The sequence below is a fragment of the Chaetodon auriga genome, chromosome 15 (genome assembly GCF_051107435.1).
Source record: "Chaetodon auriga isolate fChaAug3 chromosome 15, fChaAug3.hap1, whole genome shotgun sequence".
Classification (NCBI taxonomy): Eukaryota; Metazoa; Chordata; class Actinopteri; order Chaetodontiformes; family Chaetodontidae; genus Chaetodon; species Chaetodon auriga.
The window spans coordinates 5,045,005-5,321,384 of record NC_135088.1 but is presented as its reverse complement, the minus strand read 5'-3'; the positions used below and the strand labels follow the sequence as shown (position 1 = coordinate 5,321,384).

General features: G+C 46.2%; 22 protein-coding genes and 1 non-coding gene across 36 annotated transcripts in view; 10 read left to right on the top strand and 13 right to left on the bottom strand.

Annotated features, from left to right (window-relative positions):
- Positions 1-3,542, bottom strand: part of fgfr4 (fibroblast growth factor receptor 4) — a 17,403-nt gene extending 13,861 nt beyond the window's left edge. The window contains exons 1-2 of the mRNA XM_076750586.1: positions 3,107-3,542; positions 1,039-1,254 (exon numbers count right to left, since the gene is read on the bottom strand). Of these exons, the coding sequence (XP_076606701.1) occupies positions 1,039-1,126 (88 nt within the window). The 5' untranslated portion in view covers positions 1,127-1,254; positions 3,107-3,542. The remainder of the gene's footprint in view (positions 1-1,038; positions 1,255-3,106) is intronic.
- Positions 3,543-45,667: 42,125 nt separating this feature from the next.
- nsd1b (nuclear receptor binding SET domain protein 1b) lies at positions 45,668-70,218 on the top strand. 4 transcript variants are annotated; one of them, XM_076749860.1, is made up of 24 exons: positions 45,668-46,688; positions 47,596-48,437; positions 52,049-52,190; positions 52,953-53,125; positions 53,367-56,346; positions 57,315-57,427; positions 57,567-57,816; positions 58,872-58,972; positions 59,557-59,596; positions 59,835-60,073; positions 60,216-60,353; positions 61,249-61,372; positions 61,845-62,045; positions 62,131-62,310; positions 62,763-62,919; positions 63,102-63,307; positions 63,457-63,569; positions 64,282-64,428; positions 64,695-64,817; positions 64,949-65,065; positions 65,186-65,327; positions 65,686-65,792; positions 65,878-66,079; positions 66,283-70,218. In XM_076749860.1, exons 2-24 carry the CDS (start codon positions 47,613-47,615, stop codon positions 66,987-66,989), a joined length of 7,527 nt encoding a protein of 2,508 aa, XP_076605975.1. In that variant the 5' UTR covers positions 45,668-46,688; positions 47,596-47,612; the 3' UTR covers positions 66,990-70,218. The 4 variants fall into 4 exon arrangements, with proteins under 4 accessions (XP_076605975.1, XP_076605976.1, XP_076605973.1 ...); XM_076749861.1 differs by having other exon boundaries at positions 45,668-47,348; XM_076749858.1 differs by having other exon boundaries at positions 45,668-47,348; positions 47,474-48,437.
- Positions 70,219-71,328: 1,110 nt separating this feature from the next.
- Positions 71,329-79,541, bottom strand: rab24 (RAB24, member RAS oncogene family). 2 transcript variants are annotated; one of them, XM_076749862.1, is made up of 9 exons: positions 79,106-79,541; positions 78,065-78,237; positions 77,166-77,234; positions 76,672-76,750; positions 75,581-75,648; positions 75,357-75,456; positions 74,490-74,540; positions 73,214-73,273; positions 71,329-72,744 (listed from the first exon to the last, which is right to left on the bottom strand). In XM_076749862.1, exons 2-9 carry the CDS (start codon positions 78,179-78,181, stop codon positions 72,674-72,676), a joined length of 615 nt encoding a protein of 204 aa, XP_076605977.1. In that variant the 5' UTR covers positions 78,182-78,237; positions 79,106-79,541; the 3' UTR covers positions 71,329-72,673. The 2 variants fall into 2 exon arrangements, with proteins under 2 accessions (XP_076605977.1, XP_076605979.1); XM_076749864.1 differs by having other exon boundaries at positions 71,329-72,741; positions 79,106-79,516.
- A 1,295-nt stretch (positions 79,542-80,836) lies between these two features.
- On the top strand, positions 80,837-84,781 carry pgrmc1 (progesterone receptor membrane component 1). Its single transcript, XM_076751181.1, has 3 exons — positions 80,837-81,151; positions 82,681-82,836; positions 83,118-84,781. The coding sequence occupies exons 1-3, from the start codon at positions 80,857-80,859 to the stop codon at positions 83,210-83,212; spliced, it is 546 nt and encodes a 181-aa protein (XP_076607296.1). The 5' UTR covers positions 80,837-80,856; the 3' UTR covers positions 83,213-84,781.
- A 548-nt stretch (positions 84,782-85,329) lies between these two features.
- trnal-caa (transfer RNA leucine (anticodon CAA)) lies at positions 85,330-85,440 on the bottom strand. The gene is made up of 2 exons: positions 85,403-85,440; positions 85,330-85,375 (listed from the first exon to the last, which is right to left on the bottom strand). It is a non-coding gene; the product is annotated as a tRNA-Leu (tRNA).
- A 176-nt stretch (positions 85,441-85,616) lies between these two features.
- cox7b (cytochrome c oxidase subunit 7B) lies at positions 85,617-87,840 on the top strand. The gene is made up of 3 exons (XM_076750657.1): positions 85,617-85,759; positions 86,863-86,978; positions 87,605-87,840. Exons 1-3 carry the CDS (start codon positions 85,723-85,725, stop codon positions 87,686-87,688), a joined length of 237 nt encoding a protein of 78 aa, XP_076606772.1. The 5' UTR covers positions 85,617-85,722; the 3' UTR covers positions 87,689-87,840.
- Positions 87,841-88,411: 571 nt separating this feature from the next.
- Positions 88,412-97,214, top strand: pgk1 (phosphoglycerate kinase 1). The gene is made up of 11 exons (XM_076750696.1): positions 88,412-88,593; positions 90,901-90,951; positions 91,087-91,242; positions 91,645-91,789; positions 93,389-93,492; positions 93,591-93,710; positions 94,554-94,668; positions 95,820-95,999; positions 96,086-96,263; positions 96,798-96,896; positions 96,987-97,214. Exons 1-11 carry the CDS (start codon positions 88,529-88,531, stop codon positions 97,025-97,027), a joined length of 1,254 nt encoding a protein of 417 aa, XP_076606811.1. The 5' UTR covers positions 88,412-88,528; the 3' UTR covers positions 97,028-97,214.
- Positions 97,215-97,944: 730 nt separating this feature from the next.
- LOC143333026 (uncharacterized) lies at positions 97,945-102,809 on the bottom strand. Of its 3 annotated transcripts, none has more exons than XM_076750945.1 (12): positions 102,743-102,809; positions 102,514-102,618; positions 101,177-101,219; positions 100,920-100,963; positions 100,798-100,831; positions 100,457-100,482; positions 100,333-100,368; positions 100,023-100,053; positions 99,501-99,556; positions 99,364-99,420; positions 99,221-99,280; positions 97,945-98,782 (listed from the first exon to the last, which is right to left on the bottom strand). In XM_076750945.1, the coding sequence occupies exons 2-12, from the start codon at positions 102,614-102,616 to the stop codon at positions 98,742-98,744; spliced, it is 531 nt and encodes a 176-aa protein (XP_076607060.1). In that variant the 5' UTR covers positions 102,617-102,618; positions 102,743-102,809; the 3' UTR covers positions 97,945-98,741. The 3 variants fall into 3 exon arrangements, with proteins under 3 accessions (XP_076607060.1, XP_076607061.1, XP_076607062.1); XM_076750947.1 differs by having other exon boundaries at positions 98,635-98,782; positions 99,364-99,409; XM_076750946.1 differs by lacking the exon at positions 102,743-102,809 and having other exon boundaries at positions 98,618-98,782; positions 102,514-102,662.
- Positions 102,810-107,356: 4,547 nt separating this feature from the next.
- myl10 (myosin, light chain 10, regulatory) lies at positions 107,357-120,351 on the bottom strand. 3 transcript variants are annotated; one of them, XM_076749914.1, is made up of 7 exons: positions 120,258-120,351; positions 109,585-109,674; positions 109,311-109,386; positions 109,069-109,173; positions 108,674-108,752; positions 108,075-108,123; positions 107,357-107,597 (listed from the first exon to the last, which is right to left on the bottom strand). In XM_076749914.1, exons 2-7 carry the CDS (start codon positions 109,618-109,620, stop codon positions 107,493-107,495), a joined length of 450 nt encoding a protein of 149 aa, XP_076606029.1. In that variant the 5' UTR covers positions 109,621-109,674; positions 120,258-120,351; the 3' UTR covers positions 107,357-107,492. The 3 variants fall into 3 exon arrangements, with proteins under 3 accessions (XP_076606029.1, XP_076606028.1, XP_076606027.1); XM_076749913.1 differs by lacking the exon at positions 120,258-120,351 and adding an exon at positions 110,776-112,930; XM_076749912.1 differs by lacking the exon at positions 120,258-120,351 and having other exon boundaries at positions 109,585-109,821.
- kctd7 (potassium channel tetramerization domain containing 7) lies at positions 112,725-119,662 on the top strand. Its single transcript, XM_076749911.1, has 4 exons — positions 112,725-113,030; positions 114,068-114,237; positions 116,553-116,731; positions 117,480-119,662. Exons 1-4 carry the CDS (start codon positions 112,725-112,727, stop codon positions 117,854-117,856), a joined length of 1,032 nt encoding a protein of 343 aa, XP_076606026.1. The 3' UTR covers positions 117,857-119,662.
- Positions 120,147-132,284, top strand: kcnj6 (potassium inwardly rectifying channel subfamily J member 6). 2 transcript variants are annotated; one of them, XM_076749908.1, is made up of 3 exons: positions 120,147-120,448; positions 126,893-127,813; positions 131,117-132,284. In XM_076749908.1, the coding sequence occupies exons 2-3, from the start codon at positions 126,916-126,918 to the stop codon at positions 131,467-131,469; spliced, it is 1,251 nt and encodes a 416-aa protein (XP_076606023.1). In that variant the 5' UTR covers positions 120,147-120,448; positions 126,893-126,915; the 3' UTR covers positions 131,470-132,284. The 2 variants fall into 2 exon arrangements, with proteins under 2 accessions (XP_076606023.1, XP_076606024.1); XM_076749909.1 differs by lacking the exon at positions 120,147-120,448 and adding an exon at positions 121,903-122,039.
- Positions 132,285-133,484: 1,200 nt separating this feature from the next.
- rabgef1 (RAB guanine nucleotide exchange factor (GEF) 1) lies at positions 133,485-139,407 on the bottom strand. The gene is made up of 9 exons (XM_076750970.1): positions 139,317-139,407; positions 138,034-138,225; positions 137,711-137,922; positions 137,300-137,466; positions 137,113-137,194; positions 136,872-137,004; positions 136,518-136,609; positions 135,855-136,111; positions 133,485-135,262 (listed from the first exon to the last, which is right to left on the bottom strand). Exons 2-9 carry the CDS (start codon positions 138,210-138,212, stop codon positions 134,843-134,845), a joined length of 1,542 nt encoding a protein of 513 aa, XP_076607085.1. The 5' UTR covers positions 138,213-138,225; positions 139,317-139,407; the 3' UTR covers positions 133,485-134,842.
- LOC143333040 (uncharacterized) lies at positions 139,077-143,530 on the top strand. Its single transcript, XM_076750971.1, has 4 exons — positions 139,077-139,690; positions 140,734-141,164; positions 141,256-141,558; positions 142,109-143,530. Exons 2-4 carry the CDS (start codon positions 140,850-140,852, stop codon positions 142,769-142,771), a joined length of 1,281 nt encoding a protein of 426 aa, XP_076607086.1. The 5' UTR covers positions 139,077-139,690; positions 140,734-140,849; the 3' UTR covers positions 142,772-143,530.
- Positions 143,531-143,931: 401 nt separating this feature from the next.
- Positions 143,932-161,985, top strand: ttc3 (tetratricopeptide repeat domain 3). Its single transcript, XM_076750199.1, has 46 exons — positions 143,932-144,046; positions 147,185-147,264; positions 147,355-147,388; positions 147,739-147,898; positions 147,983-148,064; positions 148,440-148,493; positions 148,724-148,856; positions 149,153-149,238; positions 149,328-149,422; positions 150,994-151,056; positions 151,255-151,309; positions 151,388-151,547; positions 151,828-151,858; positions 151,960-152,056; positions 152,248-152,278; positions 152,652-152,709; positions 153,069-153,153; positions 153,234-153,392; positions 153,733-153,813; positions 154,207-154,316; positions 154,411-154,537; positions 154,653-154,775; positions 154,848-154,949; positions 155,050-155,142; positions 155,220-155,284; positions 155,516-155,652; positions 155,876-156,196; positions 156,352-156,627; positions 156,713-156,756; positions 157,079-157,129; positions 157,219-157,298; positions 157,383-157,535; positions 157,619-158,264; positions 158,360-158,428; positions 158,643-158,792; positions 158,888-159,027; positions 159,183-159,251; positions 159,340-159,436; positions 159,687-159,790; positions 159,869-159,953; positions 160,113-160,214; positions 160,294-160,466; positions 160,666-160,780; positions 160,968-161,099; positions 161,557-161,649; positions 161,727-161,985. Exons 2-46 carry the CDS (start codon positions 147,196-147,198, stop codon positions 161,835-161,837), a joined length of 5,301 nt encoding a protein of 1,766 aa, XP_076606314.1. The 5' UTR covers positions 143,932-144,046; positions 147,185-147,195; the 3' UTR covers positions 161,838-161,985.
- Positions 161,219-166,534, bottom strand: vps26c (VPS26 endosomal protein sorting factor C). The gene is made up of 8 exons (XM_076750200.1): positions 166,341-166,534; positions 164,878-165,021; positions 164,212-164,361; positions 164,040-164,120; positions 163,827-163,901; positions 163,599-163,749; positions 163,380-163,532; positions 161,219-162,425 (listed from the first exon to the last, which is right to left on the bottom strand). The coding sequence occupies exons 1-8, from the start codon at positions 166,395-166,397 to the stop codon at positions 162,343-162,345; spliced, it is 894 nt and encodes a 297-aa protein (XP_076606315.1). The 5' UTR covers positions 166,398-166,534; the 3' UTR covers positions 161,219-162,342.
- An 873-nt stretch (positions 166,535-167,407) lies between these two features.
- kcnj15 (potassium inwardly rectifying channel subfamily J member 15) lies at positions 167,408-171,181 on the bottom strand. Of its 2 annotated transcripts, none has more exons than XM_076750714.1 (2): positions 170,173-171,181; positions 167,408-169,166 (listed from the first exon to the last, which is right to left on the bottom strand). In XM_076750714.1, exon 2 carries the CDS (start codon positions 169,129-169,131, stop codon positions 168,109-168,111), a length of 1,023 nt encoding a protein of 340 aa, XP_076606829.1. In that variant the 5' UTR covers positions 169,132-169,166; positions 170,173-171,181; the 3' UTR covers positions 167,408-168,108. The 2 variants fall into 2 exon arrangements, with proteins under 2 accessions (XP_076606829.1, XP_076606831.1); XM_076750716.1 differs by lacking the exon at positions 170,173-171,181 and adding an exon at positions 170,010-170,071.
- A 449-nt stretch (positions 171,182-171,630) lies between these two features.
- On the bottom strand, positions 171,631-177,647 carry smg8 (SMG8 nonsense mediated mRNA decay factor). The gene is made up of 5 exons (XM_076749660.1): positions 176,979-177,647; positions 175,475-176,378; positions 175,046-175,191; positions 173,861-174,739; positions 171,631-172,742 (listed from the first exon to the last, which is right to left on the bottom strand). Exons 1-5 carry the CDS (start codon positions 177,600-177,602, stop codon positions 172,530-172,532), a joined length of 2,766 nt encoding a protein of 921 aa, XP_076605775.1. The 5' UTR covers positions 177,603-177,647; the 3' UTR covers positions 171,631-172,529.
- A 2,488-nt stretch (positions 177,648-180,135) lies between these two features.
- Positions 180,136-212,704, top strand: ppm1e (protein phosphatase, Mg2+/Mn2+ dependent, 1E). Of its 2 annotated transcripts, XM_076749969.1 has the most exons (8): positions 180,136-180,264; positions 180,377-180,570; positions 201,534-201,655; positions 203,696-203,895; positions 204,022-204,210; positions 204,749-204,892; positions 205,549-205,642; positions 205,723-212,704. In XM_076749969.1, exons 2-8 carry the CDS (start codon positions 180,386-180,388, stop codon positions 206,652-206,654), a joined length of 1,866 nt encoding a protein of 621 aa, XP_076606084.1. In that variant the 5' UTR covers positions 180,136-180,264; positions 180,377-180,385; the 3' UTR covers positions 206,655-212,704. The 2 variants fall into 2 exon arrangements, with proteins under 2 accessions (XP_076606084.1, XP_076606083.1); XM_076749968.1 differs by having other exon boundaries at positions 180,244-180,570.
- Positions 212,705-214,631: 1,927 nt separating this feature from the next.
- On the bottom strand, positions 214,632-241,158 carry trim37 (tripartite motif containing 37). 3 transcript variants are annotated; one of them, XM_076750554.1, is made up of 25 exons: positions 241,064-241,158; positions 231,848-231,926; positions 231,265-231,366; positions 231,000-231,040; positions 230,561-230,677; positions 230,095-230,182; positions 229,768-229,890; positions 229,013-229,136; positions 228,222-228,289; positions 227,079-227,203; positions 226,737-226,787; positions 225,930-226,011; positions 225,739-225,815; positions 225,116-225,295; positions 224,864-224,978; positions 224,558-224,749; positions 224,342-224,475; positions 224,128-224,210; positions 221,782-222,003; positions 220,918-221,226; positions 220,075-220,224; positions 219,453-219,651; positions 219,265-219,356; positions 218,455-218,565; positions 214,632-216,803 (listed from the first exon to the last, which is right to left on the bottom strand). In XM_076750554.1, the coding sequence occupies exons 2-25, from the start codon at positions 231,866-231,868 to the stop codon at positions 216,757-216,759; spliced, it is 2,853 nt and encodes a 950-aa protein (XP_076606669.1). In that variant the 5' UTR covers positions 231,869-231,926; positions 241,064-241,158; the 3' UTR covers positions 214,632-216,756. The 3 variants fall into 3 exon arrangements, with proteins under 3 accessions (XP_076606669.1, XP_076606668.1, XP_076606667.1); XM_076750553.1 differs by lacking the exon at positions 241,064-241,158 and adding an exon at positions 232,487-232,796; XM_076750552.1 differs by lacking the exon at positions 241,064-241,158 and adding an exon at positions 232,538-232,775.
- Positions 234,730-246,200, top strand: pou2f3 (POU class 2 homeobox 3). Its single transcript, XM_076750556.1, has 13 exons — positions 234,730-234,802; positions 235,097-235,161; positions 239,714-239,740; positions 241,036-241,137; positions 241,942-242,047; positions 242,365-242,453; positions 242,840-243,016; positions 243,113-243,254; positions 243,776-243,909; positions 244,230-244,394; positions 244,969-245,011; positions 245,215-245,329; positions 245,978-246,200. Exons 2-13 carry the CDS (start codon positions 235,105-235,107, stop codon positions 246,018-246,020), a joined length of 1,200 nt encoding a protein of 399 aa, XP_076606671.1. The 5' UTR covers positions 234,730-234,802; positions 235,097-235,104; the 3' UTR covers positions 246,021-246,200.
- Positions 246,201-249,057: 2,857 nt separating this feature from the next.
- On the bottom strand, positions 249,058-260,544 carry slc37a2 (solute carrier family 37 member 2). The gene is made up of 18 exons (XM_076751234.1): positions 259,949-260,544; positions 258,251-258,332; positions 257,378-257,468; positions 256,641-256,719; positions 256,437-256,572; positions 254,983-255,059; positions 254,173-254,339; positions 253,729-253,766; positions 253,495-253,644; positions 253,204-253,294; positions 253,015-253,077; positions 252,545-252,630; positions 252,315-252,363; positions 251,636-251,709; positions 251,406-251,484; positions 250,368-250,465; positions 250,157-250,221; positions 249,058-249,749 (listed from the first exon to the last, which is right to left on the bottom strand). The coding sequence occupies exons 1-18, from the start codon at positions 260,005-260,007 to the stop codon at positions 249,734-249,736; spliced, it is 1,500 nt and encodes a 499-aa protein (XP_076607349.1). The 5' UTR covers positions 260,008-260,544; the 3' UTR covers positions 249,058-249,733.
- A 660-nt stretch (positions 260,545-261,204) lies between these two features.
- On the bottom strand, positions 261,205-266,688 carry ccdc15 (coiled-coil domain containing 15). The gene is made up of 10 exons (XM_076749718.1): positions 266,264-266,688; positions 265,567-265,704; positions 265,290-265,415; positions 264,200-264,316; positions 263,974-264,093; positions 263,309-263,428; positions 263,123-263,226; positions 262,629-262,823; positions 262,327-262,475; positions 261,205-262,238 (listed from the first exon to the last, which is right to left on the bottom strand). Exons 1-10 carry the CDS (start codon positions 266,429-266,431, stop codon positions 262,189-262,191), a joined length of 1,287 nt encoding a protein of 428 aa, XP_076605833.1. The 5' UTR covers positions 266,432-266,688; the 3' UTR covers positions 261,205-262,188.
- A 957-nt stretch (positions 266,689-267,645) lies between these two features.
- psmg1 (proteasome (prosome, macropain) assembly chaperone 1) lies at positions 267,646-272,792 on the bottom strand. The gene is made up of 7 exons (XM_076749782.1): positions 272,595-272,792; positions 271,699-271,802; positions 270,437-270,576; positions 269,541-269,603; positions 269,077-269,275; positions 268,107-268,237; positions 267,646-267,815 (listed from the first exon to the last, which is right to left on the bottom strand). The coding sequence occupies exons 1-7, from the start codon at positions 272,711-272,713 to the stop codon at positions 267,738-267,740; spliced, it is 834 nt and encodes a 277-aa protein (XP_076605897.1). The 5' UTR covers positions 272,714-272,792; the 3' UTR covers positions 267,646-267,737.
- Between the last annotated feature and the right edge of the window lie 3,588 nt (positions 272,793-276,380).

The window sequence follows — 276,380 nt, the reverse complement described above, 5'->3', positions numbered from 1 at the left end:
TCTAAAAATATCTCTCTTCCTCCACGCGTGAAACTCTGCATCACATCCCTCCAGAGACCCCCGACTTGTCTTTGACTTGAGTCTTTAAAGCAGATTTGATCTGACTCTTCCAACATGAAAAACTGTAAAGTGAAGAATTCCTCCAGTCCCAGACCCGTGTAACTGTCTGTTTTCGACTCAAAGAAGAGATAAAGTTCTGCCCTCACAGCTGCTGCCTGCAGGTTTTACCACCTCTACATCTTTCTACTATCAGTCCTCGTCTGTCCTGTAAATAAACCTGAAGGCTTTTTGGAGGCCTCCTCCTGCTCACTGCGGTCTGAACGGCAAGCCCCGGCTGGCCTCGCTCGCCCCACGGAGACGGAAAGGATCCGGCTCCTGCGCTCGGTGCCTCCGGGGCAACAATCCACTTTGTCTTTCATCAATCCACAAACATTCTGAGCAAAATGTCCCCCTGAAGCCTTTAATCTGAGGACCGGTTCACATCACAGCAGAGGACAAACTTTGCTCACTTTGCTGCTTCTGTTGGACAATTTCACGGATTACTTCTTGAACTTTTAGGAGAACTTAGGACTGACAGTGGCTGACTTATTGCATTGGCTTCTGTTGGTAAAGCATGAATGAAAACGGCCCTTTGGCCCCCCTCCTTGTCCTCAGCTGGCACGCAGCCAGGTTGATTTACACTTCCGAGCCTCGGGGCCTCGAACGGATCAGGTAGCAAAGTTTACGGCAGCAAAAACACTGAGAGCTTTTTTCTCCACCTTCCTTGCTCCATCCCAGACTCCACTGCAGACTCTGACTTCTCCGTCACCTTCACTTCCTCTGTGTTTGCTGCTGCCAACAAACTTTCAAACAAACACTTTCTACGACGGCAGCGTGGACGGATCGAGTCCAAACAAGAACTCTTTTCTGAGCAGCTAAATGTCAACGCAGGAAGAAGCAACACAGTCACAAACTGTCAGTGGACTCAAAGCAGCAGCTTTCCAGCCTTTGCACAATGCTGACCCCAGAGGGAGGCCGTCCGGCTCAGGTGACACTTACCTTTGGTTCTGCCTTCGTCGATGGTCCTGGCCGAGACCCCGTCCGTCAGACAGAGCAGCAGGACGCAGAGCGTGCAGACCCTCGCCATCTTCTTCGCGTCACGCGTGTGTCTTGTGGTTAAAGGGCAGAAATGTACGCTGAAGCCTGGACTGGGCCTCACACTCTGGTCCCTGGCATTGGAAACGTCTAAACCCACAATGTCTCTAAATCTGGATCCTGTGGACACAAACCAAACACATGGGAGACGGTTATCCGTCCATCAGAAACTTGATTCTTTCAGGAGATCTGGCTGGAGAGCCACTGAAGACACAACCCTCTCTGTTCAGTTTGAAACCAGGTGGCAGAAAAACACAAACGCTTGTGCAGGCAAACAGTTAAAGAGCCTGTTTAGACTGCGAGCTGCTGCATTCTTAACCAGATGTCTGTTAACTGTCCCACTCGTCCGCCTTACATTGTCCAGGCTCTCCTGCGTCATGAATAAGGAGCAGGGCTGTTACTGCCTGTTGTTTGTCAATGGATGGCGCTCAGGCCGCCAGGATAATGGACCCTCACTAGAAAAACACTTGAAACTTGCCAGGAAGCTCCAGAATGTGAAGGAGCAGCAGAGATCCGACAGCAGCCAGCGAGACTCCGGGTTCAGGGAAGGAGGTGGAAATAAACAACAGCGAAGTGTGTCTACTGCAGAGCGCCGTCCCCCCACCGCTTCATGTCCCACTTCAATTTACACCACTGAATAACTGCACCTCTGTCTTCACTGGACGTCTCTGCACTGCGTGTCACGATTGATCTGATCATTGCATCCTTCATTCATTGCTCCATAAACCACAAAGTCAGTTTCCACATGTTTAGTTTTGTTAAGTCTGACCAACAGTCCAAAACCTCAAAGACGTTCAGCATCTTATTACAGACGATAAATAAAAAAAACTCAAAACTACAGAGCTGGAAGCAGCTTTTAGGACCTGAGTTTGCCTGAAAATAACTTTCTATCAATCGATTATTGATTAATCAGCTCAAACATCAGCCTGACATCTGAACAATAATAATTTCAATAACTTTGACTATTTTTTTAAACAAATTTCAATAGAAGCAGAGTTAATAAACAACTGTTTTCCACACGTGCCTTTCTGTAGAGGATGTCTTCAGTGGTGCCACTGACTCTTCATTATCAGTAAAAAAGATGATAAATATCATTTAAGATGTTATTTTGAAAATGGGTTCAGATCAGATTTAAGGTGAAAACTGTTCCGTGAACACATCCTGCACTCACACTACCCGCTGTCAGTCTGTGGGAATAAAGCACTGATTCTTCTGCTGAGTCGAGCCAACTGCGCTCCGGCGCCAGAGCCCGGTGCGCTGCACGCACGCAGGGCGCGCGCCCGCACGCGCTCACTCACTCACACACACACTCTCTCTCTCTCTCTCTCTCACACACACACACACACACACACACACACACACACACACACACACAGTTTAAAGAACCAGCTCGCTGGATGAAAGTTGTCGTTACTTAATGAAGGCTGGGAGCAGCTTTTGAATCACACCTGATAAACATCATCATGAGTCTGAGTCTGCAATCAATCGATCAGTTCGATCGGTTGAACAGTGTCCACACATCACGAGATAAATAAACTGATGGGAAATAAAAGGCAGACAGACTCTTTACAGCCTCTGAACCTCCACAGGCTGGAGGTCTATCAGATCCTTAAATTATGTGCCCTGAGCTCAAACTTCACAAACACACTTTCCTCCTGACAATCAGTCCCTGCGGAAGGTTCAACGTCTAAGAAGAGACTGTGTGAGAAAAACAAGTTCACTTTCAGCTGATCTGAAACTTTTCTGCTAAATGTGTTGAAATGACCAAACGTGGGTTGACGGACGTCTTTCAGACACGCGGGTCGGATCCTGCTTTGTTTCAGTGGATTTCTAAAAACCCGCTGAAAGCTGATAAAGACGCGCTCAGACGGTGAATGTGAGGCGTCCTGAGCGGCTCCTGGTCGGACACACTATCTCCTCTAACCCGCTGAAATGAATGAACCAGCAGCTGTCTCCGTCTGTTTGCACCCACCTTTCCTCGCGCTGGCACCAGGGACAAATCAGTCCTCGTCCCGCTCGACGCGGCTCAGCATTGAAATCCTCATTTGGACCCTTCTCTCTCCTGTAAGCTCCCTCTGAGGCCGCTGTGTATCCGGCTGAAGGAGTGGAGCTTATAAATCCATCAAAAACAGTCCTGTGGACCATGAACGACAGCTGCCGGGCTGTCCCTGTGACCGGGGGAAGGAGCCGTGATCCCGGGCCAAAGTCCACCGCGGCCGCTCAAAGCGCTAAATCCACGCAGAGGAGGAAGCCGAGAACGTGGAAACTCGTCGTTTCTGACTCTGAAAATGAAGGAAAAGGTCCGATGTGGCGACAGAATGAGAGAAAGAGGCTGGTGGAGAGCAGAGAGACTCAGACTCTCCCCCGGCTCAACTGGACTCTTGGAGTTTTACGTGCGTCTTTACGCAGCGCCTCCTCTCTCCTCCTCTGACTTTATCCCGCTCAGATCTGAAATGAGGAGCTCAGCCTCCTTCGTGTCTACAGCAGAGAGGAGCGACCGAGTCCTCCACACAGCGACCCTCCTTCAGCTCTGCTGCGCTGCGGACGGCAGTCACAATAACAATGGTCTGAGAGCGGCCAGGGGAGCAGGAGGAGCAGGGGGAGGAGGGGAGAGAAAGGGGAGGGGTGCGCTTCTGTCACCCTCCATGCACCCCCACACAAAAAAACACCCCCCAGCCCTCCAAAGAGCTGGCAAATAAGAGCCAGGACCCCGTGCCTCCCCCTCCTCCACAGCAGCTCCTGGAACCAGAAAACTGTCTGAAGACTAAGACACCAAACGCATCTGAAACTGCTTTTTATGATGCCTTCACTGTCCGTCCTGCAAACAGAGAACCGAGGCCTCCTCAGGCCTCCCCAGGCCCCCTGTCTTAATTGCATCAGTAAAAGAAGAAGCTGCTGTAATCCCATTAGCTGCAGCACAGACTCCAGATCAGCCTGTTATCAGCTTCACTCTGAGCTCGAACAGCCACGTGCTCTCGTCTCAGGGTGTCAAACATCACAGACATGCAAAAACTTTATTAAATAAGAGCTTCAGACAGACCAAACACCTGAGAACACAGAGGAGACCAAACACCTGATGGTGGTGATGAAGAGAAAAAATCAAATCACATGAGGATCATGAACGCCTCCTTTTCTTCACTTCACCTCCATAAAGAAAGCTGATTCCTTCATTTTAGAGCCACTCGATCCATTAAAATCCACAGCAAGAAGCAAACAAAGGAGAAGTAAATCATTTTTTCCAGAGAAACTTTAGATTTAAGTCTGTGGTTTTGGGTAAAAGAGTAATGAAAGTTTTCAAGGTTGAAGCCTGAAAAAGGATCATACGTCAGTTCTCTGAGGGGAGAAGTGGAGACGAGGGTCAAAATCTCTTCTTGTGACTTTTGGAGGATTTGGTGAATTCATCAGTTTGAAGAACACCTTCTGCTTCAACACGACAACGCTCCAGAAAGAAAAGGTCTCAGACTCACAGGACTCACCTGCACAGAGTCCAGACCTCAGCAGGTCCCTGATCGGAGAGGGAGCAGGCAAACCAGGCAGCCCGTCTCAGGAACGTTCAGGTGTCCACATACTTCTGGCCATGTGTCTCACCAAAGACTTCAGAGGAAGAGTTGATTTTACAGAAACCAACAGACTCAGTCTCTTTGGATCTCTGTAGATCTACTGACCCTCCAAACAGAGAAAATATTGTTTCTAGAGTGAATTGTCTGAAGTCAGCCGTCCCTGTAAAGACACTCAGTGGTTAAAATTCATTTCAGCCTCTGAGGAATCCTTCACGATGATTGTTGGCTCTGCTGGACAGTTTTTATTGTGAAGAGAGACAGGAAGTGTCGGGGACAGAGGGGCCAATCAGGAGCTACAAAGGTCCTGGCCCGGATTCAAACACGGTTACATGATACCTGCTTCAGCCCCGCGAGCCGCTGGGACGCTGGACCCAAAGTCCCACCAGGGCTCCACTGCAAACTTCAAAATGAATGACAGAAGAAGAAGCTGCACGCCGCTCACTGTCCTCTGTGGGTCAAACTCCTCCCATGGCCGCTGAGCCGAAATCTGTGTGTAGAAATAAAGTCCAGATTTGACCTTTGACCCTGCGCTGTGGTGCGTCGGGTCAGACGGAGCTTTACAGCGAAAGTCAAAGTACACAAATAAACGAGGCCGAGTGGAAGTCATAAAGCAGATAAGAGCCATGCTGATGGCCGCCAGCGCTCTCAACAAGTGTTCGTGTCATACCTGAGTGTGTGTGTGGATGCGTATTCCTCACTTTGTGGGGACACATGTCTGATTACACAGTCACACTGTGGGACTCTCCATACTTATGGGGACACAACACGACGAGTCCTCATAAAGTAAATCATTACACATCAGATAAAGACTCCAGGAAATTAGTGCAAACCAGTGTGTGTGTGTGTGTGTGTGTGTGTGTGTGTGTGTGTGTGCGTATTTTTGTGTATGTCTACTTCTGTGAGAGTGTATTTCTAGGTGTGTGTGGGTTTTTTTGTGTTTCTTTGAGTGAGTGTAATTTGTGTGCGTGTGTTTTTTGTGTTTCTGTGTGTGTATTTCTATGTGTGTGAGTATTTCTGTGAGTGTGTATTTCTATGTGTGCATTTCTGTGTGTGTGTGTTTGTTTCTGTGTGTGTGTTTGTTTCTATGTGTGTGCATTTCTGTGTGTGTGTGTGTGTGTGTGTGTGTGTGTAGATCATGACATATCTGTGTTGTGGGCGGAGTCAGCAGTCTTAATGTTATTGCACCTTGTTGTTGTGTTAATGAGCCTCAGGTGTGATTGCAGACACCTGGATGCTTCACACACACAGTCAGCTGATTTGAACACACCTTTACCTTCACAGTCCCTGTTGATCAGCTGATGAGTCAGAGACAGCGAGGACATGATGGTCTCTGCTGCTTCATGCTAACTCTTCGTCACAGAGCTGATCACAGTCAGCAAGATGTCCCATGAGAGGAAGATCAGTCTGACAGTGATGAAGAGATGAAGAGATGAAGCGATGAAGAGATGAAGTGATGAAGTGATGAAGAGGTGAAGAGATGAAGAGATGAAGCGATGAAGAGTTCCAGAGAGAAGCTGTTAGAATGAGCTTGTACCAGCTGACTGTAGCTCTCTTCTTCATATTCGTTGGATTGGATTCGAGTTTGTGTGTTTTCTTGGTGAATATTTGGAAGAGTGTGAAGTTTCTTACAAGGCAGAATAAAAGCAAACAACATGAAATGAAAGACAACAAACTCTGTCAGTTGCTTTTCTGCTCGTTTGTTCCAGAATTAGAACCAGTTTGAGCTCAAACTGGGAGAACCCACAGCGCTGCAGGCTAGCTGTTTCCCCCAGCTTCCAGTCTTTATGCTAAGCTAAGCTAATCACGTAGCATCTTGCTTTGGATCATTGGTCTCAATGAAGAGTCGTAGACAACATCTCAGTTTCAACCCGTGAGCCTGAACCTGAAACACTCAATCACTTCGATCTGAGCTCCACCAGGACCAGATCCAGCCCACCTCTTTATCTGATGACATCAGAGATATGGGGGCACCCTCCCGGCCCCCCAGGCCTCAGGTCAGATAGCATTGATAGCTGGCCGCATGTTAATGCTGAAGGAGAATACCAGGCTGCTGATAACAGCTGGGGGAGGAGGAGGAGGAGGAGGGTGATGCAGGGGTGAATGATAATGATGGGGTGTGTGTGTGTGTGTGTGTGTGTGTGTGTGTGTGTGTGTGTGTGTGTGTGTGTTTGTGTGGAGGGAAAGTGAGGTGGAATAAAGGTCAGAAGAATGTGTGAGGTGTGGCTGCTCTCTCATTAGTCCAGCTCACAGCAGGGACACATTAAGGACACATCAGGTCTCATTTTCATGGAAATTTCAGAGTGCTCAGCGGCTGTTTGCGTCCTGTAAACAGCCGATGTCTCGTTTGAAAGCACGTCTTTGTTGGTTTGATCCTGCGCTGAAACAACTGACTGTTCATGTTTTCTGGGCTTTAAGGCGAAATGATCTGCTGTGAGCAGCTCGTTCTACCTGAGCTGTTGAAGGTGTAACTGGAAAAACAACAATTTGTCGTGTTAATGGAGGGTTGTGTGTCGCGCTGTTTCCTGCTCTGGAGCTGCACAGATGGTCGGTGGATTTTGTTGCCTTAACTGTTTCCCCGTTTCCATTCTTCATGCTAAGCTAAGCTAACCGCCCGCTGGCTTCAGCTACATTTACCCAACAAACACGAGCCTGTATCGATCATCTCGTCTAGTTCTAGTCAGAAAGTGAACAAATGTTTTCCCAAAAGCTGCTGCTGTAATCTGAAAATCATCACAGCAGAAAACAGGCGTCAAAAAGAGAGTCTTCCTCAGTGAATTCATTCACCTGAAAGGTGTCTTTGCTGTGCACAGGAGCTGCAGTCGTTTGACAGACAGAAACAGATTCTGCATCTGAGCTGACATCTTCAGCTTCAGTGTCCTCCTCTGCGTACACCACCAGTCTCTACAGGACATCTGCATGGTGCCTCATGAGGTACCTGCACACTCACAGCAAACACCTGGTGTGTTACCTGAGCGTCAGTCCGACAGGCTGCAGAGCGTCAGGTGTGTCCGATCCACAGGCCTTAAACATGATGGAGCTTTTCACTGACTGTTGTTCCCTCAGAGCTGCAGATTACTGAGAGTCTCCAGAACAGAAGAGTGAAGGAACGCTGGAATGTTCCATCCTGACCTCGGAGGACTCCCACGCTCGCTGAGCGCTGAGCTCCTATTGTCACATGTTTGTGTTAATCATTACCTGCGATGTTCACAACACAATGAGACGAGCTGAGAGGAGAAGCTTTGTGATGCAGAGAGCTGCTGCTGCCAAAACACAGAGCAGAGAGACACTGACGTGTGGGGGGTGTGTGTGTGTGTGTGGGGGGGGGGTGTCCTCTGACGTCCCCATGCAGAGCAGCCAAACCCTCAGACTTTACTCACATACTGCCTGTTAGTGTGTAGATGTTCATTCTGTGGACATTTTCCTTCAGCTGTTTTCTGTTTGATGTGTTAATGTGTTGGTGAGTGAAACGCATGCGCGCGTGCACACACACACACACACACACACACACACACACACACACACACACACACACACACACACACACACACTGGGTGTCCGTGGTGTCCCTGCTGTCTCAGTCCTCCTCACAGAGACCTGAACCCTGCCTGAACTCTGCTGCTTTAATTCGTTTCTGTGACTTTGTTAATTATTTGTTTGGCTGCTGACTGTGTGTGTGTGTGTGTGTGTGTGTGTGTGTGTGTGTGTGTGTGTGTGTGTGTGTGTGTGTGTGCGCGCATCAACATGTCTCTCTTTGAAGTATTTAGTATACGTTTGCCTCGACTGCAACAAGCCCAGCTCTGATAACCTGCAGAGGAGGAGGAGGAGGAGGAGGAGGACGACGAGGAAGAGGAGGTTCCCTCTTCTTCGTGTGTGTGTGTGTGTGTGTGTGTGTGTGTGTGTGTGTGTGTGTGTCCTCTGGACGCTCGTGCACACATGTTTGGTTAAGGTCGTGGTCGCTGCGGTCTGACTGATCGCAGACCTCCGGCTGCAGCGTTCTGCAGGAAATCCTCTTCAGTGCGACACATGGAGGGAATCACTCATGATCACAGCTCAGTAAACAGAGAGGGGCTGACTCTTCCTCCTCACATCCTCTGCTTTCACTCCTCTTCTTCACTTCTGTCCTGTCATCTTTTTGTTTCTGTTCCTTCCTCCTCTTCCTCCTCCTCCTCCTCACATAGAAACAGTTGAGTATGTGATATGATGCAGTAGAAAAAGAAGAACCAGAGAAGTTCAGGCGGTGACCTGCTGATGCTGTGAAGACTCCACACCAGGTCTCCTCTTCGGGTCTGGACTCCTCTGCTCCTGCAGCCTGTTCTTGAGGAGGTGTCATTTTGCTTTCACTGATGGATCCAAAAAAAAAAAAGCTGAAAATAACCTAATATGTGCACAAAACTCAAAAACCAAGTGAAGTGGATGAAATGTGACTCTGTTCAAGGTTAAAGAATCAGCTGCTCAGCTGATGGTCGACGTCAGAAATGTCTCTTTTTCTTATGGACGCTGGTGTGTTTGAGTTCAGGGAGCTTTCAGAGTCCAGATCAGATCCAGTGTCTGGTTTCAGCTGCAACGGATCAGATCTTCATCGTCATCCTCCTCTCTGCAGTGACTGTCTGTGTGAGATCTGGTCCATGTAGGACCCATGAAGACCTTCATTGTCCCTCATTGGTCAGTCCAGCACCTGTTTATAGCTGTTTTTTTCTTCACACTTTCTTTGGGGTATTTTGTCCACCTGGCTGTTCAGAGTTGAATAGATGTGATCATGTGATGGAGGCAGCAGAGAGGAGATCTTTCAGAGAGGAGGGGGAGGGTGGTGGTGGTCGGGTTAAGAGGTGGGTTTGGGTGGAGGAGGATGTTGTTCAGGTCTCAGTTCCATTCTCATCCTCAGAGTTTTTACCTCCATTGACCACAGCAGACAGAAGCTTCTGGTTTCCAGTCAGACCATCAGACAAACCAGTTTCAGCTCAGAGCTGACAGAAATGATCGTGTTCTTATTATTAAAAACCTGTAAGTTTGGTCTGCAGGGTGATCCAGTGGATTCCCGCAGTGGATTCTGGGTCCAGTTCAGCAGAACTGCGTCAGTTTAAAGTTAATAACATGAACTGAAGCTCCGACTTCTTAATTTAACCACTTCATCACGTTGTGCATGTTAATGTTCCTCCACCTTTATCCTCCACCCTAAGGATCCTTTCACTCCTCCCCCATGAGGAGGCCCCTCTCCAGAGTAGATCTCCCCCAGTAATCCCTTGGATCAGGCCACCCGCCCCCCTTATCCCAGCCCCGCTCTCCTTATTGGATCAGGCCTCTGTCAGAAAGCTGGATCCGGGGTCTCATTGTTCGGCCCCTGATTAAGAGCTTCTCACGCTGGAGGATCAGGCTCCTCCATAGAGCGATGGAGAGGAGCGGGCCGAGAAAGAGAGAGAGGATCTTTCTTTCTTTTTGTCTGGGGGGTCTTTGGGCCACATTGTTGCAGGGCTCAGAGAGGCTTCTTTAAAGGTGGGCTGGATTTGAGGGACAATGGGATGTTAGACGATGAGGGATTTAAACCTTAAGCTCAGACTTTCAGGCCCGAGGCCGCCCAACACTCACTGATGACCCTGAAGGCAACGTCTCAATATGACCTGATTGATCCAAACATCTCAATATGAACTGATTGATCCAAATGTCTCAATACAAACCGATTGATCCAAACGTCTCAATATGAACTGATTGATCCAAACGTCTCAATACGAATTGATTGATCCAAACGTCTCAATATGAACTGATTGATCCAAACGTCTCAATATGAACTGATTGATCTTGTCATGTGGACGGTTGTGTTGAACTGATCATGTTGCTCTGACCTCCTTCCTTGATTCGCTTTTAACTTCAATGAATTTAAAGCTTGTTTAAAGAAATTAAGAGTGATTAAAAACACACAAAGGTTTTTTTTTTTTTTTTTCAACATTCCCTGAAGGAAAGATGAAACTGCTTCGATTCTGTTAAAGATGGAGTTCCACAGGGTTCTGTTCTGGATCCTAAACTTTTCATTTTACACAGTTCTGACATTTGTGTGCAAACCATTTTAAACTGCTGAAAGACATTATCGACTGTCGACTTGTGCTTAAAGAGGTTGTTTCATGTCAATAAAATATCAAATTAAAATTTCATATTTTGCAGCAAAAGTGTTCAACATGTTTTTTCTGCTCATTTCTTAGAATCATTTTATTGATTTCCAGCAGGAGAAACAATAACCACATTATATTTCCACACTGCTGATTTATGACGTTTTTTTTAGGAATATCATCGGGAAACATGAGAATAAATCTAACCACCATGGTGCCTAAAGTTAAGATAGATTTGGTTTCAAAATGAGAAACATTAACACAAAAACAAGCTGAGGTGGTTTTTAAAGACCATTTTTAAAGAGAAACGCGTCAAATCACCAAACTGAACGTTTTCTCTTCAGTTCAGGTTAAAAAGGTTTGAGTCTCTGTTGATCCTGACAGTCGATACGCAGGGCACCGATCATTGTGTTGATGCATCCGGTCATGTGACCCTGTTCAGGTCCTAACGAGCTGCGGCGGTGAAGAAAGACGTGATGAGTCAGAGGCGACGCGGGAAAACAAACCGAGGTGTTAATCTCCCAACATCCTCTGGGGGATAATCTTAATCCCACAGCTTCTCCGGCATCAGATCATCCATTCATCCATTCATCCATTCAATCATTCATTCCCTCTTCACCATCAGTGGACACAAAGGGTTAATTAAAGCTGGTCAGCTGGAATGTGAGTGGACGGTTTGTGTTCATGGTCGATGCTGATTGGCTGAACGTCAGTGAAGACTTTGCTGATGCAGAGGTTGAAGTACATTTACTGCTGTACTTCTCTGTATGAGTACAGGACTTAGCAGTAACAGAGTATTTTTACATCGCAGTATTGATACTGTAACATCAGTAAAGGATCTGAATACTTCTTCCACTGCAGACACTGAGAAATAATCTGGAAAACTAGAACTTTTATTTGGTTTTGTTTTTTTTAAGTAATTCTTTGTCTTAAAATGTGATCTGTGTGTGTTCCTCAGTTTCTCTTGTGTTGCTGTTGTCAGCAGGTGTGTCTTGTGGCAGAGAGTACAGACCAGAGACCACCTGTGTGTCCATACCTCACTGTCACTACCGTGTGACTCTTTAAAGACACACACGCACACGCACACACACCTTCCTCTCAGAGTGAATGGAGAAGACAAATGTGAGGCTTCGGTGGATGTTTGGGTTCTGCTGCTCAGTCGAGGGTTAAAGGGGAAAAAAAAACATACCTGTGTAAAGGCACACCTGGGAGAGTATGACAGGCCCCATCGGGTGACCAGGGGCTGCTGCTCTCTAGAGTCATGCTAGCAGTGAATGTTAGCATGTTAGCATGCTCATTACAGAGGCCTGTAGACTCAATAGTTTGTTAAAGTTTAAAGTCGTGCATTTGGTTCATTTCACCTGTGAGAGTTAGCGAATGTAGCACAGAGCAGAAGCACCGACCCGCCAGCCAATGAGAAACACGCATTCCTCCGTCCTCTGTGGGAAAAACAAAGCCAACAGTGTGACGGCCCAGTGAGGCTGCAGGGAGTCAGGTGCCTTGCTCAAAGGTCCGCTTCAGTGGTGAAGGGTGGACCGAGCCGTCCTCTCCCACCACTCACATGTCTCCCAGCTTACCAGGGGACGATCACGTCTTTCCCATCCAGACAAAGGAGCCCGTCTCCTCCCTCCTCACGCCGTCATAAATATCTCAGTTCAGTGGCTGACAGCTCCAGCTTGATTCATTTTCACGCATGTACATGTTTGGATTGGATCCCCGTCAAAAACAATTATAACGGTCCCCCCGGGACCTCGCCCCCCTCCCTCCTGAGAGGCGTCTGCTGTCAGGACTGCTTGGATGGTTTTCTGGAGTCGGGGTGTCCACATCTGTGCCTGATTAGCACAACAATGAGGCCCAGCACCCCCGAATTAATGAGAAGGCATCTTCAGCGCGGACTCGAGGACCCCGCTGACAAAGACGCTATGCAAGCACGACACAAGTGTTTTATCCACATCCATGAGACACAAACGTGCCTGCAGAGAGAGTCCTGCAGACGAGGCCAGGACACACTCTCACATCCAGAAAACAGTTCTTTGTGCTGCAACCTGGACAACAGCGTCAACTGGAAAATAAGACGAGGCCCAGGGACAGTCTCCACGTGTGAGCGTCCGTCTCTCATTTAGCTTAGCTGTTTTTCTAAAGTCAAATTAGCAAAAAACTTTCCATCTGTGCAGCCTGTTGTTAGAGTCACCTCCCTGAAGTCACTCACACACACACACACACACACACACACACACACACTCACAATATACAGACACAGTGTGTGTTTACGTTCACTGACGCTGTCTGTCGGTGAGGACAATGGCTCTGTCATTATACCACAGTGTGTGTGTGTGTGTGTGTGTGTGTGTGTGTGTGTGTGTGTGTTGATTTAATTGTTAATTGAGTTGTTTTTCTGCCTCATGTTAACTTCTTCTTCTTCCCTCTTTGATTATCGTCTTCGTCTCGTCGTCATTGGTCGGTTCAGTGAGTCTCGTCTTTCGTGTCTCTTTGTTTGTGTGTCTCCGTGCCGTAGATGAAACCCTGAGACTGAAGCTGCTCAGTGTGGTGACGCTTCAGCCATTCATTTTGTGCTCTTTGTAATCTGATCGTTTGGAATGAGCTCGTTTCAAATACACAAACCTCACATGTGTCTTCACAGATCCTTTAATGAGAAGAGTTCAGTTTGTTTACTGGAGCTCAACATAAACTTCATGTCTTACTGTGACGGAGCATCTGTTTGTGACCTGCTGCTCCACCTGAAGGAGGAAGACGAGGAGGAAGACGAGCTCAGACATCTGAGTGCAGGAAAACCACCGAGACTCCAAAGCTGTTCCCAGAACAGCTGTGACACTGTGAAAAACAGAAAGAAAACAGAATGTTTCATTGACATAAACTGACCTGAGAACAGCTCAAAATCAATATATTTAATGCTTCATTGATTTCTGTAAATATCTGCTTATTGTGTTTCTGATGCAGCAACACGTTTCACAGACTGGGAAAGATGTGGAACGCTCCAAAAACACCTGTTTGGAACATTCCACAGGTAAACAGGCTCATTGGTAACAGGTGAGAGGATCATGATTGGGTATGAAAGGGGCATCCTGGAAAGGCTCAGTCGATCATAGAGGATGGAGCGAGGTTCATCACTTTGTGAGCACATGAGTGGACGAAGGACATGAACACGTGGACTCAGGACGCCAGCAGGTGAGTTTCTGCTGACTCTTCTCTTTTATCTTTAGACTAAACTTGATGTTTTCTGACTTCAGCTTCAGGAACAAAGTGGCACTTTTCCTGTGACTGTCAGCATGTCGACACGTTCAGCTCAGCTGATCCGCTGAGCGCCGTTTACCCGCCTCCTCCACCTCCTCCTCCTCCGGCTGTGAAAGCTCAATTAATCTAAATCTCTCAGTGTTTATTGGTCTCCGTTAGCTTAATGAGAGGAGGCTTCTCCTCCCTCTCTGGGCTGTAAAATGAAAGCGTGGTCTCAGAGAAGGAGACTGCTGATTGGCGGCGGCGCCCTGTGTGGCCTTGGAGGAGTGGTGGGAGGTGGGGGTGGGTTTCTCTGTCAGAGGGGAGTTTTATGAGCGCCTGTAATCACCAGGTGTTAAACTCAACAATTAGGAGCTGCTGTTCTGTCGCCGGTTTATGGTGAGAGGCAGGAGGACGGTCTGAGCTGCTGAGGGCTTAAAATAAGACTGGATGGATTTTAGCTTCTTGCCCATTAAATACACAAACTTAAAGCTTCTTACTGTGGTTTAAGATAAGATAAGGTTTCTAACCTTCAGGCAGGAGGAGACGTGAAAACAGAAATGTTCTTCATGGAGTTTATTGCTAAAAGAGTTTTATTACAGGAGATCACTGATGACGCCACAGCGAAACGTCATCCAGCGCCTCTGTTAGCTCCACCGTTAGCTCCACCATTAGCGTCACCTTCAGACTTTTATCAGGAGACACAAACACGACTCCAAACGAATGCTAACGTCACTCTGCTAACACGCGTCTTAATAAGTGTTTCAGTTTGTTGAACTGTGGCCAAAAACTGGAGTCAACTTCTTTTCAGCAGATGAGAATTTAACCAATCAGATAAGCTCGTATGTCCTGTCCTGCAGCTGATTGGACACGTCCAGGCTCTCTGGGTTGCTTCAGATTTCGGGTGCTTGAAGCAGTTTGAAGCAGAACTTTGGAGCTTCAGGACAAACAGACGTGAAGTCTTCAGCTTTACTTCACCCTGAAAACAGCAGCATGTTAAAGACATCAGACTCCTACTGTCACTGAAATGAACGAGGAAGGCCAACGTCGGTGTGATCCTGAACGCCTCACACACAGCACGGCATCGGTAGCTCTAGCTGTGAGAAGATCACCTGCAGCAGCCGACCTCTGACCCCGACAGCCTCCCTCACCTGACCTCACCTCAGCTGACTTCACTTCCTCTCAGGTGAGTTAAGAGAGAAATGCCAACAGGTTAGAAGATGAACGTGTTCAGAAAATCAGTTCAAAGTGTCTGCAGGATCAAACGTCATCAGAAAGTTCTTCCTTCAGATCGGCTGTTCGGTCGATTAACATCACGTCAGATAATTAACAGACGTTAAATGAGCTAAAACAGAGAAGAGCAGTAAAAACTGGAGCAGGTAGAACAGGTGAACGACACCGTGAATAATCTCACAGTTTGTGAGCTAAACAGTGAAACATTTGAGTTTGGTTGATTCAACACGTCGGCGTCACTTCAGTCCGTCAAAGTTTGCGTGTCAGCAGCAGAAAACTGAGCCGCTCAGGTTCCTCTTCTTTGGGTATGTTGAAAATGCAGAATGCAGAGCAAAGGTCTCCTCCTCTGACCTCTGCTTATCTCACCTCACCTCACCTCACCTGCCTGACCCGGCCGAACCCTCCCACCTGATCCGCCCCCCTCAGGTAACGCTGCTCACACTCACCTGACAGAGCCAAAATCACCTCAGAGCAGAAAAAGATCCGTCAAAGACAAAAATCTTTAAAGTTCACTCACATTCAGAGTGAACACCTGTGAAGGCACAATGACTGAAGCATTAATCACCCTCAACCACAGAAAGAAGCATTTAGAGTCACCAAAAAGCATTTTCAGGTGAGACCAGAAGTAGAACAACAGCAGAGAAACAGGAAGTGACGAGCGATTAGCACCGTGCCCTAAGACAGTCCATCACGACCAGAGACATCGTCTCCATCCACACGTCCTTCTGCTTAGAAAACCGGGCGCATACATTACCGACAATGCTCTTCTCTACCACAGACGGTTTGGTCAGAGGTTCAGGTGTGTTATGCTAGCGGTGGCAATGCTAACTCCAAAATGTCAGAGAATGACCACAAATGTCTTTAGTTCTCAAACTGCCTCCTCAAAACACACACACACACACGCACGCACACACACACGCACACACACAGCGTACAGGTAACTCTCAGCTCCATCAGGCTTGTTAAAGGTCGGGTGGTGAACTGTGAGTTTCATGGAGCCACACGTCTTTCCTGTGTCGGTTTATGGACGTGTGGCAACATAAGTGATTCCAGGCCGGCGTGGTCGAGCTGTGACGCAGACGCAGCCAAAGACAGATGTGTGTGTGTGTGTGTGTGTGTGTGTGTGTGTGTGTGTGTGTGTGAAAGGGAGGAGTTTTTTGTTGTTCACTGGTGTTAAAAATGGGACGAGCTGATTGTGTAAAGTCAGATTTCTGCTCATGTTTTCTCTTCATTTCTTCTGCCTGTGTGATACAATGAAAGAGAAGGACAAATAAAAATGGACGCCGGCCTGTTGCTGCTTCGTTGCCTTTGTGTGTGGATCAGTGTGTTTATAAGAGCAGCCCACGCTCCCTCTTCCCTTGAATTGCACTCATTATGTCCATTAATTACCTGTGAAATGCTCTCGGGCAGACGCAGGCCGGCTGCATTCAGGCTGCCAGCAGGCCGTTTGGGTTGGCGTGGAGCCACCGAGCCAAACATCCAGAGCAACGCACGCATGCACGTTCAGACCTGATGTGGAAGAGGAGCTGCTCCCTCTGACTCCTCATGTGACAGCAGAGCTGAGAAGCTGCAGGAGCTTCAGCTTCAGCTCTGAGGTTGCAGCTCAACGGCTCTCTGAATAACTTTAAAACTCATGAATTGAATCTGTACAGAAACTGCTAGAAAAATAAAGCTGAGCCGGACTCGACAGGTGAAGGACCAGGAAGAGAAGCACAAAAAACAAGATTATTTTCCGCTTTCATCGTCGATCCACACAAACATGAAAACTCTTAAACTCTCTCAGTGTGAACAGAAAACCTCAGATTTCTGCTTCTCGTTGTGGACTCAAAGCTCCGGAGGTCAGAGGTCAAAGGTCAGAGGTGAAGATGGCAGCAAGGTGAAAGTCCTGATCCCTGACGACAGATCTGACGCCTGTCAGCCGGCGCCGCTTGAACTGACGGAGAGACGCAGCGACTGTGCTCGTCTTTAAGAACAGGAAATGTTTCAAATCTCCCATCATCCTCTGCAGCATTCCAGAACCTTCAGACTGTTTTCAGCTCAGATATGTTGTTGGCAGGCCGATGAACGCTCACCTGCTCACAGGTGACAGAGCCTGAAGCCACCTCCAACAGCAAGAACATCCACGTTAACTGTTACCTGTCCGCACTTTGGACTCTCACTGTGTTCATCCGCCACTGAAAATAGTCCCCATGTAAACTCTGTGCTGTGAGGACTGAAGCTGGATTATTGATTATTAAAGATTGATTATTACATCAGTTCATTCACTGCGCCTCTGTAAACACGTGTTTGTCCCGATTTCTGCTGGAGCTGCTGGAGACATGCTGACATGAAAGACAGAGGATGCAGAGACACACACCTGAGGATGCAGAGACACACCTGAGGACATGATGCTGCATATCTGAATCAATGATTCAGAGGCTCTGCTCTGTTCACTCGTTTCCTGTATCGATAAATGACAGAGAGATAAATCAGGAGGAGGTCCAACACACACACACACACACACACACACACACACACACACACACACACACACACACAGATAACACTCTTTGATGTGGCTCCTGGAGGGAAGAAAGAGAAGAGGAGGGAGGGGGAGAGATTACAGGAAGAGCTTCAGGGATGTTGTTTTGTGCTGCACCACACACACACACACACACACACACACACACACACACACACACACACACACAGTTTAATCCTTATCAGTCTTTCTTCATCTCCTCCTCTTCGCCAGCGGTCGCTTCAAACAGCTTTGAATCCTGACGACGTTTTGTGGCCAAAGGCTTCTTCATCAGGACGAACACGAGTCCCTGCAGACGAGTCCTTATTCCACTGAGGTGGCTTCATGTCTTTGTAAGGCCCTTCATAGCAGCAGTAGTAGTAGCAGTATTAGTAGCAGTATAATCATATGTTTTCTCTCTGTTTGCCTTTTCTGTTTTTTTCTGTCTGTTTTTCAGATATAAACTGTTTGAATCATTATAATCTAAATCTATTAAACACGTCATTAAATCAGGTGTTTGTGCTGGAATCTGAATACTTTCATAACGTTTTGCAGTCTTCAGCGGCATCGATCACGATGCTGCTCGATGCTCTTGAATGTGGAGTGAGGCGTTCAGGGTCAGCATGTCCATTCACCATCTGGCTGCTGAACGAGCTCCTGAACCCCCCGCTCCAGGAGCAACGGCGTCCGCCATGATGACCGTCGACCTTCAGAGTTCAAGACGCTCGATTTCCTGCTCAGACAGATTTTTAATCAACTTCACAGCTCGTTAACTGAGGCGCTACAAAAGTAAAGATTCATCATTCATTCAGAGGCACGTTCACCTAAACGCCAACATTTGAGTAACACACACGCACGCACGCGCACGCAGAGGCACCCTGCACCCGGACTGAAAAACCTCCACGTTCACCTCAGGTTCATCCTCAGAGGTCACAGTGTAACATCCTACAGGAAGCAACACACACACACACAGGATGCTGTGAAATCTGAGTATGACATGAGAAAGGAAAGGAGGAAGAAAGGGGGAAAGGCGTGTGTGTGTCTGTGTGTGTGTGAGAGAGTGGAGAATTTGCATTGTGGAGTACACACACGCACATACACACAGAGACAGAGCAGTAAAGGCAGAGCAGGACAGCAAGTGACTGACTTCCTGTGCCTCCTGTTCCTCCTGAGCTCCTAATGAGAACTGTTACAGTCCTCCTACTCCTCCTCCTCCTCCTCTCAAACACATCAAACTGTACTGAGCAGCTTCCTCCAAACGTCGGTGCAGATTCAAAGTGTCGGACAGCAAACGGGTGTCTGTTCGCTGTTTGACTTTCAGAAAATGAGTTCAAACACAGAGACAGGGACAGACTCCGAGTCCTGGTCTCAGTCCACAGTCTGACTGCAGGTGCTGGACTGTGGAGGCCGGCGGCGTTTCATCGGCGTCTGGGCAGCTCTGAAAGCCCATTTTATTGTCCTCTGGTGCCCACAAGGCAGTGTCCTGGGTCCTTTCCTGTTGGCTCTGATAAAGACGATACACGTCATAAAGGCTCACATTCTCATTAACTTTAATAGGACTTACTAATCAATAATACCATAAGTTATATTTCGCTATATTTTCTGTCAATGTTAAGCGAACACGAGTGGAGCCCTGCACTTCCTCTAGATGTTTCAAAATAAAATGCATGTAAGGAATTCTGCACCCTGACCTGCTGGAGGAGTTTTAATGTGGAGAACTTGACAGTAAATGAATATTTCAGTTGTTTTCCACACGCTAATGATAACCGCTGCTCCTCTGTGATCCTGTCAGTGATGTCATGATGACATCATGGCATCACCTTTAAAATGAGCCCATGTTTGTTTGTCAAGTCTTTCTTGCTGCTCCTCGTTTCTTCAAAGGCACAGTTGGGTTAAGACTCAGGTTTTAGGGTCAGTTTATGTGTTACAACCTGATGTTTTAATCCCCCCCCCCCATCCATCCCACACCCTCTCCTTCGTCCCTCGACCACACAAGCTTAGATCTCAGTGTGGTGCCGCTGCGTCAGCCCGGGCCGAGCAGCGTCCTGCATACCATTGCTTCAGCCCGCAAAACACACACTGTTCAATGGCTACCCTTTAATCAGACGACCAACACACACCCACGGCGCTCTGGACCCACGCCTTCATGATGGAAATAGACGGCGAGCAGCGAGGCTGCCAGTGGAGGACAAGCTCTGAAGTGATGTTTTCACGGTCCTGTTCGCTCAAAGCCTAACCAGGAAAAACATTTGCCTTTTCTTTACTTTCACAGGTTTGATCTCAGAATCAAAGTGTGTGGTTTACCTGGTTTACCTGAAGGTCGCCTTCACACAAATATCTGCCACCACGTTCAGATTCCATCAGGACCAATCAGCTCGCTCCAATGAGCAAACGAGAAATGTGACATTCATGCTGCGTTCAGGTTGAAGAGGAGCAGATTTAAAAGCACCTGGTGATGATAACAAGGCAAGAACAGCAGCAGGTGAGGAAGAGGAAGAGGGACAGCAAGAGCAAGAGCAAGAGCAAGAGCAAGAGCAAGAGCAGAGGAGAGGAGAGGACAGGAGAGGAAGAGGAAGAGGAAGAGGAAGAGGAAGAGGAAGAGGAGAGGCTTCATTCAAATGATGAAGATCACAGAATGTAAAATCAATATGGATCCAATCTGCATGTCCCTCAGCTGAAGGAGGGTCTCTGTCTGTCCTGAGCGTCCCCGTTTCCTCTCAAAGCTAAAGGTCTGAGGTGTCAGGGCTCGTGGAGGACGGCCTGGAGGACAGCCGGATCTCTGTGGCCCTGAAATGTCCACAAACATTACATGAAGACATGAAGACATGAAGACATGAAGACGTGAAGGACGAAGCTTCTGAAGTCTCGCTGCCTGTGAGACTTTCAGGGTGGAGGAAGTGTTTGTCTGTCTGTCTGTCTCTGTGTGCACGTTAAGAGGACAGACTGAACATAATGGAGGTGTAGAGCAGGGAGTGATGAGGGACAGAACGTCTGGGTCTAATTTATGGTCCTAATAAATCTCCTCTCATTAGCCTTTGACCCCTGAGCCATCCTGCAGTTCTTAATCAGTCCCCTGCTGATCCTCTGAGTCCTCACGAGGTGAGACAGAAAGGAAGGAGGACCAGCAGCGGCCAAATGATCCTGCTGTAAAACCAAACGGCGTCCTGCCCTGCCAGCCAATCAGACAGTTAGTTATTCATTATTAACAAGGTTTTCATGGCGGATAAGCATGAAACCTTGCAGTCCAGACTCAGTGTTAGAAGACGGACAGGTTTTCTGTCCCGTCGACTTAACTTCAAACACAAACATCAAACTGATGATCAGCAGCAAAAACTAAAAGAGTTTCAATCATTGACTTCAATGAGACAGAGCTGCCGTCACAGGGTGAGACAGGAGCTCAGGGTGAGACAGATGCTCAGGGTGAGAGACGCTCAGGGTGAGACAGAAGCTCAGGGTGAGAGACGCTCAGGGTGAGACAGAAGCTCAGGGTGAGACAGAAGCTCAGGGTGAGACAGATGCTCAGGGTGAGAGACGCTCAGGGTGAGACAGAAGCTCAGGGTGAGAGACGCTCAGGGTGAGACAGAAGCTCAGGGTGAGACAGAAGCTCAGGGTGAGACAGAAGCTCAGGGTGAGAGACGCTCAGGGTGAGACAGAAGCTCAGGGTGAGACAGATGCTCAGGGTGAGAGACGCTCAGGGTGAGACAGAAGACTGACTGGCTAACATCAGCCCTGACTGACTGTGGTGCTAACCGACCGGCTGGCGTCCTGCATGCTGCCTGTCTGGCGGCCGGCTCGGCCGTCCCGTCTGTTTTTAGCAGACTGACTGGACTCGCTGACAGACCGACTCGTTTCCTCGGAGCAGATTTACGCCGCCTGGCTGTGGTGATAACTCCTGTCAAACGCTCTGAGCCCCCCGTGGGGAGCAGTAAAGCCCCTCAGTGGGCCGACCTGTTTTCCCCTGAATCCACTGAGAACGCCTCGTCGCCTGCAGACACTTTATTGGTTTTTTTGTGTTTTTTGCCTCCTGGTTGATGCGACTGAACACGCCGACATGTCAGCTTCATGTTCCTGACTGCTGACGCCGCGGCAGCTTGTCGATGGCGATGAAGATAAAATCCAACTAATGAGTCCTTTCTTCATGGTGACAACTTCAAATGCTGCCCGACCAACAGTCAAAGACGCTCAGTCTGAAACCATTGAAAGCAGAGGACACAGCATGTCTTCACTCTGGGACGTTAAAACCAGAACTAAACTTTTCACTGTTTGAACGATCAGTGCAGGACGCTGATCTGAGAACAGGCAACAAATGATGGTGACTTTAATATTATAAGCGAAGGCATGCAGCAGGCCGAACGATGTGTTCAAGGTCCAGGCGGCTTCTTCTTTGACATTCAAAGACACAAAACAAAGGAGGCGTTTTAAGACTGACTGAGAGACGCTCAGCCGTAAAGACAGAAGAGGAACCCAGAGGTCTCATAAATCACTTCTTAAGAACGCAGCGCTCACACCCTCTTCCAACAACAACGACAACCACTTCCTTCAAGGAAACCACAAGCGCCAAATAACAAGCGAGGAGGAGGACACTTTCAAAAAAAGAGTCGGATGTTTGCCTCATCTGTCAGACCGTCCACAGAGGGGACAGAAGGGCGAGTGGTCTGATACCTCTGAGCGATATAAATTACTCTGCATGAACAACATGTTGGTGTTTCCGCGGCTTCTTCCTGTCGCCTTCCCGTCCTGTGATGAGCTAAAACAGCAGATCCCTGATGTGGTTCTGTGTGGTGGAGCCAAGTATCTACAAACGGCACATATTCAGCATTACTGTGTGTATTACTGCTTCTCATTCCTCGCGTTCTGCAGAGACGGATTTACTGTGTGGGAAAAGACGTCCCTCCAGACGTTTTCATTGTGAGAATCAACTCGCACAAACATTAAACTGAAGAAACAATCAGCTAGAAGACGTCTGCTTGTGGGTTGATATATTGAGCCCGCTCTCGTTCCCAGGATGTCAAACATGATGCTGTCTCAACGCTCTGCGTCTCAAAGAGACACATGAGGTCTCCTTTGGAGTCTGTGTGAGACGCGCCAGCCTTCAGTCCGACTCTGTATGTGTGTATAAACCCATCTGTGGAACCATCTGAGTTTAAAGAGTGACGGGGGTCCTTCACTGACGGGGGTCCTTCACTGACGGGGGTCATTCACCGGAACTTTGTGTCCCGAGAGAAACCAGCAGCGATCTTTCCTTAAACCTAACAAGGAGTTTGGGTGACAGTAAACTGCTCAGTAAAGACAAACCTGTAAAAACTGCGTCAGGCTGCAGGAAGTCTGCGGTCTGGAGGTCGGTCTAAAAACAGCCGCTTCCTTCAATAATATGCAAAAGTGTCACCTGATAACAACAGGTCTCAGCTGATGTGAGCGATTACCGCCCGCTGCAACCGAGCAGGCCTGTAATTGTTGGAGGACGGAGGCCCGTGGACGTGCCTGATTGGATGTCATTAAGTGGAATGTACGTCAACAGCCGCAAAGCGAGTTTATTACAGTCGAACAGCTTCTGTCTGCAGACACCTTCTGCTCCGAGGACCCTCACCACGCACCAGGTCGACCTCTGAGGGTTTAAACGCTTCCTACTGACAGCCCACACGCGCACACACACACTGATCGCTAACTGGTTGAACTACACAGTACTTTTCTTGTGGCGAGCCTCGAACTGTTCCTACATTAATGTCAGATTAAATCCCAGCGCAGCCGTTCGTCTCAGAGCGTTTCTGATCGTCAGGCAGATTGTGGCAGTGCTGCATTCAGGTGCTGTGGTGCATGAAGAGTTCTCACGGTCCAACCTGAAAGCCTTCACGACGTTCTGCAGACCATAAAACCGACTGCAAGGCAACAAGCACAGATGATCCAGATAAGTCTCTGCTCCACCCAAACGAACACGAAAACACAGAAAACACACAAGGAGAGGCTGGAATGAACCGCTGATCAATCTGTGGTGACATCAGAGAAACTGACGAATAATATTTCTTTAGTTTTCTCTCTGCTGGAGGTCGGAGCTCCTTTGACTCCTGTGACTCCTTCGAATCCTCATCCTGTTGGAGGATGCACTGAAAGCACCTCCAGCCGGGTGGAGTTCAACTGTAGACATAAAAACGCATTCAAAGACAAGTGACTGTGCAAGATTTTATAATGCTGACTATATGAGGCTGTTTTATTGGTGAACTTTAAAGCATGAACCAACACAACAAGCTTCGCGGTCTCTGATGTTCCTCCTGGAGGACAGGATCAGCAGCGCTGTCGCCATGGTTACACCTATCTTAAAGCAAAATTTAGAAAAAGAAAAAACAAAGAAAACATTAATTCGGCTCATTTTCCTGAACTGTTTGGCATGAATAAACTGCGTGCACCGTAGTTTTGTCAGGCAGTATAAGCTTCGTTCACACGGCTGTAATAAAGTAGAAGAAGAAGAATGTTGAAAACCAGAAACATGAGTCGCCTTAAACCCCTGAGAGAAACACGGAGAACATGGAGGTCTGCAGGAAGTCTGGGAAGATGACAATAGCAGAATCTTCTTTTTCTTCTTCTTTAGCACACACAGCTGATCAGATCAGCTGTTTCCATCTTGCATTTAGCACACTTTCGGAAAAAAAGGCAAAAATCACCTCAAGCGAGCGTAAAAACTTCTGTTAAACTGCACACGTGATCTTTTACAGCTGACAGCAAACGAATGGCTCCGACAAACATCGTAACATCTGTTCAGTTCTGCTGCTGACAGGAATATTTAAGAGTTAAGGCCCTCTGAGGGACATTCAGCCAATAAAAAGCTCAAAAACGACCCCACACTGCCGATATATCACTGTGTTATTGATGATTTGTGGGCGTGTCGCTTTTGTTATGCTCTCAGCAGCTGAAGTCTTCTTGAACGCATCAACATGGAAATTTTCACAATACAATCAAGAACAGAACGTGGACCAGTTTCAAGTCTGAAGACGAAGTGAAACCAAGGAAAGAAATCTGAACATGTGAACGATAAAACAGCAACAACGTTCATGTGAAAAATCTGGGAAACAGCTGGGATGGTACATTGAAGAGTTTTAGATTCAGAAAAACGTCAAAGGTGTGTTTGAGTCACACTCCTCACCTCAACCAGGTGAACCGCACCTGAAACACGTCAGTCTTTGCAGAAACGCTCGACACACTGCGAATTCACCGTCAGACCTTTGTTTGACACGACGGTCCTGAAGCTTGAGTTTAACCTCAGCCACAGAAACGTCTGCAGGCTCTTCACTCAGCTGTCAGCGAACAGAAACACCTTCCACCAGATTTCTGGATGTGAAGCTGTGAATGAAACGCACAATGTGCAATGTGCAGTGTTTTCCCTCCTCAGAGGGTAAATATGTAATTATGAGCTGACATGTAGATTCCATGTTGACACCAAAGTAAATTTGTGAAGTGACAGAATGCAGCATGTGATTATCGTGAGGAGTGATTAAACAGCTGAACAGACAGAGTGCTTATTAAGAGAGCAAGTTCAACCAAAGCACAACAATCCAGCGTCTCATTAACTCAACACTGACAGCCAGCAGAGAAACGTCCCTTCAGTGTCCCTGGAAGTCTCTGTGGACACGACAAGGACGTACAATAATGAGGAAGAATGTACAGACAAAACAAAGAAGAAGAAGAAGACGAAGAAGGTCGTCATCACCGCTCTTCATCCTTCATCAACAAAATATGTATTTATCAGTCTGGAAGAGGAGAGAGGAGAAACCCTCCTCCTCCTCCTCCTCCTGTTTATGTTCTCCTCTTTCCTCTGTGAATGTGTGTGTGTTTGTTTTCTCACACACACACACACACACACACACACACACACACACACACACACACACACACACAGACCAGCTGACACTTTAAGTGGAGGAATGTTGGAAAACTTTAGCCATGTTAGCAGATTGACTGCTCGGATGCTAATGATGCTAATGTCGGTGCAGACAGTCTCATTCAACATGAATTTGAATGTCTTTTTGTTGTAGCGCCACCATCAGGGCAAGATCTTAATTTGGATCCTCCTGACTTTCCTGTCACCCCATTGGCTGTCAGGTTCTCACTCTGTCCCAGAAGGACTGAGACAAAATGTCATTCATCCTAAACGATGAGTCCTCATGAGGTTGCTGATCCTCGTCCTTTGACTGAAACAACTCAGCAGCCGTATTCGTTCACTCAGCGCCTTCATCAGGTCACATGTTCTATTTGTTCAATAACAGCATTCTCTTCAGGCCCAGCTGTGCTTTGTGTTTAGTGCTAATTAGCAAATGTTAGCATACTAACATGCTTAACTAAGATGATGAACAAGGTAAATATTGTTTCACTGGTGTGTTAGCGTTGTCCTGAGCATGTGCTGATTTTAGCATCTGGGTCATAATCTTTTACAGGTGATGTCTCGCTAGCTAATGCTGCTACCTGTAGCTTTAGCTCGCAGAGTTCAGCAGCCTTTCGGGTTTTCCTCGTAATGAGGTCACACTGTATGGTTAGAGCTTAGACCTGGTTACACCTGGCTGACATCCAATCACAGCCACACTATGATCACTCTGCTTCCTTCATGCTTTCACACCTGTGTTAATGTATGTTTCTTCATCCAGATGGAGGTCACATGTTAAAACCAGGTAAGCACCTGCGTATGTCTGAATGCAAAAACAGAATTTCCTCTAACAGGTGGATGAATGAAAAGGGTCAGAAACTACATCAGCAATCAGCCACCCTGGCGGGAAACTCTTTGTTTGTTTCTTTAAAGGTTTCCATTGTTGAATGTAAAGACTTCAGATCTGCATTTTGTTGACTCGCCCTCAGTAAGTCAAACATGCTGTTTGTGTTCCAGGATCCAGGAGATAAGGGTTTCCCCGGGAGTCCCGTCTCCCACCGAGCACCAGCGGGGGCACGAGAGCCTGACCACGAATGATCCACAAAGAAGAACTTTTGCCTGTGAAGTCACGTTTGACATGCGATTCAGTCTGTGGGGCTCTGAGGTTCATGTATGGGGGTGTTTGAGGGCACAGGTACAGAGAACTGCTGCCCTTTCAAGCATCAGGGGCAGATCCAGACCCTCCAGAGGAACTGGGCAGCAGCAGATCCAGACTGGATCCCACAGAAGATCCCAGCAGGAGGTTAATTAGAGCAAACTGGCAGCGCTGTCATACATCCAGACGTCAGTGAAACAACTGGAGCCTCCAGTCAAACAGCTGCTGCCACCAATAATTAGTCTAATATTAAGATATTGATTATAGATGTTTTCTTCCACACAAACAACTGAGTGTCTGTCCAACATTTTTAAAGTCATACCTGAAGATCGTCACAGAACAAAGACACACCTGAGATCACATGACAACACAAAGCTCTGTGTTCACCTTCAAGAAGAAACCTCTGAGAGAAGAGGAGGACCAGCTGTTCTGAGGAGGAGGAGCAGGAGGAGGGACCCTCTCACCCACAGGTCAGCCTTACGGTTGGCTTTGTTCCAGTGTCACAGCAAGTTTAAGTCAGAAAGACAAATGATTTTTCACCAGATATTATCCTGATCCCGATCATTGTGTGTGTTCATGTGTTCTGGACCTTCTTGTAAAGTGAAGACGGTCACGGTCAGACGGACAGTGACAGGTACCAGCAGGCTGTGAAGTCCACTAGCGTCCAAACGCATCTGAAGTCAGCCGTGTGCTGTCTCCAGCTCTGTGGGGGTGAGACAGTTTGGCAGGAGACCCGACGACCGGGAGGCTCGAAGCGTGACCAGCGTCTGACCACACAGCTATGGGTCAGTCTGCACACGGGCAGAAGCAGGGTGTCCTCCAGAGGACGTTAATGATCTGGAGACAAAGAGACGAGACAGAGACAAACAGAGGAGGCACCGCAGTTATCCATCGGGATAAAGACACAGAGAGACGTGTCTGCAGACCTGAATGTTGTCTAGCTTTCATGTCCAGCAGAGGACAAGAAATCAGCTGCTGCTACTTCCAGGACAAAGACTCAACTTTCAGCATCGTACTTTAACTAAAGGTCCTTCAAGAAGAAGTCCGTCAATGTCATTAAAAGCCGTGAATGTGTGAAAAAGTGGAACAAAGCTGCTTGAGGCTCCAGAGGACACAAACCGCTAACAGCTCGAGGCTAACAGCTAGAGGCTAACAGCTGAAGGCACCTGATTTTGACAAGGAAGAAGAATGTGTGCAGTAAAACAGATGATAACTCTGATTCTGCTGCATCCTTTCAAAGCTGATCACACGCCGATCAATATCTGACACATGATGATTGTCTCGTCTTGTGATCAATAGATATTAGCTGACACTGTTGTGTTTTTCCGTGTTTATCCACAAACAGGAAACCCAGACAGAAAAAAAGGAACAACTGTGTTAGGAAAACATTTTTGACTGATCAATAATATCTGAGAATGAGATTTTTGATACGTTGAAAACATGAATTAACCATCAACAGCAGCGGTTTGAACCAAAGTTCTTTCAAAATAAGAGTTTTAGGTACAAACATGATGTATTTTAATTCAAAGTTTCCGTATTATTGGCTGGAAAAGGACTCCATGTAAATGCAGCCGTCCATAATCTACATGTCTTTATCTTTATTAATTAACCTGCATCCTGAATCCTTTGGATGGGGTCCTCTAGCAGCTGTCTCAAGGAAACATCTGAATGTTTGAGTGATGATTATGATCCAACACGTCCTGACGGCATAACATGAAGCTCCTCGTGTTCCCAGATTCAGACTGTGGAGGTGAAGTTTAAGGTTTTTTCCACTTCATCACAAACTGAAATGAGACACTTTTACAAACTTATAACTCACAACAGAAATGAGCAGAATAGTTTGTTGCTGCGTGGAAACTCAGGCAGACAGACGGCTTTTGTCCGAGCCGCCAGGAAGGCGTCACACAGCCAGACGTCCCGACGGCTCCGACCAATTAAAAGGTGAGAGGAGAGGCAGAGCAGGAAGTGAGGAGCTGGGCCGCCGGGCCGAGGGCCGCCGGCCTCCCCGAACACTGACCTCACTGTGATGCTCAGCGCAAAGCTTCAGTCGGCATGAAATCAGCTTCAGAGACGCTTCAGAGTGTTTGTGAAGGATTGTGCTCCACAGACGACGCCACGTCCACACCACCCGAGCTTTGACAGCAGCTGTTAGCAGGGCAGCAGCAGGGTGCGTTCAGGGACGGTATTCACTGTAGGTTATCTGTCGCTGTAGCAGCACTGAGAGCCCAACATACAATCACTGTATGACAGGTACAAACAGAGCGTTTGCATCTTTAGGCTGCAGCCTGTTGACAGCTGAACTGATTAAAGTGTCAGATGAGAAACAGACAAGCGAAACAAACAACACAACTGAAACAAACAACACAAGCAAAACAAACAACATTCTAGCATCTCTGTCAGGCTGCAATTAGCATCAGACCTGCCCTTAGCTAAATGCTAACAACTTCACAATGCTAACATGCTGATGTTAAACACCTGAACGTCCCATCAGCCAACCTGTTATTAATGGACCCACTGACTAACCAACAAGAATTTATTGTTGTTTATTGTCCTTCCTGTCCGACACAAACGTTTGTCCTCATATGAGACACCGTTCAGATTCACGTCAACGATTGACTCGTTGCGTTTCACAGCAGGAGGATCAACAAACACCAACAGCAGACAAACAGCTGTTTTTAAAACAGAGCAAATATCGAGGACACTCACCATTGATGTCTCTCATTGATCCACAGATCAATAAAACTCCAACAGAAACGCTGTGAAATGTCCAAAAAGTTCCAGAAGATCCACTGCAGTGAAGACATTTAGTCCAAAACAGCCAGACACAAACACAGACGGACGCCATCTTGTCTCCGGTGTCCACTGTGGAGTCTCAGGTTTGAAATGACAGCGGACCAATCAAGAGCTGCCACATGAGGCTAGGAACCAGAGCAGCCAATCACAGTGTGAGCTGAAATGAAGGGCCTTGTTCTTCTCGTCCATGTGAAGATTGAGCCAATCACAACCAGTTTAGTCAATGACCGACACTTTGAAGGGGTATGAAAAGATATGAAAGAGTTTGAAGTGAAAAATACAGTAAATGAGCTCAATATGAAGATATACAGCTAAAATATACGTACAGACACCTTAAATAATGAACACAGGCGGACAAAATGTAGATTTCATGAACATAAATATAGATATTTTTGCAGATAAATGTATTAAACTGCCTTTTTCTGGAGGACATCTACATGTACCATCAGAGAAAACATGAAAATATTCAGCTTCTGTGGTTTTGTTGTCAGCTTTTGTTGAACTTAAATGAGGGTAAGGCTTCATGCTGTGGTCTCATCTACAGGAATCTGTTTACCAAAAACATCCAGGAGTTCATGAAAAGCTTCTCCTTCAGTGTGTTCACACTTCTGCTCCTCAGCAGCTCTGACTCTTATTCTGACTGCTGGAGGTTCAAGTTGTGATGTTCACCATGTTCACCATCTTACTTCAGTGTGTTAGCACCAAACACGAGGCTGATGATGGTGTGAGAGGGACACTTATTACAGTCCATCTTCTGGGGATCTTGCATGTCTGTCCTGATGGTCCATCTAATATATTCTCATGATCTGAACCAAAGTGGTAAACCACCGACTCAGTGTAACTCACGTGAAGAAGAGGAGGAAGACATGATGATGACAGACACCTCATTACACCAGCCACAGTTTAAGCCTGGAGAGGATTTATTGCCTCGGAAACGTGATGTTTTGCAGTTTGTGGGTTTTATTCAGTTGTTCTGACACAATTCATCAAACCCTCGTCCAGTTTTTTCTGAAGTCAAAAACATGTTTTTCTCAGTGTCTGCACGTTTAGTCCTCTTCCAGCAGCTTATTCTGAGCTCACAGTCTGTTGGCGTCCTGACAGGGCGTCAGGGGTTTCTGACCCTTGGCCGATGTCTTTTAGAGCTTCTTCATCTTTCTTATCGGTTGAGATAACAGTTTACTCGTCATCTTGGCGGCTCATTCTCGCTCAGCTCATCTGGCAGCACTAGTTGTTGTTTGGGGTCAAAGGGAGACGCTGGTGGGCTGGTTGGCCTTTGGGCTGCAGGCTGACTTCAAATGAATGTCAAACATTTTGGTGGGGTGGGGGGGGGTCATTTTTTAATCAGTTGTAATGCCAGATGTTTGCTTCAGGACTGACAGCTGTCAAAGCAGAAATAACCTGTGAGACATGAACAGAGATTCAAGCTGTGACGGAGGGACGGACGCCGGCGTACGGGACACTTTATGAAACATTAAAAGACCTGAAGAAAGTGAAGCAGGGTAGGAATGAATAATCAATAAAGCAATTTAAATAATAATAAAAATAATATTTGATAATAAAATGACGTCCAGACATGAATCGACTGTGAGGGACGTGGAGACGAATTCCAGCACAGTCTGTTATGTCCGACAATAATGAGGTGAAAAGCAGAATGAGGCTCATGTAGACACACTGGTGTTCATGTGAAGCTGTAAAGAACCAACAGGCCTGTCGGCTGACGAGGATCAAGAGGATGAAGCATCGTCAGGTCCGTCTCGGAGCTCGATGAAATCTTTCTTAACCGCTTATTGTGGCAGTGAGACATTTGAAGACACATCTCTGTGAGGTCTGAGACAGCAGACGGGCTCACGGTCCTCTTTTGATGAGGCCACATGAGACCTTGAGCCACATTCCTGGTCAGTCTCCTGGGTTGCAGCTCGCCACATTACTGTCTGCTGTCCAAACAAACAAGGCCGGCCCCGGAGGGCCGAGCCGAGCCGAGCCAGGCTGCGACAAACCACCCACCTCTGACGTCCCTGAAATATAGACTCTCCATTTTTAACTAAGACACTTTTTCAGTCGGAGACAAACAAAGTCGTTCCACATGTTGTGGTAGAAGCTGTTGTTGTCCGGACGTCAGCAGCTGCTGCTGGAATCTGTGTTCCTGAAAGACAAATGTCAGCCGTCTGTCCCGGAGCCTTGTTTGTTTCTAACTGAGGACACTTCACTGGAGAGAAATAAATCGACTGTTTGCTAAAAAACAAACAGTCATTGTCCAGCAGCTGCAGGCATCCAGCTCTGGAATATTCCACACGCTGAGAGGTTCACGGTGCTGCAGGAAGACGTAAAGCAATGAAGACCTCCAAACTCTGTGTGTGTGTGTGTGTGTGTGTGTGTGTGTGTGTGTGTGTGTGTGTGTGCCACAAAGGTCGACTGCTCGTAAAGACACACATCTCAATAGACGGTTTTTGTTTCGCAGTCTGAAGAAGTTAAGAGCTTATTCAGAAAAGAAGAAGTCGTAAAAGGTTAAAGCGCCATCGGCATTGAGACTCGTCTTCATCACTGAACTCAAACTTCACTTCAGGAGTTAGACCATTAAAAACGCCAACGTGCAGATGAAACATATCAGACCATTAGCTCCTGCATGTTGAAAAGGTTTTAACTCTTCCTCTAACTACAACACGTACCTTATGTGTTGTAGTTAACACGTGCGTGATGTCATGTTTAGATGTCCACACTGTAAAAAGTCACTGACGTCATCACCAGCTCAGCGTTCGGACCGATTATCAGATGATTCTGTGTGTGGTTGCTGCTCAGAGGTAGTATTGTTGTTGTTGATGTTGTTGTTGTTCTCAAGAGTCTTCGAATGTTCACATTCAAATAATGAAACAAATAACTGTATTTTTAATATTCCTCTGTGTGTGATATTAGAGTCAACTTCACCAAAATCCCCTGAACAGTCAGCCGTTCGATGCTGGACAGTATAAACATGAAAGTCCTCCCTGAGTGTCTCCGTCCTGCAGCTCCTCAGCTTTGAATGTCAAATGTAAGGACTGAATTTTACATTTTAAACAAATTCTGAGATTTACATGAAACCAGATGCGAGCAGAAACCAGACAGACACTCAGCAAACAGACAGACAGGATTAATGTCCACCTGAGACAAGGACAGGACGGGTAGGGTCCTGTTTCTTATACACATGAATGTATGCAGTGTTTCTGTGTGTGTGTGTGTGTGAGTGTGTGTCTGTGTGTGTGTGTGTGTGTGTGTGTGTGTGTGTGTGTGTGTGTGTGTGTGTGTGTGTATGTGTGTGTGTGGATCAGTCTGTTGTCTCTTTGTCTCAACCAGCTGTCTGTCTTCATTGTGGACAGTTAAACAAGTGAAGGAAAAGTTTGATTTTATGAATTATTCATTACTAGAGAGAAGTTCTGTGTAACATGGTTTTAAGGATGCAGACGTGTTTACAGACATAATTTAGTTAACAATCTTTAACTCAGAGACAGATCATATGAAGCCACGTGAGGACGAGAAAAGACACATCGTGACGCTGCTTCATCACGTTCATCTGACCTGAACTCCTGTTTGTGAAGCTGAAAGTCTTCATCACGGTTGTCAAAGCGGATTGACACGTAAGCTTTGAAAGAGTCTGTCTGTGACCGCCGTGCATTCGGACGACAGAGACGTCAAGTCATCAAAGAGGACAAAGCCTCTGGGAGACGGAGACAGACAAAGAGATGGTGTGAAGGCAGGAAGGAGGTGACGGAGCGCTAGAGGCCAGTTTGTGTCTTCGTCTGCAGATCAGGATAATATCTGTTTCTTCTTCATGGACGAGCCTGATGGATCCAGACTGATTCATCCGGACGTGTCCTCTCATGTGGTGTCTCTGCTCACCAAAGGAGGTCTGAGAAGAACCTGTTCCTTCATGGATCCATGAGTTTGAAGATCTATCAGAAATCCGGTCATTGATCAAATGATCAGCCTAGTGGTGCAGCTCCTGTATGAGTCAGACAGGTGTTCATATTACCTTCTGTCCCACCTCAGAGCGTCCCCCAGCCGATAGTCTTCAGCTGATCACTGAGCCCCCGTCCATCTTCCCGATTGGTCCAGTCCGTCTGCTGCCATGGCGCCACGGGGGGTCGCATTGTGGACCCGTGGGTGTCACTCAAAGCCCTCAGAGGGGAAAGGGGGGGGAGGAGGTTTAGCATTAGGTCAGCCCCACCCCTCCTGGACTCCTCTGACAGGTCTCATCATACGGAGGACCTGCCGGGCAGATTGACAACTCAATGAGCCGTCCAGCGCCGGCCTTTTACAAGCACCATTTCACGGCTTCAGTCTTTGTATGACAGCGCCCAGTATCCCCCCCCCATACCCCCAAACTCTGCCCTTCTCCCCCCAGCCCCCCCGGCCCACCACCATCCTGTCTGCATGAGGCTGCTGTGACACTCAGTAAACAGCACTGATACCGACCGAAATCAAACTTGGCCTCTCAAAGTGGATTTTCATCTATTGGCAGCAAAGTTTTTTTCTCTGATCCACCAAATAAAACTTTATTCAGATTCTGTCGCACAGACAGTCAGAATGAGAACGAACAGCAGAGGTCTGAATGTAGAGAGTCTGTTCTGTCAGAAGACGTCGTGAAAAACGTTTGTACGCTCAGAAAACGAGAGACTGATCGTGACACTTTAAACCTCAGAGATGAAAACGTGGAGTGATGAGGAGGCTGTAACCTTCACCTCACATTCACACATGAACTAACTGACACGTCTGACACATGAACTCATCACGTTTTAATGGAGACTGTTTCACATTAATGCTCATTTTGTTTTGCAGATTTTGTGGAAACTCTAATATCTGCTGTATGTTTGGATTCAACGCCTCCAATCCTTATCTGTGGGTCCATCACACTACAGTGAAGGTCTGGGAAAGTCCTGGCTCTGGTTAATCAGAAGTCTGTGACTGGACACAAACCTCCTACGTGACGGTCAGTCATGCTGCTCATCCCTCCACCACCTGAATTCAGCTCCACCTGTTGGACCCCGAGGTGCGGCTGGTCCACCCTGAACACACTTCCTGGAGATGGAGGACTGAAAGTTGAAGGAAGACAGACGGATGGAGGGAAGTGTGGATGCAGAGAGAGAGGAAAGGTGGAGGAGAGGAAAGAATGAGTACAGGAGGGGAGTGGGAGGCATGGGAGGGGAGGGGACACCGTTACGCTTTGCTGCCTCTCAATTGAAGTCTGAACATCGGCCACAAAACCCGGCTCGCTCCATATACCTCATCTTTGCATGTGAAAGGACGGCGCCATTGTTCCGCTTTAACTGCACATTTAACCTGTCTGGACTGAAAGAAAGGGGAAATCTCTCCCCCTGTCTCTCCCCTCACACCCGCTCTCCTCCTAACAAACCAATTAGCCGGACATTTCTCTGCAAAGACGACTTCTTTACACTCCTGCTAAATAGTGAACAAGCAGCTCTCGGATGTTGGATTTTTAGCCGCAGGGCAAAGCGCCGTGTCTCCGGCCTCTTCTGTCTGAGTTCTGGATTTGGTCCTGAAGGATCTGGACGTGGTGTGTTCAGGAGGATTCAGGAGTCTGATGTTTCACAGAACCATGTTAAGATGATTTCTCCTCTAATGAAACTGCTGTTCCTTTCACAGAAAAGCTTCACATATGATGTATTTTCACTATATTTTCTCTTTTCATCACATTTTGAAGCTCATTCGGGCCTAAAGAGCTCAAACATTCACTTTATCACCATCATTTTGTCTCCTGAGTGAAAACACACAGTTCACATATGATCATCATGGTGAAACGACACTTAGAGGAGCAGCAGTGACCTTGAGCTGAACACAAACATGGATTCTCTTCTACTGTGTGAGTTTTAAGGTCACACTTGTTGGTCCAACACCTTGCTCCTGACTGCAGGTAACGCAGCGTTTCGTCAGAGCTTTATGTTGACCCAAAGTGGGTCAAAGCAGAGATTTTTAGTGTTTTTGTCTGAACACATTTTAGAAGTCTGCAAAAAAGCTCTCATCAGTTTAATCCAGACAGCGGTGAGATGAAGGTGACGTGCAGCCGATTCTGTTCTCGGCAGTGAAGTGAAAGCCTCGTTTTCTTCCACCTGAATGGACGCGTAATGATCCCCGGCGTCCCTTCAGCCGAGTCCACAGAGAGTCTGCTGCTCCTGCTGAGAGCTCCGCTGGAGCTCCACGCTCCTGCCAAAGCCTCCGGCTGCGCTCTGGCTTTAAAAAGGAGGTCGTTTGGCTCCCAAACAGCGCTGACCAACGGGGTCCAGCTCCGAGACGAGCAGGCTGTGTGTGTGTGTGTGTGTGTGTGTGTGTGTGTGTGTGTGTGTGTGTGTGAGAGAGAGAGACATCATCATACATTAGGCTACTTCAGCAGCAATTAAAGTTTGTATGTTTTATCATCAATAATCAATAAATCGTCTTTTAAAGCTCTATGTATCAGAGGAAAAGGCGACCTTTAGGCTCCCAGGATATCACACGTTCACCTGGATGGTCCGCCTGGATGTACAATGTCCTTCAGTGCAGCTTGTCCAGCTCTGCAGGACCTCCTCTCTCAGTGTACCTGGTGCTGTGGCCTGGGCGGTGTCGACTGGTTTGGGTTCACTCTCACTGAACGTGAGGACATTAAAAACAGATAAAAGCCATTTATTATCTGAGCTGATGACAGTCTGACAGTTAAAGCTCTGCTCTGAGCTCTGATCCTTGTTTTGTGGGTCCAGGCTGAAACCACCATGGAGGCAATGGTCCGGCTCCCCGGCGCTCCCAGATGAATGCCAGCTTCCTGAGGAGAAGCATCCCGGAGAGAGGACGCCGTCTCCGTACCTGTGAAGCCATCAAATAGCCACCCGCCGTCCGTTTGTGAGTCGAGCCTCAGCGAGAGCTCTTTGAGCACAATGAGAGAGCGTCTCGGCCAGGGGCCCGGGGCCACAGCGGTCCAAAAGGCCTGGTGCTGGGAGGCTCTGACAGGGGCAGCTGAGTCCCAACAGCTCCTTGACGCCTCGCTCATTCTTCTAATTAGACACCTGGAGAATTAAACCCAGCAGCCGGAGGACGTGTCGCTGCTCATCGAACCGAAGCAGCTCAAAGCCTGCTGCCTCTCACCTGAGCCACAGGTGAGTCCACCGTCATTTGACTGGCTCGTATATCACTCACATTTCCATTCGTTGATTTGTCTGGTCACGTGGGTGTGATGTCATCCAGATAACAGCTGATCCAGCGGATGTAGAGAACGACGACGGAGCGTTTGATACAGTGTACTGTATCACTTTGGGACGACATGTCCCAAAGACCAGGTGTCCTCCCATACAACGCTGACCAATAGGAGTACAGGACGCTCCTCCAGACACAACAGGTGTGACACAGAGGAAAGGTCACAGCTTACCAACATGTGGTTGATCGTGACGCTATGAACTGGTGGTCAAAGCAAGTGTCGGCCAATCAGACAGTCCTGCTGTCTGCTGGCTAACGTTAGCATTAGCTTGCCGCAAGTTGACTTTATGTTATTCATATGATGCTGTAGAACAGACATCTTTGCGTTTTATTCACCAGCCAGACCACAAGACGAGTTTTCCTCCCTTCAGGCGCAGATAATTCAAAGGATTCTGTGGAAAGAAGAGGTCAATCCTAAAAATTAAAAAACGTCTTAATCCATCATTATCTGGACTTTTTCAGAGGCGTCTGAAATCAGCGTTTTGTTCCTTCAGTTAATATTACTGTGATTGTAACTTTAATGAGGCAGAGCTGATGAGGAACCCGTCCAGGTTCAGGTTCAGGTTCAGGTGTGTTCAGGGTCACAGCTGCTGTTTGTTCACTCTGTGTTTTCTCGTCCATCGTCCTGCAGTCTGAGTGTTTAAACCTCGTATGTCCCAGCAGAGCTGCAGGCGTTCAGATGCTGACAGAATCTGAAGCATCGTGTTTTTCTCTTGGTGTGAACAGTCTCTGGCTGACCCTCGTCTCTGTGGATGGACAGACGGCTTCTTAATTTGTGGGGATGGGCCGCTCCTCCCTGCTGAAGCAGGTGCAGCTTTAAATGATGGAACATTTTTTGCAGTGTGCAGAGGGTGGCAGGTTGTGATCCTACAACCCACATCTCATATACATAATCCAGCAGGCAGGCGGGCCCCTGCTCTTGTTGAATGGGGGGACTCTCCCTTCCTCTGGGGACGTTTGAGGGCTGAAAGAGAACCCTCACCACCCGGCTACCGGGGGCCCGTGGGCGCAGTGAGAAAATGAAGACCTCTGCGCCCCTCTAAATCCCCAGGAATTTCTCATTAAGCGAGGGTCCCGGGCTGCCGAGGGCCCTCTGGGCCCTCACCCGCCCCCCGTGAGGGGTCTCCCTCTCTGGCAGGGAGAATGGAGCTCTCCACTCCACTTTGTGCTGGCTGCCGGCTACCACGGCCTGTTATTCACCTCCTCCTTTCTCACAGCACAAGAGCTTTCTCCCAATCACTCTTTCAAAGCCCTCAGGACTTCCTCTTCCTTTCATTCACTTTACATAAGTGTGTGTGTGTCTGTGTGTGTGTGTGTGTGTGATGTCTAATAAGACCAAAAGAGAGAAAGGCATAATTGAATTTGACATTTTTTGATGGTATCCTGAGATATTTTTGTGTGGAGGTGCCAAACGAAGCGGACTTTGGTTCAAAGCGTGTTGTTTCTTGGTTCCTGAGCAGCAGGATTAATGAGGATTATGTATATGAGCAGAAGTAATGAGCTGTGATGAGAGCAGAGAGGATATTTAGGGGAGATTTCAAAGCATCTCGGCCATCAGCTGCTCCTCACTGCTCCTGGTTTTGTCTTGAAGTCAGTTTGTCTTCGCATTTTTTAAAAAAGCCGAACCCTGAAGAGATGAACAGTGTTTGTGAAGGAGAAGCTGTTCATGGAGACGAGCTGAGCGTCGTCTCTCTTTAATCAGTTAGAATGAACACATTAATCTTCTAACAAAAATAAAGTTTCTGAAATATTTATCTTTTTTTTATATATAGAATCTTATTTTATTAATTTCTGTGGGTCGTCATAGTTAGTTACCAGGAAGTACATCAAATATTTATCATTTTGTTCAAAGACATCAGAAATGGAAATGTGGATGTTTCCTCTGATTTGGTTTTGATGTGCTCATTAAATCATCTGCTTCCTTCGTCTTGGTTCACTTTATTTCTCATCAGTCTCTGTTTGTTTTCACTCTTTGCTTCCTGTTTGAACTTATTTTGGAGTCAAAAACATTTTTAGACCTGAACATTTTTAGACGACGCGATCAAAGAGCTCGAACAACAATTCATTTGACACGACAGAAAACACACCAACCAATCACACGACAGGATGTCCAAACACAGCCAGGCGCTGCGAGGAGCACCTGAAGAGAGCGCCTCCTCTGGTCTCTGGTCTCTCCTCTGGTCTTTCCTCTGGTCTCTCCTCCGGTCTGGTCTTTTCTCTGGTCCCTCATCTGGTCTCTCCTCTGGTTTCTGGTCTTTCCTCTGGTCTCTCCTCTGGTCTTTCCTCTGGTCTCTGGTCTCTCCTCCGGTCTCTGGTCTTTTCTCTGGTCTCTCATCTGGTCTCTCCTCTGGTCTCTGGTCTTTCCTCTGGTCTTTCCTCTGGTCTCTGGACTCTCCTCCGGTCTCTGGTCTTTTCTCTGGTCTCTCATCTGGTCTCTCCTCTGGTCTCTGGTCTTTCCTCTGGTCTCTCCTCTGGTCTTTCCTCTGGTCTCTGGACTCTCCTCCGGTCTCTGGTCTTTTCTCTGGTCTCTCATCTGGTCTCTCCTCTGGTCTCTGGTCTTCCCTCTGGTCTCTGGTCTCTCCTCTGGTCTTTGGTCTCTCCTCTGGTCTCTCCTCTAGCCTGTGGCCTCTCCTCTGGTCTCTGGTCTTTCCTCTGGTCTCTGGTCGCTCCTCTGGTCTTTGGTCTCTCCTCTGGTCTCTCCTCTAGTCCCTGGCCTCTCCTCTGGTCTCTGGTCTTTCCTCTGGTCTCTGGTCTCTCCTCTAGTCTCTGGCCTCTCCTCTGGTCTCTGGTCTTTCCTCTGGTCTCTGGTCGCTCCTCTGGTCTTTGGTCTCTCCTCTGGTCTCTCCTCTAGTCCCTGGCCTCTCCTCTGGTCTCTGGTCTTTCCTCTGGTCTCTGGTCTTTCCTCTGGTCTCTGGTCGCTCCTCTGGTCTTTGGTCTCTCCTCTGGTCTCTCCTCTAGTCTCTGGCCTCTCCTCTGGTCTCTGGTCTTTCCTCCAGTCTCTGGTCTTAGAAACACTGAAAACAGCTGATCTGATGTTAAAGGACCATCAGAGGATGGTGTTTCTGAAGCAGCGTCATCTTTAACTCTGTTTTTTGCAAACTGGAAACTAAAGCTGTCAAATACATGGACGGGAGCAGAAAGTGGAGTACTCGAGTAAATGTACTCAGTTACTGAAAGTACCAAAGAGCTGGGAAGGAGACAAACAGCATCAGAGGAGCAGAAAGAGGAGACGAGGACAGAAAAGACAGAAGATGATCGAGAGAGAAAGTCGTCCCATGCAGGCCAGGACAGCTGACAGCTGGGTTCAGCAGAGGTCAGAGGTCACGGGGTGACAGCAGGGGGCAGTGAAGAGAATCTAAAACAACAGGAAGTCTCTCTCTCTCTCTCTCTCTCTCTCTCTCTCTCACACACACACACACACACACACACACACACACACACACACACAGAGGAAAAGTCATCAGAGTCATGATCTGCTGATTCGTCCTGAAGACACTGAGACATAAAGTCATCAGGATTCATCGTCCTCAAACAGTGAATGTCTTCACGGAGATCCTTCCAATAGATGTTGAGACCTAAGTGAAGGACCAATGAAGTGACTGACAGTCCACACCAGCCAATCAGAGCTGAAGAAGAGCTCTTTGATGAGAGACAACCAGACCTGGCCTGACTGAGCTAAAGTGGTTCCACTGGGGATTGAACCCACAACCTTCTGCGTCTGAGCAGACGTGATGACCACTGCACTTCTTTTGTTCCATCACTTTACTGTTTTCATGAAGATGAATGAATGAAGGTGAATGAATGAAAGTGAATGTGTGTTTTTTAGTGTTTCAGCTCACCTCAGTCCGGCTGTCGACACCTTCTGTCGCGCTTCCACTCGGGCCTCGTCTCATAGCAGAGGCTGTGCTGTCCCCTGGTGGACATGACGTGTCCTTACAAACAGAAGTATGATCAGAGTATCACCACAGAAGACATGATGGTCTGTTAGTACTGATGCATCTGTGTGTGAGCAGCATGTCACTGCTGCAGCTGCTCCAGATGGACTTAGTTAAAGTACAGAGTTCATTAGTTCAGTCTAGTGGTTCCCACACGCTGCTTTGAGGCCCCACAAAGACACAAAACTGATGATTACTGCACTGAAAAGAAGAAAAAACTAAATTCTGCTGCACATGTTGGAGCTCTCTGTCTCATCTTTCCTCTCATGTTTGTTTTTTATGTAATATCGGATCATCTGACCTCATCTGAAATCTTTCCCGTTAGAGGTCAAGAGCCGCGACGCTGGTTTGACCTTCAACAGCTCATTGTCTTTTATAAACTTTGCTTTCTTTGTTTTTGAGTGAAAACTTTATCTGTAAAGTAACTTCAGCAGTCTGATAAATGCAGTGAAGCTGAGACAAACCTATGCTGATCAGTGAGCTTTACAGGTGCTGGCAGGTGTGCTTTAACGTGTTTGGACAGAGCCAGGCTAGCTCTTTCCCTCTGTTTCCAGTCATTATGCTAAGCTAACTTAGCCAGGTGCCTTCAGATAAACTCTGGCCATCACTGGTCCTGATGAGAGGTTTTTCTACAAAGTGCTGTTTTACTGTTCTTAAGCAGGTTGATTTGAAAGAATAAAAACAAGTGCCAACAAGCAGCAGTGATTTATTCTGTCTTTGAGACATATCAATGTCTAAAATACAAAGATTAAACTTAATTGAGCCACAGGGACAAACAGCAGACTGAGACAGACCTGTGGGTTCACATGATGGGAGAGATTTTATCATAAAAATCTGTTTTGGATTTCATATCAACCTGCTGAAAAGACATTTTCACTACACTTTCTCCTCAACCCTCCGAAAAGACCAGAAGAGCAGAACGGAGCCTCGTCTCCGAGCCAATGAGCTGTCAGCTTCATGAGTAATGGGAGGGGAAGAGGGAGGAGGGAGGCTGCAGCCTCCTGGAACAGCCTGTGTCCTCCCTCCCTCCCTCCCTCCATCCTCCATCCCTGCTCTGCTCCCTGTTCCTCTCCGGCCTCCACAGGAAGAATGAAGCCTTGTGCTCCATGTTGCCAGAGAGAAGAAGAGGAGGGCGTCTTTGTTCAGTATCCGTACACAAACCCAACGTGACGACAAGCTGCATGCTGGGACATTACATCATGAGCTGAACTCTGATTGGACGTCTCAGTGAAGAGCAGAGAGCATCGCTGCCGTCTCTCATCCAGTGAGCAGAGAGGACAGACAGACGCTGGCTGAATGGACAGAAAACCAGCGACCTCCTTTAAATTTAAAGGAATCATTGACATTTTATTCATTTTCTTGATGTTTGTTAGCTCAATATGAAGCTACAGCCAGCAGCCAGTTAGCTTAGCTTAGCATAAAGACTGGAGACAGGGGGAAACGGTTAGCCTGGCGCTGTTCAAAAGTTCATCATTGACAGGTTTGAAATCTTGATACAAAAACCAAAATGTAAAAGCAAGTTTTGTTCCATTTTTTCTTTAAGATTCACTCGCTCATTTAAAAGTCTTCTTCACTCACCTGTTCCACGCGTTACCTGCATGCTTCATACCTACATTACACCACGCTTCTGCTTCCAGCTGAGTTTGAAGCCTCTGTGTGTTTCAGAGCATCCAGCCCTGAAGTCACATGTTCGCTGACCTCACGTCCTTCACAGCCTCCACTTATTTGAGCTCCAGCTTTCATCACACTGCAAGAGACAGAAAGACAAAAAGACGCAGAAGTATTTGTAGAAACCATCGTATGAGAAGTTTCTGTGCTGCGATGAGTGTGAGGCCTGTCAGTCTCATTTCACGAGAAAGAAACCACTGCTGTGAGTGTGTGCGCATCATTTTCATACTGACAGTGATAGGTGGGACTTCCCCGATGATTCAGTGGAACTTTTAATAACTCTAGAGTAAAAACTGCCGTCTGACTGATGTATTATCGCATTTAACATCATCAGCTGACTCATCGATGTGCGTCGATGTGTTGAAGCTGGGCGAGGTGCAGCTAGCTTTATCTGCTGCATATACAGTTGGTAGTTCAGTCCAGTGACTACCGATGGTGGTTTGACCGCCTTAAGTGATGTCATCTGAGTCAGCGTCGGTTGAAGACTGTTTGAAGTTTGAAAATGGAGGAAAATCTGTTGGTGTGGAGTTTGAAAGAAGTGAACTCAGCAGACATCCAAAGCTGCTTCTCATCTCTGTGAGGTTAGCCCTACTAACCAAATACACCCGAATCTCTGACTGAGCTGTTGGTAGTTGAGGTGCATTGTGGGTAATGTAGGCACCAGCTTTTGACAGAGAAGAAGGAAGTGTGGAATAAGAGAGACGTCCACTTTGACATCAATGTAAACTAATTAGACCTCTGTGGTCGTTTGTGTTTGTTACATTACTTTTAACAAGGAGCTGAGAGAAGGCAACAACAGGTGGGTTTAAACTTCCTGTCATACCTGATGCTGTTTACAAGGTGCATTATTAGAAGGTAGGTCAGCTCAGTGTATGTGAATTATTCATGTTAAAATACCCTCTGCTCCATATGGTGTTTCAGTGGACAGTCTAATAGACCAAACTCCATTCAAAAATCATGCGTTTTATGGGAGGGCCTGTTTTTTTCTCAGTAAAAACTTCAGTCACACCATCACTACGCCTCTTTTCTGATTCATTTTGATCTCCAGGCACAATCGGCTCACGTCATTAACATCAGTCACGTGATTAACTCACCCGTGATGGTGTTCCACAGGTGTTCGTACTGACTGGCTGCTGCCGGTTTACCAGGTTCATCCTGAGTGCAGATGGCCTGAAGCCACTGATTGTTCTTCTACTGTCCTTCACTCATTGGGAAGTAAAGAAGATCGTAAACTGCTGTATTTCAGTGTTTATTGGTAAAATGCAACACAGCAGCAGCTTTGATTAATTTTTTGCTTCAGTTTGACAGCGCTAGTTTTCACCCTGCAGCTGGCGTGGTCGCTCTGACGAAAGGGAAGTGACGCATTAGAGTGGCGTCAGTTCAATATTTACATCAATGTAATCAGTTACTTTCCATGTTTGATGACCTCTGGTGATGTTCTGGCTTGATGGCTCCGCCTCTGACACGAACCACAGCCAATAAAAACTCAGGATTCATGGCTAACAGCTGGGCAGGTGGGGGTGGGTTCTTCCCACCTGTTGGCCTCTTGACACACCCCTGAGAGATGATGGAGGTGGAGGATGAGCCGAACAGAAATATGGGAAAAAATATAGCAAATATTTAATCTTCAGTTCTAATGTTAGTGTTACACTCCACTGATGACGTGCTGTGTTTAATTACCACTATGGTGTTTTTATACTGCACTCACTGATGGAAAGTTACTACGTACATTTAATTAAGTGCAGTATTTGTACTTGAGTACTTTATGCACTTTTATACTTGTACTCATTTCGTGTATCATTGTTTGAACAGTGAAATGCTTGAAGAACATTAACTTTATTCAAAATAAGTGCAGATTTGTTTCACTAAAGAAAGTTTAACAAACTCTTATTTTCCTCCTGCAGCTGGACAGAATATCATAACAGTGACAATTAGACTTTATACATTATCATATTATGTTACATTAGCATACTTTATAAATTTTATACACATTTTAAGTCACATAAAGGAACTGAATACTTCTCCCATTGACTGTACACTCAGTAGCCAGTTTATTAGGTACACCCAGCTTTAACCCATCATGACGTTTTAATGTTCTTTTATTGGCATGCTTTAGAGGTTTGGCTGGTTTTACGGTCACTGTAGTTCATACTGAGGCAGCAGATCAGAGACTCTTTAATTCAACAGCCAAAGTGACTCTGAGCCTGAACCAGCACCTTTAAAGACGGAAATAATAAAGAAATTAGCTAAGTTTTATCTTAACTTATCTTACCATTACGAAGTTCATGCAGACAGGTGTGTGTTTTTAAGTGTACCTAATAAACTGGCCTCTGAAGTTCCTGTAGGGTTTCAGTGTCCCTGATCTGTCTCAGCTTTATGTCTCTTTAGACTGTCTGTCTTCTGTCTCAGTGTTGGTCTGTCTGTCTCACTGTGGTGGGACATGTCTCACGTCTCTGAGGGGACTGACGGATGATCAGTGTCTGCAGGGTCAGACTCACAAAGCGGCCTCAGGTCTGTCGGATCAAGACCTGGTCTGATGCGGCAGAGGGACCAGGAAGTGGAAACCTGCTGACTAACCGGCTGCGCGGGGCTGCGCGCGGCGGCCGCTCGGTGGCGCTGTTCTGCGCGTCACAGCCCCGCAGCAGGCCCCGTCCTGTCCGCCTCTCCGTCCCGCTCCTGTCTGTTTTTAAGTGTCGCTGTCTTCGTCTCCAAACGTCTTCAGCTGCGGCCGAGTGTGAAAAACAAATCGCGCCCCGAACCCCTAAGTTTGGGACGCAGAGAAGTGAGGAAGCCGCATGAGAGGCTCCAGAAAGGGAGAAATATTCGCATGAAGAGTCCTGATGAGACTCGAGTGTTTCTGTGCTCTCAGCAGACTCGGCCGAGCTGCGTTCTGCCTTTATTTCCCTCCGACATTAAATCCTCCACAGCAAAGGAGGGTCGCTGCCAGGCGGCCGCGGCGGCGTCACCGTCGCTCCTCACGTCGCCTACCGGTGACCGAGAGCAGCATGTGTGTGTGTGTGGAGGGGGGGATTTCACACCTGAAACAGCCCCCTGTCCGGACACACACACACACACACACACACGTGTCTTCAGAAAGACGAGCTGACGGTGTTTCACTGCAGACGATCACAAAACACACCAACAAGTCGACGCTTCACACACATTTCATGTTTTCTGTTGTCAGGCGTGCGTTTGACACACACACACGCACATACACACACGCACGCACAAACACACACTGAGGATCTGCCTCAGTCCTATTGTGGCTCAAACGCTCGTCAGTGACTTTGGAGGCTCAGCATGTCAGATGAGGTGTTGGCGTGTTTTGGGTGATTCAGGACTCATCCGGGCTCCAGGAAGCCCCCCAGCCTCCAGCAGAGGTGCGCTGAGAGGCTCAGCTCCTCCGAGGCTGCTGAACTTTCTATCGTGCATGCATTAACACTTTGTGGCCTGTTTTTTTCCTGCTCTCAGGCTGGAGGACTCCATTTTGAAGGGACCGGGTGTGCATTCAGAGCCTGCACGGCACCGAGCCTCAGCAGAGGAAACCCGTGTGTTTTCCGGGTAGCCTGCTGCACCGTCTGCCTGCCGCTCAGCTGCTGCTTCTGGACGTTTTCTCTCACTTCAGCTCTGCAGCCGCGTGTGAGCCGTCGGGCTACAGCTGCAGAAGATGCCAGTTGTTGGCACAAGTTTGGCATGTGACATGTCAGTGGTGATGGCAGCCGGGGTTAGTTTAATAATTGATGCTCGTAATTAAGCAGAGGGGCGGGGACGATCTGGAGGTGTCGGGTGGTCGTGCGGGGCGTTTTTTGGTGGCTGTCAAACCAGATTTTTCCCTCTTTTCTTTTCCCTTCTTGAGGAGGGATTCGCGGCCCCTTCAGCTGCACGCTGTGGAGCGGCCGAGGAGGGAGGCAGTGACGACCGGCAGCGCGCACGGCACAGAGGCTGACTTCCAAGGGGCAGGCAGAGTCTGCGGGCAGGAAACAGCCAGTGAACAGAGCAGAGATCCATAGACGGAGAGCTGGAAAGTTACACTCCTCACCGGGCGGAGGGGGAGTGTCGCTGGAGGAGCACAACACGCCTGGATCGCTGTTCCAGGGGCCGCTGGACCAGCTTTAGCGCATGTAGAGAGGAGGAGGAGGAGGGGGGAGGAGGAGGGAGGTTGGAGGGGGGAGTGAGTGAGTACGTTTCACAGGATCCAGGCCTAGTAGTGCCGCCGCTGGGACTCTCCTCATCCGCTCTCAAAAAACTGCAAATTGGCACATTTAAACGCCAAAATGAGCAGATCGAGGCTCACGTCCGCGGTGAGCGACACCGGAATGGTAAGATTCCCGCGGCGGATCCCGCGTCATGACGCGTTTTTTGCGTGATTTTGTTGTTTGATGCACATAGCCTGCATCTGTCGAAGGAAGCCTGTGTGTGTGAGTGTGTCTCTGTGTGTGTCTCTGTGTGTGTGTGTTTGTGTGGAGGTGAACTTGTTTTGTGCCGTCGACTCATGTTATGTAGCGTTTGTGTTTCTGTCTCGTGCAATTATGGAGCCACTGCAAGCCACGAGACACACACACACTCACACACACACGCAGCTGCACACACCTATAGCCTTCACACACACGCGCCCATGCACACGCGCGTTCCATACATGCGCGCGCACGAGCGGGTCCATTTTGGTTCCAGTTTGAGGTGAAGCGCCGGCGCGTTACCGTCGACACGACGCGCTCCGACTGGCTTCATTGTGTGTGTGTGTGTGTGTGTGTGTGTGTGTGTGTGTGTGTGAGTTTACAGGCTGCTGACCTTATCCTACTTGATGTCATTTTCATCACAGGCTATCGCGATAATTTGCGGAGGCTCCAGCGCGGCTGCGCTGTTTGCGCAGAATCTCTCCTCTAAATGTCACGTTAGGTCGCTCCGCTCGTCGTCAGAGGGTCTGTTTCCGTTTTGCTTTGACGTCACATGAAGGCAGATCGTTGTTTGACGGGTCTGAGGTCAGAGCTCCGTCTTTGTTAGAATCATGTGGTCATGATCTGTGGAGGACTTCAGATCAGCTGTTCTGACAGACTAACTGTAGAAACATGTTGACTAACGAGTCGTTTCTTCTTCTTCTGGTCAGATTCAGAGGATCATCAGATCTCCTCGCTTGTTCCTTCAGCTCTGATATGAAATGCAGTTTCTCCTGAAAATGGTCCAGACGGTGACGTCTGTGGATGCTGATCGTCTCTCTTCGTGTTTCAGGGAGGAACCATTCCAGCATGAGTGGGAGGTGCTCAGGCAGGGAGACCCATCAGTCCAGCTGCCCTTTGACCCCCGGCCCTGACCTCTCCACCCACTCCTGCTCCTCCAGACACCATGAGCACAGGATCGGCCTAACCATGTCCGCTGCCTCCTCCCTCAAGCATGCGTCCATCTATGGGTTCACACAAAGGGACCACTCCTCCTCCTCCTCCTCCTCCTCCTCCTCCTCCTACAGTCCTCTGAGGAGGCTGCAGCACCTCACCACCATGGTGAGCCAGCCGGACCTGGTCCTGCCGGGACGGGAACCAGAGCGGAGCTGGGAGTGGGCCGTCAATAAGCAAGAGAGGAAGGAGGCGCAGAGGGACTCCTGGGCTGATTGCACCAGCAGGGAGGAGAGCTTTGGTAAATCTGGACAGAAACAAGTCCTGGTCCCGACGAGAAGCCGAGACGCAGCCAATCGGAGCGATGGCATCGTCTCCGAGAAGAAGGCTGATGGGTGTTTCTCAGGCCCACCCAGCCCGGCCTTCTCTCTCGACAGCAACAGCCCCTTCGCCAACGGCTTCCTGCACTTCGAATCCTCTTTGTTTGAGGACGACAACAATGACGAAGTACGGGCGGCGGCATCACCTGTGGGAGGTGCACAGGGCAGACGTGAGAGGGCGGGGCCTGTTCTTCAGGCCGCTGCCGGAGATTCAGACTCCAAGGCAGTGCTGTCGTCTGCCAAGATCGTGACCCGGTCCCAGTCCTCGGGTCAGCGCAGGAGGTACTGGGATGGCTCCGATGACGAGTGGGAGAGCGACGCCGAGCTGTTCCTGCTGGAGGAGAGTCCCTCCACGCTTTCCGTGGCAAGTTTGACCCTTTTTACACAAAGTAAACCTCTCAGGCCTCTCAAGGTGTTTCTCCTTTCTGTTGTAGTGGTTTCAAAATAGCCTTAAAGGAAGACTGATGCTCACCTGAGTAGAGAATATCTGTTGTGTAGCAGGATTAGTAAACAATTTCACATACAGAGCCTGAACACTGAACACCTCACTGCCCCGCACCTGTGCTAACAGAGTGGACAGGTGAGAGGCAGTTTGTGCTCACTGTTGTCTTCTTTGTGAAGAACTAAAGGAGGAGGTTCAGCTCCTGCAGAGCTCCTCAGACTGTGTAGAGAGTTGAGGACTCGTGCTGCTGTTCTGCACAGGTTTCAGGTAGAAGTTAATGATAGTGGACTGGCCTCTGATTGGTCCTGCTTATCGACATGGTCAGTAGCAGTGATGCTGCTTAAAACACCTCATGTCTATTTGCCTCAATTTGCATCAGAAATCCTTCTCAGTCAAATCTGTACACACGATGCACATATTTTTAGATGAAGTGTGACCTGAGGTTATCACATTATCTCTGATGTCCATTGTCTCCAATGCATGTCCATAAATCCACTTCAAACTATCACTGCAGAACTCCTGAGAATCATCATTTTAAGTTTCCCTCAGGATCACAGTGATCCAGTGAGAGCTGTCTGTGCATCCATGAGATGCAGCTAGCAGGGGCAGCTAACAGGAGCGGCTAATAGGGCAGTTAACAGGAGCAGCTAATAGGAGCAGCTAATAGGAACAGCTAATAGGAGCTGCTAATAGGAGCAGCTAGCAAGAGCAGCTAACAGGAGCAGCTAATAGGAGATTAGGAGCTGTTAACAGGAACAGCTAACAGGAGCTGCTAATAGGAGCAGCTAACAGGAGATTCTCACCCGAGCAGCTAACAGGAACAGCTTACAGCTAAGCAGCAGACTTTTCTTGCTGTCACTTGTGTGAACAGTGACAGCACAAATATAGGCTGTGAACAAATATAGGCTAAAGGGGGCTGAAGTTGTAGCTCACCACTAACTGACTGATATCTGACCAGCAGATGGTTTGTTACTCAGAGCCAGTCGTCTTGGAAACTGAAGGTACTTTCAAAAGAATACTAGGCAGGTGATTGGATGAACCATGTGTCTGTCAAAGGCAAACTTCAACCAATCAGATCAATGAACCACATGACTCTGTAGGACTGTTGCTGGGGGAAACGTCTTTTCCTTCAGTTCTGATCTAACAGATGCTAAGGCAGCAGCTAAGCTAACCTCTTCAGGAGTTGTCATTGTTGTTTTGAGACGAACAGTCGCTTCTCTCGTTGTCGTCACACCTAAACCACGCCCACCTGTAGCTGCCAGTAGTTCCTCAGAGGACTCTGATTGGTCCAAACAACTGGCAAGATGGATTCTCAGATTCTCATGTCACGTGACCTCATGTGATCTCACATGATCTAGCGAATCCTGCTACTTTGTGAGATAAAACTGACTCCATGGCAACATTATACTTCCTGTAACGTCCTGTTTACATCCCCCCAAACCTCATGGGAGCTGTAGTTCCAAATCTCAGGTTGTTATTGTCTCCTAAAAATAAAATGACAGAGAATAGTGAGAAGAGTGACACATCCATCAATGGCACGTCTTTGTGTTGCTCTGTCAGTCTTATTTGCACATTTTACCTTCTGGATAACAGCAGCTTATTATTGATTATTGACGGGTGATAATCAATGAGTTCAGCCAGTGTGAACCAGCAGACATTGAACTGGTCATAGTGGGAAATGCACAGCTGTGACTGATAACATGAACTGCCTCTCCGCTCTGTTCAACAGTCCCAGTGCACTTTAAGCTAAATGGAACTCAGCCGTCTTTCGTTTTATTATTGTCTTACATGTCAAAGTGTCTCCTGTGAAAAAGGCCCATGGACCCTCAGGTGGGTCATTTAGAGCCTCCACACAGGTAACCAGGAGCTGATCACATTTATCTACACGGATGTTAAGCTTTAACGTCACACTGCAACACACCTGTGCTGAGGACACTCCTCTGACATTAGCCTGACCAACAAATCAGCTGTCCGCCAATCATGCCCCATATGTCAGTACGACAGGTCGAGGTTTTGAGGTAGTTGCTGGAGATTTGTTGGTGTGACCTCAGGAAGTGTTTGTGGCCCAGAAATAGTTTTAGTGTTGAACTCATGTTATATCTGTTGATTATAACATGTTGATTATGAAGGGTTATCACACGTCTGCTGGTTTGGTGGTTTGGTTCAGTTCAGGTTCAGATTCTGTCCCTGATCATCAGTCGGTGAACTTGTTCAGGCTGTCGTGTGGCTCAGGAAGTAGAGCGATTCACCCACCAATCAGAGGGTTGATCCCGTGAGCCTCCAGTCTGCATGTGTGTGAGCAGCAAAACATTTTTGTTTTCATTCAAAGTGTATGCTGTATTTTAGAATATTTTCAGGGCTTTACCCTGCGGCCACACACCCCGCTGAACTGAACTGAAGCTGTTGTATCGCGCTCTCTTCACCTACACCAGACTCCTTTGACAAAAACAGTCATTTTCCTTTCAGTACACAGGACTGGCTGGTGGTCTACCTCTGCCCCTATCGGTCAGTCAGAACTAATCTGCTAGAACACCAAAGTCACACAAAAACACAAACAAACTAACCCATGGAGGCAGCGGTCGACCAGTAACTCCAGTGTTTGAGGTGAAATTACTGTTTTTGTCAGAGGAGTCTGGTGCAGTGAAGAGAGCGATATAACAGCTTCTGTTTCCATCTGAGGAGCCGTCTGACAGCGACGTCCAGCGCTGAAAATATTATCCTTCTCATTTAACTCTTGGCAGGTTTCTCCCAACACGTTGTGAAGTGCTCCTTTAAAAGGCTCCAGCCGGAGTTACATCACAGCAGTAGTCAGAATCAGCCCTGTGGCCAGTCCTGCCACATACCCGTCATACTCAGGCCCGCTCATGTACCCCCCGTCCACTCGACCTGCTGCTGAGAGCAGCTACTCCCATTCACACAAAGGCCAGAGCCAGAAGCACTGATAGATATTTGTACCGTGGTTTGTGTTGTGGCTTGAAATCCGCTGAGGTACAAGAGAAGAAGAAGAGCTAAAATTAGACTGTTGGTCAGAAACTGAAGGTTTTAGCCATTATGGACAGAAGATAAAAGACAGTGTTTCCTTTTCACACAGTTGGTGTGAAAGTATGTGAAAGGTTTGCACAGCTGCAAATGTGATAGATATCAGATTTAGGACTTTGCACAGCAGATGATTTTAAACCAGCAGCAGTTGTTTTCTGTTCAATCAGATGAAGACTATTGATGAAAAGCAGTCAGTGCTGGAGCACAATGTTCATTTTTGAGCTGTTTGAACAGTATGTGGTGAAGAGGATTCAAAGACGAAGGTTTAAATCACATGTTTCAGCCTTCAGCCAGCTCTGAGTGCAGAACGCTGTTGGTGGATCAGTTGGTGTTTCTGCCTCCAACATGTTTTCAGACACACAGCATTTGGGGCAGAGACCCAGAGGAGCCTGAACGGGTCCAGTAAGGTCACAGAAATCCAGTGAAAGTATTACAGCTGTCTGATTTTCATGGGTTTCATTGCAGTTTTCTTCTCATTGTGTCGCTGACAGCAGAACAGCCTCAAGAAAAAGTCTTTGCCGCCTGTGAAGTTTTTAGAGGGTGAAGTTATTTGGGCAAAGTTCAACAGAAGACCGTGGTGGCCCTGCGAGGTGACCGTTGACCCGCTGCAGGGACTCTATCACAGAGTGAAAGGTGGGCCTGGAACTTTGTTGACTTAAGATTACCGACACTGATGCATTGTCTTTGAGCTGCTTTCAGCAGCGTCACATGTTCTACCTTAAACTGACATCCCAGCCTGATCATAGCACAGCTGTCTGTGTCTTACGTTTTGAATAACCATGAATAAAAAAAGACAATGATAACATTGTTTGAGATAAAGATTTAGGACGTAACATGATGCATGTTGAGAAACACATTTCAGACATGTAGAGTTATTATGTTATTATTATGAGAACCATCAGGCTGAAAAACATTAAAAACGACATCAGATTAGATAAGAATTTAGAATTAAAGTGGAAATATCACATCTTCTACTATTGTTTCATTATAATTTCAGGCTCTGCTTCATCACCGTCCATCACTAAAGTGGTCATGTCAAGCAGCTTGTGTTCACTGACATGAACAGACTGTTTCATGCTTTCATGCTGTGAAAGTGTTAAAAGTGCAGTAACAAACACTCCTCTTTCTCTGGATTGTCCTAAAATGTCTGCAGGTCGAGGTAAATACCACAAACTGATGGTGTTGTGTGTCTAAGTTTAGTTTCTAATAAATCGTGTATGTAAGAACAAATGCTCCCTGCGGTCCTTCAGCTCATGATTAATATTTCGGTTGGTTTGAGTGCAGTTAAACTCATTTGATTGCAGTCACACCATCAGAGTAGCTGATGTTCTCCTGTCCTTCCTGTGCAGGGTGATGTAGTTTTAATGTGGTGGTTGATGGTTGTTGTTGTCTTAGAGCCCAGTGACCGGCCCTGTCGGCTCTACCATGTCAGGACCTTTGGGGAGCCCGTGGAGCTAACCTGGGTGGAGGAAAAAGCAACTCACACTTTCCATGGAGGCTTTGAATTTGAACAGCTCCCCCTACTGCGCCGGAGGGGGAAGCAAAGGGAGCAGAACTACAAATACACTGTAATTACTATGTTATGAATGATGAGTTGCTACTTGCATGCCTTAATACAGATTTGACCTAAATCATCATTGTTGCTGGGCGACCATCGTGTTAGACAGTAAAAGAAATTTTCCAAAATGAAAACAAAATGTAGTTTTTTCTCTTTAAAACAGACTCAAAGATAACTCAGTCACAGTAGTGATCCGTGTCTTCTGTAATCTCATTAAAGACTGAGCAGCATTTTCCTTCATCTCTTTGCAGATTGCAAAGCGTTTTCAGAACTCTTGGAAATCCAGTGTGGCACAAGCTGAATCTGTTCTCCCAGAGAGACCCAAGATGGCGTCCTCCATTCCCTCGTCCATAGACGACGTCTTTCATGACAGTTCCACACCGGAGAGAGTGAACAAGGTCCAGCCAACCTTTCCTCCCTCGTCGTCACCCACACTTCCTGAAACATCACCCATGACCAATGGATCCATTTCAACTCCAATGATTTCATCCCCAGTAACAACTCCAGCAAAGACAAGCACTTTAAGGAAATCTTCTGGCAAGAAGAAACCAAGTAAATCGTCGAAGGACATCAACAGTAAACACTCTAAAAAGACGGTTCGTAACAGTCCTGACCAATCAGATAGAGACAATGGAGAGTGCCCATATTCTGACCTTGACTCAGTCCCTAAGATTTTGTGTCCTAAAGCACTTGAACGCCAGCCGAAGCTAACGCCAACTCAGCCACCTGTTACAGTCGTCAAAGAGGCAAAGAAGCAGCCAGAGACTCAGAGTGGTCTTTGGTTCAGTAAATCATGCAAAGACAGGCGACCTAAAACAACCAGTCCAATGCCAGACCGCTCTCTCTTTAGTAAGGTGCCCTGTAAGAAGAAGAACTCGTCTGTTGTCAATAAAAAGACTCCTGGGGCATCCTCATCCAGTGGCGGCTCCACTGACCAGTCAGGGATGTCAGACAAGCAGAAGATTCTACCTGCTGAAACAGCTTTGCCACCTGAACAGTCAGGACATCTGAGGTGTAAAAATAGCCTGGTTGCTAATAGGCCTCTTGGTACAACTGGCAGTCCTGCTGACCAGTCAGGACCAGCAGACAAGCAGAAGTCTGTTGAGACTGATGTGCCCTCTGAGCAGTGTGGATATTCAAAGAGTAGAAAGTCAGCCAACAACCCATGTGATACTGTGAGTGGCTCAGTGTCGGACCAATCAGATAGCTCGGATGTGAATAAGGTCTCAGTCAGTTTCAAGGACCAGTCCAGGTTTTCAGAGAGTCTCAGCCGAACTGAACATTCAGACATTGTGGCTAATGAAAAGGTCTACGTCACTGACAGGATTTCTGATCAAGCGGCAGCAGAAGAAGAAAGTAACAAGACTCCAGCATCTAGTTTAAATGTTGACACTACTGAGCCATCAGAAAGGCTGGAAAAGCAAACAAGTCTGGTCTCTAAGTGTAGGCTACCCTTTGTCAAGCTAATACGCAAGGACATTAAGGGTAAGAAGGTCCTGAACTCCAGTGTGACTATCAGTCCCACTGACCATGCTGGATGTCCAAAGACTGAGAAAACACCAAATACTGATGGGACTAAAATGTCCTCTATACAGTCAGACTGTGTGGACAGCAGTGTCTCTAAAGAGACAAAGGCAGTCAGTTCAGAACCCTTAAAGGTCTCAGTTAAGAAGCTAAAAGCAAGTGGTGGGACTGGTGTTCTTCGTCTGTCATCAGAGTCATCACAAGGGAAAACTGTGCCTGATGAGTGTGGAAGCCCAGAAGCAGAAAGGATACCTGTTTTAAATGTAAACCCAACCAATGTGACCTTCTCTAACCAATCAGAGCAGTCAGAGGGTAAAGACACTCCAGCCTCCGATGTGACAGACATGTCCTCTGACCAATCTGGCAGCTTGGAGCAAAAAGCAACATCTGCCAGTGGTACAGCTTTCAGTAGAACCTCAGTGTGTGGGAACGCTCATGTACCTGAAGGTCTGTCCACTGAGAAGTCCAAGAAAGTCCACAAATCAAAGCAGGTTCCAGATAAAGTGAATAAGGTCATACTACATGAGCAGCCAGCCCACCTGCCAGCCAGCAGTCGATTGATGACCAGAGCCCTGAAGGCCATGGAGGAGGCGGAACAGAAGAAGCGTGAAAAAAGGAAGGAAGCTGGGCAGAAAGAACGCTTCGGTCCGTACAGGAAGGCCGAGGACCTCCAGAACCACTCAGCACACGACTCCACGTGGGGTCCTGAGACCAAACGTTGCACTAAAATCAACTCTGTCAAATCTCAAGGTCGTGATCAGGACACGTTTTCCAGCCGTAGCACCCCCCCTTTGATGTTTCCTCAGTCAGCTGACTTTGAAGCTGATGTCAAGAGCGAGGACGAGGATCTCTCAATATCCTCAACCCCACCAATGGACTTCATACCTCTTACTTCAAGGGTAAAAGCAAAGAAAGAGGATCAGTCTTCTGACATATGCTCCTCATCATCACCTTCCTCACCGTTTGCTTTTATGAATGCTTTCAAAAACGTGGAGGAGGTGTCCTTCCAGTCCCTGACAAGTGAGGCTGATGGTAAACCCATCTCTTTCAAAGCAGACGCAAACTACAAGTTCAGCACTTTTCTCATGATGCTGAAGGACTTGCATGACACTAGAGAGAGGGAGGGGACCCCCTTAGAGCTGGAAATTGGGCCACCGAGTGCACATGTCAAGGAGGAACCTTTAGTGATGCCTGGAGAGACAAGACCTGCAGGCCAAGATCAACTAATCCCACATGTTAATAACAGTTCAAGTTCAAGTCCAATCAAAATCAAAATCACCCACAATGAAAACAGCACAAGTCAGACGTCAAAGAGGCCCTATAACAGAAGGAGCAGCTCCACCGGAATGAAAAAGAAAGCCAACCGCAAAGTGCCTTGTCGTCCTGCCAGGTCTGGACCTGGTTTCCCAGGACTGGAGTCCTTGCCAGTAGTGGACTCTTCGTCAGGAATGGAATCCAGAGTTCAGCCCCTGTTGGATGTACAGACCAGCAGCTGGGAGAGGCAGGCAGGAGTTGATGAAGCAGTGGTTGGAGAGGTGGAGGAGAGGTGGAGCAGAGTTAATGAGAATCTACAGAACATGGTGCCTTTGGAGCAGAGGGGGGGTGACACTACGCCATGTTTGGAACAGCAGAAAGGCCTTGTTGATGTCACTGAGACCAACACAAACTTCATGCACAATGCTGGAGGCGGCGACAAGGTTCCAACAGGTGAGTCAAGTTTAGAGTTTGTCCAGAATAATGAAGCAGAGTCTGACCCAAAGCTCCACAATTCAAGTTGGAGATTTAACTTTTAGTTTTGAGTGCTTGAAATCACATCAAATCAGGTGTGTTTCCATAAAGTGGTTTGGAGCAAAGGCTACACAAAGCATAGCTTTGTCAGAAGGTGGCAGTATAAGAAGTAGAAGAAGAAAAATGTTTAAGCAAACGTAAAAACTTGTCTGCGAACTTCGAATGTAGTATTCAAAATGCTCTTAAAAACAGCTTGATGGAGGCCTTTGTTGTGCTTGTGCTCTTAATGTGCTTTGTACAAGATGAACAAATGATCAATGTTCTTTCCATCTGCTGAGCTTTCTACTGTTACCCAGTGACACGCTGTGATTTCCACTGAACACCTCATTCTTAACAAACATAAGCATGTTTCACCACACTGGAGTTTTGGTCTGCAAAGAAGAACAAAGACCAGTTTTCTTAAACCCTGGAGTCTTTCTCCAGTTTGTGAAGTTTTCAGCAAGAGGGAATCATTAATCCAAGCTAAAGACAGGAAGCCGTGACAGTGCTATGAGTTCCTGTGGTTGAATGACAGGAACTCATAGTACGGTGGTTGTACAAGCAGGCCGTCAAGCTGGAATGTCTGACATAAGGAAAGGAGTCACAGCAGCGACTGGTTTAAACAGCAGTCATGAAAATCAACTACTTCTCAAACAGTTTAACCTCCATCTAAATTAGTGCGCAGTGGTTGCTACATGCTAACAATTTAGCTAACCCTCTCTGATGAAACTAATCATGAATTAAAGAGGCGACTGTGACGGATGAATGACAGCTTGAACGCTGCTCCGAATGCATCTGAGACGCATTAAAGTCGCCTGACAAACTGTGGTGAAGCATCAGAAATGTTTTTCTTTAAACAGCAGGAGTTAAAACAGCTGCTGCCTCTTCTTCCTCTTCATCTTCCACAGCACATAAACGAATAAGAAAACCAAGCAAGAGGCTGATTGAATGGACCGAAGAGTATGATCAGATTTTCTCCTCCAGGAAGAAAAGCAAAAAGCCTCTCCAGTTGATTGGAAAGGTAAAACTCACACAAAGTAAGATCTGTTAGAGCTTTTTAATTCTCTTTGTCATATATGCATCATAGTGCGGCTTTAAGCGCTCAGTTTCACTCTTTGCAGCTGCACACAAACCTGACGTCACATCATGTGTTTTCTCAGGCCTCTCAGTCCGTCACCACCGGGCCTGAAGCCTCGGGATCAGACAGGGACTCACGTGACCAACCGTCCTTGAACTTACTTCCTGAAATACAGACACCACCTCCTGAGGAAGTTCCTGGAACAACGCCACCTGAACTACAAATCCCCAGCACTGAAAACACCTCTCCCCAAGATGCACCTGTCCTGTCCATTGACACGCTGACCCCTCCCCCTGAGGTCGAGCTGTCGGAAGGCCTCGTCAAAGACGCCGGTGAGGCTCCGTTTGACTTTCTTTGCATCTTAACTGCGTTCAGAGTTTCACAGACTCTGCAACAGCAGCGATCCCATTGGCTGCTGCAGTCTTGTAGTTGGCGTTCATCCCAAAGGTGTTGAGCTCAGAGCAGACCAGTCAAAATCTTCCACACAAACTGGGAAATCGCGTAGTTCTGGTTCTGACTTCGTCCTCAGGGACACTGTAGAACAGGGACTTCCACCAACCGCTGCCTCAGAGATGGAGGCACATCAGTAGAAATACTGAGTAACGGAGCAACAGGTTTCCCTTGAAACCATGAAGAACATCCCCAGAAGAACAGGGCGTCCAGACACTTATGCTGTAGTTTATGTTGATAGGTTGATTGGTTGATTTGTGCATCCTGCACCACATGGTGACAAGAGACCAGACAAAACATTGATTGACAGAAATGTCCTGTTGGATTCAGAGATCTCTTTTCGTTTGATAAGAAGTGAACAGCAGCACATTTATTCCCAGCTGCTGTGCTTAGTGTTTGTAGGCGGCTCTTAAGCGGGCGCAGTAGGACGTCTGCACGCTGTAAATCTGAGTTTTGCTCTGTTCCAGATCTCCTTCTGTTGTCTTTTATGGACCTTTAGTAGTTTTTGTTTGATTGATTTATTTCACACTGAAAATCAGATGAAACCTCCGTCGACCAGCAAGCTGTTTTAAATCCACGCAGAAAAAAAGAACTGAAATGAAAATTTTTGTGTTATCAGTGAGAAAGTCATGACGTTAGTTGCCCGTCTCCACAGCTGCAGCAGCTTCTGGACTGACGGCAGCGCAGGTACTGGCTTCTGATTGGTTCACACAAGACAAAAAAAAACTGGTCTAAAATTAAGACAACATCAGGCTGAATGAAAGTGATGAACTCTCCATTCATCTCCAGCAGCTGCTGCTGTTTGATATCTGCTGTGAATGTCTGAATTAGAGTCCGCCGTCCTGTCTGTGCTGTCCACTCGTCTGTGCTGTCCGCTCGTCTCACGTGAAGCTTCTAGAACATGGACGAGCCTTCTGACGTCACCTTTGATTGACAGGAAACGCTCCTGTGCTGGGGAGGAAGAGGAAGAGGAAACCCACTCAGAAGATCCTGGAGTACTGTCTGGAGGCCGAGGCCTCAACGGGCCCCAAGAAGAAGGTACAGCATGTACACGAATTCACCTGATGTACACCTGTGCCATCATGTGTCAGGATGATGTGTGTGTTTATATGCCCAAGAAGCAGTTTATGTTGTCTGTTGTTTATGTTTGATGGTCTAAAGCTAAGGACGTTTTTTTATTGCAGTTGAAAAGCAGTTTAACGTCGGCCGTTGAGCTGCTGAAGTCTCGTCAGTGTGACGTATTTTAAGTACGCTGCGATATTTGTTAGATGTACTTCAGAGTGTGAACAGCCTGCAGGTCATCAGTCGAGTTACTGAGAGGAAATAACTTTGAAGGATGTAGCTGAAGTTTCTTTGAAGCTCACATCAAACCTGAAGTTTGTTTGTTCCGACACGAGAAGAGGAAACGAAAACTGAAGCAGAACGTCTTCAGGTCTGAGACGATTTAATTAATCTGCTGACAGAGACCAGAGACCAGCATGGTGGACCCACACAGACCCTCAGAGAACAGGAATTGATGTTATGTGATACCACTGTATCATCATCATCATCATCATCGTCATCATCAGGATGTTTGTATGAGTCAGTTTGAATCAGTTTGATCATTTTTCCTCTTTTTACAGGTCAAAACACTGAAGAACTCAAGTCCTGCTGCTCAGTCAGGTGAGTCAATCATCTCTCAGTGTGTGTGTGATGCCACAGTGCAGGTGATCTTCATCATACAGGTACATACACTGTCAGGTCTTTAGACACTGAAGAAAGAATCTGCTTCTCGTGAGAAGAATCGGATTTAAAATGAGCCAGAATATAATGATTTCAGATTTTCTTCGTGTTCAGACTTAACTCACCTGTGCTGTTTCACCTGTAGTATCTGATTCTGACACCTCAGTCTCACACACAGATTCTGCACCGCCATCTTTAAAGTCGAGGAGTAAGCCGCTCACAGCGTCCAGCTCCACACCGACGCCCGCAGAGACGTCCATCCGTCCGCCGTCCGTGCAGGCGGATCCTCCTCCCAGCTCACCTGCGCCCTCCAGTCCAGCGCCGGCGCCAGATGAACCCTCCCAGGTGACCACGCCATCAGCAGATGAAGACGCTCCTCAAGCCCAAGAGGTCAGGAAGGGCACAGCGGAGTCAGAGGTCAGCCACCTGAAATGATCTGATACATTAAACCTCCATTAAGCGTCCAAACCTGTTTTACTCTTTGTAAATCAACCTTCTTCTGACTCTGAGTCTCAGGCTGACTGATGCTTCTCTGTGATTGTGTCCTTTGTCTCTGCAGGGCGACCTGTCCAGCCTGGATCACAGCTTCTCCTCCATGAAGGACGACCTGTCGCTGTGTGACGACCCGCTTTTACCCTCGAGGAAGATCATCGGGGACAGAGGAGGCCCCGCCTCCATGAAGGAGAACATATGTCAGGTGAGCGTCAGGCCGAGGGTCCGTCTCTCTGGAGGCTGAACCTGGAGACGCCGTGGCTTCGTTCAGTCCTCATGGGGACATCTGAGCCTGTATGTTGTGTGTCGGAGCAGCTGCAGCGTGTTGACTCAGCGTGCGATGAAGACACTCAGACTCTGATGCTGCCGTCTGTCGATGTCACAGCGAACAGAGAAAAACTTGACAGAAACAAAACATATTTGCTCAGTTTCTGGTTATAATTCCATTTTTACACATTAAGATATTTTTCACATCCTGAAGTTCAAAATTTAAACGTCTTCCTGTCACTTTATCTTTTTAAATGACAGAACTTTTTCATATATGTTGTTAATGAAGATAAAACATAATGAGCTGATATTAAGGGAGGCAGCAGTCATATAATGACTGATGCTGACATGTGGCAGGATGTTGAGGTAATTATGGTCATTATTGTTTGTGAGATTGATGTCAGATTAAATCAGTTATCTCCACCCTCCTGTCGACCCTCTTCCTCCACCGGGACCCTAAAAACAGTCAGTCAATGTTTCTGTTTCAGCATTGACTCGACCCTTTTCTCATTTTAACGTTTGTGATGAAATGAAATATTTGACACTGTAGAGAGTTCAACCTGTCTCCTCCTGTCTCCTCGTGTCTGCTGTGTGGTCGTTTCTCACTGACCTAAAAAAACATTTCCTCGATATCTGAACATCCAAACAATGCTAACGCTCTTATTTGACTTCCTGTTGTCTCAGTACGAGCTGATTATCATCAGTCAAAGTGGGTCCCAGCACAGTTTTCAACATTTGAAGACTTAAAGAAACCCTTCAGACCACACAGGAATGGAAACCACAGTGAATCACTTTCATTCTGTCTTTGAAAGCTGCTTGTGTTCTTTGTTCAGGTGTGTGAGAAGACAGGTGAGCTGCTGCTCTGTGAGGGTCAGTGCTGTGGAGCCTTCCACCTGGCCTGCATCTCTCTGGCTGAAGCTCCAAAAGGAAAGTTTATCTGTCCGGAGTGTAAATCAGGTGTGTCTGCAACGTAAAACTCATCCACCTGAATTCAGCTGTAAACAAGCAGTTCATGAACTTTACCTGATGAAGGTCTGAACACTGAAACATCATGACTGAACTGAGTTCAAGTGAATGATTTCTTTTGGTTCTTTACCTTTTTAAAAATTCAGTAACTGAAAATTTTAAAACTTAAAACAGATTCCTTCAATTTTTCTTTGTGAGTTTCATGTAAAATGAAGTTTTTTGATGTAGATCTTACATTCATCTAATGAACAAAGAATAAATGTGTATGTCTGATACATTTATAAATTAATAAATACTGTCAGGTGTTTTTGAAGTCACAAGAGTCATTTGAGCAGCTTTAGCTCATTTGTTATTTGTTGTATTTATGGCGATGGAGCCGCTGGTCGATCACACTGGGGATGTTTGAAATATTGTATTTCTGTTGTACTGATCTCTGGATTTAAATGTAAATGTTGTCTCTCAGGTGTCCACACCTGCTTCGTCTGTAAGAAGCGCGGTGAGGACGTGCGCCGCTGTATGATTCCTGTATGTGGGAAGTTTTATCACGGCGAGTGTATCGCCAACTTCGCCCCGACCGCACCTGTGAACCGAGGCTTCCGCTGCTCCATCCACGTCTGCCTCACCTGCTTCATCGCTAATCCCAACAGCTCGTCCATCTCTAAAGGTAACCAGAGGACACGCCTGCAGCTTCCTGTAATGACTCTGAACTCCTTCCACGCTCTGATTGGTGGTCTTGTGCTTGTCCATAGGTCGCCTGGTTCGCTGTGTGCGCTGCCCCGTAGCCTATCACGCCACAGACCTCTGCATGGCAGCAGGCTGCGTTGTCCTCTCCAACAACAGCATGATCTGTCCCAACCATTTCACTCCCCGACGCGGCGTCAAGAACCACGAACACGTCAATGTCAGCTGGTGCTTCGTCTGCACTGAAGGTACCGGCTCAGGAACATGTGGCCGGTCCTTTGAAGCTGGCAGTCCAGAACGACCTGATAAATATGATAGCGGTCTCATGTCTGTACGGTCAACATAAAGCTAGCACTAGCGGCCAGCTGACTTAGCTTAGCAGTTGCAGGAACCAGTTGCCTGACAGCCAGTGGAGACTTTAGGAATTTAGTAGTCCTGACGTAACTACAGACCAACCAGACACTGTGGTGCTCAGTGAGCTTCAGACATGCAGGTTGGTGGACTTTGTTACCACTGGACAGAGCTGGGCTAGCTGTTTTCCCTGTTTCCAGTCTTTGCTAAGCTAAGCTAACTGGCTGCTGGCTGTACGTTCATGTTTAGCTTACAGATTCCAGAATACATCAGTCTTCTCCTCTAACTCTCTTAAACCGCAGCAGCTCGCCAACATGTTACAAATGCTGTTCCTCCTCACGCGCTGCAGGGGGCAGTCTGCTGTGCTGTGAGTCCTGTCCTGCTGCGTTCCACCGGGAGTGTCTCAACATGGAAATGCCAAAAGGCAGCTGGTACTGCAACGACTGCAAGGCTGGGAAGAAACCTCGCTACAAGGACATCCTGTGGGTGAAGGTCGGACGCTACAGGTCAGTGGTGAGCTGGAGACAGGAAAACGTCTCCCATTGAAGTGAACAGACTCAGGGCCTCCTAAAGGGGTGGGGCAAACCTTTAACGCCGACACAGATCAGGCAGAGACAGATGGATGATCAATCCCGTGCAATAATCAGACACTTTTCCTTCTGTTGTTTTCCTCTGCTGCTTTATAAAGGTGGTGGCCAGCAGAAGTCAGTCATCCCAAAACCATCCCAGAAAACATCCAGCGGATGAGGCACGATGTCGGGGAGTTTCCCGTTCACTTCTTTGGCTCCAACGACTACCTGTGGACCTACCAGGCCAGAGTCTTCCCTTACATGGACGTGGACGCCAACAGCAAAGAAAAGATGGGCAAAGGTGTTGATGCCACCTACAAAAAAGGTATCCGACGGGTTCAGCAAAGTGTCCTCAGATCCTCAAAGTGAACATCATCATTTGGAGTTTCTGTGTTGGTCGTGCCTTCAGTTCTTACCTGTTGTGATAACTTGACTTTGCAGAGTTTTGTACTGATTGTTGATCTTCCTTTTCAGCTTTAGAAGAAGCAGCTGTGCGATTTCGTGAGCTTCAGGCTGAGAAGGAGCTTCGGCAGCTTCAAGAGGACAGGAAGAACGACAGGAAGCCTCCTCCATACAAACATATAAAGGTCAGGGAGACTTGATTCATCCTCCAGGGTTCTTCAGAAGTGAGGCAGTGGTATCTGTTTGAGCTACAGATTTTCTCTTTAATTATCGCGTCACATTTAGCATTAGTTAATTAATTTTACCTAAAAATCCCAGTCGCTGCATTTAAACTGGTAACCATCCACTGTCATGGTTATTCATTAAAACAAATGAACTCTTCCCTGTAGATTCTTGGTCCCTTTTCTCGATTGACGTTTAGCTAATGTTTGACATTAAAAGCCTACCAATTAAGGGAAGTTTGGAAGACTTTCAATGTGAAAAATTTAAAGGAAGTTCTGACACTCAGTCATGTTAACTTACACTACACTACTAACTAACATATGCAGTTTACAGTGATAATGGTGGCAGATTTTCTAGATTTACCAGTCTGAACAGATTTATTTCTAACATAACTTGTAACCACACAAAATAATCCTGTTAGCCAGTATTATGCCCCTTGCCTTTGGAAATAACACTAGGTTAATACTGTAGGTACTATGCTAGTTAGCCTATGGTAATAGGATTATACTTATACTAAGCGTACCAAGACAACAGGTAACCGTGGATTTCAGGATAATTGTTGTAAGAGTGTATTTGTGACACATAATCGGATTCAGTAGCAAAACTTAAATTTGATCACACATATAAACATTGTAGGAGAGTTCACATTTTCTTCTACCTTTCTGACTCATTCAGGTGAATCGACCAATAGGAAAGGTTCAGATTTTCACAGCCGACCTATCGGAGATCCCCCGTTGTAACTGTAAAGCGACGGACGAGAACCCGTGTGGGATGGACTCCGAGTGCATCAACCGCATGCTGCTGTACGAATGTCACCCGCAGGTACAGAGTCCTCCATCATACTCACAAAAGCTTCTACAGACACTTTATAGAAAGCCAAGAGAAACATCTTCTAAAATCACAGCAATATCGAATATCAGAGGCATAGAGTGGACTTTTTGTGGAGATATTCAGAGGAGATACCCCAAAACTTTTTAACTGGAATAAATACTCTCAAGACTAAAGGGGTGCCGGGTGGAACGTTTCCTATCTTGATATCTGACTGGTGTCTTTCCTCCATTGTAAAATTTGCCTCTCTGAACTTGCAGGTTTGCCCGGCAGGTGAGCGCTGCCTCAACCAGGCATTTACGAAGCGTCAGTACAGCCAGGTGGAGATCTTCAGGACGCTGTCTCGAGGCTGGGGGCTTCGTTGTGTCCATGACATCAAGAAGGTACCTGCACTACTGCCGTTCATAGTACTGGTCTACTGTAGCACTGCTGCTGGTACCAGTGCTTCTCCTGGACTTCACGAACCAGCAGAATCACCATCTGTTCAGCTAAACAGCCAGTGTTTTTCTCTCAGGGTCAGTTTGTGAGCGAGTATGTCGGGGAGGTGATTGACGAGGAGGAGTGCCGGGCCAGGATCAAACACGCCCAGGAGAACGACATCTGTAACTTCTACATGCTGACTCTGGACAAGGTACAGCTCTGAGACTGAGGATGGCATCAAATATGTTGCGCGCACATATGAATTATTTTTTTTATTATCTTGTGTCGTTGATGATGGATGAAGACTTTCGTTCCTTGTTTCTTCCGTCAGGACCGAATCATCGATGCTGGGCCGAAGGGGAACGAGGCTCGCTTCATGAACCACTGCTGTCAGCCAAACTGTGAGACGCAGAAGTGGACGGTGAGCGGAGACACCCGGGTGGGACTGTTCGCCCTCATGGACGTCGCTGCAGGTACACTGCTTCTAAATAACCGCTTTGTTCATGTTATTGTGCTGATTTGAAGTTTTTATATTTCTTTGCATGAAATCTACCTGATTAAGTGAGAAGCGGGTGAAACACCTGAAGCCTCAGTTTAAATCCACAAAGACACATTTCATTATTTTATTCTCTGAGAAGCTTAGAAATCATTAAAGCATCATGAATAGTGTGTGTAGATCAAAGGTGTGTCTTTTTCACATGCTGACAAGTCACTGAAGGAGTTATTGATCACTGTCGGCTTCCCGTCACAGTTTGTCTCACAGTGAAAACAGGCAGCAGTCAAATAAGTGTGTGTGTGTGTGTGTGTGTGTGTGTGTGTGTGTGTATGTAGGCACAGAGCTTACCTTCAACTACAACCTGGAGTGTCTGGGGAACGGGAAGACGGTTTGTAAATGCGGAGCTCCAAACTGCAGCGGCTTCCTGGGCGTCAGGCCAAAGGTGAGGCAGCGGCTGAAAGGTCAAAACATGTCTTCTCAAAAGCTCAATGAACGTTCCCTGAAAACCCCCCACCTCTCCCAACCAGAACAACCCTCCATCTGAAGACAAGGGCCGCAAGCTGAAGAGGAGGGGCCACGGCAAGAGGAAGAACAAGGTGGTGGTGACCAAAGAACGAGAGGACGAGTGTTTCAGCTGCGGAGATGGAGGACAGATGGTTTCCTGTAAAAGACCCGGATGTCCCAAAGTCTACCACGCCGACTGCCTCAACCTCACCAAGAGGCCTGCAGGTCCGTGCCTTTGCATCTACGCACACACTCTGAATTGACACACGCACTCTGACTTCCTTTGGTACAGCTGTGAAACAGTGGTTAAAGTCAAAACAGATGAATAAACTTCACTCAGCTTCATATCTAAATGACCTTTTTCACGTCTCATGATCTGCAGAGCTGCTTTTCTCTCCTTGACCTTCTCACCTGTGTGTTCGTTGCAGGTCGTTGGGAATGTCCGTGGCATCAGTGTGACATATGCGGTAAGGACGCGGCATCTTTCTGCGAGATGTGTCCCAGTTCTTACTGCAGCCAGCACCGCGACGGCCTGCTCTTCATCTCCAAGCTGGACGGGAAACTATGTTGCAGCGAGCACGACCCCTGTGGACCCGAACCGCTGGAACCGGGGGAGATCCGGGAGTATGCGCCCGAACCCAGAGCCTTGACTTCAGGTCTTGGCATGGCCATCATCCCCTCTGCTGCTTCCAACGCCACAGCCAGCGTGAACCCGACCACCGGGAAGGTCCAGGAGGTCGGCCCCGCTGCTCCCGAGTCACTTCCTGCTTTTTCCATTCCGGTGCCCATCACTATTCCTGTGGCCCCACCTGCCACCTCGCCTCCCCCCAGCAGCTCTGATGCTCCCAGCAGCCCCCACATGTTTGACCTCCCGCACTACTCGCCCATCTCCTCGTATGAGGAGGAGAGGGATGAAGAGGAGGAGGAGGAGGAGGAGCTGGCGGAAGTGGAGGAGGAGTCGGTGGAAGAGGTTGAGAAATCAGATCCTCATGAAGAGGATGGAGAGGCAGTGATGGAGGAGGAGGAGGAGGAGGAGGAGGAGGAGGGGGTGGAATACCTGGAGGAGGAGGAGGAGGATGAGGAGGAAGGGGAAGAGGAGGAGGAGGAAGAAGAAGAGGAAGAAGAAGAGGAGTGACACACAGTGGACTCTTACTACAGTGACCCGGAGGCTCACAGTCACTACAGAGGGGAGGATGAAGATTAACCAATCACATCACAGGAGTAGCCCAATCTATCCCTGCTTGTGTCCAGTCAGCAGCTGGATGTACGGAGGAAGCTTTAGGACAAAACTAAACCAACACATGAAGAAGTGAAGCTCGTGAATGAATAAAAAGATAAATAGTGTTTGGACTCGTGCAGAGATGGATGTCGTTCTTTGGTTCTGTCCTATCAGGCGCTCCGTTTGGCTCGCTGGCTGTCAAACGGTAGCTCACCTCACCTCCAGGTGAAACGAACATAAACTCCACGGACTCGTCTTCTCTCATTTTGACTGCTTTCACCTGCTGGTGAGTTTTGGTGTTTCTCTCAGTCGTGTTGAAGGTGTGTCGGCAGCTGACAGGTGTGGGATCACCTGTGCAGGTGTTTCACGCTGCAGCTTCCTGAACTCTTTGGTCTTCAGGCTTTGACACTTGAATCGAATGATGGCCACATTCTCATCACTACAGTTCAGAGTGTTTTACACAAGGACCAGAAAAAACTTGAATTCACCTGCGAGGAGACCAGTTTGAGTCCCGTCGAGGGCTCACACTCAGGTCTGCTGCACTTCAGTCATCACACAGGACCAGCTCCACCGGACTGAAGTGTGTGTGGAAATCAGTTCACTGCTGCTCTCCAGTTCGTTTTGACGCCTCCGATCATCCGATGGTGCTTCAGCAGCTTCAAGATCAGACCATGTACGAAAATGTGAAAGTGCCAGATGTTCACACAGAACTGTCGCCTCAGCTTCGTGGTTGGTGGTCTTCAGATCTCAGTCTAATGGAGTTAAAGTAGAAGAAGAAGAAACTTTGACCATTTCACACCAAAACAGTATCTCAGACTGAGAATAATCTCATGAGAGCAGGAGAGTTTTTGTCCCATCACGGGACTCTAAATCTGTCCGATTTGTTGTTTAGCACCTCCTGAAGGAGACCGGTGGGACTACAGGGTTCACGGACTGGAGCTCAGACCTTCAGTCATCTAACACTGTCCAGCATGAGGAGTCTGTCTCCCCCGGCGGCCTCTGGCGGTCTGTCTGCAGAAAGCACTGAGTCTCTGCTCATTATTTATATCCTGTTCCGTTCTGTGACGCACAAACGACGTCGAGGGAGGACAAGCTCCTCATCTCGGCTCCCCGTCGAGGGGAAACTAAAGTCTTCGGTTGGATGTGAGACGCTCGAAAGGCCGGACTCCCACCATGACGCTTGCACTTGCAGTCTGTGTTCTTGCCACATGTGTTTCGCTCTGTCTTCAAGCTTAATATTGTCTGTGTGTTATCTGCCAATGCCTTAGAGTGTATTTCCTTGGAGATCTTTTTAAGGAATGGTTTGGCGCCTGCGAGAGCCAAGTGTCCCTACTAATGCCTTTTTACAGTTGTCCAACAAGCAATGTTTCATTCCAGTGTAATTATGACCTGTTAGAGCTCAACCATTGACCTGTTCAAACAACTGCTATATAAATATATAAGAAAAAGATGTTATGAAATGAGCTGTGGACTGGCCTTCTTCTTTCAGTTATTGGTTCAACATTAAGCGACACAATAAAAACTAAAGGACTGTGTGTGCAATTCCTCTGATAACAGGACCTTTAAATTATTTTAGAAATTATAAAATCAGTGCTTTAAAACGTATTAAAAACAACAGCAGCTCCCACAAGCTCCTGTCAGAATGCTAAATGTTAATTAGTTTCATCGGATACGCTTGCAAAATACACTTTTTAAAGTTGGTCGACATGCTGTTCACATTTTACTGTCCAGTACATTAGTTAATACGTTTATCTGAGAAACATGTTTTTCAGAAAGACTGCTAACATGCTAATGCTAATTAGCCTCTCTGGATAAGTGAATGCTAACAAAACAATCTTTGTTTGGTCTGGGCGGGGAGACCAGCCAGTTTGTTTGGGTTTGAATTGCTCAGCGTTGATATCTTTTGTTCATTGAATCATCTGGTTGGAAAGCAGCGCTGGTGTGAGGTCACATCTCGCTGTGTCCAGTGTTTTTATTGGTTTACTGGTCACAGCAGCACCTCTGGGTGGAGCCTCCAGTGGAGTATTCTAATATTTCATGTTGGAGATGGGACATTATTTCCTCCACCCGGCGCCTGGAGAAGGTGGAGTAGCTTCCAGACATCTGGAAAAACACTGACGTCTGACTGAAATCAGAACTGAAGATGCAGAATACAGAGCAATGGAGAGCAGACCATCAGTCAATTTCTGTTTGAGCCACCTGGAGGAACAGGTGAGGACTGAGCTGAAGGACAGCCAGGCAACCCTCACCCAAAGATCTTCTGAAGGGAGAGTCCAGTTAGAAGTCTGGAAGAATTTGCTGGCTGTTGTCCTCGATGAGCTCCAAGAACGGAGAGGGGACAAGTGCACCCAGGAGAAAGAGCTGCTGCAGAGGGAGATCTGCAGCCTGAAAGCCCAGCTGAGAAAGACCAGAGCGAGAACTCAAAATGATTTTAATCAGCAGACTTCTGAGGCCAAGGAACTCCCAATCAAACTGAAGCACACGAGGGAAGAGAACAAGAGCCTTGAAGACCAGATCAAGGCAATGAAGCTGGAGCTCCGGGCTGAAAAGCAGTTATGTGCAGTAGCTGAAAGCAATGCTGAGACCACCGCTCAGTGTCTGAAGGCGCAGCTTTTAGACAAAGAGGTCGCAGAGCTTGAGGCTCTCTCAATCTATCTCAAAAGTAGAAAGACTGGAGAAAGACCTTTTATTTGAGAGGAAGAATGCTCATAAGCTCCAGATGAAACTGAGCGTCACGGAAAAAGCTCTGCGAAAACAGACTGCAAAGGCAAAGGAGCACATGGAAAGATGCCAGGTTTCCCATGAAACCCAGCTGGAGGAACACAGAGCAGAGACCAAGAAGATCAGAGCTGCTCTGGAAAACGCAAAGACTGTGGTGGAGGCAGAGCACCTCCGCCTGCAGCAGAGTTACACCTCCCGTCTGGCTCAAGTGAACAAGCAGAAACGTGAGAATAATGAGCTCGTGGCTGCTCTGCAGACTCAGCAGCAGCGGCAGGAGGAGAAGTCTGTATTAAAGAAAGAAGGAATCGCTCCATCAGACCATTGAGGGCCTCAAACAGACTCTGCAGGAGAAGGAGGTGACACAGAGCGCCATGAGGGTCCAGCTGGAGGACCTGGAGAGCCAGCTCTCCAAAAAGAAGAAGAAGAAGAAGAAGAAGTGGTACATATTCTAGTACTGTAATTTAATAGGCTTATGCCTTGTAGGCATCCGTAGTCAGGGGTGTGTGCAATGCAGAAGTTGAGCAGGTGACTGTTGGATGAGCAGTGGCAAAAAGTGAACAGGTTCACAAAGAAACTCAGCTGTCAAGCCTCCTAAATATAACTACCAGCCGGCTCCAGAAGTCCACGTTCAGGAGAATCAAATGCACAGTAACAAAACTCCTGATGAGGATTAATCAGAATTAAATCAATCAATCAAATTAAATTCAATTATCTAAATCTGAATAACAAATCAAATCAAATCAAAATAAATAATAATAATTCTAATGTTCAAAGCTTTGTTTGACACACACTGCAGTTTTATTTTTAGCACTTTCCTTTAAACAGATTTTACGTTGGTCTGAATGTTTTTTGTCTGGAGTTCATGTTGTGTAGTGATCTGAGCTTTTTCCCACAAAAACAAAACAAATGAAAACCGTCTGAGTTTCTCTGAAGAGCAGCAGCAGCAGCAGCAGAGACGTTCTAGGACCATCGGTGGTTTCAGGTTTACCAACATCTCAATCTTCAAAACATGATTTAAGCTTCTGGATTTATTATTTTACATTCAAAGTTTCTGTTTTCAGTCACACTGATGGAAAACTGCAGACAATAAAGCAGAACAATTATTTAAATCAAGTTGAATTTCTGCACATTTAGCTCCCAGTTGTGTCAGTGCTTCCTGCTGTGTATAACACAAGAGATTTTACTGAAATAACGAATCAAAGTGTCCTCGACCTGACTCGAGCAATTAAAAACTAATTCAACCCTTTCAGGTTCTACTAAAAGTGACACAAGTCCATCTGTTAGTTTACAGGTGTCTGATATTTCCTGACCGCCCACAAACGCATCCAAAGTTAATGACTAATGTTCCTGCAGCAGGCACACAATACCTGGAGGGTCTGAACTCACGACTGACACCTGCAGACGTCCTGTAACAGGCTGCCGGAGACCAAACTGAAGGCAAACGATGGAGTTTTTACGTTATATTCCCACTCAAAAGGATAAAAAGCTCACAAATTAAACATGAGTGCAAAGACATCCAGTGTAAAACTTAAAGTCCGTCAGAGCTTTCAAACATTCTTTTAATTGGACATATTTGAACTTTACATGGTTTGTCCTCGACAGCCCTCAATAGAAAAAGAGCATGAACACATGAAAGCAGCAGCATGGAGGAACATCTCCTCTCGGCTTCAGCTTAAAAGGCAATAACTTAGTGACTGGAGCTAAACACAGATGTGAATATTGTAGAGAGAACATGGAGACGACCGTTTGTCCGTTTCATCATCCACTCGTGGCTTCCTGTGGTGGTGAAATCAGTTTGTCGGCAGCGTGAAGAGGAACTCATCCAGAGTCTCTTCAAAAGAAAACCTGAACGCCACGTTTCCAAACGGAACGTTTAGAGTTTAAATGCAGAAACCTGACGTTGGATTTTCTTTTAGTCAGCTGAGGTTCAGCGAGCGCCGCCCAACGAGCCGCCATGTTATTTTCCTTTAACGAATCACAGCTCGAGCAGTGGGAGGCGACATCGTTCCACGCCCTGTGACCCACTGCACATGCTCTTTAGTGTTTCTCCTAGTGGCCCCGCCCACACCTTCCCACTCAGCCAATAGACAACGTCAACAGGTAACAGGTAACAGTGAGCAGGCTCAGGTGCTCTGTGGGCAGCCTGTCAGAGATGGAGGTCTATGGGGAAAATGATTTACAGGTGCAGGGATGGTTCTTGTTGCAGTACCACAAGTGGCCACTGGGGCACTGTTCTCTTACACTCTCTCACACACACACACACACACACACACACTCATCTGTATCACTTCATTAATGTGTTCTACCAGATTTGCAAAGGAAGGAGAAGAAGTCGTTTCAGTGACGTGTGACTGAGAGCGAGGGGTGTTCCAGTGGACAGATTGTGTCCTTGTCGGCTTCACGGGAAACGTGCGGGACAGACTGATGAGCTTCCACATCAGGGTTAAATAGAGTTGGAGGTAAACAAAAATGAATTGCTGTAAACAAACATCCGCCTTCCTGAAGTGGCTGAAACATGAAGAAAGAGCCCCTCAGGTGTCTTCTGCCAGTCCGTCCTCACCGTCCTCGTCCCTGCTGGTCCTCTGAGAGCACCGCTTCAGGTCTGACGCTGCAGCTTTAAGCAGACATTGACCCCCATTGTCCAGCTCAGAGGGACCAGCTGAGAGGAGGACCAAAGAGACGAGAGCAGGTCCAGTTCCGCCTGGCGACAGACGGCAGATCTCAGGTCTTTATGGCACAAAGAAACAAACATATCGAACAAAGTACAAACGGCACAGCTCCGCCCTTCTTCTGGGATCCGGGTCCAGAGTCGAGTCATATCCAGGTTTTACTCCAGCCAGGGAAGCCGGACACTCCTGTCCCTGTCCTGGGGCTCAGCATCAGTTGTTATGGCAACAGGAGTAGAAATACGAGTCCTTCTTCTGGCCCAGGTCGACGCTTGATTCCTCTGCTGAAACACAGTTCACAATATTGTGTTTAGCAGCTCTGAGATCAGTTCAGGAGAAATCTGCACCATCGGACAGTTTTCATTTTTTGTTTTTTGTGTGGATGAAACATGAAGTATTGATCAGTGAGCCTCAGAAGGCCTCGTACCTTTGTCACCTCTGCTCAGAGCCATGCTAACTGTTTCCCCCGTTTCTAGTCTTCATGCTAAGCTAAGCTAACCAGCGGCTGGTTGAACATTCAGAGTACAGGTGTTTACTACAGAGGAGATGACTCGTAACCTTCTACAAATCTAAAATCCTTCTCTTTTTCCAGCAAGTCTCAATCAGCTCCACTACTTATTGATTAATGATTGATAATCAGCTAACAGGCCTGGTTTCACTGAGGCTCAGGGCAGGTTTTGTGTTTTACGCCACATGACAGACACAGGTGAACTCCAGTGATGCGGACAGACCATTGCGTGTGGAGACACTCACCTGTCATGAACTGGAAGGCGGAGCTGTTGAAGTCTTCAGCGACCTTCTGAAACAACTCATCTGTCAAACAGAAGAACGGAGGCGTCTTATCCACACGTCATTCACTGACAGCAGGTTCACCGCAGGCACCTGATTGGACGATCAGTCGGTCGATGCAACAACATTTACGTCGGTAGCGTTAGCTAACATCAGTTAGACTAGATAACATCATAACTGGCGGTAACTAATCAACCAGTTAGCTAACGCTAGCTAACTGATGTATTGAACTTAGATTTACCTCGACCGTTAATGGTTACCGGTTGCGTTAACTAGTTTCGGTAGCGTTAACTAGTTTGCTAACTAGCCCGCATTTGAGAACGAGCCCCTCTCCCGACGTCCTGTAACGAGGAGGGTTGAGGACATCGAGGGACATCTGGAGCTTCAGCTGAAGAACAGAGCGGTCAGCTTTGACTCTTTGACCCTGACTTTGGATGAGAGCTGCGGTGAACGTGACACTGCCCAGCTACTCCTCTTCCGTGGGAGGGGGAACTACAGACTTTAAAATGACGGAGGAGCTGGCAGCCATGCGGGCAATGAAAGCAACAACAACTGGGAGTGATTCGTTCACGGAGGTAAATGCATGTTTGGACAAGTTGGGACTGAAATGGGACAAGCTGGCAGGTGTGACAATGGATTGTTGTCCAAATGTGATGGGGACGAATGCTGGACATTTGAAGAGAATGCAGACATTCAGCCAGATTTCAATGTACTTGTTCAAGCCAGAAACAGACTGGATTTTTCCACTGAACAAGTAAAGTGAAGTGACAAACATTTAAAGCACATATTGCTTTTGTATAAAGTTGATCAACTGCTGCATACTGCAAAACACCTTTTCAGTATTTGTGAAGATGAATATGTTTAAAATAAAATGAAACACTGATGTAATGATTGTTTTTGTTTTTACTGTTCATTATTTCTATAGGAATATTTTCCTGTCTCTGCGCTGCCACATGAATCTGACGACACTCGATTCATCCTGACTTTAATGTAGAATCGAGCCGGGAGCCTCGTGAGGACAAGGACACCGCGTTCACCCGTCTCACCTGCTGAAATGAGACTTTTCTGCCTGAGCTTCTTCTCTACTGGAACATGTTTCTGTGGGTACATGGACCAGATTCTTCAGTATCACAGTTCTGAGGTTTACACTCTTCCTCGTGTGACCATGAATGTGACAGACCAGAATAAACAGCTGTGACGGGTTAAATGTGTTCTGCAGACGACTGAAGGTGTGACTCACCCACGTTACTTCCTGTTTTACTGGAGGTCTCAAAGTGCTGCGCGCCGATCTCTGTGGAAGCAAAGCCAAAGGTCAGTGTTGTCTTCATGTCCTTCAACAGAGTCACAACGTTTAACAGCAGTAATCATCAGCCAGGCTCATAAATAATCTGTCAGCATCTTTAAGGTTAAGAGTCAACAGAACGTAGAACCTTCAGCTGGTTTGTTCACAGAGTTCAGGTTAAACTTGTTAAGACGTTTCATTCCTCACAGATCGCAGCATGATGGAAACCTGTCGAGGACCATTTGGCTTCAGTCCTTTTCTGTAGTTCTCAGAGACACAAACAATTCTTCCTCCTGATGTAATTCATGAAAGACATCTGGGCCAATCAGGACGACTCATTAAAATTTCTGCTGTCATCGACGGTCGTCCATCATGTGACTGCTCGCTGTAGGTCTGATGCAGCTGATTGAACATCCTCCTGCAGCAGGTGGAGTCAAACAGCTCCATCAGCCTCAAACCAGGTGAAACAAAGCAGGCAAGAGGAGGCACTCAAGACTCCTGTTCACTCAATCTGAAGCTTCTAAAATCTTATTTCTAAAACCCATCAGGGCTTTTTACGGGAAACTAAACTCTAAAGCAGGAGTTTGACACGAGCACATGTGCGTGAACCCGGAGAGATTCAAGTAAATTCAGCTTCAGCTGAACCATCAGCTTTGTTTGACAGAGTAAACCAACACGATCCCACGTCAACCACATCGACCGGCCCTCTGCTGGTCAAAGCACATCATCTTAATGAGGAACGTGCAGCATTGGCTCATCACAGAACATGAGTGACTGACTTCGTACATGAAGCCAGCAGATCTCTGACAGCGAGGCTGTGATCACCTTCAGCGAAGTCCTGAGCGTCGTGGTAGTCGATCTGACGCAGGCTGCGATCTCCTTCCACCAGGTCGTTCTTAGTGCCACACAGGTAGATCTTACAGTGCTGCGGTCACACAGACAGAGAGAACAGGAGGTGCCGTGGCTTGATGAGGAGGTGCTGTGGACTAACTGAGCTCTTTCAGCTCTGTTCAACTGTGACGTCACATGAGAAAAGCTCTTCCTCTCACCTCCTCGCAGTTCTGCAGCTCCTTCACCCAGAAACGAGCTCGCTGGAAGCTGCTGCTGTCCGTCAGATCTAAAAGACAAAAACCACAAATCACGTCTGAGTGTCTCCAGCTTCACCATCGCCTCCACGGCCTCCGACCAGCTCTCACTGCTTCACACGTTAATCAGTTCAACGATTTGTGGAGTAAAAGATTAACAGTAAAACAAAGGAAAGATGATGCACAGTGACGAAGACGACCGTGTGACATAAAGCGTGACAGCAGTGTGACTTATTCACCGAGGAACGCCATCAGCTGTTTCCTCAGAGACAAAGGTCCTCCATGTGGAACCCAGAGATGTGAAAAGTCTGCAGTAACAAGCTTCCACCTGTTTGAGGGTGATTTCAGGTCTGTTAACTGTCCTCTGTGTCTGAAGCTGTTGTTTTAAATGAAGGTTAATGTCACACAGTATCGTGCTTCATCACACTCTATAGTGACTGTGTTCACATCCTGCTGTTGACGTTGTGATGGAGGACGCTGACTGGAAGGCTTCACCTTCTTCTGTTTACACTCTTTGACTCTGTGTGATGGCGGCGAGCTAACGTGGTGGACATCGTTTTGCTAACTGTGTGCTTCAGTTTGTCTCACCATCAACAGTTTCTACCAGCATCAAAGAGGAAACTCGGGCAGCTCAAGCTGACCAATCACAGTCCTCCTGGTCTCCTCGCTGTGGACCTACAGCCACTGTAGTGCACACCAGCTGCAGCTAGCTACAGCAGCTACGTTAGCATGAGGGACCAGAGCAGAGCCCAGAGTCTCTGCACAAACACACTGCAGTCAGGATCAAGCTGATGGCGTCTGCAGCACAAATTCATTCACTTACAGCAGGAGGTTCCAAAGGTCACGTTCAGCTCTGTGTAAAGCTCAGGTTATTTATCTCATAGCAGCAGCACAGAAACAGATCAAACAGCTTAAAGCAAAGTGACGTCAAACACGAGCACTGAGGTGAAACAGGCCTGATGAGCAGGACGAAACGAAGGCAGCTGATCTCAGCTGCTGCTGCCACACACATACTAAACATCTGCTGAAAACTCGCCATGAGAAACCAGATTTACCGTAGCAGACGATGGCTGCTCGTGCTCCTCTGTAGTAGATTCGGCTCATGGCTTCGTAGCGTTCTGATCCAGCGGTGTCCTGAGTGAGAGGTAGGAAAGAAAAACTGAGACTCATCCACAGGAAACACAGACAGAAGACAGCACAGCGCTAACTGCTTCCGGTGTTAACAGCTTAAATGTGTTTGTGTGGTCGTAGCTGTCTGAGACCTGAGCTATCCTGCAGCCTCCATGACAGTTTCAATGCTGCGTCATCCTCAGCATGAAAAGCTCTGTAGCTCCAGACCAGTTTACCCTCACTGCTAGAAAGTGGTCGAATCACAGAAAGCTGTGATTCAGAACGAGTTTATCATCTACTCAAACTTACATTTCTGCTCATTTTCTCATCTGTTCTCCTCCTTTACAATCAAGCACATAGAAGAGGAAAACTTAACAATGAAGTGACTGAGCTCTCAGGCAGGACAGACTCCAGCTCCTTCAGGCCGCCTCGCACTCACCCATATTCCGAGGGTAATCACCTTCTCTCCCACCTGGATTGGTTTGGCAACAAAAGCAGCGCCGATAGTCTGTCAGGAACAGAGAACGAGTTCAGTGAAGCATCAGACACTCAGGGCTGGAAACACTGCGTCCCCGTGGACCGCGTGTACTCTCAATCTGAACACTCTTCTTCTATTATCTATATGTCGCTCTATGCACACGTGGAGTTTCTGCTCAAGTTCTACATCAACATTCTACAGTTTCAATGAGCCAGCTATGAACTTGTGATGAATCAGCAGATATTCCACAAAACATTTCATGTAGATTTATTTGGCAATAGACATTAATGCTGCACAGCTGACTTCTCTTCACATTAACTGTTACGGTTTAAGAAATGATAACACTGTGTTTTCTGATGGTGGAGGTTTGGATCAACCTCACAGAGACGACGACGAGTCACAGGAAGTCAACACAAACTGCTGCTCTGAGTAAAAGCACAAGATTTTTTCATTTTGGTGTTTGTTTGGTAGACTGAGTTTCTGTTCAGTGTTTTTAATTTCTCAAGAATTTGCATCAATTCAGCTAAAAAACTAAATTCAATCCATTTTAAATGAAATGAAGTGAGCAGAAAGTGAAGCCACAGCATCTCTTAATGCAGCAGTGAAGTTAGAAAGACGTCAGTGTGTCTGAAGAGTTTCGACATTAACACATAAGACTCTGACAGAAACACTCGTCTAAAGCAGGATCTGTTCAAAGAAACACTGCTGCAGTTTCTATCAGTGCTTTTCAGCTTTCAGATGATCACAGCCTTCCTCCCCGCGACCTCCTCAGGGGCCTGATATAAAAATAATGCCATTCATCAGGAAGACAAGCGTCAACAGGCCGACATGGAGGCTGCAGCGGAGCAGCTGACACTCACGTTCTGATACGGGCCGACCAGGAAGCGATGGTGAACGTATCTCTCCACCAGGCTGGTCTTGCCCACACTCTCCTTTCCCAGCATCACCACTTTGGCATCCACACGCATCGCACTCATGGTAGATGAGCCCAGGGCAGGAGGGGGGGGGGACGTTTAAGAGGCTGCTCGGTGTGCTAACAGACAGATAACAAACTCAGGAAGATGGAACACAATCTGCCCTTTGAGAGAGGCTGAAAATGATATTTCATACACCAAAAACAAGAACAAATGTGTGTTTTTGAGAAGAATCAGGAAACTTCAGTCAGAATCACTGAGAATGACCAAATACTAAACTTTTCTGGGATTTCTTACAAATCTCTGTACTTCCTCTATTTCTACACGTCAGCATTCAGAACAGCCACAACTTCATCTGTTCCTCCAAACTGTCAATCGACCTTGTCAAAAAGACTGATGGACACATGTCCATCATGTCCAGTCAAGTCTTCAACATGCAGATTCTTCTGATTAAATGTCCAAAAAACCCAAAGTATTACAGGATATGAATGTGGCAACAGCAACAAAAATTCTATTAAGTGTGTTTGTACTAAAATAATACTGGTAGGCCTTGATAATAACTAAAAAATAATAATAATAATAATAATAATAATAATAAAAAATGTTATCAACACGACCAAAGCTTTGATTGACTCAGTTTGGCAAAACTGTGAATGTGTGAATTCATCATGAAGCGACAAACTTGAGCTTTCACTTTATCAACAGACACTATAACACTATTTTAGTTTTAAAGGGTTTAATGTCGTGTTTTATTCCTGTCTGTCAAATTTTAAGGCTCAGCTTCTTTTAGATCTAACTACATGTTCGTCACTGTTTCACTTCATCAAAAACAACTTAATACAAACAAAACTGATGTTTTATTAAAGTACAACAACTCTATTTGTCGTTCAGTTAATGTTCAGTTAAACATGACAAAGCCAAAACATTAGCGTTAGCTTCTGAGCTAACCTGGCTAACTTCAGCACCATGTACACACACTGAACTCACCTCTAGGCTAGCTTGACTCAACAAATCTGATCTTGTCCGGGCAAACGCCAAACGGGGTCCTCCGCTCCTACCGAACCTGTTTTGAGGTAAAAACAGCAGCAGCCAAATCGTTTGTCATCTCTGTCCTCCGTCCCGAGCACCGGCTGCTGTTTGGTTACCGAGCGGCGGCTAACGTTAGCTCGGTTAACGTTACTGCCACTATTGCGCAATGACAGAAATTACACACAAGTCGTCAGTTAGAAAACATCACAGACAGAAATCATCACCAGTTGACATCGTTTCCAGTAAACAGGAGCCCGATTTCCTGAAAACAAGTCCAGCTTAGAGGCGAGGACAGCCGGCTGCAAACTGAGCTCTAGACCGCCTCTGAGGGGGAAAATCTCCATCTAAGCTTCGTTTGTTTGGGTGGAACCAAACAACCGACAGAGGCGGTTTCCAGGTCACGGAAGTGACCGATTTACACGAGACAATCACCGGAAGTAAAGAAACGACAATTGAATTTTTTTTTTTTTTTTTTTTTTTTTCCATTTTTACAGAGTTATTCATTATGTTTGAGAATAAACATTTACTTGACAATTAATGTTTATACTCTGGCTGCTTTTGAATGATGAATTAAACGTTTTAAAATGGCAGAAAATGTAGAAAAAGCATCATCATAATTTCCTAAATATGTATCTATATATATTTATTTTAAATCTGTACAAATGTACATATACATAGTTGCTTTTCTATTCTGTATCCTGTACACTTTTTTAGACCTCTTTATGCCAATGTGCTTGCTCTTTGTAATATTTGTTGGCTGTAACGACTAAATTTCCCCAGTGTGGGATCGATAAAGTCTTATCTTATCTTATCTTATCTTATCTTATCTTATCTTGTCTTTTCTTATCTTACATTCCGTTTACAATCATAGAAGACTGAGGTTTCATGATCACAGCTGGACTTCCAAAACTGAAAGTGATCTTTTCTTTTTGTTTTATTGGCGTCTCTCTGTCACAGAACAAGACAGCTACCAATCATCTTTTTACTCTGCCACCACCTCCGCATTCAGTGTCCAAACTATGCTCGACAGGACATTAATTGACGAGATCTTTTCAAATTAAAAGGACATTTGGCCCGTTAGCGACATTAAAATGCATTTCCTATGGTGAACACTTGGCGTCACTATAACACACAGGAAGCACTGCTGGATGACGTGAAGAAGACCTCAGTGATAACTGTTCATCTCATCCAGTCAAGAGCTCTGTATCACCGGCTGTGTTTCTGCATCTTTTGCTGTGTTTTGGATCTTAGAATCACCGTAAGCAGCTTTCTCTATAAAATGAAAGAAAAGCAAATTAAAGATTCATGAAAGCGTTTCGAATTGTTATCTTCATCCGTATTAAATACACACAAATATAATAACAATAAAGAGCTGAAATAATCGATACTATTATTTGATCCATAGAAAACAATTCTCGTAATCATTTTTTTCAAGTTGTTTCATATATTTATATTTTCGTCCATTTTCTTGTACTGTACAGATTAAACATAACCCGGGAATCATAAGAAACAATGAAAGTTTATCGTGATGTAGTTAATAATATACATATAATTTCTAACTAGCAAAGCTATTTTATTTTGGTCGGAGGCTGATTGGTCAAAGCCTTTAACTGACGCCTCTGAGGCTCCAGCTGTGATTGGTTCATGAACTCTACCAGTCCCAACACGCGCGCGCGCACACACAGACAGGGACAGACAGAGAAGCCAACATGGCTGAAGCAGAGGGAGCCGAGTTAAGTTCTGGAGGGATTTTCCAGGAGATCTTCACGTCCCCGCTGAATCTGACCCTTCTCAGCCTCTGCTTGTTTCTGCTCTACAAGATCTTCCGCGGAGACAAACCGCCGGACTTCGGAGAGGTGGAGCAGCCGCTGCCCAGACTGAAGAAGAAGGATTTCACACTGGCTGAGCTGAAGCCCTACGATGGACTTCAGAACCCCAGAATCCTCATGGCTGTCAACGGGAAAGTGTTCGACGTGACCAGAGGAAAGAAGTTTTACGGGCCAGGTGAGGTTCCTCGAGTTGTCCGTGTTCAGGTGTTCGACCTGTTCTCGTGTGGCAGACAGCGGAAGTGGCCGCAGGTCTGCTGTTAAGTTTTATTCCGTGTTTTTATGTTTTGTTTGAGAACCAGGGGCTTGTTTGTTGATCGTGAAGTGGATTTTGTCGTTGAACGCCACACCCCCACCCCCCCGCACCCCCCGTTTGTTAGCTTTCACAACAGAGCTGCTGTAGCCTTCAGAGCACAGATCGTCTACAGGCAGAAGATGAGTTACTCCGCATGGAGAAAGCAGGGCCCGTCAGCCGCCATGTTTTCAGAGCTGCAGTGGGCGGGGTCACTGACTCCGGAGGCAGTTTTTTATAGTTTAATGTTTGGTTTTAACGATGATTGAGAGAACTTGACACAGAAGAATATTGTTTTAATCAGCAGTTCATCCAGTTTCAGTTTATTTCTTTATGGATTCAGTTTATTTCTTTATGGATGTCTCTGACTAAACTGACCGAAGGATCATTTAATATCCAGAGAACAAAGATATCATGAAACATGACATTTTCTCTAAGTTCAAACAGTAGTTTCAGTAGAATGACCTCATGGACAGACCTGTTTCTGTGGTTCAAGAGGCAGCGCGGTCGTTTGTTTTGTTTTTTACTGTATAGAATATAAGAAGGTAAACAGAAAGCAGATGTCAGACCTTTCATACCCAGACCTCGTCCATGCATTAGAATGACCCCTTTCTGTCCACTCGCCTCCATGTTGGTTTGTGTTGTAGACTTCCTGCCTACATCTTTGGCCTGTACATCACGAAACATTGATCAGATGACGAAGCGTAGCTGTGAAGACTGCAATCGGTGACACAGCAAAATAAACGATGGAGCACGATGTGAAACAAGACATTTTTCTGTCATGGCATGATAAATATCATGATGCTGTGCTGCCACAGGCCTGCAGGGAGGACGCCAACCAGAAGCATTTAGATCAACAAGTAGCAGGACGAGTTCTCGTTTGTTTGTTCTCTGCAGCAGTGACGTGAACCAGCGCAGAACGTTCTCTCGTGCTCTGTCATACCTCAGAGTGACTTTCCTGTCACCTGGAAACACGTGAAGAGTTAGACCTCTCTGTTTCTGTCTTATCTCGGACTACAACCTCTGCTGCCTGTAACCTCTGGCCAACATGATAACTCACAGTCATGCAGACTGTTTCAGAGCCCTTAAGTCTGATGAGGAAGAGTTTCTTTTAACGGGGGGGGTCCAGCTCCACATACAAATGAAAGTAATAAGACAAGTGATAACAGACAGTTTGTAGTGGATCAGGTTGTTGCTGGTTTGGCCTTTTCAGGGGGAGATGATCTAGTCACCAGACTCCTTTATCAGAACACATTATTGATCGCTGAGGGGAAACTGACCTGAAATGGCCGCCGTTTTCCACAGATCTTTGTCTGGATTTGGGTTTTTTGGAAATATGGACACCTCCTGCTGGTTTGCTGCCGTAGTCCTGCAGCCTCTTCACCGTGTGTCTGTGTGTCTTTGCTGTCTTGCAGAGGGGCCGTATGGAGTGTTTGCAGGCAGAGACGCGTCCAGAGGTTTGGCCACGTTCTGCCTGGAGAAAGACGCCCTGAAAGACGAACACGACGACCTGTCGGACCTGAACGCCATGCAGCAGGAGAGCCTCTCTGAGTGGGAGTCTCAGTTCACCAGTGAGTAGAAATGTGACGGTCAACATCAACGTCTCAGTAAACAGTGATTTGACCGGAGTGCTGAAAACTGTCCGAGCTGAAATGAAATAAAATGACTCATTTGATCAAAACTGACTCTGCAGGAGTGTTAAAAAACATCATGGCTTAGAAACTCCAGGAGGTCAGTCGTTGTTGACTAATTAATCAGCGAATCAATGAAATGATTGGATTGATCAGGTCCAGCTGCGTTCTCGAGTCTTGAGGCCGTCCATAACTTTCTTCTTTTTTTCTTCCCATCACAGCAAAGTATGACTATGTCGGCAAGCTCCTGAAGCCTGGAGAGGAGCCCACGGAGTACACCGACGACGAGGAAGGCAAAGACAAAAAGGCCGACTAGAAGACGGAGAGTCGACGGATGCCTTAACGTTTGTGATTTTGTCGCCTGTTTGGGGGTAATTCCTGAATCTTCTGTTTGCATTCTCGTGATTTTGGACCATCACAATCCTAGATTTTCTGTTCTGAAGTCTAGAAGGCATCAACAGTGAAATCAGCCGTAGAGCTTTGTAGTTTTGTAGAGTTTAGGTCCGTTTCTGTGAGGCTGAGGACGAATCTGCTCCGGCAGGTTTGACACATTCCTCTCGTCCAAACTTCAGCTCCTCGTCTCAGTTTCACTCAGAGTGAAGAAACATGAGTTTTACTCTCAGATTGTCTTTGTTCTTCACACAAACATCAGATCAAACTGTTTGAGCCTCTTAAAGTTTCCAGATAAACTCCAGTTTGACCAAAATCACCTCAGATGTTTGTCTCTGAGTTTGTTTGGTTTCAGCCGCTGATCTGAGGACTCGTTCCTGCCTTGGCTTCAGTATCAGAGACAAACCTGTGAAATGAAATTTATCTGAAAGCTTTAGCTGAAGTCCTCTGTCACGTTTTCCAGCCGCAGCTGAGTTCAGAGTCGAGATGGACGCAGTTCTGAGCAGAAGGATGACAAACGTTGGAAATTTCCTTTTCAGTGCAGCGAATCGGACCAAACGCTGATCAGCTGATTGATCACATGCGATCTCACCTCTCTCTTCTCTGGCTTCAGGCCTTTGTTAGCCTTTATTGATATGATGTAAAAAAAAATTTTCTCTGTCCATTGTCCTGTGAGAGAAAGTGCAGACTTGTTTTTAATGTCCAGCCCCTCAAACGTTGAGCTGACGGACTTTTCCTCACTGATCCGTGTGTCTGATTTTCACTGTTGATTTCTCTTCGGGGCCATTTGTTTCGATCTGATCCAGAGATTTTCGACTGTTTTAACCAATGCTGCAAAGCTTCGGTTCAGTCCGTGTCGTTCTTTCTCGACCTTGTGGCCTGATGATCAGACTTCATTCAAAGGGACAGAAATTTGATTGACACCAGTTTTAGAATCAGTTTCTCATTGAAAAAAAACATCCTCTAGTTTCTTCTTCTCACATGCAAAGATTTGATGCTTTTCTTTTACAATTATAATTCAAATTCTTTAGATTTCGGACTTTAGTTCAGACAGAACAAGTAACGTGCAATGATTTTTAACAAACAAAAATCTGGACCCTTCATTCACCTGCAGTTGTGTTTCACGTGATCGTAGCTGCAGTTTATGACGTTCAGAGGAGCTTCATCTCAAACAGCTGCTTTCATTTTAGAAACATGATGAAGAATCATGACCTGAGATTCGTCTCCAGCTGATGGTTTGGTCACATCCTTTCTGACACTAAATCCACCATGAAAAAGAATCAGAAACTTTAATTTTAGGAAATATTGTTAATTTTCAGTCCTGTGGAAGGAGTTTGTTTTTCTGACTGTAGAAAAATGTGTGAAATCACCTGCTGAGTTTTAATGAGGGAACCTTTTCAGTATGCATGCACAACATACACAAACTAAACATTATGACACAGTTATAATCCTGAAAATGATATTTTCATTTAATAAAGAAAATTACAAAAAGGAAGACTTGTCAGTCTGTTGATCTCAGTACCTCCACATTATTTTGAATGTATGTTATGAAAGTGAGATTTTGATGCAAATAAAGACTTTTTGAATTAACATGAAATATTCTGACTATTGAATTGAAGAAACTAAGAGCACTTCATAGAGACATACATGTTGAAATTTAAAGTATTTAGGATGTTCTTAAAATCATGTCAACTCAGTCACGAACAGTTTGAATAAAATATGAACCAGTTTCATCTTTAAGCAGTTTATATCATACACTTAGACTGTGTACTGAGTGTATTTAGTACTGTAATGACTGCCGTTACATAGTCAGGAGCAGTACGGATCCAGGTGGGATCAATGAACCTCATTACAGCCTCACAAAACTTGAATACCTGTTCTCTCCACAATCAGTCAAAACTGAAGAGGCCCTTTGCTGAGGTGAGACGTTTTCAAGTTTGCACATCGACGCTCAGCGGTCGTGATTCAGCTCTCAGTTCACACGTTCTTTATCATTACTGTCATTGACCACGAAGGAAAAAAAGAAAAAAAAAAAAAAAGATGTGTCAGAAGTGGGATTCGAACCCACGCCTCCATTCGGAGACCAGAAGTCCCGCTTCAACGGAAGGAGCTTATCCTTGAGTCTGGCGCCTTAGACCACTCGGCCATCCTGACACGGTGCTGTCAAATGCTGTCGCTTTAGTTTTTATTGATATCACCCGGAACATGAACGGTGAGTTGCTTATGTAAGTGAAAAATAACCAAAATAACCGGTAACTGCTTCGTGCATATGTTTCACTTTACAAAAGTCTAGAAACGTCTATTCCTATATTTCAACGCTTTGTTTAGGTCTGCGCATGCTCACATTGGCTATCGTAACTTCCGCTGTGTCTACGTGCTGCGGCCATATTCCACTTCCGTTCTTCAAGGGTAACTGAAAGCACCAGGCTAGCTAACATGTACCGGTTTGCTAAAGCTGCAGTCAACATCAGCGGTAAGGAAACAGTTCATTAGTAGAAATTGTGTTGTCTGTGTGTTTTCAGTCAGGCGCTAGTGTCATGAAGTTTAATGAATAAAGTTTGACCAGTCTGCCTTTGCTCTGTGACCGCGGTCACGGGTGCTAACGTCAACAGCTAGCCAGCTAACGTTAGCAACTCTCGCTGGGGTCGTGATATGTCTAAAAAGACGGTTTGTCTCATTTAGTGTCCTTCATTATCTTCCATAAGGCAGACCAGTTTGTTTTTTAGTTTAGAGTAAAACTACTTTCCCAAATAAGCATTCGTAGTTTTTCATCGATGTGTCATTGTTCGGCACAGACATGATGATAAAAATGAGCTACCTGAAATAATTGTATTAAATAATATTTTCATTTGCTTTATGTCTAAATATGCGTTAATAACTGAAAATAATAAAACGATAAACTGTCCAGATGATGCCCATGAAGTTAGACAGTCTGATAAAGGAAGGACAAACGAGGACAGACTTTTCATCCGGATTTAACGTTTGAAGAAATGAACTTTCAAAGGATGTGGACTCAGTCATTTCCTCAACACTTAACACTTAATCATTCACAATTAAAAAAGGACTAATATGACCAATAACAGCCATGGCTTTCACTGACCTGATGGGAAATGTGACCTTTTTGGTGAAAAACAATGCAATACACCTGAACTGAGAGCAGCTGATCTCAACCCATTCATCCAGCTGGTTTGATAGATTCTAACTGAATCCAGCCTGAAACATGTTTGTTGCAGTTACAGTGGAGTCAGTGTGAAAAGGCTCTTACAGGTCGTCCTGTGTCCACATGAAGAATCACTGCATCACCTCTGTGTGACTGAGTTCACCAACGCTGGCCGAGACAGATACTGACATCTTTAAATATTCAGCTTTATGACCACATCAGTGTCTGTCACTGTTCTGTTAACTGAACCTCTGTTTTTGTAGTCACTTATGTTTAATTTTATTTTTATTGTTATTTAGTCTCTATGAAGAGAATTGTAAAATGGCATAAATGGTAAAGTAATTCAGAATAAAAGATTTTAATAATGCATTTCATGAACTCCAGCCATTACCGTGAAGCCTGTGTGTGTCATCCAGGTCAGGCTGTGAGGCAGGTGAGGCATGGATCCACCGCCCCACAGGACTTCCACACCAAGTACGGCACCAGTGTGTTGGCGGGCGGAGCGCTCTTCTGCGTGGCTGTGTGGGGATACGTAAGTAGTGCGGTCCTGTTGGGCCATGCCACGTTCAGTTTTAAGTATAAATGCACAAAGTGGGGCAAAGAGCATCACAGCTGCTGGTTAAAAATGCTATGTTTTAAAGTCAGGAGAAGTAAATGCCACATACCTCCAGGGTTTTAGTGGTGTGGGAGGAAGAAGTTTGAGTTTCTGGGATTCTCGTCACAATACAGAAAGTGTGAAATAATTCAATAAAATGGGTTGAAAGCTGCAAAGGTTGAAACTTCTCATTGGACAAATATCAACAATGTACTCTGATCAAAAACCTACTTGACAAATAGATCAGGACAGTTTTATTATATAGAGACAAATCAAACAGGGCGTGTCTCAGGGAATGTTTTATACTCTTTATAATATTTACAGCCACCAAGAGAGTGCACATGGTAACAGTGATGAGAGAAAGCTGAAATCACTGAGGACGACAGCTGAGCTCGATATGATGCTTTATCAAACACCACAGAGAGGTGCTTGAATCTTAGGAGTAGATTCTGCAGTTTTTGGTGTAACTTCAGCACAACGTTGGATTTTGAGTTGAACTTCTTTGCAGTAGCAAGACTTTTTTTTCTGTTAATTCTATAATGATCTTTGTGGTCTTTGTGCAGGTGCTGACTCAGACCGGCATCACTTGGAATATGTCACCTGTTGGGAGGGTCACGCCCAAAGAGTGGAGAGAGGCTGAGGAGTGAAGAGCCACCATGACACACTTGCATCCCACCTAATAAACCTTCTGGTTGTACAGATGAATACTGAATCTCTGCCTGTTCAGACAGTGACTGTCTGTGTTTAGTCAAACATATTACTTTGTCCAAATAAATGAAGTGTGATTCTACTTAAAACAGCTTCTTTGACCCTGTGATTCCTCTGCACAGTCGCAGCTGTTCATCTACTCTCCCTCAAGTCCCAAGTTGACAAATCATTGTTCAAAGTCATAATAGGATTTGATAGAATTACAGAAAATAAAAGTGTATTTATCAATATGGATATGAAGAGCTCATTTGGTTTTATGTTTATCATCCCTGACTGAGTGATTGATATCACTGCTTTTTAATACCCTTTTGTTAGTGTACGCTTCTGTAAAAGTACTGAAGTTGCAGATTGATCCCTCTCAGTGTTACTACATTATTTGTGATGCACTAAGCGCATAAGCAGCACGAAATGTTTTATTTGGTCGAGGTTCAGTGGTGGTAGAAGTATCAGAAGTACTACTACTAAAATATTTAATGATAATAACAGATCATTTAATTGGTGACGAAACAAGAAATCTGTTTTCATATCGACGAAGTTGAGCTGAAGTCATCAGGAGTGAGATGTGACGTCAGAGAACAGACAGTAAACATATGCAATGGAATGCGACGCTTTTTTCGCGCTGTAGCCAATCAACAGCAGTGGGCGTACCCAGTCCCGCCCGGCCGGTGTCCCTCCGCGCTGAGCTAAGGTCACAGCCGTCATTCGGTAGCTAACCAGCCGAAGGAAGCGGAGGAGACCCGGCCAAGAAGGCGCAGCGAACAACCAGCGAAACAGGCAACATGTCTCTGTCTAACAAACTCACCCTGGACAAGGTGGACGTGAAGGGGAAGCGGGTTATCATGAGGTGAGCGTTTACCGACTAATGCACGGGACTAATGATTTGACGTTAGCTAGCTCACATTAACACTGTGTAATGTTAGCTAGCTGTATTCATGTCGGCACGGTGTTCATGTGAAGACGCAGGTGATGGTTAACGGAGCGTGAGTCCGTTCAGACCATTGGACAGAGGACAGGAAGTGAACCCGTTCGCTGTCACGTTTACCGCCCATGTTACGTGCCCGCGAGGAGATGCTGCATGGATCCAACCGACCGCATCCGAGATGAAGTCCGCTGAAGTCCAGCAGCATCACGGCGACCATCACGGCGAACATCCATGTTGTGACAAAACGCCGAAAACATGTGAATCTATGATCAAAGGACGTTCAGAGATTTTATTTGCATTCATTTGACCGTAAAACCTTCGATTCATTCCAAACTGTCGTCAAATATCAGGAAGAGGAAACAGGAAACTTGACATGTTGTAACTTCTATTACATTTAAAAACAGCAGGTTTTTCATCAAAACAAGAATCGATCGTGTAGTTCTGATCAGCTTTTTCAGCACCACTCCTTCAGACTGTGAGCTGATTGAGTGCCTTGCTCGAAGGCAGTGGAGTCCTCAGAGGCTTTAATCACTCTCGTTCCTGGACGGAAAAAACTAAAGTCATATTTTATATAGTAAAAATCTCTTCAAGGCTGACATGCAGCGCTGTTGATTTACTGTAATCAGGTCGTTTTCTCATTCAGTCGCTGAAGGTTTCTTCTTCTTCTTGACGATGGGAGCAGACTTGAACCTGACACCTCTGTGGAAATGTCAAAGGGTCGTTCTGGTTTGCTCAGCTCGGTGATGCAACGGCAGGCAGCGTAGGACAAGGTTCACGGCAGCAGCCCCCCGAGGCAGTGTTAAAAGGTCAAGTTCACTCTGCTGAGTTTTTTCTCCACACAGAGACGAACAATTAAACCGTAAGTCACCTGACGTCACAGCCGCAGCCTGTCGGGGCCTCCGGAGTGTTTGATCAACTTCCATCGGCAGAAAGATGCCATTGTTTGAGCTGTTGGTCCAGATTTAAATAAAAGGAAGGCAGGAAGTTCTGCAGAGACCCGCAGAGCCTGACAGAACTATATTGAGCAGCCATATCCAGCAGAGGCCAGGATCCAGCAGAGACTCTCTCTCTTCTTATCACGTAGCTCACTGTAGCATCATTAAATGGACGCTTTCTTCAGCACGTCAGTGATTGGCTGACTTAATCTCAACAAGTGGAACAAAGAAAAGTTTTTCAGTCAAGAGGGAGATGATGTCTTAAATCCTGCGTCTGTGTACTTAGAATAAAAAAAATCTGTTATTTCTGTATTATTTTGGACACTGTGAGTTACCAATGACTGACTGGTTAAGCCGATCAGACACCACTGACAGGTTTCCTTCATTGTTCTCCGTTGTTGAAGTTGCCGTTAGCTAATCTGTGAACGGATGCCATCCTCTGGCTTCGCCAAGAGGGTTTAATGAGGTTGGATCCACGTTCAGGAGCAGACGAGTCGAGCCAAAAAACTGGTTGAATGGTTCTTTGTATACAGGAGCTGTTGAGCCGCTGAATCGCTGACGGATGAGTTTCATGTTAAGACAGTGGACTGCTGGCAGGCGGTGTGTGTGTGTGTGTGTGTGTGTGTGTGTGTGTGTGTGTGTGTGTGTGTGTGTGTGTGTGTGTGTGTGTCCTCACACAGGGAGGGTGGAGGTGATTATGTAACTGCATGGAGCTGCAGGGATGCAGCATGGCTGAGAGGGAGGCACCTCGCACAGACACATTTCAGCTGAAAGCCTCCAGCTGCGTCTGAACGATTGTTCAGTGTGTGAAAGGATGAATATTGAATCCAGCGTGGACTCAAACAGTGAAGCTTTGGCTCAGAAATGAACACAGACTCGGTGTTAAAACGCTCTTGAACATTAAGAAAGATGTTTCTGGATTTCCACGTGTTCAAAGTTCATTTCTCTGCAGATCTCCAGTGTAAAGGCTCCTTTCTTGACCCAGTTCTGCCAGTGAAAGGTTTCTTCTCTGTCTTTGGATTACATCACATGGGTGGATATTTTTCTTAAGGGGGTTTATTTAGTTCATTTACATTTTTTTTTATTACTGGATGTTTTTTTCCTGACTCATCACATGTGGAGGTCCAGGTGAGCGACCTGACCTGAAGCGCTGCTAAAGGCTTCATTATGATGATGATGTGAGATGACATGTTTGACGTTGAACATGTGGGTGGAAGAAAAGGAAATGTTGGGAGTCACAGAAACCTTCTGTCACTTGTTAAAACATCTCATTAATAATTTCTGTCTCTTTCAGGGTTGACTTCAATGTTCCAATGAAGGACAAGCAGATCACAAACAACCAGAGGTAAAGTGTCGTCTGTCCTTAAAGTTCAGTGGAATAAACTTCAGCTTCATCCTTTAACAAACAGAAAGAAACACATTCTGCAATCGATAAACTGTTCGGTTGGATGTGCTGAACCATGTGTTCATGGATTTTCAGGGTCAAGGCGGCTGTTCCCAGTATCAAACACTGCCTGGACAACGGGGCCAAATCAGTGGTGCTGATGAGCCACCTGGGCCGTCCCGACGGAAACCCCATGCCTGAGAAATATTCGCTGGAGCCTGTCGCCGCCGAGCTCAAGACCCTGCTGGGAAAGTGAGTTGATGGATTTACTAACTGGTTTCCCTCTTCACAATAAAAGCCGCCAGTGGGTCACAAGCTGGAGCGCTTTAATGTGAAGCAGCAGCAGGAAATGTTCAGTTTAGCAGCTACAATATGGCTGCAGGAGAGTCTTCATGTACGCGCAGCATCGTCCACTGTTAGCAGTGACAGCGAGCTGGTCAGGTACTCAGGTGAGGATTCAGTGTGGTCGCTTACTTTTGTTGAGAAGAAACGTGTCAGAGGTCTGAGTGGAGCTTCACTCACTGCGTTCAGTCAACCACGAGGAAAGCTTTGCATCATAGAAAAGGTTTTTTAGGAAACCAAAGAGAAGTTTATTCAGTCACAACTGTAAAATGATGTCCATCGAGTCCTCAGTGGTCCTCTGCGACTCTGCAGGGACGTCACCTTCCTGAAGGACTGCGTGGGTCCAGAGGTGGAAGCTGCCTGCGCCGACCCTGCCGCCGGATCGGTCATCCTGCTGGAGAACCTCCGCTTCCACGTGGCCGAGGAGGGAAAAGGCAAGGATGCCTCCGGAAACAAGGTGAGCGTCCTGCCGTCTCCTCTGAGGGCCCAAAAGGGGCCACGAAGAGCTCTGCTGCTGTCTCCACGCAGACGTCACATTTCAGCCCAGACTTTTATTTCATACATGACGTAATGGACAGACAGACAGCCGTTCACAGTCAGACAGATGCAGCAGACTGTCCTCCCTCTGCCCACCTGGAGGAAAATGCTGAGTCACTGCAGCTGCAGAGGAACGCTGAGTCACTGCCTGATGACGTCACGGTCTGCAGAGACTCAGCTGACCTCAGTGATTCTGGCCTATCAGAGGAGTAGAAATAAAATATACGATTCTGCTGCCAGAAAGCGTTTTAAGACCTCAGACAACATTTCTGTTCTTCTCTTCTCTTCTCCTGAACACGTCTGAAAACAGTGAAGCTTAGCTTTTAAAACAGAGATATGTACCTCCACCTGGCTCCACCCCTCGAACTGACCGATTGGTTTCTGAGGTGACGTCTGAAGCTCTGACTGTCACTGGTCCACTGCAGCTCAGACATGGCGTCACCACGTATGGAGGCGTTAACGAGGCAGAAAACTTGTGTTTCATTGGAACTGAGATGCAGGTGGTGTGATGTCAGCACTGATCCAGGGTCAGGGTGTGGTGTGAGCGGCAGTCCTGGCCGCCTGCAGCGGATCGGCAGCTTTGACCTGCTGACATTTATGGTGAAGGTCAGCGGGTTGTCCCGCCTGGACACAGTGCTTTTCCTGTCCTGAGAGACCCGGCTGGTATGTGGCCTGTGGGCTGGTTTCTACTGTACTGCTGCTCTGTCAGATGGGACCTTCTATTTTTAGCTCATTATACAGTCTTTTCTCAGACACCAATGAGAGCGTCTCATTGGTTGGTTGATTCAAAGTGTGTCTCAGGCCACATGATGGTACTTTAAAACACCAAAGAGACCATAAGGCAGTTTGTTCACACACAGAGGGACCTGTCATGTGGACTGGGAGGGGGGGTGCAGGAGGCAGCAGAGACCCCCACAACACTGCTGACATTTAGAGAGTCATTAAGAGACGTCTTAACCTTTTTCTGCCCCGCGGTCGCACAGCCGCGACCTTCAGCGGTTAAAGTGCAGCAGGAACCTGATCCACGATGGACTGAATGCGTCCTGCTGAAGGACCCCAGTTATAAACGGAGTAGCAGCAGCAGGAGTAGTATTAGCTGTAGTAGTAGTATTTGTATTAGTATTACTATTAATAGTATTAGTAGTAGTAGTAGTAATATTAGTAGTATTAGTAGTATTTGGTTACGGCCATCAGACGTTTGCTGCAGATTTTTGCTGTGAACTTTTTTCTTGTTTCCAGCGCTGTGATTAGTTTTGATCAGTTTCAACACAGCAGATCAATCAGTGTGATCGGGTGATGGATTCGTCTGGTGATCAGTGTCCTCGCAGGACGGCTGCTGAAGCTCTGGACGTTTTAAAGATGTAAATGAGAAGAACACATGAAAGCATTTGTGTGTTTGAGTCCATCAGTTCATGTCTGAACATCTTTGAAGGGAAACAGAAACACTGATTTTCTGCTCTGCTGTCTGTCTGTGTCTCCGTCCTCTTCTTCTTCTCTTAACATCTGTCTTGTCCCTCAGACCAAGGCCTCCCAGGAGGAGATCGACTCCTTCAGGGCGTCTCTGTCCAAACTGGGAGACGTTTACGTGAACGATGCCTTCGGCACAGCTCACAGAGCCCACAGGTGAGTGATTCATGCAGGATGTCAGGACCAGATTTGCCTTCATCGTGTTGACCTGTCCCTGACCCTCCTCTTCCTCCTCCGCCTCCTCTTCCTCCCAGCTCCATGGTGGGAGTGAATCTTCCTCAGAAGGCGGCTGGTTTCCTGATGAAGAAGGAGCTTGACTACTTCGCCATGGCGCTGGAGAAACCTCAGAGGCCTTTCCTGGCCATCCTGGGAGGGTGAGAGCTCTTCATCATTCATCCTCACTGTAAACTGAGCTGCAGTAAACAAGGCCAGGACCTGCTTCAGGTGCTGGTCTACAGTCCAGGAAGTCCAGTTTGAGTCACTCAAACATGAACTTTAACCCCTGACCTAAAATCTGAGGCAAGACCAAACAGACCAAAGCACTGAAACAAGAGCAGTTTTGTTGTAGAGGGACAGGAAGTCGTGTCTCCTGCGGTCCAGCAGCTTCTTCTTAGAGCAGCCAGCTGGACGTCCAGGAATAGAGACTGTAAGCTCATTATGTAACCAGTGTCCCCGTGCTTCTTCAGGAGCTACACAGTGTTAGCCACGTGTAGCCACGTTACGGCTAACGGACGGCATGCAGTCTGTGCTCACTGTCACACTGCAAACCTGCCAGTCACACGTCAGGGCTCAGTTTACCCACAGGACCTCCATCCTTAAAAAACCCTCTAGGCCGAATGCGTCGTTTAACTGTCGCTCAGCTCAGCGTGGAGCCGAGCAGCCAATCACCTTCCTCCTGCTCTCAGAGGGCACCAGCCATCAGAGTGTGTGATCAGCCGGGTTCGTCCAGCTGCAGCGAGGTGGACGGACGGCGTGATTTTGCCTGAACGTCACACACACGATCATCAGAGCTGCTGATCGCTCGTATTCACGCTGAGGCTCGAACCTGTGATCAATAACCAACGTCATTGATTAGTAACAGTCCACACAGAGGGGCCGGCCGAGTGAGGCGTGTCCCTGCCGGAGCCAATAAGATGCTACCGTCCAGGAAGTGTGTGTGTGTGTGTGTGTGTGTCTCTTATCTGTCCTCATGGCTCCGGCCTCTCTGTCTGTTTCAGAGCGAAGGTGAAAGATAAGATCCAGCTGATCAACAACATGCTGGATAAGGTCAATGAGATGATCATCGGCGGCGGCATGGCGTTCACCTTCCTCAAGGTCCTCAACAACATGGAGGTGAGGAAGATGAGGCACGGTGTCACGAACAGAGCTTTTAAAACCAGCAGCAGCATCTGTGGGACAAACACCGTCCGGACTTTTGAATGATCTTTATTGTTAAAGTGGCTTTCGTCAGTGACGGTGGATCACATGATCACACAAGTCAAACAGAGTTGTGAAACTGCCCCCTGTTCATGACCAACGTCTGAACTCCGACAACAAGATATGCTTTTGTTTAAAGGGTCAGTTCAGTGAAAGGACTAGAGGACACCTTCAGTGACGTCCAGCCAGAAGACTTCAGGTTTATTGTCCCACATGATAAAAGTTAATAAGACAAGTTCACAGCAGGAAAAATTAGATTCAAGATATTTAATGAGCCGTGAGCCTGATGACTGCAGTTAGCATCAAGAATCAGACTCTTCTGAGTTGAAACGCTGTCCACACACACACACACACACACACACACACACACACACACACACACACGATGCACATATTTTTACACTCCTGGGAACATCAGCGTCTCTCATGTCCATCACACACAAACCTCCCTGAGAATCCTCATGTTTGTCACTTTCCTTCAGTGATGCAGTGAGGATCGTCTGTACATCCACTGGTTAGTGTTAGCTTAGCTGCTAACAGCTAATTCAGCACACTGTTAATGAAGACAGACAGACTCCATGGCAACATTCTACTTCCTGCTTCTAACCCCAAACTGAAGCAGGACAGAATAAGGACAGCCGTGATTTAAGACATTGATGGAGAGTCTGCGTCTGTCTCTGCAGACTGTTTAAATGTCTTCTGTCCCTCTAGGACCACAGACTAAATTCCAGTCTCCTCTATTGAAGGCAGAAACCTCAGAAACTGATGTCTGAGGACATGGACAGATAAAACTGTCTGCACGACGTGACGTCGCCATAGAAACGTGTCCTGTGGACTTTGGCTGAACTGAACGTTTAAACAGAGACTTTTTGTCCAAGGTCACGTGACACCAACAGAACAAAGAGTTCACAAACACTCAGGTTTCTTCACACCAGCACGTCTCAAACTGAAGGAGATATGGTGGGAGTGGAGGATCTGAGCTGATCTCACACAATCAGACCAAACCTGCTGTGACCTCTGACCTCTTTGACCTGCTGCGTGTCCTTATTCTTTCTTCTTCTGCTCAGATCGGAACCTCCCTGTATGACGAGGAGGGTGCCGGCATCGTCAAGGACCTGATGGCCAAAGCAGAGAAGAACGGCGTCAAGATCACGCTGCCCGTCGACTTCGTCACTGCCGACAAGTTTGATGAGAAAGCCGCCACCGGCACTGCAACCGTCGCCGATGGCATCCCCGCCGGCTGGATGGTGAGGAGACGAGAAGACCGACGACAGGTGAAGTGTCAATCATTGGGCTTCTGAAGCCATGATGTTTGTCATCATGTTCCCCGCAGGGTTTGGACTGTGGACCAGAGAGCTCGAAGGCCTATGCGGATGCTGTCCTCAGAGCCAAGCAGATCGTGTGGAACGGCCCGGTCGGCGTCTTTGAATGGGACAACTTTGCCAAAGGGACAAAGAACCTGATGGACAAAGTGGTGGAGGTGACCAAATCAGGCTGCATCACAATCATCGGTAAGAAAGATGAAGGCAGAGCTCCCTGTTGTTTGTTTGTTTGTGTTGTTCAGTCTGTCTGCGCTCCTCAGTCTGCGTGTTGCTCCAGAACACTTGACACACTAACGGTGATGCTAACGGCCATGCTAACAGTGATGATCGATGCGTTTCAGTGACTCAGAGCTCAGCTTGAATGACTCATACGTTCATTGTCCACTGGGGGGCAGCACCGCTCTTCCCACTTTGAAGAAGTTTCTCCATCATGTCAGGAGCTGCAGGAAATTCTGATTATTCTTCACAATAAGAGCCCTCCTGTGCTCAGTCAGTTACATGCTTTCAATGTGATTTCCTGTCAGAATATAAACGTGTGTTTTTCCAAATAATGACGAAGCTGCAGCTTTTCTACCTCCTGCCTCAGAGGAGGATTGTGGGTCTAAAGCTGTGCGGCCTTAGACGTCACTCAGCTGTAGTCACGTACATCAAACCCCACCTGTCCGTCCTGCCTCGCTCAGGTCTGGACTAACCCTGACACCCTTTGAACATGTTTGTGTCCAGGTGGGGGTGACACTGCCACGTGCTGCGCCAAGTGGAACACAGAGGACAAGGTCAGCCACGTGAGCACGGGAGGCGGCGCCAGCCTGGAGCTGCTGGAGGGTGAGCACCACAGACAGCAGCCGAGTCAAACCCACGAAGAAGAAAGACTGATGACGATGATGCTGACTGTGTGTCTGTTTGTGTCCTCAGGTAAAGTCCTGCCAGGTGTGGACGCACTGAGCAACGCCTAAACTCGCCGTCAGCCCACTGGTGTCTGTGTGTGTGTCTGTCTGTGTGTCTGTGTCTCCATGGAAACGCGCTGTGTGTATGTAGATGCTGTGCTTCCTGTCAGCTGTCAGCTCTCGCCGTCGTCTGTCTCCTCTGCTCTGAGACGTCTCAGCTGATCAGTTCAGGAGAATAAAATGGTCTCTGTGAAAACGCTTCCGTCTGGTCTTTGAGTCCTCCTACTGATCACATGACATAAGCGCAGAGCAGGAACAGCCAATCAGAGACGAGGGTTTACCCTGCAGTTGTTATCCTGGTGGGTAGGTGTTACTAAGTAGAAAAGACATGATGAAGTCAAAGGTAAATAATAAGATGAAACACACACAGCGCTTCAGCTAAAGGTGAGGATGATGATGAGGATGGTAATCGTGACGACTCCTCTGAGCTCTGTGAGATGTTACCTCGTTTACCATTGAATCTCTTCAGGTCAGCACATCTGGAGGATGTTTACTGTCAGATTTGTGAGTTAAAGTCAGTGAAGTTTGTCAAATCCCAGCAGCTGAAAACGGTGCGTTCAGGAGCAGTTTTACAGTGAGTAAACCAGCACGCTGAAGCAGCATCACAGGGTCTCAGCGCTTTCTGACTCATTTGGTTAACGTCTGATGAGATGGCTACAGTTTCCGTCCTGCTGTTTGTTCAACCTCAGAGGTGCAGCACTTCAGAGGAGACCAGAAATAAATCAGACTTCAGGTGTTTCCGTGAACTCTGGAAAGAGAAGAAGTCACGTACCTGTTTCCCAGCACTGATTACCAGTAACCACAGAAACCACGGGGGGTCTAACTGGAATGAAAACAATGAAATGAATTGTGGCTGAATTCCATTTAGCTGCTTCAGTTTCAGACCTCACTGTCATGATTTATGAGGACTCTTGAACACAACTAGGCCGTCTTCATGAGATTATTTATTTCTGATATTACAGTTTCTCCTCATCATCACCAGCTGAGTAACATGACTCAACAAACTGACCTGGAAACAGCTTGAAGTGAATGAAGCTGCTGATTAAGATCTGACATAAACAAACGATCATCGTACAAAACAAACAGTGAAAGTACAGAAAGACAGAACACAAACGAAGACCAGCAGCAAGTTTGTGATGAAGGTCAGTCCAGGCTTCTCTCTTCAAGCTCTGGTTTTGGTCTCCTCCACCTCCTGAGGAGAACATCTGCTCCTCAGCTGCTCTGAGTCTGTCAGCAGGACGTCAACTGAGACTTTTATTGTAAAAATGAGGCGATGAAGAACAGAGAAGTTTAACAATGACAGAAACACGAGGAGCTAAAGTCGCCGTGATGACAAGTGAAGCTGCAGAATCAGCTGATGATGATGATGTGCGCTTCATCGCCACGAAGGACACCTTTCACTCATTTAAAGCTTCATTAGAAATGTTGAAAGTAGAACCTCAGTATATTTGTTTCCTCTGTTGGACTCAGATGTTGATGATGGACAGTTCGTCTGTCCACTGATCTTCTCGGCACTGGACCGTCTCTGAATTGTTGGATGTTTGCTTTCACACAGCTCGTCTCTCATGTGTTCATCTCTTCTGGATTCACTGTTCCACCTCTAGATGGCAGCTTCGCTCTCCATCACAGTCGAGCTCCTCTCAGTATTTCATTCACAGGCTACAGTCACTCACACGCAGGATGTCCAGAGCTGGAGGGCCTCCTGCTGCCAGCGGGCCCCTCGTCAGGTGCAGACCCCGTTTTCATTCACGTAATCCGGCTCGTCTGTGACAGCAGAGGATGGAGGGTTAAGATCTGAGAACCTCATTTTCAACTCGTTTTCCTTGAGGGTTTAGAGCTGAAACTATTTATTTTCAGTATCTGTTAGTCTGCAGATTATCTAATAATAATAATCAATGAATCATGTGATCAATAAAATGTCAGAAGTGACTGAAAACACTCATCACAGGTTCACAGAGGCCAAAGTGACGTCCATGTTTTTCCAGTCCAGCCCTCGACAATCTAATATCAACTAAAATTCTCGTCAAAGAGCAGCTGAGAGGCTGAAACCACAGAGGCTTTGAAGATGTCATTGATCAATTATCAGATGACAGCTGGTGATTGATCTGATTTCCACTGATTGGTCATGTGAGTGTTGCAGCTGTGCTCGGCTTCATTCAGTCTGAAGCTTCTCTTCAGCTCAGGTTGGTGATGAAAACTCACCTTCCTCCTCCTCCTTCATCACTTGGTCCAGGAACTGAGAGTTCTCGTAGTCGTCCTCGTCTGTTTGGACAAATGAGTGAAATGAACTTTGACCTTCCTGCAGCCGAACATGCGACCCAGTGATGCTGAGAGGGGGAGCTTACCGTCGTTCACCGGCGGCGATGAGATGTTCGCGTAGACGTCTGGGGCCTGAAAAGCATCTGTGAGAACATGACGATCAATGAAGTCTCTCAGTTTCTTTACTTCAGACTAAAGCTCAGAGGAACATGAACGCGCTCACCTGTCCTTCTTGTTTTCATGTCTTCATTCTCGTACACTGAGATCGGGAGCGGAGCTCTGAAAACAACCCACAAACATTTTCACTCTGAGCATCTTTTGTCCTGCGTGTGTGTGGACATGTTCATTTAAAAGACACTTACTGTAGTCACAGTCAGAATATTCAACTGTAAAAATACTCGGTTGCAAGTAGAAGTATCAGCATCAAAGTACACGTAAAGCACTAAAAAGTACTCATTTAGCAGGAAGACTCATTTCAGAAAACTATCCTGTGTAGTTTAATATGCAAATTGATCAGCTGATTGATGTTGTTTTATTGATTGAGACGATGATCTGAAGCAGCAGGAAGTGGAAACTCTCTGATTGTGCTGCTGCTTCCTGTTTGATGAAGTCTGACCTGTCTGTGACAAACGGCTCAATTCTGTGATTCTTCAGAGAAAATATCAAACATTCAAACTACATCGACATTTTTCAGTCTGTCTGTGAAACAGAAGCTAAACCTAGTGAGAAGAGCTCAGATACTTACACGTAGGTGTGTTCAGGGCTTCCTGTTTGAGCTGCGAACAAGAAACGGTTTACAGTCAGTCGTGTGACCATGAAGTCTTTATAGTTAATGAGGAGCAGTCTGTAGACTGTAGACTGTGGACTGTCTGTAGACTGTGTGTAGCCTGTCTGTAGTCTGTAGACTGTGTGTAGACTGTAGACTGCAGACTGTTAGTAGACCATCTGTAGACTGTCTGTAGACTGTGTGTAGACTGTAGACTGCAGACTGTCAATAGACCATCTGTAGACTGTCTGTAGACTGTAGACCATCTGTAGACCATCTGTAGACTCACCCTCTGAGATGTTCTGATAGTCTGACTGTTCATCAGCTGCAACACAAAGAGAAGAATCAGCTGACTGATTGAACAGCTGGACTGAACTTGAAGTCTGTTTGACAGAAACACACAGCGAGCTCACCTGTTGGGAAATCCTCAAGAGTTTCACTGAAAAACAAACAGAAATTCTTATTAAAAAAACAAACACTTCTGAAGCTCATTTGTTCACAAACAGAAACATGAGGAGGAGTGTTTGTGGCTGAGGCACTGTCACCAGCGGGCTCATGTTCTGTTTGCTTCCACTGCAGACAGGTCTGCTAACGCTAATGCTAACACTAGCAGCTGCTACATGAGATTTTCCAGTGAAACTCGCCCAGTGCCCAAGTCACCAAGGCTACTATCTCGTCATGTGACCGCCTGTTTTATGTTTTTCAAACGTCTAATTCCTCCATCTGCATGTGGATGAAGTGCTGGTATACATACACTGAGGCCGAAGTTATCTGATTGGTTCTGGTGACTGAAAAAAACACAAACAATCATGTCAGAGTGAGTTTAATATGCTAATTAATCCATGAATCATTAATGATGTGAAACAGTTTGTTTACCTGTTTTTGATTGGGTCACAGCAAACACACTTCCTGCTCGCTGACTGTGGAAACAGCATGTTAATGTCAACACGATCAGGAAGTCAATGAAAGAGTGTTCGGTCTGTCCGTCTGTCTGTCTGTCCCCCTGTCTGTCTGTCTGTCTGTCTGTCTGTCCCCCTGTCTGTCCCCCTGTCTGTCGGTCTGTCTGTCCGTCTGTCCCCCTGTCTGTCTGTCTCTCTGTCTGTCTGTCCATCTGTCTGTCTCTTCATACTCACAAAGTCTGTGGGTTGTAGATCTGATGCTCCTCATGAATGATCTCTGCAGAGACACAAAGCAGAACGAAGCGTCACTCAAAGGTTTGAGCTTCGCTGCGAACCAGAGAGCAGAACAGGTGAGTTTGTGGTTCTTTTCAGGTGTGACTGGGTCTCTCTTAATGAGGTCACCCGTTAGTCATGGACACCTGAGAGGACAATCTGTGCCACCAGCTGTTTCCCTCCATCAAACACGTTCGTCTGCAGATTCACTTCAAATCTGCTCTGAAAGTGATGGAGGTCTGTCATAACTGATCACCGATCAGTTCTGACTGATGTGTGGAGGCGTGAAGGACACAGCTGCACCGTCACTTCACAACAGAGTCCATCACGACGAAGGTCTTCTCCGACTGTCTCCATGACGACAGCCCTGCTTCATCAACATGAAGTGAAACCGAACAAAACTGTTTGGTGTCGAACGTGGTTCTGTGTCAGCAGGTCGGGGATCTGGTTTTGGTCCTGATCCTTCACTGCCGGAGGGACACTGGAGGTCAGACTGAGCGTAGCCCTCCTCTGAGGACGTCTCTGTCCTCCCTCTGCTCGTTTCTCTGCCTTCCTGCCTTTAGAGTCTGCACCTGAAGGTAGCACAGTCACTGGACACACCTGGTCCAGGTACAGACAGTCAGACCAGAGTCCAGTGAGACCACAGACAGGCTGACGGTGCCGATGGTACTGACGGTGCTGCTTTATATTTTGTTCGCCTTCACTGCTGCGATAACGAGGACCTTCTTTCTTCTTCTGTCCTTTTGATCCAGACTGAACAGACCTGTGATGACCTGCAGTCTGTCCTCTGTCCAGCTCACAGCAGTGAACACCCTGCAGGTGTGTTTCATGGGTGGGTCCATGGACATCCTCCATCAGTCTGCTCGGTTTGAGACTTGAAACCATTGGACAAGATGTGATGAGCAAAGCGTTCGAGGTCACGTGACAGGATGTAAATCCCATCGTGTTCTGTGACGACACCTCGACAAACTTTGTCCTGAAAACGTTTCTCTGCCTCCTGAACACAACTCTGAACTCTGAGCGGCACGAGTGGATCCACGGAAACCTGAAGCAGCTCGAACTGATCACCATTAAGAACTGATCATTAAGAACTGATCATCACTAAGAACTGATCATCAAACATCCGGCTGTGACACCGTGAGCCAAAAACAGCACAAATAAACTGTCACTCCTTCACATGTTGGCACAAACTGAACTGGAACCCTGGAAACTGGCAACAGTTATGCTAAACTAACAGCAGGCTGCTGAAGCTGGTCTCAGTCAGCCGCCGTGGTCCGGCCTGTGACGAACACACTTACTGGATTTCCTTTTACATCGCAGACAGAGCAGAGACAGCAGGCTGAGAGACACCACGGACACCACCGCCAGGACTGCAGCCAGCAGACCGGAGCTTCCCATCATACCTGAAAGATGACAGAAGAGAGAAATGAGCAGCCGGGATGGGACTCACAGTTGCTCGCATGCGAACCGTGCAAACGAAAAACCAGCCAATGAGAGCTTCTGAAGGCGCTGAGGAGGTCTGATTACCACAGGGTTCACGGTCACAAATCAGCAGTTATTCACTCCGTCATGGCTGAAGTAGCTTCTGCTTCCTGTTCACAAGTCAGAGTGAGCCACAGGATGTGGTCGGCCAAAGCTGAACTGAAACACATTCAGTGTTTGTACATTTACTCCCACACACACTGACATTTAAGATGAGCCGCAGAGGCCGGAGCGGCCTGCAGAGGGGCCTGCAGAGCAACCTGCAGAGCGGCCTGCAGAGGGGTCTGCAGAGGGGTCTGCAGAGTGGCCTGCAGAGGGGCCTGTGGAGGGGCCTGCAGAGCGGCCTGCAGAGTGGCCTGCAGAGTGGCCTGCAGAGTGGCCTGCGGAGGGGCCTGCAAAGGTTGTTTGTGAACAGGCTGAATTTCCTCACATAAGGACAGGTCAGTCCTGTGAGACGGTCAGGAAGAAGACACTGGATGTCATGGAATCAATTCACTCACTCACAGCATTGACCTCTGACCTTTGAGGACGGTCAAACCGCACACAGTATGACCATGTACGCCATCTCTGTGATGTCCCCCTCAGGTATATATAAATATATATAAAATCTATAAAAATTCAGCTACATGGACAGATCAGATCAGAGGTCAGCTACAGAGACCAAAACTGTCAACATGGACATTTTAATATGGGGGTCTACGGGGACTGACTATACTTTGGAACCAGCCTCAAGTGGCCATTAGAGGAACTGCAGTTTGAGGCACTTCAGCGTTGGCTTCATCTTTGATGTTGATGATGGTTAAAACCAGACTCTGTTAAACTGATCAATTGATTAACTGTGTGAACTCTGCTCCCGTTAGCAGCTATGCTAACTGTCTTTATGGAATGAAATTATGTTCAGCCGTTAGAACAAAATGAAGGGTCAGTTCAGACAGCTAGCTGCTAAGTATGCTAGCGCTTCAGAAGTGAACCATCTTATCATAGACAGACCTTCACTGAGCCTTATCGATCACATATTGACTAATTTCTAATAAATAAGCCATCGAGGCTCAGATGAAGATATTTTAGAGCTTTACAATCTGAACAGTTTGTCTTTGTTCTTCTTTAAATAACTGTTTCACGAGTTCATCACATTGTCACAGAGGAAATGATAGTTGGTGCAGATGAAGTCATGAACTGTTCATGTGTTCACCTGAATTCATCCTTTGTGTGACAGAGTGTTGAAATAAATTCTGTTCTTTCACCTGTGTGTCAGCCATGAGAAAATCTAAAAGATGTTTTCATAGAAACAAGCCTCTTGGTGCCGTCTTGTTCTGGTTTTGATGCTCGTTCTGGTTTTGATGCTCATTCTGGTTTTGATGCTCGTTCTGGTTTTGATGCTTGTTCTGGTTCAGCCTTGCTCGCTGACTCTCTCTTGGTGATGCTGTTTTTCCTGCCCTGTGTGGTTTCAGTTTTCTGTCGCCTGTCTCATTTCATCATCTTCCTCTGTGATGTGTCTGCAGTTGGTCTTATTCATGTTACTGTTAGTTGTCGGCCCTCACAGCTGCTGATCTGCAGGTTTTCACTCAGTCAAATATCAGTACCGAGACGTGTCGGTACAGAGGTTAGAGAGGAAGGAAGTAAAGACTGTGAGGGGCTTCAATCACTCTGCTCTACTCTTGAATGTGTTTTCTAACGTCACTGAATATCAGAAATATAAGACAGCTCAACAGCCTGACAGGCGTCATGAAGGACGGAGCCGTCAGAGGACAGTCGGTCAGACTGCTTCATTTCAAAGAGGTCGCCCTCATAAACTGAGTGCATTTAAAACACGATTAAAACTGACAAACAGACAAAAACACACGTCACATCTGACATGTGCCTCATGTGAAACAATGAGCCACGAACACGTTTAGATACTGACGTTTGTGTTCAGAATCTTTATCTTTGAATTTTGGTTCTTTAATTCTTATTATTATTATTATTATTATTATTATTATTATTATTATTATTATTATTATTATTATTCTAACTCTAGATGAATGATTTAAAAGATTAAATGAGTTTGTGAGAAATAATGAAAATCATCTTTTTTTATTCAAAAACTTCTTCCAGTGTGATTTTACTTAAACTGTCTCTTACTGTCTGTGTCTCAGCCATTTCATATATTGTAATACTAGAAGTAATTATACTTTCAAGGCTTCCTGTCTGTGCACTGGAATCATTTCTGGGTCATTTAAAAAGCTCTTACGTTGTAATTTCTCCCCCTTTAATCTTGTTTCCTCTCTTTGCAGCAGAATCTTATTTTTCTGCTGTAATTTAAGATTTGGTGTTGAGTAAAAATTAATTGAATACATTTCCATTTCTTGAATTACGTGTAAACGTTTTTGGTTGTTTCTGTATTTTTGACAGTGGTTGAAGATGAACTGGCATCAGGAAGCAGTAATATTACACTATGAAAGTACTCCATCACAAGTAAAAATCCTGTATTCTGGGTTAAAAGTACTCCAGAGTATGCACACAGCCTCAATCTGTGCCCGACATGGCCTTATCCAATTTAAGATATTGCATCGCCTTCACTTTTCCAAAGTTCGACTCTTGAGAATGTTTGCGGATGTGGACCCATTGTGTGACAGATGTGGGCTCTCACCAGGCTCTCTGGCACATTCATTCTGGCTTTGTCCTAATTTACACACCTCAATTTTTTTCACCAAGCTGGACTCAGCGGCTGAGGGAAATTATACAGTTCCTTAAACTCGAAAAGTCGAGGTTCACAGTACGCGGCTCCTCGGATAACTTTGGAAAGCCTTTCATGGACTATATTAGAACTAGGCTTTAATTCCGCTCTTTTCTTAAAGACTCCTCAGATGTAGTGAACTTCTACAACTTTATATCCTGATTTCAGTTGCCTCAGCACAGAATAATGTGCTACCTTTTTCTTTTTGTTTTTATGCAACTGCAAAATGTAAATGCTTGTTTGTTTGTTTGTTTAGTCTTGTTTTTGTTTTTGTTACCATGTCTAATTCTGTACTTGTTTATCTTGTACAGTCCTTCTATGTTGAGCTGTTAACTTTTCTTGAACAAGCCAAAAAAAAAGTACTCCAGCAGAATGTACCTGAGGCATCACAGAGAACTCATGAAGCATCAGAACGGCCTCTTTTAGTATCACTGATGCTTTAAATGAATAAATAATACGTCAAAGTACAAGTACTGTGCAGCACTCGAGTAAATGTACTTAGTTACTTCTGACACTTCTTATTTTAGGTTTAATGTTGGTCCGAATCAAACACTTTGATGCGTGGACACAGTGAAAAACCATTTGTCTGATTGTGTCCATCAAATCATCAAATGCCCTCTGTGTCCTCTGTAATGTCCCTCTGCTCTCGTCTCTGTTCGTCTATGAGAGGAACATCTTTCACCTCCATCAGAAGCTTTAAGTGACAAACAGAAGATTTCTAATGAGAGCGATTTACCTTCAGGGGTCCACCAAGGCTGCCGTCATTCTTCTTCACTGTCACACTTCAGCAGCTTCCTCTTTCAGCCTCTCGCCACATCCGTCACACTGGAGGCGCAGCAGCATCGCGGAGGCCCACAGTTACAGCCGCTGTGGTTGAGGTGGACAGAAGCGTCAGCCTGAACCTCGTCTCAACCAACACTGATACTTGAATGTCACCAGAGACGCTCTGCAGATGTTCTGTCCTCCAAAACACACCGACCAACTGGAGCCTGTGTTTGAGATGAATGTGACTCTATGATGTCCTGACATGATCATATCAAACCACCAACACATTAAACAAGTTTTTAGTGGGAAAATGTACAAACTCACAAGAACTGGAAGAAAAGGGCTAAAGCTAGCTGAGGCTAGCTGAGAGATTTTGAATCGAATTGAGACACTCGGTTTGTTAAAGCACATGAATACGACGGCAGCTAAACCTTCATAATGAAAGCTTAAAGCTAACTAGCTTAGCAAAGCTAGCCTAGCCGCTGAATTTGCTGGAACAAATGGACACGAGAAACAACATTTTCTTTGCAGATATTTCACTGTTTCAGCATTTAATGTCGCGGATGCTGCCAGTTTTATCAGACATCTTACAAATGTCATGAAAAGTGTGTGTTCGTGGTTTAAACTGCTGTTTTCTCCCAGCAAACCTGCACATGTCAGCGATGAAAAGCACTGTGTCACTGAGCTTTAGGACTGTTTAATGCTGCTTTACACTTCTGCTCTGGCAGCACTTTATTTGATGAAACTAGTCCTTAATTTTAATTTAAATAAAAAGTGTCTGCAGGAATATTTAAAGCTGAGTTCAATGATTTACACTCACTTATTAAACTTTTTAAACAGGTTAATTTAATGAAAAACAGCTGACGGCAGCTGAAGGAGTCTCCTTAATGACAGACTAAACACCCAAATTGTGCCATTGCTGTGTGAGTGTGTCTTAATGGTTAAAGGCTTGCAATGAGCTGGTGGCCTCGCCGAGTGTGTGTGTGTGAAAGGGTGAATGCAGACTCATGTTGTTAAAGCGCTTTGAGCGGTGGAGACTAGAAAAGCGCTTTATAAATACATTCCATTACCATGAATGTGTGTGATACATATTTAACCAGCATCTGGTCAATCGAAGCACGAGACTGGACTCTCTGTTTTCTACATGTACTGTATATATCTCTATACATATACAGACAGAGGACAGTGTGTCATTGAAGGTAAACCAGCTCATGCAGCAGCAGCAGTGACCACAGCAGACCTTTATTGTTCACTGTGAAACAAGAGGAAATGTGATGATGTTGGGTTGAATGTCAGATGTTCCTGTTGACTCTTTCACTCCTGCTCTTTGTCCTCTCCATGAGTGATAACGTAGCACAGGTTCTTATAGTCCAGGTTTCCAGCAACGTCCAGAGGAAAGTTTGTGAACATCTGGTTTACCTGAAGGAAAAGAAGAGGGATTCAAGTTCAGTTCAAGGCAGCAGGAAATCACATGTTTGATCCACTGAAATATAACTGAAAACACTCTGAGCTTCAGAGGTTTTCACTGAGCAACGTGATAAAGTCATTGATCTGAAACAGAAATATTCAATATTCAAAGTCCTGGAAAAGACACAGACTGGCTTTCTTGCTGAGAGTTAGATGATTGATTGATTGGTTGATTGATAGAGTAGATAAGTTACAACCAGGAGTCAATTAGCTTAGCTTAGCAGAAAGACTGGAAGCAGGGGGAAACAGCTAGCCTGACTCTGAACAACATTAATTAATTAACATGAATTATCTAATGAAAGCTATAATTACAACACAGACTTCTCAGTGTGAAGTTGCTCCAGTATTGATCTTTATAAGGCTGACATGTTCCCACGCTGGGATCGTGTATATGTGAGAGGGAATAACTGCTGATGGACGTTCATTTACCTCGTCCTCTGTGAACTTGTCAGCCTGAGACATCAGGTGATACTTGATGCTGTGAAAAGGATCGTATATTAATTTAAAGTTAAATATTTGAATATTTTCACCTTGAAAAATATCATTTTATTGTTTTGTTGTCAGAGAAACATCATGCGTTTATCAGATATTATTACAGCTCTCTTTGTGTCTACAGTGAACAGCGTCATTCAGTCGGTCGTCTACACTGAAGCATCTAACCGACTGATGGATTACCATGAGGATGTGGATACATTTGCTACATGCTAACCCATCATGGTGCCCAGAGGATGAATCCTCACGGCTCTGGTGACCCTCTGACTTTTCATCTAGCGCCATCATCAGGTCAAATTTTTGATTTATCCGAAACTTTGGTTTATGATCAAACGCCAGCAGAACTAAAGACGTACCCATCAGCCTCAGCTGGACTTTGTTTTTAGTGCTAATTAGCAAATGTTAGCATGCTAACATGCTAAACTAAGACGGTGAACATGGCAAACATTATGCTAAACATCAACATGTTAGCATTATCATTGCGACAGTGTTAGCATGCTGACGTTAGCATGTAGCTCAGCATGGTCTCTACATACTCTTCTCCTCTTAGGACGCCTTTTCCTTCAGGGTCAAAGATCTTGAAGGCGTTTAGGATGGTTTCCTCTGGGTCAGTTCCTGAATGATGACAGAAGTTTCACAAATAGAACTTTAACGCCAGAAAACTGAGAAAATAATGGACTGGTAAAAAAAAAAAGGTAAGCGTGAAGCATCTCCTTCTGTTATTGAGATTCATACAAAACGCGAAAAAAAACAAATTATAACTAGAGATTTCAAAACACATTTTTATAGCTTGTTCACAGATTAATTTGTCTCAGGCACTGCTCTTGTAAGCCTGGTGAAGCAGAGTCTTATCGAGATGAAACAGGTCAAACCGAGATGGAACAGGTCGACAGAAGTCAGCAGAATCTGCAGCACAGATATCCAGACTAACCTTTGAGCTTCTCACCAAACATGGCTAGGAAGATGGTGAAGTTGATGGGTCCAGGAGCCTCCTTCATCATCTCATCCAGCTCGTCGTTACCAACATTGAGACGACCTGCACAAACAGCAGTGGTCAGGACAGACGGGTTAAACACAAACACTCACAATACAACCGAAAGAGTTTACTGCAGATAACTGAATAATGATGCTGGAGGCCTCCTGATTGGACCTCTAAAGGAAGAGGCGGCTCACCGAGGGCAGCGTATGTGTCTCTCAGGTCCCCCTTGTCAATGAAACCGTCTCTATTCTGGTCCATGATGGTGAAGGCCTGGAGGTAAACACGCACAGATTTTATTCCTCTGCAGCTGTACCATGAACACCACTGTACTTTGGATTTTCCACCATTAGTGGATTTGTTTCCTGATACCAGACAGACCGTCGACTCGTTACGCTTGATTAACTGAGTGGACTCAGAGGTCTGAACCGTGGATCATGGCCGATCATGGCTTGCCTGGCGTCGCCTCACCTCCTTGAACTCTTGGATCTGTGACTGCTCAAACATGCTGAACACATTGGATCCTGCCTCGGTCGTCTTCTTCTTCGCCTTCTTCGGTGCCTGATGGAAGATATATGTCATAATAATGTCTGAGTGTTTGGTTTGGTCTCAAGTGAACCACTACGCTGGCAGATTTTCATGGCAGTTTAACTCCCATTTTTTCGATCAGTGACTGATCAAATGCTGTTGGAAGTCTTTCTTGTTGGAACATTATCTGCTGCTTTTATTGCAGCTGCCTCTTGATTTATTAGAGTTTAGGTTTTCTACAATCACCTTACTGCTAACCAAGCTAGCCACTACATTAGCTATCAGAGGCTAATGTGTGGCTAATACAGCATCTAAGCACTGTTGCTGTTGGACCACCTGTAAAGTGTATTTTACTTCAATGAGAGCTTAATGTTGATTCAGTTTGTTTCTTCTTGACATGAAGCATAGAAACTCCTGTGAGTGATGTTGCTGCTACATTAAATCAGTTTTACCTTTACTCTGACTCTTGTTTGTGGAACCTCTTTGTTCTCTCACTTGTTAACACCATCATTGAGTTTGCTGCTTCCAATTAAAACCTCACAGTCATTTTGTCTTCAGGCTTTATTGGAAGTGTTACCTCGCTGCTGTGGAATGATGGTGAGGGTGAGAGTCAAACGATAACACTCCAACAAGGCCAGTTAGCTTAATCTATTTATGTATTTGGCTTCATTTCAATGGCACCAACATGTAGAGTCACATGAGACGATTAGCAGCCACTGAGCTGGACGTTCAGTCAACAGTCAAAGAGATAAACTTTAAGAAAACATGAAAGTGACCCAAACACAAGCAGGTTTCCCCCCTTTTTCTGCTGTGCATCCAAACATTTGCATTAGTGCGTTTGACCATGACGGCAATCTGTCCCACACCTGTACCACACCTGCACCAAGAAGTTCAGAAGCCTAACCTTAACCTGTGACGTCTCTGTTTGAAATAAATGTTAGCTATTAAAAAGATAACGGAAGTTTTCTGGGAGCAGAGGTATGGTAACTCTGCACGTCCATCTTTATGCCTGTAGAGTTTAAAGCGTCAGATTGTCTCTCGGCGTCCTCAGATGACCAACTCGACTAAAGAGACCTGACCAAACGAGATGACGACAACAAAGGAAGATGTGAAGGAGAAGGAGGGCAGTCTTACCATGGTGACGAGTTCCTCAGCACGCTGTGAACTTCCTGGGAGGTAATTTGACGTCCAAGTCTGCCCCTGCAGTTATATAGACCTGAGCACATCAGCCACCTGGGCTAAGTTTAGACAAATGGGGGTGGATCAATATCTCAGGTATTCTTGCCTTATAGAGACTGAACACTTCACACCCATCTTCATCATCCATAAAACTTCTATTGTTGTCCATTGTATTGACAGGGGGAGCTGTCAGTACAGGCCGGCTAGGGGCCACGGACAAATGCTCATACCTGAAGCTTCATCTAGGCTAATCATAGCTCACAGCAGCAGCCACGTTGGCTCGATGATAAAATAATAGCCCTCAGGGGGAGAAGAGGTTGAAACACATGAGTGACCTTTTTAGGTAAATGAGCGAGTTTGGTTTGAGTTTTCCTGTTTATGTTTCAGTTTCTCTCAGAATCATGAGCAGCTCAGGACCAAATTGGAGCAGATTCATTAATTTAATGACTTTATAGTCTGAACAGATTTTGAGTTGTACATTAACTCAATGGAACTTGGTCAGTCTGTGATGGCTAAGAGGGACTGCTCTGGGATCAGGGTTGTACATGGAACGGTTCCTGAGGGAGTCAGATCAAGTCACCTCACAGCAAGAAAGTTGTTGGTTTGAACCTTTGGGTGAAGTCAGGAGTGAGCGCACCCACCCACGAAACAGTCCCACACATAACCGAACATAAAACCACAAGCTGACATTTTACACTCGGTTCTTGTACAGTTGAAACAAATGAGAATCATACCGGACATATACTCACTTTATGTATTTATCGTGAATAATACACATTCAGTGAGATCAGTGGATGTGGAACACTAGATTTAGCCATATGATTTTTTTTTCTTTTAAAAGTTAGAGGACAGTAACGTAACATGAACCGTTTGCATGATGATCAGCATGCAACAAACAGACAGCGGGCCAAAAGGATGGTGAGAGACATGTTAAGAAACAGGAAATTGAGACAAACCTTGACACAGATGAGCTGACACCTTGAACAAAGAAAAATAACTTGTTCATAACCCAGCGGAGTGGAGTTTACTGGAGCGCGTTTCACATTTATATGAATGAATGTGATATTTAGCCCTTATGATAACAGTTTTAACCATTTCAGAGATGATCCATACTACACTTTGGTTTGGGTCAAATGGTGGAATATTAAGTCCTCCTCCTCTCAAACTGTGTTTTTCTTGTCATTTCTTCAGTGTTTGAGCATCACAGTTCAGACTGATGAACTGATGTGAAGAGATTCACATTAGAGGCCTGTTGTCAGATCAGCTGCTGTTAGTGGAAACTTCCTCTGTGAAGTTTAACACCTGAATACAATCACATGACATGTTTAAGTGATGCTTTTATCACAGCTGGTCTAGATGCCAATCGTGCTCCAATATGCAGTTTATGAAAGTGTCAAATTAATTGTTTATGTATTCTGTGTGTGTGTGTGTGTGTGTGTGTGTGTGTGTGTGTGTGTGTGTGTGTATTACACTTCATTTTAAATATTTGAAGCACTTTTGCACATTTGTTATTTTTATCCTGTCACGTATTTTAATTGCCTGTTTATGAGATTTACGTTCATCTCTTAACGGACATTATCCCCTCGCGACCAGCCACGCTCCTTGGCGTGATGACGGCGTGCTCATCTGTCGCGTCACAGCACGTAGGAGCCACGGCAGCGCGCGGGCCCGGTCCGGACTGCTAACCTGCACTTTAGGATCACGTTCAGGGTTCTGAGCTTAACTTTTTTCACTGAAGGCAGAATTTCACTACTTCCGCTTTCGCTCTGAAGGCGCGGCGCGTCCTGCAGCTGCTCGCGCGCTACCGTCGCGGCCGCGCTGTTGTTGTTGTTTTTAGGAACGGTCGCGTGCGGTGGCCCGAGCTACCTCCACTGATTGGTGCCGGGAGTTGCCTCGCCGCGCGCATGCAGCAGAATGGCTCGAGCGGTTCCAACGGCTCTGATGGCTGCGGCAGGGATCGGCAGACTCTGTCCTTCAGCCCGCTGCCTGCCGCGACGACACGGGTGAGGAGGTTCATCCAGGAGCGACGGACGCTGCCTCTACCCAGAGTGATGGTGGTGTTCTCGCCCGCGGGGGACACCGAGAAACCGGGCGATGCCATGTCCAGCTCGGACTCTGCGGAGGACGATTTCCGAAAGCCGGCCTCCCCAGCACCGAACTTCCCCCTGAGCAAGCCGCTCCGCTCCGCGCTGAACACGCAGGAGCAGGAGGTGAGTTAGGCCGCTTTACCACTCAGTTTCACTGGGAAAATCACGTTAAATCACTCAGAAGCTGGAAAGAACCGAGCCATGCTGAGCTAACATGTAGCTTCGAACATGGAGGGCGTTAGCTTAGTTCTTAATTAGCCACCAAATGTATTAATATAGCTGAAGTAACCGCAGGAAAGTATTCAAAATAAAGTACAAGTACACAGCCAGTACACTAGAGTCACTGTCATATTCACTCTGCTTATCACATATATTTCTATATACCGTATGGCTGTTTACAGGTGTCACGATCAGCTGTCACATGACATGAGTTATGGAGCGACCACGTGACTTGTCCAGCAGGTGTACAGCAGAATAATCCTCTTATTTCAGTGGTCTGACAGAGAAGCTCAGAGCCTCATGTACCCCCTCACTAATCCAGAGGTATTAAATTAGCTCTTTTTCATATGGAGTTTGGTCTGCTGGATGAAGCCCTTTACACGCGTCAGGCCACATTTCTTAAAGAAATCAGTGTCACGCAACTCTTCTACTGTTTAGCAGTGAAATAACAGACTGAAAGAAATGTTGTGAGGATGGTTGAATAACTGCTAACTACCCTCTAACAGCTGGTGTGTTGATAGTACAGTGCAGCCTGGTGGTTGTATAGTTAACCGGCCTTCAATCAAAGAATCCTGAACACTATAAAACACTTGACCTACTACAAAGTTTCAGTCCTCAGACCCTCATCAGGTGTAATCAGTAAAGACAAACAGGTGAAATATTATGTGTATATATAGCCTGTGTGAAAGCCACCAATCAGGTGGTGCCAGCAGCATCTCCCTGACATCCATTCCAATTAAGGTTAATTGAATCCTCTACTTGTCAATAAACAAGGTTAAACAATAAACTACTGGACTCTTGGTGGGTACACATCACCCAGTATAACAGTTCAGGACACCAGCAGGAACTGAAACAAGAATTACAGCCTCACAGGGTTATTATTATTATTGTTGTTGTTGTTGTTGTTGTTGTTATTACCAGTTTTCTTCCTCATTCTAAAGTTTCCAGAAGTCATCTCTCTGAATGTTGGGGGCACATATTTCACCACTCGTCTCTCCACCCTGCGGCGTTTTGAGGACACTATGTTGGCCGCCATGTTCAGTGGGCGTCATTACATCCCTCGAGATGCTGAGGGGCGCTACTTCATCGATCGGGATGGAACATATTTTGGGTGAGTAGCATCGTGTGTGAGCTGTAGCCCGGCTGTGTTTGGACCAGGGGGCAGGTAGAGCTGGACTACTCCAGCAGGGTTGGTGGCTCAACAACGCTGGATAAATGTCCTTCGTCCCCAGTTAGCTCTCCTGGTCCCCAGTTACTTCTCATGGTCCCCAGTTGCCCCTCATGGCCCCCAGGCTGGATAAAGGTTTGCGTCATGAAGAACATGATGATGAAATCTGCAGCTCTTCATGTGGGTTGGGCGGGACTCAGCCCGCCAGCGAGCAGATGATCTGCTGTCCATCAATAATAGATTTGCTATTGATTTATTAGACATACAGAAGAAGACATCATCATTATTGTCCCGGTGATTTAATGTGGTCGTTGCAGTAGCAGCAGCTCATGAGTGTGACGGACAGAGAGGACGTTATGTGTGAGAGCAGAAAGTGTGTAAAGCACAAACAAAAACACGCTCACACTGCAGCCTGGACGTGGTTTTAAAGCTGCTGATGGGAGCTCAATGTATCCTGACAGGTATCCATGCGTCAGGTGTTTTATCAAATAAATTGGTCTCTTCCTTCTGCCAGTGCTGTAAACTGATTATATATCTATTTCTGCACTGCTGCGCTTTTCTTACCTCTTGCTTATTGGCTGACATATATGCAGATAACAGTGTGATGAGATGAAACTGATGTTCTGCATGTAGCTGTCGATCTGGTCTGTGTCCCCATGCTGACACAACACACTTTATTATGTGATGTATAGAATTTCCTGTCACAGTGACGGTCGCTCAAAAGCACCATTGCACATGTGGCGAGACTTCCAGGTACGTGATGTCGGCCAGGAAGGCAGAGTGGGAAGACGCCGGCAGCAGCATTAAAAGCTGTCGCTGAGTGTCCTCCTTCATGTTAGACCAGAGTTAGACCAGGGTTAGACTGGAGTTATGCCTGTATTGGACCTGTGCTGGACCTGTGTTGGACATGGTGGTGTCGTTCTGCATTGTGGAAAGGACAAGTGGAAAGCTGTGAGCAAAGTCAGTGGGAAGTGACTGAAAAGGTAATTAGCTAATTACAGGTAATGAGCTGTGTGGGCTGTTCCTGCATCATGACCCTCATCAGAACTGAACTTTACTGAGATCTGTGAAGTCTTTGTTCACCGCTGAGATCCATCAGTCACAAGACAAAACAAATCCTATTTAACTGAGAGTTTAGTAAATTAACGTCAAACCTACAACACAAATGATTAACAGAAAGTGCAATAAACAGCAATAAATGTACAAAAATATATAACATTACATTTAATTGTAAGTTCACTGAAAGCCCAAACAAACAAAATAACACATCTGTGCTTGCAGTTGTGTGAGGCTAGCTTTGAAGTAAATGCTAACATCAGCATGCTAACATACTCACAGAGACAAATATGCAAGTGTTTAGCAGGTATAGTGTTTACCATCTTAGTTAGCATGTTAGCATGCTAGCATGACTGCTAATGTACAGCAGAGGCTGATGGGAAGAGATCACTAAAGTTATTGTAGTTCATCCTGAGGGACATGATTGTTTGGACCAGATTTCATTAAGAGACATGTCACTCAAAACCACATGTCAGCCTCATGGTGGCGCTAGACATCAGAGGATCACCAAAACCTGCAGGTTTCATCCTCTGAGGAACATGAGTTTCCTAAGACATTTATGACTGACCCTCAGTACCCTCCATGGAGCTGCTAGCGGCTAATGTGGCTAAAAAGCAAACATTAAATATGAATGTGATAACAAGCAGAGTGAAGATGTAGAAGTCATGTAAGGAGCAGAAAGAGTGGGTGAGGTCAGGTCTGTGTGTGTGTGTGTGTGTGTGTGTGTGTGTGTGTGTGTGTGTGTGTTAAAGCTGTAAAAAGAAGGAAGTGACAGACGGACAGTATGTAAGGATTTTCAGTCCAGCCCTCAGTGTACTGACACACAGAGCTGAAACAAATGTCTGGTGTGAATGTGTGAGGGAAAAGGCTGAAGTTAGTTTGATAATCACCACAGAGTCCAGTTTTATCTGATCTGCATCAAGTTTAAAGTTAGATATTGATCAGCTGGACGTCCTTTCAGCATCGTGACATTAATTATTTAAAGGCAGCATTGTCCACCTATCAGGAGTCATCGTCAGGGGTCGGAGTGGGTGACATGGAGAAATCCTCCGTCTCTGTTTCTGATGTTTTCCGTCACAGCACTGATACAAACTGTATTATTCAGTGATGATAGCTTCAGTTTCAAAGTCCTTCCTTCCTGTTCGTCTTATCAGGTGTAGTTTTTTGTGGATTTGTTCTATCAGTTGTGTTTCCCTCCAAAGGGACATCCTGAACTTCCTGCGGGAAGGCGAGCTTCCTCACAGGGACCGAGTGCGGGCGGTGCACCGAGAGGCTCAGTATTACTCCATCGGGCCACTGCTGGACAGCCTGGAGGACACTCAGCCGCTCACCGGGGAGAAAGTTCGACAGGCCTTCCTCGACCTGCTGCCCTACTACAAAGGTAACTGCAATGAGCACGGCCGCAGGTGTTCATTAAAACACATGAATTTGACACGCTATGCACGAGAGACTGTGGAGTCAGCTGTGAGCTGTGCCTGGCCCAGGCTCCATTAAGAGGCTGCTGAATTAGCTGTTAGCAGCTCCTGTTAGTCGCTCCTGTTAGCAGCTCCTGTTAGCAGTGCAGTCACTGATGTACAGACAGCTCTCACTGGATCACTGTGATACTGAGGAAAACTTAAAAACGTGAAGCTTCTCAGGGAAGTTCTGGAGGCATAAGAAGCGTCTTTTAGTGGATGTTTACCTGCGATGCACACTGGAAGTACTTTTATCCTCAGGAGTTAGCATCGCTGGTGCTGGAGCAGGCGGCTTTGATAATCATCATACAATGAGCAAAGATTTATGAGCCAACCAGAAACGGTCTGACAGCATTTATCAAACCTGAATCAGCTTTCAGCGTTTGTAACCGAAGAGAAAAATACTCAAAGTCAAAGATAAAGTTGTTGTTTGTTGAGAAGGTAGAAAACAGTGTTGAGTGGCAGCTTAATTAATGGTCACAGCCTGTTCAGTGTCACACTGACGTGATGTGAATACGACACAAACAGAAGTGCGTACTCACACACACAGCTGCTTCACCTGCAGGACACCCGTCAAGGTTTAGGGACAGCTCGACGCTTCGCGAGCAGCTAAAGCCTGATTGAGTCTGTGATATTTAGAAACGACGTTAATAATCCTCAGTATTTTCATTTCAGAGAATCTGGAGCGAATCGTGGAGATCGCCAAACTGAGGGCGATGCAGAAGAAAGCGCGCTTTGCCAAGCTGAAGATCTGCGTCTACAAGGAGGAGATGCCCATCACGCCGTACGAGCGGCCTCTTTTTAACTCTCTGCGTTTCGAGCGCTCGGACAGCGAGGCCAAGCTCTTCGAGCACCACTGCGAGGTGGACGTTTCCTTCGGACCGTGGGAGGCGGTGGCAGACGTCTACGACCTGCTGCACTGCATCGTCAGCGACCTCGCCGAGCGCGGCATCACCGCCGAGCAGCAGTGCATCGGCGTCTGCGACAAGCACCTCATCAACCATTACTACTGCAAGAGGCCCATCTATGAGTTTAAGATCACGTGGTGGTGAAGCTGCGGCGAGGCGGTCATGGCTGATGGGACCAAACGCAGACGATGGACGACGCCCCATTTTTACCGAAACTCGGCCAATGTTGGTTTTTGTATTGAAGTTGCCAATATTTTGTGCTGATGTCTTAAAATGTGACCCTTTAAATCATGTTCATCAACGGTGTTTCCCCAGAACACGTTTCCTTTGTTTCGCAGCAGAATGAAACAAACAAACAGATCGACAGCAACACTGTCCTCTGACAAACACGACGGCTTCAGAGGAAACCAACACCACCTCCAGCGGCTCCACCTCTCACCTCGATGCACTGATGCTCAGCTGTTCTCCAGGACCTCGTGACATCACCGATGGGAGTGGTTACAGGTGCAGCAAAGGACACTTCTGACCTCATGAAGAGGAGGTGAAGCAGGCCTGAAGCTCTGAAGCAGAGAGGGTGGAGAAACACTGCTGCTCAGTCTGCGGCGGAGCTCCTCCACCCTGATTCTGAACAGTCTGGACTCTGAAACACCTGAAACCAGAATCAGAAGCAGCTTTCTGAAGTGTTCATGTCGTGATCTCCTTCATCCAATCTTGATACTCTCACCTGTTACCTGTGAGCCTGTTTACCTGTGGAATGTTCCAAACAGGTGTTTTTGGAGCGTTCCACATCTTTCCCAGTCTTTGAAACGTGTTGCTGCATCAGATTCACAAGAAGCAGATATTTACAGAAATCAGTGAAGCTGATGATGTTTGACAAAGTCCAAACTGTTCTGGGATCAGGGGTTTGTTTCTGCTCAGTGCGTTGAAACAAACTCCTGGTTTGTAAAGGAGGAGACGTTTCCTCCTTCAGAAGTCTCAGTCTTGTTTCACGGCTCGTAATCTCGACCTAAAGTCTGTTTTCAGGCTTCAGATCTGATTTCTTCCAACTCGAGTGTGAAACTAAAGTGACTGAAAGCAAAAATGTGCAAAAAGAAGAGACGACTGTTGCTTCAGAGGAAGAGGAGGGTGACATGAGCATATCTCTCCTTTAGAGTTCTGTCCGTTCTTCACTTCAAATGTGTTATTATTTATTTCAATATTGACTTCACGCCCCGAGCTGTGTCTGACGTAGCTTTGTCCTGACGTGGGCTGATTTGTGATTGAGTGTAGCACATTTGCAGAAGGAACATTAAAGAAATCACCTTGTAGTAAATATTGAATATTTGAAGTAAGAAGTGAAATGTGTATTTTTTAGCACTAAGTTTTCTTTCAGGATGCAGAGCAGCTGTTCCCTTTGGATGAACAGAGTATATTTTAAGTATGCAGCCTCCTGAGGAGTGTGTTTTTAAAGATCTGAGAAGGATTGGTGGATCATTCGGTCAGCTTTCACGTGTTAATGGTGGCTGAGTGTCACAGACGAGCAGACATCACAGGATCGGACTTTAAATCAAACGACAACTCGTCTTATTTAACTTCATTCCACCTTTTTCAGCGCTCTGAAGTCCACTCTGCTTATTTCCTTCTGTACTTGATGATAAAGCACTTTGTGATTGTAACCACATTTTTTTTTTACCTCATGTGATGAACTGAAGTTCAGCCGTTCACGTATGTTCTCTCAGAGCCGACATGCTTATTTTACTGACGTACCTGTAACAGTAAAGCAGAAACTGCTGCGTTCTTCTGCTCTTCATTTACTCTGCTGTGTTTGCAATGTGTCCAATGGTTTTCTATTGTTATTTATCTCTTTCTGTTAGCTTCTAGGAAGCTAAGTTCTATATTTGGGTTTGTAGTGAAAAGATGAGTCATTTTTATTATTTATGGTAAAATTAAAATCAGCGGTTGATGCTTCCACAGTGTGTCTCTTGTCTTTATAGGAACATGAATGTGTTGATTGTTAGCAGAGCTCCAGATGTTCCAGGTGTTGAGCAGCGACGCCTGAAGAGGAAGGCGAGTTCATCTGATCAGCTGATTGTCTGGAATTAGCTTAGCATGCATCTGTAACCTGCTCCTCAGCTCCTTGAAGCTAGCAGCTCGAGGCTACGTTATTAGCTGCTGTTAGCATAGCACACGATAACAGAGAAGGTTCTCTGAAGTCAACAGATACAAACACTGTTTCTTTAACACGCAGACCACTGTCACTACTCAACCTCTCTCTACCCCTCTCCTCTCTCTTTCCTCTGCCTCCCTCTCCTCCTCCCCCCTCTCTCTCAGCCTCTCACTCTCCTGTCTCCACTCTCTCTCTCTCCACTCTCTCTCTCTCCTGTCTCTCTCCTCCCTTACTCTCTCTCTCTCTCTCTCTCTCCACTCTCTCTCCTCCCTTACTCTCTCTCTCTCTCTCTCTCTCCTCTCTTTCCACTCTCACTCTCCTGTCTCCACTCTCTCTCCTCCCTCTCTCTCTCTCTCTCTCTCTCTCTCTCTCTCTCTCTCTCTCCCAGTGTTCACCTACGTCTCTCTGCCAGCTGAGGGGTGGAGGCTGACGGCCGATGTCTCTGTCGGTGGAGAGGGATGGAGGAAAGCGGGAATTAGCGGTTCTCCTTCGGTGTCTCCTGGTCTCGGTGGTCGACGCTCGGCCTCGGCGGATCGTTTCGCGGACGCTGTAGAATGAGCCGGAGTGTGAACGTTGATCTGCCGCAGCAGGTAAGCACCTTTCCTCCGCTCCTCCCGGCAGCGATGCTGATCACAGCTAGTTAGATGTAATCATGTGTTTTTCGGGGGCCGGTGGGGGTGGATCGTTACATAACGGAGCGAGACGAAGCAGACATCAATTAAGACAAAAAGCAACATGTATGAGACACGCATCGGGACAGGGACACGAAGATAAGCTGAGGAACATCCGGATCTGCGGTTTTGCTCCTTAGCCGTGATGGAGGAGCCTCGCGCAGGGAGCCGGGGGGTGTTGATGGTTCGGGCTGTGAGCGCCTGCAGGCCTCGGCCTCACGTCTCCACAGGAACACATCACCAGGCTGGAAAGCAGCCCCCCACACAGGTAGACGGTGACCTGAACATCAGGAGGCTATTATTGTTATTATGGTCTGGATCAACCTCCATCTCCATGGCAACGGGAAATCTCCAGCCTGTTAGTTCGCGCTCCGCTTCCTGCGGACGCACCTGATCCTCCTTCAGCTGCTCTGTAATAAAACCCTGTTAGTGAGCTGAGGAAGACTTTTCTGTGCGTCCTCAGACTTCACTGATGTCCATGAACAGAGACAAAGTTTTTCATGTTAGATTTCCTGCAGCTTCATCAGAGGAAAGTCAGTTTTTATGTTTGTCGCGTGAGCAGAACACAGAAGTCTGGATCTGTTTCACAGCAGATTACATGATCTACTGACGATCAGCCCGTCACACAAACCAATGAGTGAATGAATGAAACCTTCAATCAAATGTCTGAGAATAATCTGGCAAGCAGACCAGACAATTCATTAAAACAAGAGTCAATAAAAACGTCCAATAAAAAGCTTTGAAATCAATTTTAGTGATGAGATTTGAATAAAGAGCCGTGAGGAGATCGTCAGAGTGTTAACAGACATAATAACCAGCTCGTTTTCTATCATATAAAATTCTTGTTAATTAATGTTGTGTTCCTTTTAGCAGCAGATTGTTGATTGAATCAGTAATAAAAGCTCATAATCTCACATCAATCCAGTTAATCTGCAGCCTGTTAATCTCTAATGAAACCAGCTCTTCTAATAAAGTCAATAATCTTAAATGATTCACATCTTTTAATATTAATAAGTGCCATTTTTCCTGCTGTTCCAGGCTAATAAAAGCTTGGTGCTTGTTTCATAAGTCCTGCTGAAGCCTCCTCCTCCAGATGGAGCGAGGCTGTTTTTAGTTGGAGCTGTTTTCTGATGAGAAGCTGAAGCCTCTGAGCTGAACTGTGTCTCTGAAGGACGCTGATACTAAACTCAGCGTCGAGCCTGCTTACATGATGATTCAGCAGCCAGCAGAAGATGCTGAAAACTCGCCGCCGCTGAGCTTTCCCTCAACCTTCTGTCAGAACGGAGGGCTGTCCTGCTGTGAGGTGTCTTTTCCACCAGGATGGAGATTACTTCTCTAAATCCAGTTTCTGTCCGCCTCCCTTTCACAACCAGCATCTCCCTGAACGTCTCCTCCAGCCTCTGAAGTCAGGAAGAGAGAAGATCTGCTGCCCAACAGCAGCATCTGAACGCAGCCTGAAGGGAAAACCTGCAGACGCTGCAGAAAAGGAGCTGCTGAAGGTTCAGTTCAGGTATCTGACAATGAAATCTAACATTACAGGCTGTTTGTGGTCGAGGTGTGAGTACAGGATTATGTCAGGATCTATAGAGCAAACAGAATGACCGAGGACGGACAGACGTCCATTTCATTCCGCTGTCGTCCACAGCAAACCTTCACATCACTTAGGCTCCAAACATGAACCTGCTGACTCTTCCGCTGTGACCATGTTGGCAGTTCCTCCAAAAAAAGTTCAAGTTTTGAGTTTTGTCCCTCAGCTGTTTCCTCTTTGTGTTATTCTGTGTGCGCTTTGAGTGAACTGATCCTTTAATGCTGCTTTTGATGTATTTTTGAGGATGGTTGTTGAATGAGGCTTGTTTTCACACTCACCTGAGATCTACGCAGGCAGAAATGCTGTGGAGAGGTCTGAAGATGATTCGTATGTGGCGTCCACGCTGCCTGCGCTCAGCTGTCAGGGCTCCTAAGAATAGCATGTGTCCCCATGTGGCCTCAGCGCCACTCTGGTCACATCTGGATCCAGCTGCCTCGTCTGCAGTCAGACATCCTGAGAAACAGAACCGGTGAATAAATGAGAGTCTGCTGGCGCGTTCGCTCGTCCTGATGGACTTTCCTTTGACTTCAGCTTCGTCTGACAGAACGTGTCACCTCAGTCTCAGCTCTCATGAGCAGCAGTGAAATGGACCATCCTGTTTGCAGTAACCTCCACTAATTCAGTTTGGCTCCATCAGTAAATCCATCAGTGGCCTCTGGTTCCACATTACACCTGCTTTAACTACCCAATTAACCGCTGACGATCAACGATTATCCAATTAGTGCTTAGCTGCTGTCACTAGGCTTTTTTAACTTGATGAAGACCATTAAGAGCACTACGAGCATGCAAACAGTTTGAAGGCTGTTTTTTTTTAACTGCAGGGATGACTTTAAAGGTGCAGTGTGAAGGAGTCAGGGCGGCAGAAAAGCAATATGTTGCCATGTTGCACCACCATGTTTCTACAGTAGCCCAGAACGGACAAGCCTCCAGTGGTTTTTGCATTTTTACCGAAGTTGAGGGGTATTCAGTTGATGCAGTCTGCAGCCTCACCACTAGATGTCTCTGAATTTACACTGCTAATATTAGCTTAGCTGAAGCCTGCTAACCACAGTGGTAACGTAGTCTTTATTAGCTCAGTACATTAGTTTGTCACAGACTACGTTAGAAAAAGCCTCGTTCAGGACAGTGTGGATGACAGTATATCAGAGTTTAGGCTAAAGTTAGCAGCTCTGTCCTGCTCTTTGCTGGATTTTCTGAAGTTTACACTCCAACACTGTGAGAGCAGCGCTGCCTCCATGTTTACTGCAGGGATCCTCACCTGGTGAGGATGCTAACTTCTCACCTGGGAGCTCACCCTCAGTCTTTTAGCATGACGTGATGGTCGGCTGGAGAGGGACAACCAACTCGCTGAGTTAATTCGCTAGCTAGCTACAGATGACGATAACTTATCTGTATCAGCCATTTGCAGGAAATGATAAACCTGCTTTCGTTTACTTTGTGTGAAATTGTGGACCTGTTGTTTCAAAAACTGTCATGAACTTCGAGTCGTTATTGCTGTAAAATGGACATGTGATTAATGTGTCTGAGGCAGGCAGCTCCCAAAACCAATGATCCCTTCTTCTGTAGTTAACTCCTTCACCACCTTTCAGTCCTTAATATTCAAATCTCTGTGATAACTGTGGAAATTTTGATATTGTTTGAGACCAAATTTTGATGATCTCACAGCGGCTTTGAGCAGTGGATCTCCACCTCACTGGTGACTGAGGCCTCAGATGTGAGTCACAGTTTCTTTCTCGCTCGTTAAAACCTTTTTAAATCGACCGAAGCTGCGGAAACAAACATTATCAGATAACTCTGAGCAGAAGTCAGAACAGGCTGCTGAGCTGTTAACCGTAGAAACAGAGCTCGTTTCATACTGAAGCACAGACACAATGAACGTCCTACTCAACTACAGACAGTCAGAATCAGAAGGTCACAGCCCAACGGATGGAGATGCATTCACTTACTGACGTCATTCTTAACTGCCTTTGAACAGCAACGCATTCACTTACTGACGTACATGTTGAACTGCTTTTTGATCTGTGATGCATTCATGTACTGACACACATAGGCCTACTGACGCCCCTTTGAACATGATACGTTTACTTACTGACGTACATACTGAAGCCCCTTCGAACTGTGATGCGTTCACTGTCTGACGTACATACTGAAGTTGCTTTTTAGCCACTTACATGCAGCTGAAACAAACTGTAAACACAACACTGACACAGCATCTCCTTCTAAAGTTTTTATGGATAAAATGTTAGCAGACATTTGCACATACAGCAGATAAGGAGCAACATTAGCTTTCACCCAACAGATATAAGGACAGTATTCTCTCTCGTTTGGCTCTGTTTTGGTCTCCACCGTGAGGGAAATATCTATCTCTTTAGCAGCTGTTCGCACCGAAATGTTAACCAGTTAGTCTCTAACTGTGTCTGGCGCACTTTTGATGCAGGTAGAATCTTTTTTTCCTACAAAGGTGTGTGCTGCAGAGGCTTTAAGAGCCATGAGAGTGAACCAGAACAGCCAGGCTGTGGACCATAAAACCAAAAGAACAAGCTGAAAGATGCTAAAGATTCAAGCGACACCTTTCACATGCACAGAGTCACCTGATCCACTGTTCACATGCAGACATCGTCCCGTCAGTGAACTACAACATGAGTAACAGTTCAAACTGTTGCTGATTATATTGTCTTTTATTGTTTCTTTCCTGTCGCCTCCATCCAGCCGGTCTTTCTCTTCAGCATCTCACACAGACCATAGCTCCTCCTTTAGTCTCAGTTTGGTTTGGTTTGGGATAAGGTGATGGTTTGGCTTGAAATAAGGACTCAGTGTGGACTTTTGGTCTCATCCTGGGTGAAGGTCCTGTGTTGTGTCCTGCCACAGATGGTTTGTACTGGAGTTAGCTGAAATGTCTCATGCAGACACTGAATGGGACGTCGTGCGTCTGTATGAGACACTGCTGGACGTGATTTGACGAGCTGAGAGTGAGACTGTGCTCCAGCCTATCAAACGTGCTCTGAACAGCCTGTATAATTACGTTTCTATTCACAGATCCTCGTCCATCAGAGCAGAAGACAAAACAGAACTACCAGCTGTCACATGAATGACACCTTCATGCACAAAGCAGATACATTCAGGACATTGTTCGTCCTCAGGCCCTCTGAAACGAGATGAAACACACGAATGTTATCCAACGCCGTGCGGCCTCGTCCGGTACATTCCTGCTATATTGTGAGCACTTGGTAGACTGAGCTGTGCGTTGCTATGGAAACCAGCCCTGCTCCAGCTCATAATATTCCCCCGTGAATGGAGAGCAGAACGGCTTCAACACAGCCGTTTGTTCCACTGGTAAAAACACTGATGGCGGCTCAGGAAATGTGCAGAGCGACGAGATCCGTCCTCAGCTCGGAGGACGTGTGACGAGCACATCGGAGGCGTTTCACCAGGTCTGATTTCGTGCAGAGCGGCACAGCAAACAGTTTTAAAACCACATCGTGACTGCAGCATAAACTTCAGCTGCTTGTACATCACATGACTCGCTCCTCTTTAAAACCTGAGAGGGTTCTTCATCTTCATCCAGCAGCTGCTGTGCAGAAGGTTCAACAAGCCAACCCTAAAACAAAGACAGGAAATGAAACACGTTCTGAGACGTGTTCGCTTCCTCGGAATGTATTTACTGTGTTAATGAACTGAACTCTTTGTTCTTTAATACCTGAAAATGCTGTTTTTCTCTGTGACCTTAAAATCACAGCCTAGAAAACAAAGTGAGCAGCTGATTAGCGTATCTGCTGTGTGTCACCTGCACAGGTGGAGGTGCGCTGGTTGTACCAGGTGACCTCTAACGTGAGGTGGGATGGCAGCAGTTCACAGGGCGATTGAACGTTAAATATGGACGTAGTTAAACTGCGTTGGCACCAAACTGCGCTCAGCACCTTCGTTGGATAATGATCTTATCGTTTGGATTCGCTCTCCTCGCGGTGTGTTTTCCTCTCGTGGGAGCTGAGGAGCTCCCGAACTCCTACGAAGCATTACAGCGTTAATTCATGGTTACACACACACGACGCTGCATGAGATACTGTGACAAAGTGGAGGCAGTGTGGGTGGTGACACGTTCTCGCTCAGCATTACCGAAGCTGCAGCTTCACGCTGACACTGTTTAGTACTACAGAAAAATCTGCATACTGGTCTCAACTCGGCTCATGTGGTGGAGGAACTGGAAACAATGGCGGAGTAGGAGGTCCATTGTTTGTGATATTATCTGCGTGCATGCCTTGTTTGTGTAGCTGCCACTCAGTCTAAGAGTACGTCCACATTAAGCCGCTTACATTTGTGCGCTTTTTTCCTCCGTCCAGACTCAAACAGAATAAAACAGATTTTTCAAAATGGCCTTCAGAGTGATCGAACTGTAGCTGCTGTGCATTGACTCGTCAGCCAAGTTAAGACGTCTTTAACTTTAAGTGAGATCAAACGTCTTAGACTCCGACGTATGCAGACGACCATAAAACGTTGATGTGGTGCGCTTGACAGTTTTGTTGTTTGCAAACTGAAAAGAGAAGAAGAAGAGATCCATTTGTACATTGTTCACGTCTCACTGAGGACACCGTCGATGTAGACGCAAATAATGTTCAGACGACAACAACAGCATCTTAAAGAGTTTAATGTAGACGTGGCTGACTTACATTATCTACAGCTGCTTTGACTTCTGAATCTGACACGTCATCTGGCAGTTTCAAGTGCTGCACTTTATTTACTAATGACTACTAATTATCACCATGTCTCTTCTCTGGTAGGCTTGAATCCACCTAGAAACCTCATGGAGCAGGATGTGGAGAGCCCAGCCATCATCAGACAGCCCAAGTTGCCAAAGCAGGCCCGGGAGGATCTGCCAAAACAGCTTGAAGAAATGGACAGAACCAGGAAGATCCAGAGGTACGTCCAGAAAGACGGCAAGTGCAACGTCCACCACGGGAACGTCCGGGAGACTTACCGCTATCTGACAGACATTTTCACCACGCTGGTCGATCTCAAATGGAGGTTCAACCTCTTCATCTTCGTCTTGGTGTACACGGTGACGTGGCTCTTCTTCGGCTTCATGTGGTGGCTTATCGCATACCTCCGGGGTGATCTGGACCATATAGCGGACAACAAGTGGACTCCATGTGTCAATAACCTGAACGGGTTTGTATCAGCCTTCCTGTTCTCCATTGAGACAGAGACCACCATCGGTTATGGATACAGAGTCATCACGGACAAATGCCCCGAGGGGATACTTCTGCTTTTAATTCAGTCGGTGCTGGGATCTATTGTGAATGCCTTCATGGTGGGATGCATGTTTGTTAAGATCTCACAGCCCAAGAAGCGAGCTGAGACTCTAGTGTTTTCCACCAATGCGGTCATCTCGATGCGAGACGGACGGCTGTGCCTGATGTTCAGAGTCGGAGACCTCCGAAACTCGCACATCGTGGAGGCTTCGATCAGGGCCAAGCTCATCAAGTCCAAGCAGACCAAGGAGGGGGAGTTCATCCCTTTGAACCAGACGGACATAAACGTGGGCTACAACACGGGAGACGACAGGCTCTTCCTCGTGTCGCCACTCATCATCTGCCATGAGATTAATCAGAACAGCCCCTTCTGGGACATCTCACAGGCCCACCTGGCAAAGGAGGAGCTGGAGATAGTTGTGATTCTGGAGGGGATGGTGGAGGCCACAGGTGAGTCGTCACATGATTTCTGGCCCTGTTTGACGTTACAGATTACGATGATGTGTACAGATTTAACAATGCTGCACAGTGCCTTCAATCCCACGTGCACCCTTACACTCATACTGGATCCAATTCAATTCAATTCAATAAATCTTTATTGTCCTCAGAGGTGAGTTCTGGAGCAGCTGAAAACGTATGGCAGACACATCCTGCACATACAGCAACGGCAGAAACACCAGAAACAGCAAACATCAAGTTTACTGTGCAGCTCGTAGAAGGTTTATATCTTCATATCTTTCATCCTAACTTACATCCATTTTGGGAACAGTCATCATCAGAGCTTAAAATCCTGCCCTCCGCAGTCTGCATGATGTTCTCTGAGGTCCAATTTTACAGGAGTTCATCCCACCTTTGCTGATGTTACGCTTACCTGACTGCAGGCACATTGAGTGAGACCATTTACAAATCGAAGCCACTGTGGGACAGTCCACCTCCCTGTACCGTGTTACTGAGCTGATGAGGTATTGATCCTGTATCTGATCTCTCTCAGCTCCTGATGACACAGATCTGAGCTCTTATAGATGCTGTGGGAATGTCCCAGGTCACCTTTGCCACCAATACACTGATGTCCATTACATGCCGTTTACATGTCAACTACATGTCAACATTACCTGAAATACAAAGATGATGTGAAGGCTGAGTGTTGCACAGACATATTGATAAGATGCCCTGAGCTGAGAGGATCTGCAGGACCAAAACATCTGGACTGGCATTGATTTCAGCAGCAGACATGTTTACAGTACCCAAAAATGAGCATCTAAAGGCTTCAAGCTCACCCAGAACTTTTGCCCTGAATCCTAAAATTCTGCCTGATCTCATTGGGCTGTGCAGCTCTGGGCAAAGTGCAGCGTGAAAAGCCTTTATTAGAAACTGGTATGTGATCATTTTTCTCACTATCAGCCAAAACAAAGCGAAGGAGTTACATAATGCCTGAGTGTTTTTAAGGCTGGAGGCTCTCTGAGGACTTTCCTGCTGAGCCAAAGAGGACACTGATAAACACCACAGCATTAAAAGGCATTAACAGGCAGCGCCTTCAGAGACCAGAGAGACTAACGGTCACTGTAACTGGTCCTCATGTCCACACTGGTGGAGAAGAATGAGCTGAATGTGAGGCTCCAGATGATTCTGCACAGACTGTGGATTTTGAAGAGCATCACTGACATTATGAAGCATGTTCATAATCACATGAGGTCACGTTCTTTAACAACGTTCCCCTGAGGTTCCCTGCCGGTCGCCTTTTTTGCTGCTGATTCTTCAGACATTTTTAACGAGCCAATAATACTAATATCTGCCAGCGGTACGTGGGTTAGTGTGTAGTGTGTCCTCATATACAGCACAGCATTCTACAGATGGTTTATTTCTTAGTTTCACATTTGAAGGTCTGTATTTCAGGGAAAACAGTCACTTCTTATGAAGTTCTTGTCTTTCTTCGGCTTTTTTAGACTATTTGTCAAATATGTCAAAGAACAAGACGTTCCTTAAATATTTTGAGTTTAATATACTGCATATTCAGCTGAAATGTTGCTGCAGGCTTTGTAGATGACGGTTCATTCAGTATTGATTCAGCGTCAGTCATAACCAGAGAGGGTCATTTCTGAAGAAACTGTGCTGTGAATGATGGATGAAAAGCTGAAGCTAAACTACATGACTGGCTGTAAACGTTAACATAATACCAATAATGTATGGAAGATGTGGGATATTTTAAGGTTTAAATGAGGTTTCTGGCTGAAGGTATAAATGAGCAGATAACAGAGAACGAACAGGGATCACACCTCAGTCAACGGGAACCTTCATCCATGATTCAGATGATGAATCAGGATCCAGAGACATCGTTTGTACATCAGCTGACAGTCTGACATTACAAGAAATAGTCTGACACGCTGATATGCTTTCTCACCAAGAGTTTGATGAGATGATCGATCCTACTCTCATGTCTGTAGAGTCAAAAGAAGCTACAAGCAGCAGCCAGTTAGCTTAGCATAGCATCAATACAGGTAACAGGGGGAGACGCTCACCTGGCTGTGTGACGTCGTGAGTTAATTGCATTTTCTGCTTTATTTTGTAGTAACTCTCCTTCATGCATTCCAATATGTTTTACTTCCTGTCATTGTTCAGTTTCCCTCCAATTTTACTATCACCTGTCCTCAATTATCCAATCAGAGCTCTCAGTACTTAAAGTCCTCTGTCTCCACCTGTTTACAGGTTCTTTGTTCTCCTGCAGATGAGCGTTCAGCCCTTATTTTTCCTGTTGATGGTTAGTTGTGTTTAATCGGCTGCTGTTTGCATTCAGATTAGATTTTTGAGTCTCTGTGAGTTCTGGTCATCTCACAGAGAAACGCTGGTTTGTGGCAGAGACAGAGCGGAGGAGGTGGTGGAGCGTTGTGGAGTCGTTGGGCTCTCGTAGCAGCTAAAAGCAGAAGAACAAGCTGCTGCAGTTCAGCTCAACAAGCACTTTAAATGTTGTGGAAACCAAAGGAGGTTTGGAACATGAAGTTTATTTGACGAACCTTCCAACAGCGTTCTGAGAGTCACGTTAGTTCTCTGAGAACATCTTTAGAACGTGAAGGGAAAACGTCCAGTTAACCTTCACAGAACGCTCAGGGAACATAACAGTAATGTTAGTTTTATGTCAGAACGTTTAATAAATGTTCTCACAACAGAAAATAATATTCCCAGAATGCTTTGGGAACCAGTTTTTGTTGCTGGGAGGAAGTTAAATATCGTAGCGTCTCTCTGATGGACACAAACAGCTCATGGTGGAAATACTTCATACCTCAGGTTTGTGTCTCATGTGGACATAAAAACATGTTGGTAGATTTAGGATGACCGGCACAGTCTGTGTCCGTCACAGATGAACATCCATAAATCCACTTTATTGGTTCATTACAAACAGGAAGTGCTGAAGCTAATTCAACATACTTTTACTGCTGCCAATGTAAATAAAGGACGGGGCTAAAGTTAGCATAGCTCGCTGAATCCATGGTGACGTTATACTTCCATGTGCTTATTAAACTAATTTCTGTTTAAATGGGACAACAAACCATTCAAACCATTGGCTGGAGGCAGAGGTCTGAGAGACAGATAACCTGAACAAATAAACCTAAACAATGGATAGATGCTTTGAGAAGAAGGTGGAAATACCAGTTTGGTTTTTTGTCATTTGGATGAAGGGACCCTCTGAGGTGACTCAGACTGGACCTCTTCCATAAATCCACAGACCATAATCTCTAATCCCTCATGTTGTGTCTCCAGGCATGACGTGTCAGGCGAGGAGCTCCTACGTCAGCAGCGAGATCAAGTGGGGCTACCGCTTCACTCCGGTCCTGACCCTGGAGGATGGCTTCTACGAGGTGGACTACAACAGCTTCCACGACATCTACGAGACCAACACCCCCCCCTACAGTGCCAAAGAGCTCGCTGACATGACCAATCGCGCCCGCCTGCCCCTCACCTGGTCCCTGGCCAGCAAGCTGAGCCAGCAGGGACTGCCTGAGTCTGAGCAGGAGGGTCAGGAGACCAAGACCAACCTGGAGGACGAGGGGAAGAGCCAGCAGACCGAGAGGAATGGGGACATTGCCAACGTAGAGAGTGAGTCCAAAGTGTGAGAGTTTAAGATCCACGTGAGATTACAGCGTGCTGTACGTCTCTCCACACAAGCCTGTGGGGCGCAGGAGAGAGCCTGAGGTACAGAACCAGGACCAATGAGCACAGTAGACCAAGTATCCCTGCACCAAGAACCGCTTCTTCTCAGTGATCCACAGTTACCCCAGAAACAACAAACATGTCGACTTGTGGCCACCGCTGAACTGAAAACCCTTTGCGGCGAGTGCATGTTCCAGATCTGATGTGATGTCCTCCTGATGAGATCCCTCTTATTTTTTCTATTAAGATATTCTTAGGGGCATTTGCATAAGTATTTTTGTATATACTACAAAATGTTTTGAATTCTTTGTTTTGTTGCAGTGTGAATATTTGACAGATGTTTGATACTAATACCTTTAGGTTAGTTCTGTATATATATTCTCTGCCTTACTGTATGTATAAAGCTTTCACTATTTGTTTTTCAGAAATATATTAGCATGTATAAACATTACCTGCAGTTCATTTATCTTGTATTGTGTATATAATGTACGACGATAATGTTATAAGTAACACAGACATCTCAATGGATGCAAACTAGTTTAAACCAATGACAAACGCTTCCCCGAACGACCCGTGTATGTTTAAGGCAGACCTGCCTGTCTACAGTACAGAAGCCATGACTTGCTGTTTGCAGCTGAGTGACTTCACACTAAAGGCCCTTTAAACTGCATTTCGTCACTTTTGCACATCGGAGGCTTCTGGTGGAGAACGTTAGCTAAGAAATCCCTCACGTGTCACCCAACAGTATCAAGAATAATAAACAGTAAATTGCATATTATGAACTCACTGAGGCTTTTTTCTTTCTGTGTGTTGAATTTCTTTAAATGTGATTCTGCGAAATTCTGATGACATCTGTTTTTCAGTGGTGGAGGAAGTTCTGTACTAATTCTGCAGTTAACATACTGCAGTATGAGTGCAAATCCTTCATTCAAAATTCTGCTTAAGTAATATTATAAAAGTGTTATCATGAAAGCAGCTGTTTGTCAAGCTCAGTGTCTCTGGCCGTCTCCATCTTAAGAGGACTTGACTCCCAGCTAATCCAAAGATGGACAAAGATCAAGAAGCAGCCATTGGAGGAACTGCAGTTTTTGATTCTTCCACATTCAGCCCGACTCTTGGTTATGAAGATGGTGAAGTACAAGTACGTTGTAAAGTACTTCAGTAAATTTACTTAGCTACTTTCCACCACTGAAGTTTTAACTTGTGCTTTGCTGCCACAGTGTCATTCTTGATTTGACCACCAGATGGTGCTAAGGTCAGTTATCGTCACATGGCCCACGGAGGGGGCTGAAATAGTCTTTAATAATCAAAGTTTATTTGTCACATGTAGTCAGATGAGTTCCAATCACAGTGAAATGCATTCAAACACTGATGGCGAGGACACATGGACAGACTGATTATCAGTAAACTGACACAGCGGGGACATAAACACACATTTGCAGGGAGTATTTACGTCAGAGTATCCAGTGTTACTGGTCTTTTCAAAATGAACTGTGTAACTGCGGTGGAGACCAGGCGTCTGCAGCCACAGTGTGACGTTCATGAGTCAAATCACATGATCGATACCCGGCCAATTATATACAGAGCTGACCGTGGCTTTGACTCTGTACTCATGATGCCTTTATTTCAAAATAAGAGCGCTCTGGTCTGTCAGATAACATCACCCTTGAATTAAAAACATCAATCCAACAACTGCTGTTAAAGGACTATGTTAGCTATTAGAATGAACACAGTGGTTTTAGCGAGCTAACGTCATGCTAGCTTTGGCCAAACACAGCCCTGCTTCTCTCTGCAGTTCAGTTAATGTGGTCGTTTGCAGTAATCAAGCATTTTACAGGCACACAAGCTTTAAATTCAATACACTGAATTAACAGTGTTTTAACAGACAGCTGATGTTATACATCACAAAATGACAAACCAACGTTTAAAACACATTATCCATAGAATTCTGTCCAAAAAGTCCACAATAACTTCTAAAAACAGTTAAAACAAAGCGTGTTTATTAAAAAACTGAAGAGCCTCTTCAAGGTAATTTGATGCTTGACAGTAATGAGAATATTTGATGTTCCAGAGTTTCACTTCACCGCCTGCATCAGACACATGAACAGGCCTTCAAAACTAAACACAGCGAGAAATGAGATTCTGTTGGTGTATGAAGTCAAACTGGCCCAAACTGGTTTTCTGTGCGTTGATCTGCATCAAACTGAATGAAGTAAACAGAAAAGGCCCCACCAAGACAGAAATGTATTCAAAGTATTACTGGCACATCATAAAAGAAGTCTGAAGCTAACATTAGCATTTTCACATTAGCATGTGTGGAAAAAAGAGGCATTAACATTAAATGTGAGTCAGCTAACGTAAAGTCACAGATTAGCTTGTTGTATTTGGTGATTTAGTGTGTGTCGATGAAATAACTATAACCTTATTTTATTCTGAAAATATGTTTTGGAATTTCTTTGAAGGTAGTTTGATCAAACTAAGAACACAAAAGGTCTATTTAATATACTAGAATCTGTTTCACATGGTTTTACGGGGCTAGCATAAATGTTAGCTTCTGCTACTAACATCCCCAGTACTACATATAGTATTTCTTTAGCAGAATACTTTTTTCACACATAACACACTATAAGAAAGAATATTTAGCTTGTTTTTTTTTTTTTAACTGCAATTATACACATTTAGGCTCTTCTTGTGCTAGTTGGTGAGCTACTGTTGCTGGAGTGTCACAGCTAACATGCTAGCAGGATGGAAACGTGCTATCTTCAGTCACAGTATCTTTCTGAGTTTCTTTTTATTTTCTCTGTACATCATCATTTACTACTTCCTGTCTTTTGTTCTCAGGATTGTAAATCATTTATTATTATTATTTCATTTTCATCACACAAGTTAGTGACGAGGGCAAAATAAGCTCTCCATGTTAGCTAGCTTGCTAACGGTCAGTTAGTGGTTGGTCGGTAAGTGTCTCATAGTGTCTAAAAAAACAAACCTCTTGTGTGAGTTTAAGGTCACAGAAAGAAAAGTGAATAAAAGTAAAAACACAAGTGCTAAGCTACATTAGCTTCATCCATTTTTAACTCCTCAGCACCGTCCAGACAGCTCAGTTCAATTAATGCTGTGAATGTCATGCCAACGTTCACCGAAGAGGAAACTGATGTGAAACGTTTGTGCAGATTTCTGCTGATCTGAGACCTGAGCTGCTGCTCTAAATACTGCCAAGTTTAAGCTGCAGAAGAAGTTCAGCATGATGAGGCTGCAAATGTCCAGATTAGTGTGTGTGAGAGACATCAAACTGAAAACAGTGTGTGTGAAATGTGTTTCCCACCGCTCTGGACTCCATTACCCAGCAAACACCTGGGGCGTCAGGGGTGGTGGCAGGTTGTCGCTGTCCGTGTTGTTGGCATCGATTGCAGATGCTGTGCGAGGCAGAATCTCCAGAGGATATCTCTCCAGGACGTCGTTCACCTCCCGCTGGACTCCCTCGGGCCAGGAGAGGAGGTCGGCCTGCAGGCTCTGAGCCGCCTCCATCAGCGCCTCCTGCCGGCTGCTGAGGCCCGACAGCAGCTCCAGGTTTTGATTGAGCTGAGCCAGGACGGGGTTGGTGGCGGCCACGCCGAGCACCGGGCCGGTCTGGGGCCAGTCAACCTCTGAGCTGTTGAATCGTGGCGATGCTTGGCCAGACATGTAGCGCTCAAACTCCTCTGTGGAAAGGTTGAGAGACTGAGCGTCCAACTTCTCGATAAAGGCCGCCGCACAGCACTAAAAGGACAAAACACAGGAGACACGGTAGCTGGAATGACGGCCGACAGCAAGTTTACTTCAACGCCTGTGACACGCAGCCAGATGGGCTTCCTGTTAAAGGACCAGTCTGACATTATGGGAAATATGAGTGTTTGCTTTCTGGTGCAGACTCAGATCATCAATTCATTAAAATTAAGCCAGCAGCCGCAGAAACAGCTATCCCGACTCTGTCTGACGTTCGCTAATTAACATGTTCCATCTGCTCTGTTTGATATTCATTCAGCGATGACAGTGCAAAACAGGAAGTTATGTGCGGGAACTTTTTCTGGCTGCATCACCACTGAGAGACACATTTCTTTATTTTAAACCTGTGATGTGAAATAACCTGAAACTATTTAAACTGTAGGGCGCCATGACTGAGGTGAAGATGTGTTTTCGGGGCCTGTACGCTGATGTCTGTCCTCAGGTCTCAGTGAGGACCTGCAGGCCAGCATCAGCTGAGAAAGTTAAACTGCAGAGGGACGATCACACGCTGCACATTCGCTGGAGGCCTGCAGCTCAAACCGGTTCTGACAAGGACTGAAAGAGGAGGAGATCAAAGTAAACAGACCAGGTTGGTGAAGTAGTATCCGTCCTCTCCGGTCATCAGCCTGCTGGGGTTGCAGAAGCGCGTGATGTACTGGATGTTGGACTGCAGTCGTGGAGGATTAGCCTTCAGCACGATGTAAATGAGCGCTGGGAGGAAGTCGTCAGCTGAGGCCGGCTCATTCTTGGTGATCCTAATGGCGCTGAAGATGTGTTTACTGCAGCGTGTGATGCATCCGAGTTTGTCCCGAGGAACTCTCTTTGAGTCCATCTCAATGATATCTGGGACGGACGAAGACACAAGAGACTTTTCTATCACTGCTGAGCTGAAGAACAAACTACATTCAGCCGAAGTTTAGAAATCCGCAGATTTTTTGATCAGTGGTTCCTTGTTGTTACTCATTACTGGTTCCAGCTGCTCAGATTAAACACTCACTGGTGTTCTTTCCTCTACGACAGTGAATGCAGCATCTTTGGGTTTAGACTGCTGGTCCGCAGAGACTTTAAAGATGGTGACTTTTCTCCACTTTCTACACTTTTTATAGGCTGAAACCATTAAAATTGAATGAGTGATTGCAGATAGTTTGACTTCATCTGGTTTTCTCTGATCACTGATGAATATCTGCTCCTACGTGTCATCGGCACAGCCCAGACCTGCACCTATCAGGACTGAGAAGGACTCACTGACCTGTTATTGCTTTGACCACGTTCTCAGAGACTTCAGGGATTTCCTCGTCCATAGACACACACAGCATCTGGATGGTCACCCAGTGTAACGCCCTGAAACACAGACAACGACAGAGTAAAGCTTTTCTCATGTGACCCAACACATCTGTCAGACTCACTTCCTCCTGAGCGCCAGCTGCAACTGGCTGCTCTGAGATCAGCTGCACAGACAGACTCCAACAGTGTTCAGACAGAAGGTTTAACAATCTTTGCTGATCTCAGAGACAGTTGAACTAAAATACATGTGACAGAAGAGACACAAACTGTCCTCGAGACAAAGTGTGTTGTTTTGATAAAAACATGGCTGTCTGCCCACCTTATCCTCTTCTGTGTGGCCAAGTCCTTCTTCTCGTCGTCAGTGGTCTCCGGACAGAACACGCTCTTATACAGACGAGTCATGATGTACTTCTCCACCTGGTCCATCACCTGCTCCACAGAGTCTGAAGAGCCTGGAGAACAGAGATCAGACCACGTCAGTCAGCAGGTGCTGCCATCTAGTGGTCGACACAAAGCCGAGTTTACGGCGGCTGCTTTGAGGAAAGGATCTCTGAACCGACCTTTGAAGTGACTCATCAGGCGGTCGGCCATGTTCTGGTAGAAATCCTGAACACACTCGGACAGCTCGTCAGCACTCAGGTCCTGATGAGGAATCAGAAGGTCGTAGGTCACGGAGCAGAATACACGTCACAGCTAACCTGCGCCTGTCAGACTGTTACTGTGTCGAGTCATTTCTTTATTTCTGACCTTCTTGCTCGACATAGTCACGATGAAGGCTCTGCACTGCTTGTGGATCTCCCGTCCGGGCTTCTGCAGGTTTTTCAAGAAATCCACAAAGTCCTTGGACACCTGGTCCGTTTCGAAGCTGGCGTGGCGGCTAATGGACGGACTGGGGGTCTTGCCCTCTTGGGTCTCTGATGAGGATTTAGAGCATTATGGGCTACTCAGTGAGCTTCACAGGTGTTGCTGGTTCTATTCTTTAATTAGCTTTTATGCTAAGCTAAGTCCATCGCTGCAGCGTTTTGAATGTGAATATTTCTGATCTGATCTTTACTCTGTTAACTGAAATAAAAAATGATATTTAACAGTTAAAAAGGACAAATGCTGTCTTACATGGACACTTTGACTCATCGGGTAACAGCAGTCTACCTGTCATACCTTTCTTGGGAGCAGTGCGTGATGAAGGGCTGAAGAACTTCTTCACCGTGGTCACTTTTCGTGTCTTCTCATTGGTCTTCTTCTCCTCAAACTTAGAGAAGGGTCCCAGGGAGGCATGTCCTTGGTGTGGCTGTGGAGCTGTGGACTGGGAGTGGGACTGTGTCTGCGCTCCATGACTGCTGGCGTACGCCGCCTCCTCCTCTCGCTGCAGCCTGACGGCGAGGACACGAGACAGAACACAAACACAGAATTAGAAGAGAAGAAAACTGAAGAAGCTTATTTATGGAGAAAAACATCCAGATGACAGACTGTGAAGGTCTTACTTTTCTGCCAAGGCCCAGTCATCCTGGATCTGCTTCTGCCGTACCCGCTGGTACTCCTCCCTCCAGCACTTGGAGCACAGACCCTGCCATGCTGCGTTGCCATAGTAACCGCATCCCTTCTTGCACAGCAGGTCCGACTGGTCCACATGAATCCCCCGTCGCTCCGTCCGCTGGCTCATGATGCTCGACAACCTGCAGCGAAAAATTCATCCTGTAATTTCAGAGTGTTTGTCTGCAGCGCATCTGCTCAGAGGTCATGACCTTTTCAGATGATTACACTTATTATGCATCATGTTTTCAGACAAAAACAGCCTTTGAATAACACATCAGACACTGGACACACGACCCCGAGTGAAGGAATACGTCAGCTGGAAGTGAAACGAAGCATCCGTTTGCACCTTCATAAGCTGGTCGTTAAAGAGGAACACCACTACGTTTGTGGACTTGGAAGAGACAGATCCACTTAATGAAGCTTCATGGACAGTTTCAGGTCCACATTTAACTGTCCAGCCCGCAGCTTCCCTGTTTTGGTCCTCGTAACATCGTTTTTGGCTGCAGCTGTTTCCAGTGAAAAGCTCTAATAACCGACTGCACATCACCTGACAGAGCAGGTTAGCGACTAGCTGCTAAACACTGAGCATTTAGCGGCTAAAGAGCCAGATGTTTCGCTCAGGTGCTGGTGGAGACCAAAACAGAGCTAAAAGAGAGCACAGTGCAGCTTTGGGCTTTGGGACCCTGAGGGTCTGAACTGTCAATGATTTCATTCACAGTGACTCAGTTGGAGTCTGTTAACGACTCCATGGAGGATCCTCTGGGACCCCGAACAGGACATACCGCTCACAGAGTGATGGGTGGGGGACCACTGAGGAGGACAAGCCACCATGAAGCCTGTTATTAAGGTGTTATTACACCTGAAGCCTCCATCAGCCTGAAGCCTCTGAGTCTGCTCTGTGCGGATCAGCTCCGTCCTCAGTGTTCAGGTGGTGGTGATGGAGAGCGCTTCAGGTGTTCGCTTCAACTGAGCTCTACGGAGGCTGCAGGGTATATTTCACTTAAAGCGAACACTGATGGAGGCTTCAGTGAGCCTTCTGCTCTGTCTGGAGGCATCTGGCCCTCAGTCTATCGCTCGTTTTGTCTCTCCGCTGGTTTGTTCGGGGTTTGTGGGTCAGTTAGTATGAATGCTGCAGTGTTTCAGTTAGTTAGCAAAGACACGATGCGCTCAGTCTTATCGCGCATGTTCATTTCAACATGCCATGAAGCTGCTGCGCTGCTTCGGTACTCACCGACTCTGTGTCCACCGACCAGGAACAGACCCTCTACACGACCGAGTCCCCAGGGTCAGGACATCTGCGTCACCTGACCACAACGCGGAAGTCTAGCATTGACGGCATAGATAAACTGAGACTCGAAACATTTCTTTCTGTTTATGATCTCAAAGTGGAATAATTGTTGACAGACGAACTGTTTCAAACGTGCCCAGAAATGCTGCTTCAAGTCGGCAGTCGAGTATTTCAACTTCCGCATCAGGGACTCATTTTCAAGGATTGGTCAATATCGGCCCGCAGAAACGGACATGAAGGCGAAGGTCATGTGACGCCACGAGTGTGCGTGGGTAGGACAGGCGACGGAATGACCCGCCCTACTCGGCCTCTGATTGGTTAGTACTGGTTACCTTCGCTGGTTGGTTGGTTATATTTGGCATGACGAGTGATGATTGTTTGGAGTTTGGATAAAAAGATAAGGGTAAGCCAATCGGAGGCAGAGTAGGGCGGGTCATTCCTTCGACACCCTAGAAAAAAAAAAAAAACTATTTCACTATAATTTACGGCAATGCAGCAATGAAAGCAATGAAATTCGGATGTACTATTACAGGTGAAGACTTTGTTGATCGTTGGGGGGAAATTCAGCAGTTTACTGACAAATTCATTCAAATTAGCTTCAACTTCACCAGCTGCAACATTAAAATGATGCAAACATTAAAGCATCAGTAATTGTAATCCAATCATAACATAGGTTACATAGTTCAGAAACAGGGATTTTACTACGAGCTACCAAAGACAGTGAGAAACACTCAGATGATTTCAGCAGCCAAAGCTGCTCTACAGACATCTGAAGTCATGTCTGAACAAACTCCGCATCGTTCTGACTCTTTCTTGAGCTGAAGTCAGTTAGCTGACTGCTGCCTTATTGACATTAAGGTTAATGTTCAGCAGTTGTGTCTAAATGCCAGTGGGATTATAAAAGTTCTGTGATTTCAGCTTTATTTATCCGTTGCACTCAGTCTGAGACAGACATCATCACAAGCTGATGTTTGTTTCAATTATTTCATCTTTTAACCACCAAGAACACTGACACACTTCTGGAAAACTGAATTTTCAGTGTTTTCTGCTGTTGATCCACATGTCAGATAAATCCTGTACTTTCAACTTTTGGCAGCAAAGAGAGAAAAAATGACAAAGAAAACATGTGACAGCAGACAGAGTACGTCTCTGTTAGTCCTGTTTCACTCTGTGGGTCAAAAGACAGATGAAGCTTAGATCTGGACAAGAAGTCAATCTCTTGGTCTTAGGTGAAATGCTCACAGATAAGAAATCACCAAAGAAGAAAATGAGGTGGATAATCCTGCAGCTGCAGTTTGTGTGTATAAACCTTCTGTCATTCGAGTCAGTGGTCATTGCATTTGTATTGACTTTCCTGCAGGCTGCAGCGGGCTGATAACGTGCTGATAACATCGCTCTGACTGGGGCAAACAAACACACGGCAGCTCAGAAACACAGATAGCAAGCAAGACCTGCTGCACACGCTCAGATACAGCCATGATCCTGACGGGTCGCAGTCTGTGTCTTCCTTCGCCGACCACCGTCCAGGAGCTCTTCTATGTGGCTCGAGATGCCAACATCATCCCAGACATCTCGTTGGATCCTGTCCTCACCAGCTTCCTGTCGCTGGACTCGTCAGCAGCACTGCAGCATCAGTATGCCTTCTTACAGCAGAGCCTGAGCAGGGAGCAGCAGTCCACCTTCAGTCTCGGCCTGGCTGGACAGCTGGGGGGCAGCAGCAGGGTCTCCTTTGGAGGGGTTGGGGTTGTCGCTCTGGCTCTGTCCCTGCTTTTTGACCAGGTGGCCCAGCAAGTGGGTCAAACCTTTTGCTTTTTTAGATGCTGTGATGAAGATATTGACTTTACTGAAATTCAGAATTCCAAATTTTCTGTCAACCCACCAGGTCCGAGCTCAAGGATCAGCGGAGGGGGGCCAGTCGAGTCAGAAATCCCAGGCTAAGAGGATCTTTGGCATCAGCAGTTCTTCGAGAATTGGCTGGATTATCCACAGCTACCTGCGCCTGGTCCCCGGTGTCGCCAACGACCAGGAGAAGATGGCTGAGACGACAGAGCTCTATGACGGCTGGCTGAAACTTGAGCTGCTTGACCATTATGAGAGGATGACCACCAAGAAGAGAATGAGTACTGTGGCCATGCAGCAGTGGCTGGCAGGAGCTGCAGTTCATCTGCACATGAGAATTCACCAGGTGAGGCCAAAAACCTTGAAACTCCAACTGAAGATCAAATCCAAGCTGTTCTGTCTCTGCTTTGCTCTAAATATCTGTTCTGTAGCCAAGAGGGAAACGTTCACATGGCAGTCACTGTGTGATAGCTTGAGATGCCCTCCTTACATGTCCCACAATGCAACTCGACTGCCAGCAGTTCAGTCATAGCAACGGTGTGCTATGCTAGTAGCAGCTAATGTAGCCTGGACATGCTAACTTCAAGCACACCCCAAATTTTCCTCCTTGTCAAACTTGTGGACCCAACAAAGGCTGACTCGAGTGACATCACTTGAGGAAATTTAGTTTTTTGTACAAACACAATTGGCTGGTTGAAGGAGGTGTGTGCAGCGTTCATGTCATCTGAGCTCTGCTAATCACGAGTTTAGGACTTAGCTTTTATTCAGTTTTAACGATTTTTCTGAGTTGTTATTCTGTGGTGTCGGTGAAAAGACATTAGTATAAATTGAGGGGCTGCGGTGGGAGCGAGCTCTGGCATCCTGCATGAAAGCATCTTTTCTTCTTGTTCCTGCAGGTTCGTCTGAACTCGGTGCCATTGGGATCAGCTGAGTCGTTGCGCTGGTCTTATAAGTCTGGCTTAGGTCGCCTGGTTCAGGACTACACAGCTTATCTTCACAGGAACATTCGGGAGACTGGACCCCGAAAACCAAGAGCCAGAACAGCCAGTGGATCAAGACAAACTAACACATTTAAGACCAATGTGACCTGCTCAGGTGATCGCCTTTTCAATGACAGCCTGGTAAGTCCAGGTGTCTCCGTTGATACATTTAATGACACGACCACACCTAATTCAACTGCTGCCAGTGGCCGAAGCTGCCAAACAGATGGATCCAGTGAGGACTTTGGACTTAATGTGACAAGAGGAAATGATGAAACCACTGCAGGGATGGAAACCAGAGAGACACTCAGCACCTCTACTGGACTTAACGGGGATGAGGAGGTCGGCATTCCGGGTCTGTTGGTTATTGAGCGACAGAGGAACGTGAGTCACAGCGTGCAGCATCACCCCTGTGAGGCTCCGGCCATACAGCAGGCTTTGGTGACCCGAATCATGAATTCTCAGGACCTGGAGCGGAACAGGAACTTTTTCCGGTACCCTGACAGGGTCTTCTACAGCCTGCTGAGGCAGAGGGACGCCTTTGAGCTGAGGACAGATCAGACAGATGTGGGTGGATGAACTCTTTCGCTCTTCACAAAGCTGTCATCTCATCAGTCAATGATCAAAAGATTTGATCATCTAAGGTAACAAAAATTCACCTGTCAGCACCTCTCAAGGTCACAAATTAACACGATAAATCTCATTTGTTTAAGCTATTGGGATCCTCTGTCCACTCCACTGGACATAACTGCTCTAGGATGTCTAGATCTATGATTATTATCATCTGCCTCCATCCAAACACAAACTCACAAACACTTTCTCATTTACCCGATTGAGAAAATGTGTCCAAACTTTTGATTCCACATTTTTATCCATCATCATCAACGACATGAGAACAAAAAGGATCCAAGTTGAGTTTTAGTGAAATAAAGTCAGCACGACAGATCGTATTCAGTCAATGTGGTTTCAGTCCTCGATGGAGAAAATGTTCAGCCAGAAAACACAGAAACCAAAGAAGAGAAGAAACATGGTGGAAGAAAGAACAACTGGAAGCACAAACAGAAGCTCAAAGACCTCGACTGTCAGGCCACAGTGAGACCAAGACATCAGAATGTCATTCACACAGAACCAGGCTGGCTTTAGGCTAAGCTAAGCTAACTCCATCTTTAGTGTACAGACAGTTATTTGTAGCTTTAATAGAAATAAATAATATATTGTGCAGAATCACTTAGGATTTAATGTTAAAAAAAAAGAGGTGTACCATTTTCTTTATTGGTTTGGCTTAGCATGTAACCTCTTCAATAAAACAGTTTCAGAATAAAAGACTGATGAAGGCTCTGTGTTTAATATTTCTCTTAACACTGATCAGTATTGATCAGTGAGTTCCTCTGCAGCAGATGTGGAACCAGCAGCCTCCGTGACAAACAGTGCAACTTGTGGTAGAAAGTTTAACATAAATACAAAACATGCAGCAGATCTAGTATAAGTTATGAATCCTCATAATATCTCAGACCATCCTTTCCTGAAATTAAAACACAAATACCAGAGGTCGAGAGTGGCTGCATTTGCCTCAGTACACGGTCTCTGGATGGCATTTAAAAATCTACTGCCTGCGTAAATGTGAAGAAAGTGCTCTGCGGATGACTGACCGTGGAGGGCAATGTTACGCCTAGCGGGCTGCAGCCTGCCGGGAATTCAACTGAGGAAGAAGAAGAGCTTGGCACAGCCCTCCTTTCTGCGTGGTGACGTCACGCTGCGCTGCGTGGTAGCGCCTCACTTTCAACATCCGCTCAATAATATGAACAGGAAGAGCCAAGAGTACTGTTAAACGCTCACGTTCGTAGTTAAAACAAGGTAAGACTTTTCTGATTAACAACTTTATTAACAATAGACTAGTTTTTACACCCATTAAGTAGTCGAATTGGAATCCTGGCCGGCGTCATGGTTGGTTGCGTCGCGCTGAGACAAACTAGGAAGAAAGTGTCGTAGCGTTAATTAGTTCATGTTGATAGCCATCAAACCTCGACACGTTTGGAGAAAACAACCTTGAAAACGCTGCTTCATTAACCACATAAGTTAACAGATGAATGTTGTTCCCCAGAGAAGTAACTTCGCACTGTAACACAACTACTGACACGATTTCAAATATATTACGTAGGTTAGCAAATAGGCTATAATGCTAACACCACAATTACTAATCAAGGAGGGGCGTTAGCTTAGTTTCTCATTCCCGAGAGGATTTGTTTTGACAAAGTACTTTTGTTACTCAAGACTGCGGCATTTTGTAATAAGACTACGCCAGATAATTCCAGCAGTAACTCATTGTGTACTCTGTGCACATGTGTACACTTTGGTGTCTTGTACTGCATTCACTAGACGACATTAGCCAGGTGAAAGCACCGATAACATCAGTAGGTGAATGTCAGGTAAATGTTGGCTAGCTTGCCTTTTCATCCCGGTCTCAGTACAAAAGAATGAGTAATGGCAGCGTAATGAAGTGAAGCTAGTATTGTCCTTTTTGAATGAGCCACACCCACACGTAACAGTCAGCTTGCTTAATTTAGTTTTACTTTTCAAAGCTGAGACGATGTCATGTCGAGCTTACAGGTATGAGGGACACCTGCTAATCCCAGCGGAAAAGTTATTGACTTTTGCGCGCAGATTTCTTAATAATGTCGCGTTATAACCGTTTGTGTATCAGGAGGAACTGACGCCAGGGCGTGATGTGGCCTGTCGGGTCAGTAAAGAGGCAACACCTCATCAGCGTGTCACCTGAAACAGGACAGTGCTGCTCACGAGTGACTGAACCTTTCAGTTTAATGTCGTTCATCTTTAGTTTGTCCCTTTCTCTCCACGTTGATCTCTTCCTGTTACATTACGCTGACTACCTTTGGCCGAGAAGTGCACATGTTCCCGCGAACTGCGCCACTTTCTGCGGAAAACGAAACTACCGGCATTCACATCTCACGGGAACCTGGGGAAACCCGTAGACACTGAAATATGAGAAGCTGTGAGTTATATGTGCAGTGTCCTCTTCATCAGACACATGCAGGAAGATGTTGGCAGATGCAGAGGGTTGTTGATCAAACCTTGTTCACCAAGTTTTTGAAGACTTTTGAAGAATCAGCTGTCCACTGCTCAATGAAGAAGGTTTTTAACCTGTTTCCTAAGATTCAGCACAGCTTCATCCTTCAAACAGATATAGGCAGATGTTAAAAATATTTTCATTCATAGTCCAATGTTCATATTTCTCTTTTGTACAAATCAAGTCTCTTCTGACCAGGGTTTCTGTTCGGTCCACATGTCCTGGGCCATGTCAACGTCCTGGTCAAATGGGAGAAATTCCTGTCAAATATTATGTGTTTATGGGCCATATTTTCCAAGATGGTCCAGTATTGGGTGATAATGTTTAAGCTGCAGCTGTGAAATGGACTCTAATGTAATCCCTGCAGGCGTTGGCGCACTGTCAGTATTGTTGTGGAAATTCTCTGCTGCTGGTGAAGAATGAAATAGAGACTTCTGCCGATCGACAAGGTTTTTATTTTCTTTGCAAAGAAACGGTCAATCGTCACACGAGCGGTAAAATGAAGAAAAACCCTAAGCATGGGGAGAGCTAAACATTTATACCTGAGGAACACCCCCTACCCAAAGATGTGTTTTCACACCTTTAGGTCTGCTGTAGGTATTGGTGCTGACTCCCTGGGGGGTGGTCCACACCGGAGGCATCCTGCAGGGTTTTGTATGTAGGTGTTAAGAGGTCTAGACATCACAATTTAACACACAGACGGACCTGATATCCTGGTGAGAAAGTGGGAGGTGGGGTATCCCAAGGAGATGAAGTACAAGGAACTGAGATTACAGTTACAGTATACATCCGCTAAAAGTCGTGTTTCTGCCGTGAGAGGCTCTGTTTCTTAGATTATTAATAGACCTTTTTGTTTAAGAGTCAGATCCAGAAACCAGCTGCATCGCCTTCGCCAAAGCCGCCAGCTCCCAGCTTCAGTCAGAAGTCAGACCTCTTTCAGGTCATCCTCTGGTTTGATCTAAATAATTCACAGTCAGATACAGTCATCAATTCAATGTGATGAGAGGATGAACGTCAGGGAAGCAGTGAGGACTAACAGCCTGTAGAGACAGCATATTTAGGGTCGTCATCAGCACAAAACGAGGCCTGAAAGAAGCATTTATGTCCAAAGTTATGATCCGTAATAACTCACTTGATGATAGAATGTGCACACCTGTACGTAAACTCTGATCCATGTGTAGAAATATTCTGGAGATGAGAGGGGGTGACTGATGCAGATGGTGAATTTACGATGATCCCACCACTAGAGGGCAGAGGAGAGGACTGATGAGGTCACTGATGAATTCATCATCATCGCTGGTAGAAATCCAAGAATACATCAAATAGATGAAAGAACTGCAGAACAGAGTGTCAGTAATTTTCATGAATATCTTCTAAAACTGTGCATGTGAGCAGTCCTACAGTGTGTGTGCAGTGAACACACCTGTTGTCAGGTGCACAGAGAACACTGGAGGCTTCAGCATGAAAGGGGTCATTATGTAAAGGTCATCCCCTTGAATCCTCTATGAAACCTCCCTACACCTGCTCCACACACACACACACGCTCACACACACACCTACGCTGATTAAAGTGTGGAGGATTTCTCAGTGTTTTTCTGTTTTTCAAGCTTTCAGGGAGTCACGTTTCATCTTATTCACAGTTTGAAGATCAAATGCAGAGACTTGAAAGCTGCTCGTCAGTCGATTGGTCACATTGATGACATCGTGTACAAAGCAGCTTTGTTACCACACAACAGTAAAGTAACTGACAGCCAGAAGAGCAGACACGATGTTTCCTAACACCAGACACGTTTCCAGCTCCTGCGTGTTGGTTTTCATACTGTGAATGTAAATCAGCTGTAACACTCAGATGCAGCATGTTTGTTTTCTTTGCTGGATTTTGGTGATTTATGCAAATGTTCTTACAGAATTGGACAAAATGTCGGACTCAGACTCTGATTCTGACTATGGCGCCGACTGGGATGACATCAGAGAACGGATAGCTGCTGTGAGTCATCAAGCACAAACCACAGAAACAGCATGTGACTGAGTTATGTCGTTTTTCATGTATCACAGATCAACTTTTTTTTCCCCTCAGAGGAATGATGCGCTGATCACTCTGCGTCCGTCAGGTAATATCACATCCAACCTTCAACACGACCTTTGTCTGTTTCAGCGTGAGTTTTTACTCGAGTTGTAAGCTTCAAAAGTCGAAGCAGTCGAGGCTGAAATGAGCCTTGAAGTTTGAACGTTATCTCTCAGATAAGACACGACTCGTCCTCTGCACAGTCCACGTCACACTGAGATATTTGTTTTGGTCAAACTTAAAAATCCCATTTGATGTCTGAGGTGGAAATGATAAATGATCAATTCAATTGATTAAGTTGTTTTTTTTTCCTCTTTTTTTTAGAAATCAATGATTTGATCATAGGCTGCAGTCAAGCAACATGTTTTCACTCTTTTTTTTTTTTTTGTTCTCCAGATGAGGTCTTTGAACGATGGAGTCGTGTTCCTGTTGAAACCAGGAAAGAGGCTGCTCAGAGGATGAAGATTTGTGCCTTCTGGCTTCCCATCCTGCTGCAGCGCCAAGAGTCAAGCACTACTGTCTGCTGGGCTTTACAGATCGGCCTCATCGACTCAAAGTGAGTTTGGCCATGATTAATGTCTGGTTCATCTTTTGGTCTTCAGTGTTTGTTGTTAAGACGTTTGGATCTGTCTCCCTCCAGCGACAGTGACGAGCTCAGTCTGAGGCACCTTCACAGGATAGAGACGCTGGAGGCCATCCTCAGAGCTCTGGAGAAAGGAACAGTGAGTTGACTTTGTAGTAGAACCAAACCAAAGAACAACCTGTGGAAGTAAAGAACCAAAGGAACCTAAAGAGGGAACCAAGAGTTTCTTCAGTACTTTCTTGTCTGTGTTTCCACCACATCTGAAGCGTCTGCATCCACACTAATGTTTCCCTTTAAAACTCGTAGCTTTTGCTGTGTTTACATCAGGGATGAGCGTGATTGGTCGATTAAACGTTGCTACGCTCGCTAGCTCAGCTGTTTCTACTTAAACCAAACGGTCTCTGTGAATCCTTTCCATGATGTCATCAAACACTTATCATCAACGATCTGAGTGTGATGACGGCGTTTAACACTTGCACTCTCATTTAACCTGCTTGTGTTTTCTCTGTTCCAGCTGAAAAAGGACCAAACCAAGCAGGTGATCTGGATCAGCAACATGTTTAACCTGGTGAGTCTCCCTGAGAATGAGCACCAACGACTTCATAGACTTCACTTCATTTCAATGGTTGATACAGACAAAGTGTTGGATCGATGCATCTCCAGAAGTTTGTCTGATGCAACAAAACACGAAAAATCATCAGAGAGGAGTGAGATGAGTCCTGTGTGTGTGTTGTCACTCTGAAATGATCAGTACAGTCGTTGAGTTTATCTGAAGCTTGTCCGTCTTTGCACCCTCAGCGTTCTCCGGAGGTTTTGGAGGACGCCTTGCACTGGTTGGAACGAACAGGTGAACCTGCTATTCGCCATCGCGTCATGGGTCTCGGCCACATTCACACCTGCTTCACAGCCCTGCACCTCGTCTTCACTGAGTGTAAGAAACATTCACGCTGCAGCCATCCCATAATGCATCATCACGAGTAATTCACATGAAGAAGAAAACGTAAACAACTTGACTTCAGAGTCTTCTTTCTGGCTGTAACTGCTGTCTGTAACGGTGTAATTTCTACGGCGTGGGATCGTTTAAAGTTTTATCTTAAACTTACAGCAGGAAAACGAAGCCTGCCGTATGTTGATAACACACACACACACACACACACACACACACACACACACACACACACACACACTCACACACTCACACTCTCTCCTCTTTATGCTTTCACTCAGTTGCTAAGTATGTTCTGGAGATGGGTACTGACTTGGAGAGGACCATGATGGCACTGATGTCTCAACCATCTGAACATTACGTGGAGGTAAGACACGCCTCCAACTTATCAGAAGTGTTCTTACATTTTAAAGTCAAGCAAAAAAAAAAACTTGGTTTCTCACCTTCCTCGTGCAGAAAAGTGAAGAAATGAAGAAGAAAGGAAACGAGAACTTCCAGATGAAGCAGTACGATGATGCCGTCAGGTTTTACTCCAAAGCCATCAAATATTAGTGAGTCTTCAATAAACGTCACACATGAAACAGTCTGTTCTAAATGTTTTTCAGGGTTTTTAATTCTCTTTAGTTGAACTCGTTTACATTCTTCTCATGTTCAGCAGAGCAGGGGCATGTGATGTCCCTCTGTGTCCTCTTCTGTCTTTGTGAAGCTCACGTCTCAGTTTTTGTTGATGTCGTCTGTCTGATGAACGCGTGAAGCGACAGAATCACTTCCTGTTCTCGTGCCGAGCCGACGCCTGTCCTGCTCGCTCTCTGCTTTGTTTGCATTCTTTGGATGAAATCCTTGTTTTTTTTTTTCTGTCGAACATTTCGGAAAGTGGATCCTGGATTCTACTGAACCACGAGGACTTAAATCAGTGAGAGACAGAAGGCGTCCACCATGTTTTCATCACGTTTCTTAATTCTGGGTCCCGTGCGAGCATGACCTCCAGTCAGCTCAGGCCTCTTTGCTGTGTGTGACTGGAAACCTGCGATCAGGACGGAGAGCGACTGACAGCACAGACAGAGAACTTCAATGAAGATTGAAGCGTTGCATCAGATATGAGCCTCTGCACATGCTGCTGAAAACAGACATCTTCACATGCCTTCACTTCAGCTGTGGAGGATCCTGCCTCAGCTCTGTCTGACATGCTGTCCTGGACGTGTCCTAACACCTCTGGATTGGCTGTTGAAGCTCCTGAACCAGCACAGCACCGGGGCGACTCCTCGTCCTGAACACAGGGCTGACATCAGAACGTCTCAGTCATGAGACAAAGTTTATGGACACTCTCAGTATCTTGTGGAGCTTCAGGCCCGATGGGATACACCCAAACATCGCTGCTGCTCGGCGCCAACCTGCGTCATGCTCTTTGCGTGTTGTACCAAAAAAAGAAAACACAGATAGGCGCCAAGGTCGGCCTGCACAGGCAGGAAGCCTCAGCAGACCCTCTGCTTCACATCACCGAGCCATCCAGAGGACACCAGACAGCAGAGGACGTCTCTGTCTCAGTCAGGGATCCAGCGCCTCCAAACACTGAACTGGGTGAATTTACATTGTAAGCAGAATCATCATCATCACCACCAGGATTATTCATCTGTGTTTGTCCAGCGTTGGACGAAGCCCCCGCTCAGCAGGGTCTCGTTCTGGACTTGGTAATAACAGCAGGTGTGAACTCTGACAGTGTTTCAGTGTTGGACTCACCTGTTTCTGACCATCGCTGTGAGTTTCTGATGCCAAACTAATCGTAACAAAGATGATCGACTGATGTGAAGAATGAACCAGAGCTCCGTCTCATGAGGTCGTCCAGCTTCAGCTGCTCTTCACTGGCTTCCTGTAACATTTCTTGTCCTCGTCTAAAAAGCCCTCGATGGACAAGCACCAGGCTACATCGCTCACGCCTCCTCCTCCTCCTCCTCCTCCTCACTGCTGAGGAACACAGAACTGGCCTGACGCTCTGCTTGTTCTGTCTTCTCTGTGTTTAAATGTGTTTCATCATTATTGTTTCTTGTGTCGGGTCACAGGTGTCGCTGATGTTCAGGTAAATATGCACTTTAACTAACTGAAGTTCATGTCTTGTGTTTTCCAGCCCTGACAATCACATCATCTATGGAAACAGAGCCCTTTGTTACATCCGCTGTAGGAAATATCTGTAAGTACCACGTGTTCCTGATCAGCTTTTGACTCAATCAGATCAAAAGATGTGAGTTTGAATCTCAGTTTCATTTTCAGCTGAAGTGACTCTGAGATGCTGGATGAATGTGTCAGTGTGTGAGTCAGTCTCATGTTAAACAGCTCTGGGCTTCATTTCAAAGTGTTTTCACTCAAACGTGAATCTTTGATTTTTCAGAAAAGCTGTCGGTGATGGAAAACGTGCCACTCTGATCAAACCGCTTTGGGCGAAGGTACGTACGTCTCTCGTGGTTCACGGTCTGCAGAAAACGGCGTTAGGACTGAGGAGTAAGAGCCTGCTTTGTTTGCAGGGTCACTATCGCTACTGTGAGGCTTTGTTCTTCCTGGGGGAGGTCAGGATGGCCATCGAGGCCAACGGCTCGGCCCGGAGTCTGTGTAAAGATGACCAGGAGGGAATAAAAGACCTGGAGCAGCAGCACCTGAAGTTCACTGAAATGGCAGAAGCCAAAGGTGCTTCACTCATAACATGTTCAATCTGTCTGAGGCACAAAGTGACTGAAAGAGGACAACTGTCCACAGAGTCTGTCCGTCTGGACGGATTCAAACTGTGTCAGGAAGCTGAATCTGAACCTCAACATGTCACATTTTCTATTTTTCCTCTTTAAGTTGAGTGTAAGCAGTGAATGTCTTCAGAGATCAAATTAAGATGTGATTAAAAAACGAGTTCATTACTAATCAGAGTGAAACGAAGCTTCTCCATTTGCTGACGCTGCTGTTCATGTGCTTTCAGTTGGACGGCCGAAGAAGATCCACAGTAAAGGGTACGTCTGTGCTTCCTTCAAGCTCGCTGTGTTAACGTGCTTCATGAATCCTGATGAACTTGCAGATGATCCGTTGTGTTTTTGTGGTCTTTCTGCTCCAGAACGGATGGCGGCGGTGGCAGAGCTCATTCTGTGGATCCTCGATCGCCGTCTGTCAAAGCTGTCAATAAAACGGATCCAGCAGCTCCTCACGTTAAGGTCAGTGAGTCTTAGACCCGCAGAGTGAGACTCGAACACACACTCTGATTTTACCTGTAGTTCAGTCAGTGTGAACGGCCGACTGTTAGGAAGTGACAGGAAGTGAAGATCAGCTGGTACACTGAACACGCCGTCTGTTCCTGATGTTCAAGCACACGTTTGGTGACGATAATGAACTTGTGTGTCAACAGGTTTCACAGAATAAAATGGACAAGAAACCAGGTGAGTTTGTTTCAGTTCCTCCTGACACACCTGATACACCTGTATGGACCAGACGGGTTCAGGTTTACTGTCGCATCACACACAAACACTTTAATATTTAGCATCAGTCATGTGAGTCTGTAGTAAATCTGGCATGCTAACGGTTAATCTCCACATAAAGACGGTGGGATTATCAACGTCTTAGTCCAGATCGAGTCACCCCACCTTTATCTGAGAGTCAACTTCAGCAGATTCAAGATAAACTGATGTTTTTCATGTCTGTGTGCTGAAAAATCGCCTTGATTGAGTCAGATCCTGATGAATCAGCTCGGCCCTCACCGTGAGCTCCAGTTAAAAACTGCTAATTCAACAAACCCTGATTTTCTTCTTCCAGGGAAGAATGAGAGGAATGCACAGGCAGAGAGCGCCAAAGACTCGAAACCATCAAAAAGGTTTGTGGAAGTACTTCGATCGGTGCTCATGTGAATGAATGTCTGTGTGCTGTCACTGCGGCTGTTTGAAAAAGGTCGTTTTACAGGAAAAGGCATGAAAATCTGCAGTTTGTGCCTGTTTTTCTGCTCTTATTTTGCATCATTTACTTAAATTCTGCTGCCTGTGTTCACTGTAGGTAATCAAACACAGACTAGAAACAGCAGTCAGTTCAGTTTCGAGATGTTTTTCTCATGTAATCATTGCAGCTGGTTTCTCCTACATGGAGGAATTATCCTTTAACGGTTTAGTGCTGCATGCTAAAGACAGGAGATGGATGCTGGATGTTGGACTGAAGCTGATTGAACGTCTGTTCTTCCAGTGAGATTTCCTCTAAGAACGGGAAAGCAGAGTCCAGCTGTGCCACGAAGAAGAAATCAAAGAGCAGTAATCAGTCTGAAGACGAGGTAACGCTCACCTGTCCTGTCGTGCAGCTGCACATTCATCAGCTCTGTCATGTGACCAACGTGTGTGGTGTTTTGTTCAGAGCCGGAAGGCGGACGCCAGCTGGCGTAACGCGTCTGCATGTAAAGAGTTGAGGTCGTTGGTGCAGGACGCCCACAACGCTCTGGTTGACCTCCGCAGCCGCAACGCAGAGCAGACCTTCAGCCAGGCGCTGGCCTTACTGGAAACCAGCTCAGCCAAGGTAACCGTGGACTGATACACCAGATAAACTAGTGAGAAAGCTGAAGTGTTCAGGTTTTCAACACGCTGTTTAAGTGTTTGATCTGCAAAGTGAAAGCATTCTGCACAGTGGAGCTGAGCTTTGAGAGCAGCATCAGTCACAATCTGTGGATTCATGGAGTGATCACGTCAATCGGCTCAGCACCAACCAGACAGCAGCGCACGCGCACACACACACACACACACACACACACACACACACCTTATTGAGCTGTTCCACCGCTCGGTGCTTGTCACTGAAGGATGTTCAGTGATCTGTAAACTCATCAGACTGGTGATTCCTCTCTGCTTTGCCTCCTCAGGAGCTCGGACTCTCCTCGCTGGATGTGCTGTTGTTACTTTACGGCCGTGCGTCGGCACTGACAGAGATCGGTCAGACTGAGGTAACTCATCCATCCGTCGATCGATCGTTTGAGTTTCATTTAACCCTTTGAACCAACAGCTGTTCAAGCAAACACAATCGTTTTACTCCATTGACGTCATTGGATGAAACGTGGGTCCAGCTCAGACTTTGTCTCCACTTCTGTCAACTTGTTGAAGGTGTCCTTTGTCCTGATGTGACTTTGATTATTAACTGTGAGCCTTAGGTATGATGTGATTGATCAGTCGATCAGCTGCTGAGGTCATTCCGGCACAGACACAAACGTTTCTGTGCCGTCGAGCTGCTCAGTTGTAAGGTTCAATCAAACTGTGACTGGAGCTTTGTTAAACGCACTGTCAGGCCTGATTGTGATGTTCCTCTAAACTCATGACACGTGTGCTTTCTGGAAACGCAGGAACTTGGAGAAGCACGAAGACTTCTGCAGAAGATGAAATCGTTTGAGGAGAGGACGTTTCAGTGTCTGGTTTTCTATGGCGTCGGGAAGGTGTATGTCAAAGAGAACAGGTGCGGTGGCATCTCATCTTACCTGTTTCCTGTCATAGATTCACACCTTTGTGCTGCGTCGGGCTGAACGACACGTCCGTCTCTTCTTCTGCAGGTTTGCAGTCGCTCTGGAGCAGTTTTCAGATTCTCTGCAGATGGTCAATAATCAGATAACACCTGGTAAACTCACCTGGCCTTTAACAAGAGAGATTGTCAAAGAAACACAGCCGGACTATTTCAAGGTACGACTCTCTTTTAGGTTTAGATCCACAAACCTGAATTTAAGCTAAAGCAAAGCTCCTCAGTGCTTATGGAGGCTCCACATGACACTTGTGTTGCCCTCTCCGTCTCTCTCAGGACGTTCTGCAGAGGGCTATAGAGTTGTGCAAATTTCCTCCTATTCCTGAAGCTATTTGTCGACTTGAGAAGTGCCACGGCTATTTGAAAGCTGAAATCTACCTCACAGATCCAGATTTTAAGGTGAGTGTCAGCAGTTATTTGACTCAAACGTTGAAGCGCTGATGGATTTTAAGTGTCTGTCTGTGTTTGTAGGGCTTCATTCAGTTCTGCTGCTGTCAGAGCTGCATCGTTGAATATCACATGACCTGTTGGAAGACCCTGAAGGCATCATCCTTTTTTGAAAAGAATGAAAAGGTTCATTTAAATTTCCTTTCCTAAAGGCTGTTCTCAGACCAGCTGTCCGCTCACTGCTGCCACTCAAAGTTGGTTCTTCGCTCATTTCTTTGTCTTTCAGGATTTTCTGCTGGAGCCCTGTTTGACTCCAGACTGCGTCGGGCAAATCTGTAGTATCAAAATCACCGGTCCCACCGGCCTGGTCAAGTGTAAGGTAAGGTCACGGTGCAGGCGGAGAGTCGCTGCTCAGGAAACGCACGATTCAGGTTTCTAAGTTCTTTCTCTCTTCAGTTTGAAGCCGCCATCACCAAACCGAAGACGCCAAAGAAACCGAAAGTGAACCAGAAATGTACAAGGTGAGAAACAAACAGGAGACGCAGCACGACCTCCTGACTGCTGCCCAGTCTGAGCCGTGAAAAACACTTACTGATCCACTTATTATCCCGTCAATTCATGAGTCGCTGTGGTGACTCAGACATGGAGGCAGAGCGACGCTGAAGCAGCTGATTCTTCAAAGGTAAACTCTGTAACTCGCTGTCGACGGTCAGTTTCTAAACACCTGCCTCTGTCCTTCTTTTGTGTTTCAGTCTGAAGAAGTTAAAATCAAAGGAGGAGCGGAGACTCAAGAGGAAGCAGCATAAACAGTCATTTCAAGAAAAACAAGCTATTAATGATGAGATTCTGCAGCAGAAAGAAGACTCAGCGGCGCAGATTCAACAGAAAGGTGCTGATGCAGCTCAGATGTGTTAGTGCTCAGCAGCCTGAATCCACCAGCTGCTTTCACACCGGCTCACATTTGTCGTCCTTCAACTTGTATATTACATTGTGTTTTTTGTACTCAGCTCTTGGGTGCCGCATTTGGACACAGCTAAGCTAATCAAAGCTAACTTAGCGTGGTTTCAGCCGAACCAGCGTTGATGAGTTCCTGTTTGTCGCTGTGCTTTCAGCCTGGCTGCTGTACAGGGATCGAGTTCTTCTACAGATCAGCCAGAACATGGAGCTGCTGAGGGAGGAGAAGGGCCTCCACATGTCGGCCCTGACCGGCGCTCTGAGGCCCTGGCTGGAGCTGGACTCGTCGAGGGGGAACCGGCTCGCCGGCAGGATACTGAACTGGCAACAGGAGCAGCTGGAGACTTTAGGTCAGGTGGTCGAGGTGATGCTGGAGAGGAAGAACCGGGTCTGGGCTCGTGTGCTCATCCAGCTGCTCAGTAGCTGTGAGGACATAAATCCTAAACTCAGCAGCTGGGCGTGCCAGCTCAACAAAGCAGGTCAGCGTCTGTCAGCGTGCTCTTTAACATTCATACAGATCACCTGATCACCTGAGCTCAGCTGTGAAAGAGTTAAATCTCACAGATCCATCAGCCTGGAAGCTGTAAAAATGGTGGATTTTAACGTGTGACCGTCTGCTCGCTGCTTCCTTCAGGTTTGAATGCTGCCAAATCTTTCATTGAGCGCTACGCGGGACACCTGGAGCAGCTGGACTTGGCTTTTTTGCTCAACTTTGGGCCCCTGCAGGATGTGATTATAGAAAAGCTCGGGACTAGACCGGAGCTGTTTTCAACCATTGGCTTGACTGTGACTGAATACCTAAAACAGGCTCCGCCACATGACACCAGACTCTTTATCTGGACTCTGGAGGAGCACAGAGAGGAGTACGCCTCCTGCCACATTATACTGGATGAGTATTTTGATATGATGGGTACGTATGTTTCACCTGACTAACATCTGATCTGAAGCCCGTTTTTTTGCTCTTGCGTCACGGCTTCTTCTTCTGTGTTTTTCAGATGGACATTGTTCAGTCTTAAAAAAATCTGATGAAAATCAAAATGTGAGTAAACTTCACAGCATTTTGTTTTCCTGGCTGAAGATTCACTGAATGGAAGTTTCCACGTAAACCAAACTTAAAGGATTCTGTGACAGTTTGATCGACACTAGTCTGCGCAGCAAATGTGAAGCTAATGGCCAGTTAGCGTAGCTTAGCATAAAGACTGGGAGCTAATGGAAACGTTAGCGCAGAGTGTGTGCAGGTCTTGTGGAGTGTTGACTTCAGCTCCCTGAAGAGTCCAGATTTAATTCACAAAGATCTTTAATGTCACTTCTCGCCTCCTGTAGCTTTAACCTCACCGTCCATTCACCTGGTTTCATTTCAGAATTCTCCTATGAAGAGTCGAGGCCGGAAAAAGAAACAGAAAGAGCCGAAGGTGAGCCTGAGTCTGATTGGTGCTTGTTGCTTGTGGAGGTCATGTGACCTCCAGCCTCAGTCTGAAGCGCTTCTCCTCTCTCCTGTCAGGGCGTTATTGTTTGGTCTGGGATGAGAGGAGTAACTCAGAGAGACGAGTGGGACCAGGAGTTTTTTGAAGACGACTCTTTGTAAGTTTCATCGACCTCACGGACGCTCGGCCGTGTTTAGCCGTCAGTGCAGCTGTCGATGACGTCATGGTTTCATGTCCGCAGATCGCTCCTTGATCCTGCCGATCCGTTCAGTGTACCCGGTCACCTTCGAGAGCAAGTGGCTGATTTTGAGGACCAGTACAACAGCAGACACAGAAGTCACTATAAAAAGATTCTGGACAACAACCCCGACCCAACAAAAGAGAGTTTGTATGAGTAAGTAGAGGCTGTTCAGTTTGTGATGACACCTTGAAGAAATGAGCCGTAAACCAAATGCTGTGAATGTTCGCTGTCTCCAGCTACTTCGCTCAGATCCTGGAGCAACACGGTCCACTGGTTGCTGAGGACCCCCTTCTGGTGGGAGAGCTGGAAAACTTCCCCTCTGTGGCTCAGCTGAAGATCCAGGAGGCTGGCGGCTTCGAGCCCTTCCTGCTGGAGTCCCTTCGCTTCATAAAGATAGGCCAGTGCATCGGCCTGGCTAAGCACGCCGTGTCGCTGCAGCAGGCTGGAGGCGGGGCTGGAGGCGGGGCCAGCCTGGATGACCTGGACCACCTTGACGTGATCGAGGATCCTGATACAGACTCTTCGCCTTCTGACGTGCAGGCGGCTCACAGCTCTGCTTTCATCAGCTGTGTGGACAGATTTCCATCCACCCAGACTTACTTCTGTCCCATCCTCCCGTGTCCTTACGTATACGGATCCCTGCCTCCTCCTCCTCCTCCTCCTCTGCTCGACCCGGCAGCAGGTGTAATCCCTCTGATGGAGGACAATGCCTTCTCTCAATGGAGCACAGCTGACAGTGAGCAGCCAGTCTCGTACTTCCTGCAGCCTGATGACGGAGAGCTGGATCTGTACTGTGGGGAGGCCAACGGAGGAGTTTGGGGAGCTGATGAACCTTCAGTGACGATGGAGGAAAACGTTCTGAAGAAACACGCAGCTGCTCAGGTGAACGCCAACACCTCCGCCAAGCTGAATACAGAAGATACACCATTCATATCCATTCATGCAAGTTTGAAATGCCATTTCTTCTCTTCTGTTAGACGAGTCAGGAGAGCATGAGAAGCGTCGCTGTCAACACGGAGCTGCACGAGCGATTCGAGAGTTGCCAGGTGAGTTACCTGTCGAGCCCGCAATGCTGACCGACAGTCAGCTGACATTAAAACCTGCTTAGTCTTGTGGACATGCAGCTCTCAGATCCATCTTTTTTAACTGGCCATGATGTGTCCTGACTCATTTGACAGTTAAAAATGTTCATGTAGGGCGACGCCGAAGGATGTTTTCATCGTTTTCTTGTCGACTGTTTTTCTCCTGGTTGTTCTTCAGGGTGACATCAACAGAAAGCAAAGGAGCAACAGAGAGAAGGAGGAGCAGATCCAGAAGATGACAAACGGCTGCGACGCTGCCAAGCTGAGGCGCAAAGAGGAGCTCGACCTCCTGGAGGAGGAAGAACAGAAGATCGCTGCCAACATACAAGTAGGTCCACGGCAGATCTGCTCGGGGTCAGGGTTTGGGATTCAGAGCTCATGAGTCACTAAACTGTTCGGTATTGGTTGTTTTCTGTTGTCAAGGTGACCAAACAGGAGCTGGCACTGTTCCAGCAGAAGCTGGAGGAGGAGGTGAAGAAGGACCAGAAGGAGAAGAAAGCCAACCAGGAGGTGCAGAGGTCCCTGAAGGTGGAGACAGAGGAGCTGGTGGAGGAACAGGCGAGGTAAGAATGAGGCTGATCAGCTGACCGGCGTCACACCTGTTTACTGCATCCAATCAGGACCAGTGAACTGATGATGCCATGTCTGGTTAATGAATCAGTCTCAGAGTCGTGATTGATCTCTCATCAGTTCTGTGTTTTTGTCTTTTTTCATGCAGTTTGGCCCAAAAAATCCGAGAACAAAAAGCGAACTACGACGCAAAGCTGAGCGACTTCCTGGAGCTGAGGTGAGCGCTGAGCGAAAGGTGGCGCCAACGCTCAAACTGAAAGGCTCTCAGACTTTTGGTTCACGCCCTCTTCTTCTTCTTCTTCCAGCAATCAGTCAGCAGCAGAGAAGATGAGTCTGGAGGATGAGATCAACCGCTGTAAGGCGTTGTTAACCTCAGCTGCCAGGAGGTCTCACAACGCTCAGGTATGTCTGCTCACTGCCATCACAGAATGCTTTGATCACTGAGGGACGGACGTGAGGGACACAGCTCAGTCCTCTGCTGGTCCTTCAGTCTGGAATGTCTGATCAGTAAATAATCAGTAAGACAGTTTAGAAGCTTTGAGAGTCTGGAAGTCTTTGCTTCAGGTACCTTGAAAGTGCTTGAATTGTACTGAATGAACGCAGTCCGGTCTGATGGTTGTGATGATGAAGAGTCTTTGTTTGGCTCCTGCAGCTGTTGGTGGTGGAGAGCTGCCGGGATCAGGGTTTGTACGAGCTCAACAGGGAACTGACCAATGCCAAAGCTCTGCTGACCAAACTGGACGAGACAGTGCACAGGTGAGAGCGGTAACCATCACACCTGCGAGCAGTGCAGTAGGTGTCAGGTTTATGTGTGACAGTCTTCGTCTGTTCCAGACACCCGAACCCAGAGCTGGAGGCGACCCAGAGCAGCTGTAAGCTCAGCGTCGAGGAGGTAGAGCAGAAGATCTCAGCCACAAAGGTACAAGCATCCGCCATGATGGCGATGAAGGCACGCGAGGAGGCGTTTAACCACGGGCTGCGTCTCATCCTGCTGAGAACTGATGAGATCTGACGCCTGGAAAGAAGCTGACAGCCGATCGTTGATGGAGCTGTTCATGGTTGTGTGTGTTTTCCACAGATGCTGTATCAGGAGCAGATGGATCAAGTGAAGAACGGCAGAAGAGTCCGCGAGCTGCTTCCAGCCGATGTCAGCGTCCAGCCTGAACCACCAGCTGCCACAGTAAGACGTCTCACATACCTGAGCTGGGATGAATCACCTGTCCTGACTGTTTAAATCTAAACTCTGCCCTCTGCTGCAGCCGTCAGAGCCGACCGAAGAGTTCACGCCTCCACCTTCAGCCTCCGCGCTTGTCCAGCAGCCTGCAGCTCAGACGCAGCACAGACTTCCATCCAGGAACCTGGAGCCGCCACACAGCACCGTGTTCGAAAAGGCCATGGAGCGCCTGTCCGCCATGTTCCCTGACTACACCAGGTAACACCAATACATCCTCAAAACTTTGTGCGTGCATGCCCTCATGTATTACTCACGTTGTGGGGACATAAATCTGTTCACACAGTCACGTTGTGGGGACTCACCTTTCTCGTGAGGACAAAATGCAGGTCACACAATGGACATCATTCCATTTTAAGTGATGAAAACTTAACGTGTGTGTGTGTGTGTGTGTGTTCAGGTCAGACTTGATGAAGTTCGTTCAGGAGCTGCGATCCTCCAGCGGTGGAAGCCTGAGCAGCATGGCGCTGCAGGATGTGGTGGGTGGAGTGACTCAGCTGATCCTGGACCATCAGGTAGGTGGTTGGATCCACTGAGGACCAGCAGGACTCTGCAGACCTGACTGGACTGAGATGATCCGTTTCGTTAGAAAGTCTGAAGATAAAAACTTTAAACTTCATTCCTGGGTTGTCGAGGCTGCGCGCGGCATCAGGAAACAGGAAGCAGCCTTCACTGAGAACATGTCTGTTTGTTTCCTCTCAGGAGAAGCTGAACTCTGTCAAATCCAACATCGTGGGACGCAGGAGTCCGGCTCAAAGTGCCACACCCCCTCTGGTGGCCCCGGCCCCGGTGTGGCAGACCGTCGGACCCCAGAGAGCCACAAACACGAACGCAGTGAGTCCATCATCATCATCAGCAGTTAGTCCTAGAGTTTAAGCTGAAGATTTAATGAAGGCAGAAACATTAACATGTGACTGTCAGCTACACGTGTCTGTTTGTCTGTAAAACCAGAATCCTGAGAAAAAACATCAGATTTTATTCAGAAACAACAGAAACAGGAATGAAACACAGAAAGAGCTCAAATCAAGGTCACATCATTAAAGTGAACGTTTGCTGGTCTTGGTTGGTTTGCTGCCATGCTAATGTTCACCAGCATGTCAGTGTAGCATGTTAGCATGCTAACATGTGCTAGTTAGCACTAAAGACTGAAGAGCCTAATGGAAACGTCACTGATTTATGACCAAAAACTTAAACTAGACTGAAAAGAAAAGTGTCTGTGGGACTGAAGCAGCTCAGTCAGTGGTCCTGGTCTTGGTCTGGAACTGACTCTGAGTCTCTGTCATGTTTCCAGCTGAACATGGAGGATCCCTGCATCATCTGTCACGACGACATGAGTCCAGATGACATCTGTGTCCTGGAGTGCAGACACGGCTTCCATAATGAGGTGAGTGAACACTGTGGTGACGCTGAGGTCCATCGTTCTCACAGCGTCTCGGTCCAAACACTTCTGTCTGTCTTCAGTGTATCCGGTCATGGCTGAAGGAGCAGAGCACCTGTCCCACCTGCAGAGATCACGCCTTGCTGCCCGAAGACTTCCCCGTGCTGCCCGGCAGGAGACGCCAGGCCCCGTGACGTCTTCAGCCTCCATCCTTTCTGCTTTTACCGTTTTTTAATCACTATTTCATTAAAACCTGAAGCACATAGCATTTGAGTTTTATCATTTAAATGTTCATTTATTCACCAATTTATACTTTGAATAAACAAACAGTGTTGTGTTTGAGATCGTCTCTGTCATCAGTCTCAGTCCTGATCCGGTTCTGCTGTCACTGGTGTATCACAAATGAGCTGATGAAGCTGCAGTGAGCAGCTGTCACTGGTGAAATGCTGCCCCCTGTCTGTGTGGTCAGGTGTTACACACTGTACCTTCAGCAGACTTTAGTCTTTGTCGTGGACTTGACTCTTTAGTTCAGTCTTGGGACTTGTTACTCAGCACAGAATGGTGGACGGTGGATACAGCGTCTAACACGGTGAAAAAGAAACGTCAGTGGACCTCGAGTCGCCGCTGCGAACTGGTTTTGTCCTCCAGAGGACGAGTCCGGCGCTCTAGCTGCTGCTTGTTAGGTCTGCAGTGAACTTCTCAGACTCTGCACAGCTTCAGAGGGAAGTTCTCTGTGATCAGGTGATCGTCGTGAAGCACGATGACGATGTTGACTTCAAACTCTGGAGACACAGAAACAAAGATGTCGTCACATCAGCGGCTTTTCTCACAGAACAAGAAACCGATGGTTTGTGTTTCTGGTGGATTTAGTTTGTACATGAAGCTGCAGTGAGCATCTATGGTGGTAGATTTAAAGTAACAGCTACAAACAACACAACAAACAAATCAGCGTGAACGGTTTCACATAAGACAGCTGAACGTGAATAATGTTCCGACGATTGTCGTCTTTAGTCCCGTTTCACCGGACCTTTGCGAGTGGCAAACAACCGTAACATAAACGTCAACATTCATCACTGAGGTCATGGACCCGAATGCTAACAAGAAAGATTCATGCCTCCAGACTTATATCTACTTTTATTTGTTTTCTTGAGCAGAACGGCGTCCGAACGAGCAGCTAGCTGTTAAATCTGCTGACTCAGCATCAGCAAAACTTTCAGTTCAGGTGAAAAATCACTTTTCTTCGTAACGTAAGAGTCACATCCAACATATGATCTGATGTTCTGTTTGTACCTTTATCTCCTAATTTAATCTAAACTAGCACAGGAAGAGTTTTCACTTCCTGCCCTCCATCTGGATTTAAAGTCACGTGACTGCAAACAGCCTGTTGTAATTTAATGACTTAATCTGATGACTTCATAACTTTGTTCTTTTGTGAACAAACATGAGACCAACTAACACGTTTTATTTCTATGAATCCTGATTCATCGTCTTCCTCCATTTCTGAAAACATTAAAGAGCAACATGGTGACAAACTCACTGAACACTGTGGCGTATTCATCCACAGCAGAAAATAGTCCCAAACAAATGAACCGTTGACTCCAGTTTGATGAACAGTCTGAGGAGATCAGACTGTTTTTAAACAGCGTCTGTGTCTGTGAGCAGGTTTTAAGGATTCAGTCATGTGACCTCAGAGCGAAGTGGAGGAACATCAGCGTGTCTGGTAAAGCGTCACTGACCCACTTTGAAGTTGGTGGTCTCCAGCGTGGGGCAGGTGAACAGTCGGGGGAACACCATGTAGATGGGGATGGGGAGGCCGTGGCAGACGTCGCCCTCTGCGATCTGGATGTTCTGGATCTCGGTGGCGTCTCTGGCGTACCCTTCCGCACAGCCTGAACACAGAGGACATTAAGAAACCCGGCGAAGCTTCATCCAATCACATCACAGCTCGTACTCACCACACGTCTCCACTCGCACCAGCTGCAGCTCGATGCTCTTGACAGGGACGTCCGAGTGCTCCACCACCAGCTCTCCGGTCAGCGGCTGGCTGATCACACAGGTGGTGGCGTCTAAATGTCCTCTGATGAGAAACTTTGGCAGCGAACTCCTCTGAAGACAGAGAGCAAAGATTCTGCTGTCAGAACAGCTGGAAGGAAAACAGACAGGAGGAGGAAAGTTCCTCTCACCTCGCGGACGTTCTGCAGGGTGTCGGGCGTGACGGTGAAGTTGACTGGAGTGGGAACAACTTTGGCTTTCTGCGGCTGGAAACCAAACAGAGCGACAGATTCCAGATCAGTTCAACACAACCGACGGCAAGTTCAGGAACTAAACGTTAATCTGCAAGACTTGCAGAAGACTGACTGGGTCAGTCCAGCAGGGCGCCATCGTGTCTGACTCACCTGACAGTGAACGATGAACTCACAGTTCCTGCTCAGGTCTTTGGCCAGCAGAGAGCGCTTCATGTCACAGCGGAGCGAGTACTGAGGAGACCAACAGGACCAGTTCACTGACAGGAAGCTGAACCAGTTCAACTGGGCTTCAACCAGCGTGTGAGTAAAAAGAGTCACTCACCTGAATGTTGACGAAGACGCCGTGGTACGTCTCGTACAGCACTTTGTTGCTCTTGGTGTTGAGGGGGAACTCAAAGGGGATCTCCGTCTTGCCTGCTGGGACTTTTCCTGCTTTGGCCACCTCGATGTTGGAGCTGATGAGCTGGATGGGCTGAAGGACGAAGGAAGGTTCATGTATGAGCTGCAGTTTGCTGTCAGGCTGAGAGAGGGCGCTGTGATCAAAATGTTTAACCTGAACACAATGAACCGTCTCACAGCTGATCACATGTTCGTTTGTGCACATTAAGGCACCTGAACGCAGCTCAGTTATGTGGGACATCGTCATGTGATCACTAGCATTTAAAGGTCCAGTGTGGAGGATTTACTGCCATCTAGTGGTGACGTCGCAGACTGCAACTCTCTGGGCTCCTGTAGAAACATGGAGGACTCTGCTCCCTCTGCAGATACAAAGACTTATTCTGAGGTTCCAATGATTCTTAGTTTCAGGCAATTCTACACTGATGAAAACATCATTTTTAAAATTCTATTTGTGCCTGAATCCTCAAAACTGGACCTTTAAATCGCTAATTAAACACTAACATCATCTCAGTGGTGAGAATTTACAGCTTTTCTTTGTCTGATTGTAAATGACGTGTCCTCAGACCCTCTGGACTCGTTCGCCGTTCACCTTGACAGAGTTGTAGAACGCCTCGAAGACGCCGACGCTCTTGGAGCTGAGTTGCAGGTTCACCAGCCCCTCCATGCTCAGAGAGATGCCGTGATGCTGCAGTGCCTCCTTACACATCAGCACGATGACGCCGGCCACCGCCTCCTGCACACAGAGCAACACCGTCATCATGACCACAGCCTCCATCTTAACGCTGACATTACATCTGATGCAGCATCAGACGGTGTGAACAGTCGATGACTGTGATCACAGATCAAACACTGCAGCAGCATCTGTCCACCTGACTCACTTGATTCTGTCACCTGACTCACCTGATTCTGTAACCTGACTCACCTGACCTCAGGTCAGCTGCGCTGTCACTTCATCATCTCATAAAATGATTTATTTTGAAAACATGGTCACACGTGTATCCTCGCACTAACTTCACTCAGTCTGATGCGTTTTGCTAAAATGTGACGTATGTGTTGTGTTCAGGTACACTTTGGATTTCAGAACCTCTTCAGGTGAGAGGTTCATGCCGAGCACTTTTGTCTTCAGAAAATAAGAAATCTGAAAGAATAAAGTCGCTAACTGAACACTTTTGGGAGCAAACACAATAAAGGGAAGATTTAAAGATCAATTCATGATGAGATCAGATACTGATGAATATTATTGAACATAGAGATCTTACTGAGGATGATGGATTTATTCTATTCTTAGATTTCTAGAAAGCTTTGGACTCTGTAGAACTCACTTTTGTTAGTGGACAACATCAGAGGATCAGCACCTCCAGGTTAAAGATGAGTGTAGGAATCATTGAGGAGTCATATTCATTCATATCTGGTTGTTTTGGTAACTGAAATGTTTGACCTAAAAACTGTGATAACAGAAGACATTTATTAGTCTGTGTACTGATTTTGTACTTGACCAAACAATGTACTTGATATGAGATTGTATTTCTCTTTGTTAATGAGATGATTTGTTTTATTTATTTTTTAAAATTTCTTCCTGTCAGCTCCTTCTGCCGTAAATGTGAGACTACGCGCGCGCACACATTGGGGCTAGCTTGGCCGCAGTCTCAGACTCCAGCTGTTTTTAAGTTGACATAACTTCTTCAGACAGCCTAAAGTTTTCATAGTTGTGATTTGAGCACCTGATGGTCATCGGCGTCCATGTCTGCCTGAGAGCTCTAACACTTGTCAGTATTTTGCCCCCCAACATGTTTTCTGTGTGGCTCGTTGATCTGTTAGCAGCACAGACTCTGACGGGGACAGATTTTACCGTAACACCCCGCTAATCAGCAGCTGGTCATGTGCGGAGAGGACAACGCCTCTTAGCTTAGCTTAGCTAGCTGCTGACTTTATAACACGCTGTTTTAGTGACCGTGACGTTAAACACCAACACAGAAAGGTTCCCATTAGCTAACAGTCAAACAGGCGACAGGAGCAGCCTGTTAGCTTACTGCGGTTAACGTGGCTACTCACCCCTTCATGGTAAACTTTGTTGGCTCTTTTCAGTCTTATGTCCAAAGTGACGCTCATATCTGCATCAGACAGACGTTTAAACAACCGTCTTAAACTTCTTTTCTGCTGATAAATCAAACAAACTACGCTAACTGCTTTTATGCCCTCCTGGCTTCAGTTCCTCACAGCAACAATATGAGTTCCGGTCGAAAACCTTCAGAATAAAAGCGGTATCTCAGCCTCGAAAATACTTCCTGTCTTAAAGTAGAAGCGTCAATTCCTCAATACCGAACTTGGAAAAAGACTTTTTGAGCCCCTTTAACTCTGAATAATCCAGAGATCTCACTGTGAATAGTTTTCAGTGGAAATCGTGTGGCTTGTTTTATGTCATTTCTGTAGATGCAGAAGTGAATATCTTAAAACCAAAACAGTCTCCATCCAACGTCAGCGTGGAGATATGTCTTTGTTTGTTTGGCTGAATCGACCCTTTATATGTTAATGCTGCTCTGTGTTCCCATGCAGATGCTTGATAAAGGCGGGCAGACATACAACGAACGAACGATGAACGAACCGTCAAATGTTCCTCCTGATCTTTACGGAGCAGCTTCTGACACCTTGAGGCTCAATGTTGACTGACAGTCGTGACATTACTGTTTTAATAACTTCATAGAGTTAATGCTGACATGACCTGTGATCTTTGACTGTAACATTTGGACATGAGACGTTTCAGACGAGCTGCCGTTGATCAGGGAGCTTCCTGTCTGCCTCTGACAGGAGCAGATCGGCTGTGATCTGGATTCAAAGCTTGTTTTGAGCAGATACACTTCGAGCCTGCTGGCTGATCCTCACTGTTTCCACAACAAAAGACAACCGAGACGCCGAGCAGCTGGCTCAACCTGTTTTCCCTTTCAAACACCTCCATCCGTTTGTCTAGAACAGCGTATTCCTGCACTGGGTCACTGGTGACTGGAGCCCACCCCAGCATGCACTGGGAGGCTTTCATGAACGCCACATTTCATTTTAACAGGTAAAGAAATCTTTATTTACAAAGCGAAACCACTGAATTTGTATCAGACTTTAAAGTCGCCGTCATTCGTCCCTTTCAGCTCCGCTGTGTTCTCAGACCATCATGATTGATTTGTGTCCTAATCAAACAACAGGAATCAAATCAGGCACATTCTGGTTTCTGTTCATGAAGCACGTTTCATACAAACAGAAGCATCAGCACCTGCAGGCATGTAATACACACTAACATGTACTCATACTACCACACATTCATACCTCTCTACTTCAGGTAAAGAAATTGTCTCAGTTTGAAAATCATGAAATCCAGATTTAGTGGTGTTGATCTTCTCATGTGACTCTATGAGACAGAAAATCAACAGATTTCCCAAAGTGTCAAAGAATTCCTTTAAATGCTGAACAATCTAAAGAAATCTAAATGATTCTAGGCCTTAAAAAACCTTTAAACATGAAAACCCTCCACTGAAACCCAGACTAACATTTCATTTAGTGTTTTCAACCCCTGTGAATCCAGTGATACAAAGCATTCAGGTACAAAGAATTAAATCCAAACTTAAGATTGAACATAAAAACAATAAAGAAGAGAAAGTGTTTCTTCATGTCAGGTTCTGCTGGAACATTTGAGTCATTTCTTTAAAAAAAATAGGACCAGATCACTTTTTATACGTGATCACACCAACATGTTGAAACAGTGTGTTTGAATGGTGAGAATACACTGACTGACACAAGCTAACGTTCTGGTCCAGGCCGAGCTAACATGACGTGTCTACTCTCTCTTGTAGTTCTCCTCCAGTCTGAGCTTCTCGGTGTTGTTGCTGAGGAAAGCTGCATCGTTGCTCACTTGAACTTTGTCAAAAAAGTTGAAATCGGCCACGTAACGTCCGCCGGTGGTGCTGAACAGCACCGGCTTGAACTCGTAGCCCCAGAGGATCTCCTGAGGAACGTAGGAGGTGCGACTCTGGCACGTGGCCGCCGTCGACTCCATGGTGGCGTTTAGGGTGACGAGCAGCTCGAACTCACGGGTGCGAAGGTTTTCTGCGTTCAGGTCTGCCAGTGGGCTGCGCTCGTCCAGGATGTGGTAGAAGGTGAGCGGGAGGATGAGGAACGGGCACTCGCTGCTGGAGTCCATGTAGAAATCCACAGAGCTCTGGTGGACTTGTGTCTTCTCGCCCTCCTCTGTCACGTTGGAGTGGAGGAGCTTCCCGGTTAGCTGGCACTGGATCAGAAGGCTCTTCCTCATGTTCGCCACCCTCACCATCAGGCACAGCTTGCCTTGGCGCCGGCAGATCACCGCCGACTGGCTGAACTTGATGGTCTCCGCTCGTTTCTTGGGCCGAGCCAGTTTGGCCAGAAAGGCGCCGGTGACGAAGATCTCAGCCAGGCCGGTGATGACAAGCTGAGCCACCAGGGTGAAGATGGCCAGAGGACACTCCTCGGAGATGTAACGGAACCCGTATCCGATGGTGGTCTGGGACTCCAGAGAGAACAGGAAGGCTCCGGTCAGCGTCTGGACATTGGTCACGCAGGGCGTGTGGTTGGAATTCAAAGCGGCCTCGAAGTCTCCGTTGCCCATGCCAATGAAGTAAAAGATGACCCCAAAGATGAACCATGTCATGACAAAGGTGGAGGCGAACAGAGTGAGCTTGTAGCGCCACTTCATGTCCACCACCGTGGTCCAGATGTCGTGCAGGTAGAGTTTGACCATGCCCTCCACGTTGTCAATCCGCACGTTGTTGTGGCCGTCTTTGGACACGATCCTTCGCTGCACCTCTGCCTTCCTGGTGGCCATGTTGGTCTGGATCAGTTAAAGCCGAGAGAACAACGCTGCCGATGGAAGAGCAACAGAGACACGATTCACTTCATTGACACTGAGAGAAAAGTGTTCACAGATTCCTTTAAAAACTGGACACGTAAAACCAACGTCTGCATGGTTTGATACCAGCAGCTTCCACACCGGAGCCTCTGCACGTGTTCACCAGTTTATCTCAAGCTGAACTACAGACTCAAAGGCCTTCAATATTTCTGAGCTGCAGAGGATTTTTTATGTTGCAATACTGTGAGTGACCACCGGACAAACTAACAGCAGGACTGAGCGGTGGCACGTGATCCAGCTCTCCGAATGCAGGCTAACAGTTCCCCCTGTTTGCAGCATTTATGCTAAGTTAACCAGCTGCTGGTTTTAGCTTCGTATTTACAGATAGGAGAGAGTTATCAATGTTCCCGTATAAATCTCAGCGTGAAAGCAAATAAATGCATTTCACAAAATGGGAGATTTGCCTTGTTATTTATAATATATTTAAATAAATAAAAGCCTTTAAACTCCAGTGTCATACTAGGAATACATAGTTGGGGAAAAGCAGTTTTTGGACACATATGAAAACTAAAATCTAGTTTCAACAGCTGTCAGTTAAATACAAGGTGGCAATTAAAAACACAGTGCTACCCCAAGTAACACCCCAGCAGAGTACCAGTACCTCTGTGCTGTGCTTCAGTACAGTACTGTGTTATGTACTGTGTATATGTACTGTTATTCCCATGAGGTTAAAACAAGGCAAACGTTGGTGTGTTGCTTAAGTATTTGTCCTCTGAAGGGGACGATAGTACAGAAGACGATTCAACACAATGAAAAGATTTAAAGGCTAAAATTTTCCACAAACTCAAACATACCAGCAAATGTACAGAGCTGCTCTCACAGGTGGCTGTTACCTGTCCTGCTTTAAATAAAGTTGAAAGTTAACCTGGTGGTAAGCCATTGCAGGAGGCCGAGAACGCACACTGTAACCTTCAATAATCAGTGATTCCTTGAAGACGCTGACTGCATTATACTCACATCCCGCCTGCTGGAATGGTCTCAGGTGTTTGTCTTCACCTGTTCGGGTCAAACTCGTCTGTAAGCTGAATCTGAGACAGGACGTCCTGTTCAGTGTCTTCTTTCTTCTATTGTGAGTCTGAACTTTGGCACAGTCGCTCTCAGGCTGGAACAGACGTGAGACACAAAGCAGAGCCGTAAACTCTGATCTGCGAGTGGGCTGGCTTTTATCCCCCCCGCCTCCTCCACCTGTCCACAGGTGGGAGCAGCAACACTGAACACTTCAGGTGTCTTTGGTTCCTTTTATGGTTGTTGTTGCTTCACACACACTCCCACATTTACTGCTTCCAGCTCTCTGAAGGGCATCGTGACTCGATGGTGTCAGTAAACAAACAACGGTCTGAATGAATTCTGCTCTGAACTGCAAACGACATTTCAGCGTTCGGCGCGATGAGCGTTTCTGTGGCAGTAAGACGTGAAGCTGAAAGACTGAAGGAAGATGATGTGGCAGTAAAAACAGCTGAAGTGCTGAATGACAGTTAAGCTTTAGTTTAAACAAGAGCTAAGTGAAGCTGGAGAGTCAGCTGAAAGGAGTCAAAGTGAAGAGAAGTTGGTGTCAGCTGAAGTGGAATCTGACACAGTAAAAGGAGCTGAAATGTCGACTGAAGTGGAAGCGCTCTGAAAGGTCAGATGAAGGGAAACGGCTGATATCAGCTGAAGTGTCAGTAGGCAGTAAACACACTTCAAACCGAAGAGCGTGAAAGAAAAAGTGTCGGAGCACTGAATGAAGCTGACGTGTCAGTTAAAGTGTGACCAGCTGTTGTTCAGCTTCATGACCTGAATAACTCCTGAGCTTTGCTATTAACCCTATTGTTATTATCCACATTCCTGAAGGCTGTGTGTGTGCATGTGTGTGGTACTCAGGTATGAGATCATTAATTGATCTCGTTGTTCTTTGGAGAAGACGACACCCACATCACACACTGATCTGAGAGCAGCAGTGAAGTCGCCTCAGCCAGCTGATGGACGCCTGAAGCTTCATGGAGAGTTTAACAAGCTGAATCAACAGCTTCACTTCCTGCTGTGATACCTTCACAGTAAAACACCTGCAGGGAACCCAGGGTGAAGCAAATGATGTCGCTTCCTCCTAACTTACTTTAACTTCACGCAGTAAAGCTCAAACTTCTGTAATCATATCAGTGTCAGCTGAACTCTTTCAGGCCTCCATGTTTTTTTTAGAGGTGATGCAGAAACACTGACAGATCGTCTTCAGTCAGCAGCCGAAGAGACAAACATCACACCTGTGGTTTGACACAACAAATCCACTTAAACTTCTTTTAAAGGGGTCTTTTTCATCATGATGATGGAGGCTGACGCCCTCTGGTGGACAAACAGTATAATGCAGGTTTGTCTTCTCGGCTCGCCAGTCTCAGTGAGACGTTCACGATTCTCAAAGACTTTGCACTTTGCTCACTTCAGTTTGAGGTCAGGTCACCTCTGAGTTCTTTTTATTGACAGAGAAACATCGTTCCAGCAGCTGTTGGTCATCTGTGTCAGTGGTGATCAGCGATCAGCAGAGATTTTATTATGTTTCCATTGATTATCTGTTCAAACATCAGCCTCCTCACAGTTAGCACATTAATGAACACCATCTGCTACATCACAGTGTGTTACAGACCATCTCTTAAAGGTCTACAGACTGCTCGGACATGCTTATTAGTGGACTTACAGTAAACGAGTTCAGCCTAATTAATTATCATCAGCACACATTTTCATTTCTCTGCTGGAAGACGTTCGTCCTCCACAGCTGCAGCGACACAGGAAGTTCACATCTTCACATCACTGCCCGCTTTCTCGCCTCCGCACAGCTGGCCAATCACGGCGTGAAGTGGGTGTGAATGTTGGATCGTTGGTTTCGGAAAGGTACAGAATCCCACACCAGGAAAGAATGTGTGTGTGTGTGTGTGTGTGTGTGTGTGTGTGTGTTGCTCTGAAGCTGTTCACATATGAAGAATCAGCAGATTTCAGCTCGAGGCCACGACATACGTTTCACCTCCAAAGTGTTAGAACGAGCGGACGCCTCGCTGCTGATGTGACTCTTCTCAGAGCTGAATGTCTGCGTGGTCCACAGAGCTGGTTCGTCCTCTGTGCTTTAAATCAAAAACCGACATCAATCGGACAATGAATGTCTGAAGCACATCTCAGGGGAATCCGTCCAGTGGTTTCAAACATCCTTGTCATGGATCAAAGTGTCGATCAAGACCAGATTCTGGACTGAGGAGGTCTGGGGGTCGAAAGAACAAAACGTCCTGAGCCTCATCAGGACGTGACCATAAATGCGGGTCCAGGAAGGTGAAGTCCTTCATGCCGTTCAGCGTTCACTGTGGTGGAGGGTTCGCAGTGGTGGCCTTCAGGATGCCCCGCAGCACCTTGTAGTTGTTGAGCGGCTGGTTCTCTTTGGGGGGGTAACAGGGGCCGCGATCTGTCAGGTAGGAATAAGGGAACCGCAGCACCCAAAGACCGTCAGGTGGCAACACGATGTCTGTCTGCTCCGGGTGGAAGACGGGGCAGGGCGGAGGACCGGGCTGCACCTGAAACACATCAGAGGATTGATAAGACCTGTTTACTCAGAATACACTCACTCATTCACTCACTCATTCATTCATTCATCTCTAATGAAATGTTTTGCTAACAAACATCTGAACCATCTGCCTGAACTCACAGAGCTTCAGACACACAGAGAGAAGCTGTGAGCTTCAGCCTGTCACCGTTCATTCATCTGTTCACATGTTCATGAGCTGAAGCGCTAACGGCTGAATTAGCTGTAAGCTGCTCCACTTCGTACTGAAGCCGCTGATGCACACACACGCTTCTCAGTGAATCACTTTAACGCTGAAGAAAACCTAAAAACGTGATGATTGTCAGGCAAGTTCTGCAAATACAAACAGGTGTCTTTCAGCTGTGATGTTCTTATGCACCGACAAGGTAAAATGATCTAATATTGCACAAAAAAGCAAACACCAGTAATACAACGTGTCACTTTGTTTCTTCTTCTGTGATCATGTGACGACCCCTCAGGTTGATCTTACTTTGGCTTCACTTCAACCAGCTGCAGCAGTGAAATGCTGCAGATCGACAGTCCAACAAAGTCATAAACATCATGTTTCAGGCATCTTTTCTAGACGCTCATCCCGAAGCCTTCAGTACATTTGGCTGATAACACGCAGAGGGTTGGTTTGTTAGATGAGCTCTAAATCTGACTGCTTTAACACCCAAATCTGAAATGTGCCACTTCTTTGTTTTGGTGACAGTAAACAACTTCCTGCTTCCAGAAAATGTGATAATTTTAGTGATAAACTAGCCGACAGCTTCACTTCACGCTGAAATTCCAGACCTGAGCCAACATCTGTGAGCGGAGCTGGAGGAGAGTTCAGAACGATCGGTTCCACTAAGCACAGAGATCTGGAGAGCAGAGACAGCAGCGCTTCACACCGAAGACGGACGTGAAAGTGTTTGACAGCTCGTCTGTCTGCAGACTCTCTGATCGACTTTTTCAGATCACACAGAACGAAAGCTCGTTTCGCGCAGAGCGCCTTGAATTACTGCGACATTTTATTGTTTTTTAACTCATTTTAAGACGTAAACTTGTAAAAACAATCAATGTGCTGCACAGAGACATGACGGCGGCGAGCCTTGCTCGGCGGTTTACCTGAGGGTTGAGCGTGACCTCCAGCGAGGCGTCCGGCACCACAACATAAAGGCGAGCCAGCTGGGCGAAGTGAGGCTTCAGGCTGCGGCCCTGCGAAGGGGAGGGGAAGTACAGCGGCATGTCGGTGTTCAGCACCCTGGTGGCGGGATCTTTGGCGCCCCCCGGACCCAGAACCTTCACTATTTTATCAGGCCCACAGCTGATGAAGCGTCTTCCTCTGCTGTCTTCATACTCAAAGCCCACGAAGACGCGAGCCATGTCGTCCCTCCTGCGACTCCGACCGAGCCCTCCGGCACTCCCTCGCTTGCTAACCAGCGTCTTGTTGGGGGCCGGCCACGAGGAGGTGCCTCCGTCCAAAGGCTCCGTCAGTCCCACGTCCTCCTCTGACCGAGAGCGAATCACCAAGTCCCACGGCAAGAGGAAGGACGAGCCAGGCAGGAAGCCTGGCTGTTCCAGACCGGTGTGGCAGTTGTAGGACTTGGCTGGACCCAGTTTGACCAGTGACCAGCTGGAGAACTTGGGTAGGAGGCCTTTGGGGCAGCCAGAGTGCATCATACCTGGGAGGTACTCCACGGTGGAGGGCTGGCGGTCGACGAGGCTCGGCCTCTTCTGTTGGACTTGGGCTTCGGTTCCATCTCCGTCCCCGTAGGGCCCCAGGCTGTCGGTGGACTGGCCCAGGCTGAGGGCCAAGCTCAGGCTGGTGTCTCCGGGTGTGTGGCTCTGGGCGGTGCTCGGCTCCTTCAGCCTCTCTGCCTCGCCCGAGGCCTCGCACGGGAGTCGCTGAGCTTGGTTGGAGGCCGGGGCTGGATCGGGAGTGCTGGGCTGGAACACCGGAAACTCAATCCTCTCCAGCTTCCCGCAGCATTTCTCCTCCAGCATCTGTTCAGGAAGAGACGTCACAGAGCAAAACATCTCAGATATCACATATGATGAGACACGAACGTCTGACGAACGCTGGAGAACACGAGGATGTTTGTGTCGTGTGTCAGATCAGATTTAAAGCCGCTTTAATCAAGACATTCGTCTTCACCCTGCTCTTATTGTCCTGTGTACGCAGGGCGCCATGCAAAACAGAGTGAACGGCTGTCATTGGACCACACTGTGAACACTGTGTGCATAAAGGATGAATGAATGAATGTTCTGGTTAGCACAGGAGCTGTCAGGGGGAGGAGAGTGAACTCTGACCTGGTAGAAGTCAAAGTTTGCGGCCTGGATGTCAAACGGATCCTCGCGGGGAGCCTGTTTCCTGCCGCAGTTACAGGAGCTGGTGGAGCGCCCCCTGCTGTTGTGGTTGAGGACGGGTGGGTTGCGGTCCATGTCCGGCTTCTCCCCTTCAGGAATGAAAGTCACAGTTATTGATTTTATCCTGATTCTTCTTGAATTTATGTCAATAATATAAAGTCCTCACAGAAACATGAAGCACATTAACACATTCAGTTTTTTCTTTTTTTTTTTGGATTAATTCACTCAGTCATGTTTGTCTGAGGCTGACTGAATGTTCAGTTAATCTAAACTACACAGCAGACTCGTGCAGGGACTTGTCATACACCCCATTCATTACATTCTGCAGTGTGTGTCCTCGTTAGGACAGAGGACACAGCAGAGAGAGTTCACCTGGCTGAGGCAGCAGGTGGAACTTGTGAACACAGTGTTGGTCTGTCAGGCTTCGCTCCTCGCACAGCTGGTGCCCGTTGCTCCAGAACTTGTAGCAGTCCTCGTGAAGCTGAAGGGCGTAGCGCTGGAAGGCCACGCCGCGGGCGTGCTGGCTGTAGACCCGCAGAGCCTGAGCCAGCTGGTTCTTGTGCACCGTCGTGGTGTAGTTGTGGGGAAGGTTGGACTGGTAGGCGCTGTGAGCCAGCGGCAGAGCTTTCTGGCACCTGTTCTCAGAGAACTTTGTGTCAGCATCGAGGAAACCCTCCAGAACCTTCAGCTGGCCTTGCACTTTGGTGGCAAGCTCAGCTATTTCTTCTTCTGTGTTGCTAATTAGGACTTGGTGGAGTCTGGAGGCGACCTGGACCCATTTGGAGTAGGTGGGCAGCTCGAAGTGCGAAGGCTGTGGGTTGCGGCCGACGCTGTCGTCAAAGCCTTTCTTGGTCAGCACCAGCTCCACGTGCTGCCAGAGGAACTCCTTCAAGCTGCAGTCCAGCGGCTGGCCGCCCATCGACACGCCGCCCAAGTCTCCGGCGAAGCCGAGAGGCCGAGCCGAGCGCCTCATCTGCTGGTAACGCCTCGGTCCTGACGCCGTCACGGTGGAGTCTTGCTCAGATAAGATGCAGTTGGACCGAAGCTGACCGAGCAAAGCGCCCACCGGGTCCTCTTCCACTGCTGGTACCACGTACACAAAGGCCTGGTTGGCGGGCACGGTGAACAGGCAGTTGCTGCTTTGGTTGGTCAAGACTCTGCTTTTACGGAAGATGCGATAAATCTGGTCCTCCAGCGCGTGCTGCAGCCTCCTCCTGGGGGAGTGCTTTTTGGGTTTGTCTGGGTTTCCTCCAGACTCTGAGCCGTTTGCAGAGACCTTTGGACAGACAGACAGACAGACAGACAGACAGAAGAGACATCAGTGAAATTCAGCGTTGAATGATAAAACCTCGAATCACATTTTTCTCAGTGAATATAAAACTAATAAAATTTATGAAACTAACGTGACCTGAATCAGGTAAGAGGCCTAAAAAGGATGAACGACCCAGTGAGAAATGACTGATCAGCTTCAGCCTTTGTTATGACCGATACTTTCCCATTATGGTATGTGAAGTTTGTTAAAGGTCTGAAACTCTATAAAAAGATGAAACAGCCTCCTCCACCGTTCATTTACAGGTGAGTCACGTCTCCCCACAGGAAAGATGCTTCAGAGGAAACACTGTTGTCTTTTGGAGGACAAAAGAAAACATTCAAGATCCTGAAAACTACATTTAAGATTGATCTCTAAAGCCTGAAAAAAGATCTGATGGTCTGAGCTCTATTTTGCTGTGAATCAGCTGATCACTGATAGTTTATGTGTTTCTGAAATAATCTCAGTATTCAGACTCCACACCATCGTCAATCATCAGCCCTTCAACGTGAACACGTGTGCACCTGCGGGGTTTGACTGCTACTGTCATGTAAGAAAAATGGAGACCTTCAGAGAGCCGTTCATCTGGAAGACGAAGAGCAGGCGCGGAGGACACGGCCTACAGTTCACCTTCCACTCTTTGGACACCGGACAGTCTTTGATGGCCGCTCGGATCAGAGGCAGGACCTTCTGTCGCAGGGCGTCCAGGGCTCTGAAGAGCCGGTCGTAGGCCACGTCGAAGGTCTGATTCGGGTGGACGAGCAGGAGGACGTGGCACACGGAGAACATGTAGAGCAGGTGGAGGCAGTGCTGTCTGTCCAGGCCTTTCCAGAAGTCGTGGGCGTCGGAGTGTCCGGTGCCGGCGCTCAGAGACTGGCAGGCCCGCAGCAGCTGCCGGCTGTCGTAGACGGAGGTGAGCAGCAGGTAGAGCACCCGGCTCTCCTGGTTGTAGAAAGCCTGGATGTGGCTGTCCGCGGTGCCGTCGTCCTCCGGTCCGCCGAACAGCGAGAAGATGTGTTTGTCGGCCAGAGTGTTGACGAGCGACTCTTTGTGCGGCGCGGACTGCATGTTGCTCTTCCCGAAGATACCGACGACACACAGGCCGTCGTCCCGCTGAGCGGCGTCCTCCTGGAGCTCCGCCTGAAGCAGAGCCCCCATACTCACCGGGAAAGACATGTTCGCTTCCTTCATGTTGAAAGCCGGGGGTATAAAAACAACGACGCACCCATTTCCGGGTGTATTTCCGGGTTCGTGCACTAAAATGTCCGAGTAGATGCGGCTTTGCTTTACTGTTCCGCTTGTTCGCTGCACGCTTTTCTCTTTCATCCAGAGGTGGAAGAAGATTTACTTCAGTAAAAGTAGAAATTACACACTGAAAATACTCCGGTACAAGATGAAGCCCCGCATCAAGTTAGTTTTATGACCAAATCTAGAAGTATTAAAAGTAAAAGCAGGTCTACTCAATGCAGAAAAGACCTCTGTGAGTGTTCTTCTATTCTAATATTTATTCTATTGAATTATTATTGTCGTCATTGTTATTGTGATGCACTCATCTGTAATATCTTTTTACTGTTGCAGATGTCGAGATGGAGGTAAGTCTTAATATTTATACACTGCTGGAAAGTCATCATAAGACGTTTTCTCTTGAATTGAAGTTGAATGAACTGTTTCTTTTATGTACTGTGTGTTTTTACTGGTGTTGCACTGGATCCACTGAACACAGAAGCATCTCAGAAGCTCACTGGTTTGTGTCCCAGCAGCAGTGGAATGCATTTAGTCACACACTGCACTCAGTGGACTACAGCTAGAACACTTTAGGTCTCAGTACCTGGGAGCCTCCTGATACAAAGAATAAAACAGTCCTTGAAGTTTTACACAGTTTGCCAGCAGAAAATAAAAACGAGGTTATATAAGAAAAAGTGAAGGAATCAGGACAGAGTGACCTCCAGCAGCTCCATGTTCATCTCGAAGAAAGTGCACACACAGAAGAAAGTAACAGGATCTGTTCTGGGCTCTTAGACCTGACAGAAAAGTTCAGTTTAATTAAAGAGCCCCAGCAGACATGTTGCTTTTTTTAAAGGTTTCTAAAAATTATTCTTCCTCATTGAGAATACATGAAGACTGCTGGACACAAGACGTCTTCACTGTGAAGTCCATCTCAGGGCTGTCCTCTGCAGGTTTCACGTTTCCACATCACACATATAAACATGTCTTAAACTCATATTTAAGGTGGCTGCAGCGAATAATTAATTTCATTATCAATTAATGTGTCAGTATTCTTTTCAATTAATTCTTTATATATCATCAAAAAATAATGAAAAAGGCCAGTCAGAGTTTCCAAGTTAACAGTGTGGAACCCAAAGAAGTTCAGTTTACGGTGAGGAGAAACAGAGAAAAGCAGCCAGTTGTCACATGGCTGGAGGGAAAAATGAATCAAAGGTTTGACTGACTATCAAAATTTATGTCAAATGATTTTGTCAGTTGATTTATTGATCAATTGTCAGTATTACACCACGAACCTCATTCTGATTAACAAGGAACAGTCTTATAATGAGCAGGACAGTTTTTGACCGGAGGAGGACTTAAAATGTCTGAAACAGACACGTATGTGTCAGAGGGGAGGACGGCACAGACGTCCAAATATGTTCCAGACGTGTGACCAGACCAATGAGGACAAAATAAAAAACACAGCAGAGCTCTGAACCACATCCACATTCCTCTGATAAGACGATTGGAGGCATCGTGCTCTTCATCATTTATTCAAGACAAGAACAGTGCAGCTAGAAGCCTTTGAGACAGGTCACATGACCACTTACAGTACTGCATACTGTACGCCTCCCTGTTGTGATGAAGAACACTCGTTTGTCAAAATCCAGAATATGACCTGAAGCTTAGCTCACTGCCATCACTCCGGGTTCAGACAGCTGCAGCTGAATTCTGACGGATTTGAAGCTTTCACAAAAAAAAGTTTAATGTATGTTTTAGGATATCTCTCAACATGAATTAAATATACAGTGTCTCTCACTGAAGGTCAAAACCACATTTAATGAATTTAATTTATAATTTCTAATAAGTGGAATTCACATCTGGACAGGAAAAGCTGAACCGATTAGATTCAAGTAAATGGTTCGTCGTTTCCAGTCAAAGTGTGATTAGAGATGCAGAATCTGGAGATTTTTACCACATGAGGAAAACGATCCAGCATGAGATTACACATGGCAGCAGGGTAAAAATAAGATAAAATAACAACGGACATATTGTGTCAGGGGTCAAAATAAAAGATGAAAGACAAAGTAAGAATAAAAATAGAGCATCCAGTTTATATGACTAAAGCTGTCAGACAAATGTAGTGCAGCATTAACCTCTGAGATGTGGTGCAGTAGAAGTATTGAGTTGCATACAATGGAAATACTCAAGTGAAGTACAAGTACCTTGAATTTGTACTCGAGTAAATGTGCTCAGTTACATTCTGTGTGTCTGTATTTAAAGCTCTTAGTGTGACGTGTTCTTATATTAAAGTTCTTCTTCTGAGCCGAGACAGCAGCAAACAGGCCACCTTCATCTTCATCACGTCTGCAAACAAAAAGGGTTCGGACGTCATCGCCGCGCGCGCGTTCACGTCCGCATGTAAACCGCTGCGTCCCCTCTGACGTCACCGCCCCCTGATCATCCGAAATCCCTGATAACGCGACGCGCGCTCCCGCTCCGCTCTGAATGGGGGCTCAGTCCAGATCCTGACAGTCCAGTAGTAGAACCGTAGTCGCCGCGGTGCCACTCGTCCAGCCCGGTCCGCTGTTTCCAGACACACCGGCAGTCCACGGCTCTGCTCCCCCGGTGCTACACCTTCATTCAGGTAGTCCGGCAGCGCGCTGACAGTCCAGCTGGTCCAGTTAGTGTTCTGACTCTGCTCTTCTTAGCCCGGCAAGTTAGTGTTGTGACGGGCGGAGCTGTCTCTGTCTGTCTAGGAATGAGAAATGATGGCCGGCTGTGCAGCAGAGGAGAAAACCTTCCGACGGTTCCTGGAGCTCTTTCTCCGGGAGATGAGAATGCCTCTGCAGGAGAGCGACCCGGTGCCGATGCGCCCCTTGTCGGACCTGGTGACCGAGGACGAGGTGGAGGGGGAATGCCTCGACCTGTGTCTCCAGCACCTCTACAAATAGTTAAGTGTCCACTTTGTGTCCTGTTGTTTGTGTCTGTGTTTAGCGTCAGTGAGTGAAATGAGGAGCTGGAGCCGCTGAATGTGCGCGTTTTGACCGTCAGTGTAATGTGCGGGGCTGTGGGGCTCTGTGGGGGTCTGTGCGGGGCTGAGCGGGCTGCGACCCCGGCTGTCCACATCGGATCAGCCGGGATGCTCGCAGGGTCCAGAGACCTGCTCCGTGTCACTCTGGGTGTGTCCAGCACCAAGTTTAGACAAGTGTCTCCAGAGAGCCGCTCTGAGGAATTAAAGCGGGACTTCGGAGCGTCTCCGCCCGCAGCACCGCGTCCTGTCCTCCGCGTCCTGTCCTCCGCTCTGCTGCATGTCTCAAAGAATTACGCCCGCGACCACTCTGCTGGAGGGTTTTTTTTTTTTTTTTTTTTTTGGAGGTCTACAAAAGGTGAACCCCTGGATTTGCGTAACAGCACGACGTCATCGCGGTGTAGGAGGGGGAGGGAGCCGTCGCCATCACTGCTGAGCGCATCTTCGTGCAGGCTAAAAATAGCCTCACCGGTTACGTTATTAGCCTCGATCGTTGGACTGGTCGTCACACTTTAAAATCCGGGACGGACTCCGAGCTGCTCTCTGGAAATGACAGAGGTTGAATCAGAGCTGCTCAGGTCGAAGCTCAGTGTGAAGCTGAACCTCAGCAGAGGACAGAAGTCCTGCTCTTGTCCTCTTTCCGTTTGACATCCACTGAGTGAAACTCGTCAGAATCAGGTGTTTGTTGATGAGTCGGGCTGAGGAGCTCTGAGCTTTGCTGCTGGCCTGGTTTTGAATCCAAAATAGGTTCAGAAACTGGGAAAGAGGGTGGAAGGACTCATGTAGGGCACGGAGAGGCCAGGGGCTGCTGCTGCCTGCATGCTCGGCCTTCACCGTCCGGGCTGCAGCCTGTGGCCCAGGATGTGCGTCTGGGGGTGCACTCCAGGGGGGTGGGAACATATGTTGGTGGCAGGATGGGTCACGTGCATCCAGCAGAGCTGTCAGGTGCTCTCACTGAGATGCAGAGCAGGGCGCGCTCACACACACCTGTAGTAAACTTCACATCCGCGTCGTCTTTGTCACGACGTCCAGGCTGGATTGGCTGGTGGATATGAGGTCATTCAACAGACTGCTCTCCCCTCCCCCTCCAGCTCGAGCTGACAGCACGCACACACACACACACACGCACACGCACACACGCACTTCACTCCTGATGGACTCACAGATTTGCTTTTTAATGCAGATCTTGGTTTAACAGATTTTTTAGCGTCCAGCAGCTCCATGACTTTCAGATGGCGTGCTGTCTCTAAGACTCATGGGAGCTGTGGTTGTTGAATATTAAATGAGGGGGTGCTCACATTTTGGGAAATCTGCTACTTCTCTGCTTTCTTTCACACTGATATCAGATTGTTAGCTTAGCTTAGCTCAGCATGTAGGCGGGGAATCTAGCCTGGCTCAGTCTGAAGTTGAGAAGCAGCACCTGTAACGTTCACTCATTCACATAAACACAAATGAAATGTAAATACGTCAGTTTGTGGTCGGAGTTCATGCTGCTGCTGTTTCCTCACAAACGCTCTACACGACATGACCAAACCTGGCAACCTCTCTGTAACCACAACACTCCAGAGAGCTGCACCCGGCTGCTTTTTTATTTGCTAACAAATAAAGCAAAGCAGCCGGCCGAGCCGCCGGCGCCTGAAGGCCGGGAGCAGGGCTGCACCCGCGTCCGACCACGACCGGCCTGCAGCTCCACACTCAGAGCTCGGACTGAGTCTTCCTCCCACTCTGGTAGTGAAGTGTGACTTCACTCTGACTTGGAAACTTGTGTAAGCTGTCAGCTGGCTGAGTGTGAGTGTCCCCCCTCACCACCTGCTGTCTCCTGCTGTGGGCTGATCAGGGACAGCAGAAAGTCCAGCACCTGACCCGGAGTTTGACTCTGGAGTCCTGACAAGGATGAGAGACGCTGTGAGAAGACAGGTTTTATTTGTGTCGCTCAGATAGTACATTTACTGAAGCTTTACGTCTACTCCACCACAGCTCAGAGGGAAATGTACTTTTTACTTTATTACATTTTGTTGTTACAAAACAAGTCATTTCTAAAAACGACATAAAATGAGCTCCACCTCCAACATATTAATGCATCAACGATAATAATGATAATCCACGAATAACATGCAGATAAACAAAACCATGAGGGAGAATCTACATGTGGCTGATGGTACTTTTACTTTCACATCGTGGCTTTTCCACTTTTGCTTTAATTAAAGGATCTGAGTCCTTGTTTGCCCACTAGAAAAAATCAAAAATAGTTTCTAGCAGCGCTCTGGGCTCCCTGACAGCTACAAGCCTTTTGATGCTGAACAAAGCTGAAACAAAGCACAAACATGTGATTACATGATGACTGGCTGTTGTCGAGTGAGATGGCTGTGTGATTCCTAATGTCAGCGTTTGGCTGAAAGCTGGAGTTTGCACACTCATTTCAATGGAGTCCATCCAATCTGGCTCCCTGAAGCGGTTATTAGCCAAAATAACTGCAGCTCACCGCCTAACTCGCTTTGTAAAATATCCCTCTGTCTCCTCTGCCTGGCCAAGGTAGCATCTCATACAGTATAATTGGCTCGTTGGAGTCTATGAATCACTCTCTGGCGCGTCTCCGTAGAGCACTTTGTCTTAAAGACCCTACCAGGAGCTCGCTGGTCAGCCGCTCACAAGGTCATGAGGGACACTCGTTGCTTCGTGCTTTATGTTCGCAGTCTGAGCTGGAAACTCTGACACGATGCTGCAGAGCTGCTCAGGCTCACCAGAATCATGAGGAATCATCCTCTGAGGAACATGAATATTCCACAGTGTCCCAGAGACCCAAAAAGAGCATCAATCATTTCAGCAAACGGCCGAAAATGACAGAGGCGTAGTAATTATGAGCCTCGTCTGTGGGGAGCTGAGGAGGAAGTGACCTCATCTGCAGCCTGCAGAGGGCTGGCTGTGTGGACAGGTCCGTGTGGACGGGTCGACTAACGACTGTCTGTTTCCTGTTCACAACCCACTGCCAACAGAGGTGGCTTCTTTAACAAGTGACGGCGGCTGTTACTGAACCATAGCTAAGCCGATATTGTTGTAACCAGGGTTAGGGTTAGTATTAGACGACAGCGTGAAAGTGAACTGTGTTGGTGTCTCTGGTAGCGATGAAGCCGACCCTGCAGCTCCTCATCGTGACTTTCAGCACGTTGTCTCTTCGTCATTGTTGAACTTTGCTGCTCTGCCTCACGCTCCTGTTTCACAGAAGAAGCTGTAAAAAGCCTCAGTTCACTTCCTGCTGAGCAGCAAACAGCAGACAGACAGTCATGGTGGACACAGTGGAGCGTTTAGCAGCTAAAGAGCAGATATGTCCCTCAGGAGGAAGAGGAGGAGACCAAAGCAGAGCTAAAAGAAGGAGTTTCCACTGCTAACATCAGGTTTAACCAAACCATCCATTTATATCATGTTTGTTTTGTGAGGAGCCTCAAGAAGCTCCAACCTCCACCTCACTTCACAGCCGTGTGTCGCACAACGATGAACACATGAACCTGTATCCTCTATCTGTACTCCAAACCTTAAACAAGCCCTAGTGTGCCTAAAGAAATGTTTAGCGCTAGCAGTGTAGGACCAGAGGATGATTTTAAACCTCTTCTGCGTGTTGTTCTGCAGATTTCAGAGCTGCTGGTTGAAGCTGTTTAATGCGTAAAACGAGCTGTTCCAGAGTTTGGCTGCAGTCAGACCTGCAGGCTGATCCCTGGTCCAGGAGTCACAGCAGCACAGATCAGGTGTCGACTCTCATTCAGAGCCGACACTCGATCTAATGTGTCGCTTAAGATCGGCCGCTGCCAGCTGAAGCTGCTGGTCTGTGGGGAAACGGCCGCGTGGTAACGCCTGATCTGACATTTCTTTGCATCATATACATCAGTTGTCATAGTAACAACAGCCCAGGCGTCCTCGCTCAGAGTAATAATGGTGTTTTGTAGTCGGCGTGAAGGCAGCAGGCCAGCCGTGTTTCAGCCAGACAGGCGGGTTGATAACAGGGCTGTGCTCTGAAGGCAGGACAGCAGCTTTCTGGACCTCCTCTGAGCTTCTGCTCTTATTTCTGCTCAGTGGAGAAACATGGCACCAAAGATGGAGACACCGTCTCTGCCGGGCAGGCGTGATTTTTGATTCCTTGTTTTTCACGTTATTACAGAGACACAGTGGAGAGACGACAGGAAACAAAGGTCCCAGCTGATGGAAACCTTCACAGTGTGTATCAGCTGACCGCTGTGGCTGCTTTAACCTGAGGTCGTGAAGGCACCTTCAGGCCTCATGTTAAATATTGTCATCTATATCTGTTAGATGTTCACTCAAAGCTCCATTAAGGAGTCAACAGAAGTCTAACATTCCCTCTGTTTCAGCTCTGATTTTGGTCTCCACCAGCTCGTCTCCGCCCGTCTGCTTGCTGCTGAGCAGGTAGTGAACAGTGGCAGGAAATGACCTTTTCTCTCTGAATAGTCTGATATCTCACCAATAAAGAGCACTGATGCCAAACCAGTGGTCTCTTTTAGCGGATGTGACGTTTCTGTAAGGTAACATGAGGCCTTCATCGCTGTGAGACCTGATCCACCAAACAGGCTCAGTGTCTGACAGATGCATCCGTTGAAGTTGAAGAGCTGAAATCGTTGTAAAGCTCTGCAGAGCCGAGGGGAGCTGCTGCAGAGAAAGCCTTCCACATGTTCACACAGGAGCTATCAGCGTCTGTCAGGTCAAAGACGGAGTTAAAAAGACGACGGCTCACTGTCGTGCACATGTTTGGGCGCCGTTAGCGGCGCTATCTTGGACGTCAGGCGAAGTCAGCTGAATCTGGTTTTCAGCGTGTTGAGATGAAGAGCTGCAGACACGTGGGCCTCGACGCTTCATGGATGAGAACTTTCACTGCAGTTCTGATGGCATGTGTGTGTGTGTGTGTGTGTGTGTGCGTGCATGTGTGTGCGTGTGGTGGCCAGCATCCTGCATGGCTGTCTACTGTAGCTGTGCCGTGAGTGTAATGATAGTTGGAGGCAGCAGCTCTGGTGATTCATCCCAACATGTCATTAGTTTGTCTCTGGGTTGAACAGCTAATAATAGACCTCTGCAAGAAGAGAGATCCCCTCTGTGTGAGAGTGTGTGTTAATGGGGGGGGGCGAAGCACTCAGTGTGCTAGAACGAGTCTGGGGGTGTGGAAAGAGCTCGAGTGTGTGTGTGTGTGTGTGTGTGTGTGTGTGTGTGTTAAAACAACGACAGTCAGGCTTTAATCTGCTTTCCTCCAGGCAGCTGGGAGTCTCATCTGAAGAGAGGAGGATGCCGTCGACTCCCCCGAACGCTGTGATTTAGAGCGTGTGGAGGGTTCACTCCGAGTCCCACTTAAATCTCTGCCGTGTGAATAAAATGAGATGAATCGGGGTTGAAGGCAGGAACAGACGAGCCGCCATGACTGCGACGGCACGGCATGAGACAAGTGTGTCCGTCAGATGGAAACACTGGCGTTAAAGTAAAATCCAGGTCCTGATCTTCTCAGTGACATTCAGTCAGTCTGAACAGAAATCCTTCCACCTCTCGTGCCTCCTGTTAGCTCGGTGCTTCCCTCTCCTGAACATGTGGTGATTTGTATGAAATGATGCTTTTGTCGTGATCACGGTGGAGTTTGATCATTAAAGTCATGGGTCAGTGGGTGTCAGGCAGAAGCGGCGTGTTCATGTTTTTCTTTGTGAATCTCCACCATCACACGGTCCTCCGTCAGTCACCCAAACATCTCTGCCTCCGTCGTCAGACCAAATGTGTAGAGCTGCAGTGATGGCGGCGTGTTTGAGAGCGTGAAACTGGCTTCACTCTCGAGTCTTTTCACATTTTCTTAACACCTCTAAAGGCCCAGAAGACATTTAGAAGTAAGTGTTCTTTTTTAGCTGGAAGGCTCACTGTGTGCTGAAGACCTCGTGGGTTTTTATCGTTGAAGGCTGAGTTTCTTGCTGTCATGAGCTTTTAGCAGAGATGAATTAACATAACAATGGTTCAGATACTGTTAGGTGTTACTGAGGAAAGAGTCTTTTTAAGACATGTTTCATATTATTATTCTTTTTTCATCAGTGCACAAAATATTCAATTACAAGAAGCACTAAACTATCCGTGGCCTCAGCCCAGCTGTGCTACAGTCCAGGACATTAAACGCCTCATGCGGCTCTGCTCACCTTCTCTTTATGTGACCAAACTCAGTTTCTGATGGTCTGTGGCCGGGCTGTTATTCTGTGATCCAATGATGCCTTGGAAAAGACATCTAAGCATTTATTTAATGCAAAATCTAAATTTTTCAAGGATGTTTCGGGTACCAGGGATGATTCAGCAGACAGGCACTATCTTTCCACTGCCAAGCTAACAAGCTAACAACAAGCTAGTGAAGGTGGAGGATCGTTAAGTTGAGTTCAAGGCACCTTGTGGAGTTCTTGGCTGCTAGCAGCCGTGCAGAGCAGTGATTTTAGGATCCAAACGGGGTTCTATCGTGGACGTGCTGGAGCTTCACATCCACTGGTTTCCTGCTGGTCATCGACTGACAGACAGTGGCAGTAAAGTGCCAACAAAGGCAGCAATGTGCCAGAGAGGCAGTGAAAAAGACGTCTGTTAGCAGGCAAACATGCATGTAAACAAACATGATTTGAGATGCATTTAACACGAGTTTGACCTCTGAGAACTTTGGCTTGTCTCAGCTGCACAGGATGCCTTCAAGCTCCTGTAACTGCTGCTGTCCTGGTGGTGTGGACGTCAAAGACGCTAACTGTCTGAATGCACCGCGCCCTTTGAGTCCAGCTGAGGACATGATGTGACATCACACCGGTGGTCACGATCAGCCTCTGAAGACAAAGTGCTGCACGATCAGGCGAACACATGACATCAGCAATAAAACTGATGCTCGGTGTTTGTCCAGAGTGAAGAAACTTCTCAGGAGTCTGACATTACTGACTGCTGCTGAAGAAGCGTTAAATGACCCTCCACACACACACACACACACACACACACACACACACACACACACACACAAAGCTGATAGATGGTAATTGAAGGGAGAGCCTCTCTAGACCTCATTAAACAGAAATGTCTCCTGCAGCTGTAAAGAACTGGGGGGTAGATCCGGCTTCCTCCAGCACACACACACACACACACACACACACACGACACACACGCTGCTGGTGATGAATTTATTAACAGATAAATGACAGACTGTAAAACTGCGACATCACCAGTGACCCCCCCCCCCCCCCCCCGTCAGAGCAGCTGACGTACACTATGACATCACCACAGCCGCACAGACACACCTGTGTGTCATTACAGGTAGCTTTGCTCTCGTCCTCCATGTTTCTCCTTATTGATAACAGCTGATTGTGTTGTCGATATCAGTAATTAAACTGACTTATCGATGGTTTTGCTCATGATAAAAACACATGCAGCCTGCTGATTGGACATCAAAGCCAGTGTTATTACGATCAACAGTCAGGAACTTATTTTTCGGATTATTGCGACGTCACCCGAATGTGACATAGTTTGTCTTTGCTGGCATAAATAAAGTTGTGGTTGTGCATGTTGTTGGTGGCACAGTGTTGAACTGCATCATGCGAGTTTGCATGAATACACTGGATGTGATTTTCAATTTAAAACATACTGATTTTTAAACGTTTGTGTCGATATTTTGTTTTCAAAAATGACATATTGTTCCTAAATGAGTTGGATCAATATCTGAGCATATTCATGTTCAACTCTGCAGTTTCTGACCGTCATGTCTTTTGTTTTGAGGGGGATTCAGGAGCTTTTGTAATGGTTCACTTGGCAGAGAAACACTTCCTGCATGTTGACCTGGAGGTCCTCGCAGGTGTAACGTTTGTGTGCTGTGCCGGCTGGTTGGAAACAGCAGGTATACTCTCAGCAGAACAGGTGGACTGGCGTGTCTGTGTAGTACACCCACTCCCCCTGTTACTCCCTATTTCACTAAGACGATCAACATTCAATGACTGTTGAACCATTACTCGCTGTGTCCTCTGGTTCAAGGTCACGCTGGCTTTGTTTGGAACAAGCAAACCCCTCAAGGGCTTTATTAATGAGGACTTCCCTCAGGCCATCCAACAGAAGTAGGATGCTTGGCAGGAGAGAGGAAATACTGCCAATGCAGGAGCGTGTAGCAGCGTTAATGTCCACCTGCCCACACACTCTTATCACTCCTACACTCCAGGGGCTGTACTCGCACTTAGCTGATGCATTTCATCTGTAGTACCACACAATCTGCACAGAATCAGGTCTGTTCACTGCCTTTAACCGAGCACTAAAATAGCATTAAATCTGGTGACAAACAACATTCTGCACGGAGCTGATGCTGATTAATGATGAAATACATAATGATGAGTGAAAATGATTGAAATAAATGGGCGATAAGTTGGTTTTAATATTCTCTGTTATGTAGTGATTTTAATCCTCCTCTTGTCCTTCTGCCCCATAATCACAACCCAAAATACCTGCAGTTTTTTTTAGCACACCTGTCGGAGTTGTTTGTTCTGCAGTAATTAAGGTTACGTCGAGGCAGGAAGCTTGTGTAATGAAAGAATACACATCCAGCTCTACATGTGGTTTCATGAGGAGCAGGCTGGGGACTGCGTTCCCTCTCATGAGCCATCTCTTGTAATTTGGAGCTGGCTAACAGACCGTGGATACAGAGGAACATCGCTCACATCCTCCTGGAAATATTCATCTTTTCTGACGTCCCACTGGTGCAGCCTGTTGTCATTATTTAGGATTCTGTTGTGACTACGTGGGAGAAAACTGGAGTGAAGTTATTCACAAATGATCTCATCCCTCAGGCTGAAGGGTTGGAGACTTTTAGGAGGACATAGCTGAAAAGTGGCTCAAATTCTGAATAAAATCTAAATGATAGTTTCCACATCGATAACTGTGAGGTCCTCCGGGCTCAATGTGATGTAAGGTGCATAAATACATGTTTAAGAAAGACAGAGCGAGCGATAAGTACACAATCCAAACGGTGGACTGGTGATGTGCCGTCAGCGAACATGGAGCTGCAGCCAAACACAGCAGCCATAAAGCTGCTCATCGTGAGCCTGATGAGCATCAGTGCAAAGCGACGTCACACATGCGGGAGATTCCTCTGCAGAGGCAGTAAACACAACACGAGCTCAGTGAGGACTGTCTGTGCTCTGAGCTGAACAGGAAATCTACAGCTGTGGACTGACGGTCCGGCACAGACGCTACAGACGCTGTCGGCAGCACAGATATCACACATTGACTCCCTCTAAGGGCCAGATGTGCTTCAGCTGCTCTCAGAGCTGCAGCCGAGAGTCCGACAGCAGCTGCTGACGGCCGTTAGCTCTGACGTACAGCTCTGCGTCCCCTCCACTTGTTGCTGTGAGGGACGACTCCAGCTGAATTTGAGGACGCAGTTACGGGTTAGAAGAGTGCTACAGATCAGATGATGGTGGCGTCGAGGTTTATATAACCATCCTTACTCAGATGAAAAATGTCAACAATTGGCAGTGTTTGCAGGTTGGAAGCGATGAAGCTTCTTTTTGTCTGCACATGGGGGGTGTGAAAGCTAAAGAATTTAAGGTGTTTAAGTATTTTTTGGGGACTTATTTTTTTCCTTTACTCAAGAGTCGAGAGTAAAAGCACCACAGAGGGAATGACAAAGGTCTCAAACGTTGTGGTTAATAGCAGGACGCTCCGAGCTTGTCAATTATTAAAGGAGGTCTATTAGCCTTCAGCAGCAGAATGAAGCTGTATTCACGGAGCTGACTGTCGAGCATATCTGACAATATGCTCCCCTTTCTGCTTTAATTAGAACAGCAAAGGTCACGGCCAGACGAGACCCAGCAGATGCTTCGATGGTGATACTGCAGTGCCATAGAGGGATGTACTGCGTGCGTGTATTACCTTGAAATGAAGGAGTGTACTGTGTGTATTCAGGTAGCAGTGATCCAGAATAAAGCTGCAGTCCAGAGCTCAGAATGGATTTTATCTGCAGTGAGCAAACGTTAGATGATTTTGTCACTTTACAGCAGACAAATCAGACCATCCACTGAAGTCCCACATGGACTGTCTCAGAATGAAGTGACCTCCTTTTTGAGCTGAACTAGTTTCAAAGACAAAGGATCCAGCTCTCATCACATTCACTGTATATGAAACCACAGCCGTCACTGTGAGAGCTGCCTCTCCCCGTGAAACAGCGTCACTGCGAGCAGAACCAGCTTTAAGTCAAAGTCGACAGATTCCGGCACACAAAGTGAGTTTGCATGGAATTTTTGAAAGTCCTAGTTTTCACGCTACCATCTGTCCGTCCACTGGCTGCTCACTGTTTAATCAGAGCAATATGAAGCCAGGAGATTTGGTCCCCCCAGAGATATACATCCTCTGAGGCTTCTGGGAAGTAACTGAACGGCTTTCTAGAGCACCTCTGAAGCTGTTCGAGCCTCCGTCAGTTTCTCCTTAAAGGGGCTTTTCTTTGACTTTGAGGCATCTTGTCTTAGAAAAACTTTGTCCTGTTAATGAAAACAAAACCAAATCAGCGCTGGAAGCATTGTGAGACTGACCACAGCGTATCCTCAACATGCTTCACCGCCATCCATCCTGCATCCGTCTCGATCCTGCAGTTTTTTCTCAGTCCACTCATCCTCCTCTCGTCTCTCGCCTCTGAGCTCTGGTCTGGGCTATCCCGGCCTTTGAAATTAGTTGCAGCAGTAATCCCTTAATCAGAATGTCTCGCTGGGATTACCGCAGAGGGCAGCCTCCACTGCCCTCCACCACCACTGCCAGTTTCTGAGCCTGCAGCGCTTCATTTACATTTGCATCCTCCAACTTGTCCGACCATCAAACAGTTACAGCTAACAACATGTGCTAATGTGCCCTCGTCCCCCGTGATGAACGCTTTGTTTTGTGCTGTGGAGCCATCACAATAGAACCAGCTGACTGTCTAAGGAAAGCTTGTGTTAAATAATAGTAGTCCAGTTATCTGTCCTGATGGACCATAAATGAGACTGCCGCTAATTGCACATTAGACTTCAGTCAGTTCATTGTGGCTCAAACCTGCTCTTCACTTCCTCTTCCTGTCTTTGACTCTTCTCACTTCTCTTTTAAGATTAAGAAGATGAACTGCTTCACCAAAATTGATGTGCATGTGACAAATAAAGAGCGTCAGTTGCTAACATAGCTAACAGCTGATCTTCCTCTGCTCCCTCATCAGTCATCAGTTGGGACTGCAACACGTTCCTCTTCTCTGCTAGAGGCTAGCAGCTCGAGGCTACATAAGCTGCTACTAGCATAACACACCTGAATGTCTGAACTGTCAGCAGCTGAGTGCATTGTGGGTAAGGCAGGCACCAGGCTTTCACAAATGCATTGAATAAAAAAGATATCTAAAGGTATTTTATAAGAATTAATTGTTGATGTCTGACAGTTTGTAGGAGTTACACTTTGGGTTTAGTGCTAACTAGCAAATGTTAGCATGCTAACATGCTATATAGAAGATGACAAACATAAGCATGTTAGCATTTCATTGTAAACACACAGCGCAGCTAAAACGGTTGTAGACTGTTAGTATCATCAATTAGCACCATATAGTAAATTTGATAATGAACCTTTGTGGGCTCACGTCACTTTTAGTGGTCATTCAGTATAGTAAGGTTTGTCATACCCCGCTATAGCTGGAGCGCTGCACTGGGGAGAGTGCAGGCATCACTCAGGACATGGAGACTTTGGCGTCTCCTGTTCACCACAGCTGTGGGAGGAAGGCAGAGCACCCAGAAACAGACCATGCAAATGTGGAGAGGACATGCAAACTCAACGCAGACAGATGCAGGACAGACTGCAGCCCTCCTCACATGTGCTGCCAGCATCCAGCTTCAACCCCACACAGTTTCTTTTCACTAATGTTGCGTCTTAAAGGGATTTTACATCGAGTGCTGCCTGTGAAACGTGTTGTTGGCTCATGGTTCGTAACTCTGTCACACTGGCTGTAAAGAACGGAGAATCACTCGTCTTTCCAGCAGCGGCTCACACTGATGTCTCTAAAACAGGCGCCTTAATTAATGTCAGCTCTGGAGAGGCCCCATTTTTGGAAGTGCAATGACCTTCAAAGTGTGCAGTGTCCTCCTTTCCCTCCTCCAGCATCACCGACAGACTCTGCAGCCTGCCGCCGCTCCACAGCGCCGGGCTCTGTTGTTTACACAAGGTGCCCATAATTCAAATGGTGAGTCACATGTTTGTGGCAGATGAACTGAATGCAAAGCAGCTCGGCTCACGTTATCGACCTGAGTCCTATGCTACCTGTCTGTGGGGGGTCACATGACCCTGAAGCACAGAGTAATTCATTTATCTGAATCTAAATGAGCAGCTGAGAAAAGGACAAACAGAAAGGTCAGAACGTGTGTTTACACGAAGGATAAAAACTGGAATTCAATACCTTTCAGGGTTTATTGTTTGTTAATTTAAAGCTGTATGAGGAACAATAATGAGGTCATAAATGACAGCAGACCTGAACTTCTGTAAATCATCATTTTAGGTGACGAACATGCTCTCATGAAATTTCCATTAAATGCAGAAATGATCTTTTTTAAGTTGACATTTTGACCAGAGGATGACATAAGAGGGAAGAGTTGGTCCAAAATGTAAAGGGTTCATCCTCTGCTTAAAATCTTATGATTTGAATTCTAAAAAAAGGATTTTGACTATAATTCAGGTTTTTTTGTATTACGAGGTTGACGTTTCACGACCAGCAGCTCTGTTAAAACAGACGTGAGGACGGGATCGAGTCTGCACATCAAGGCTTGAACAGACTCTTGTGTCACGCCAGAAGATCACAGCCAACAATGAACTGATGTGATGAAGAGGACTTTCCTCCTCCGACGCAGCGAGCCATAGATCTCTATGCACCATTCTGCTGTCATTAGTCATAATATCAGTGCACCAAACCTCAGCTGAACTGATGGCTTCACTCCCACTGCCGTCTTTAGTTCCCAGCTGCAACCGGCCGTACGCCGCCTGCCCAGCAACAAAGCACAGGCAAAGCTAACGACCAGCTGGTGAACAAAGTGGAGCTTCATGAGCTTTAGAGAGGCTAATAGATAAAGAGAGTGTGGCTAGCTGTCTCCCCCTGCTTCCAGTCTTTGTGCTAAGCTAAGCTAATTGCTTCCAGACTTTTGGTACCTTCTTAAGGTTAACAGGTTGATTGGTAACAGGTGAGAGTATCATGATTGGGTATGAAAGGGGCATCCTGTTGTTCACAAGCAAGGTTCACAACTTTGTGAACATATGACTGGATGAAGGAGAAGAACACATGGACACTTCCATGGACACAATAAACAGTTTGTTAATGATTGATTCTGGTTTTCTTTACGTTTTAGTTCAGACTTTCTGGAATCAGGGTTGGGGTAGGGAGTCAGCGCTGCAGTATCAGTGGATCAGTGGTGGAGGTGTGGCTGCACTAACGTTGTGCTGCTCTCACAGACGACACTGTTGTTTGTGTGAAGTTGGCGCACTTACAGGAGCTTCCAGAGATAGTTCAGGTCAGGACATGATGTGGCTCCCCGAAAGGCTCTCACCAATCCACCAATGATCCAGCTGGTAGATTACATAATACCGCCTTAAGGCTTTGTGCAGAGCAGCATAGGGCCTGCTCAAAAACCTCAAAGGGAATTACATGCGAGTTCCTCAGTCTATCTGTGGAGCCTGAGCTGAGCTGGAGGCTTATCTGGAAACTGCCTACCCTGAGCTACAGCACAAACAAAACCATTTCAAACACACGACACGCAAAGCTGCATGCCGCTTTTCCTGCCGCATCGCCTCTCCGGGCACCGTCATGTTGTCGAAGCAGAGGGGCCTCTGCCGACACGGCGGCCCCAGATGTACTGCAGGTTGTTACAGGAGTTCGTGGCCGTGGAGGTTTTTCTCATTTCATGACAGATTAGACACGCCTCTCTGCAGCCAACATTGTGCACTTCATCGGAAGTGGAACACGGCATTGCAAATGCACAGAGCAGCACTCTGTGACGTCTGTGGTCGCAGTCGCTCCATCGCTCCCACTGTTTGAAGTGCAGTGTTACATCAGCAGAGCTCTGAAAACATCCAGAGGTGTACTTAGCGTTTAAGGTAGAAGTGCTGAGAGGCCAGAACACGGCATGCTTTTTGTTGACATGTGCTGTTGTCTTCAGCTGTCGGCTCACCACGTTTCACTGTTTGCTGGAGATTATTTTCTAACGTCTGTGCAGAAGCACTTTTCATGGCTTGTTTCATGCTCCAGCACAGTGCTGCAGAGTTCATATGAACACAGTCAACAACTGCATCTCTGCTGAGCCGACAGCACAAACTCCATCAGAGGTGGTGTTATTCAAGTCTGCTGATCATCTATGTTTTTCTTATTGGCGACAAATCGAGTGAAAAGAACAAAACCGACCAAAGAATTGATGCTTCTAACAGATCTCGTCTGGTTCCTGAAGGCCACACGGCTCCACTCTTATCCAAAAACACACCAGTGATCCACACTGCTGCACCAGCTGATATGTTCACACACTGTCCATTATTTCGATGTCATCCTGTTGATGGTGTCAGATCAGGAAACTCTGACTAGCCTCACATTAAAAACTGTGTGTGCTGACCTGAGGTGTGTGTGATCGATGGGGTTTGATAACAATAAGAAAAACATAGAATAAAATACTGTAGAATGACAGTGTTCCACATGTCGGTGTGGATCTTTAGGTGTAAATCAAACAGGAAGTCGATGAAGTAGAATTATTTGTTAAATCTTGCTGAGCCGGTTTCAAAACATCCACAGGTCTGAACGGAAAAGAAAGAAGATGAAACAAAGTGAGATCTTTTGATTTCCAGCAGTTTGGATGCAGCATCAGTGGATTCGTGCCGCTCCCCATCAGATGCCACAAAGCTGAGCAACAGACCAAAGCGCCACATGGTGTGTGTGGACGAGGACACAAATTAATTCATCAAAGTCACTTGAAAGCCATCTTAAGGGAGAGGCGGCAGTGAAATACTATGATTTAAGAGCTGCTGCTGCTCGTTGTGTTATGTAATCCTGTGATGTCCTCTTGAGGATACTGTGCTCACATAACAGCAGTCAGGACGACGCTGAAGTCACATCTTCTTTGAGTGGATGAAAGGTGGATGATGAGGATGATGAGGATGGTGAGGATGGTGAGGATGGTGAGGACGGTGAAGATGCTGAGGATGGTGAGGATGGTGAGGATGCTGAGGATGCTGAGGATGGTGAGGACGGTGAGGATGATGAGGACATTCTTCCTGCTTTGATCTGAGGGCTGTGAGGCTAAAGGGACACTGAGTTCCAGAGGATCCACACTCTCACCTCCATTTGGCACAGAGGAGGCTCAATATTTAGAATAATGAGGAGGGAGCTCGTTCTGTGGGTTTGGCAGCAGGACGACTGACACCACCGACTGTCAGTCACTCGCTTCTGTGTTGCTATGGAAACAACCTTGTTGCTCCACTCCAGGCTAATTCTGAAGAAAAGAACGAGCTCGTAGAAAGCAACAGTACAAAAAAAACAAAAAAACATGGCTGAACGCATGAGTCATCTGCTAACACATACACTCAGAGCGCCAGCTTTATCACGGCGAGCAGCCTGTCAGAGCTGAACACAGACCAGCACAAACCACGAGAGGACAAAAGCAATGTGGACCATGTAAAGACCACAGCAGAGGACGCTAATCCTCTGACTCCAGCATCCCCCCAGACCCAAGACGTCAGGCATGAACCACTGTCCAGCCGGAGGAGACGAGCACTGACTGGCTGTGAAAATGTCAGATAATCAAAGGATCTGATCAGTGACTGAAGTCATTTCTAATCAAATAAATAAAAAGATTCAAATAATAAATGAATCTTCCCAAGTGTGAGGAGGTTTTCTCGTCTGCTTGAATTCTTTGGGATCTGAACATCTTCTGGCTGTTTGTTGTTGACAAAACGAGACGAGACTCATCCATCGATCCAGACACTGACCGGCAGCTCAATCCAAAAAGTCCAGAGCTGTCAAATACCAGCTCACTATGCCACCATGAACCGTGACACATGGTCTGCACCTCCAGTGTCAGGTGTGCAGTCCGGACAGTTTCCTGGACGGTGATGAGACGTTTGGACACATACAGACAAGTGTCCAAACTGCAGCAGCTGTCCAGAGTCGTCTTCAGTCTGTAGATGTTGATCTAATGCACATAAATGGGGGCAGCACATAAACCGGTTTGTCCTTTACAAGGTGTGGAAGTCACCAGCCGCGTGCAGGGGGTGGACACAATAACAGGAACACCCCGATCTGAAGCATGCTGAGCGTCACCTGACGGCAGCAGCGTAATTGTTGCTCAGCTAACACCTGATTCTGTGAACTCTCCTCGTAGGTTTGTTGTGTTGGATCATTTGATTGTTATTCTTTGAGTGTCTTCACCATTCACATAGACTGAAACAAGGCTCAGGTTGAACTGAGGAGAGGAACAGTAGAAAGGCCTCAGCACACGTTGTGAAACAGGACTCTGAGTTTCTGATTTTGATGACCAGTTGAGATTAACCAGTGCCGGTCTTTCATCCAGCCAGTCTGTTGTTGCAGTGTGATGGTGTGAACTGAGATTAAGCTCCCTTTAATCCTCCTCCGCTCCACATGACCTCACTGTGATGCACGAGCCACAGGGAACTGTCATTGGCTCGCCGTGTGTTCTCCTGTGTGACCTGCAGCCAATCAGAGCTCCTCGGCTCAGCATCCACCCCCACAGGGCAGCCAGTGGTGGAGCGAGTGAGGGAGAGGAAAATGTTTCTATGAATGGAAACATGGAGGAGAGGACGCTCGTGATGAACAAACCCAAATACTGACAGCGAGTCCTTCCCCACCCTCATCTTCCTCTTCCTCTTTTATCTGCCTTTTATCAGTGTTTGGTATGATGTTCTACACGGAGCCTTTCCTCTGCGTCTGAAATAAAAACTACATACAAGTACCTCAAATAATCTGTGCAACAATAACACCAGCTGGACAACATCGTGCATGTTTCAGTTCATGTCGAATACTGCGGAGTTCAGCCATGAATGAAGACGAGGAGGGATGAAGGAAGAATGTATGGTGGCGCTCATTATGTGCAAACATTTCCTCTTATGAAATGTTTGCACTGACGGATCGTCTGGGAAACGGATGATATTAAACTCAATATCATCCAACTTAAAGGACGAGGTCACATGTTAAAGAATACTCATCATGGTGTGGACTGAAGCAGTTTCTGGTCACTGTTACTGTCCCTCCTGTCCCTCCTGTCCCTCCTGTCCCTCCCCAGACTGAGTTTGAATCTGTGACTCGATCATAAATATCAGCAGTGACTGCGTATTGATGAATCCACGGAGCTGTCCGTGGTGCTGAAGGTTTTTTCTCTCAGTCCCTTGGATCACTTTCATCTGATCCATAATATTCTTTAACTTAGAAACTATAACTGTGGTGAAAAAGAAGTTTCTGAGGGATGACAAGACTGGAGAAGTGACAGGATGCAACAGAGACAATGTCCGCCTGTCAGGTGACTATCACCTCGCACGTCCTGATGGTCCATCGATCTGATCATAAGAAGAAGAATCAAGAATGCTAATGAACACCAGGTGGAAGTGTGACTGAGCCCAGAGGCCTCACAAGGTCAATGTCTGGATCCTCAACCCAAGCTGAAGCAGCAGCAGGTGTTCCCTCACTGATGGTCTTCACCCGTTAGGTCAAAGAATCTTTCCAGTCTCTAAGCATGGACATGTCCCTCCCAGTCCCGCCTGGACAGAGTTCAGAGTTTAGTCCTGACTCAAAGCAGCTGGAAGCTTTTCTACCATGATGTGGAGAAAACACGTCGCAGGCTGTCGGGTATATTCAGACACAGCGTCAGGATGGAGATGAGTAATTGCCTTTTTAACACGTTTAACTTTATCTGTCACATGATCATCCGGTTATTTGGAGTTTCTGTGGTTTCCATGGAGAGAGGAATATTCCCTGTAGAGTTTCAACTTTTCTTTTCAACTTTTTCCAACAACACTGCGTCATATTGAGAGTGGAGGAAAAGACAGAGAGGCTCAGGACTGATATGAAAAGACAACAACAGGTCGCTGTTGACCTGACCTTTATTTTGAAGGGTACACATTAAAACACACTTCGCCCGCAATTCCTGAAGTGCTGCTAACCTGCTGATTTCTGTCGGGTGATACTCGCTGTATTTATAATATGTGAATTGATGATGATCATACAGATAAGTGATGATTTTGGGATGGCTGTAGTAATAGTATAATGTTAGGAGGATGTTACAGAGCATGGTTGTCTAATAGATGAAAGATCAGAAAGAGTGAAATAGAAATGATCTGTTGAGAAACCAGTATTTAAGTATTTTGAGATATTTGAAGGTCATTGATGCAAGTAATTAACTTAATAAAAAAATCAGTCTAATGGACTTTAAGGGCTATATGATAATCTATTTTTAGGGCAGCAAATATGTTTCCGTGCAGAATTTGTACACTTTTCTAAAAAGAGGAACGTTCTGTTTGAACAGGAAGTTCAGCTGTTGTTTTATTTTATAAACTCTGAGTTCTTGTTTGACTTCCTCTTTCTATTCTGGGCTTCTCTCTGGGACAACACAGACGGCATCAATGCAGAAAGACTAGGTGAATGTTTCGTTTCTCTGCCCACAACAGAGAAGAGAGTTTCACAGTTCTGCATGTTTGTGGTCTGACAGGTGTGCCAGGTGTGACAGGCACATGTATGACCTGTCAGAGAGGCGCCGTGAGTCTCCGCTCAGAGATCTGCTGTGATGTGACCGCGCTCTGCTGAAACACTGACGCTCGCACACAGTCATATCTGTGAAAGCCTACACGTCCGTCCACGTCTTCACCAGAATTTGAATCATCCAAGAAGACGACCTCTCGTAGCCGCGTCGGTTAGCGAGCGTAGAGCTGAATTCATTAAAGATTCTGAAACTGGCTGCCGCTCGCTGAGACTTTCATTGATTAAACTAAAGCCATTTTACATGAGAGCCACAGAGGCCTGTTCACACTTCATTCAGTGTTTAATTGCAGAATACGTCCCTGTGTTCACTCAGCCGACCACACTTCATTTATCTGAGGAAATTAGATGCAGACTGTTCCAAGTGTGCACATCGTACCAACCAGCATGTTAAGGAGTGACTCTGAGGATTCAGCTACACACTGACATGCTTTGAATTAACATGAACCAGCATGAGTTCATATCACAGGAATAAAAAAGTCCAGAAAGTGTCCAGAACTGGAATCTTTGGATGGACTCTGAGGATAAACGTGTTGAGATATCTGCTGAATCTGGTCAATCTAATGTCTGAATGTGAGGAAGCTGATTGCTGATGAAGGCTGAGGTCAAACCGTCCATCTGTCCTCCACAGACAGACGTTTTGGACTCGTGTCCAGGCCTGAATGAGGAAGCTGATTCAGAGCCTCTTTTTTTTTCTTCTTTTAGTACAGACTACTTCTTTCAGACTCCCACCTGTTGGCCAAATTAACCAATCAAGACGCTCCCATTAATTAAGACATAAAGGTCTTCTGTCCTGATCTGAAGCTTCATGCTGGGTTTTTTTTTTTTGGATTGTCTCATGTGACCAATCAAAACTCACACCTGATGCTTTTGTTCTCGTATCAATAACAAAGGGTCTGAGCTGTGATTGGCTGCAGGTGATGACATCAGATCCTGTTCACGTGACATCAGATCATGTTCACGTTCTTCTTCACGGCTCCGAAACGTCGCTTCAGATTTGTTTTCAACTTCACTTGAGTGTGAGGGAGGTGGGTTACCATAGTTACCTGCATCTGGAGGTGACCTAGTTTTCTGGGTGACTCATGTTCAGGAAGCCTTCAGTCCTTCAAACGACCCCTCTTCATCCTCCTCCTCCTCCTCCTCCTCCTCCAGCGCGGCTCGACAGATGTTTTGATGCACCGCTGCCCTCAGAGCTGCTTCATCAGTTTAACCTCCTTCAGAGCCGTTCGCTCCAGCTGACAGGAGGTCTGTGGGTCCACAGGAGGTCCAGAGTGGACTCAGACATTTAAAATGTGGTCTTCATATCAGATCAGAGGTTCAGCGGGTTTTCATTCAGGAAAAACATTATCATACATATTAACCTGGACCGTTGCTTGTCTTTAAATTAGCTTTTTTTTTTCAGCTCCCTGACAGTTTTGCAGATGATGTAACATCTTCTTGACTTCCCACCATCTTTCCATCAAAGTTTAATGTGTGCTGATGTTTCGTTTTAGCTTTCTCTAGCGCCACCATGAGGTCGACATTCATGCTGCTCAACTGAAATGTCTACTCGATGGATTACCATGACATGTGACACAAACGTCCATGTTCTCCTCAGGAAGAACTGTAATAACTTTGATGATCCCTCAACTTTTCTTCTAGCGCCATCTTCTGCTCATCTTCTTCCAGTTGTCTTTGGTTATTCATTTATTTGGATATTTATTTGGTTTATTGATCAGTTTTGCTGATCAGCTGTACTTACTGCTGATTAGCTAATGTTAGCGTGCTAAAACACTGCGGGAACATGAAGGTTGAGTCTTCTAAACGTCAGCATGTTGGCATTTTCATTGTGTTTCCACAGTTGATATAATATCTGTGCTGATCCAGAATCAGCTGATAATATTTGTCTCGCTGTGTTCTGTGTTGAGGAAAAACTACATGTGTTCAGGCTCTAAGAATAAAAGCAGCAGCTGTTTGCTCGTCCAACATGTTGCAGAGCGGCTGTGTGCACAGACTGTATTAAACCTATACTTCACTGTCCATCATGTGAATGTGAACTGGCTCAAATGATAAAGACACAGCTGATGTCCACAGAGAATTACTGTGCTGTGACTTGTGTTTCATGGCCGTTTGTCTCTCCTCGCCACAGTAACTGTCCGTGCTCGCTGGCTGCGGCGCTGGCCAGAGCCACAGCAGACAGCCTCCTGCAGACCGACCTCTCCATCCACCACCTCAACAAGACGGCAGAAGATGGAGCTGACCCGTTACCACGTGAGTCCCCGGGGAGCCCACGAGACCGCTCCCTCTCTCTCTGAGACAAATTAGGTCTCTCTCTCACTTCATCCCACACACATACACAGGCATTTAACCACCAGGGCTTTGTCCCAGTTCTCCCCCGCAACACTGCAGGAAGTGGTGTTTGACCACTAGAGGGCAGAAAGGAGACTCCATCACAGCTCAGGCAGGACGCACCACCTCCACCATGGACCAGTGATTTTCTTTAAAATGCTCATCAGTTACTTTAATGGCTGTAGACTGAAGGCGAGAAGAAACAGCAAGCAAATGTACAATCAAAGTAATTAATATAAATAATCTCAATCAGGCAACGTCTGTTACAGTAACAAAAGATTTTCATTTAACTAAATGTCCGTTAAGTTGCTGAATGAGGTAACACAACATTGACTGAGCTTATGGTCTACTGATTATAGTATTATTAAGCATTATTATGAACGGTCATTTTCACACACGGCGTCACACAAGAGCACCAAATGTGTATTCATCCACCACTGAAAACAATCCCCAACAAATGCAAACGTGTTGTCAAAGATCGGCGTCTTTGGTAGGAACCAGCGGTTCTAGGCTGAGAGTCGAAGAGAAGACAGACGGGCCAACACGTTGTTGGTTTGGAAGAGAAGAATATTCTGACCTTCATCCTTCAGGAGAAGGTCAGACGCAGCATGGATTCGTCTCTGTTGTGTCAGAATGAAGCCTTGTTGCACAGCTCTTCTCCTTCATTCGTTATTCAGCAGCCAGTCTGGGTTATCTCGCTTTAATCATGGTGGTGAAAACCAGAAACAGGTGGTGATGAAGCTCAAGCGGCTCTGCACTTCACTCTGAGCTCCTCATGTTGCGTAACGGCCGATCACATCCTGTCTGATGCCGCTTCGCTGCACTGTGCTGCACTGTGCTGGTTTTCTTCTGCTGTTTGCAAGGTGTTATGGGTAGTCCTTGATGCCTGGGGGGGTCCACAGAGTGAAGTTTGGTCCTGGGCTCAGTGTTCGACTTCAGAGGGTGAAGGCAGGAAATGGGACAGAGTGGAGGCTGCTGTCTCTCTGTCTCACAGTGAGAGAGGACGACGGCAGAGACAGGATGGACTGTTTTACCTGCAGCTAACATTAGTGGGTCGTGCTCATGCTCACACACAGCCATATTTTGGTTCTCGCAGAGCTGAAGCTGCGATGCCACCGCTGTGCGAACCTCTGCTCCACCAACGGCAGAGAGGTCTCTCCATGGCATCTGCCTCTCTGCAGAGTTACAGCAGATCCCTGGAGGACAGTTTCCACTGGGGACGGGGACTCCTCCAAATTCATTTTCTGACACAGCAGAAGACTTTTGGCCTAATTTACCCCCGAAAATCTCTGTAAACACGTCATGTGATTGCCCAGCTGCTAAACCCAGATGAGAGAAGGTAGAAGCTGCTATAATTAGAAAATTATGACCACAGACTCACAGAAATTCAGCTTTCCAGCAGCAGCAAGTGGCTGTTGGACCTTCTTGCCATGAGTTTCGCCTCTCAGGCAGCCTGAGCAGAGGACCTGCAGGCAGGACTCAGGGCTGAAAACGTCCCCCTCCTGCATGTTTGTCGAGTGAAAGCGATGAAATCCTCCTTCAGAGACGTTAGAACGAGTCAAAGATAAAGCAGGAAAGCAAAGTGCTCTTCACAGCCGACGTGCAGATTTATCATCAAGTAGATCTTTCAAGGAAACTAGACGTGATTACAGGTTATTTTGTGATTAATGAAGCAGTTTGATGTGTTTCTCTGCTGCCATGATGATAGAAAACATGAAACTTAATCATAATTTGATGTTTTCAACATTGAAAAACAAAGATTGTCTTTCAGTGGATGGAAGCTATGACTGAAAATACTACAGCGCTGGTTATTAGGAAGTATTTAAGCAGTAAATAAACAATAATAAACATCATTATTCAGGAAATATTCCCTCCTCAGATTTGAGGATTTGCTGTTTCCGATCCACGTAGAGACATTTGTGTGTGTGTGTGTGTGTGTGTGTGTGTGTGTGTGTGTGTTAGAGATGGAGTCCGTGAAGCTCGCCCGGCTGGTCTTTAACAGACTCTTTGAGATGTGCTGCCTGTGGCTGAAGGAGCTGCCCTTCCGCCGCCGCCCACAGCCGTACTACGAGACCTCCATCCACGCCATCAAGAACATGAGGCGCAAGATGGAGGACAAGCACGTCATCATTCCCGACTTCAACACGCTCTTCAACGTTCAGGTGAGGATGGTCGCACACTTGATTTTCTCAAGTGTAGCTCTGTGACCGTGGACGCTGTCGCAGAATGATCACATTTACTCTATTCGCTGTTAACGGGTCATGTGACACTGTGGTATCTTCCCTCAGGATCAGGAGGAGCAGGCTTACTTTGCCGTGTTTGACGGTCATGGTGGCGTCGACGCCGCCATTTATGCCGCCAACCACCTCCATGTCAACTTAGTTCACCAGGAGTCCTTCAGCCAGGACCCCAGCGAGGCGCTCTGCAGGGCCTTCAAGGTCACAGACGAAGGCTTCGTCAAGAAGGCCTCACGAGAGGTAAGCCAAGAACCTGAGGGCCCCGAGGGGCCCCAGCCGCTGTGTCACCTCAGATCTGTTCAGTTATATGTACTATCACTACTGCCACTGCCACCACTGATACTACTACAGTACCACACAGTACACAGCAATACTACCACAACTAATGCTACTAGAGCTGCCACCACTTTCACAGCTACTACTAATACTACTGCTACTGCTGCTACTACAAACACTAATTGTACTGCAGTAATTTTCACTGCTCTCACGTCTGCTTTTCAGCAGCTCGTCCGTGTTGTTTTTCTTAGCATATTCACACGTTTGCAGCCTTCAGCTCATATTTTGCTGCTCATTGTGAAGCAGAGACGTTACAGTCGAGTCTCCCTCCAGTTTTTAATCATACATTTCTTTTCCTGCTGAACACAAACTGTGTGACTGCTGTGACAAACTGCCTGTAGTACTCTGATGACCCTGATGCAGTACAACAAGCACACAGTACCTGTATGAAGTACAGTGCCGCTCTGAGCTGAACACTGGAACGTGTGTGTGTGTTTGGCAGCACCTGCGCTGTGGCACCACAGGTGTGGTGACGTTCCTGCGGGGTCAGACGTTGTATGTGGCCTGGCTGGGAGACTCCCAGGTCATCCTGGTCCGGAGAGGACAGGTGGTGGAGCTGATGAAACCACACAAACCAGACAGAGAGGTAACACACCTGCACACACACATCCATCACTTCCACTGTTCACTTTGGCTGTTTTGGGAATTTTCTTCACTTTCTGGTTAACTTAGCATGAAGAGCTAAGCTAACAGCTAGCATGGCTCCATCCAAACGTAACAAATCTGCCTTCCAGCATCTCTAAAGCTCTTTAATTATTATGTTTTGTGTGTTTAATGTGTACAAAACTCTTTGCTTAAAAAACACAATTTGCTGTTTTATGGATGGTTACTGTCTGTGGCTCTGAGCAGTTGCCAGGCAACCAGTAGATCAACGAGGAAGTTACTGGTCCCAGCCAAGACATAGTCTGACTAATAACCCATCATAAAATGGCAAATTGTCTTTATTTACACACAGATTAAATGAATGAGATATTAGTGATCTTCGGAGATGCTGGTAGGTGGCAGGAGAGCCATTTCCTCCTGTTTCCAGGTTTAATATGAAGCTAAGCTAACTGGCTGCTGGCTGTAGCGTCTTATGTAGCTTTTTTAGTCCTCTCTGCCTAATAACAGCACCTGTGTTAAGGTGTGGTAACAGCGAGAGTGCTTTGCTGCAGGGAACCACAGGAGGATATTGCTATGCATCATGAGACAGTGATCACCGTTATGATGACCACTAAAGCCAACTGTGCTTGATGTCTGCAGGATGAGAAGCAGAGGATCGAGGCTCTGGGAGGCTGTGTGATCTGGTTTGGCACATGGAGGGTAAACGGCAGTCTGTCTGTCTCCAGAGCAATAGGTAACCGTCAGCTCAGTCACTTGGTGCATGCAGCGTGTCGCCGGTCTGAGCCGGCTCTAACCTGTTACCTGTGTTGACAGGTGACTCGGAGCACAAGCCCTACATCTGTGGCGATGCAGATCATGGTATCTTCCCATTGGACGGCTCAGAAGACTACCTGATTCTGGCCTGCGATGGCTTCTGGGACACAGTGGGTCCAGAGGAGGCGGTGCGGGTCGTCAGCGACCACCTCCAAGAGAACAGTGGAGACACCACCATGGTAGCCCACAAGCTGGTGGCCTCGGCCCGTGATGCGGGCTCCAGCGATAATATCACTGTCATCGTGGTCTTCTTGCGGGACCCACGCTGCCCACCACCCACCAGCACGGAGGAAGACGAGGAAGGTGTGGTGGAAGGAGAGGCTGAGGAGGAGGAAGCTGCAGAGGTGGAGGAGGAGGGACAGGAAGAGGAGGAGGAGGAGGAAGACGAGGCAGTCAGGGTGGAGCGCGACGGTGATGAAGGAGGCAGCACTGCGGACATCGGGGGGAAGGGCCGCGGAGGCTGGCCCCTGCAGCAGTGCTCGGCCCCCGCTGACCTTGGCTACGAAGACCGAACTGACTCGTTCACGGACAGAACTAGCCTCAGCCTGCTGGGGCCGTCGCTGGAGGGCCACATCTCCCTGACCCCAGGCTCGTGGCAGCCCTGCTTTAGCCCCGAGCTCTTCACAACCTCCTACGTCTACCGTGGAGAACGCCCACGGAGGCGCAGGTCCTGTATCCCTTTTCAGGAGCCCAGCATCTCTAGCTTCATGGACCCACTGTGGCCCCAGACAGCCATGCTGTTGGGCCAGGCAGCGAGGCGAAGCCGCAGGCTCGATTCCGGTCGTCGCCGGTGGGGCCGGAGGTGGCCAGGCACATCCAAGGAGCTGCTAGGCCTGCTGCCATCCGGCCACCTGCTGCCGAAGATGGAGCGGTACTACGACCGGAGGCCTGGAGTGGCAGTGCCTCATCTGCCCCACAACACCACCATCTGAAGAGGTGACCCAAACCAAACCATCTCCTTCATTTCTTCAGTCCTGCCCCCCAGCCCGCCCGTCCCCCCACCCAACCACCCACCCACCTCTGCCTTCACGCGTCTTTCTTTGATAGTAGGTAGTTGTGGCTCCTGCAGTCATTCCGTGATTATTGAATCTCTGTTGGAGGAGTGGTGCTCTCTGTCCTCATGTTTCCACGTCAGCTGGCCCACGAAACACAAGCCCCGCTCTTTAATGCTGTAGGTAAAACGCAAAACTGTCCTCTCCATTGAGACCACTGATCAGTCAACATGAAGCCAGAGCTGAATGTGTTCAGACGGAGTGTGAGATGAGTCCTGAAGGCTGTGTGAACCAGGATCATGGAAAAGGTTCCAGGAGTCTCCTGGACTCTGAGCTGTCACATATCGTACTTTCAGTTTGTGTTGTTAGCTAGCTGAAGCTTTAGCTTGTATTGGACGACAACAGTTCACTTTCATTTAGACTGAAAACTCATTAAAGCTTCATTTAGATGTCCGGTCGCTCCACACTCTTGGCAGCATCTTCAGACAGAAATAATTGTTTGGACAGAAGGTAAATTGTTGTAAGACAAAATGTTGCACTCTGTAACGTCCAGGAAGAAGAGTTTCATCTCATCACTTATTTAGCTTGCAGAACAAGTAAGAATATAAAAATACTTGGCCAAAACGACGTGGACACCTGAACGTTACACACATGTGATGGCACAACATGAGCACTGATGCGCTGCTCTAATGGGATTCACTGCTTTTCAGCCACATCAGCATCAGTGAGGTCAGACTCAAATTTCTTCATCAGACAATATATAAACCATGACCCAGATATGTTTGTTAAGATTATTTTAGCTGAAAATATTATTCCCATGAATCAGGTCATGTTCCAGTTAAGAAGGATTGAGGATCTTTAAAGGACGTCTGTCATCAGTCACATTAAGATTCTCCTTCTGTGGAACTGAAGGGTCCAGACTAAACTTTGAAAAACAGCCATAAACCAAAGTACAGAATCATCATCTGAGAGAGGACATACTGCACATCAGCAGAGTGAAAGAGGATGACTGTGATCACTCAGCTTCATCATTCCTCCTGCATTAAATGTCGTCCAGGTGTAAAAAACGCAGGTGGAGGTGACACACGTCCTCTTTAGTCTTGCTGTCAAGAGCGTTGAGCGACCGAGCGTTGCATTAAGCTCTAATGGCCCAGCTCGCCTCAGCAGTCCTTCGCTGGCAGATGAATAAAGTTCAGAGAGGAGGCTCCTGGTTTCTGGGACTGAAGGCACATGCTGTTCTTCCCCTCCCATAGAGTCAGTGACCCAGCCATTATCCAGCCACAATTTGTCTCCAGATAAAAGCACTTAACACCGGATTATAAAAGATTAGCAGTCACTTATCTGAACAAATGCTTCATGTAGTCCAGATGGGATAATGTTTCCTTTTGGGGGGTATTTAAAAAATATGCTTTTGTTATATTGTCATTGGCCAACAAAGTTATTGCGAGTATTCAAAGTTTACTGTCTTTACACCAAACTCATTGAACAGAGGTATTCTCCAGCAGGCTTGATAAGTGCAAACCATGTGAGGTTGGAGCAGGATAGTTGAAAGCTGCAGAACTCGTGCCTTCCATATGTGTTACTAAAGCTACTCCCTTCACTCAAACTCACTAATTATTCATGTGTGAATATCACAATTAAGGACAAGTCTGGGTCATATTACAACACCTTAAAGGAGTACTTCAGCATTTTGGGAAGTATGTTCATTCGCTTTGGTCTGTTACAGGTTCTCGTTTGAAATCAGCAAGTCGTTTTTTAGTCTAAAGACCTGCAGCAGGAGAACAGTTTGACTCTTTCCAAATGAAAAAAAGAACAGAAATCAGCCACCAGTTTACGGTTCGTGCATTTCTGATTGAGAGGATTTAGCAAACGGCATGCAGTGTGTTGTGTAGTGAGCTGCTGTCAGGTGGCTGTAGGTGGAACCTGTGGACAGAGCGCTTTCCAGGCTTTATGCTAAGCTAGGCTAAGCAGCTGCTCGCTGGAGTTGCTCATATTTAGTGCACAGACAAGAGTGAAATCAAACTTTTCATACGGAATGTGAATAAGCATATTTCCCAAAATGTCCTTTCAGACTGATCGTCCTTCAGTGCTGTTAGCCGCCCGTCTGCAACAACGCAGCAAACACGGCAGCCGTCACCAGCTGTAAGATACCGGAGCTCCTGCTGCCAGTGTAATCCACTGAGGCCGGCTCCCACAGCGGCGTTATAATTGGATCCTTCTCTGATCTGATCTAGATTCTTCAATGGAGGGCCCCTCTCTGCTGTCTAACTCTGCTGACAGAGCTGCACTTCACTTATGTTAGCAAGTCACAGCAAAGTTCAGAGCTCAGTCGTAACGCCACCTTTCATCAGACTGCACTCCTTCTAACACCTGGCTCACACCTAACAGCCATATTTCCAACTGTACTCACTGGTTTCATATATCAAACACCAAATATGGTAGATAGTCCATTCTATAGAGCTCCTATTTAATGCTAATTCATAATCATAATTAACTATGTAATCATCCAGTAATAATCCTCCGACTAATTTATATGGTTAAATATAACTTTATGAGACTGATTTGTTTTAAATGTGTAACCTTCTTTTAAATACACACAGTGCGATTGCTGTACGTAACCACAGGCCTTCCTGATGACTGTAAACTAACTGCTATGACACGATGAAGTCGTAGATAAACTCTGACCCACATTCCCCCAGAGTTCACTCTGTCATTCTCACTTTCAGAGGACTAAAACCGTCTCACATGATTCAGCTCCTTCGGTCGCCTCTGGCTGCTTTAGATTTCATTTACTGTGGTGGCAACTGATTGTCCTCTAAGCCCTGCCCCTGGTTACTGTTGCTATGGCTGTCAGCATCAAAAAGTTTGGAAACAATTTGTCCACTGTTCGATTTCTCTTTGCAGATTCTCATTTCGGGCCACAAACCACCGACTTCAGCTTAAGTCACAACCGGCATGTTTCAGCTAGCCGATTAGCATTAGCGTCATAAGTTGGTTGAAAAGTGTGTCGGCCGATTTTGGAACAAGATCTCTGTGAGAAAGGTTCTTAAATGTGCCACATACTGGACATACATGACATAATGCTCAAAGATTTAGGCAGACGCGTTAAGTCCCAGGCAGAAAGTTAGCATCCTCTCCAGCTGAGAAATCAGACGTTTGACAGACCTGCCGTGCCTAGTTGCTAAGATATGATTGGACAGCTGCAGTTCGGGGGTGGGGTTTACTGAACAGTCACGTTAATTATTCCCTAACATGGTCGTTCCACATTGCTCGGTTGGTGCAGTGAGTTTCCAGGTGTCAGGATGTTAGTGATGATCAGGTTTTGTAAGTCGTGCCTCCACTTTCTGGTCATCAAACAGGTGATCCATCACACAGGTATGGGCCATCGCCTCCTCTGTTTGGACAGAGACTCACCTTTAAGTGAGAGCTCTGTCGTTTCATTTCACTCTCCTGTAAGACCCCGTGGACTGACTGATGAAGAGCGTCAGACTGTCAGTGGAGCAGAATGTACCTCATGTCCCAGAACGTCCTCAGAGACTCCCTGAAGTGGGTCGACGTGTGGTGGGTTTCTGTGGGAGATTCTTCTTTCCGGGGGCATCAATCTATGAGGAATGTACTGTCGAGACTCAAACCGAAGCCAGCGGATCCTGATGTGGAAGCGTCACTACAGTCACTGTCTCCAGGCGGAGGAAGCATCAGAAAACAAGTGAATCAGTCATTTCAAATGTTCACGGAGGCAGAAGTGTCTGTATATTATGAGTACTAACTTTGAGTTGATTGAGTGCAGGAGGAGTGTACATATAATAATTCTGTCGTGTAAATCAGTGGTTTTAACTCATGCTTCACGAGGCCCGGCTGTTGAAACAGTCAGATGTTGGACTGTCCCAGATCCACCACCACCACCACACTGAGGTGGAGGTGTGGGTCTGCAGAGCCAGCCTCTGCCTTCAGGAGCTGCTGCAGGTCATGAAGGTGTTGAAGCTTTCACGGGAGAGGTGGAGTGTCCTCTCGTGGCCTAGCTGCTGTTTCACCCTGCTTTCTTCTCTGGGGAAAACACATGAAGATGTTAATTATTGGCTTCAAACTCTCCAACCTGCAGCTTCGATTTAAAATGTTGTATCAGTACCAGCCTTAAAAAACCTTTGCCAATCAGATTATATCCGTAGTTTGTAGGCTTTCATTCCAGTTCTGCAGGTGTTAGATGATTAGCGTGGTGTTGATTAGAGATGAGGAACACATGAGTGAGCGGAGCTGCTGTGGTGTTTGAGTCTGAGCTTCTTTAGAAGCAGCGCTGCAGATCTCTTTGATACCCGGTTAGATCTCTTACTGGATCACACAGCAGAGCTGCCACACTGAGACATAGGATTTCCTCAGGATCTTGTTATAATAACAAAGTTTTCTGGAACAAGGAGTCTTCACTCATCGTTGATGAGGAAGCTGCTGCTCTAATGATCAGAATAAAAACACTTTCAGAGCAGGGTAGGAAGGTTTATTCTAAAAGAAGCTTTCTCACATGGCGTGCACGAGGTAAAACAAGTGCTCAGTGACACTTGTGGTCACCATCTTAGTTTAGCAGGTTAGCATGCTAACATAAAGTACGGTCGAGGCTGATGGGGATGTCATTTCTTCTGGAGGTATCTGGTCAGAAGCCAAAGAAAAAGGTTCAGCTGGTGACTGTGCTAGAAGAAAACTTCACCAAAGTATCAGCGAAGCAATCAATTTCATGGCAAAACTCGAATAACTGTCGAGATATTTTACTCAGAGCCATAAATGTGAACCTAATGATAGTGGCGCCAGAGAAGAAGTCACAGGATTCGTCCTGTGTGGGAGAACTACTCATGGTAATCATCCAATAGCTGTTAAGATATTTCCGTCTGTACAAACCTTCTCTCATTAGAACAAGGCTTCATCTGGAGCTGCTTCGTCATTATAACGGGATCTTTCTGCTGTGGAAACCTGCCATGTACCGACTGTCGCGGCCTCGCCTCAGAGCAGCTGTGCAGGAGTTTTCTGTCCCCTGTGATTCACTGTTGATTTGTTGAAACCACTCATGTAGTTTCACAGCAGTGAGGATGTGAAGCTCTCTGGAGAGTCGTACCACAGCGGTGACAGAGCCAGCAAAACCCAGTGAATCACTTCTAGACAGTGTTACTCATCATAGTGCAAATCAGCAGAGGTTGTCACTGTATGAGCAATAAAATCGTTGACCATCAGTCCTTGTGGTAAAACCTCCACCTGAGTTCCTCCCCTGATGATGAAAGCAAGCAGAAGTTCAGCTCTGCTCCCGTAGTCACTGTCGAACTGTAGGGCCCTCCATGAATCTGCACTGTGTCCATGAACACAACAAAGCTTTTTCTTTCTCTCTGTAAGCAATAACGACGTTGCATTAAAAGGCTCTCTGAGGGTTTGTCTTCTGCTGCAGGATGCAACTAAAAAGCCGTTCTGTCAGCCATATTTGAAAGGTCACAGAGTCTCTGAAGGCAAGTTCTCATTCATTTTTCCCATAGAGGATGTATGATGAGTCATGATCTGCTGCCTGTGGTCAGGCTCACTTCACACCCTGTGCACCTCCTGTAAGAAGCCCGTGTTGAGCTAGCTTTGAACTCAGCTAAAGGAGCTGCAGGTCAGTGGAAAAATGAATGTGAAGCTTTCTTCGTTAAAAAGGAGGCAGGACATGTCCGCAGACACTTCACGCTCATTTGAAAAGACTGCCTGGACTTCTTGGACCAGACGCTCGCTTCAAATGTTGGCCGGTGGCTAATGTAGACGAGGGGGGGGTAAGATCAGCGAGGGCTGTGATTGGTCAAGGCCAGCAGCCGGTCCTTCTTGTCCTCCAGGCTTGAAGACAAACCCCACGATTGGCTCTTCTTCAACATGCAGGTTAGGTTTAAAAACATGTCGAGTACCTGTATTATCTGTGTTCCTGTAGTATATAAATATGTGTACTGTAACTGGTGACTGATGATCATGTATATAAAGATTAGACCAAGTCTGAGGCTGCTGCTTCTTCTTTCCTGAAGACTTTTCACCCTTGCCAGTTTGTTTTGTCCTTGAAGTCGCGTCTCTGCTTCTGACTTCACTACAAACGAAGATGCGCTATAACAACCGCTCTATAACTTCTACTCCATTACATTTCAGAGGGAAATGTTGTACTTTTCAAATGAAGACTGCACATTAAAAACATGACGAGCTCATAAAGTCGTCTTCACAGGAAGCAGACTTCCTGTCGCAGGTTTCACAGGTGCTGTTACCTGTTACCTGTTCCACCAAACAGAGATTCCCCTTGAAGCTTCTCAGACGGTTTGATAGTTCAGCTTTCTGGCTCTAGTTTCTCACTGGGACACTGACACGACGTCCCTTCAGTCAGACGCTTGGCTCTAGTGTTCATACAGTCACACAGAGAGACAGAGTCCTCTGAGTGAAGTGTGAAGCACAGATCAGTTCACTGACCATGAATCCTGCAGGACGTTTGCTCATCAGGAGGGTCGACAGTGAACAAGACGAACCTGAACACGCGGTTTGACGGTGAAGAGTCAGAAGCTGAACGGGGCTTTCATGTGGAACAGGGCTGTCTGCTGTTACATAAACAGCTTTACAAAAGTGAGCTGTCCTCCACATTCTTTCTATAAAAAGACTCATCAGTTCACCCCACTCACAATCTGCCTTTATTCTCTCCACGACGGCTGTTTGAGGAAACTGATGGAATCCGGACAGAAGGAAAGACCACAAGTCTTATTAACGGTCTGATTACTGAGGCTGGATGCTGGAGACGTCCACAGACTCAGTGACGGTCTTTGACATCAGCTCACTGCAAAGAGCAGACCAGGTGAGACAGGAAGCAGACACGCTGCTCCTTCGGCTCCACAGGACACTTTCTGGACACGTCTGCCTGGAAGGAGGCATGAGGGTGGAGTCAGAGCAGACTGGAGGGATTAGATCTCCCTGAAGAGGAGCTGAAGGACGTGGCTAAACAGAGGCCTGGCTGGGCCTCCTGTAGGACAAACTGGGCCCGTGTGAGAGAAACGAGTCCGTCAGCTTTAAAGACGTCGAACACTGAATGACTGGACTGATGAAAATGTCTGATGCTTCATCACGCTCTGACGTTTAACACCTGATATGAAGGTGCAGTCACAGTGACATGTTGCTTATTAGCATGTGTATTAGCAGCAGATTGGTTCCTATTAGTCTTTATGAAGAATTCAGTAATGCAACTTACTGTCAGTAAGCAGTAATTAGGAGGTTACTGGGGGAAAATGAATAAAAGTACTTTATAATGATTAATACAGAGCTAATACACTGATTAAAGGTGAACGTGTCATCAGAATCAGACACTCGAGGTAAAACCTGCTGCTCTCAGCTCAGTCAGTCGCCTCTGTGTCTCCAGGCTGGACGCAGTACTCTCATCTTATACTTCAAGTAACAATACTACAGAAATACTCAGTTATAAAAGAGTCATGCATTCAAAACTGTGTATGAAAACCTGTCAAAAATCCAGCACTCATCAGACACAATGGTCCATTTCAGAATAACAGACATGATGAATGTGGAGCTAATTTTAATGTCTTTATATTCTGCTGGAGGGCTTCAGAAATGAATATTCTTACCTGACATTAATAAATCAGAATTCATTTGATTCTATTTTGTATCAAACTCAGTCCACAAAGCAACTCGTACAGTTACTGAATAAACAATGGTCTGTTTGTGGAAAACAGGCTGACAGACTACAATTTACAGATTAAAGAGTGACTTCCTGCAACACTAATCAATTCTAACTCGTTTATTATAATCAATATCATCAATGTTCAAAAGAAAAAGAAGTCCTGGAATAAACCTTTAAAGATCTTAAATCTACACTCAGACGTGAACTGTGATGATCCAAAAAGTAATGAAAGACATGAGAACGAGGCCACGTCCAGGTTCATAAAACATTTTATTTATTACACAATGAGGAAATGTACACACCAAATAATGCACAGTGCATTCTGGGAACATCCAAAATAAAAGCACAAACAGGAGAAAAGGTTAATAAACGGCAAGAGTGCGGCGGCTGTTTCCTAAAACTCCAGCCTGTGCGTGAACGTGAGAGACAGCAGAGACAGAGGACACGTCAAACCAGCCTCGCTGTGGAGGACGACTTCAGTTTGACGTCCTTGGTCTTGAATCCAGCTGATAAAGACATGCAGCGTCACGCACAGCACGCTCACAACAACAGATTTACAGATGCTAAAGACTGCACAAGAGTTCAGTCGTGTTTCTTCATTAAAGGTGAAATCCTTCAAAATAAGACTCAACAAAGAGGAAGAGTCAAAGTGCAGGAGGGTCTGTTCGACATGTTCTCGGCCTCATCGTGTCACTTCCTGTCAGCTGAGGCGAGCAGAAATCTATCGTGAAGAAAAGCCAGCGAAGCAGCACAAAGCACACGTTACGTAACGACATCGATTTTTAAACCTCTGCTGTCGAGTTAAATGAACTAAAAGAACCTTCAGCCCGACTGCTCGCTCACCCAAACCACAAAAACATTTTCCCTCTCAGCTCCAGCACGGAAAACTCTGCAGGTAGTTTCGTTTGTTGGGAGAACTTTCTGCCTCGTCCACAACAAAACAAAATCTAACCGAGGTTTGAAAAACAGCGTGTTTGCAGAGACGACGTCGTCATTTTTCAGCTCCACAAACTTATTAATCGATTGATCAAGAGAAAATCAATCTGCAGCAATGCTGATAATCTAACAAGTTTTTACACAAAAGTGTGAAGATTTTTCTACTGTTCTGTGACAATTAAATGAATTATTATGGATTTGAAAATGTCAGATGGGGTTCTGGGAGTTATGACGGACATTTTGAGTCTTTTTACGAACCAAACGATTTGTCCAGAAAACACATCATCGTTAGCTGCGTTCAGCTGTGTGTGTGTGTGTCCATGTGGACAAATCTCTCTCACACACACACACACACATGCACACACGCACACCTCATGTTGAACAGAGGCAGTAACACCTGTGCTCTGCTGGGAAAAATTTGCTCAGGTGTTTAGTTTGATTGCTGAAGGGAACGAGCTGCTGTGACCTTTCAGCCCTGTTTGATTCAGTCTGACGGAGAGACTCCCGCCTCCACCTCCATCTCCACCTGCCTGTCAGCACAGTGGGATCTGAGCAGTGCTAGCTGTTTCCTCTCTTTATGCTAAGCTAAGCTAACCAGCTGTAGGTTGAAGTTCTCCAGTGAGGCAGCTCTCTGTGGGTGGGAGCCATGCAGCACGCCGCAGCCGGCGGCGTCCCAAAAAGAAACGCTGCAGGGACGCTGCTCTGGAGGCAGAGGTTCAACCCACAGCTTTAGTCCATGTGATTCACGGATCGTTTAGCATTTTCAAATGTCACACAAAGACAGACACTGCCGCTGTTATTAAGACAGAGGACATTTACATAAGCTAGCAGAGAAGCTAACTGAGCTCCATGCGTTCACCTCAACAAGATGCGGCGTCATTCAGACTGAACATTTGAGGAAGGAAACCAGCAGCAGGTGAGGTGCAGGGACACAGGTGAGGTCGTTAAAGTCCAGACAGGCTGAATCAAACACGGACAGCAAGTCGTTTTCTAACACTGAGCTCTGACTGACAGGCTGCAGATTATGTGCAGTTTGTTCACTGAGGAGGAAACAGACGGTTCACTAAAGTGTCCAAAGGTCCGGCAGTCCAGGTCAAACGTTTCAGGAGCAAGATGCGGCTGTGGTGGTCATGTGACTTATTTACTGAGCCGACTGTGTGTGTGTATGATGACATGTGACAGGGTAATGCTGGTCTTAAAGGGGCAGAGTGACCGATATGATGAACATTTAATGTTTTCCTTAACACCAAAAAACGACCTGAAGACATTGGGGAGGACGCTTCAGGACGCCGCGGGCTCTTCGTCCTCATCTGGACTTCATACATAAGAAGCAGCTTCTACTCTACAGGTCTGTGTAACTATCATGTGCGTTGTCTCCGGCGGTTATTGCATCACCGCGTGGCAGCCGAGGGTGAAGTGGTGGCGTTCTGAGAGGCTCAGAGGGAATCACCTGTCAGCAGGTAGGCTCATGTCGTCAGACAGGAGCTGCTCTCCTGGAGGAGGAAGAGGAGAAAGGACTCATGGGGTCATGTTGCTTCATTCAGCTGGCTCCCAAACGTCTTTCTGTTCAATCATTTCACCTCTTTATGTCGAGAAAAAGCAGAAACAGAGCTCTTCCTTCATCACCACACACGCGCTGATGCTGAGTTTTCACTTCAAGCAGCTAAAATCAAACACGCAGCACATTCAGACGGTTTAACTCCAAACTGTGTTACTGCAGAACGCTGCTGCTGCTGATCTGAGGACAGTTTACAGACAGAACATGTGCTGCTTGATTTTACAGGAAGCCTTTTTTAAGATTATTTTTGGGGCTTTTATTTTGACGAAATGAACAGGAAGTGGAGGGGAGGGGGAGGAGGACCTGGACTGGAATCAGACTCAGACTCAGGACGTGCAGATCTACCAGGTGAGCCACCTACACACCTGAAGTGACACTTTCACAGAAACACTCTGAGCGTCTTTAAACTTGGTGTTTTCTGCTCTTCCTGCAGCGTCGTGCAGTTTGTGGAGGGAAGGAGGATTTTCTTTTTAACCCGGAACATTAGAGACGAGACATCAGGGTCAGATAGACTCCTGGAGACGGTTCATCAGCTGACTGCTGTGCACAGACACACTGTGGGCAGTCTGAACTACAGGGAGTCATTTGGTTTGAAGCTTTAAAATGGTGGAGCTTTGTCATGTTTAGTGTAATAACGTGGATGAGTGACAGGAAGTGACGGCGTACAGAAGCTTCCTCAGCTGTCTGAACGTCTCAGCTGACCTGCCTGAACGTGTTCAGCACAGGTCTGATGCACACTGGCTGCTCAGCGTCATGTATGAAAAGGTTTTATCGTCACGACGCTGCGCTTACTTTAAATGTGTCGCCTCTCTCTGAAGCACGACGGCTTTAAAAAAGTAAAACATGGGAAGTAATATTTAAAACTGGTGCTCGTAGTTATAGTACAGAAGAAAAAAGATGCTGTGGTATAACATCACTGCGTGTGTGTGCGTGTGTGCGTGTGAAGATGCTGAATCACTGTTGCAGGAAATCGTCTGCTGAACAACTCAGAACGACCTTTGACCTCACAGAAGCTTCAGTCTGGTTGCCTCGGCTTCTGGAGACGTGGTTGTTGTTCAGAGCAGAAACGAGGCCTCTGTGACCTCTGACCCCTTCTCTTTCAGACTGCAGAGGAAGGACTCACGGACGTTCATTTGGACACAGCTGAGACTGAGCAGACGGACAAATGTAATCAGCTCTCATCCATCTGTCATCCGCCCACGTGGTTTTAAAAAGCAGCAAAACAATGAACAGGCTGCGGTCACAGCGCTGGCGCCGCCACGCACCAAACAACCTCAGAAGAGGAGGAAGAGGAAGAGTGTGGCCTGAGGAAGAGGACATGGAAGGCCAATCCTGCAGAGAGTTTGAGCTGAATCTGTTTTTAGCAGTAGCATGATGCCAGCTCGCCGCCTTTATTCTACTTTATACTGCTTTCTGATTGGCTGGTTTCTAAACGCAGCAGCAGTGCAAATGTGCCATTTTGGGTCTTAATTTTGACACTGAAGCTCTGAATAGACGTCATCAGATACGCCTCTAAGTTCCCTCAAACACTGCTGTTTTTGATAGACAACCACACACTGCTGTGTGTGTGTGTGTGTGCGTGTTACCTGTGCAAGGAGGCGTCTGGTTGTCGTAGTGAGAGGTGTTGCTCTGAAGGGCTTCGTCCTCAGTGTCGCTGTCGCTGCTTGTTGCTGCCACCAGGACAGACGGCGACGGATCTGCAGACGGAACAAAGACTGGATGAGACCACAAGACCATCAGAGCATCAGAGCTGGACTATCATCTTTCATCTTTCACTGAACAACAATAATACAAACAGAAATAAAACACAGATTTACAGTCGACATCAGGTTTGTTAACTATCGTGTGACGTTGCTCCGCCCCCTGAAGTCCACCATGTGATGACATCATTTTACTGTACTGAAAATGTATCAACGTCTTATTTCCTCTGATGGACTGAAGCAGCAAGAATGTAGCGGAGCCACAGCCTGTTTGAAGGGACGGTCTTTTCTCACAGAGGTCAGTCCAAAGTCGCTTTCAGGTCCAGAGTTAGATGAGAAGATCGATACCACTCTCATGTCTGTCCATTAGATAAATGGCTGCCAGCAGCCGGATAGCTTAGCTTAGCTCGAAGACTGGAAACTGACTATTTCTTGGCTCTGACCAACCAGCAAAGTCCAGGAAGTCACTGGTCCAAGCCAAGAAGCAGTCCAGCACATCATGCTCCAGAAAACAGTGAATTAAGGTCTGACAGTCATAAACAAACAAGATGTAAACATGTAAATTAAAGAAGAGGCGCCGCGTTGACTTTGTTTCCAGTTGCCATTTCCAGTCTTTATGCTAACTGGCTGCTTCTTCCTCGTCACTGCTGCGACACAAACATTAAAGTTGGCACATTAACTCCTGAGTGAACCGACCTTCATTTGACTGTGGCTGTGCAGAGGGTCCCTCCAGCAAGGCCTGATGGGAGTTTCCTGAGCTCTCAGATTCACAGTCCAACATGGCTGCCCTGCGGTGGGAGGAAATGGAAGAGTGGATGTAAGAGGCGGAGCAGAAAGACGTTTCTGTTTGAGTGACACGGCGATCTGCCGGCTCAGAGACTCACCCCAGACTCCGGCTGCCACTGCTCTTGCTGGAAGTCACGTAGCTCGGCCCCACCAACGAGAAGATGTCGTCCCTGGACCCCGAGGCCCCGTACAGCTGCTGCTCCGCCGAGTACTGCTGCTTGGAGGTGGAGGCCTGCTCCGACGAGGAGCTGCCCAGAGACAAGAGGGGGCCCTGGGTGCCGTCAGCCTTCAGCACTCCTGAAGCAGAGAGTGGAGCAAAGTCACCGAGTGGAAAAACAACCCAGTTCAATCCAGACCAACAGAACCAGGTGAGACAGTGAAACTGGAGCCAAAAACAAGTTGGTCTGAACCAAACAAAGCGAGTCATGGTCATTAAAGTCAGGAGGGATCGTCCTCTTTGGTGCGCGAACGTTTGAGGACATTTCATGACAATCTGCCTGTTAGAGACCTGTTAGGGACGTGGACTTTAAGGCTGCTCTAATCAACGTTTTCAGTGGAGCATTGAGCAGCTAGAGAGGCAGATGTTTGCCACCTAATCCAAATCAATGCTAATGCTGCTGCTAACAAGCTCGCCAGGTCACATTTCTTAGGCGACGTCGTATTTATGTCGTGTTTCCAGCTGCAGGTTTAAACAGACACTGAAGTCAGACCAGCACTGACCCTCTGCACCTCCCAGCCCCTCCTTCAGATGCAGGCTGAGCTCTGAGGCCACATCTGCTCCTCTCAGGTCCTTCTCCATCTCCTCTGGACTCCTCCTCTTCATGACCAGAGAGACGCTGCTGTCCAGGACGGGAGACAGAGACTTCCTGGCTGCACATGGGCAGAAGACACACAAAGACGAACGTGTGATTATTTCACATCTACACAAATATTAGAGTAAAGCTTTCATCGGGGGGGGTTGGCTCGCAGAGAGCAGTTAACAGTAAATCCATCGAATGAATCTGCTGTTTGTGGATTCATATTCCTGCTGCATTTGTGAGTTTGTTTCAGCTTGAGCTCATTGAATAACTTTATATCCTGTTGGCTGCTTTAATCTACAGCAATGCATCATATTCTAGATGATCATCATATGTTTGCAGCGCAGCCGTCCTGTGAGAACCACGTATCTCCAAAAAGTCTGACAAGCTCAGAAAAACAGGCTTTTTTTTTTTTTTTTTAGCTTTGTGATGATGCATTTTCAGCCAATCCAAGAGGCTTTTTAAAGAGTTTAATGAACTGAAGAAGACAGAAGAACTCTTCATCCTTCAGATCAGCACAAACATTCAACATCAACACATCTGGAGATATGAGCTTTTCACTGGACAGGAAGGAATCTGAAGAGTAACTAGTAACTGTAACTACATGACGATGACGATAATGAAGTGTATTATTTGAAGTAGAAGTATTACTCTGTATAAAATCGAAATACTCAAGAAAAAGTACAAGGACCTCAAATCTGTACTTCAGTGCAGTACTTGAGTAAATGTACTTAGTCACATTCCACAGTGGTGTGGTGGTCCTCACCCGGGCGGCAGGGCCTGGACCGAGCTGCAGCCGCTCTGACTAGTAGGTCCAGCTCGCCAGGCTTACGACAAGCTGACAACTCTGAGTCGGCGTGGTGAGAGGGCGCCTCCTCCACACCGAAGCCCCCCGACGGACCGGGCCTAGGCTCTCCAGACCCCCGAGCCTCCAGCACCTGACTCTTCACATCAGACATCTTGCTGCGGACCTCGGCCATCTGAGCCTTGAGGCGGATCAGGACCCCTGAGTCCGGAGCTGACCGCCGCACCGCCTGAGGCCGCCGCTCTCGCTCTTTCCTGGAGTGAGGATGAGCTGCAGGAGATGAGAAACAGGAAGAGGAAACGAGGAGTCAAACTGGAGAAAACGAATCCTTCTGAGAAACCTCTGACGCCTCACTCTCCTTCATTCACTCCTCATGTATCTCAAAGCACATCAAACCTCATAAAATCCAGAATCCAGACTGTCGGTATTTGGTCACATCATTGTTTCTCTAACCGCTGGATCACCATTAATGAACAAACATACAGACACACACCTGGTTCAGTAAACCTCACAGCTCTTTCATAAAGCTGTCAATCATCATTCCTCACATTCACACATTCTACTAAACATCTCATACTGTCGTCATTCAGTACTGCTGATTGGCTCCTGCTGATGACAGGAATTCAATGAAGTATGTTTTCTCTGAAACGCAGTGGAGTGAAAATATGTGTCCCTTTAAAAGATAAACCTCTGTCGACCAGCTGCTGAGGAGCTGATCATTCACTGGGATGGGTGTGTTTGTGGAGGAGCCTGTGTGTGAGTTCCAGTATTGATTCTCAGTTTAGCTGCAGTGATCGGCTGTTTGTGGGTTGAGTGTGTTCAGACCTTGGCTGTGCAGCAGAGATACAGGCGGCCGGGGCTGAAGCCCCCACAGAGACTCCACGCTGCTGCGCTCCTTCAGATCCAGCAGCTGGATCAGGATGACCGGGTCGATCTCCAGCAGGCTATTGTTGCCCGGACCGACGGCGGCAGCAGCGGCTCCACCGCCACTGCGACCGGCGGCAGCAGCACTGCGATGTAGAGAGCGCACACTGGAGCTGGATCCACCTGCAGATCAGGCAGAACACAGGTGAGTCTTTCCTTCAGAGCAGCCTGCGTGGACTGGTGGAGTAAAGAGATGGAGTAAAGAATAATGTCCTGCTGGATGCTGGAAACGGTGCTGGTCTGAGGACTGACAGTGAAAGTCTTTATCTGCAGCCTTCAGTCTACAGTTCAACCTCAGGTCTAATGAACTAATCACACCTGGAGCTCACTGATGATCACTGCTCCATTTCCTCCTTTTCTGCCTTTTTACTGTGAACATGTCAGCCTGTGTTCTCATTTATTTTTAGATCTTTGGATCATTTCTGGCACTCTCACTTTTTTCTGCCATCATTTAGATCAACAGAATAAAAGTTTAAATCAAGTTTCTTTTCTTGTGACTAAAAACCATCTCCGCCTCAGAGGAGAGAGTTTTCCATGCCAACCCATCCAACGCTCATCGTGTGGTGTCACTGAATCCATCTCACCACATCATGAACCTTTCTTCACTGCTGCTGTTTAATGATGAAAGATGTGTTGCAGTCAGGGATCTAAAATGATGAATTCAATACCGATGTGATTTAAGATTTCTGTTTAATTGTTGATTCATTTCTTTGTGCAGACATTCTGCTTGCAGCTCACAGCCATTCTTTTATTTATCTGGCTTTAAATCTACTAACAAAAAAAGAACATTTAAGCTCAAGAGAAACACTGATATCATCTGTATTGACACTGACATTAATAATATCTGATACATGCTTTTTGCTTTGGTTCCAGCTGCTGGGATCATTTCATCCTCAGTTAAAATGTTTCCAGACAAAAATCCCTCATGAGTTAGAAAATGAAGTCTGGCTTCACGACTGCATCAAAGCAAAACTTAGCAGTGAAAACTCAGAGCGGGACCTGAAGAATGTGCCGGAACACTGTGCTGAGCTCCACTCTGACATCTAACAGAGTGAACACACACAACCCCCACACATGAACACATATAGACACCAAGTGTTTCTATATCAGCAAGCTGCAAGGGGTACAGAGCACCAACAGTGAGTCACCCTCTTCATGCCTTTCAACACCAACACAGTGAAACACAGTGAAGGAGCTGCTCTGAGGCCCACCACGAATCACCCCGTATCACCACCTATCACCACGAATCACCACGAATCACCACGAATCACCACGCTCTGCCTGTGCACTTATCGAACAACACAGCACATCTGAGTCTGTCGATTCTCAAATAGTGGCTCAGGCTTTTATTTGCCTCAGCTGAAGAGCAGATGACAAACGAGTTGCTTTTCTCTGTCAGGAAAATGAATGCATCACTGTCTGTATTCACGTGAGAGTTCTTGTTTCTTGCTGCTGGACTGGTGACTCATACTGGTTGGACTGGTTTTGGACACTGTGGAGCTTAAGGGGGCTCACATTGACAACCGCTCCCCTCCCACCCTCAGTGAGACTCATCGGTGGCAGGTGAAAAGAAGCGTCCAGCAACAACAAGAGTCACGGCTGTTTGTCGACGCCCTCTGAAGGCCAACAGTCTGACACTGAACCGCCTACAAATCTAAACATGTTCTTTACCAAATGATGACTGATAAGACAGAATTTGGGAAAGTTCTGAAAACCAAAAATGCTAAATGATGAAAAATCTGCTTTGGCTAAAATGGATGAGGAGAAAAGTTCATACTGATGGAACTGAACCTGCTTTCATGTCACTTTTCAAGATTTATGAGCCAAATGTGGAGCTCTCTTAATAAAAGGCCACAAAAACTAATCAGTTATCAGCTGATACACTTCAGGACGAGGGTGAGGACAGTGGACACACAGAGCTCTGTTTAGTCAGTCGTTTTCAGAGGTTCAGACGGTCTGCACAGACAGACAGTGTCTTGGAGGACTTTGTGAGGAGATACAGATGTGGAAAGTATAATTTGGGTTTCACTCCTTGAGCCAAAGCTAAACTTTCCACCGAGTTTCACTGAATTCTGTTGACAAGTTTCTGAGAGACATCATCTCCGAACAAACAGAAAGACAGATTTCCTCTGCAGACGTAAACAAGGAAACCTGCTCCTGCGCAGCAGAGATCCAAACTGTCAGCTGTGGGATTTACATGTTGAACGAATGAAGAAAAACTGCTTCGTATCGGTGTGTGAATTATACCTGTGGCTCCAGCCAAGTCATCAGGAAGCTCTCCTTCTTCTGTCTCCAGGTTTCCAATGAAGTCTACATCGTTCTCTCCTGACCTGTGAAAATACACAAACACTCAGAGAAACTGAGGCCTTCATGTTCTAATCACTGAGTCACAGTCAGAAAAGAGTCACACATGATTCAGGGTCTGGACCTTAAACCAGAGACTGTGAGGAACTGAACTCACATGGTCTCTTCGTCTATGTCGTTCTCCTCTGTGTTGCTGGTGGCTGTGGAGCTCCCTGAAGTGCTGCTGCCGTCCAGCGGGTTCACCTCCTCCTCCGTCAGACAGTCCACCTCCAGGTCGCCGTCCGAAAGCTCCTGAACAGCACAGTGACATCGTGATCATGGCAAGCTCTCTATGGGTAAGCAGACAATAAGGTGCACTACATCCCATCCTTACGTTAGAGTCGTCGTGCTGGGTCCTCTCTTCTTCTTCGCCTTTTTTACTGTTGCTCAAAGTGGTCTGGATCTCGTCGTCACTCTTCACCGAGCGAGGGTCCCTTTCGGAGGCTGTGGTGCCCGCAGTGAGCCTCAGGTCAGGTGGCGAGGAGCTGCGCGACGTCTGTCGGCGAAACAGCTCGATGGCCAACCTCTGAAACCAGGAATATGGATAACGGCAACACACTCAAGTTAAGCAAAATAAAAAATGAATTGTTTGAGTGAGCAGGGACGTCCTTTAACGAGGACAGACAGACGACAGCAGTACCTCTTTGAGGTTGTTGATCTGCTGGATGTAGCTGCTCTGGGCCGACTCCAGCTGGCTGATGTACCAGTACTGATCTCTGCACTTCTGGAAGAAGGTGGGTGAGCGAACCTGGTACCTGTGCAGCACACACACACAAACACCAATGAAACAACAGGACTGCTTTACTGCCTGTTTCTACAATATCAGAGAGATGATGGTGTGTGTGTGTGTGTGTGTGTGTGTGTGTGTGTGTGTGTGTGTGTGAGAGCCCACCGGAGGACCAGTGTGTCCGTCTGCATGTTCAGGTAGCCCTCGCTGGCCAGCAGGTCCAGCCTGAAGAAGCGGTTGTAGCCCCAACATTCACCAACCTCAAAGTCGGAGGCAAACTCCCGAATGATGTTCTTGGTGGGGTCACTGGAGGCCTGATGGACCATCTCCACACGGTACTCATATCTACAGGGAAACAAGACAGCATTACATCCATGGAAACACACAATAAAGAGACAAGACGGGCTGGAAAACTTTCTGTACATCATTAAATGTTTGAACTCTGCCAGACGGACAAGGAGCGACACTGAACAGAAGTGAACAGTGCATTTGTTGGGGACTATTATCAGCAGTGGATTAACACACATTTGGAGCTCTGGGGAGGCTTTTCCTGCAGTTTGTTCACACTAATTAAAACCTATCTTAACCTTTAACTTGGCAATGATTCATCACATCATGGTCACAGATGTTCAGCGGGTTAACGAGTCCTTGTTGAGTCTGCGCGCCAACATCATTACCCTCATATTTTCACCAACATAAAACAAATCACACGGTGTTAAAATCTGATCATTTAACCTGAGCTCAGTCTAACTATAGAGACAAAAGGCAGATTTATTCATAATTCATACTTTGATGTTTCAGGGAGTCCAGCAGACAGTTCCAAGAACACAGACAGGTAGTTTCCACGGACGACACCATTTCCATCCTGAGGAAACAAAGAGTCACTGACACAGAGACAAGACTGACACTGACAGTGGACATCTTTAAGACCCTGTGATGTTTCCAGAACTACAGCAACATCAGTGGAAGAGAAACTCACTGGGTAGACTTTGAGTCTCCAGCAGAGCCCAGATATCTGCAGGGGAGGGCTGTAGACGGGGTCGGCCCGCTGCCTCAGTGTACTGAAACACACAAAAACACACTCGTCTCAAACCACAAGGACACATGAGGCTGCTATGACAGAGGATTCCTGTTTGAATGTGTCTGTCTGCTATTTTCAAGAAGGTGATCGCCGCAGCGCTCTACAGCCTACAAAACTTTGCCCTTTGATGCTTTATTATTATCATTATTGTTATTTGATGCATCTTTTGAGGCCCTCCAGGCTTCAAGTGGAGGAAGCTCTGAAATCCTTTCAGCAGTGGATGAAACTGCTTCAAAGGACTCTTCACCCTCTATCAACAACCACCAAGTCCCACTGACTTCCCTGTCACAGTCACTTTCTTCCTTACGGTGACCTAGAGAGCTTTTAATGAGGAGAATTTCTCTAACATGAAAACATGTGGCTTATAATAAGAGACAAAGCTGCTCCTGGTTACAACAGCATCACTTAACGCTGCTCAACAAGTAATGACAGATGCAGCTAATGCAGCAGGACATTTCATACGTTTGTTCAGATCTACACTAAACCAATGATTGTGCTTTAGATCTTCACAGTGATGATGAGAGCAGATACTCAACATCTGTCTTCTTCTAACACCGTCAGCTAAATGTAAATGAGCTGTATGCATCCATGAGCACAACAGAAAACCATATTTCTACATTACTCACTCAGACACACACACAGCTGACAAACTGCAAACAGTACTGAGGTCATTTCTGACTAAATGCCGCCAGCGAGAGGATTTACCTGAAGTTGACCAGAACAAAAGTGCTGGAGTCGTAGGCGGGAACCAGCTCACTGAAAGCACACAGAGGAAGGTGATTACACACCGAGCAAAGCTGGAGTTTACTGACTCTTCTCTACTGTCAGTGCTTCAGGCATACAGAGTGAAATCAGACAGAGCTCCATACTCAAAATGGGATGCTGACATGAAGCTACTTTATGAAGAAAACATCTTTGGGTTTTAGACAAAACGACCACTTTGGCTACATTTCACATCTTCACTTATAATGCTTATCTGTTAAATGCAGCCAAGTCATGACGTCATGTTCCCCGCTGTGCGAGCTTTCCTGTAGCTGAGCAGATTACCTGGTGAAGTCTGGGGGGACCGGTGTGGTGACGAAGGACTGCATGGGTTTCCGATGGACCTGCTGGAACATGAGCAGGATCTCTGGGCTTTTGGAGATCAGTTCGCTTTTGCTGCAGGAGTGAAGCTGTTCAACACACACCAACAGCAAACAATCATCATGCTGCGGGTACAAACAGGCAGATAAAACATCGACAGTTCAATCAATCCCAGAGTTTCTGTGTGGATCTGTGTGCGCGTTTAACATGAGAGTGCAACTAATATTAGCTTTGTCATCGTTTGCAAACACCCAGCCTCGAGGCTCCACTGCTGAACACGCTTTACTTTCATTTTAGAAAAGAAGACTCAATCATTCCTCCAGTGAGAATTCACAGCAGCAGGATGATGAATGTGGTCCCTGTGATTAAAGTATGGTGCCCATGTTGATGGTAATGAAGGAAAATGACACAGAGAACAGCAGATGTGTTTTTAAAGGTTTCTGGACGACAATGCAGCTCCATGGCATAAAGGAACACAATCTGTCAGGCTTTGGCTGCACAGGCACGATGCATTCACTGCTCTTTCACTGGTGTTTCATGGAATTCGCTCAGAATAAGAAAAACACAGCATCACCACACACATCATACTGCTTAATATTTAATACTACAGCAAAGTGCATCAGCTACATGTGCACTCTCAGCAGAGATAACCTCGAGTCCTCAGACCACTTGTAAGACAAAGTCTTGTAACCGTGACATGAAAGACATCATGCGCTGAAGCTTCTCTGAAACAAAAGTGAGAGAAGCTGCTTACAGTGAAGAACCACAGAGACTTCTCACCACCTGCAACGAACACAACTCTCCTGTTTGATTTCACGGCCTGAAGCCTCACTGTCTGCTTCGCTGCTCTTATCAATCTCGTTTCCAGCAGCAGCAGCAGCTGTCAGCACGCAAGCTCTGATAAACCCACGACAGACCACTGGGTCTGCGCCAAACCAGGGCACTAAGCGAGGCTAACGTACGACAGAACACTGGACTGACTGCAATCACACAAACATGAGCTGAAATATCATAATAAGCTTTAAAATCTAGACTCTGATCAGCAGTAACAGAACAGTGACATGCAGCTAAATGAATGGAGGCTTTGAGCTGCTGCAGACGACCCACCTGATGCTCCACTTCCTGCAGGAGAGACTCCAGCAGCTCCGTCTCCTGGGTCAAGGACGTCTTCTGGCCTGGTGGGGAGGAACGCATTTCTATTTTCAGTGCACTTGTGCTGAATGTCAGGCCTGATGGAGGCCGGTGAGGGTGAGTGGTTGGGTGTGCAGGTTGTGTATGTGGGCGCTGAGTACATCCATCCACTCAGCCCAGATAAATATTTCATATGTCTATTACCCATAGATATAAAAGGTGCCTCTTTCAGTGGAGAGCTGGGTTAAGGTCTCAACCTTCAGACACGGTGCACTGCCATTTAAGCTGCATTAACAAGAGCCCTTTCAGACATGGAACACATCACATTGCTTCATCGAGCTGTTTGAGGGAAGGATTTCTGCCGTTCAGACGCAGACGATCGTTTATTCATCTGTCCACAGAGTCTTCAACCTCAAAACAACTTTCAATGTTTCCTCGTTTATCAAACCGATTTCATTTTCCTTGAGTACAGAGGGGCACATGAGTCACAGTGATCCTCGTCACGCAAACAAAATGCAAGTCTGAGTTTACTGAGCTGCTGCAGCTTTGACGTTAATCTGAATTCAGACGACAGAAAAGTGACTGCAAACACCTTTACGTAATGAGTCACACGACTGTCTTAAATGAACCACATTTCAAGCTAAAATCAACCGTGTTTCACCATTTTAGCTTAAATGCTTGTTTAGTAAAACTCAGTGATGAACCAGTGTATCAGCATTGGTCACTTGTCACCATCACTCAATGCAGTGGACGTCTCAGCGTCTTACCCATGAGGGTGATGAGCTTGTTCTTCAGCTGGTTGTCCAGACGAGCGATCATCATCTCCACGGCGTTTCGGATCTCTCTGACTCTCTCGTCCTTCGCTCCCCTGACAGCCTCCACGTTCCTCTCCTGAGACAGACACACACACACACACACACACACACACACACACACACACACACACACACACACACACACACACTCTTCAGCATCATCTAACAGACATCAGCTCTCACTGAAATAAAGGTGTTAGTGCCATCTAATGGACGTCAGCAGAATTTTCAGTCAAACTTTAAACATTTCTGATCAATATTTTGACATAATTCGTGTTTTTAAGTGAAGTTTGTGATGAGCTGGTTGAATGACTTGTTTTGATCATGACCGTCAGTTTTTTTCAAGTCGACCTTAATGACATGAAACAGATGCTTTGATGATCACTGATGTTTCTCTGTGCTCTTCATTTCCTTCACCTCTGACAAAAAAAAAAAAAGCTCAAACACTCACTGACCTTTTACAGGTTCAGCGTCTCTCTTCTACAACAGACCTGCGGCTCGTTAACTATGTTTATTACTAAAACGTTCATTGAGTTCAGGTCTGCAGTTTAAAGGGTCTCAGACCTGAATGAAGCTCACAGGGCAGCGCTACAGAAAAGTTCACAAACATGTCAGCCCCTCAGAGGAGTGAACGTGCGGCGAAGGTTGTGGCCGCTGCTCTTTTAGATTTGGGTACTTCTTGTATGAAAGCAACACGCAGTCCTCACCACTTCCTGCACCAGACTGATGAGCTCCATCAAGCGGCGGCGGAGCTTGGCGACCTCCTCCTTCACTTTGGTCACATGCTGCTCGTAGATCTCCACCAGAGGCTTGAAGGTGTGGCCTCCGTGCTGGACACAAAGACCATCAATCACTCTCTGGCCCCACTTTCTGCAGTGTGTGTGATGTGAGTCTAATGTTCAGGGTTCTGGTGATTTCAGAGACTGAACCATTAATGGATTCATTAATCCAACTTGACTTCTTGGAAAACTGTTCTTGTAATTGATTATTGTGTTTACATGCAAACTGTAAAAATGACAGAAGTGAAACGTTACCATGCCGCCCCACAGAGCACACTGGTGGCAGATGCATTTCTTACAGGTCCAACAGAAAACACTCAGCTTCTCATGGTGGTTCTCACATCTGCAAAGGAATCATCCAAAGACAGGACACGACAGCTCAGACAGAAAAAGACTTTAAGTGGTCATCACTCGAGACGCTGGCCTGTTTTACGTCACCGTTTCTGCAAAGTTTACGGAGATTCAAAGTTTAGAAAGGCAGAGCATGACGGTAATGACGATGGTGAAGGAGATACAGGAGGAAGAGGAGCAAGAGGAGGAGAAGCAGGACAAAAACAAGTCTCACACCAAATAATAGTAATCAACAAAGCCTCCCTGATGAAAAGCTCTACAGGTTAAGGACTGAAGTAAGAATGGTAAAATGACAGGAAGTCTCTCAACACTAATGGACACATGGGTGGAGAATATGACCAGGAGTGGAGGAGCAGCAGGAGGTGCTCACTTGTCCTTGTCGTTGTCCTCGTGCTTGGTGAGGCTGCAGAGCTGCAGGGTGTCCAGCTGCTGGGTGACCTCCTCTGCCCAGCGACAGTTCACCAGCTCCCTCAGCTGGAGCGGAGCCCTGTGTGTTGACGTGCGCGCACACACAGACACACAAACACACAGACACAGACACAGACACACAGACACACAGACACACACAGATTAAAACAGAACACATATTAAACACCAACTTGCTGTTTGCCTCTTTCCCTTCTCTACACCTGTGATGTTGGTATTATTCTCTATTATTATTCCTTCGTCTGACTGTGTTGTGACATGTTGTCTACACTGCTGACACTTCTATGAAAAATCATTTCCTGTTCCATGCTTTCTTTAAAGTTGCACACTCTGAACGCTGACGGACAGCATGCAGGCCGGCAGATGTGCCATCAGGTGCTTACCGGCAGTGTGGACACTGGGCTCTCTGCTCCGTCAGCCATCGCTGTCAAACAAGAGGATCCAGTTTAGGGATGAGTGACATCCAAATGCAACCAGTGCAAAAATGCTGCCACTGATTCCATTCAGGATACAGCTGGAAATAATCCATCTTCACACAGGTATCAATATATCCCACAAACAGATCACAAGCAGAATTACAGAGTTTTTGTCCACGATTCCAGAAAAGTTGGGACTCTGTAAAACACCAATAAATCAGAATAAACGTACTCGTATGCAGCTGAAGCAGCAGAGTTTGGAGCAGTGCGGGCAGAGACGAGCATCCCTCAGCTTCTCCATGCAGATGAAGCAGCGAAACACCTCTGCGATGCTCTGGACAGAGGACACATGAATGACAGCTGAGGTGAATCAACATCAGTCAGACTGTGTCAACACACAACAACGGTCAGCAGGTTTATTTTGAAAGCTGTTTTACTGGAGCGTGTTGTTTCAAAGTCATGTCGAGATTTTAGCGGTCTTCAGACATCTCAGCAGAATGCCTGTAAAAATGTGTTTTAATTCTCAAGAACTCATAATTCCACCTTAAATCTTCCTGCCATCGATAACATACTGGTACTGAAACTGAAGATGTTCAGTCTTATAAATGTCCAGACATTTGGTTACAGAGCAGTCTTACTTTAAACCAAACAACTGGCACCAAAACTAAAGATAAACACGAGTTTCTTATATCAGAATAAAGACCCTCCATCACGTCTGCTCGACTCTGAAGAAACCTGTAGTTCTGCTGGCCGAGCGTCAGGGAGGTGAATGATGGACCTCTCCGGCCTCACGATCAGACGTGTGTGACACGTACCTCAACACTTTGTTCATCCATTTCAGCCAGTTTGAACTCTTGGTCTCAGGAACAAAAGAAGGAAGTCGTAGCCGATGGTCTGAAAAGAAAAGCGAAGAAGAGAACGACGTTAAACTGAGTTTGAACTACTCAGATGTTTCAAATCAAAACTCAGTTCTGCTGAATGATGAAGATGAGCTGAAAAAAGACAAGTTTCAAGTCTCTACAAGTACACATCATTAAAAATTAACTGAAACCAGTGGTCAAAAACAAACAAACTGCATCTTTTATCACACTTTTACTCTGCTGTATATTCCACATTGTTTTATGGCTTTAGTCTACTTGTGTTATTCACTGTTTAACTGTTAACTGTTTAACCACTCTGGTTAGAAAATGAACTTATTGATATCTAAATATTGTGACATGCTTAAATATATGGTTGATAGTATGTTTACTTTGCTGTAAACAGGCTGAAATACGGGCATGCTCCTTCAGGACAGCACACCTTGTCATCACCGTTAGCTTGAAATCTCCAAACCTAAAAGGCCAAAACACACTGACAGCTAAAGCTAACCTGGCGGGGGGGACGGTAAGAGCTAGCTTTAACATGCATATTAACACAAACCATCGTGCTCAGCAGGAAACAAACAAACGTCTTACCGAACTGTGATGCTAGCTAGCTAGCTGGAATTAGCAGGGTGGCTCATTTACCTTCCCAGAGACTGGGCTTCGTCTGTCACACCTGACAAACAAACACTAAACTAAATTATCTATTCGAGCACGCGGCAGGCTTGTCTGCGCTGGTTTAGCCGCCATTAAAGATGAAAGCACGTCCAGCTGCCGCTGTATCACGACAGAAGTCAAACTATCCTTCGCAGCGGCTAAAACGGCTAAAAACGGCTTCTTTTGCCCTAAATTGAAGATGTAACGGCAGGGTTCGCTCTGAAGCTGTCTGTCCCCTAGCAATCACCAATCAAATGCCTCCTTTTCTTCTTCCCTTGATTTTATTGTTTCGCGTTTGTCCGAAAGCTTCAGGATCGTTACCGCCACCTACTGGACAGTTTACAGAATCACAGAGGAAATACACGCCTGAGGCAGATCGAAGCTGCGGTGGGGATATGAATGAATGAATGAACCAATAAATAAATAAATACATAAATCTTGTCAGTGTATGAAGATTTATTATTGACTGTCTGTCTTCTTTTCTGACACATTGTTCACAAAAATACATATCAAAACACAAGGTCGATGATTATCAAGTGTTTGTCAAATGAATAATGTCCTTCAGAGCTGATAATTTAGATTATTTGATCAGTCGATAGTCAATTCAGCATTTAAATAATTTTCTAAGCAAAAATACAAAACAGATAGTGTCTTTGTGCAGCTTCTTAGATGTGAAGGTTTGCAGAGTTTCTCTGTTGTGTTTCTCCCTCTGCCTGTCTGTGTTTGTGACTGGCTGTCTACTTTTTACAGAACACAGGACAGTAACATCGTCCAGTCAGGATTTCAAGCTGGTACATCCATCAACCAGGATGATGTGTTACTGGTCTACAACAGAGGAGTTCAGTGATAGCTTGGCCATCCCTCTGGTCACAGTTTGGAGATTTAACCAGCCTCCTCCTCCAGCCTTACTGCTCTACAGGAGCAGAGGTGATGCTCATGTGTGAGTTTGTGCTGTCTGTAAAGAAATACTGCATCCTGAGCTCCTCACAGTTCAGAGGTACTTGTACTTTACTTGACAAATTCCATTTCATGCTACTTTATACTTCTGCTCCACCTCTTCTTCTCCTCTACTCCTGTGGACTCTACCTTTTAGTCAAATGCAGGTGAGTTAATATTAGCTCCGCCTTGACAAACTGCAGCAGTAAAATGTTATGCACACATTAACACATCAGAATAAATTATCCAATATGATGGGACATGTTTCTGCATCATGTGGACTTTTACTTTAACTCTCTTAGTAGATTTAGCTAATAATATTTTTGAGTAAGTTTTTGAATGGAGGTAAATTTAATGGAGTATTTTTCAGTTTTACGGTGTCGTATTTCAATTTTACGTCAGTAAAGGATCTGTGTACCTGCATCTCACCAGTGTGTACTGCAGAATGATGAGTAGCTTCAACTGTGAAATGAATGTAGTAAAAAGTACAATGTCTCAGGATGTGGTGGAGTAGAAGTATAGAGTATCATGGAATGGAAATATTCCAGTGAAGTATCTCTAAAGTAAAAGTACCTGATTACATTCCTGCAGAATAAAAGAAGCTTTGGAACAAGAATTCTGAAGTTCTGGATGCAGCCGCTGCTTTATGGAAGCCCAATAATGCCAAGAAACGAACAGATGAAACGTCACGAAGGACAAAATAAAAATCCTCATGTTAAGTGAAGAAAGAGATAGAAAGTCAAAATGTGGACTTTTTAAGGTGAATGTATGAGATGAAGGGTCATTTATCAAAATCATGAAACAGCATAAGCCCAAATTTTGACATGTTTCTAAATTTAACTTATTATATCATGATTTTGGCTTAAATCTGCCAGAGAAAACGTCCTGCTGCCGATCACCAACACACACTGAGCTGCCTCAGGTGGGAAAAATACACCATCACCTCAGCCAAAGCACTCTGAGGATGACTCCTTTCAGCCCTTCAGTATGGACACGGACACACACACACACACACACACACACACACACACACACACACACACACACACACACACGCTGTAATTTGCAGTAACCCCATTGTTGTTTTATGCAAACAGTCTGAAGCTGGATAGGACGCACTGAGGCATATGCAAATCAGCCTATCAGGCGGTGCGGGGCGTGCTGCAGAGGTGAACGTTCCTCCACTTAGGAAAATGCTGATGAGCAGCCGTGGATTTCCAAAACTTTTTATCCCAATACGAGTTTCATTCTGAAATATCAGGGAGAGCGACGGCAGCTGGAGCGGCACAAAGTGTTTGTCTGTAAACTCTGAGACAGGTGAGTCACTCCTCCTCCACCTGCTCATCACTGACTTTTTAATATCTGCATTATTTCAGGACAGTCAGGAGATTATGGGATGTGTGCTTATTCACATGGAGATGGCTTCGATTGGCTTTCTGGGAATTTCTGCCTTGCTTATGAATATTACACAGAGAGCACAGTTTGTGTGGTGTGTGGAGGGAGGGCGCATTAGAATGAACTCAAGATCATTTTCCTGGGTGGCCTGAGTGCTTCATTGTCCCGGTTAAAGCTACGATCCTGTAGGAAAATCAGCTATATTTATCATTACAGATATTAAGATGAGCGCGGACCCGGTGGATCAGTCGGAGGCTCAGGCTGAACAGGCAGGTAAGGATGTTTCACCTACTTCACGTGAACTCTGAATCCTGTCAACACTCAGAGAAGCCGATCAGACGCGAGTCAGGAAAGAGTTATGCTCTGTTTATTCTGTCTCTGCCACAGACAACATTTATTCTCTTCACGTTTGACACGAGTTACGGTCTGTCTTCCTTTTCACTTCATCACAGAACGCTTGCATGTGTTTCAGTGTGAGAAGATCTCCAGAAAATCAGACATTAAAAACTCTTTTCTGGATTGTTTGGAGGATATTTGTTGGGCTACAGTGCGTCAAATACCTTCAGAACATTTTTAATTCTGATGTTTGAGGTTGAAATGTTTGGACTTCTTGACTTTTTGGCTTCAGGTTTGATCACCGTTCAGTGATCTTTGTTGTTTATCAGGTTTTTAGAAGCGTTTGCTGTTTCAGCAGCAGCTTCAGGTTTTAAAGAGCAAACTGCCTCCATACGGCTCCACCTGATGCCTGATGGTGCATCAAATAAAAGCTAAACAAGAAGCAGTTTGGCTCCTGTTTCATAGGGAGTGTGTGTGTGTGTGTGTGTGTGTGTGCGTGTGTGTGTGGACTTTGTGGCAGTTGGTTGCTATACCAGGATGCACCTGAGGCTGTTTGCTGAGAAGCGCTGGCCACCCGGGGGCTGAGAACACCAACCAGCCACAAAACAAAACCAGGAACCAGCAACAGAAAAAGTGGAACTTTTCTTTAGACAATGGCAGCGTGAGAGAAGTGAGAGGCTGTTTCATGGAAGTGTTGAACATCTTTGTCAGAATACGATCAGACGTATTCACCTGGTGTTAGCTGTCACCATCAGTCACGCCACGGCAGGTCGATCTGTCCAGGCTTTGAGATTTCAGTGTCTGAGATTTCTGCCTGCACACCAGAACAGCGCAGGTGAAGGCAGCACAGTGTGTGGAGCTTGTTTTCTCTAAAAAGATGTTGTACAGTTTTATTTTCCGAGGGTTTGGAAGCTGTAAGCCACAGACTGAACACCATTTAGCTCCACTGTGCTGGTGTGCAGGCAGAAATCTCAGAGTCCAACCTAAACAAACAAAACCAAAACCATCTGCATGGAGAGACACCACGAGAGATACGTGAGAGGACGCGCTGTTTGTGATCAGGGTGAAATAATCCTTTAACCCTTCAGCTGCTGAAGCGTTTGAGAATCACATAAAGCAGCAGGTGTTTGGTGTTGAGTCGAGGTTGATGGTTGGAGTAAAAGTCCCAGACTTTGACACCAGAGACTCGTGTCTGCTGACGTTTAGGTGACAAAAACACTTCAGTTATAGATGGCAAAGTTCATGATAAATGTTTGTTAACACATTCTGTCTGATGTTGAAGTTAGAAAAGCTGATAAAAAAAAAACACGACTCAGATGGCTTTACATTCCTCTAAAATACATTTACAGTTCCCAGTTTGTTGTATTTAATCCAAATTTCCAGGAGAGAATTTGACAACATGAACATTGATCTGCTGCTTCACGTCGTTGTTAAAATCTGTCACTGAATTCACATTTTTGAATTTGTTTTTGTAGCTTTCTGGATTGTTTTGGTACTTTTTGGTGCTTTTTGTTCGCTCGAGAATCCGGAGACGATTAAGTTCAACACACCACAAACTGCCGCTGCCAAAACGCCCAAACATCAGCTCCTCTCAAACACACTGAACAGAAACTGAACACTGAAACCTTCATTCAGACGGATTCACTGCAGGACTACGAGCTGCAGGTGAAGCTGCTGTTTGGCATCATGATCAGAAGGTGATCAGGAGGATGAAGGTGGACGTCCTCCTCCTCGATAAGCTCACAGCAGAGTTCAGGGCTCGTTTAGTTCAGTCTGTTGGTCTGACTCATTGATCCTTTATGTGACTCGATCAGAAATATCAGCAGTGACTGCGTATTGATGAACCCATGGAGCTGTCCGTGGTGCTGAAGCTGAAGACACATTCAGAGATGTGCATTTTTCTCTAAGAGTTTCATCTTGGATCCAAAATATTCTTTCAATTCTAAACTATAAAAACTCACTTTTATGCTCTGTCACAGCTTAAACACACCTTCATGGTCAAAGTGACAAGCAGCAACGATCATAGAGACACACTGCTGCCTGTAGTATTCCTGTAGTATTCCTGTAGTATTTCTGTGCCTGCAGACCAAACCTCCTCTCAGATATCGTTTGTGTGATGAGGTCAGGGTTTAGGTTAATCTCTAAGAACAGATAATCTGCATGTGACTGCAGAATCTGTCAATGAGGGACAAGATTTTGGTGTCGGAGGCGTCCCGGTTTCCATTTGTTCTGTTTTTGTAATCCAAGTAGCACTGACCAATCACACTGGAGCTGGCTTTGGCTCCATGCAGGTAAACAGTCGAGAGCCAGAGAGGTGGAAAGCATTGGCCGAAGTGCTATCAAAGAGCGTAGGGGCTACTGTCCGATGACGATTTAGCTCTTACAGTGTTTTTTAAATGTATCATGTGCATTAATATTCAGATGTGTGTTTACAGAGATCAGCCGAAATGTCGCGTTGTTGTTTGAAAACAGACTGTAAACAATGACAGAGGAGGAAGACTCGGCCCTGAAACATTCGCTGTCGGCCCAAGAGGCTGAAAGCAGCCGATGGGTTCAAAGATGGGGTTTAGGTTTAGAGTTAAACTGGGTCAGAGTTTGAGCCACCTTAAAAACCAACAAATGACTGATAGGTCAGGATTCTGCTCTGATCACTGATCACACACACACACACACACACACACACACACACACACACACACAGTCCTGCTGCCTAACGTGTTGCAGTTTACTGGTGGACAAATGTGTATTAATCCTCAGCTGAAAATAGTCCCCAGCAGAAGTGAGAGCCACAGACAGGAAGTCAGACAGCGGCGAGAGACGGACGAGCGTGCTGCTGGTTTGGTCTTTTCACGGGACGTTCTGTGATGATGCTCAAGAGTCATCCGTTCACACGTCTCGTCTCGTTTCTCATTCGTAGAAATAATCTGTGATCTCTTGTTCTGGGACACACATCACATGTGGACAGGAGGGAAGCTCCTCGACCGCCGTCGACATGAAATGAAGGTTTGACGACGTGTGAGACGGTCGGTGTGGTAGTTCATCCAGTGAAAAGCTGCTGTTATTCAGCTTTCTGACTTGTTACTGCACAAATATGGTATTCAGCCCTGAAGACTAACTGAAGTCAAACAGACGATTGAAGAGGAGAGACATCAGACCAACTGCTCTCAGATCAGTTCGTGAAAACTGTTCAGGCTTTGAGGACCAACAGATGGAGGAAAAGACGACACAACTTTTCCAAAATTTAGAATTTTTTAACCATATTTTTGTCTGCAACCAGTGTGTGTTTGCAGACGGAGCTCTAACACTGGCCTCCTGCACTCAGAGCTGATTTGCATGGCTCGGTCATTTCCATACTGGAAGTTTGGCCGTGAAGCTGGTTGTGCTGGGGGGCAGTGGCATAGTGGGATGGTTCAGGGAGTGAGTGTGTGTGTGTGTGTGTGTGTGTGTGTGTGTGTGTGAGTGTGTGTGTGTGTGAGAGAGAGAGAGAGAGAGAGAGAGAGAGAGGCCGCAGGAGACACACAATGCAAATATACCTATAAACCCCCTCCACTCTCTCTCTCACACACACACACACACACACACACACACACACACACACACACACACACACACACACACACACACACACACACACAGAGTCCCAAAGGCCCCATTTGACATTCAAATGACAGAGCTTATCCAGCACACCTTTGATCTCTGGTGTCTCTCGTCCTGTCGACGCTCTGAACGACGGAAACTTCAGGAGGAAAACTGACCTTCTTGAAAAGACTTGCTGTGTGTGTGAACAGTCAGTAAACAGACCTGCACACAGTCCTTTGACACACCTGAGCAGACCCGTGGGTGGACACGATTCACTGTTTGTCTGCAGATTCTTTCCACGTCGATACGCAGAGTTAGCTGTCGGCTCTGTGGCTTCTTTTATATTCTAGTTTGGTTCAGTTTAATTCAAGTTTTCAGTTTTTTTTATTGTATTTCCTCATGTCCACTAATATGGAAGCAGAAAAAATAAGACTTTCAGAGGTGGACTCAGAGCTTGTTTATGGAGGTTCTTCAAACATTTTACTACTTCAGTCAGTTTCTGTTGTATTTAAGTGTAGCGACGGGGCCTTTGAAGGACTTTGTTCCCTCTGCTGTCACGTCTTATATCTCTCCTGTCTTTTAACATGATGACTGAGGAGCACGTCAGAAACACGTTTTCTCTGTTTGTTGTGTTTTCTAGATTCATGAATGAAGCAAATCTAATTAGGAACAAATTGCTCAGTAATCAGCAGCAAAAAGATGAGCTTTACTTTTACTTAAGAATAAAGCTTACTGGAGATGATGTCATCGCAGCTGTGACACTGAACACCTGTATGTCTCACCTGCACACATGTGGCTAACGCTGAATGCTAACAGACTAAATTGATCTTAATGTGGTTTGATTTGTCACTTTGAAGAAGTCGAATGTCATCACGTTTTAACAATCTGGATTTTCTTTCTCTCTTCTGACTTCTAGAGCATAACGGGATCGACTTCAATCGACAGGTGAGTTTTTTATAACTTCCTGTGTTCAGGTGAGGCCTTCGTGAACGAGGCCTCTGCCATCAGGACCTTTGGACTCTTTAACATGTAGACAGTGTTTGTTGGCACGCTGAACACAGCGGCTCAATCTGGTGTCACATGCTCATGTGTCATGGTGTCTTAAAGGGTAAAAATGGATGAAAAGCACCTCCCACGCACCATCCCTGATCGGCTGTGTGTGGCTTTTACTGAAGCCATTTTTCCTTCTTAAATAACAGAATCTGTCGGTAAATGTTGGATTTAAAAGCAGCTCACTGATATAATATTGTTAACAAGATGTCCTAAAGCAGCTGGTCCTGGAGTTTTAACCAAAAGTTACTCAAAGAAGCGGATGTAGTGCATTTGTCAGGGACTACTTTCAGCAGCGGATTGATACACATTTGGTCCTTTTCTCAAAGTGAAACTCCAAGTTTATCCAGGAGAGATGTTCCTTTATCAGTGAAAAAATGATGTACTTTCATTTCGTCCTGAAACAGCTGTGGTTTCACGGCCCATGAAGGAACGTGCAGCAGTGTGGCTCTCTGATGTGTCCTGAACAGTTTTTGGACAACAGTGGAGGTCTTTGGTGCAGAGGACGAGCACATATCAGGCTTTGGATGCTCAGACACTTTTCAGTGCTGATCTGGTCATTTCATGGCATTTGGTGATAGAAAGAATTAGATATCACAAGACTTTTTGTACCTTCACTTAAAAACGAAGCTCAGTTGGAATATAAACACCCTCGAGCCATGTGAAATGTACTGAACCTGTACCGAGGACACAAGGTTCAACTGACTTTTAGACGGCTAACATCCTGAGGATAAACTACCTGCTCTCCACGCAGGTGTCAACAAAGCCTGCCATGTCTTCAGAGTCCTCAAACAGTTTGCAGCTATTTGGATTCTTCTTCAAACATGCTTTTTGGCATTGGAGGACATTTCTGTCAGTGTTTTCAGGAAGTGGCACAGCTTTCAGGGGTTAGGGGGTGGTGTGTGAGGGGGAGGGGGAGGGATCGTTTGCATACTGGCTTGCCCAAGGGGAGGGAGAGAGCCTATCACTCTTTGTATCATGTTTAGTGACCAAACTGGTCCTGGAGCGAGTATACACCAGCCTGTGTGTGCCTGTGTGTGTGTGTGTGTGTGTCTGCACACACACACACAGGTAAACATGCACCGTTTGCCCCTGAGAGGCCAACGTTTCCCATCATGCCTACAGAAGTGAACCTTCTCTCTGTGTAACGTGCTCTGAAGAGCTCACTCGCTGTGCTCGTGCTGTCGCAGATAAAGACGGAGGATATCCTCGACTCACCTCATTCGGGCTCCACGCTGAAGACATGTCACCTGACGCAGACCCCTCCCATGCCTGGAGCTCAGCTCAGTGGGGTAAGACACACAACAATGTGGGATGGTAACAACTGTTCCAGGTATCAGTCAAACCCTCAGGTGTTACAGGGACGCTGAGGAGAGGCTGGTGAAGAACATCCTTTTAAAAATATCCATGAAATGTAACACATATAAAATACATTTATATCAAATTTAAAGCAGGAAGCAGGTTTTTAATGAGGTTTCTAGTGATATTAACTCCACCTCAGTCAACAGTGAAACACTACGTACACTTTAACGGCTCAGTAATTATCCCATAATATAACATCATAAAATAACAGTCCCCGAGGACTTGATTTTTTTAAAATTGAATTATAATAATGAAGTATTTCTATACTGCTGCACTGCTACTTTCACTTCAGTCAGGGATCTCAATACTTCCTGCTGTGACTGTTCATATTCTGCAGACGATGCGTTATATTACCATGTTTTAATTACAGGGATCTCTGATTTGTACTTAAGGACAGAACATAAATAATAAAAGTAAAGTAAAATTACTCATTATGCAGGATGATCAGTTTCAGAGTATTTTTAGTACTGAACCAATCAGCCAAGTAATTGATTAATGACAGAAAATGAATCACCAACCATTTTAAACACTGAATATTCGTCTTTTATGAAGGAAAAATGGATCATATATATATATTTAGGATGCTTTGGGATGTTAAATCTATATAATTTATGCAGTTAACAGAAGTAGAGTAGAATCATAAAGTACTACAGAGTGAAAATATTAATGTGAAGTGCCTCAGAGTTCAGCTGGAGTGTTGAAGTTTTGGTTTTGTGTTTTCTGCTTCGCTGCAGGAGCTCACCTCCCTCCACACCATGCAGCAGCTGGTCCTGATGCCCCCGTCCCACCTCCCATCTCCATCCCCCTTCCTGCTCTCTCAGAGCCCCACCAGCCACCAAGGTCTGAACACCTCCACCTGCGTCATACTCTTCACTCTGCACAGTCTTCAGTAGTTATGCAGGGAGGAGAGATTCATTTTCAGGGCTTTAAGTCTAATTTCTTTAAAGTCGGACATTTGTGAAATGTGCTTCATGTTGATGAGCATAAATGAGAAGATCTACTCTCTGTGTATGTGTACAGTATGTTCTCCACGTCTGTGGAGTAAAAACACTGACAGCAGCTGCTTATCGTAGCTTAGCATAGCTTAGTAAAACACAGATCCATCCAGCTGCCTGAATCACAGATAACTGATGAAAACCTGCCTGTTTCCTTTGCAGCACTTCTGCAGCAGAACTTGCTCTCCCTTCCTGGTCAGAGTCAAACTGGTCTTCTTCAGCACCAACCTGGACTGGCTCTGACCCCACAGGTAAATCCAAACCACTGTCACGTTGCCAAATGTGACGTGCTGTTTAAAGCTGCTAATTCATGTTTACATTTAGGGTCCATAATTATACTTTTGGTCTGATGGTAAAAGTACAAAAATATACTTCCTGGAAAGAGTACCTGTACAGTGAAGAGCAGTAATAACTAACCTCTGCACCACGGCTCAGTGTGCGCTGTCAGACACAAACACAGGCAGCCATACATAAACTCTGAACCAAAGACCAGAACAGTCAAAGACCAGGACCTGTGGATACCAGCAGAAAGCCAAAGTCTGAACATCTGGCCCAGTAAATGCAGACGTGTCACAGTTCTTGTTGTGCTGCAGGTCTGTGAAGCCTGTTTGGTTTTGGTTGTGTTTGTCTGATCCAGGCTATGGGTCGCTCTGGTCTGGCAGGACCCTCTATGGAGAACCACATGGACATGTCCCACCTGCAGATGCCCAAACACATGTCGGTACCACCACAAGAAGAACCCAGTGATCTGGAAGAACTGGAGCAGTTTGCTAAAGCGTTCAAGCAAAGACGCATCAAACTGGGCTTCACGCAGGTAAGGAGGAGGAATGAGCCGTCGTGTTGTTCAGGCCTGAAAATGTCTTTTCTCAATGCTCTCTCATCGTATCACTGTGTGTGCGTTCTGTCACAGGGAGATGTGGGTCTCGCGATGGGAAAACTGTACGGCAATGATTTCAGTCAGACCACAATCTCTCGCTTCGAGGCTCTCAACCTCAGCTTCAAGAACATGTGCAAGCTCAAACCTCTGCTGGAGAAATGGCTGAGCGACGCAGGTACGACACACCGACCGCCATCAACGCAGCCAGAAAACAAATTCAGTGAAGCTGTCTCTTTAAGAATAAATCAATTAAAGTATTTTCTGTCATTCATACTGGAATCCCCCCCAAAATCCTTATTGATTTTCAGTGTTATCAGTTATTATTGTCAATGAGGATTTTATAATCAGCTGTAAACGATAACCTCTGTACCTCTAACAGTTCTCTGTCACCACCAGTCTTACCTGCTACAATAGTTAGCATTAGCTCAGAAACGTGTGGCAGTTTGTATGTTTGTATGTAACAGCAATAATGCAGCTATGTCTCTAGATAATGTTTATGTGCAACATCTTCAGTTCAGATTCTGGAGGAAAGCTGCTGCAGCAGAAATATGAACTTTAAACATTTCTGAATGTGTTATTCTTGCAGCATCAGGTTAAGGTGCAGCTGCAGCTAAAACATAGTTAGCCTAGCTTAGCACAAAGACTCATCACTTCATTACTCATTACTGATGAAGATTATATTTGTTCTTCCATCAGAGAACTCGCCGTCTGACTCGATGAGCAACCCGACCTCCCTGCCCCCCCTGACCGAGGGCTACGGACGCAAACGCAAAAAGAGGACGAGCATTGAAACGAACATCAAGCTGACGCTGGAGAAACGTTTCCTCGATGTGAGTTCAAGAGCCACAGCTGCATTTTGTGCTCATCACTAATTAGCAAATGTTAGCATGCTAATAGGTAAACATTACCTGTTAAAAATCAGCATTTTAACATTGTTATTGTGAACATTAACATGCTGACGTTAGCTTTCAACTCAATGCTCAATGATGCCTAAATTCAGCGCTGCTAACATGAAGTTGATTGTACCAATGGGGGGCGCAAAAATATAAATAAATGCTTCGGGTCTTTTCTTAATGAAAACATCCTAAACCTTGAGGACAGATGAACACAGGCGCCTTCAGATGTTATCATGTACACGTTTGCTTTTCAGAACCCCAAACCCAACTCCGAGGAGATAACCCTGATCTCAGAGCAGCTGTCCATGGAGAAGGAGGTGGTCCGGGTTTGGTTCTGTAACCGGCGTCAGAAGGAGAAAAGGATCTACTGCCCGGTGGCCAGTTTATCCGTCAAATCACACAGCTACAACTCCAGAATGGTCAGAATGGTCTAAAACCTCCAAACATGTACGACCGTTGTTGTGTGTGAGGTCGATTTCACGTCTGTGTGTTACCAAGCTGGAGTCAGGGCGTGGTTAGCCTAGCTTAGCATAAGCAGGGGGAAACAGCTTTTTGACGGAGCCGGTCGAGGCGTTTCCTGTTGCCTGCAGTCATGATCAGATAAGCAGACCACAGTGTCGAGGAGCAGCACTCTGTGCAGATAGTTAAACTACATTTCCCAGCAGGCCTGGCGGTCAGGTAGTTTACCTCTGTCCAAATCATTTAACATTCCCAGGAAGCGCGTTTTGCTCGTTTTAACTGATTCCAGTGAAAATTAGCTCGTAGCATCACTAGCCTTCACATCCTGCCTCCAGCTGCACACTGAACGCACAAACGTGTCAGAACGAAACAAACAATCCTGTTTTCACTGTCGTCACTGATTGATTGATTGATGATTGATTGATTGTCCTTGTTCTCTTGAATACGACTGGAATCAGAAAATGAAAATGTTCCCCGTGATGCTGCTTGAATATATTTTACAGTCTTGATGTCTCTTTGTCTCGTCTGTTTCAGGCCTCGACATCCAGATCCTACAGCCCTCTGGCTTCAGGCGGAGGCAAGTTCTGTTCAGATATTGATCATGAGCCTCTGATTGGAACTGATCACTTCAGCTACAGTCAGTGTGAAAGTTCATTCTGGACATTTTCATGTTGTCTTACTGTCCACAGCTGCACATTAACCATAAACACATTCAGTTCTGTGTGTGATCCATGAATGTGGGATTCTGCATTCACTGATGTTTTGACCTTTTCTCTGCAGTTTCATCAAATTCCTCACCAAACAGCATCAGCCGTGAAGCTTCTCCCAACAGTCTGTCCACTGTCTCTGCCTCTTTAACGTCTCAGGTCAACCCACCTTCCTACAGCACACCGGGGTAAGAAGCTTTCACCCAACACCCCTTTAAAGACAGCGAGACACAAAGACAGCAAGACACGAAGACAGCAGGACATGAAGCTGTGAAGAGCCGGTTTCACATGTGTCAACAGATTATTAAAGGAACAGTATGATATTTTATTAATAAGCATACTTCATGTCTTTATGAAAGACAGAGGATCAATGTGAACGTTGAATGAATGAAAAGCAAACTGTTGTTTTTACACTTTCGGGTTTTTATGAGTTCATCAAAAGACTTCAGAGGCAAATAAAACTGATTCCACAAATATCAAACTGCTCCTTTAAGACTAAATCAGAAGCTAAAACCAGGGCACAGTTAGCTTAGCTTAGCATACAGGCTGGAAACAGAGGGAAACAGCTAGCCTGGCTCCGTCCAAAATCGTTAGCTCATAGCTCATAGCTCATAGTCAGATTTCATCTGTCTGAGTCACATAAAAATCAGTCTGTGGTGTTTGTGGGGTTTACGTGCTGGACTTTGGACAGACAGACAGACAGACAGACAGACAGACAGACAGACAGACAGACAGTGACATCCATCCTCTCACCTCACAGGATTATTTCTTTAACCTTTAGAACTGATCTGAGCAAAGTGATTGTCTGGATCATTAATCTGGCGCTGCTCTTTCAGGTCCTGGTACCGCACATGGAACCCTGCTGCGTACCATCACTGAGGAACATGAACTGTGTCATATGAAGCATCTGAAGGTTGTTCTGTTTGGGAGGAACGTACTCTGAGGATGTGACGCAGGAACACAGCAGCCCTGTGACGAACAGGGTTTCAACTCAAAGAGCAGCACCAGCAGAGGACCCTGAACACACCACGACGCTGTTCACACACACACGTCTCAACGGCCTCCACATGACTCTTTACTCTGCTCTGCTGCACAGATGAAGAACACACACACACACACACACACACACACACACACACTCACTCACTCACTCACTCACTCACTCACTCACTCACATACTGGTGTACAACCTGTTTGAATGCTGGCTTCAGGTCCAGCGTCACTAAGACGAGCTGTTCCTTCTTTCCTCTGAGCTACAATCATCTCACATGTTGTTGTTTTTATGTTTTCGTGTTCATGTTAGAGTAAACGATGTGTTCATGCGGCCTGCGTGCCGTTAGCCTGAAATAATAAATATGCAGTCACAACAGAAGCTTTGATAGAAACTCATTCTGAACATGGTGTCAGTGAGCAGAGCAGCTCTTTAAAGGATAGATCCAGTTTATTAAAACATTATCATCATCGTCACCTTCATCTGTTCTACTGAGAGCTGGGAACACGGTGACATCACAGCAACAAAGACCGACGGGGCAACACGATTGGACAGATTGTAAAAAACTCATTTATCTGGAGGTCAAACCAAACGTGACCTTAAACGTTGCTGTTAAATAATCAATGTGGACGTACAGCAGGTCAACACTGAGCTACGTCTGTGTCACCTGACGGACGTGTCCGACTGACGGCCCGGTCAACGAGTTAAATCCTCTAAAACATGTTGGACTATCCTGAAGATTGTTAACGAGCTGTCTGACTTCCTTTGAGCGATGGTGCTGTGTTCCTCACAGCTCAGCCATGGAAAAAATAATCATCAGCAGCCACGTTTCCACCCAGAGTAACCTGAACTTTTAGTCCCAGGAACAACTTTTCCAGGAACTGAAAGGTTCCTTCAGCCCATTTTTATTTGTGTTTCCATGTTACTTAAAACCTGCGACGGTCACACAAATGAGTCCGCTGACAAACGACAGAGTGAAGCTGTTTTTATTTTCCTGTTTTTTATTTCTGCACACGTCTATAAGCTGGATGTCCTCCTCCGTCTGTCCTGTCCTTTCTTTAAACAAACTGGAGGCTGAAATAAAAAGTTGCAAGTGCTCAACCAATCAGAAATGTTCAGCACTGTAAGCCCCACCCCCGAGCAGGACCTCTATGAGGGGTAAAATTATTTAGAGTCCGGTCCCTGTGGAGGAAATGTGGCTACTGATAGAAACAAAGGATTTAAGTACAAAAATAAGACCTCAAATTTTACAATTCCAACACTCTTTAAAGGCCATGAACGTACCGTGTCCTCGTGAAGTTTGACCTGTCTGATTTCTGTATGTTTAGACATTTTGTGTTTTTTGTCTTTTCTTTCTGGCTGGTTTCATGTGGGCGGGGCTCAGCTGAAAAAAGGTGATGTCACAGGTTTCAGTGGACCAATCAGAGTTCACTTGAGTCAAAACCACACCCACAGTCTCGATGAAGCAGGTTAGCTTTTGTTTTTTACTGTTAAACTGTGTTTTTCTGAACTTAAACTTTGATTGTTGTTGATTTAGTCATTAATTTATCGAAAGGCTGACAAATATGATGTCTCTCTATATTTTTTAATTTCTCGGCGCTGTTGGTTCCAACTGAAAACTTGAATCTTTACAGTTTCACTCACTTTTGACGCTCCGGTGAGTTTTAATCTCGGTGAATGTTGGACTGACTCAAACTGAAGTCGGCCTCATGCTGATGAACACATGAATAAACGTGTCAGCCAGTCAAACATGTGGCTCATTCATGTGCTTTTCATGGTTTTCGGGCACAGAAGAAGAAGAAACATCTAACGTGGCAGCAGGATCAGCTCGCTGCTGGTTCTGCTGGTTTTTATGGGATTCGTGCAGAATATCACCAGTTTGGATGTGAGGAGAGGAAACGTTCTGCTTCTGCTCACCGTGTCTCTTATGTCCTGTCCTTTCTTCTTCTGTAAAAATGTCTTTCAGACCGCCAGTCAAGGTCTCACTGCTTGTCTATTTGTGATCTTTTTTTTTAATTAATATGTGTTTTGAGTGTCTGCTGAATATTTTAGAGAAACATTTGTGGTGACGTGACTCATCCATTGAATGAAACCAGTCATTATATATAATTATAATTATGTTTTAGGAACTTTTTAAAATAAAGAGTAAGTGGAAACGGTGTCATCTGATCCTCTCAGTGTCAGGGAATCATGTCTTTACCTCCGACTGCAGGGACCTGTACTGTCCTTAAACAGAGGACAGACAGACGGCCACGGTGTCGCAGGTCTCGTTTTGTCCACAACCCAAAGATGTTCAGATGAAGAACAAGAAAACATTCACATTTAAGAAAGCAGAATTAGGGGATTTTGACTTTTTTTCTTAAAAATGACTCAAATTGATGAATTGATTGTCAAAACAGTTGCAGATTAATTGATTAGCTGTCGACTAATCAATGAATCGCTGCAGCTTTACGCTTCAGAGCTCACAGGATAAAGAAAATTAAGTTTTCTGGCTTTAAAACTTGTTCTCAATTGAGCTGCGTCTCTCTGCTCGTGCTGTTTGCTTCTCCTACGTTCAACTTTGCACTCAGATGTGGCGCCAACAGAAACTTCACCGGTCACAGTGCTGTAGCTGCTGCTGCAGACCAGTCAGAGGTCAAAGGTCGGGGAAGCTGAACTTTAGATGTAAAACCTGCAAATAATCTGAAGCCTTCAGCCGGTGAACAGTTAACATTTCTGGTTTGATCTGTTTGTGGAGCTGATGGTTTGTGTTCTGTGTAAATGTTCCTTCGGGCTTCATTCAGACGAGGCAGCACTGAACCTGAAGAGCCACGACGGCGACGTTTATCACCCGAGAGCGGCGTCGCTTCAGCTCAAACCTCCCGATTCATGAGCAACGTTTAAGAACACGATATAATGTTGATGGGAGCAGATATGACATATGGACATATTTAACATTATTGTTTTACTGAGTACATCACAGTGTTCATTACATACACGATCTGTTTCTATACCAGCCTTCATGTTAACACTGCACCTGCTCACACATGAACACATGAGTGTTAAAACGTTCATTCAACGTTTCCATTCTGCTGCTCAATGAGAAGTAGGGACGCTCCTCAGTCAGAAGTCTGCTGCCTGTTTCATGCTTCATGCAGTCTGCTGAGGTGAATGGATGCTTTTATCGGTCAGCCTGTCATTCATTCACTCATTCATACAAATCTGTGATCACTCCTGAACCACAACAAGTAAATATCGTCTAAATATCAAATCTCGACTCGACTCCAAGTCCCACAAACCGTCATTTGAAATATGACTGAAGTAACTAAGGAGACAGCAAAAGACAAAATTAAGAAAATGGACAGTATATACACTTTAATGATAAAAGAATATTAAAACAAACAAGTTAGAATGAGCAGATTAGTCATAAAAAAGGTACGTCTCTACAAAGGCATGTTTCTGTTTAACGTTAAGAAGAAGGCTTCGACCGTCACTTTAGTGCCTCCAGTCTGCTTTTTGGTTTCCAGTCGGCCTGAGTGGAAAGTGGTTGTCCTCTGAGAGGTCAGATTCAGCATTGTTCCCCTCTTTTGTGTGTTTGGTTCCCACTTTGAATGTGTGTGTTTCAGATTTCTTTGAACCTGAAATAAAAAGTTGAATCAATGTAAAGTTTCTGTATGACATCACGACGCTTCGAACGTGAAGGTTTTGCTCAGATTGTCGACATCTTTGTTTGATTGTGGTAGTGTTCCTTGTTTAAATGAGTAGTTTGATGTTTGAGGTAACACACTTTTGCCTGACTTGCTGAAACTGCTAGCTTAGCTTAGCTTAGCACAAAGACGAAACAGCTAGCCAGGCTGTTAGTGGTTTTTGTTGTATGTTTGTATTGTTTTTAAACATGTTGTACAGATTTGTAGTTTTGAAATGGTTTTCTGTTCTTTTCATCTCAAAACCTCATGAAAAAATCAAAATAAGTTTTAAAATAAGTTTTAAAAGCAGCAGATTCTTTATCATCGAGGCAAAGACAACATCTGTTGGTGATACTCACCCTCTGACTCGGGGGACACGTCCACACCAAACCTGAGCTTCCTTATAAACAAGCCTGGACAAAAACTGAAGACAAACAAACAAACAATGTGTCAGTCAGGGTGTCAAAAACAAAAACTCCACGAGCATCATCATCAGTCGAGACGATCCAATAATCCAAACATGACTGGAACAAGCAGTAACGACCCAAAGCATAACGGGGAGTTTCTCACCAGGCAGGCCAAGACGTCAGCAGAGATGAGCATGTAGAAGACGTTGTTCCAGCCAGTGGGAGAGATCACGCCGGCTAACAGAGGCCCTAACGCAGCCCCTACGCCAAACATCAACACACAAACAGTCTGTTAACTCGAGTTTCACTTTCATATTTCACAATATCAATTTATTACCTAGTATTTCCTCAAATAATGGCCGGGGCCTTTATTTACCTGAACTTCAAAAGGCAACAGGCCTTTATTTGAAGCAGGACTGTGTCATAAGTTTATTTCATAATATTTTAATAAGAAACCGCATAAGATTAAATTTACTACATGATGATATTAATACAAACACTTCCTGCATCTGTTTCATATTAAAAGCCCTCTAGTGTTTCAGTGGATACAATCCATTCATCTCCTAACAGGTCTTTTATTCTGAAAGATTTGCAGGAACACGCTGTGAAAAATTAATTTCTGCCTTTATTTTTTCCAATCAACCACTCCCCCGGCCATTATTTGAGACCCAGCTTTTATTTGACTACTAATTATTGCTTAAGGACATACAGAATTTACTGTTAGCTCTAAATTTAGTTAGAATTTCTACTGGCTAAACTGAAGTTCTTTCTATAACATGTATTTATAAAGGACATACTATTTGATTCTAAAGCTGCATTCATTGATTTTTTTTGGTAACCTGGCGGCAGCAGAACGAGCTGTTAGCACGACACCAGCATCACCTTCTGAAGCTGACATGGAAGCCTTGCTAGCAAACAGGTTCCTATGTACATATCCAGCAGACACTGAGCAGCATTAGCATTTATTTAGTGTCGTGTTTCTGGACGGCTGAATGTAAGTTCAATATTGATTCTCCTTTCAGCTGTTTTTGGCCTTTTCCTGAGGAAATCATAACTATACATAAGAGCAGCGTTTGTAACAAGCTAAAAGAAATCCACCTTAGATCTGAAGAGAACAAGTAATGATCAGAGGAGCTTTACTGGAAAACCAAACATCAAGATCAATATGCTGGATCACTACAGCTCAGATATCAATACACACCTATTGAACCAGTCCCGTCAATGATTGCCGTCACCGTCGACAGCGCCCTGGAGTTTCCTCTCAGGCTCTCATGTGTTCCCTGTTAGAACAAAGACATCATGTTTCTATTGTTAATCTGTGAACGCTGCGTGTTGTGATGAGCTTTATGGAAACTGTGAGTGTGGTTTTTCAGGTGTAACAGATGGCGGGGACGTGAACCAGTGAGTTTCCCATGATGCTTCAGGTCTCACCAGGTCAGCAGACACAGCAGTAGTGATGAGGGCATATGGTCCATTCACCAGGCCTCCACACAACATCAGCATGCCTACATATGGAAAAAAATGTTAATAAAGACTTATTTTTCATAAAACTCAGTCTTTTCTACTCTGTCTATCACTAAATCATGTTCCAAACAGGTCTTTTTGGAGCGTTCCACAACTTTCCCAGTCATTGCTACATCAGATTCACAATAAGCAGATATCAATGAAGCTGATGAGGAAGAACATTAAATATATTGACTTTGGGCTGTTTCCAGGTCAGTTTGTGTCAGAGAGGATCAGATCAGGTGATCATTCTGTTTGATTCATGTTTTAAACAGCGTCTCAGCTCGTTTGGTTTGGTGTTGGACATCAGATCAGTGAGGTGGAGGCTGAATGAATGCTTTGGTGCACAGTGAGCGCAGCATGGAGAAGACGATGCTCAGACCAAAGACTGTTAGAAAGCTGCTGATGATCAACCTTCAGCCTGCTGTTGAACCATCTGCTCTCCTCTTGAGCTGTTCCTCACATATCTCCACCTCACTGGGGCTACATGACTCCTTACTCTACTTTTCCCAAAAAACTGAAACATGTGAATAAACATTTTCCTAAAATTTTCTGTTTTCCTGCTCAAATGAGCCAAAGTAAGAAACAACATGAACAGAGGTCTTACCGATGGTGGTGCCAATGTTCCTTTGTCCAATGGAATTATAGAGGAAAAGCTGGAAGAAGATCAGAGAAATACACCATGTTGAAATCATTAGGTCATCCTACTGCAGCACCACAACAGCGTGAAGCGTCCCGAGGTCAAAGTCAGACCTCTGGACATCAATGTGATATTAGCTGTGGCTGTAATTCAATGCAAAGTGCCTGCTGGACGTGCGAGGGGGTTAAGACGCTCACCATGGGGGCGGCGACGAGCAGCATGACGCAGCAGGTGGTCGCTCTCCCCCCGGTGTAGTCAGACACGAGGCCGGCCATGATGCCCCCTGCAGACACAGAGCACGTTCAGTCAGATCACGGCTTCCAGTGGTCAAAAAACTTTACTCAAACTCTCAAATCCTGATGGGAAAAGTCCAAAAATCAGGCTGCTCAGTTTGGATCAGCAAAATTCAGACAGCTAAATTCAAGGTTATCAAGGATGAGCAGTGGAGGCGGATGGAGACGATCTCCACCTCCATCATCCATCAGGTGATGTTGTGTTAAAGTAAGTTGATTATTTCACCATTAATGAATCAGCAGTGGTTTGATTCATAGTCAGGTTTTAAACTGCTAATAAATGTATTTCCACCATATCTTTCATATTTCCCCCCATCAGAAACGTGTCGGGTGACAGAATCAGAGCAGGTGATGACTGATGAGTCACAGCTTACCCAGAATCCCTCCTACATCGAACAGAGTGGACATGTCTCCTGCCTCCTTCGCCTCAAAATGTGCTGAAAATAAAAAAACAGAAGCAACCTTAACTCGAAAACAACGTTGCTCAATGATGTGGATGAAACCACGTGACATGTTCGACACTCCCTGATTGGTCCTAACAGAGCGTGCGTGTGGATACTGACCGACGTTGGAGATGTAGAGAGGGAGCCAGTAGAGGAAGGTGTAGCTGACCAGCTTGGCGAACAGCAGACAGAGAGAGAACTCCACCACTCCCTGTGAGAGAGGAGACGCCATGAAGAGCGACAGGCTTCCACAGAGAAAGACTGACAGGCGACCCACCCACCCAAGAACACCCACCAGACTCAAACGGTATAGATTCAGAATATAAAATACGTCATTATTTGCTTTCAAAGACGAAAAACTGCATCAATAACTCAGAATGAATCAAACACACTCCCACGGTCTCCACTCACGGGTATACTGAGAGCCCCGCAGAAGCTGATGGCCTCCGCGTGCTCCTCCACCACCTCCACAGACTCGGTGGCGATGGACCCATTGACGGTTCTTTCGCCGTGAGCCGAGTTCTGCAGGAGAGGCTCCGTCTCACTGGTCTCCTGTTCGCTCTGAGGACAAACACACGCATGAGATCGAGCCGTCGTCTCTCGGATCAATCAGACAGACGGACGAGCGTTTTTGTTTGGACTCACGTGATGCTGAGGAGGCGTGCAGTTAACGTCTTCAGGCTCTGAATGAGAGAGAACACACACGATGAGGTTTGACAGAAAGTTTAACCCCTTAAGTGTCTCAACACAAGATTTTCTGCACTTCTGGTTCTGAATTTGATTAATCACAATAAAAAATAAGACAGCTGGTGCGTTAATCACTTTCTCTGTCGCTGGGCTTCTGTCAAGGTTTCAAGTGCTTGTTACTGAACCTCAGACACTGAACGCACCATAAAGACAGAGTTAGTGGTGAAGAAACAGCAGTCGGGATAATGTGTTAATGTGGAAGAAAGGGTACTTGTGAAGGACCAGTGTGGATGGTTTAGTGACATCTGGTGGTGATGCTGCAGACTGAAGCAAACTGACGTGATTTAATCTGAAAGCTGGCTGAGATCAAACTGAGTAAAGTCTCTGTGAGCAGAAACTGACTTTCAACAAGGAAGAAGAAGCACAGGATCCCCGTAGAGGCGATGATGAGTCCAGGGACGATGAAGGACATCCCCCACGCCGAGGAGACGAAGGCTCCTGCGATGAGGGAGCCCAAGATGTTTCCCACTGAGGTGTGAGAGTTCCACACGCCCATGATGAAGCCACGTCTGATGAAGGACACACAACACACAGAGGCCACGAGCAGCCAGGGTTAAAGGCTAAATATGACTTCAGAGGACGAGTCCAGCAGCCTGGAAAGACGCTCATCTGCTGTCTCTCTGATGCTGACATTAAGATCGATCTCACGTCTGTGTGTTGAGTAAGTGATGATTAGCCTAGCTCTAGCTTAGCATGAGCAGTAGAGCTAGCTTTAGTGGTGCTTGTACGTATATGTGTAAACTCTGCTTTGAGTCTTTATGCTAAGCTAAAATAAGCTAAGCTAAACACATAAATGCTGAACTCTTCCTTTAATGATCAATAATTAACTATTTAAACCTTAAAAATAAGAATGAAAACGAGTGAACATGATCCCTTTTCAACCCATCCCAGAATACAAAGCGTGTACTTTTGTCCTGACAGCCGTCGTAAACCAGGTTAACAGTGACGTTAACATGTCATGACCCTTTCACACTGTGATCTGTTACTTTGACCAGTTTGGGTTTATGATGTGTACTTGATGCTGGTGGTCTCAAATAAAAGCCTGGTCTCACTGTGCTGTCAGAGCTTGACAAACATGTGAATCAGTCAGCTTCACAAAGTGTCTGCGCAGTCAGCAGGACTGCGGCCTGTTGCACGCCGTGCTGTACTCACTTCCCCTTCCCGAACCAGTTGCCGACACAGGCCACCACCGCTGGCCAACCGGTGGTCTGCATCAGCCCGTTCATGACCTGCAAACAAAGGGACAAACACCCCGTGTTACCTTCAGCATCAAAGCCTCTTAACGCTCGTACAGACCCACAAACATCGAGGCGCCAAGCAAGCGCAGATTCTTAACATTCCCATGGCACACACACACACACACACACACACACACACACACACACACACACACACACACACACACACTCCTGCAATCATGTGATGCAGCTGGGAGTAATGTGATGTGTGTGAGCAAAGCCTGACTAAGCCTCGGTGAGATCTCTACATCTGTGAAGGAGGAGACACACTGACCCACAGAGCTCACACTGATCACACCTGTCTGGAGGTGAAACATCGTTAATCAACACAATAATCAGATTTCTCGCTGCATGTCGGCGCTTCAGTCTTTAATAATGACTACATTTCATCAAAGAGGAGCGGGTTTTCTCTAATTAACTCACTGCAGATATAATGAGTGCAGGTTTGACTCGTTAGTTACTTCCTGAAGGCTGTGAGTGACTGCAGGGGGTGGGGGGGCAGGGGGGTCATGTGACGGCGTGCAGCTCAGCTGACGCCTCAGAGCTACAGAGCAGCAGAACACTCATGAGCAAACAACTTTTTCTTCTTCTTTTATTCAGCCTTACAGCAGACTTCTGATCAGTCAAACAGGTGATCAGATGGCTGAACATGAGCCTCATTTAGTCATGTATAGAAGCACAGCAGGGCTCAGACAGCTTGTCGATCAGTTGACTGACAGCTCTGATAATCAGTGAATGCTTTCAGCCATTTATCAAGAAGGAGGGAAACAAGCCTTCGTCTGAAACTGGTCTGTCAAACTCTCACAGGACTAAGACCTGCTGGTCCAGGCTCAGGAGTCTGAGTGGAGCGCCCAGTGAAACCCGGCTGGTGTGTGTTGGTGTGGCTGCAGTCAGCGATTATCAGCCCATCTGACCTCTGTGCTTCCCTCTTTTTAGTTTCACACGTTGTTAGAGGAACAGTTTGTGAACTATTCGCCTACTTTCACTTTGTGGCACGAGACAACAAGACAGCTCTAAATGTCTTCCAGGAGATTCATGGCGGCTTCTCCGTCCATGCAGCAGGTCTGAGCCGCGTCTCTGTGGGCTGCCAGACGTGGTCACTGAGCACAGCTTTGAGGAGACGTGATAGAACCAAACCTGGCAACCGCACAGTGATGTCAACACTACGTCCGGCTGCTCGCCAAGAAGTGAAACCACAGATAGTTTCTGTACTCCAGGCACTGACTTCAGGTCTGTGCCGACCTCCTCTGCACTCTCATTACCACCTTTATGTCTAAATGGTATCACTGTCATCTCATCAAGACCAGGACCGCCCATCAGCGAGCAGCCCCCGTGTTTCACACCTGTCAGGGGACAAAGCGTCTTTACCTGGATGCAGGCGTAGTATCCCAGCGAGTGGATGTTCCAGTAGAAGCCGAGGCCAAACAGACACGTGAACAGTCCGCTCATCAGCATCCCCACGCTCAGGTAGTACCGCAGAGGCAGGCGCTCGCCAAAGATCCCACTGTGGACACGAGACGTGAGTACAGCTCAGGATCACGCACACGCACGCACATGCACACACACACTGACCTGATAAACATGCCGATGGCATAGGCCACCAGGAAGGAGTTATCCAAGACCCCGAACAGCGTCTGGTAGTTGTCCTGGTCTGAAGAGACGACACAGATGAAACCAGATCAGCTTTTAGAATTCTGGATGTTTTTTCTACTTTTCAACCACGAGCAGCAGCGAGGACGTGACACACTTTGGACTGGTGTGTTTTTGTGGATCTAATATAATTGAAGGCAATGATAGCTTCAGGCGTGTGTGTGTGTGTTTAACAGAGTCATGCTTCCTGCTGCTCCTGCAGATGATCTGCTGCCACGCTTTCACGTCACACGGCAGCTCCAGAAACCTGTCATTTCTCCAAAGAGCTGAGTCCACCATTTAAATATGAGTGCACACCTGGCTTTTAAAGGGAATGGGCCACTCTGATTGGTTCGGTTCACGTCAGGCCTAAAAACACCACCTTACTTTGAGCTGTTTAAGCATCATAGGTGGAGGTGGACACTCCCTGGATGCACTTAAGACTATGAGCACAGGCGGTTTTAACTCCTTGCAGCTCCTCCGTTTCCTCTGAGCTGTACTCTGGGAAAGCATCTTGAATAAATTATTATATTTAATTATTTATATTGACTTTATTTCACATGGCTGCTGTGTTTACGCTCATTTCCTTGTGGATTTTATCTTATTTGCTGTATTAAAATTCAGTCAAACATCATCTCCTCGTCGGTGTCCAAGCTGTCTGTGTCTGCTGAAGGACTCACCGAAGGGCGCCCAGTCACACCACGTGTCATTGTTGGTTATGTTGAGGTCTGACGGCTGGATGCTGGTGGAACAGTTCCTGTGCAGCTGACTCTGAGACCCAGAGACACAGAGGGTTAAAAACATCACAGACACGCTGGGAAATGTGTTCAATTCACCTGCCATGAAGCCACCGGCTGATGTTTAGATATTAGACAGCAGTTAGATGAAGATGTGAGTGAGGACATCATCATCATCATCATCTTTGCCTTTTATGATATTAATGCAAATGTCAACAAAGTGTGGCCTTAAAGGAGCATTTACAAAGAACCACACCTGAATCTGCATCAAATGCACCTAAAGACAATTCAGCTGAGGATGAAGAGGATCTGCAGGAGTCACCTGATCTGTCAGTTAAACATGCGATACACACAGCATGTATGTATGGAGACGTGTGCACCGTGTGTCAGAGCTCCTTCACCTGCTCAGGTGTATCTGGTGGGAGTTTAGGAGAATTTAAATGAGATTTAAGGTTAAGATGCAGACGGAGCCTCGCTGTCGTGTTTTTATCCACCTTTCTCTTCTTTAATGAGAGTAGGACTCGCACACTCTGAGGTTAAACTCCACTGAAGCTAACTGGGATGTCAGACCCAAAGTTCCTGATTCCAGATTTTATTTTGGTTACTTCCTCTTTTGTTTCTTCTTCTACTGACGTGAAAATATATGGATGACTCAGTTAAACTCATCTGAAACAAGGAAACAAGGCCACATGGACTCGTGACAGAGATTTCTCTCTCTTCCAAACTGATGTGAAGGAGCTCCTGCAGCATCTAACAAGGAGCATTCAGGAGTCTGGTTCCTGAAAAACCCTTTAAAGTGTGTAGAGTCCCAGTCACCTTAACGATGCTGATGGGCTTCCGTGACAGATGGTAGGCCGTGTAGAAGAGGAAGGTGAGGAAGAGAATGAAGCTGCGATACCTGCAGAAGACACATTCAAATACAGATGAGGTGACAAAGACATACGAGGACAAAAATGGACATTTTACTGTTTTCACTGGTTAATCTTTAAGAGAAACAACATGAACAAACGGCCTCCAGCGTGTGGAGGAGCGGCTGTGTTTACACTGTGAGGCCTCAGAGGACGAACTACAACACAAACATCAAATAATAATTCAGAAATCACCTGTAAAACTCTTCATTTCCCAGAAGCCTCCTGTTTTATTTCCCACATGTTTATCTGATTGTTATTGCTGCTGTTCTTGTTGTTGGACCTTATTCCTTTTAATTTGACATTATTTTAAGCGTCATTACTTCACTAAGTCCTGAAGTTCCATGTGAAGCTCTTTGTAACTTCTGTATGAATAAAGTTTATTATTATTCTATTAATAATGTCGTACGGCCTTTTTTTCTGAGGACCCACTGATCTTCCTTTCAGCACTTTACGTACTTTTACCTGAGTGTACTTTGAATGCAGGACTTTCATTAATATCCAGACTAATGGAGTACTTTTACTTTGCTTCCTTGCTGCTGTCTGAGTCAGCGCAGACAAAGAGGACTGGATTTACTGCATGTTTGCATGATAACACACAGGTAGATCAGTGTTTCCGGGTGTGGAGGAGCCGCCATGACGGCCTTCTTTAGCTCTTTATGACGTTCTTTACCACATACACTAGAAACATGGCGAGACGCTGTGAGGACGAGGTTCAATTAACAGTAGCCCTCCATTGCTCTGAAGCTCTTTGAGTAATTACCACAAACAGCTGATGGATTAATGCGTGTGTGTGTGTGTGTGTGTGTGTGTGTGTGTGTGTAAACGTGTTATTACATTATTTTGGCTTTGGGAAATGACATTTTTCACCCATGTTCAATAAACCCACTGATTGATGTTTAAATTGAGGAGATGATGGCAGATTACTTGATGATAGAAAATGCTTATTTGTTGCTCATTATTATGGCACAGATTGCTTATTCATATTTAGTGAGTTATAGTTACACCACACAAATTATTTGTACATAATTAGTCAAAATAATGAAAGTCTTCAATCATTCCTACTTTTTAATTAGTCATTAATGTATATTTTACCCCTGAATGAACTTTCTGACTGAGCAGCTGGACCTTCTTGATGCTGTAACATGAATAAAACAGAGGAGAATAATAACAAAAACAAAGAGGTGAATGACCTCCAGACTGACGGATGTCATAAAATGAGGTGTTATTAAAATAAAGAGCCCCTTGTCTTGTCAAATACCTTAAAAGCTGGATTTGTCAACGACGTTCTCGATTCGATAAAGGTCAAATGTGTGTGGATGAGACAGTTAGCGTTAAACTGACTGTTTTTTGAACGGAGTTTGGTGCAGCTCGACCCTCAGCGGACTGATCCGGGATCAGTTCACCCCGCAGTGGTAATAACACAGTAACGACACATAAAGTTTGGTTATTATTCACTGAACCAACTGGGTTTACTGGTCCCAGTTCAGCCTCACAGAATATGTGTTAATCGATGGTTTTCGGCCAATCATTGACAGCAGGGAGATAAGTTCACAGATCGGTCTGGAGGAGCGGACAACAGGGACGAACCAACATGGAAACTTACCAACTGTCCCGAGAGAAGGACGTGATAAGCCGAATGCCGGGAGCCAGGGACGCCCTCATTTTCGACGAAACTCTCAGAAAAGCGCACACAGAAGCACTCAGACGTTGTCTCCAGACATGTCCTCGTAGTACAAATATCAGGAGCGCTTGTAGCGAACGTTACAACCGCTGAAGAAGAGCAGAGAGCGGCGGGCTGAAGCGGGCTGGAGCGGGCTGGAGCGGGCTAACGTTAGCCCGAAGACGGACGCGGACTCGCTCGGCAGCAGCTGGTGGAAACGGACCTTTGTGTCTGAAACGAAGCTTCGGGTTCAGAGGAGGCGCTAGCTGCTGAAGGAGGACGGCAGCGGCCGGACAGCCTCCTGCTTGGAGCTACAGTCCGGGAACATCCAGCACTTCTCCTCCATACTGACTTTATACGTCCGCGCGGCAGAGCCGGCCTCCCGCTGCTCAGCTGGAGCTCACGTTCGCGTCAACTCGGCCTCCGTTATGAATAAAAAAAAACAGATATTATTATTATTAGCCTGGATGTGTTATTCCACAACACTTTCCACAATGAGCCTACGGGCGGCCACGTGATCCGTCCGTCGACGTCACGCGAACAGGAAACAGCTGAGGTCAGCAGCTGACACTCCGGGGTTCCCAAAGTGCGGCCCGGGACCCCCTTAGCGGGGCCGCAGCAGAGCTCCGAGGGGTCGCGGGAAAATAACAGAGACAGCTGTCAGTATAACACAGTGCAGTTCAACAGACTCCCAAACACCCACAGAGTGAATGAACACCTCGTTAAAACAGCTCAACACACGCAGAGCGTTAGAATATTCACAGAGGGAGGATTTACTGCACGACTGTTGTATTACACTGCATTCATTCATCCAGCTGTGCCTAATAAACTGGCAACTCAGAGCATTTAGCACGTTAGATCTGAATCTGAAAAACAGCCGTGCAACTACTTCAGTGGAGTATAAAGCAGAACACAGTGCAAATACTCAAGTCATGTACCTCAAAACGTCCTATCAGCGTAAGTAATGAAGAAATGAACAGAATTCAAACAAGGAAACGTCTGATGCCTCAAAATACATTTAAAATATCTGAATATTACCACCCTACACAAACCACTCATCTGTGTGTTGACTGTGTATTATCATAAGGACTGGAGAGGAAATCAACTCATCAGAAAGTCAACTATAATTCACTACAATGTAACATTTGGATGTTTCACACTTGTTCCTATTAAGAATGAATTGTGACATTTAATCAACAAAGATGACAGTTTTGAGTTTATTTAATTTTTTAAGAGCCCTGAAGATTCTTAAAATCCAACACAACAAACAGCAAATGGTCAAAAACACATTGTCAATGTACCGACGTCTCTGATGCTTTACTCATCATGTAACCTGACTTCACTAATTACACAGAGAGACGATGCACAATTCCTCATTCTCAATAAATAAACTAAGTTTCTGTGAGGTTTTTAAATATATTCAGAAACAACATGTAGACTTTGAGAACAGACTCAGATTCTATGTCCGATTCTGGTGCAAACTGCTGCTAATCTGATGGTTTTTCATCAACAACAGCAAACAAAACATAAAGAAACAACAGAAAAAACAGCTTTAATTAAAGCGTCATCAGCCGGTAGATGCACTTCAGCTGGCATGAAAAGCTCCTGTTTAATGTGGCTAAAGCAGGACATTTGTGGATCAGTCTGCATTTATCTCTACATGAACGAGTGATTCAGTCAGAATCTGTGGTCCACAGCTGATTTGTGAACTGTGTGAAAAGCTTCAGCTGTTCATGAGTGTGAAGGCACCAGCCGTCCTTCATTAATCTTCTGCATCAGTTTTACTCTTGAAATATATCACGAAGCAAACGCTGCTGTACGACATGATGTCACCTTCTACAGTGTGAAAGAGATTATGACTAAATATCATCAGATGGATGCAGGCACACAAACTGCCTCGATGAAATATTTCTTATTCTTCATCTGGTCATTAGGAGGCCTCGTAAAGGATCCACTCCATCGAGTACGTGTGGACATATTTCACGTGCTGGTAGCTCTGGATTAAAGGTCAGGATCACTTCAGACCATCTGGTGAAAAACATGAAGGCCTGAACAGAATGTCACAACGATCTGACACCAAGCTTCTCATCACACTTACACCGTGTTCCCCAAATGTTGGACTGTTACATTAAACAGGAGCCTGTTTTCACCAGACAAAGTCCACTGCAGCTCATCAGCCTCCTTCACTGTGACTCCAGACTCAGCAGCGTTGAATGTAAGGCCTTGACGTACGCTGTGGAGGAGACGAAGCTATGGTCAGTGCAGTTCATGCTTTCATGTGTTGCTCATTGTGAGGCGGGAGGCTCAGAGTGAGGGAGTACCTTTGGGATTGTTGTGGAAGATGCAGTTGTTAGCACAGGTGTCAGGGTGGGAGTCCCAGAAAGAGGAGGCACAGCAGCAGAGAGGAGGAGGCTCCAGCTTCTCCTGAGACAGCCGCTCCTTCATCTGAGCCCTCAGAGCCTCGATGAACCTGCACAGTTACAATCAGCGTGTTTATCAGAGCAGCTTCAGTTTCATCAGGTCACACGTCAAAGCGTTGTAAAGCGTTTTAAAGGCATCTTCAAAAAGTGTAAAATCAGCGCAGTTCTGCTGTAAACTCAGCAAATTAATCTCCATGAATCACCTTGCAGCTGCTTTCCCTTTCTCCTCCTTCCTCCTCCTCTGCAGCTCCACAGCTCTCTCCTCCTCCTCGAGCTTCAGTCGCTCCAGAATCAACAGCTCTCTCTCCTCCAGCTTCTGTCTGGCCTCCGCGAGCTGCTGGAGCCTCTCCATCTTCCTCTCCTCCTCCAGACGAATCTGTTCTTTCTCTGCTTTGATCCTTCAGTGAGGACAGGGACGTCAATCAGAGGAGACCAAAGAGACAATCTGCGTCCACATGCTGGCACTTTAATGCCATTCACAGAGCAGAGTGTTGAGCTGCAGTTTGTCAAACTGATGGAAATGTACTGATGTTTTAATATTTTTCACACTGTAAATTCTGATAAATCCACAGTAAATGATTTAAATAAACTTTGGCAGCAGTTTGTCAAAGCTACAGAGGCTGACTGATTCTCTAAAGACAGATTTTGGGCGTACATCAAAAAGAGGAAGTGAAGCAGAAGAAAGCTCTGCGGTCACCTTGTGGTCCTCTTCAGGTGTTTCCTGTGCTGCTTGTTCTCCTTCACTTGCTCTCTCTCCATGTTCATGTACAGACGGCGATGCTTCAGGAACTGAGACTGACGCTGCACACAGAGAGTGTTGGCTCTAACATTTGGTTTGACACAGTTTGAAGGAGTGAAGCCGAAGGTTCGTGCTGAGGTCTACCTGTCTCTTCAGGTCTTCTGGGTCAGTCAGAGGCCACAGGACTCGTGGGACTCTGGTGCTGGACTGGAAACCAGGATCAGGCTGTGATTTGTCAGAATCCCACAACGCAGGTCCACTGAGCTGAAACAAATCAGCAGAGTCACATTACAGACATGGTTTGGTTTGTAGGCAGGTAGATCTACAGCAGGTAGATCCACAGTGGGTAGATCTGTTAGTGCTGATAAATGAAGCTCAGAACAAACTGAACTGTTGTCCCTTGTCAGTGGACTGGAGGTGTCTTGAATCACAGTGTTAAAGGGAACTTTGCGAGTATGTCTTTATTAACCTCGTAGGCGTCCATCATGTCATCAGACGTGTGGGAACAAGTCGTACTCTAAACTCTGGTGTCATGTTTAACGCTGTGTAGCTGTTTAATGGAGTATCAAAAAGTTCAGATTATCTGAGTTTATGAGCTGACGAGAACCACCTGAAGACATGTTTTAAGACGTTCTAGCTGATTTATACTTATTCAGCACGTCTGACTTAACGCACAGCGGCAGCCATCAGGTGAGACGTCGCTGAATATGGACGTCAGTAAATGTCTTCATGCGTCCTGGACGTGTTTATAAATCCCTCACACACTGAAACGTGGTAAAAAGGTTCCACTGCTGTGAGTATCTACTCACCTTCTGCTGAACGAGGGGACATGCGTGTTGACTGCTGGGGAGCTGAGTATCTTCTTCCTCTTCCTCATCCTCCTCCTCTTCCGCTTCCTCCTCTGCCCTCAGCACGTGAGATTCAGCTTTCTGTTGGACGCAGAGGAAAAGGATTTTTTATTCCACCCTGGATGTGAAAAACACACATTTATGGGAACTATGTTTTAAAAGAGGAACGGGTGAGACAGAGCCTCACATGTCTGGTTGGAGAGACGTTCCATTCGCCTCCAGGAAGCTCTGATGTCACTTCCTCATGAGGGATCATCCGACAGGCGGCCAGTCTGAGTCTCACCTGCCTCATGCCTCCACTCGACTGGAAAAACAGAATCCTCCAGATTAATCACAGTCACATTTTTCTATCACTCACACATTCTGTCTGCCAACACACACAAGGAAAGCAGAAAAACACAAAGCTGACTGCACGTCCCAAAGAAGATGGATGTCTCTGGACAGACTGTGATCCCCCACGGTGAACAGAGAAGCCTGACGAATACTGTATTTCAGGTCCATACCAACATTGATGCTGAACGTAAAAAAATCAGCCAAAGTTCATTTAATCGTCCCCACATAAAACAATAAAACACTTTAAGGGTCTCTCACACTATCTGTGACTAAGACGTGCATCCAGTGGGACATTGTACAGTTGACACACTCATCAGCGCTCTCTGGTGGACAAAAATATGTAATGGAGACACTGTCTGCATAACTTCAAAAATGTGTTTGATGTTTCTGGCCTTCGCTCACTGTTTATCAGCCAACATGGACTAACATTAACCTGCTGCTGTCACAGCCTGCACTCCTCTCGTTTCAGTCTTTTTCGAATATTTCTGAATATGGCTCACAGGATTTATTCCCCTTCACATTCATAGGAGCATTAGAGAAGTCAGAGAGTGATGCTGGGCAAGAAGGCCTGAGTCAGTCAGCATTCCAGTTCAGGCCAAATGTGTTGGATAAGACTGAGGTCAGGGCTTTTAGCAGGCAGGTCAGGTTCTTTCACACCACCTGGCTTTGTGCACAGGTGTATTTTCAAGTTGAAACAGGAAATGGCTTTCCCCGAACTGTTGCCTCAAACTTTAGCGAAGCAGAAAACACAGCCCAAGACCAAGTGTGCACAAGTGTATATGGTTATATTGGTTTCAGTCATATTGTTAAGCTCTATTTCAATAAGTCCAATGTGAAAATACAATTAAAGAAAAAGTATCTGATCACTGCAGCTTTCTGGAAGGATCACACATCAAACCAGACAACAAAACATGACATTGTTAAAACTGATGATACCCTCTCACCTCCTCAAAGCCCCTCTCCATCACTCTCTGTTGTGCAGCAGCTCCAGCAGACATCAACCTCTCACCAGCAGAGACATGGTGGGACCAGACTCCACACTGTTCTGGGATTCTCCTGTCAGGCTTCACCTGAACAGACACACACACATACAGCTTCACGATGAGGAGGTCAACCAGGCTTCATGTGGCGCCAAAACAATGAGCCAGTTCACTGACTGGTCAATCAAACAAAGAAAAATAATCCACAGTCATTTTAATTGTCAGTCAAAGCTTTCTTCACCTTTGGCTGCTGTCTTGTCTTGCTGACTTGAGCTTGCTGTGCCACACGATGGCGTACTTCATCTTGAAATCGTCGAAGGCTTTCTTCATTCTCCCTCCTTCTCTCTGCCTGGATCTCTTCAGTCAGCAAAGCAAGAGCCTAAAACAAGACATGTGAAGACAGTTTAGACTAGTTTAGGAAACCACGGGACTCTAAATTCATGTGATTTTGCAGTATAGTTCTTCAATACTTTTACTGAAGTAATACTGAGAATAACAGTTGCTGTCATACTGCACATACGTCTGTATCAGTGAACTTGCTGGCCCATGTGTATATCAATTATAAATTTTACATACATATATAAATTAATTTTGAGTTTGATTTGGTCAGATTTTTTTAAAAGCCTGATTTTGCAATTATTATCTTTACTCATACAGCACTGAGGTCTGTCGATTGAAAGAAACTTAACAACGTAAAACTCACTCACTAAACCCAGGAAGCTGCCTGTCCATCACCGCTAACGGTCTCTAAGGTGGCTGACAACAGAGGTACAGCTAGCTTCGCCCACTAGCTTTAACGGCTTAAGCTAGCTTCGTTCATTAGCTTTAACGGCTTAAACTAGCTTCGTTCATTAGCTTTAACGGCCACAGCTAGCTTAGCTCATTAGCATCAACGGCCACAGCTAGCTTCACTCACTAGCGTTAAATCCCAAACTCACAGAGGGGTGCTCCAGGAAGTCCTGTCCGCCCTCCACCCAGGCTCCCACCGCTACCACCGCCTGGTTCCTTTCGGCTAGGACCTTACTGGCTCTGAACACCGGGTGCTCCTTGCTCCTTGAAACTTCGCACCTTCTCTTTGTAGAAGTTGTCAGTCGGCTAGCACTCATTGGCAACGTATGCGTCGACTAACTTAAGGAGACGCTAGCTCACTGTTTAAAGTATCTTCTCATATGCAAAGTTTGCGCGGTTGTACATTTAACGTTAAACTGTTTTTGTCAACCGTAACATGCTCAGATATTCGATAACTGTTTTAACGAGAAGAAAACAAAGAAAAACCCCTGAAACGTTACTCTATGGATAGTAAACACCAACAGGTTTGTTTGAGTTCCCCTCGCCTCTTCTTCGTCGTTCTTAAGTTTCCGGCGTTTGCCAAACAGCTCACTTCCGCATTACTGCCCCCATGTGGTCAGGTGCAGACAGTGAAAACTCATTATGGCCAAAGAAATGGAGAGACAAAAACTAACCCACCCACACATACATATCTAAAAAATAAAATTTAGAATAATTCATCATTCGTTTCTCATGATGAAATATTGCTCACAACAGCAGATGGAGTTAGGCTTCAATGATCTCAGTCACACCAGCTCCTCTCATGAGCAGCAGCTTTTTTCATGTTTTTGGCAGATTGTCTGCGCTCTAAATAAGCTGTAATGTAATAAGCTCTAATCTTGTAAAAGCTTTGACTGTGAGACCATGTTTTTCTGCCTGAGCAGTTTGGCATACCTCATATAGCAGCACTGCCAACCTGTAATAACTACCAGCACAGACTCAAAAGATGGTTAAAGCCCTCAGTCAGATGAATGAGGTTAGATAAACTGGTGTATTCTCTCAGGCTCTGACCTGTTTCTTACATTGTTTCAGCTTTACTGTCCTCTGGATTCATGTTGCCACAGTGTGACAAGAGATCGTAGTGAGGAGCAAACTTAATTTCTTATCTTATTTAATTTCTCATCAAATTTAAAAAAATTAAAAAGAAATTAGTAAAAGCCTAAGAGCCTGGGATTGTCGTTAGTTTGGTCATAAACTGAAGTTCAACATTTCCACCTGCTGGTGGCGCTACATGAAAGGGATGTAAAGACATGATGCACTATGGATTTAAAGTCATTACACAATCTGTAGCTTTAATTTCTGGCCTTATTGAACCCTTTAGGACTCTGTCTATCGGACTCTCAGCATGTTTTTGATTCATTCACAAATTCTTAAATCATAGAGCAGTAAAATAGTACATGCCAATTATATTTCCCCTCTCTTTGGAAACTAACGGGACTTATTGATGGATGGAAAAAATATAACGTACATCATAAAACATTTACACAACGGCTTTCTTCACTTAATGTCTTTATTAAAAATCAATAGTATTTTACCACAGGAAAATAGAGTTAGATTGCACTGCACAGTACAACACGGCCATTTTCAGATATACAGATTACTCTGAATGTTGGTGTTTCTGACAAACTTGCGAAGGACATCTGTGCTCGGAGACGAGTCCAGCTGAGGAGACAAAGAGACGAGCAGGACAATGAGAACAGAGGCACTTCAGATGTGTTTTAGTGGTGATGCACAGACAGAAAGGCAAACAACAAGAATACATCTGGAGATGTTTGACGACTTCAAGGTGCATCTGAATTGTATTTTTCAAGGACAACAGTCAAATTCAAGCATATTCCAAACTTTGAATCATGAAAAGTGAAGTTTTTTCCAAACATTCAAGGTTCCATAAAACCCGGTGAGATGAGCCGAGCGTCTGCTCTGCTGCTCCCTCACCTTTCCACGGCGGCTCACCTGTATGGACTTGGCCAGCTTGGTCAGTGCAGGCTTGAAGGTCTCCATGGTGACGGAGTCCGGGCCGATGACATCACTGTAACACTGGTAAACAACAGCAGCGACGCGGTGGACCTCGCAGTGGTTCAGCACTGGTGACAACACAAAGAAGAAGGTGATCACGTGATCACAACGACACCAAAACAACCAAATCAGGATGTGAGACTGAGCGCGCTCACAGTGGGGAGGACACAGCACACACTCTCTCTCACACTCACACACACACACACACACACACACACACGAAGCAGGAAACACATGCAGCCCACGCTGACCAATCACAGCCCTGAAGGCGCCCACATGGTGTCTTTGACCTGTGACAGGATTTAACGAGTTCTGCTAATCAAACGACAGCTTTGTAGTTTTTGTTGTTGGCTGTTTTGTACTTAAACTTCTGAAACACGTCATCATGTCGCACTGAGCGGAACTGAAAAGCTGTGAGTTCAGTCATCTGTGATTCAGAGCTGTGCTGCAGTCTGTGAAGCTAACGTTAGCATCAGCAGCTACAACGCAGACTGTTATCACTGAATACAACAAACACTTTGGGACGTGGTTATTGATGATGAGCTGAACTGCTCATTTTTTCCTTTGAACATTAGATACAGACTGTTTACCTGGAAGTTGACTTTTTGTCTTTAGAGACTTCAAAGAAAGGAGCACAAAGAGTTTTCAAGAGAGTCAGACAATTGATTTTTTTATTTCTGGTGGGTTCAGTGTCAATGTTTCCTGTATCATCTGTAAGAAGAAAGCTGCCCTTCTCCAAATCTCAAGAGCCGTTACTCCTCTTACTCCACTGACAGACCGGGGAAAGGAGGAAGAAAGACGAGCTGTGCAGCTTTGAAAAGTCACGTGAGTGTTTGAAAATGTGAGAGGACGAGAGAGGAACCCGTCCTGGAGTCCAGGTCATGTGAGATGTTTGTCTGAGGCCTACCTGCAGCTGAGAGTCCGGTGATTATGTTAGGCTGCTCCAGCGACTGGCAGACCGGCGCGGCGCTGAAAGCAGCGGTGTGGAGGGAGCGCAGGAAGGGAGCCGAGCTGCAGCACAGATAGTCTGCTGACTTGAAGTCAGCCACAGAGCTGTCGGACAGCACGGTCACATTCAGCTGTCTGTGCTGCATGCAGTCAAAGACCTACAACAGACAGACAGCAGACCCTCAGCACGGCGGAAACACCTGCATGGTTACTTTGACCACTGTCATCTACGAGGGAGACAACGGTTGACGTTGAGCTCCTATGTTCCTGTAAACTCCTCCAGCTGTTTCATTGTTGTGCTTCATGAATGCAGGAAAACAAACCTGTGCATGTTTGTAACTCTGCTGTGAATCTGAGGGACAGCTGGCCCACATTCCTCTGCAGGAACACAGGATTGAATCCGTCTTTGGAGTATAAACATACCTTTTCTGTCCACTGAAAAAGCTGGTCTTCTGCGATGTAGCACGTCACTTGGCAAATCAAAACCTTCAGGGAAAAGAACGCAAGAGACATTTTATGAAACATCAGTGAGTTAAAGTGTAACTCAGAGACAGGAAGGACGGACGATACTGACGGACGACATTATCGCCACCATGACCAGTTCAACCACTGCTGCCACACTGTGGTCAGAGAAGTAAGAGAAGAACAACAAGAACAACAGCAGGAGAAAAGTCACTACGAAAATTCTTCCATTTGTTTTTCCTTGATTTAAAACGATTGATCGATAGTCAGAAAAGCTGCTGATGAACTTCCTTTAGTTGAAGCTGTGCTCTCAGTGGATCGGTCACATGTAAATGAATGGACGAGCGTTACAGTATCTGCTGTCCACAGCTGCTTCTGAACGTGTGAAAGTCTGGAGCGGGACAGAGAGAGACGATCAATCTGAAGCTTCCTCAGCAGCGCAGTGCGACCACACGCGGCCATCCACCATGTTTATCTTGATTAAATCACGTGCGAACGACAGCAGGCTGATAGAAAACGAGCACACACACCTCCACACACACCTGACCAGCCTGTTCTGACTCTAAGCAACAGACGCCGGATTCGTTGTGTGTGTCATGGCTGACTTTGAGGCTGAAGAGGGACTCCACATTTTAGCAAACGCTGCACTGAATGTCACTGAAAGCATCTGTGTTCCTCAGATTTCTCCAGTTTATTCAGGTTTCTCCTTTAACTTGTCAGCTAGCTTCACACTGAGCTGGTCACAGCGGCTGTCATGAAGTGAAGATCAGACCTCTAAACTGAACATTTTCGACCCTCGTGTGTTTTCTGTGGCGTGAATCAAACAGCACACACACGCTGCTCAGAGCGTCACTCACTGATGGGTTGTCCTTCTGTCTGTAGAAAACACACGCCGCCTCCTCGCCGGTCTGTCCAGCCCGGTTCCTCTCGTTCCACAGTGACGCATGTCCCACCGCGTCCCAGCCTGCAGAGCCGAGAACGTACACGGACAGAAACCCTGCGGAGACGGACACGAGACAAACGCTCACATGTGACACGAGCTTCTCTGGTTTCAGAATCGCTCACGTTATCGGGCGTGTGTGTACACGGATCTGCTTTTCTTTGCCTTGTGTGACAGCAAACACTGTCAGCCGGCACTTCAAACTGAGATTTATAAACGAAACAATCGAGTAACTGAGGAAACAATCAGCTGATTATTTGATAATGACATTAATCTGTAGCTTTGCTATCGTTAACAGCTGGCTGCATTCCAGTTAGCATGGGTGTTCCAGCAGCTCACACTGCTGGTTTACTGACAAACTGGATGGAATGGAGCCATGTTCAGTATTAATAATCAGCACTGCGAGACAGAGCTGTGATTACTGTGCATTAAAAGAGCCTGAATGTCAACACCAACAGAGGATATCACAGAGAAAAACCAGAAACATCAGACACAAGTGAGAACACAAACAGCCAGCAGGAAACAGCTGGACAGCTCAGAGGAGAAATTCAACATTTCACTTATTTCTCACGTCTATAAGCACAAAGCTGGAGTCAGGATATGGTTAGCCTAGCTTAGCATAAAGACTGGGAGCAAAAAATATGTCAAACACCTTTAAAGCTGAATAATTTTACAAGAACAGAAAGATAAAAATGAGAAGAGTTTCAGCACATCGGTCCCATTTTACATCTCTGATCATAAAGGAGTTTAATTAATAATCAAACCACAGACGTTCGTCCTTACAGTATACTGTGTGTGCTTCACTCCACTTGTCCAGACACTGACGGAAAATATGAAACCAAAAAACCAAACAATTAATATTTCTGCTTTTAGTGGCCTTTAACAAACTTCATTTCCAAAGCCGACACTGTTAAAAGAGGGAGAGACAGCCATGTTACGTAACATCTGCCACATATTCTTCTCCATCTTCTTCTACAATGTACGCCCATCATCATCATCATCATCTCAGCCACAGATGTTGAAGCTGTGAAGTGGCTTTCATTCATACTAACTGTCTCTGTAGTTTAAATCTGGTTATGCTCTCAGCATGTCCACATCTTCATCTGCAGCTGTGTAGTAGTAACACAGGGACTCATCACAGGTTCAAGTGTGACTCTGGACCCTCTGGCGGACACTTACTGGCAGCGTTGTGTCCCACGGCGAGGACGAAGTCTGAACACTGAAGCTTGTTTCCAGACTTGAGCGACTCAGAGATTTCAGGGCTCCAGTGCAGCTGAACCTCCCTGATGAAGAGTGATGAAGGTTAGAGAAGGGCGAGCAGTTTACAGCTTAACACTGGAGGATTTCACTGAACTCCAGCTGCCGCCTGCAGTCAGCTCGAAGAACAGGAAAGTCCATGGACTCAAGTTTTCCTCATATTTTATTATTAACACAGTTTTTGCTCAAATCAATGTCTTCAGTCCATGTGGACACAATAATCAGAACACCCTCCCCCAACAAGTGGTGCACATTAGCTCAAGTACTGTACAGGGGAACAATTTGGAGGTATTTGCACTTTAAGTGTTTGAGTATTTTTATCGTTTAATTCTGCTTTGTACTTCTACTCCACTACATTAGAGAAATACTGCTAAACTGTAGTTTACAAATCCTGTCCATTCCTAAAGAGCTTAAACATACTACATACTACATCTACTTAAAGCCACATTACGGTGCGTTACACGCATTAGTGTAAGAGTGTGTTATTAAATCGTGATAGAAAATGTTTACATGGTGTTTATAAATGGTAGAGTAGGAGGGCGTGTTACCGAGATTTCATGTGTCATGTTAGCTAACGTTAACTAGCTAACGTTAACTAGCTAACATTACAGCCGCCGACAAACGTTACGTCGAGGTGCACGTTTGGTATAAAAACAGATCTGAAACAGCGAGGATGAAGGTCACAAATCATTTTACGTCTAAAAAATAATTTTATCAGTTTACTTCACTGGATGAAACTTGTTAAATGTGATTGAATATTTCCATGCTTTCTGAGTTATCACTTCCGGTCTCACTGCTAGCTGGCTACCGTTATTTACCTCTTTTCCTCCAGTTCTCTGCGGATTTGTTCATCTTCCTCGTTTTCATCGAGGTCCTCGTCATCTTCCTCCACGGCCCGAGAATACACCGACAAAACCTCACCGAAAAACGTCGCCATAATCACTAAATGTGCAGAGTAAAACGAAAGTTTGGTCAAAGATTCAGCCCTGCATCCATGACATGGATCTGCCACTTCCGCCGGCAGCAACACCCCTTCAAAATAAAAGCCCCAACCGAATCCTTCATAATACAATCGTCATTTAGACAAACTAAAACCAGGATAAGATAAGATACGATAAGATAAGATAATAAAGTTGTTACAGCTAGTAAAGGTAAAGCTAATTTTAATTACTTGATATTCTGCTGGGTAGTTTCTGAATGTCACCCCAATGATCAATTAAGATCTTAGATTAGCCTAAAATAAGAGTTCATAACTTATTTGTTGATTATATTTTGTATCATTAATCCGAGTCTATAAAGTGAAGTTATCAAATAAATGTAGTAGTCTATTGTAGTGAAGTAGATGTATGAAGTAGCATAAAAAGCAGTCCCTAAAAATTATACTTAAGTACAGTACTTGAGTAAATGTACTTAGTTACATTCACAGTTATAAACCCAAACTCTTACTGAAACTACATTTCTGTCTCTCTCAGTGACTCTCAGACTGCAGCTTGTGTTAATCAGGATGATGTACTCTGAGGAGAAAAGGTTTGAGAGTCTGAATGCTGAACACATATTGATGAACACACTGCTGTCCATTCTTTGTGTGTGTGTGTGTGTGTGTGTGTGTGTGTGTGTGTGTGTGTGTGTGTGTGTGTGTGTGTGTGGATTGTATATATACCTGATGCCTGAGCTGCACCTTGTAAATGTTCTTCATGCATTTCAAACAGAGGACTGTAGATTTTCTCTGAAAGTGGAATCGCATTAAGAGCAGACCTCCTCAGGACCATGTATGAAGAGGAGGAACGATTACAGCAATCAATAACTGCTTCACGTGGTTAGCCGACCGTGTGAGCGTAATCCTCACTCTGATAAAAATTCCAACAAACAAAATCTGATAAATATTTGAAGTGCACAGAAACACCTTGAACTGAGCCGCTCAAACGCACAGAGACGTGCAGCACCAGTCGCCTCCCACCGTCCCCGAGGGAAGCTCAGAGCTCCAGGCTGCACGCATGAGTACAGCCTGTCCAACGCATTTCTGCCCGAGCAGCTCACTTAAATCAATGAATGATTTAAGGCTCTCCGGTGGATCCACATGGTGTGTGGTTATACAATGCATAGGCTTTCGAATATGACTAACAATTAGCGTAGGACTGCTTGATGTGTTATTTCTGGCCCTTGTGTCAATCAAGGGGACTCTTGACATATCACATGACTCCTCCAGCTTCTTAGTGGTGATACATAATTAACATGAGTGGAAGAAAGCAGGAAAACACAATTGCTGAACGACGCTGGCAGGTCACTGATGTCGCACCGCTCGCTGGAAACATCAGCCAAGTCATGTCGGAGCAAATTGGCCTCAAGTTGACTGCAGAGCATCCATCCTGTCCATTGTGTTGTATAATTCATTTTCCTGTGAGCTGTGCCCTGGGAGATGACTGGGACAAACAGAAATGTGATGACATCAGCACGGCCATAAAAATACTTCATTGTCACCAGAAAATGTCCAGTGTTGGAGAGACAAATTGGAAAGCCGAGCAAAGGCTGGAGTAGAATAGAGAGTATTACCATCGCAGCGCAGTAATGTAGCAGGAGGCCATAAAGCAGCAGCAGAAAGGTTTCCTGTCACAAAATGGAGCAACATGCTAGGAGGGAGCTTGAGGCTGCTGTTAATATAATTGATAGTAGAGGGAGGAGGAGGAGGAGGAGGAGGAGGAGTGGGAGGGATGCTCTGCAGCTTAACAAACAGCGAGGCCTCCAGGCTGAAGGAAACAAGAGAGGAGCGTCAACAGCAGGACAAACAGGGAACATCAGCAGCTCCGCCACTATCTAACCAGCTAACAGGACAGACAGAGGACGTCCAGCACCAGCCCGTCTGTCCCCACCTGCCCCGACAGCAGCTGAAGGTGCTGAAAGTCACTCGCTCCATCTGTCTGTCTGTCTGTCTGTCCGACACCTGGGTCAAGAGCACCAGATCCCTCCTGTTGGCCAGACAGCCATGCTGGTTGGCAGAGACACACACAGACATTTTAATGGGCAGTGGTTCAATTACAAAAAGGCAGCCCCCCACGTCCTCCACGTCCCCCTCCACCTCCTCTCATACTATTTATCTCAACACTCACATTCTGTTGGTGAAATAATGCGTGCACAAACTTCATTTGTGCACACAGTTTTTAAAGTGGAGAGCATAAATGATCCATCTGTTTGCACAAATTTATATTTCTATACACTTTTTGACCTATTGCCTCATATGAAAATGTAGCAGAACTACTGATGCAAAGTTACGCAGACCATTTATATTTATGTGTCTTCAGCTTGAGCTAATCACAGCAATGATAATAATGACACAGAATCAGCACATGATGGCCGTTCTAATGCAGTGAAATTGGAACTCAAGGAAATCAGGAACAGCCTGATAATCCATTAAACGCTAACCATCATTTCCTGAATAACCCTGAAGCGAGTCGATGATGATGAGGCACTAAAAGGGTCGCTGATGGTAGAGAAATCATGTAATAACATAATCAGCTAAAAGAAAGATCAACAGCTGTTAGAGCAGCTTGCATCTCTTCTTATTTCTTCACATGAAGAACGAGAATGACGCCTGGTTTCTCAGTGCGTCTCAGAAATTAATCAGGAATCCTGAAATTTGTTTCAGTCGGCTTCATTTTAACTGCGTTGTTGAATCATTTGTTCTGTTTGGTACATGAATATAAAGGACAGCTTCAGATGCAGACGCACAGCAGTGTCAGTCAACCCTGTCTTCTACATCTGGCCACATGAGTGTCCTCGCTGTCTCACCCGGTCCACAAATGAAATGAGGCGTTCGGTGTTTTTTGGCCCAATTAGCAGTTTATGTGTTTTCATTTTGCTATCTTTTCAGATGCAGCGTGATGGGAGGCTAATTTAGAGTAACTTCGTGCCGCGCTGTGTGAAATGGACTGTGAATACACAGAGTTTTGGTGGCGGTTGAGCTTGAGTGAGAAAACAAATGATGAAATCTGACAGATCACTGAACACATTTTGTGTCAAAGCAGTTTGATCCACAGCAGCAGCTGCGATGCCGACTGTGTCTGAAAAATGAACTCATCAAAGAGAAACAACTCCGACCAATTCTAAAAAACTGTAATGAGTTCTTATCCACAGTCCATACTCAGAAAGATGAATTATAGAAGCAATCAGGAATCAGAGCAGTGAAGACGACACTGGAGGTGTTTGACTGACAGACGGCAGACGAGCTGAGTTTCAGACAAATTTGAACTGCTGAAGGTTTCTCAGCTCAGCTGCTGAGAGAAATGAGGACGACCACGTCAGCTGACACGATGTCACAGCGGAAGATTCAGAGGATCAACAGCAGTGATATAACGACTATTACGCCACGTCCCGGATGTGGGCCTGAGAGGAGGATTCTTCATTCTGCTGGTGACCCTGACCTTCCAGTGGCACCATTCGCCCAAATATTTATTAACAAGGAACATCAGTACGAACCGTCAGACTGTGATGAAGTTTACTGAGCGAAGCTGTGCTCCCTCAGAGATTCATGTGTTCAGCTCTGGACCTGCTCTGCGCCGCTCAGAGGGAAAAGCTTCTATTGTCGGCAAACCAAAGGAGCTTCCTTCAGC

What these genes read in the sequence shown, in the direction of transcription:
- ttc3 (XM_076750199.1), top strand. Translation starts at nt 147,196, where the DNA reads ATGTCGGACTCAGACTCTGATTCTGACTATGGCGCCGACTGGGATGAC. An exon ending in TTTTTGAAAAGAATGAAAAG is followed by an intron (nt 154,950 to 155,049) that starts GTTCATTTAAAT and finishes TTTGTCTTTCAG; the next exon opens with GATTTTCTGCTGGAGCCCTG. An exon ending in ACAAAAGAGAGTTTGTATGA is followed by an intron (nt 157,536 to 157,618) that starts GTAAGTAGAGGC and finishes CGCTGTCTCCAG; the next exon opens with CTACTTCGCTCAGATCCTGG.
- kctd7 (XM_076749911.1), top strand. Translation starts at nt 112,725, where the DNA reads ATGCAGCAGAATGGCTCGAGCGGTTCCAACGGCTCTGATGGCTGCGGC. An exon ending in TGAACACGCAGGAGCAGGAG is followed by an intron (nt 113,031 to 114,067) that starts GTGAGTTAGGCC and finishes CTCATTCTAAAG; the next exon opens with TTTCCAGAAGTCATCTCTCT. An exon ending in CGGGATGGAACATATTTTGG is followed by an intron (nt 114,238 to 116,552) that starts GTGAGTAGCATC and finishes TTCCCTCCAAAG; the next exon opens with GGACATCCTGAACTTCCTGC.
- cox7b (XM_076750657.1), top strand. Translation starts at nt 85,723, where the DNA reads ATGTACCGGTTTGCTAAAGCTGCAGTCAACATCAGCG. An exon ending in AGCTGCAGTCAACATCAGCG is followed by an intron (nt 85,760 to 86,862) that starts GTAAGGAAACAG and finishes TGTGTCATCCAG; the next exon opens with GTCAGGCTGTGAGGCAGGTG. An exon ending in GCGTGGCTGTGTGGGGATAC is followed by an intron (nt 86,979 to 87,604) that starts GTAAGTAGTGCG and finishes GTCTTTGTGCAG; the next exon opens with GTGCTGACTCAGACCGGCAT.
- smg8 (XM_076749660.1), bottom strand. Translation starts at nt 177,602, where the DNA reads ATGAAGGAAGCGAACATGTCTTTCCCGGTGAGTATGGGGGCTCTGCTT. An exon ending in CAAACTTTGACTTCTACCAG is followed by an intron (nt 174,740 to 175,045) that starts GTCAGAGTTCAC and finishes CTTCCTGAACAG; the next exon opens with ATGCTGGAGGAGAAATGCTG. An exon ending in AGGTCACGCTCAACCCTCAG is followed by an intron (nt 172,743 to 173,860) that starts GTAAACCGCCGA and finishes GATGTGTTTCAG; the next exon opens with GTGCAGCCCGGTCCTCCGCC.
- myl10 (XM_076749912.1), bottom strand. Translation starts at nt 109,695, where the DNA reads ATGACATATATCTTCCATCAGGCACCGAAGAAGGCGAAGAAGAAGACG. An exon ending in GGCGTCCTAAGAGGAGAAGA is followed by an intron (nt 108,124 to 108,673) that starts GTATGTAGAGAC and finishes TCCTTTTCACAG; the next exon opens with CATCAAGTATCACCTGATGT. An exon ending in ACAAGTTCACAGAGGACGAG is followed by an intron (nt 107,598 to 108,074) that starts GTAAATGAACGT and finishes CTTTTCCTTCAG; the next exon opens with GTAAACCAGATGTTCACAAA.
- rabgef1 (XM_076750970.1), bottom strand. Translation starts at nt 138,212, where the DNA reads ATGAGCCAGCGGACGGAGCGACGGGGGATTCATGTGGACCAGTCGGAC. An exon ending in CCTGATGAGTCACTTCAAAG is followed by an intron (nt 137,005 to 137,112) that starts GTCGGTTCAGAG and finishes TCTGTTCTCCAG; the next exon opens with GCTCTTCAGACTCTGTGGAG. An exon ending in GATACTACTTCACCAACCTG is followed by an intron (nt 135,263 to 135,854) that starts GTCTGTTTACTT and finishes TTGTCCTTTTAG; the next exon opens with TGCTGTGCGGCGGCCTTTAT.
- trim37 (XM_076750554.1), bottom strand. Translation starts at nt 231,868, where the DNA reads ATGGATGAACAAAGTGTTGAG. An exon ending in CCCAGCACGACGACTCTAAC is followed by an intron (nt 224,476 to 224,557) that starts GTAAGGATGGGA and finishes TGTGCTGTTCAG; the next exon opens with GAGCTTTCGGACGGCGACCT. An exon ending in GACATAGACGAAGAGACCAT is followed by an intron (nt 224,211 to 224,341) that starts GTGAGTTCAGTT and finishes GTATTTTCACAG; the next exon opens with GTCAGGAGAGAACGATGTAG.
- nsd1b (XM_076749858.1), top strand. Translation starts at nt 47,568, where the DNA reads ATGCTGATCGTCTCTCTTCGTGTTTCAGGGAGGAACCATTCCAGCATG. An exon ending in AGGCCTCGTCAAAGACGCCG is followed by an intron (nt 57,817 to 58,871) that starts GTGAGGCTCCGT and finishes TTTGATTGACAG; the next exon opens with GAAACGCTCCTGTGCTGGGG. An exon ending in TGTACGAATGTCACCCGCAG is followed by an intron (nt 64,429 to 64,694) that starts GTACAGAGTCCT and finishes CTGAACTTGCAG; the next exon opens with GTTTGCCCGGCAGGTGAGCG.
- rab24 (XM_076749862.1), bottom strand. Translation starts at nt 78,181, where the DNA reads ATGAGTGCGATGCGTGTGGATGCCAAAGTGGTGATGCTGGGAAAGGAG. An exon ending in AGCTGCAGAACTGCGAGGAG is followed by an intron (nt 75,457 to 75,580) that starts GTGAGAGGAAGA and finishes GTGTGACCGCAG; the next exon opens with CACTGTAAGATCTACCTGTG. An exon ending in CGCCTTCCAGTTCATGACAG is followed by an intron (nt 72,745 to 73,213) that starts GTGAGTGTCTCC and finishes ACTGTGTTTCAG; the next exon opens with CAGAGGAATCAAGCGTCGAC.
- kcnj15 (XM_076750714.1), bottom strand. Translation starts at nt 169,131, where the DNA reads ATGGCCACCAGGAAGGCAGAGGTGCAGCGAAGGATCGTGTCCAAAGAC.
- pgrmc1 (XM_076751181.1), top strand. Translation starts at nt 80,857, where the DNA reads ATGGCTGAAGCAGAGGGAGCCGAGTTAAGTTCTGGAGGGATTTTCCAG. An exon ending in AAAGAAGTTTTACGGGCCAG is followed by an intron (nt 81,152 to 82,680) that starts GTGAGGTTCCTC and finishes GCTGTCTTGCAG; the next exon opens with AGGGGCCGTATGGAGTGTTT. An exon ending in GTGGGAGTCTCAGTTCACCA is followed by an intron (nt 82,837 to 83,117) that starts GTGAGTAGAAAT and finishes TTCCCATCACAG; the next exon opens with CAAAGTATGACTATGTCGGC.
- kcnj6 (XM_076749908.1), top strand. Translation starts at nt 126,916, where the DNA reads ATGGAGCAGGATGTGGAGAGCCCAGCCATCATCAGACAGCCCAAGTTG. An exon ending in GGGGATGGTGGAGGCCACAG is followed by an intron (nt 127,814 to 131,116) that starts GTGAGTCGTCAC and finishes TTGTGTCTCCAG; the next exon opens with GCATGACGTGTCAGGCGAGG.
- pou2f3 (XM_076750556.1), top strand. Translation starts at nt 235,105, where the DNA reads ATGAGCGCGGACCCGGTGGATCAGTCGGAGGCTCAGGCTGAACAGGCA. An exon ending in GAGCCCCACCAGCCACCAAG is followed by an intron (nt 242,048 to 242,364) that starts GTCTGAACACCT and finishes TTTCCTTTGCAG; the next exon opens with CACTTCTGCAGCAGAACTTG. An exon ending in CCCTCTGGCTTCAGGCGGAG is followed by an intron (nt 245,012 to 245,214) that starts GCAAGTTCTGTT and finishes TTTTCTCTGCAG; the next exon opens with TTTCATCAAATTCCTCACCA.
- vps26c (XM_076750200.1), bottom strand. Translation starts at nt 166,397, where the DNA reads ATGAGCGTCACTTTGGACATAAGACTGAAAAGAGCCAACAAAGTTTAC. An exon ending in CGTTCTACAACTCTGTCAAG is followed by an intron (nt 164,362 to 164,877) that starts GTGAACGGCGAA and finishes TTCGTCCTTCAG; the next exon opens with CCCATCCAGCTCATCAGCTC. An exon ending in GGTGCGAGTGGAGACGTGTG is followed by an intron (nt 163,533 to 163,598) that starts GTGAGTACGAGC and finishes CTCTGTGTTCAG; the next exon opens with GCTGTGCGGAAGGGTACGCC.
- slc37a2 (XM_076751234.1), bottom strand. Translation starts at nt 260,007, where the DNA reads ATGAGGGCGTCCCTGGCTCCCGGCATTCGGCTTATCACGTCCTTCTCT. An exon ending in TGCTCGTCGCCGCCCCCATG is followed by an intron (nt 252,364 to 252,544) that starts GTGAGCGTCTTA and finishes ATCTTCTTCCAG; the next exon opens with CTTTTCCTCTATAATTCCAT. An exon ending in CTGACGTCTTGGCCTGCCTG is followed by an intron (nt 250,222 to 250,367) that starts GTGAGAAACTCC and finishes GTTTGTCTTCAG; the next exon opens with TTTTTGTCCAGGCTTGTTTA.
- ccdc15 (XM_076749718.1), bottom strand. Translation starts at nt 266,431, where the DNA reads ATGAGTGCTAGCCGACTGACAACTTCTACAAAGAGAAGGTGCGAAGTT. An exon ending in TGGAGAGGGGCTTTGAGGAG is followed by an intron (nt 264,317 to 265,289) that starts GTGAGAGGGTAT and finishes CTGTTTTTCCAG; the next exon opens with TCGAGTGGAGGCATGAGGCA. An exon ending in ACGTCTCTCCAACCAGACAT is followed by an intron (nt 264,094 to 264,199) that starts GTGAGGCTCTGT and finishes TGCGTCCAACAG; the next exon opens with AAAGCTGAATCTCACGTGCT.
- ppm1e (XM_076749969.1), top strand. Translation starts at nt 180,386, where the DNA reads ATGATGGCCGGCTGTGCAGCAGAGGAGAAAACCTTCCGACGGTTCCTG. An exon ending in CTCCAGCACCTCTACAAATA is followed by an intron (nt 180,571 to 201,533) that starts GTTAAGTGTCCA and finishes TCCTCGCCACAG; the next exon opens with TAACTGTCCGTGCTCGCTGG. An exon ending in GTCTGTCTCCAGAGCAATAG is followed by an intron (nt 205,643 to 205,722) that starts GTAACCGTCAGC and finishes CTGTGTTGACAG; the next exon opens with GTGACTCGGAGCACAAGCCC.
- psmg1 (XM_076749782.1), bottom strand. Translation starts at nt 272,713, where the DNA reads ATGGCGACGTTTTTCGGTGAGGTTTTGTCGGTGTATTCTCGGGCCGTG. An exon ending in CGTGGGACACAACGCTGCCA is followed by an intron (nt 270,577 to 271,698) that starts GTAAGTGTCCGC and finishes CCGTCTCCGCAG; the next exon opens with GGTTTCTGTCCGTGTACGTT. An exon ending in AGCTGGCCAAGTCCATACAG is followed by an intron (nt 267,816 to 268,106) that starts GTGAGCCGCCGT and finishes TTGTCTCCTCAG; the next exon opens with CTGGACTCGTCTCCGAGCAC.
- LOC143333040 (XM_076750971.1), top strand. Translation starts at nt 140,850, where the DNA reads ATGATCCTGACGGGTCGCAGTCTGTGTCTTCCTTCGCCGACCACCGTC. An exon ending in TTGACCAGGTGGCCCAGCAA is followed by an intron (nt 141,165 to 141,255) that starts GTGGGTCAAACC and finishes TCAACCCACCAG; the next exon opens with GTCCGAGCTCAAGGATCAGC. An exon ending in TGCACATGAGAATTCACCAG is followed by an intron (nt 141,559 to 142,108) that starts GTGAGGCCAAAA and finishes TTGTTCCTGCAG; the next exon opens with GTTCGTCTGAACTCGGTGCC.
- LOC143333026 (XM_076750945.1), bottom strand. Translation starts at nt 102,616, where the DNA reads ATGATGGGAAGCTCCGGTCTGCTGGCTGCAGTCCTGGCGGTGGTGTCC. An exon ending in TCTTGAGGATTTCCCAACAG is followed by an intron (nt 100,369 to 100,456) that starts GTGAGCTCGCTG and finishes TTTGTGTTGCAG; the next exon opens with CTGATGAACAGTCAGACTAT. An exon ending in AGCCCTGAACACACCTACGT is followed by an intron (nt 99,557 to 100,022) that starts GTAAGTATCTGA and finishes GGTTGTTTTCAG; the next exon opens with AGCTCCGCTCCCGATCTCAG.
- pgk1 (XM_076750696.1), top strand. Translation starts at nt 88,529, where the DNA reads ATGTCTCTGTCTAACAAACTCACCCTGGACAAGGTGGACGTGAAGGGG. An exon ending in GGGAAGCGGGTTATCATGAG is followed by an intron (nt 88,594 to 90,900) that starts GTGAGCGTTTAC and finishes TGTCTCTTTCAG; the next exon opens with GGTTGACTTCAATGTTCCAA. An exon ending in AGGTCCTCAACAACATGGAG is followed by an intron (nt 94,669 to 95,819) that starts GTGAGGAAGATG and finishes TCTTCTGCTCAG; the next exon opens with ATCGGAACCTCCCTGTATGA.